Source organism: Scophthalmus maximus, chromosome 4 (genome assembly GCF_022379125.1).
Source record: "Scophthalmus maximus strain ysfricsl-2021 chromosome 4, ASM2237912v1, whole genome shotgun sequence".
In the NCBI taxonomy this organism is placed as follows: domain Eukaryota; kingdom Metazoa; phylum Chordata; class Actinopteri; order Pleuronectiformes; family Scophthalmidae; genus Scophthalmus; species Scophthalmus maximus.
Window position 1 is genome coordinate 10,157,165 of NC_061518.1, and position 276,279 is coordinate 10,433,443.

The following is a 276,279-nucleotide window of genomic DNA, read 5'->3' on the forward strand; positions in this document are numbered from 1 at the left end:
ATAGTGCACAGCAGTGACATTTTGTTCATTTTTCCAATGGAAGTCTCTCCTGACTGAAATGGCAAGAATTTCTATTAAAAAATGATTCTGCTCGAGAGTGATCTCCCAATTTGAGAGGAGCGAGATGGAAAGGGGGAGAGGTTGATGGCTATCGTCAGCAGCGATGTGGGAAAAGCATATTCCATCTCCAGTTTCACCATGAAATAAATGATCTGACACTTGCCTACGTGTGTGACATTCCAGGACTGAGAAAGACAAGGTTACCGGCGAGAGAGCAGGAAAGAGAGACAGAGACAATGAAAGACAAAAAAATTAATCATGGATTCTCACATGCATTTATGTGACCAATGATCTTATATCTCTTATATTTGAATATTAATCTAAAGAGTCAGATTTCTATCTGCATCAGTACATCATATCCTTACATTAACATTCCCATGAATCATATCATTTTTGTGTCTGGTATAACAACTTTGGAGTCTTAAGGCTGACAGCACCGTTCACTGTCTAAAGGTTTCTATTCAAGGCTTCTGTGGTAGAAGACTGACTCACCTAATGTGGAAATTTGCTGCAGGGTTGTGGCAACTTTCCAAGATACAGTATAATGCAGTAAACTGACCCCCATGCATGTCTGGGATTTTGTGTTAAAGCGTCAAAGTCCCTTTGTCTCTGTCTTGCAATTTAACAAGCTATAATAGTATATTTTACACAGCTTAAGTCAAACAAAGCCTTCTGTTACAATCACAAAGATGAAAAAGCATGGCTTCACCTTGGAGCCCACGCTGCATTTCTAAAGACATAATGGTAAGAAAGATGTTTTCGCCCATGTATAATTGTTTTGTTGTCAACAGGATTGCGCAAAAAAATAAATTAATAGCAAAACGTATTTCCAGGAAACTTTGTGGAAGGATGGGACATTGCACAGTGCTGCACAGTGCTGCACAGCGCTCCCAGTGGTCACCAACTCCACAGGGTACTTTGAACATAATCTATCTAGTAACTATATTGCTTGCAAAAAAAATATAACAAATCAAACATATAGGATATTCAAGAAAGTAGACATTGAACTGAGGAAGAAGGAGCAGCAGAAGAAGAAGACTTAGGAATCACAAACCTTACCTGAAAACCAGGTTTTTGTAACATGCTTTGAAATCTTCATTTCCAGTCAAAGAGATTGAGGCATTTAAAGTAGTTTTAATGTAAGATGTTATGGATAATATTTTCAGCGATGAACTAAAATACTCACACTGCCCCTTCAGGCATTAAGAAGCCACCTTTCATTCCGAAATTTAGTTGGCAAACAAAAAAGGCTGCCACGGCCCTGCTGCGTGGTGATGACTGCGTCGCAACAGTGTGGAGGATATTGCAATGAATGTCTTGTCTTGTGTAACGGCGTGTGACTGAAAACAGGCTGTGGGAGGCTGATCAAAGTTGCTTTGTAATGTAGAAAGGATGCAGGAGGGGAAAACACAAATTCAGTCCCTTATACATGAGCCATAGACACACACTAAAGACTCATTTGCAAGTAAACAAAAAAACAGAGACGGTGGTTATTTGTTAGTCAGAATCATTTAAATGTGGTCAAATGTCTGGGGATAGTGTGCCAGAGTCACACTGCCCCACCGCAGTCTTGAGGAGATTTTGAGCAGAAAAATAAATGAAGAAGAACATACAATAGTTAAACACAGAACAAAGTGTGTCATTCATAAATGTTCCTCTGCTGTGTGCTTTCTTTTTTTTGGGGGGGGGGGGGTAACAGCAGGGCAGGATTGTCTCCTATATTAGACTGTATATGTCTACACCCCAACACTACACAACCACACAACCACACATGCACAACGATGCCTGCGGCAAGAGACATTGCAGAAGATAGGTCAGAGCACTCCGGAGCGTCAGCAAGGTTATGTATTGTTGTCTGTCCTATTTCTTTTTCATCCTCTCTCGTTTCATTGTCCTAATGAATTTTTAATTGTCTCTCGAAGCTCTTAAGGCAAGAGATGTGTGTCAGAACCGATAAAGCACACAGACCACCTGTGGCTGGTGTCTGTTTTTGGCGAGACAAAAGGGAAAGGGCAAAGGCAGAGATGGCTGCGGGGGGATGGGGAGGGGGTGTTTGCAGGCAATGCTGTGTTTCCTCCACAGGGGCAACAACAAGCACCGTCCATTCCAGGTTTGCAAGAGTCAAAATGATCTGTAAAATGATACTGAACAAGTGGGCACATCTTCATCTTCCTCTCATCCCTGCTCTATAGCTAGAAAGCAAAGTTCTTTCTCTGACAATGTTGATCAAATGTGAGGAGTGGAAGAAAGGCAGGCTAACTTTGCTTTTGAACTTTACTTAACATCTGTGGGTTTGTACTAGTCAATTGATGTTTGTTCATTTTTAAATTAATATGCATTTGCCAAGAGTATAAAAGAGTGGGTTTGAGATTTATGCAGACAAATCCAAGTGCACTTTCAGCATGAGAGGATATAAGTATGGAAATTATGTTATATATACTTTATCAAAGAATGATGGTGGCAATAGATAGATACTTGGTCAGATTGAAAGAAAAACATCTTCTGTTTTCATTTTTCACTGGGAACAAAGCTATATTTTTTAAGAGAAAATGATTAGATTTATTAAACATGGATGGTGCATGATGACTGAGTTGGTTATTCCCCAAATTAAACATTTAAAGCATCAGTTCGACATTATGGGAAATATGCTTATTGCCTTTCTGGTAGAAAGAAGTTGATACCACTCACATACCTGCATTATATCCACTTAGCTTGGCTTAAACACAGGTGGTGAGATGGTGGGGCCTTTTCAAAAGAAAAAAATCTTCAGAAAATGTATAAAAGTTCACAAATGAACATATCATGTCTCAGAAGAAGTTTTTATTCCTGAAGTGCCGTGAATGGAAATTCGATTAAGTGTGAGACTGGCAATGATTTCAAGTTTATCGTTGACTGCTCATCAGTAAGAAATCTCTCACTAACCTTATAGAAACGAGCGGAGGCTCCTATGCGCCAGCTCTGTCGTCATCTGTCCATGTCGCTCAGTCTCACACCTCTCAGATATGTCAGCCAGATTATTCACCTGTAATCACAGCGTGGCCCCCACGAGGCCGGCTGCCCAGCAGACCGAGCGTTAGCCAAGCACAGACCGTTGGTCTCCAGATGCATTTGGAGTCTCTGCTGACATCTGTCCACTATAAATACACACACACACACCTGCATAGTTCATCGAAAGTTTTCTCGATAAACTCACTATTGCACTTAACTTGAGTAGTCCGGTCTCTGCAGCCTGTCCTCGGGCAGAGAGGTGGCTCTCCATTATTCATCACAGGGGTTTCACTGTGTTTGAAGAGGGTGGTATTATAACACAGGAGCTATAACCCTTGAAGTCATCGGTCTCCCAACTAGAGGCGCAATGTGATCTTAAAAATGTCAATCATTTCCAAGGCTACGATAAAATTACTAAGCAGCTGCCTATTTAGTTTTCTCTGTATATCTTTAAATCACGTTCAGTGTCAACAAAGATAAGCAGTGTCTATGGAAGCAAATAAGAGACATAAGTCTTTGAACTTTAACAGCCACTGAATACTTAATATTGAAGACAAGATATGAGGCATTTGTAATAAAATCAACCCTTTGCCACAATCACTCAAATTGTATGAATTATTTTGTATCTTTAACATAGAGTTCATTAAGCTTTTTTTTACTATACATAGATATACTGTATGTATTCAATGTAAAATGTCTGTAGTACAACCGTGAACTCTGTTGCCTTTTCATCCGTCTTTCACGCTGTTTTGGGCTACTGACAGCTGAAGTCCCATATGGCTTTACTGCATGGCTGAGAGTGAGTGGGTGTTGGTTTACCATATCAGAAGTGGGAGTTATGTAAAACCTCAAACAACTGAAGGAAACGCTAAACATCAAAGCAAGTGAAATCTTTATCTCTATTTTATCTTTTAGGGTCACAAATAGTGTTATCAGGAAATGCGTAACATCACTTTCATTGAGTTCTTGGCTCCTTCGTTCTCTTTCTTGTATTCCTTGTCCTTTTACTGAATTATACAAATACACTAATTCTTGACAATACTTAATTTCCCTCTGTTTAGCATTCATAAGTAGTTTATAAACGTTAAATAAAATATTACTTTAATATAGTTGTTAGTTGTTTTTTTTTCATTTTTGTACTTTGAAACAAATCCAAATGACATAAAACATACTTGTAATGAGAAAAAAAAGGATTCAGATTGAAATATTGATTCCCTGCTACTTTGTGTGGTTTGTCTGGACGTATACACACACTTACCCATCAGCAGTAATCGGTTTGGGCAGCGTGGCGTTTCCTTTATGGCTCCGTCTGCCTCCATCACACCTGTGGCTTCCTGTAGCCAGAGGCTTCAAAACAGCCGTCTGCAGGAGGACACTGGGCTGTGTACGTCAGTCACACTGCACTTCAGACATTCACTTCTGAAGCAGCTTCAGGTCTAGAAAGTCTTCACACTCACACCATTGTATTGTATGTTTCAATTTCTCGTATACACATGCTCAGATGTAGTGTTTTGCACTGAATGACACAAATTTGGACTAATTTTATTTGGGGGTTTTATCTTCTTTGGCACTAGTATACAATGGTCAAAATTTTCAAGAAGGGAACAGTTTTGCTGTTGATTGTGCTTCCTCAAGACGTTGATACTGACGCAAGCTTATCCTTCAAGATATAGAAAATAATATTTTAATATCAAATGAAAGGAAAGTTGTCTCTCCTACCTGCCGCATGGCTCCATTGTAGTCCCAATTCACGCTGGTCATCTTGTCGTCAAATTGTTAATAGTTTAGAAAACATCGCATACATACATTTAAGAGATGGAACTGTGTATTCATGCTAAAAATAATGCATGTCATATAACAGAACAATGTTACTCATCAATAATCAAACTTCTTTATATTAAAAAATATATATGTATTTATGCATCTATTCCACCAATTTTATCTTGCAATGATAATGTTGGGCTGCAAATAACTTTATACAAACTTCAGAATAAGATTACATCACCATCAGGATTCAGAAAGAACATTTTTGCCTACTCGGATGACCTGACCCGCCCCGACCCGACCTGATGGGCTCACAGCTGTCATTCCTCCTCCTCCTCCTCCTCCTCCTCCTCCTCCTCCTCCTCCTCCTCATGGTAAACAAACACTCCAGACAGCACCTGCAGCACTCTTACATAATCACGTCTGCTTGACATCCACCAAACTGCATTGATATATTTCACCTGTTTTTCTGAATTTGACATGATTCGATCAGACCACGCCTGTGACATCTCAATGATGGTGTGTCTCAGTTATACAACATTAACATTTTAAAATGTGTTTTCACACTAAGGTTCAAGTGCTATGACATCAGCTTTTGCGACGGTGTGCCTCTCAGCTACATTTCTCGATATATGTCATAGTGATAATGTTCACACACTTGGAGGAGCGGGCTGCAAAAGAATAAAGATGTTGATGAATGCGGGTGGCAGGTGCCCATACGAGGTGCCCATACGTGTCACTATTAGTTCAAATATAAACTCCCTTTTGCTGCCACTTACAGTAGATGTTTCAGATTAGTAGTTGAGGTTAAGTAGTGAAAATATGCCTCAAACATTTATTCTGTTTAATTCAAATTAATTTAATTTGCTATATAAGTTATATATATTATTCTATATTTATTGTCAATTTAAAGGTCTTTTTTAGAGACTAAACTTGCCAGCTCGTCCTACCAACCGTGTTGTCATTATTTTGAGGAAATTCTCTCTGCAGCCTCATTTTTATTCTTTGAGCACAGTAAGACTTCAGGGTTTTCTCTGCCTTTCCTCGCAGATTTGGTTTGGCTCACTCAGATTGGCTTGCAATTGCCTGTGAAAAGCTACTTTCAAGCTATTTCGCTGGTTTTCAACGTGATTTAAGTCAGAGCTTTGGCATCGACCCCTACAGGGCTTTCACGCTGTTGCTCTGAACTTATTCCAGCGTTGACAGCTTCGATGCATTTGCCGTCACAGTCCTGGAAAGTTGTATCAATCTGAAGTCTTTGGCAGTCTAAAGCAGGTTTCCTCCCCGGCATCACCCTATACTTGTCTTAATTCACTATAGTGCTGATTCTTATGAGCCTCCCCCATAGGTTGATGATGCCAATAACATGCTTCACGGTGAAATGGTTTTAGGTGGGTGATGAGCCAAGCTCGGCTTTCACCAAACTCCACTAATGCTTCAGGAAATGCCTTTGCCTGTGCCATTTTTTCAGGGGTTACTTCCTTACAAATGTTTTATTCATATCTAGAGGTTTAAGTGTACTAACGTAAAAACTAAATGTAGATGGTAAACAATGATGTTTGGTTGATGTAACTCTGAGGCTCTTACGTTTCCATTTCAATACATTTGTAGCAACAATTGAAATTTGAAAAATCTGTCAAGTGTCTAAATAAGTGACTGAAAAACACGAAATAAAAGAATGACTGCACCAATAAATCTAGGCAAGTACATATTTGTAAATTGTAAAATGTTATTTCTTCCTCTCTTTGGGAATTTTCAAATACCCTTGAGTTTGACAAATAACAGTTTTCACTTTACCTAATAAAGAGTAAGGGGTTGATTAGTTTTCAGACAAATGATCAGGAAGACATTGGCTTTTTCAGACCTCAAGTTTCCTTGGCCTCACTCCTAAAATTCTTCAGTAGTTCCTCAATTAGCTTTGCCATTCCATGTTCCAGGAAAATATAATAATAGGGGGGCAGATACGAGCTGCCTCCTGGCTATGATCAAAGTTACATGAGGAAAAACGAACGTCTAAGTAGCCTACAGTTTTTAAGTTTTTCTCGTCTGGAAGTCGTCCCCCTTGTGACACCACATATGGGATACAAGCCTGTTTGGACTTGGCCTTGGGACAGGGAGGAGGAGGCGCTTGGCAGCTCACAGCTGATCCTCACAGTACTGCTGCATCCCCTCGCTGTGTTCAATGACCGACGCGTCTATTCTAGGATCAGCAGGAGGTGCTACGACAGGCTCGAAAGGCATCGCAGTGTGTCAATGGGTGAGGAAAAACCCCAAGAGTAACAACAAAAGCAGCAGCCGCCTGCCCCCAAAAGGCCACCCAAAAAAGCCTACAACTAATAAGAACAGGGGGTGGGAGTCCTGCTGATGAGAAGTGGACTTTTTCTATTTTCTTTTGTATTGAAACACAGCAGAGTCATCTGAGGTCTTTGAAGTCTGAATATCTGTCAGATTGACAGAAAGCCACTGTATTTGCTACAGATAATCAGATGATACAGATGATCAGATGAATGATCAGTATATTCCATAATCTATTCATGCAGATGTTTCTCTTCACAAGGACTGTGGAAAATTTTTGTATGTAATATTTAACTCTTCAGATCACAGTACACACGGTGTAACCTTGTTTTTATTTTTGTTGTCCCTTAAAGCATATTTTCCAGTTTCCTGTTTGATTGCGCAGGCACGCACGCGTGTTTAATGTCTTCATAAAGTTAGGTTCCAAGCAAAGAGTACATTTCAGTGTATATTTCAACTTCAGAGTTAGACAATTTCTGAAACTGAGGACATCAAAAATGTTATTATATTGTTATTTTATCCATTTAACATTATTATGATGCTTATTTTCTTTGCACACAAGAAAATCACCTGTATTCATTAGTAAAATGAGACCAAGTATCTGAAAAATCAAGTACTTTGTTCTCAGTACGAACTTCCTACTATACCAACTGTTGTTACACTGTAACAGAAGGATGAAAGCCTGAAATAAAGTTACAAACCGACCTTAGCTTCTCAATACTGCAGATGCACAATCTTTACAAATATTTACCATTATTAACTTACTCATTTTTAAGTAAAGGCAACACTGAGATTTGGTGCATTTTTGTTTGCATGTTTGTTCTTCTCACCTCCGATACCATCCACCCTGTACGTCAAGATGCATGGACAGACTGTCACAAAAACTCAGCATTCATCTCAGTTCAGGACATAGTTGATGATCATGTTGGAGGAGTCGGCAGCTGCAGTTGCAGCCAATCCCAGAGTGTCTGTTAACTTATGTCATCTTTCATCTTACGAGTCAACTGATCTGCTCCTCTGTGATCTGCTCCGACTGCCTCAGATACACTGCTGAAACCTCCATCTCTGTGAAAAATGATAATGCATCGGATTAGAAGTATAGTGCAGCATGTGTGTTTAAAAGGTCCAAAAAAAAAACGGGTCCGGACATTTTCCAGAGTTTGTCGTTCACATATGACGTGTGGTACATTATTGTATTTTCCGTTCACAGTCATACTCACTTAAGAAGTTGCTCCAATTCTCGTTTGATCTTCTTCACGACAGGTGGACCCTGATAGGTCAAGGCAGTGTAGAGCTGAACCAATGAAGCACCAGCACGAATCTTATCCATAGCATCCTGCCCACTGGCCACGCCGCCAATTCCCACAATCAGTATTTTACCTAAAATAACATTAAGATACAATTTACTTTCCAAAATATTTAGTTTACTGAGGAGTTAAGACAAGAAAAAACAGCAAAGTCTCCCATTTGACAAGATTAGCCATTTTTGCTTGGATGGAACATTTAGACAATTCAACAAGTACCTTTGGTGAGGCTGTACATCTCTCTTACAGTGCTAGTAGAGAGGTCTTTGAGAGGCTGGCCACTGAGCCCACCAACCTCAGTCTTCTGTGGGTCCTGAAGTGTCTCTGGTCTGGACACTGTGGTGTTAGACACCATTAGACCGTCCACTCCCAGCTGCAAAGACGGACCATACAAAGTGGTAAGTCACACATGATTTACGTAAGAGACTATGAGTAAAGGTCATTTGCCTATTACAGACCTGTAATGTGAGGTGCACTGTTACAAAGTGACAGAGAAAGTGCTGTTAAATATTTGCTTTTCCATCCTTAAATGTCTCTTCCATTAAGGTTAGTTCCGTCCTCGCTCCGATGAGCACAAAAACACTGCTCTAAAATTAACCTACTGAAACCACGATGACGTTACCAGGACAGGGTGGAGGACCAGAGCAAAGTCTTTGAAATGGTTCTCCGAGTAATTAATTTATATCCAATTATTAAGCTAGTAGCACAGTGAAATTAAATGAATGAAATACTGAGAAAATGCAATATATGAATGTTAGGTGATAATTAAATGAAATTAAGAACAGACTGGAAAAATCTGATTAATTAAACAATAAAGTCCAACCTCAACAACAACATCAGCAATGTCTTGTTTGTCCTGCGCAGTGAGGTCAGGAGCAATCTTCACCAGGACCGGAGGTTTGTGTTCTCCCTGCAGGGCGTCGCGCTCCTTCAACACCTGAGCAGATTGTTTGCGAGTGTGTGAGTACTGTACATCAGGGAAGGGCACAGAGAGAGCTACAACTATAGACTGAACCAGATGATTTTCCTTTGCACATGCCTGTGTAAAAAAGAGGCATATGAGACAAGAGAGATCATGGAAGAAAGATTTGAAAAGGGGTTCATGGCCATTGGGCTTCAAGATTTCAGGTATTTTACCAATTTGGAACTGGATCCAAAATTAATCTCTTCATTTCATTGTCACAGTTTTGGAGGACAGAGTTACCGAAGAAAGGTACTAACTAGTATTGTAGTCAGTACTACAGGGTGGAACAGCAAATCTGCAATGGTTAACCAGTTAATCAAAAGAAAAGAGAACGGCATCTATTTGATAAATTGAGACATTATTCGAGAAAAAAATGCTGATTTCAAGCAAAATTAACAACAATATTTGGGGTTTTGGGGTGTTGGTCTAGGAACATGATCAATTTGAATATATGAGTTGTAGGAAATTATAAAAAGGCTTTTTTCACCATTTCCTGAATTTCTTGGACAAAACAATCGAGAGAGAGAGAAAGAATCAGCAGGTCATTCGATTCATCTTAATAATTTCTCCATTTGAGGGTTTTGATGGAGTTTTTCGTGTGACTTATTGATGTTTATTAGCCAGGCCCTTTCCTACTTTTGAGTTTTCTTCACTTTTTTTGAATAAAGATATTCTGGTCATGTCAATGGCTTTTGTTTTTGTTATTTCAATGTAAATTTCAAATATTTTTTTGCATTTAAAAACAAAACAAAACAAAACAAAACAAAACAGGGACAGGATGAGCAATAAGACCGGATGATACATTTTTGTTATGTTAACACTTTCAACACTGTTTGGGTCCAATCCCAATTATTATAATTAAACTAACATTCAGACACTCGTACAGTATTCAGGAGCCGGTGGAGCTCAGCCTTCCCTTGCAGATCCCGGAGACCAGGCGTATTGGGACTGCTGACGTTGACCACCAGGTAGTCTGCCAGCGGGCCCAGCGTTCTCACCCCCTCCAAATAATCTGCCCCTGCATCCTTGGACAGCTTGTTCTTCCCCAGGTTGATGCCCAGGGGAAGGCCAGCTATAAACACAGACGTAGACACAGAACAGAAAGTTCAGACAAATACAAACACAAGCTGCATAATCAGACATACTGTATGACTCAGTTGGGGCAGAGGCTGCCCATGTGCTCAATGGGCTGTGAGCAGGTATGGATCAGACCCAACAGAATGAGTCAAAGATGGGTCAAGAAAATTAAAAAACACAAGAGAAAAGAGCATTTAAAAACAATTTAGTACTTGGCTTCTTCATCACAGAAAAAAGGTCAATAATGAGTTCACAGAAGCCAGAACGTGCCAGATTTACATTACACTACTTCTTGTAACAAATATTCACATTTTTGAAAAGGAAAAATCAGGTTGAGTTTTTAAAACACTCTAGGGAATCACTAGGTCAGTGATTAATTTCACATTTAAACTAGACTCCACAGAATAGACAAAGTGACTGCCGACCTTTTCTTTGCTCTTGCTGCGTTTCTTCCCGGGCCTTCAACCTCTGCTGTGCATCTGCCAAACCACAGCTGTTGAATCCATATCTGGACACACGTACACACACACATATACAGTAGGACTTGTTAAAATGCCATCCTATTAATAAAACTAATCATATACACTTCTTAAACAACATACCTAAAAAGAGCTCAAAATCAAGTATTAACAAATTAAACCTTAATACACATTTTTCCACAGAATAATTGCAACATTTATGAAGACAAATTAACAATTGCCCTAGGTATAATGACAGAAAAGAAACAAAATAAAAAAAAGAGCTGGAAAAAGATAGATTTTCTTTCTTTCTTTATCTAATTTACATTTGTATAACAAACTAAAACTGCAACGAAAATGAGATAAACATGTGATCTCTTAATCTCAGCTGTGGAAATGTAAACCCTACAGTCGCAAACATGTAGGAGGCATTATCTCTCTAAACAGACTGAACGCTGTGGAAAAGAAGATTATCTTTAAACTAAAATTGTTCTCCCTCATGTGAGCTAAGACTAATGTGACTCCTTTCCATGTAAAATGAATTGAATAAACCAATTAAAGTAGGTTTTCAGCGAAAAACAACAGTCAATATATACGAAATTGCAAAACATAGAACTATAGCTGCCTATACACGCTAGATTTTCATCTGAACTATGTATCACTACAAAGACTTGAACCCAGTTCCTTTAAGATGTCATTATGCCATATACACGTACACATATCCCCCCCCAAAAAATAAAACATTTATTTATTCATCAGCTGGCTTTTGAGCATTTTCACATTGTGGTTCCGACAGATACTCCAATAGTCACTTAGAGTATTGACAATAGTGCTGCTTTTTCAAATCTTACCTGTTAATAACGGCATGATCCGTAGTGAGTCGAAACACACGTGGTTTGGGGTTTCCCTCCTGAGGTTTGGGAGTGATGGTCCCCACTTCAACAAAGCCAAAACCCATTTTGTACAAGCCGTCTACGGCCTCCCCATGCTTGTCAAAGCCCGCCGCAATTCCGATAGGGTTTTTGAATTTTAATCCCAGCACGTTCACTTCCTGTCGAGACATAACGACAAACAGAACAAAGTCTTACAGAGTCTGGGATCATTCTGATGCAAATGGCAAAGTGTCCACTGGGCAGACAGTGAGGTGACACGCTTACCAATGATGCAGGGTCCTGGAAGCGATTCAGAGGAACCAGACCCAGACCTATAATCTTCACTGCCAACATGTGCGCCGTCTCAGCCCCCACCGTCCTCTGCAGCAGGGGCATCAGTTGGTTGGCATAGAAACGCTCATCTCCAACCGCAGTCAGGTAGGAGGCGAACAGAAGGCTCCCTGAGCTGATGATCTTGAACGCATCTTTTAACTGCTTCTGTTTAAAAGACCACGAAAAATGTATTCATGAAACTGCGTGGTTAAGGGAACATTTATCACTGTGAATAGACTCTTAATAGTTTCTTGAACACATTTGTTTGCAGTGACCCAATTTCCAGAATAACGATGAGCTCCAGGGTTTTCCAAAGGCGTTGAATCAGGAGCAACTGGACTTGCTTTCTAGATTCTTGAAGATATATCACCTCTCATCCCAAAGACTTCTTCAGTTATAACCTAGTTGTGGTGAAATCCAGGTATTTAACCTCTTTGGGGCGCCGTCGCTGCTCATTAGTGCTCCAGACTTTTCAAACGAGCACTAGAGATGAAACACCTTCATCATTATCTACAACCATATCCAGTTGATCCGGATTCAACACCTTGGGACAACTCTGACTCTGACCTGGGGCCTGTACTGTGTAGTACTGCCCTGTGGTAGTGTGCAGAGAAAACAAACTAGCATGGCCATCAAACATCACATGATGCATGTGTAAACACCATAAAGGCTGATAGAAATAGAACTGAATTATAAGTGTATGTATTATAATTGTCATTATTATTACAATTACACCTTTGCCTTTTCCTGCCTTCCCAACTCAAAATGTCTGCTGTGGGAAAAACGACCACAAAGAGAAAACAAACCACAGAGAGACGTGCATTATCACAAAGGGACACTGGACTTTAAAAAGATTAACACGGGGGAACCATGGAAGGAACACATAATCACCACTTATACACAAAATGCTGCGTTCCATTACACCTCGGAACTCGGACCCCGGTAGTCGGAATTCCGACTGCCAGGGGGGTTCCATTTGTAATTTTCCGACTCGGAGGTCGTAATTCCGAGTTCCGAGATCATACGGGAACGATAAACACGAGTTTCTTTCTCCTAAATTCTCCCGAAAAGACATGAACCCATACTACATTTGTCTTTGCTACTTTCACGGACACCACCGCTGCCTGCTAGTGAAGCTCAAGTGTCGGTGGTGTCCTGAAGAGACACGCCGACCACCTCAGAGACTGAGTTTTAACTAATGCCCCTCTTTGAGCGGAGCTAGCGAACGCAACTGTCACATCAAGTCTTATATAATCCCGAAGAGCGTTTACATTGGTGTCTTTATGATTACCTTCAGATGTCCCGCCATGGAGGCAAGAGGGTCATTGCATTAGAACGGCACTACGTGAATGTCCTAACATGTTACACAAACCCAACACACGCGAGGACCACTTCCGCCTCATCCTCTCGCGATATTTCCCTCGTGAGCGCGGACGGTGGAGAAGATGCAGAATTCAACTACTTGGAAGATTGTCTCTAAGGAGGTAAACTGAAAATCCTTACGAGGATTTGATTTGAATTTAAGAAATTGTCATTATAATACACACACTTATAATTATAATAAACATTTTTGGAAATTATTATAAGTTATTATCAGTAAGTAAAAAGGTGGAACCTGTCCTTGGTCAGTGGCAGAGGAGAAATTCATCTCTTATGACCTTTGATGACACCAAGTGACTCCTTCACTTTGCATCTTGTTTGAGTGTCTGCAGTGATTTTCCTAATCTATTGAGAACGTATGCAGTGTTTTTTCTGGAGAAAGCTCTGCAATTTACATGTGACAGATGGAAGGGACCTTGCTCAGTTGCTGTTGCAGCCCAAATTTCCAGCAGCATGTCCTTTAGTTCGGTTCATTACAATAACCATGGACGTGTTACTTCGAACCGCCGTCGTTCTGTGGATTTCAGCTGGATTTCTACCTTTTTCTGAAAAGTCCGAGGCCTGTACCGGGAACGATTTACCTGCCCCATGTGATCTTGTTTTCAGAAATGTCTGTTTAGAGTTAGAGGAGGAATCGGAAACCTGGTCCCAAGCCAGGAGCCGCTGTGAAGAGCGAGGAGGGGAGCTCCTGAAGGTGATGAACGGCCCGATCAAACTTCTCCTGAAGAACATCTCCAAAGAGAGAAACACCAGCAACTTCACTTGGTGGCTGGGGGAGGGGGTCCAAGGGGAACCAAGCAGAAGTGAGTAAAATAGATAAACACATAATTAGTTTTTTATAGTTAGGCCTTTTTTTCTTTCTTCTGATGCTTAAAATCAAGCAGTTTCAATTTGACACCCACAACCATGGGCTTCACATGCGGGTGGACAGCTCAAGGACAGCTCAAGGAAAATAAACTTTTCAGTTTGCTTGATTTAAATTTAAGTTATTCAATACTTGAAAGAGAAAGTGGCACACATTAAAATACCCTGACTCTCTTTTTCCACCGGATACGGCTGGGTTGACTTTTCTTTTCATCTAACAAAATGAGACAAACTTCTCAAATGTGTCAGTGTCTAACGAGCAACAGCAAAACTGTGTCAGAAGGTCAGTGTAAGAATATACAATATGAAGATTAAAATCACATATTTTATTATCCAACCATTGAACAATAAATCAGTAATTGAAAGATTTAGGATGGATAAATTAGAAACTTCTCATGTCTTATGAAATAGCAACACTAGAATAGGGTTTTTACTGCATCGTGGAAGTACAGAAAGTAAACTGCGACAGTGTTAAAGAAAGTCAGAAGCCATCTGTATACGAATGTGTACCCCTTTCTCATAGCTCACACTAGGTTACTTGTGACATGTGTGTGTGTGTGTGTGTGTGTGCGTGCGTTTGTGTGTGTGCGTGTTTGTGTGTGTGTGTGGGTATGTGTGTGTGTGTGTGTCTTATTTCCAAAACAGACAATGGTGATCTTTCAGAGTACAACTGCACATACATGACGCTGACTCCTCTTCAGATCATCATAACATCTGACTGCAACCAGAGACGAAGCTTCATCTGCACCTACAGTACGTTACAGCTTCCTAATCACTGCTTCAGCTTCATCCTTCTTTCCTTTTTCTTTTCTGTCTTCCTTCCTTCTCTTGCATTATTAACAAACGAGTGAGTTTATTACAGGTTTCCTTTTTTTTATCACCAATGCATTGGGTTAAAAGTGTCCCTCTTGTTTTTTTAAGATTTGCGGTCTTCGTCATACACAGCGGTAAGAGATCAGAAGAAGCCATATAAACATCCAGACCGAATTTTAATTGAAGTTTAAATTGACTGAATTCTTGTGTTCATGTTGCCTATGCAGAAGACAATCCAGTCCGGTCATGCAAGCAGATCTCGTAAGTCAGATTGAAACATTATATGTCATCGCTGAGTGCGAAGAACGACACAAAATCGGAAATCTGCGTATCTGCCTCTGTGCCTGTCTCCATTTCTCAAACACGCAATCACACACACACTTTGATTTCAGGACCCAAGAGGAATGTAAATGCCATGGGTTCATCTGTCTCAAACATTGAAACACTTCTCCTGGTGAGAGATGCCTCATTAATCTTACACACAGACCGTGAATCATGAGGACCATTTCATTGTACATTGTAAAAAAAAAAAGACAAAAAGTGCTGGGGTCTTTTTTGAGACAGGAAGCAGATAAAGAACTACGGCGAATGGAAACAACAGTTGGGGAGCCGACAGATGACAACAGGGTGGGTAGCTTCGCTCCGGAAACCCCATGTGTTGAGAGTTTTTCACGGCATGTTAAATTCTCCGGTCTGTTTCTCCCCTTTTACAGGACAAATTCATCCAGTATTTGTTGGCGGGCACGAAAGAGTCATCTTTGCTAAACAATGACACTATCAGCCACATCATCAACTGCAGCACTGGCATCCTCCTCCTCTCAATGAAAAAATGCGACATCCAGACGAATCCAAACCCCCCAGTAGGTTCAAAAGATTGTGACACAAACAATCATACACATGTTGTTGTTGTTGTTGTGGCTCTGAAAGCAGGGGATTGTGCGCCCCCCCCCCCCCCAGGCTTTGTTTGAGCAGGTTTTTGAGATCTTTCGGATCATCGCCAGTCGGACAGGTTCAGTAACCTCCCAGACATTTGTCATCAAGCACCGTAAAGGCACCATCTATCAGAGAAGGTTGGTATTTATCTTTTTTAAATTTCTGTAACCTTTTTGTGTTTAAACTATTAAAAAGTTTAACCCCCCCCCTGTCAGTTACAAATCCGCTGACCTCGGCAATGCAGTGCTGGGTTCGGAGAAAGATGGTGAGTTCGTCAAACTCCCCTCATATTCAGCACTTCGGGCTCAACTTAAAGGGCAAAGCACAATCTACACTCAGGTCTGTGTGTTATCATTGTGTGTGTGCATATATGTGTGTTTTTGATTGTTGTCATCCACAGCCTTCTAAACAGAGCTTTTCTCTTTCTCAGATGTCTATGTTTTCAATGAATCCCCATCCCTCTGATGACATCTCAGGAACTGTGTGCAGCATTTTACTCAGCAATGGAGAATCAGACATAAAGCTGGAAAACCTGACGGAGATGATAGAGGTACAGACAACAGGAGAATTGGACATTGTGTTGTTTCATTATAGTGTTGTTAGTTTTGGTAGCCACCAAATAGAAAGAAAGGGTGACAATGGTTCGAGACCAGAACATTGTACATTACATACACAGAAAATTCAACTTCTCGTTGGCTCCCTGGGGCCGGTCATTGCAGGTTTGAAAAAGACAGAGGTGAGACTGTCATGTTACACAAGCCAGTGATTTTAGAAAGACTGGTCAGAGTGTCTACAGTGAAGCTTCACACTGGCAGGTGACGGGATGGAGCTTGTGACACCATGTTTACAAGAGCACTTTGCACACTCCTGTCCCCCCTTCTAAGGTCAGCTGTGGAGAATCAGTTATTGTCATCTTACAAGTAAATATGCCCATCTGGTTCGTGCTGGCTCAAAAAGGACCCTGAATTGAGTCCAAAGATTACCAGCCATGTCCTCCTCAGCAAAAAAAGGTCCATGTGGTTCTTTGTTCGGAATAGGCACAGTTTGTTGCACAATCTTTTCAAAGCCCTGATACTTGTGATAATGTGGTGCCGATGTGCCGAAGAGATTAAGTATTTCGTTATAGACAAACTTAGAAAATAACCAGTCCAATTTTGGTAATCTGTTCGTCTACATATTTGTCTTTCTTTCACCCTTTTTAGCCTTTTTATGAAATGTTTTCTCTCTTTTGTCAAATCAAACTGACCTTTCCTCACAGAGCTCACACAATTTGATTTGTCCTGAATATGGAAATTCAAAGATGTTAGGCTTCTAGAGGATCATAAGGCGACATATGACCGGCTGTAATGTGTATATATTAGAATGAGGAAGAAATACTGGTTCATACTGGGAGGCCATGTTAGGAGTTTTGTATCATGATCCCCTGCAACTTCCCTGTTCTGTTTCTGAATATTTTGCTTAATTTTCTCATTTTGAAAGCCTGTTGTGGGACAAACAAACGACTGTCATGATACTCTTTCTGCGTATAACATGACACTATACTTGTTTTCCTGGTCTCTCCAGATCTTTATGCCTCGTCCAGCTGCTTTAGCGCTGACGAATAATACTGTTGTGTTGGAGAAAAACACAAACGCACTGACCACAATCAACGTCTCAGACCCTAATGTGACTGTCATCTTCAACGCAGAGCCCAGTGCCAATTTGTCACTGGTTGTTACCCTGTCTCGCGGGTCACCTCGTAACTCTACATACTCCAACAGCACGGCCGTCTTGAGCCCAACAGGTAACCATCCCCACAACCAGGTGTCGATCTACTACTGCGAACTCTGACCTCTGAGTTCTGACTCTTTTGCTACTTGAGTTTAACAGTTCCCATGACTGCTAAGTTCCTCTGTTTCTGCAGCAGTAGAACAATCACTTACAACATCACCAAACAGTTAAAGACACACTTAGTGAGCATACTTTTCTTTACATGTACTGTATGTGTTTCCAGTTCTCTCTGTCATACCTATCTGCATTTTGCTACAGGAGGCTATCGCTGGATGATAACCCCAGAGATGTTACAGCAGACTCCTGGAGTCTGGTATGTTGACACCAGACTCTTTAATTCCACATGGGAACCAGGCCTGACACTGACTTTCACTTCTTTTATGAGCAAGTGTCTTTACTGGCACACAGGGAGGGAGACGTGGACCACAGATGGCTGCCAGGTGAGTTTTCACCTGGATAAAGTCAGATCAACTTGGCTGTATTGCTTTCTGCTCTGCATGTCCCGTGATATTTTAGTTGCAGCATTTGCATATCAGACAGTGACGTGCTGTCGTTGTCCTAGGTGGGAGAGAGAAGCACTCCAAGGCTTGCACACTGTCTCTGCAACCACCTCACTCTGTTTGGGAGCACCTTCTTTGTGATGCCAAACTACGTGGACATATCTCGTACGGCAGAGTTGTTCTCCACCGTTTCTGAGAACTATGTGGTGCTCGCCTTGCTGTGTGCTTTCTTTGGCCTCTACCTGGTCACGCTGCTGTGGGCCGGCTATGCCGACCGCAGGTCACGCTCTAAGGTCAGTCTATCCACACTGTAATAGTCAATACTTTTGTGCTTTTATATATATATACATAGATATGTATATATATATATAAAATATTATTATTATCCTTAGTATGAAGTTTTTAGTCACCATGTAGAAAAGTGTTTACTCTGTTCTCGATTATCAATAATTTATAACCATATCACCTAATGTGATTTTTTTTTGAATGGTGGATATTTTGTTTGGAAACGTAACTCCAAAAAAAAGCAATTTCTGCTTTGGGTCATCCTTCAGAGAAAGATGACACTGCTGGAAGAGAACCACCCAGGTGCTCAGTACAACTACCTGATCAGTGTCCAAACTGGCCATCGCAAGAATGCTGGGACGACTGCCAGAGTAAGATTCTTCTTTCATTTACAGATTGTTTTTCTTTTTTTAATTTCTGATTTCTTTTTTGAAATGCCACGTTGAATAATGCTTTCCCTAAGGTTATAGTAAATCTTGGCTCAAAGACCCATACTGCTTCATTAAGACCATATAATAACATTTTTGTATAATTCAGATTAAAGCCGTGTGTGTGTGTGTGTGTGTGTGTGTGTGTGTGTGTGTGTGTGTGTGTGAAGCCAGTGATGTTGAGTTTATGTTTTGCTGTCCCGTAGGTCACCGTGAAGCTGACTGGCACAGAAGGAGAGAGTGAGACACACACCCTCACAGATCCCGACAAGCCGGTGTTAGAGAGAGGAGCTGTCGACATGTTCCTATTGGCCACTCCATTCCCCCTGGGAGACGTGCGAAACCTCCGGCTGCAGCACGACAACTCTGGAGGTCGCCCATCATGGTACGAGGGGCTGAGAATACGCACACCTCAGTAACGGTCCGTGCATTAAGTCCAACGCCATCGAATACAGGCACAGTGCTGAAAATTCCCATGGAAATTGAATGTTTTTTAGATGAGTATAAATGACATGTACAAGCTGTAATGTAATTTTAGGTTATACCTTTACGTGATATATAGCTGTGTTTTTTCGTCTTTTCTGCACTTAACATGTGGATAACTAGCAGGTGTCAGCCTGTAAACAGGGTTTTAAGAGGTGTGCACAGGTTAGTGCCTCTGTAGAACCGCTTCCATGTCAGCCCTACTCCATCATTCAGCACTACCTTGTAAACACTCCTCGTTAAATACCACTCTAAGCATACTGTGCACGTGCACACACTTTGGTGGAGAAAAATACTTTGGGTGATATAAAAGCATTTTAGTTCTTCCAGTGAGATACTATGACCAATGCAGCATTAGGGGATGATGCTATATAATACCATGCTTTTGCTCCCAGTTTGCACAGTTGCCCTGTGTAGCTGAGAGATTATCTGATATTTTCGCATTTCTTAAATTGAAATACCCATATTATAAATGTCTTACGTTTTTTTGTGTGTAATGACTTCTGCTTGTGAAAAGGTATATAAGCAAGGTGACCATACAAGACCTCCAAACACGACACGTGTGGCACTTCTTTTGTGACTGCTGGCTGAGTGCCGACCGGGGAGACGGCATGACCAAGAAAACTTTTAACGCTGCGAAGAGCAACGAGATCGCCAGCTTCAGGTCAGAGTCGGTCGACTTCACACTGCCGGACTGAACCAATGAAAGCTCCAGTGAGAGTCACGTCAATCGATTTGTGTCATGACGGGTTTCTGTCTTTTCCTCGTCAGGAATATTTTCCAGAGCAGAACATCGACTGGCTTTAGGGACGAACACATCTGGGTGTCCATAGTGGATCCTCCATCACGCAGCCCGTTCACGCGTGCTCAGAGGGTCTCTTGCTGCATGAGCCTGCTCCTCTGCACCATGGCCATCAATATTGCCTTCTGGAACATCCCTATAGATGAGAGCTCACCAGTAATTTTTACCTTAGGTGAATAACAGAGTCCTCAACTATTTATCGCATTACTCTCTTGAAGAGCAAACTTTCACCCAAGAGGGAAAACTACATATAGTAATTCTATACTAATTGATAATGCTTGTGTGGACACTGTCAGAAACAAACCCACAATTTCTTAAGTGATGCACATATTGACACATGTATTTGATATTGAGGGCACATATTTGAAATCAAATATAATGAGAGGTTCTCTTAAGGTTGCAAAGTTTCAGATTAGAGGTTAAAAGGTTGAAGCCAATGTGCGAGCTGGAGGTGTAATTTCAGAAACAAGTTTATTAGCTCTCTGTTGATATAGCTGATGTATCGACGTATCACCTATGGAGGCGTCAGGTCAGCCTTGCAGGAATAAATGAATAAAGTATGTGAGATGAGAGAACTGAGACGTTTTTAATGAACGTTTTCATAATACTGAGCTTGTTTGTTGCTTTTTTAGAGGTCATAGGTGTTGAAAAGTGGAGCACACACAACAGAAGTGGAACCACAAACACCTTTCCCACAATGTGCAGACTACATGTACATGTGGGTGTTTATAACCAGCAATGAAAGCTAGACTTGAAAGAATTATTCACAATAATTCCTGTGTGGAGAAGCAACTCAAGAATCTGGCTTTTATCTCACAAACTATTTCACATTTAACTGAACATTTCACACTGAAATTAGATATGTTTAAATAAAATATCTATAGACTAGGCTATCTTCCAAGTCCTGTTCTCCAGCAAAATGGATGGATGGTTAATATTCAAATAGAAATACAACCAAGTACATGATTTTAAAATACCAAATGTACATTTTTTTAAATTTTGTAAAATATACGTATATTTTTATTTTTCATTTGGTAAACATGTGTGAACCTGCCATTGGGTTGTTGTTAATTGGAAGTAAAAATCGTCACAAAACATTTTATAAGAGATTTCATCAACCACAAAGTTTCAATTTTTATAATAGTTAGTATCAACCTCAAAATCATTGGTGATTTCCTTTTTATTACTGTGCTCTTTGTATCCTGACACCACTTTCATTCTATGGACCAATTAAATCTGGACTCCTTCCTCACAAAGAAACACAGAGTTATTTTAAACATCAGTACATAGAAGAAAATATTTTGCATTTAACAAAATGCTTTTTTTCTGTTATTGACGGGGCCTGTTATTCACATCAATGACAACCGCGTCCTTGTTTTTGCATCTGTCAAGGTTCATTGCAAATCACGTGGCAGGAGATCATGGTGGGCGTTCAGAGTGGTCTCCTCATGTTCCCAATCAACATCCTCATAATTACCATCTTCCGAAGCATCCGACCGCGCATCATCTCAAATTCTCAAAAAGACGACTCTGAGGAGAACCTGAGACCCCGTGCAATTACCATACCAACTATTCTGAAGGTGTGTGTGTGTGTGTGTGTGATGAATTACACTTCACTCATCACTGTCCTCGTAAGTCATGAAACATGTTTTGTATTCAGTTTATGTTGCATTTCCTTTATGTGACCTTTGTGGCTTTGACCTCCACGTACCTTTTACTGTTTTATTTGTACTCGTACTTTTCTATGTATTTGATCAAACAGTATACTGTACACGTGTAGCATTTGCTGTTTGTTGTGCATCCATCCCAGGATACAGAGGAGGTGATTTCTCTGGTGAGCAGAAGTCCGAGGAACAAGATGTCAGAGATGCCCAGGCTGGAGTCCACCACTGACCTCTGCTCAGCCTTGGACAGGGTGCATGAATTCCTCCAACTTATGCAAGGTAGTTTCTATTTTAATGATTTTCTTTTACAGAAAAAGCAGTGATTGCCTCCATGCTTAACAAGACTTGTAAGAAAGGGGGGCTTCTGCCAGTCAAGTGGGACTGAAGGCCAACAAGCTAAGGTGGAAAAGTTCCATTTGTCACATTAGGGCACAGATATATTCTGATGCAATAAAGATTTGAAGAATGAGGCCATATTGTATATTTTTGTCAACACATCCCATGAAATAACCAAACCAACAGAGTATGACTCCTTTCCAGCCTTTCTGATTCTCTCAGTCCTGAGCCCAGTAAATTCTAGTTTAAAAACAAATCACAAATTTATACTTAAAAAAATAGGCCAAATCAGCTGGGCCATGTAATTTTGAGCAAATATTGAAAAAAACAGTTTCAGTTGCTGATTTGATGCACTAGTGAGCATTTACAGCAGCAGGAGGTTGTATGCGAGATCGTCTTAGAAAAAATGACAGTGCCCATGTTCACTTTAATAAACGAACATGTAAACTCAGTGTTGCATATTAATGTGATGCTGACACCTTTTCCTTCATAGGACACTCATGAAACTTATATATTTTAGGCAATTTTTTCTTTCGGGCAAAAATATACACCAATTCTAGAAGTATTAGTAGTGGAATGGCCATGCTGTGTAGAAAAACGTAATAACATGCAGGTCCCTCTGTGTGTAATCCTGTCACAGGGGAGAGTGAGAGTGACCCTCACTGGGTTTACTGCAGCAAGTTCCTCCTAGCTGGCCTCTGTCACCTCCTGATGGACCTGGAGAGACTGGACGGAAAAAACTTCCAGAGTCCACAACTGTACCAGCAGGCGCTGAACAACACCAACGTGCTGGTCCGCAAGGCTGAGATGGTCTTCACCAGTCACCTGGCCTACTGGTCAGCGCTCCAGCCGACACACAAACAAAAACACCTGAGTAGAGTAGAAATGTAACGTCTTTTTTTACTTCACTGGAGCATCTTTTGTGTCCTGCCCAGCCCGCCTCCCGCGAAGAGGAAGAAGAGGGGGACCGATGGATGCTGGCTGCCCTGGTGGTGCGTCTTCCTGGGATGGTTCCTGTTGTTGTCCATCAGCGCGGTGTCCACTTACTTCACCCTGCTGTACGGTTTTGAGTACGGCAAAGACAAGTCCACCAAGTGGGTCATGTCTCTGGGCCTCTCCCTCTTCCAGAGCATCTTCATACTGCAGCCACTCAAGGTCGGTGAAGACAGGAAAACTTCATCAAAATGAATCATCTCATTAAGTCACTAATCGTAGTGAGTCTAAAAACTGGATTTCATGTTTACAACTTGTCGCACTCGTTATTGGGACAATTTTTGAGATAATCTGCATTCTGGAAAATACCGCAGATGGTTTTGAAAGATTTCTGTTTTTTGTTTTTTTAAATGTATCAGGTAATACAACATTTAATGAGGATTTTCTGTGGCTGGATTCCGTTCGCAGGTGATTGGCATCGCTGTCTTCTTCGCGCTGCTGCTGAAACCTGTGTCTGTGGAGGAGACTGAGGAAATCGAGCAAGTGCTGTTACGTAAGTAAAACATTCTGCAGCTCATCTGTAACCAGAGCTGATTGGCCTCTTCGGGCTCCTTTCCAGTTTTAGAGTGACATTTTGCAGCTTTTCTTTCTTCTGCCACTAATTTGTAAAAAACAAAAAAAATATAAAATCACAAATTAGATATAAACCCTAAGGGTACATATTATTTTCAAGCTTTTTACTCCAAAATTCTTTCATGCAATATTAAATAATACCTATATAACTGGAAAAAACAAAACAGCCTTTTAATATACTTGATTGCAAGATTTGGAAAAAAATTGCAGCTAAATTTAATTTTACACATAAATTGTTGAGCCCAGTCTCCTGATTCATATTTGATAAAGCAGACAGGTGTATCCATGGCGTGTGGTTTCGGGGTGACTGCAGAGGGCACGTATGTAATGATGCGTATGGAACAGTGAAACTATTTGCTTTGACAACTCTAAAACTTGTGACCCTTTTAGTTTTCTCCTCCTCCACACTGACTTCTCTCTCTCTCTCTTTAAGTGTAACAGCGCATCCTTTCCTTCGGTTTAAGAGAAGTTAAGTACTGCGAGTCTCACTGCGCTGTCTCCTCCATTTAACAGAGCAACAGGACAGGTGTACACGCTACTCTGGCAGGGACACACTGTGAGGAAGCTGCATTTAGCCGCCGGATATGCCGTCTCATCTCCGATGACACTCTTTTGCACTTATTGGAAGTTTGACTTTGTGAACACGAGATTGCGTAACACATTCTGGTGTTTTGCATGTGTACAGAATTTACCAATGCCTGAGAATGATTTCTGAAATGGTGAGTCACGGTAAAATGTTGCTCTTGCATGTCGATGCGTCTTGCTTCTTCCTCGTCACTTACTGCCCGCGATAATGTATGTGTACATAAAAAAAAACCCAGCTTGCTTACTTAAACGGCTTTTGTTCATTTGTGGACAACACTGTTCATTCCCTGTCAAAATACACAAGTCGTAGAATCAATTTACAGCTTCGAGCTGGTTAAGTTGTCAAAAACTGTAAAACCCTGTCATGACCTATTCATAAAACCAGTGGATTAGCATTCATGTTGAATTATTGAATGTCATTCATTATTTAGTTGATTTTACTAAGGTTATTTTGACATTTCATTGTTCTATTATTGTTCTAAATGTTGTCTCGTCACCTCCTTCTCGTGGAATTTTGTCTATCCTCCCCTGAGAAACTGTTAAGACGAGTCTTCTCAGGCACCAAGCAAGGTCAACCTGTCTGTGGCAAGCCACAACAATCATCGAGCAGCTGAAGTCTCTCTCGAGGTGTCATAGTCGCGGGGAGATGACGACATTACCCTGAACTAAATACACTATAGGAACAGGCAGATTGTCTTGGGGCGCCATACACTGACCCCCTTGTTGATCTGCGTAAACGAACCATAAATCTCCTTGATATATATTGAACTCTTATAATAAATACTTCTGCTTAAGACATCCCTGGTTTCCGTCTCCCTGAATCAGCATCCACTTCTTCAATTATTCCTTTTCACTCCTCACCAAAAGGGTTTAAAGACGGATTCTGTCTTGTTTAGTTTAAGATAATAAAAACCTTAAAATATTTGTTGTTGCTACAATTTATTTGCTATTAGCACCTTTTATAAATATTGGTATGATCGGCGTTCAAAGACTCCCAGCAGCCACAGTCCACTGGTGTCAACATGGTGAGTAATCACAGTGTACAACAGCCAACAGCACAGACTGGACACCAACACAGACTTTCACTTTCGGGCGAGTAATTGCTCATGTGGGAGCTAATTATTAATTGATCACTTTTTATGTCATTTCACCTCCGTCACTGTAATACACGCTGAAGGTGCACATCATCCTCATGATACATACGCCTACTTCAATGTGATTCAGTCGGTTCTCCCTCAGAATGATTTATATAACAGACCTTATTACATTCACATTTGTGTTCTTGGTTTGGGAACACACACACACACGTCTACAGACACTTTTGATACCCCATAAACATCCTGTACTTTTTATTTTCTCAGAAACACCTGGTTTACATATTTGATTATTAGTACTGTATGTATTGGATGTGTAAGCTTGATTAACACCTGACATATATATATATATATATCTTATACGATATCTTTATAGTAAATTAATATCCTATTTACAAGGATTTAGAAGTTGTGTTTTTAATCCATTAGGACCAGTACATTGAGGTCTTTTTTCTTTTTTTACGTTTGTAGACAGTGATTTTTGTATTTATCCGCAGCTAATTTTGAACACTTCCAAAATATAGTGACCGATCAACGAACAGGCTTTATTGAAATGGTAGTTGTAAACCGCTGGAAATTTCTAATCAAAAGTGTTTGTTAATAAGTAGGCTACAGTATATATTTATTCTATGTCATCCAGTCAATTTACATATGGATGATATTCTAGTATTCACATTCAAATTAATAAACTGCTTTTGTTGTTTACTGTATATCCACTACTGAAAAATCAGTGTATGACCTAGTTAACCAGGTGATGTAATCCTCAGACTCTGACACAGAAAACTAGAACAACTATCACAGCCTCTCAACACCAACATAGGAAGCTTGTGATTCTTTCCTTTGAGACTTCTCAGTGGAATAATCATTGCAAATCTGTAAGAGTAAAAGTATCTGTTAAACACGTCATTTAAACTATTATGACTGGTCCATTCAACATAGCAATGTTTAAAGAATGGTTGTCCTGCTTTATCACACAGAGCAACATACACTACACTTGAGCATTTAAACCAAAAAAATACTGGTTTCAAGAGTTAATGCAAACTCTTAAGTTTGCTGCTTTTAAAGTGTCCCTCTTCAGCCTCTTATGCTCATGGATATTATCTGACATTATCATTTTCAAATGCCTTAACTATCACATTTTTTTTTACAAAAAGACTCCTTTTAACTGCAGATTTGTGTTACCTTTCCAACTATTTTGTAATGATCTCTAAATGCATACAACTGAACAGCTGCCACCTTCATAGCTGCCCTTACTTGCGCCCTCTAAAAGAAAAGGTGAAGCCTTTGTTTTTCATACGTTTAAAACATTTGAGCAGGTAAGAATATGTGTCAGTGGTGCACTGCTATCAAGACACAATTATTATGATCAATGAAGAATCTAAAATAAGAAAACTAAACCTCAAGGATATACAATAATAATCCCATTCCTCAATCAATAAAGATTTATTGTATGTCATTACTGCTGTCAATCTCTAGGAGTAATTCTTTACACTGAGGACCCCTGCTGGTTACTACTTGACACAACAGTGTTGTAAATCAGAGGAAGTATTGTAAGTAACAGAATTAAAAGAAAAAAACCTCACCGGTGTCCAGTTCCAAATAATCTTTTATTAAATTGGTATTTTACTATACAGTGGAAAAACAAGTTGTCATTTTTATTTGCAACAATACACCATCTTGTGTCAAGGTTTAGCATGAAAGAACAGTCTGTCATAGAAAAGACAGTGAGCAGATCACAGTTCTGTGTAGTGTTAATAATCTCTCTCTACTTTCTCCCAAACATGTGACACCTGTAAATAAACTTTCCTCCATCGCCCAGCTGGAAAGCTTTTCTGTGTGCTTTCCAGTGGTTGGTGAATCATTTTATTTCAAGGCCACCATTCATTTGGTGTGGTTACGTCGCAGCAACATCGTGTCATGTCTGCACGAAAACAAAAAAAGAGAAATAACATCTCTATTGCCAGTGCAGAGGTTTTTTTTCCATCTAATATGCAAAATTAAACTCAAAAGACTTGACAGTATTGTTCCAAGTCAAGAAAAAAAAAGGGTATAATCTTAACAACCGAGACTCAGTGCATCTTGATGGACAACAAATGTATAATCTAGTACAAACTGACAAGGCCTCTGATGGGAGATGGTAACTAAGGCAAATGCAGCGGCACACATACATTAAAAGAAAAACGACCAGAGAACACCATTAACTCGGGGGTCAATATCTGTATCTTATCAATCCAATCAGGTTTGATGCGTGGCGGCTGTTGTCTGCACACATTTTTTTTCCTGCAGATTGAGGACTTCAAAGAAAGTGCAGCTGTTTGGCAAAACTAACATTCAAAAGGGCATAAAAAAAACTTTATTTAGGGCTAATGTTTTTGCTGTACAATTAAATCATTCATGTTAATAGGTCTATCTATAACAATGTAAATGTACTATATTAAGGATTTGCATACAGTTTTATCACTTTACATCTCTTCCCCCATAACCCTTGTAACAGATGAACAGAATAAAAATTTTAGAAGCTCGTTGAGCAAGGAGTGTTTGAAATATGCAGAAATGCATGACTGTGCAAGTCACAGAAAATATGGCTTCTATCTGTCGTGATGCCTTTTTGTTGAGCACTGCAGCATTGCCTTGGAAACAATCTGTAGACTTTGTTTAGCGTGAATGCCAGCTCCACCGCCAAACTGGGGAGGCGAGTCAAGCCTGTTTGACTAGTCTGAGCTAGGAGTGAGTGACACAGTGGCAGAGATCACACGGGACACGGCAAATTACAAAGTAGAATCAAGGCATGCGCAGCAAATATTAGTCAGACTGCAAAACCCTGGCGATAGCAACAAATAAAATCTAGGTTTGATTACACACTACATCACACTGACAAACGGGAAATGATAAAATCAGTGTGATCTAAAGTGAAAAGGGCTCCACGCAACATGATGATTGTAAGAATTGATATATGTGTTTAAATCATATGTTGCTCACTGGTACTGCCAACAGAAATGAGATTTCTGATAACTGACAGGGTCAACTGAGCAACCGCACCTTCAGTAAGTTGGTCATGTTAATGTAAATGAGGTAAGAATACATGTATGTTTAATATTTGTGTAAGACTGCTTCACCATGGAAGGGGGAGGAGAACTATCCAAATCTGATACAGAGCCTTGAGCTATATTCGATGTTCCTGTTCTGAGCTGTGTAGGTGATGATGCAGAACTGTGTGTGTGTGTGTGTGTGTGTGTGTGTGTAGACCAAGGATATAGCAATTAAGTCTTCTTCTTCAGCTCTTCAAACCGCCGCGTTAAATCGTCGAAGTCGATGTCATCCCTGTTGGTGGTGTTACCACCGAAGGAAGATGTGGGGAGTGTGTCGGGAACAGAGGGGAGTTCTGGGAGAGCATTGTTGTCAAATAGCTGAGAGGAAGGCCCAGGACCTGGATGGTAATATAGGGTTAGTGTTGAGGTTGAGTGCCACAGATAGAGATTAGAAAGAACTGCGAAACAGACTGATACACTATTGCACTTTGTTGATTTGTTGACGATGACAAAATATAGAATATCGCCAGCCTCATCCTTTAACTGTTGGCGACTGTTGGCAAAACTCACCTACAGCCTGGAAAGGAACAGAAGGCATGCCAGTTAGGTCATCAATCTGAAACACAGAAAAATCCGTCAGGAATTTTTTCATCTTCATGTTGAAATGAAAGAATATCATTTGAGTTAGTATTCAGAAATAAAGAATAATTACATTCAATGATGCAGAAGTAAACACAAACAGGAAGAAAAACAAAGGGCAGCACTGCAGGGGGTTTTGGAGACACCGCCACCTTTAGCATATCCCATTTTAGGACTGTAGTAGCCTGAGCTTACTCTAAAATGCTTTTAAAACTCAACTATTCATTTCAGTTCCACCCAGAGGAGCTAATAAAGTTAGTTAGTGGTTAAGTATGAGCATTTCATGTTGTCTATATCCATGCGGATGAAGCAAGAATTTAGCTTGTGCTGAGAAACAGTGTAAAGAGTAGGCGACAGGCAAAACTACAAGCAAGCTGAATAAACTGCTCTTCCCTGGGTGTTGCCCTGCCCTGCCCTGCCCTGCCCTGTCCGTCTGTCCATCTGTGGGAACAGGAAGGGGGCATGGATGGGAAGGCTTCAGTCACTTACAGACTCATATGTGGGGGGAGAAGTGGGCAGCTGAGGGGGCTGCCCTCCTCCCATGGGGTGCTGGAAGTGATCATAGGTTCCGACAGGAGCATTAAACGGTTCCTGGAATAAAAACAACGGTCAAGTACAAGTCTGACGGAGGGAACTGACAACTGTACATTCATCAATTAAGTAAAGATAACGTACCACAATTATTAAAAACTATAACGAACTACAACTTCAGAAGATATGTCAGAATGTAGGTGCAATGATCACTTGTAAAACGTTTTCCTTATAACTTCGGCAGTGTCAGATCACCACGATTACAGTCTTCAATGCAATAATCAGCAACAGATATCAAAATCTGTCTATAAATACAATGCTATCTGAATGTCCTGATACCTCAAGGTCAAAGTGAGATTTTTTTGTGTGATTTGGGGCAACTGTCTCTTGAAAGCTGGTCATAAGAAGATATTTTGTAATTTTAACTGTTTTAAATCCCTTAACTTCCTTGTGTTTTAACCCCATTTTGATTTTACATTACATTATTACATTACATTCATTTAGCTGACACTTGTCCAAAGCGACTTACAATCACAGACGCAGGTAGCGTTAAGGGCCTTGCCTAAGGGCCCACACTGGGATGACCTAGAATTAAACCGTGACCGTCTGTACCAAAGTCAGCAGTGTAACCCACTAAGCTACACCAGCTTCATTTTAATATTGTAAATATAAATAATGAATGAATGAATGAATTTGGCAAAGTGCTGTTAAGATGTTGCCCACTCCTATTGCCCTCTCACGTTTTCTCCACATGCGTAACTCACGACACAGTCATAGAGAATGGGGCCTTTAACAAGAATTCCTTACGGCTCCTTTGGGAGGTGGATAGTTGAAAGCTGTTGGCATTGGCATGGGCATAGGCATTGGCATAGGCATGGGCATTGCACCAGCAGGAGGCGCACTGAACCCTCCACCACCACCACCTCCTCCTCCTCCTCCTCCTCTTCCTCCTCCAGACTTCCTGTCAGTGTCCACGTCAATCAGATCTGCCTCCTCTCCTGGACCCACCTCAGGCTGTGTGGAGACAAGAGTGAACTAGAAGTAAATAAACAGAAAATATGACTTCATCCTTCACGCTGATAACTGATTCTTGAATGCTCACCCGGACCATGGCGTCAGGTTCGTACGGCACATTATAGTTCTTGGCGATCTCTATCAGGTAGCGCTCTACCAAGATCTTGGGAGGGGCCTCTAAGCTCAGTTTGTGCATCAGCTATCAACACAACAGATATTTGATTAGATGCAGCTCAAACGTTTCCAGACTTATTGGTTTGCGCATTCTTGAACAGACTTGTGGGCAGTTGGTGGGGGACAAAAAAGAGTCCCTACCCTATCGTTGACTGTGCCAATCTGGTTTGTCCTGCACAGCTTGCCATACTCCTTGCTATATTTTGCACATAGCTGTTCCGACACCTGAAAGAAACATTTTAGAAATAAGACTGTCAAGACTCGTCCAACTGGAATAAATAGACAGAACTTGTTCAATATTGTTTGCAATGTAACCAGAACTTTGTTATATTTACAAGCACTAACAATTTTTAGTTCAGACACTTCTGACTGGAGACGAGGCGCTGCCCAGATGAGCGTGGACACTGCCTCCTGTAGGCCTGGATCCAGCTCCCTAATCGGAGAAACAGGAAGAAAAAAAGGGGGTTTGACAAGGCTGAGCACCGTGACAGGCAGACAGAGTCGATGATTTGTGTACACCGTGCATCCGTGTGTTCACTGCTCACTTCATTGACTGAATGAGGCCGAAGCGAGCCAGCAGCAGGTCGCAGTACAGCTCCAGGATCTCCATGGCTTCCACCAGATAGTCCTCTCTGATAATGTGCTCCACACGGATCCGTGCACGCTCATCCTTTCCCGACGACAGGTAATCAGCGATCTCCTTCCTCGCCTTCTGAGCGAGCTCAGCTTTCATTTGAAATTTGTGAATGGGAGTGTGGAGAGGGGGGAAAGAGGTAAATTGTCATTACAGGTAAGAGTGGAAAAAATGAACCTTGTAAACAAGAACCCACTGATCAGCTGTTGAAGACCTGTGTGTGTTTTGACTCAGCCCAGAACTCACTTTTCTTCTTCTCAAGGAGTTTGAGTCGGTTGATGACCAGCCGGAGGTTCACCTTTAGGCGCTCTGCTTTGAATCCTCCTCCCAACATGGTGATGCTGAACCGTCTGACAGCAGCAGGGGAGCAAGACAAGAGCGGAAGTGTTCAACCGAAACCAACCAACACGGTCCGTCGCACCCCCACCCCCGGTCGAGTGAGTAGTGAGTCACCCAATCATGTGAGCAGCCCCATCGCAGCAGAATGACTCCGCAGATGTTCTCCAAAACAAATACATCACGGACAAAAACACGGCGATGACATCGATAAGTTAGCTCACTGACGAAAACTACGTAGCAATACAACAGTTAGCTTTAGCCTGACGCGACGCAGAAGCTAACGATGCCACATAAACCGCGACACTTTACACGTTACCTTGTCACCAATGTCATGTCTCACTTAACATATATATATATACTCGACCGCAGTGATATTGTGTTTATAAACTCAAAACATGTCTGTGTTGTCGAACCGGACAGTTAGCTAGCTCGTGCTCTGTTAGCACTCCCTCTGATCTGTCATCGTTTGCACTTGCTACCTAGCTCAACGCTAGCAACATCTAAACAAACCGATCGAACACCGTCGGATAGTTTGGGAAAGATAAACGTAATCATTTCAGAGTAAGTGTCGGTAACTCACCGGTAGATATCAGTCACTCAGGCGTACGACACCAACTTGTTTGTTTCCGTCTGTTTTTGTCCGTCGCCTCGTTCACTTCCGCAATTAGCTTCGATTACGTCATGGGACGTTTCTGTCGTGGGCGGAGTCTTCGTTACTTGACAGTGATCATCACACAGGAGTGAAACCAGAAAGTCGAGTCTGGTGAAGCTTAAAAGTGATCTGCAAGAACTTTAGTCCTCAATTAATAACAGAGTAATAAGACTCTTAAGCTGGCGACACTAAGTGTTCACAGAGCTGCATTAGATATTCAGTGGAGGTGGTCAATAGTGTGTTAAGTCTAATTTAAACGTTCTGTTTTTACAGGTGTTTGGGTAGTTTAAAAAAAAAAATATTATTATATTAAAATTATAAAAGGCAACCTGTAATTTGCCCTGGCATCCAAACTTTTGCATACAACTCTATGGGTTGATCCACCTGCAAAAAAAATCATAGAAACAATTGAAATGAAGTTAATTTTTATTTTTGGATTTATCCAGCTACACCCAGTGGTATTACTACCTTACTCTACGCTTTTTATTTTATGCTACTTTACGTCTATGTAAATTCATTTTAGAGGTAAACTGTGTTTTTATTCAACATTTATTTGACAGCAATAGTTAAAGTTCAAACAGCCAAGTTTAAATACAAAACATCAGCCTCTAAAATGTGATGGATTAAACGGCGTAAAATTTGCTCCACCTCCACAAGCTCCCACATGAAATAGTGCTTAAGCATTAATTCACCTGTGACAATAATCCAATAATATAATATCTCTGATCTGATGGGCCAGTCTGAATTATTACCTGTTTTTCATTTGGATAAATTCACTAAAACAAACTTAAAAACCTTTGCATCCAGGACAAGCACTGGACTTTATGGTGTTTCAAACATAAAATCACTTGTCACACCCTGATTTAACTCAGGGGATCTAAAACCTGTATTTGGGCATCACTGATGGTCAGGGGATTACATTTTTAGCCACTATAAAAGATGGGCTATTATTGAACAGCCTAATACAAATTTCACATATTTGATCATCTGCCATGATTAAAAAAGATATACAAATTTAAATAAAACTAAATTTGGTCAACAGACACTGTGCATTCATCTTTCAAAAGGGAAAGCGCTTTGATACTTTCATATGAATGACCATTTGACTGAATATTTATATTTACATCTGAAAGTGCTCAAATACACAGGCATTATGGGCAGTGATTTATTTTTTTATGAAAATGGAATCGTTTTACAAGGACTTTCAGATTTAATATATTTCTGCTTTCTCATAAAAAGAATCTGTACAATAACAAGTTGATCCTACACAACAAACCATCACAGTCATTACAATTTGAGTTTGCTGACAGAAACTTCTTTGTGCTTCTTCTTCTTTGAAGACGGGTCCTTTTGGCTTTTGATCTGACTTTTGACCTGGTCCTGCAGCTGAGTGAAGAAGGCTTGAGAGGATCGCAGAGCCTTGTCCTTTCCCTCGTCCTGAAACAGAGGAACACAGGTAGTCTGGTCACTTCAGGAACATGCACAATAATATTTTTTGGCATTACAAATCATCTAAAATAGATGATCTAGGTTATATGCAGCTAACAAACCAGTTGATCCAGGACACGGCACCAGTTTAATCAACGGCTCTAACCAGCTCCTGATCTTTGATTCGTCAAAGCATTGTGTTGATTGAGTCATGGGGTGGAAGAGGAACCCAAACCCTTTCATGACTAATCTTACTAATACCACAGAGTAAAGTACTTATATATGACCACAGTTGAAATTCTAAATCATTTCTACTATTCAACTATATAATTTGGTGGTAGTTTGATCTGCAACTTAGCATCTTATAACAGTGTTCATAGGTTTTCTGTGTAAACTTTTAGTAACTAGTGTGAACTGGTATCAAACGTGAAGTAAAAATATTTCTTCTGAAACTACAAATTAAATGGAACTATTCAAATTATGTACAGTTGATAAAACATGTAAAGGAGTGAGTCAATGTACTTTACAAAACTCTATTCAGTCTGTTTATTTATTTATTTTTAGGAAACAGAAATCCAGAGTGATACTGGCCCACCTAACTATTTTGGGCACTGTCTGTGTCCATATCACCCCACCTAACTTTTGACAGTTAATATATTTCTAATTCCAAATGTTAAAAACTGAGATTTGTAAACAGGCTGATGTATGTATGTGTATTACCGCCTCTGAGATATATGACAAAAGGCCACGAACATGTACTGATCTGAGCACTGCGAGAAACATTGTGACAGGAAGCGCTCACCTTAAGTATCGTTGCTTTGCCTCCTTTTGTGAGTTTCTTCAGATTTTCTGCGACTTCGGCCTTTGATGGCTTTTTGCCCTCTCCGGTGTTACTGGCCTCTTTAAGTTTCTGTCTCTTTTCTTTCTCCTTGATCTTCAGACGCTTCGCATTCTTCTTGTGGCGTCGCTCGCGCTTCTTGTCTGTTGACGTCTTCTCAGCGTCACCCAGTAGATCTCCGGCTTTGTTCTTCTCCTTTGGTTAGAGCAGAGTATTATTAGACACGGCGTGCAAGATCAGAGTAAATGTGTGAACGTGTATGGATGACAAACCTTGATTTCTTCTGGTGCGAGCAGCGTTGCATCACTAGCACTGACAGGAGCCACCTCCTCCATTGTTATGGATGGTAAGTTAGAAACCACCTTGACCTCAGGAACAGGCTGTGGATGATAGGCAATATACGTGTTGTTTTCAATATATGCACTGGCTCTCTACCATCGTTTTGTCAAGGATATGTGCAATTTTACTTTACTTTATTTACATGTTAGGACTTATAAACTTACTGGTTTAGGTGTGAAGTGGAAGTTGGAGAGAGCATCCAGCTTAAGGAAGAGTGTGTCCATAAGCTTTTGAATTTCTACATGGGCTGGGTTCTCCTCCTCCTCTGTCTTTTTCTGAAAATGAAACCAAAAAAAAAAATGGATGCAGCAAAGGTATCATGTTTTCGACCACAAGTAAAAACGAGATAAAAAGTCACACCTTATTCTGCTTGAGATATTCTTGCTCATAGATTTCTGCGAGACTCTGCTTGCTCTTCTCATGGTCCAGCGTCAGCCTCTTCTTGTACTCGAACACCTCCTCTTTGGGTTTCTCCTTGCGGACCACATCATCAAACGCCTTAGGGAAACACACAAAAGAAATATTATTATCAGGCAAGAAAAAAATTGTTTCATGCAATATAAAACCAAAGTTATTGTGGCTAACCTGGTCTTTGATTCTCTGTTTGATTATGTCCTCAAGCTGTAGTGTGGTTTCCTCTGTGATAGCAGGGGCTAAACAAGCACAGATAAATTTGGTTGTTGGATTAGAAATAGTCCACAGAGAGAAACTTTAATGAAGCAATACAAACATAATGCAGGGGTGAATAACTAATACAATTCCAAACCAAGTCACTCACCCATCCTGGATGTCTGCTCAAACTCCACATGTTCCTCCAGCATGCTGTTCTCAGGACGAATCTGTGCCGTCACCTCTCCAGACAACTGCCAGGGCTTCGCTGCTAGAGCCGCTTTCTCCAATTCGTCGATCTTCTCCGACATCTGCGGGTCAGAACAACAACAGGATACAATATACGTTGTGAGTGGAAGAAGAAAATCAGCCTTGCACTTATACAACACAAGGGGTTGATTTGGTGGGAATGTGTTGCTTCAGGTACCAGTGAGACATGAAAGGAAGTCCTCTTTGAGCAAAAAACTAAATATCAGTGAATTCATAGGATTCTCAAGCTTCTTTCAGACATTCATGTCATTATAAAATGACCTGATCACAATTTAACGTCTCGTGTATGAATAAAGACTTTTTCATAGGAATCACAAGTTTTCCACATCACATTTAACAAAGCACAAGTTTGGACTGAAGCAACAGTTACACGTGTCGTATTAAAGCAAAATGTATCACTGATGAAAAAGAGAAGACTGTCTTATTGTCTTAGACTGGCAAAATAAATTAGCAAAACCATAAACCTGGTTACCTTGTCTTGCCGTTTCTCAAACGATGACTTTGATTCGGACTTTGCTGCGCTTGGTGTTTTTCCTCCAAAAATGTCCTCCATGTCTTCTCCTTCACTTTCGTCCTCCCCCGGGAGCTTGAAGGCCACTTTCTTACGAGACGCTTTCAGATGACCTCTCTCTTCATCACTAGCGAAGGATGGTCACAAACATAACAGAATCAACCAAACAGGCTTCTCCCACACACAGTCATAAGGACTGCATCTTATTAACTACACTTACTCATCGTCGGCCTCCTCTTCACCATCATCATAATCGTCATCTTCGTCATCTATTTGTTCTTCACCTTCGTCGCCGCTGTCATCCTCACAATCTGACTGGTCATCTGCTTTAGCTGGTTCACTATCCACACCATCAAAGAAGTCCTTGTACTTGAGATTCCTGGAGCTCTTTAACTGTCAACAATAACAAGAATCAATCAATTTCCTGTATTCTGAAGCACCAGGATGCATTAAAATGGATGGGAATAAGTGATAAAATACATACAGTTTTATTCTTTTGCTTTTTGGCGGAAATTATTTGTTCTAGGTCAAGATCCTCGTCCTCATCAGAGGCCACGTCCTGAAAATAGTCTACGCCATCTTCTTCCTCACCCTCCTTTCTCTCTTGCTTGTCCATAACATCAAGGAATGACTCCATCTCTGACAGCTTGAAGAACTTATCATCAACTTCAGAGGGAATGACTTTTGTTTTGGAGCCTTTCCCTCCGATCTCCTTCTTCTTTTTCTCCCTATTCTCCAGAGCATCCACGTCAAAATCTAAATCAGAGTCCTCATCTGTGTAATCCCCTTCCCCAACCTCAGCCTCCATGGCCATTTTCTTCGACTGTCTATGTGGTTCCTCCTCTTCCTCCTCCTCTTCTTCTTCATCAACATTTTCATCATCAGTCTCTACTTGTGGATCATCACCATCCTCCTCCGCCAGCACCGTTAATGTCTCATCTGACAGAGCTTCAACAATGGCACTTTTAAAGTGTTTCAGTACAACATTATTCTGCAGCTCCAGCTCCTGCCAGATCTGCTCTTCATCAAAGTTTTCCACCACCAGCTGTGTCAACGGGCTGCTTTTACAATCTGCAGGCTCCTGGGCTTTATGGAGGTCGTACAGGGTCTTCGTGAGGGAGGTAAAGTCTGCTGCCGCGCCATCCTGAAGGCTGCAGGTGGAAACACACAATCAGCATGGCAAGTCTGGCTTATTAGCAAAAGCAAGGTGCTAGTTTATATTTGACCAAACGTGATTTGCTGGGGATACAACTCAACACAATTATATAATGAAATATATTAATCTGTGATACATTACACATTACAATGGTACAGGGTGACCGTGTGTCCTTAAAATGTCTAAAATTCTTTTTTTTACTATTAAAATACCTTAAAAAGTTAAATTCAGATTGATTGCATCTTAATTTTCGTGGGCACCACCAAAGAAGAAAAATCATATAGTTTAAGACTGTTTATGAATTGAACTACTACCTAGCGAACTTGTGCACATGGGAAAATGAAAGTTTCACAATAAGTGGCTTGAGAATGACGAGTCTATCTGGAACAGATATATTTCCCATATTCCCATTGCAGGTCTTAAATTTGATTTCAATTGGTATTTAAAAGCTTTTAATACAATTTGCAATCATCTAAATAAAGATCACCTTTAACAACGCCATACAAATTAATACGAATTTATAGAATACAAAAGTAACATTCGGGATAAAATGTAAACGTTTCACAGTAAAAACATTCATGATTAGGCTGATTGCTGGACCATCATGTACTAATCACGATGAATGGGTCACCACCTCCTGTAAGGAGCCGTGTACTTGTTCGCGTTAGCTTTAGCTAGCGGTGAGCTAGCTGAGCCTCCTGTGTTCAAAAGCGCGTGAGCGACGCGGCAACAGCATTTAAGCGATTTCTTTCCACCACAACCATCATACAAACAGCAGACACTTGCCTCAGAAAGTCCGCGGGCTGTGCAGTGTTGGCATTTATCGTCTTCACACACTCCTCCAGCACGCTCCACATTTCTCCGCTAGCCATCGTCTCCCCACATGTGTGTATGTCCGCTGTCTGTGTCGCAGGTAAACATGCTCACCGAGAAACTCTTCCGGTGCAGTTGGTTCCGCCGGTTCAAAGATGGCGTCCGCAGTGCTGAAGGTTGCAGGTTGGTCCGTGTCAATAATGATCTAACTGTCTTTCTGTATTGTTTTCGTCCTCTGACTTGTTGTAGAGCCTCAAACAAGACTTGATCGTTGTTGAACATAACATTTTTTATTCTACTGTCTCAGTTGAAGTCCATGTCAACGGTACATCATGAGTTCATCATGCAGCGTTAGTGTGCGTGAGGAAAACTCAACCCGCTTGCAAGTGTTGCAACCTTTTTCTGTATCAGTCATTAAACTGATGTGATGCAGCGAAACATTTTTGAAACCGACAGACCTTTATTTCAATATCTAGGGGAGAATCCAAAGTTTCCAAAAGTGCCAAATGTCAAGCTGAAGTTGGGGAAATGTGTGTAAAATTATGCACCATACATCTTGAATTGTTGTCATAAAAACACGTATTTGCGTTCACACTGTAAATGTGATGAAGCTTAATCAAAGAGTTGGAAGTTGCTGCAGAATAAACTGATAATGTCAGATAGTGTGGACAAAGACAACTTTTACAACCTTGAAGGATCATAAAGGAAGAAAATGGAGGAAACTGTGAATAAAATCTCCAAATAGTTCCAAGAGATCTCATTATAGTTTGCTCTGTTTATTCACAGTGGCAGGCCTATCCAGATGTTCTCGTCTCACTCTCCAGAGGGCACATACGACAACTGCACCCCTTCGTCAGGGCGTTCCTGGGTCACTGTGGAAGCTGGGGAGGCTGAACCACATCGCCATAGCTGTTCCTGACATGGAGAAGGCCACGGCTCTGTATCGGGACGTGCTGGGGGCCACAGTGAGTGACAAGGTGCCACTGCCCGAGCACGGCGTCTACACCGTGTTTGTGGAGCTCGGAAACACTAAGCTGGAGCTGCTCCATCCTCTTGGGGAGAAGAGCCCGATCGCTGGCTTCTTACAAAAGAACAAGTCCGGAGGAATGCACCACATTTGTATTGAGGTGAGGCAGCGTTGATCACACGCCATAGTGGATTACAGTCAGTGGACATTTTATTAGGTACACTATCAAATCAGGTTGAATTGAATGTTCCAACAGCAGACATTATTTGTCATTCTAGGAAAAGCACCGGTGTTAAATTATTGAGGGCTCTATTCTATTAGGTGTCCCAGTAAACCACAACAGTGAACCAGTACCGGCCAGTACGCACAATACCACTGACCTCGGAGAGAATTCATCCAATATTAATATTTAATTTACTCCTGTGCTTTCCCTACTGTGACATGTCGTATTTGAAATGGAATAATTGATGGAGTGGATGCCGATTCAGAAAGACGGAAATGTCTTAAGCAGAAGTATTTGTTATAAGAGATTAACATTGAGGAGACTTCCGGTTCGCTACAAGATCAACAGGTTCACAGTGTTCGGCGTCCCATGATAGTCTGCCTATCCCCAGTCTCTGTAGTGTATTTAGCTTTGAGTAATGTCGTCATCTCCCCACGACTATGACACCTTGAGAGAGACTTCAGCTGCTCAATGATTGTTTTAGCTTGCCATAGATAAGATGACCTTGCTTTGTGCCTGAGAAGACTCAACTTAAGAGATCGACAAAAAATCCATGAATTATTTCAATTATTTCGTTGAGGAATTTTCGTCTATCCTCCCTGAGAAACTCCTAAGACGAGTCTTCTCAGACACCAAGCAAGGTCACCTTATCTATGGCAAGCCGAAACAATCATTGAGCAGCTCCACTCCATCAATTATGCCATTTCAGCTGGCGTCTGGCGAAAAGGCTTCTAAATTATTCCATTTCAGTATTGTTTATCATTATCAAAGTCAACATCAGGGCCCCGATGTCACTGCTGAATATATATAAACATAATCATCATCGTCCTTTAATTTTTAGTTACACATGAGATTCATGAGTCCAAATATCAGCCATGGAATGCAGCCACAGCAGCAGAAATGGTGTCAATATTACATAGTTTTTCCACCAGAGAGCACCAACGAGTTTTATTTGTTTTCCTTTGTTTTTGACTACAAAATGTCCCACACAGTTCATGTCTTTAGAAAAAAAGAGCTTCTAGCTGGTCTAATGACTGTGAAGCTACTTAAAGCCATGGTAACTTTAACTCTGGCCCCAGCGGTTGTTGTGCCTAAGTCTTCAGTATTTTTTGAGAATGTACCTGTGTTTCGGATGAGTGGATTTTAAGAGACAGCATAGTGCGATGTGTTTTTCTTTTGTGACAAATGGTGACACCTCTTCAACCTTAGTTAAACCAGCTTTCCTGCATTTTATGCAAATATAAATGAGAATTAGTGGAGATTAATAATCAACACATTTTTGTTTGCTCATGCGTTGTAAATTTGAGATTGCTTTTGGCAATGAAAAGTGCTCTATAAATTAAATTTATTATTATTATTATTATTATTGTAGGTGGACAACATCAACGCTGCAATAGCCGACCTGAAAGCAAAGAACATTAGAACTCTGTCGGCAGAGCCCCGAATAGGTGCTCACGGGAAACCAGTGATGTTCCTTCATCCTAAAGACTGTGACGGCGTGCTGGTGGAGCTGGAAGAAGCCTAAACACGTGAGGATGACTGGGAAGGTGCGGACCGTAAATTCACATTTCAGAGTCGGTGCTATTATCACTCTGATAGCAAATGTTGATTTTGTAATATTTTTCCTTATAGCTCGTCCGTTATGATCTTCTCATTTCAGAAATGTGCCTCAAAAGTTGTTCTTCTATCTTTGTTTCAGAGCTGTTTGTGTTGGGAATAAACTATAGTGTGGTGTGTGTTTCGACAGTTTCCATAGTGTATTTCCACTGAAAATGTTCAATGAATGTCCATCTACATTTGAGTTTAAATTTACTCCAGTGTCCGACAACACACCTGTCGTAGGATGACTATGATAACATTCAGGATCCAAAGTGTACCGCAGACATTGATTTAAACATAGTTTTCAAACATTTCTAATATCTAGACTTCAGTTCCAGCGGATGAGTTCACATTACGTTTTATGTTTGGGAATATCTCACATAAAATGACACTATTTATTTTTAAATGATCTACAATCCTAGAATAATTTCACTGTAATGATGCAGAACCCAAAAGTAAAAGAGCTTAATTTAATAAAAATATATTTTTAGATTTGTTAAAAATATTTTAACTTGTATAGGCCACGGTTTGAAATAGGCATTTTTTTTACTCTAACAAAAAAAGGTATTTAAAAATGTCTTGTAGGTGAAATCCAAATACTTTTGTTCAGAGTATGTTGAGGAGTGCAGCACATTCAAATAGAATAGAAATCCTAAATCATCCTTGTGCATTACCGATGACAGTAACTTAAGGTCTAGACGCATTTTTTTTGCATATTAAAAAAATGTTTTGTTATTTGTCATTGCGTGTTAATCACAGATAATTTAAAACTGTGTCGAACCACATGCTGACATGTTTATTATTTGTACTGTGGGTTGTAGTTTTGTTAATTCACAATATAACCAACCACATGCACAGCAACATCAGATCCTTTTAACAAAACTGGGATTGCAAAACTTTGGTGGACTGTGGTGATGTACATTTGCTACATATTTCATTCACACTTCCTGTAAAACTTTTCCAAATCGGAAATCCCGTAATAACGTCAAGTTTTTTAAGGCCTCCAGATGGTCCAGTACAGTCAATCTTCTGAACCTTCAAAATATTCTTGTCATCATTCATAACAGTTCAAGAAATACTCATCACTGAAGAGACAAGATGGCAACGTGCTTGTTTTGAACATGAACAGCAGGTGCAGCAGATTAGTTTCACCTCAAGCTACTCATTTTCTTTTTTGATGTATATTTTCTTGAGATCACAGGCTTTGAGGAAAACAGTAATTATGTTCTTCACATTCGGATAAATACAGTGATTATTTTCTTGATTACTAGTTTTTGAAGTCTTAACTATCCAAGTTTTTGTTCACCATTTTTTAACACATTTTCATACATGATGTAAAAAAAAAACTATAATAGAGGCTTTATATAGTAGTTCCACAATATGTTGACTGAGTTCTCTTTTCTCAGGTAATAGAAGTGAAACAGATCATTTGTACTATAATTCCTCTTTTTTTTGTCTGTGGTTTTAGCTTTTATCCCCAGATGCGAGGCTCAATTTAGAATATTCAAAATACTTCAAATTTTTTTCTACATGGACATTTAAGAAAAAAAGAGACATGATCGGAATCCAGAGGGTTCGATTTATTCAACAGCTCTTGGCATAAAACACAGCGAATACATAGTAATGACAGCTGATAGCAGAGAGAGCGAGACTGTGATTGAATGCAATAGCTCTCAGGGCTTTATAGAAGTGTGCAGGGAACTGCCATGACAGGAATAGAGGTGGTGTAAACTACTCCACATGAACATGCAGGTGGCTTTGTATTTTTAAAATAGTAGCAAGTTACAAATATACATATAAAGAGGCTTTTGTAAATGTGCTCTGGAGGGATTTAGCTGCTTTCTTTGCCCAGGGTATGTTTGTCAAACAGGTATTCAGCCATGCCATCCTTGGGAGCTCCCATGCGGCGCAGGTTGGTCACCCAGTCGGCCAGCTCTTTGATGGACTTCACCTGCTCGTCAAGGTAGTGTGTCTCGATGAAATCACACATCTGAAACAAAGAGTTGAATCGAGTTTAAACAAACAGAGTTCACCTGAATGAACAACTAAAATGACAAATACCGACTTGAACTGAAGAGCGCTCACAGTGAGACACTTGTGATTCTACAAATTAGTGTTTTACAAGAGCAAGTTTATGTCTAAAGTGCCTGAGTTCAGATGTGATTGTTATTTTATTTTTTTTCAAATTCTACAAATAAATTTTGTAACAGGCTAATGGCACAGGTCACACATGCAAAATATGGCTCACTAAAGTTGAACTCCACGGGAAACCACACTGCAGATTTGCTTTGCCACAGGAAGTTAATGTTTTATTCGCCATAATACATAATACTGTGGCGTATCCAAGAGGTAACGGAATCAGTTCCTTGATAGGCTAATGCATTAGTAATAAAATACTTGATAAATATTTCAATTTTGAGAATTAGGTTTGGTGTTCTCCAAAAGTAAAATGTGACTTAAAGACGAAACTGTCCAACCATGGCTAATACTCACGTGTGGGTCATTGTGATCAGAGCAGAGCTTGTGCAGGTCCAGCAGTGACTGGTTCACACTCTTCTCCAGCTGCAGGGCACATTCAAGAGCCTCAACCCCACTGCCCCACTCATCTCTCTCTGGCTTCTGCAACACAAAGCAGGTGCGGAGACCAGTGAGACAGTTATTAATGAGAAAGCTATGGAGGCCAGCGACCCGAGATAAGGCAGGTTTGCTGTTTAACGTTTTGCTCAAGTTTACTCAAGGGATAGTGTTTGCATGTCCCAGAAAGATAAGCTGCGCGGCAAAGTCACACCCTCTGTATCTTCTTAGCCTTGTGTTACCCTCCCAACACTGGTGATTAGGATAACCCCCAGAACAAGAACAATCTCACATGTTAAAACAGACACTTTAATACACAGACTTTCAGAAACATATTCCATCAAATACGAGCTCATACCCGGATATCTTGTAGGAAGATCCTTCCACCCCTCTGGTTCTGCAGTTTCATGAGCTTCTCAGCGTGCTCGCGCTCCTCGTGTGACTGATTACGGAAGAATTTGGCAAAGTTGTGCAATGCCTGGTCATCCCGGTCAAAGAAGTAACCCTGTGAGAGGCAAAGAGGGCAATGTTGGTGTTTTTAGATATAGCCGCTTCCTTAAGGTGAAACAACAGAATGCCTGAACTGCGGCTGCATAAGAACACACAAACACCAGGCAGTAAGAAACTAGAGAGTATATTCGTAAGTATGATACATTCACACGGTATAGAATAACTATAATCTAAAAAGCTGTGTGTGGGAACGATACTTGAAAGCCGAGCTTCGAGGGAAGCACATCACAAAGAACGGGAAATGCACTTTTTCAAAACCTACTTCAACCTTTGTTTTATTATTATTATTATTATTATGCCACACATTAATTCCCCCTCAGTTCAAACACATGATATCAAAATAGACACCCAAAAACATGTTGAACAAGTTAATGTTTAAAGAAAAAAGGATGCTCTCACGATGGTCACACTTTTGAGGGGAACATGAGAATACACACCATAAAAGCTCAGCCGGCACAGCAGTTAAATAACTTGCACATAGTTCCCTTTACACTGACCACTTCTACCTGTATTATCATCAACTGTTCCACCCTGGGGTTTCCACTCATCTGTGGCCACTCTGTTTTTTTTTTAATGCTTTTCTCTATCCACAGACTGGACTCTCACCATGGACAGGTAGACGTAGGAGGCATACAGCTCCAGGTTGATCTGCCTGTTGATTGCAGCCTCACAGTCCTGGTGGAAGTTCTGTCTCACCTGGGAACTCATGGTTCTGAAACACAGAAGGCCAAATGGTACAATTTGTATGTGTGTAAACAACATGAGGGACGTCTGAGACACATATATTACAACTTCATTTGTTAAGTAATTGATTAGTCCATTTGCAGAAAAATGTAATTTAAAAAGAAATCTCATTAAATATGGTATATCGCTGTAAACTGAATATATCAAAAGGGTTTGAACCGTTTCTTAAAAAAAACAATGGAAAAAAAAACAATTAAATGCAGACATCGCCTTGGGCTCTGAGAACATTTTATAAATGAGTAATCAATTATATCTTATCAAGCAGAAAGATCTTTATTATCATTATACTCAGGTATAATGATATTTCTCATGGCCTCACATACTGGAAAAGAACCACGCAGCAACAGGCAAATGGAAGCAGTGGTGAACAAAGCTACGTGACGCTTATGCACGTATGAGTTTCAAAGTTGGATACAAATAAAAGGCATAATAAGATGAAAGGCACAATAAAAATAAAAGGCACTAGTTCAAATTTACAAATTTACAGAGGTAGACTGTTGTCTTTGATGTGTATGTGTATGTGTAAAAGTCCATAGTAAAATAATTTGTCGCAACCCTATACTAGAGCCCTGTGTGCGAGTATTGATGTGCAATATGACAGTGTATGTAGGTTTGACTTCCCAGCTCACGTCTTTCACGTTACACTGTCAATCGGAGTGATTCAAATGTTAACCTGGTATTGTTACTGTTTTGAATGTCATTCTAAAGTAAGATTCAGTAGATGCTTTGTGTTGTAATTGTAGTTGTCAACCCTGTAGATCGAGACACACAACCTATTAAAACAATAGCTTTGATAAGTAAATGACAAATAGCTTCAATGGCAAGTTTCTACAGCCGAGAAATATTTAATTGTGATTAAATCCAGATTGATGAGATCAAATTACATCTTTTACCAATCAACAGGCCCAAACCGGAAACTACTCAGATTTCCAGTATCGCTTATTTATTAGCTATGTTTGTTTTAATGTTAAACCTAATTTTTGCCAGAAAATCATTAAAATTACAGTCGTTTTCTTTACAAATCTGAACATGACATCAGGGCCGCAACTAACGATTCTTTTCACTATCGATTAATCTGTGGATTATTTTCTCGATTAATCAATTAGTTGTTTGGTCCATAAAATGGTGAAAAATGGCGATTGACACCAGCATGATGTTTTGTTTCTTCCACACACCAAAGATATTTAGTTCACTATCACAGAGGAGCAAAGAAACCAGAACATATTCACATTTAAGAAGCTGAAGTCAGAGAATTGAGACTGTTTATTTCATGAAAACGACTGAAATGGTCGGCGATCAATTTAGTAGTCGAGTACTAATCGATTAACCGACGAACTGTTGCGGCTCTCCGTGACATCACAGGCAGGTACAGGGGGTCACTTGAGGTCACTGACGGTAAGTGGCGGTGTTTGTCAGACGACAGGCGGAGACCCGGGGACACTGCGCAGTGTCGGGCGAGGCCTCACTAACAACCGCAGGCAGCATTACCGCCACACACCTTGCGACGCGGGACACGAACCGAGAGAATAAACACATGAGGATACATTTTATAAAAAACGCTTTCTTACCGAAGATGTCGGTGTCGGGTCTCCTCGTAGCGAGCAGGTTGGGAAGAGCGGCGTGGCCTGTGTTAGCACAACAAACAGTTAAGCTAGCTGCGAGGCTAAACGTGTGTTATGGCTTCAAGGTCGACGAAGTGAGATGCGACGCTGTCGACGGGGGCAGAGAGATGGTGGCCGGGTCGCGGTGTGTGGAGACGGTGTGACAGGTTTCCGTTCAAGCACTGTTGAAGCAGGTAACCTTCACTGTCCGCTGGCGTGAGGATCAACTGACGGTCTGTGTCGATGATCGCGGATAACTAACTGTCGCCACGGGACCGTTACGTCACAGCGCGCATGCGCAGCTTGTTAGGGGGCGGAGTCTGCGCAGACTGCGCTGGTCCTCCAGATTCTGTCTTGTGTCTTTTCTAACATGTATTGGTTTTTCTGTGGAAGAATAATCATTTATAGTTATAATAATTTTATTTATAGAGCACCTTTCAGAAGTAGCTTCACAAAGTGCTTTCACAAAAACATGCAAATCACAGACAATGAAAATCAGCATTCCAACAATAATACGGTTTTCAGGTCACACATCTGTATTAAAAAAGATATAAAAAGCCAATATAAAAAACGACATCACATAAAAGCAAGTCTATAGAAATGGGTTTTTAAAAGTGACACAAAAGAAGGCACAGACTCTGTAGAAGAAGTACTAAGATTCTTTAATTCACCAAAAGTACCAATATTCAATGTGAAACAGACCATTACATGTAACACTCCTTTCATCAACAGTCTAACTAAGATGAAAGTGCAGATGTATCAGTGACATTTTCTTCAAGAAATAAAAGGAAATGTTGTCAGTTTTAACCAAATGTAGTTTAGTCCAGTGGTTGCCAACCCTGGGAGTTAGGCCCTAAGTAGGTGCGAGAAAAATGTGAGGAATTGTGATACAAATTTTTAATACATTTTTCAGGCTTTCTTTTCATATTGGAGAATTATTATTTGTGTATTTTCCAGATTAAAAGAACTGCTTACATCTCATTTGAAACAAGAACTCCTGAGTGAGGGGCCACAAGCCAAAACATTTGATAACTGTTTTACTGTGACAAGGTGTTTTATTTATTATCATTAAACTTTTCTATAAAGAATTTAAATCTTAATTAAAATTTTATTTAAGTAACAAGGAAGTATCGTTGTCCAATAAATGTGCAGTAAAAAGTAACATGAAAAGGAAACACTCAAGTAAAGTACCTAAAATGTGTGTCCCAGTGAATAGTTGGAATCCATCTTGACTGACTACAACATTAAAAGGCTGTTTACATTTTGATACATGAATAAAACCACAGGTTTATAAAACAACAAACAATAAACAACATGTACAGTACTTTCTGTCCTCAAAACACAAAAAAACAACTCAGACATATTACTCATCTTTGAACATGTGACTCAGCTCTGTTCTTTCCAGTGACATTAGCGAAATGAAAAATTTTGAAGATTAAGTAACAGTCTCACACTCACCACCGGACATGACTAATTGGTCGATTAGGGAATTTTAGGTGTGTTGATAAAAAGTCCATAGTTCAAGCTTTGTTCTGTCATTTTCTCTGTTGGCCCATACAAATGAATTAATGAGAGCGGTAAGCTGAAAATGTGCTTCTGTATTATTTGATTTCAGGCCATGCTAGAAAAAGGAACCTATGTCAGAACCTATTTTTAAGGTGACTAATACATGCTATACTCAGTGGTCATCGTAAAGTTGACAGTTTTGAAGTTTTGTGGGTTTAATAGTCTCAGATGCTGGGGTTTGCTAAATTTGAAAAAGAAACATAACTTTGTTTCATTACAAACATGCGTCTTAGATAATGTAATCAAAGCTGTTAGAATTAACAGTGAAGTGTGCCTTTAGTGACTCACTACTCTATTAGCACTGAGGTGTTTTGAAACACACCATGTGATTCTGTGCTGTAGAAAATAATGTTCTGTTGCAGTGCAGAGGCAGTCACAATAACACACTGTACATTGACCACAAGTTTAAAATCTGATTAAAGGTCTGGTGCTACCATGGCAAGCTAAGCAATATGAGCACATGAAGTGTGTTTCTTCCACTCTGTGGGGAATATACTGTAAATAACTCACTCTGTTGCTGTTGAAATAGTTTTTTCTGTGTGGTTTAATGATTACCGCATTCGGTTAAGTGTTGACCCTTGAACCTATTTTCAAATAGCCTCGTCTATTCTGAAATAGTGCAGTACATCTAGCTTTAAATCAAATACTATGAGATTATAAAATGCCTACTTTCTGCTGGTACAGAGAACCGATGTGCTTCAGCTTTTTAGTAACAGCAACAGTGAAATGTCCACTCCTACCTACTCGCTACTATTTCACCACAGGACCCTGAAGTATCCATTGTGGTAAAGAATATCTAGACTGTTAGTAGGGAAACTCTTATTTTATCCATTATCTGTGCCCTCTCCCCTCATTCAAAGTGATTCTACGATTATAACATATCTGACTTCATTAATCACAAGGTGGTGAACTCGCTGGAATGACTACGTGCACTTGGTCCACGGATCAGTTTCTATCCTCGTGGATAATTCAGCACGTTAAGAACACGGTGCCCACACGATGGACATGCTGCAGTGTCCCTTTCATTTCTGTGCCTGGAATTGTTCAATGGCGCCATCTGTTGGTCATGTGACTCAATTACATCGAGTTCCTGCTTGAATTGGTAATTGTTCAGTAGACCGATGGCACAATTAAATCAAGTTTGTGCAAAATATTGTATAATTTTTTGTAACTTTCACACATTTCAAAATCATCATTTAATTGGGTGCTTGATAATAAAACAGCTTAAAATAAATTGTCTATCTGCTGAATACCAATTGGTTTATTTGGAAAATATATTACAATTAAAAGTTCACACAGCTGAGTTTTTTTTATAAACTTTATTCATCTTTTGAAAAGGTTTAGTCGAACAGGCCGAATCCCATGTCGTCATCGGACTCCTCAGACTCTTCCTTCTTCTCTTCCTTCTTCTCCTCAGCAGCTGCAAAACAAAAATCACTTTGTAATTTCCTGCTATAAAACACCAAACCACATTTAACACCTATGCTTATGAGGTCACCAAGGTAACACATGAAGTCACTGTTTTATATTCTATGAAGGTGCAAATGAAAAAAATTCAACAAAATTACCACACAATCAAAAATGCCCCATACATGGGGGAAAAACAGATTACATTACTTTCATCCCATGGTAATTATCCATCTGGTTTAATTGTGTAGTTTATTCTAACATTTGAATTCATTACAATTGAATGCCTGATCAATTTGGCTTCATTTATAAGTATTAACATCCAGGGTGACGGTAGAGGCGCCAAATGTCACTGATGCTGACTAACAAGGTGCTAAGCTGCGATGCTCACCTGCAGCAGGGGCTGCGGCTCCGCCTGAGCCGGCGCCCGCAGAGCTGGCAACGGCCACGGCTCCGCCTGCTGGCATGCTGGCCAGCTTACCGTAACCTGAGGGGAGACACGGTTGGCAGACATGAAGCACAGGTGATAACATTGACACTCAGTAGCCAGGAACTGGACAGAGATCAGAAAAAGCATGTAGATATCGTTGATATAATTTGTAAATTTAGCTAAACCAATAACAGTCTAAACACCTTCTTTCCTGACCTTAAGAGTGACAATATTTCAATTTACTTAATGGTTATCATACTTCAGGTACACAGACAAATGATATGTAATCCAAGGCCCCATTATCCAGTTTGAACCAGGTGCCAACAACACATTCAGATATACAATGACATTTGAATAAGCAAAATATCAACATATTCATCGAAGTTGACAAATAAGAATTATCGGATACTCTCGTCAACTTGGCCCAAATTAACTGAGGGGTTAACTGCATTTTGCAGACGGGACTCGGGCAAACGGACAGCCTGCATCCAAATGTCTGAAAACTTTGTATTTCTTGGGTTTACGGTTTGATTTTAAGCAAAAATATCAGCGAATCCGACTTTGAGTAGTTAATTGCTTATATTTGTGATTAGGTCGAGGGTGCATTTCAATATTGAAATTGACAAACTCACCTGATGCGATCACCTCATTCACATTCTTGCCCTTGAGCTCAGAGATGACCTGTTGACAACAAAAAAAAGAACAATCTATATCAATATCACAAAGGTAGATAACCGGCCACTGGTACAAATGTAGTGACAGCAGCAGAAACAATGAAAAAGCAGGCTGCTTTGTACCTTTTCCATGCGGGTGTCATCGGCCTCAATGCCAACACTTTCCAGGATCTTCTTGATTTCCTTGGCCTCGGGGTTTTCATTTCCAGCCAAGGTGGACAGCAGGTAAGCAGCGACGTAACGCATCCTAAAGAAGACAAAAAAAAAGATGGACAGTTTAAAATGACATCAGATGTTTAATTGGGCAATGCCAGCCCGTTTGATTGAGACTTAGTAGAATGGAAGACTACTTTTCAACTCAATTTCACAGGAGAACACATTAAAACCATCAATGTGTCGTGTACAGGCACCATCTGCTCTGAAAGTCTCAGACTAAGTGTTCGTTGTAACCAGCTACCAACATTTATAATCTCACTTTCTACTCTCAGCTTCTCCCTCCATGTACATTGATTACAGATCACAGATCAGCATTAACTGTTTAAAATCCATTGCATGTTTCAGAATACACCAAACATCTAAATTTAAAAACTCAAGCCTGGTTACTTGAGGTACGGTCTCTAGTAAATGTGACACACTGGTTCTCCGGCAGAGAAAATCTTGGCTTGACAATATATGGAGCAGATCTATTAGCTTTATAACTGCTCTAATGAACTATAACCTAAGCAGCACGCAAAGAAACCAAAACACGTTACGTTGAAGCTAATGTTAGTGTTTTAGATGCCTGTCCCATAAGATTACTAATAATTACAATGCATCAACACGACACATGGAAGAACATCTTTGGCTAATTAAGCTACTGTGGCTATAGACGACTCAGTGGGTTTTCTGACCGTGTAAGCGGGACTTTAATGGTCTTAAGTGAGTAAATGTTTATCGTACTGACTTCGGTTGAATCTAGCGGTACGTGCTCAAACCACGTCATCAATGTGACAACAGGATCAAGACCGTAGCTGCAGCTTTTTACGCCCATGTGGCGGCGGGTGCTTCGGTCCGGCTAGCGTTAGCTTGGTTAGCTAGCTGACGCGACAGTGCGGTTCGGAAAAGAAAGACGCATCTGCCAAGATTTTGCTCACTGGTGACTTTCAGTTACCAGGGCTGTAGCTTTGATGGTTTATGGAGTCAGTTTACTTATTCTCCCACCGGTTACTCCGTTTGTAACGTTATAAAAGAAGACACTCACTTGAGCTACAAAGGCGAACGCGTGTTCTCTTCGACGTTAGCGGGCAGAAAGGAAGAGGCGTCGGTGGACGGAAACGGAAGAGAGCGCGTCTTCTTCTTCTTCGACGGTCAGAGCGACAACAACTTGATGGCGACCCCTGCTGGTCGCCCACTGAGCCTGCAATGCAATTAGAGTATGCTAATAATTTATGTTGGTGAATGACTGGAAAGCATGGAATTAAAAGTTGTTTTGTTGTAATTAATAAATTACTAAATAAATACGACAACCAAATAGCATGTCAAGTACAAAACAGACATGTTTCGTAATAACAACAATTATTAATGTAGTTTCAGTGGTTCATGAGTTCATGGTCAGGAAACATTCAAACCTTTGTTCTTTTGGTTGTAAAAACTGTGGCAGTCTGGACAAAGTGTTATTTCCAGATCTTCCTGTCGTTTTGTCCATCCCTGTATATCTGAATGTCTCCAATTACTTATGGATTCTTACTCAAGAAACTGTAGGTTCATGGGAAACACTTGAACTTCAGTTGTTCCTGCTTAGTTTCTTTGCTTTTTTGCATTGTCTAATACCTCGGGAACACTTTTATAAACATGAAGAAAATAATATTCTCTTAAGCATGATACTCTAAGTAAAACCCCATTTAACCGTAGTAAAGTACTTGTGAGGCGTTGAGGGTTCGGGTTGTGGTGCTGGGCAGAGACTGCTTATGTATAGGGCCCAGAATTTGGTGCTACACCCCTGTGTACAGCACAGTGCATCTTTAAACTTGTGTTTGTGTTTTACTGTAAATCAACATGAAATTAATTTCTTATTCCTTGTCAGTTACTGCTCCTGATCCCGTTTGCCCCCCTGCTTCATCCTCAGCCTCTGGCGCTGCAGCTGCTGCGACTGTGTTTGCTCCTCCTGGGTGGTGATTGAGTTTGGTTTAAGAAGATTTAAATCAGTCATGCATTGCAATAATTGCTAGAAGGGAATCATTGATGTTATTAGTAACAACCTGCCCTTCTCCTGGTATGACAAATCCTAAGTGGGTGATTGTGTCTCAGAAGTAAGAGAGGGTTGTCTACTTACTAGTTTCGATCCCCACGGTCTGCGTACCAAAGTCCACTGATGGCAATTTATGATTGCTGTGTGATTATTATTTTTTTTTGAATCGCTGTGTTTAGCAGCACTGTTTGAATGGTTTAATGTGATTTGTACTGGTGGTTGATACGACTAGAATATATAAATACAGTCCATTCACCATCATATCTGCTGAGAAAAAGGCTTGTGCACAACACTAAATAAAAAGAGAACCAAATAGCATGTAGAGTACAAAACATCTTTCGAAATAATAAAAAATTATGAATGTAGATTCAGTGGTTCATGAGTTCGTGGTCAGGAAACATTCAAACCTTTGTTCTTTTGGTTGTTAAAACTGTAGCAGTCTGGACAAAATGTTATTGCCAGTTCTTCCTGTCATTTTGTCCATCCCTTTATATCTGAATGTCTCCACTTACTCATGGACTCTTACTCAAGAAACTGTGGGTTCAAGGGAAACACTCGTTCTTTAGTTGTTACTGCCAAGTTCCTTTCACCAAGTTCCTTCTCCCTTCTGTGAAATATTTTCCCGCTACAATCAAGACGTGACAGTGATGGAGCAGTGAAGCAAAAACACTGAGGAGGCGGGAAAAGCATTTATTGGGGAGCCTGCTATCGACACATAACACATCAGCGTGACATTCTGTCAGAAAATAACAACTGTTTCAATAGCTGAGCATGAAAGTTCACACTGAGTTCATTCTTTCAACAGTGTTTGACAGCAAACATGTCTCCGTCTACATCAAGGGGAGCTCGCACTGGGCGTGGTGTGCACGCTCTGAGTGTTCATAAAACATTTGACACATGTGCCAGGCATGACAGTTATGGTGAAGTGTGAAGACTTTTATGGAGCCTGCCAGCAGCATACTGTAAGTCGTCACAATCATAGGAGACATGCCTATGAACATCTTGTTTTGATTACGAAGGGATGGGATTGGACGTGTCCTCTCACAACTCTCTCACCACTTTCAGTGGTTGTTCCTGATGTTTTTGAGCCTAAAGCTGAAATAAATGTTGTATGTGAAAGACGTTCAATAAGACCATCAGAAGTCCAACATTGAAGCACAGTTTATTCATTCTCCAGTCCAACTATTGTTACGTTCTATATCACAACCTTTTACATTCCACATAAACGTAACACAGTAAATTAGATAACACAACATAACACAACGCAGTCTACAGGTAATAATCCAAAACAAGCGGCGACTAAAACATTTCAAAACATTATCAAAATGTTCACAAATGTGGCAAGTTTGGTCTAAAAAGAAAAGACAAATCATCTCATATCTTGGAAAAGAAGCACCGATGTAGGACAGTTTCTCTTTTTAAGTCTGTGCGTTAATCAGGAAGGATTGAGCCGTTCTACATCAGTGCTGCGTTTCAGAGAAAGTCGGAAATACGAATTATTCCTGGTATTCATGTTTTAGGAAAACCACATATAAAATTTGAGAAAAACATCAAAAGAAAACTATTATAAAAAATACTTTATTGACCATTCCAATGTATAGACAAGGAAAATGTGTAGAAAGTTGAAGATGACTTCACAAACATTTGTGTCATTCAGTGGAGCGTGAGCCTCATCACATTCTTTCCTGATTTTACTATACATGTGTTGGTGTGTGTGAGCAGTGAACTAGATATCTAATGTTGGATAAAGACAAGTAAGGGAACAAACTATTCATTATATTAAGACGTTTCAACTTTTATGTACACCCCAAACTCTTCAGCTAAATCTTCTACCTCACAACAAACCTCTGCTTAAGGAAACCTATGGAATGGTCTACTACAGACCCACACGTCCGCACGAGCCTATTCTTCTTCTACATGCATCCGGACAATAATTAATTAGGTAGAAAGGCTAATATCACACAGGAATTTTAACTGTTAATATGGTCGTGAGCAATAGGGGAATCTTACAATAACAAGCATTGTAAATGTCTCACATTGTGTAACTCCAATGTCTTTGAGTGCAGCGGTTCGTATTACTTTAGATGTTTGTCCATGTAGGTTTCAATAATATTCAGTAGTAAAATAATAGTAAGACCTACTAATACTATGTGCTCATCATGAATCTCTCTCTTATATTATTACAACACACAACTCAATAGAGGTTGCTAGAAACCTTCCACTGAGAACATTATCCTGCAGGTAAATTTGACATTTAAAGGAACAGCAGACTTTGAGTTGACATGGAGGGTAACAAACAATGGACATATGTCGAGACTGCAACAGACAAATAAACAGATGTCCATAAGCAACTTGATTTTTTTTCTGAATTTTACTTCACAAACAACATTTTTAGTTCCAATTATTGAAGAAAAAAAAATCACAACATCACCAACTTACACTCCAATCTTTTCCTAATCTTGTACTGAAATTGACATTATTTATTTTTTGCATTTAGTGATGCGATCACAAAATCCCACACGTTTATTAGAGAGAAAACAATAAAAATATTTTATGACGAAAAGTACCTATGGACTTTAATACCTTTTAATAAGGTAACTGCAGTTTGCTGAAGAAATACATGTAACAGTAAGTTGCACTGGACCTTATAGTATGTTGAGAGATTGTGGAAAAATATATGCAAAAAGAAAAAAAACACTAAATGGAAAAACAAGAGAGAAAAGCTGTGGATTAACTACACCAAAAAAGCAGCTACAAAAACAAATGGAAACGCCTAATTGTGACGCCTTGGTCACAATAACTGTACAGCTGTTTATAGTCGTGATGCCATGACAGCATGTGCCAAAACACTTGACTGGATATCCATTTAACACTACAGAGCATAACAAAAAACAAAAAAAGATTTCTGAAGAATGGTACGACACACAAAGAGCAGGACATGTATTACACCATTCAAATGAAAACAGAAGTTAAGCTTTCCTGCTTTCAGGAAACACCCTCGTGCTTTGATGTTACTTTATCCTCCACCCGTTTACATTTCAACACCAGTTAGATAAATAACTATACTCACTATAACTATCTCATCGTTACCACCTTCCTGTCTCAATGATGTGATGTGTTGATCCTGAGACTGGACAATATTATGGCTTACGCAGCTAAAGCCTAGTTTAAGTTATGCTATATGCTATATACAGGATATTACATCTACAATGGAAACAAAACACTTATGTGGATACATAAGAATGCTTTTTCCCCCTTTGCTGGAAACGGAAGAAAAGTCTTAAAATAAAAACCTTTGTTATAATATGTTGAATAATTAAGTATTGTATAGAAAAAACATGACATGCTTGTTTGTGATTAACATGTTGCATGAAAGACTTGGACAAGTCGTTCATTTATAGTCCCAAAAATGTTTCTCATGACACAGATTAATACGATAGTTGATCGTCAATACTGCAAACACTAGTAAACCCTTGTACATACGTGCTGTATATGTGAATGTATTGTAGTATACTGAGGGTTATTGGCATGGGTTTGACATTAGCCTGCTTTAGACCACATATCAGAACTGCCAGCGACTGGCAGTGTTCAGTAATAAAATGTTTGTCATCATCCTTCTTATTTTAACATGATGTGCCATTTATTAGCCCATAATAAATATGGAACAGAGGACATGGTTGCCACTAAAATATGGGGGTTTAAAGCAGCAAAACCAACTGGTAGGAATAATTAAATAAAATCACCACAATGTCTTGGTACTGTATGGCAGTAAATCTGTAGAGACATATATGTGTGTGTATATGTGTATATGATGTGTATAAATGACATCGAAAGGGCAAGATGGCGGCACACGTAGCCAGATTATTTTAAATTGATTTTTGTACAACAGGAGGAAGTGGAGTCACTGTCGTCCATCTTTAGATCCAGTCTATGGTTCTGACTAATCTATTTACTAAATCATTGAAATGTGCGGCTGCAGTCTTGTCTTTAAATGTTAATCCTTATTCCGGCCTTGGTAACGTGGGTATAATTAACCATTACAGATCTAAATGATACCAGGATATAAAGTCCAAAAGTTGCAAAAGCTTGACTTAAGACACACTATTTGTTTTTTGTAAGACATGGAGTGACATGTTAAAACAGACAGACAAATAGAAACGAATGGTTTGCCAATGCAACTGATTTACAACATAATGCCCTAAAGACTGTAGTCTTGATGAATGGCCATATACAATGTGTGTTATATCAACATCTGCCATTTCATTCATTAACACAATGATGAAAGCTCACATTGGGCATTAACTGTGACATGAAGAGATTGCTTGATATCATGAATGTCTTCTTATGCTTTCCACTGTCACTAACTGATGCCAACAATACTAAGAAGCAGTTTTCAGAAAAGATCACAGTCAAATGTTAAGTAACTGACTTCTCATTAGCTACCTGACTAAATAAAAATATGACTTAAAGTACATTTCTGATTTATGTCAAGAAAAATGAATCACAAGCAGAACAGGTTTCATCTCGTGCATGCTGACTTGACTGAGTGTATACTTGTGTACTTTTATAACTTTGATAAAAGTAAAAAATGTGAGTCGGTGTGTTGGCAGGAACTCAGTTCATGATTTGCAGAGACCCTTTTACATCACTTACAGTACCTGATGAACTTGTTCATAGCATGGTATGACGGTGATGGTAAACCCAGAGAAAAAATAACTTAAAGATAATCCATCATTTTTGATTTGACGTGTCATTTCAGTGGTTTCCCTTATTATCAAACATATAAATATCTTTTTTTTCCTTTTTTCCAACAAATTCAACTCCTCGAAAAGCTCCTCCAGCTATTCTGGACTTGCATGTAGAGTGGCCATTAAAATGAAACCGTACTCAAACCCAAATTAAACAGTCTTTGAAAATGACCGCTGCAAAGCATATAGTAATTCCTGCCGCAAGTGTTTAATTACCAGTACTTGACTTTAAACCGTTTAAAACAAAACAAGAACAGTGAACACAGTACATAGGATGAACGTGTTTGCCCTGAGGCACTTGGTAGTGGCTGATAAAAGAGTTAAAAACACTACCTTTCCAGTCAAAGGAGCTCTGTAGACTGTCGCTAAAGTACTCAGTTGCATTCAAAGTGTCAATTCAAAAATAATGCACACGTGTGAGAGACCATCTTCACTCACAATCGCAGTCATGCTAGTGTTCCTCTGGAGTTGTAGTGTCTAGTGCAGTTACAACGGTGAATATTAAAAATGCTACAGACAGGGAAAGAAGCACAATGTATGGAATGTGTGAGTCACAACTAAAACTTTAAATTATGTATGTAATGTTTTTTTGGGCCAGGAGATAAGAAAAGGAGACTAGAACAGATGGCCAGAAGGCTAGAGGAGGAGGGACACGGGAGCTGGGCATCAACATTGGGAAATCCTACTGGGGATAGTTGTTCTGTTGCCGGCGCTTCGCCGACCTCATTTTCTCAAAGCGGGACTCCATTTCCTCTAAGACTTTGGGAGTGTACCTTACTACCAGCTTCACTGTGCCCTGAGCTGCTTTGAGGAGTTCCACAGCTTTCTCGTGGTGCTCGCCTTCAACACTCTGGGGGAAAGAAACAGACATGTGCTGTAAGATTATGTCACAGACATACAACCACTCATGTAGAGGTTTTTTTAATAGGGCATAGACCTAGGGCAATTGTTAAACTCAAGATGCACTAAATATGTAGGAACTTCAGCAGAAATAACCTCAGTATTTTACTGGTACTTGATACAGATCAAGTGAGTCTGATCAGTGCATCCCTAATGAGCTGTACCCAAATTGAAAAAACGATAAAGCTCCAATGGAACACTTGTGGAGTATGTTGTGATTCGGTGAATTTAAACGTACCACCCCGTTAACAGAAAGAAGCTGGTCGCCTCGCTTCAGGCCTCCATGACGGTCAGCAATGCCTCCTGGGATGATCCGTGAGATGTAAATAGGGGAATTTTGCTCCTTTCCACCCATTATGTTGAATCCAAGGCCTTCCTCTGTCTTAGGTAGTTCCACCACACGTGGGTGTGAGTGTCCCTCACTTGCTGCAAAAGCCGCCACAGTAGCCTACAAATGAAAAGGTGGTGATGTTAAACCCTTTGGTGAATAAATGGTTTGACATTAGGATTGGAAAAAGATGTGCAACAACAGGAAAGACAACATGGATGGCGACTTGTGTCTACCTTAGCTGTGGCGTTGGCCCTGACCTCAGGACTGCTGTTGATGTCCACGGTTTCATACACATGCTCATAAACCTGAAGGGACAATGTTGGGACACTATTATCATCACATCCCACCAACAGCTGTCCACACTTTCATAGGACGAACACAGAGAAATCACACCAAATACACTATTTTAAAAACACTTAAAATCAGAAGGGAAAACAAGTGAACTGATTTCTAAAGGCACAGTAAGGAGTTTAAAGAGAAACAAAACGCCCAGTGTCTCACTTCTCTGACAGCGTTACAGAATTCACTCTGTAAAACCCTCTGCAGCGCCTGCAGCTTCTGGGGAGGCACTTCCCCCGTTCTCTGGAGCTTATCGAGCAGTTCGATAGCACGGTTAATATCTGTCAAGAAAGAACACACAAGCTGCCATCAAGGTTTTTTACACTGATATAAGACTGCCTGACTGATGCCTGTGTGAATATCTGTAAGTCTGTAACAATACAAAACTAAAAGGCAAGAAACTATGAATAGGATTATCAAATGCTTAGTGTTACCACTTAATAAATGCCTACAATTATTTACCAATATAAAACTGGAATAATCTTGAATTCAATTAACATGTTTTTATCTTAATTGGGAATAAACTTACTCTGTCTTGCACTAAAGCACGTTTAACTCACCGGCAATAAATAACCATTGTTATGAAGCTGAATGACTCACCGGGACAACTTCCATATATCACGCTACAGAACAAGATGTGGTGCTGAATAATATGCTGCAACTTGCATTGAGTTAATTTCAGTGCCAGCATTGACTCCATATAAAAGCCATTTTACTCTCAAATTATGTTGATATTTTTGCATTTATTTTATCTTTGCACAATGATAGAATTCCAAGGAGAAGCAATGATTGCTTTAATCTGCACATTGCTACTGTGGACAATTTCCTCCAAAATACTTCAATAGATCCATTACAGAAGAGACTGTTCCACATTTTAAAGTATTAAACCTATGCAGGTTTGTCAAGATACAAATCTGGACACTGCAGTGGCTAATGTCCGCGTTTTATTAGAAGAAATGCTGAGATCGAATCGATTCTGTAATGTAAATGCTGCTAAAGATTATGAAGGCGACGTAACAACGCTTATTTTATTTGTGTGTGTTGACATATGTCCATCCTTTAATAAGACCATCTCGGTCAATCGACCATCCCTGATGTACCCAACGTTAGCTAGTTAGCTAGTTAGCTAGTGCGTCAAAGTGAGACAGTGTAGCCGTAAAAAGTGTCGGCAAAGCAGCTCGGTGACACGAATACACACGATGAATCCAAAGGCACACGAGTTGACTACACGATGGACGTCGTGGATACAACGTGTTTCGACTAAAGACGAAAGTGTGCGGTCCGAAACGACACTCACAGCTGAATGAAGCTAATGCTAGCTAAGCTAGGCTAACGTCTCTCCCCGGTATCACAACAGATATTCCCCAGCTAACGCTAGCTGGCCAGTTAACTTTACCTCTTTCCAGCCGCACAGGCTCCCCGAGCGATGCCATCCTGGTCGCGAGTGGCCGCTTGGCGTCAGGTAGATATCGCGTCAAACGCTAGTTATGGAAAACTAAAATTTGGTAATCCTGGCTGGCGTTCCGTGCGCTTAACTCAGGCGATCAGATTAGCCAAGTTAGCAGGCTAGGCTAGCTGCCAGTGTAGTGGTGCGTTCACTAATCCTCGTAAATTGGAAAGAAAGAACCCACCCAGCTCTGCACGTTCATCTCTGTAGCGGCTGGGTGCTCGTGAGAGAACACTGAAGGAATCTTCACTCACTATTCAGTCAGCCAGTGTTTTGAATTGTTTTCTCAGAACAATAGGAAAAATAAAATGTACAACAAAGAATGAAATAAATAAATATAGTATGATATAATATAATATAATGTTATATGAATCACCATGGCCTGGTGTAGTAGACAAACCAATGTGATTTATATAAGTTTCATTCCTGCATGTATTTCCATTCCTATACTTTTATATATTTCTACATTTATTTTTACATATCTAATATTAATGAATAGTTTTTTTTGCTTCTGCTCTTTCCTCCTACTCACAGTATCTAGCTTTATTTTATTTGTTTTGTTATGTACCAAATTCCTTTCCCCAACAACCCTACATGGGAACAAACACAATTATGATTCTGATTCGGGACTTGTTTTCCTCTCTAATACTACTGCGTAAAAAAAAAATTGGGTTTAACTTAAAGTTAAAGTCGTAGTGAGTTGTGCATATTGCATGTACTGATGATATTGAATATGAGGAAATGGGTAGTGCTCATCCTGTGCCTGTGTTTGGGGAACACACCACTGTGATCTAGTATCGTGTCACTATTTAATAATCACACACATCAACAAAATCAGCAATTGTGGCTTCGAGTATAACTCATCCATCTTCATGGATGCTCATAGTTCAGGGAACTGTGACAGGATGTCCTGTATATTTAGTGACATGTAAAGGGAGCAGCCAGAAGCTTCTGTGGCTGTTTCCTGTCTCCTAGGAGGATCAGCCTCTCTACTGTCATCTACTGGTCGACTGCAGCAACGTCATGACACTGAGCCTGCTGCTGCTGCTGCTGCTGCTGCTGCTGCTGCTGCTGCTGCTGCTGCACAGCTCTCTGTGGGCTCAAACATTCAAACAAGACTCCCTTTTCTGACCACACCCAGTTGGTGACAGCTGATGAAATATACCTGCTGTGACATCACTCGCTGGGGTGTGGCCCATTGATTGTCAAGCTTTTTCTTCTTCTTCTTTCTTCTGGTTTTTGTCTTCAAGTTTCGGTCATAGGCTTAAATAATTACCGAATGATACTTTCAGACCTATTCTCATGCATGATTTATTATTTCAAAAGATAATTTGTGCTGGCCTGCAAACACAGAGATCACCCTGGCTCAAATGCAACTATTTCACCAGTCTTTTTAGTCAATATTTTGATAATTGGAAGATAAAGTTTTCCATTACTTCAGCTTTGTTAAACAAAAACAGCCCAACACGGCTGCTTATGATGAATGGATCAGTTCAGAATACCTTGTCCCTGAAGATTTGATTCATTGTTCTGTATTTGAAGAAGGAATAAATAACAACCCCTTTTCTTCCCACGGGATAATAATTTGTTGGAGATTTATGACAGTGGGTCATTTTAGATATGATTCTACATGCCTTTCATTTTTCTCAGACTCTCTATTTATCCCCAACCTTTGGTGTAACAAAAGTAACTCACAGCATCTTTGTCGGGCTTCTCTGGAGGATCCAAATAAACAGAGGAGAAAGTGGAGCATCGTTTTCTCAGCTCACCAGAAAAAGTTCTCTCTATTCAGCAGTCTGTTTCACAAAATCTGAAAGTGCCAGACATGCTTCTCCGCAGCGGTCACACTTACCTTCAGGTGGATGAAGAAGAAAAAGTAAAATGAGGTGTTTGGATTACATTGTATGTTCCAAACCTTTGATGAAGTTTGTGTTTGCTTTGTTATATATCTTCTGTCTTATTCTTGTGAAATATGTCATATTAGGGGTAACTGTGGAAATGTTTCATGATATGATCTTATACAGCAAATTTTATTGTTGTCTTGCTACAACCTTAAAACTTTGGCATCCAGACTTGGCGAGCACAGGTCCCTCACTATGTAAGGCAAGGAGTTATAGTCTTCTGCCTGGAGGGTATATTGAATATGAAGCCATGCCGTCTTTCAACTCTGACACCAAATCCGTCACCTGGAGTGGCTTCTCCTTGCGATCACAGTGGATGAGCCGCTGCATTGAATCTGTGATGATTGTTCTTTTGTAGAAGATTTAAAGATGGGATCATCATGCACCAGTGAGAAAAAAGTTGGGTGTATATCCTTAATGTACACACATGTATGGGTGTGTGAATCTGCCACTGTCAAACTCGGGCATATTTCATGTGAACCCATAGTGCTTTTCTTGTATTGCAGTTGGAGTAATAATAATAGATAAGTAAAGCTATGAACTCTTGTGTATACATTAAAAACCAAAGTATCAAAGCACATACAGTAAGTTAGTGTTTCAATAATGTGCTGGTGGCGGGGGAGGAAGTGGTAATGGAGCATTTTCTACTTCTTCCCTGCTCAAAATAACACTGAGAAACACAAAAAGCTGCTAAATATACATTATCTCCACCGATAACGCCATCTGAATCGCTTTCCCTATGCATTACTCATTGCACTCTCTGCTTCTGAAACTAAATTATTTCCTTTCAGCCTGTGAAAATGTGAAACAACTTGATTCTTTTTTTTATGGAGCAGTTTGTGCACATTCATCATTGTGTGTATGTGTGTGTGTGCCTGGCTTCCCCCCGCCTGCCTGTCTATGTAATAAAGTTTATCCTGCCTAAAAATGCACCGTTGAAACTTTACCGACATTGATTTTGTTTTTCAGTTGCCTATAGTCATTTTTATTTCTTCAAATATTTCAGTTTAATATTGCAAACAACTTCACAACATACAAAATGAATATTATTTACCCAGAAACATGTCAATGAATAAATTTTATATATATATATATATATTTTTTTTTTTATATATATATATCTTGTCCTCTGGTGGGGATAAAAAAATAAACAGCAAAGCTTTGACAACAGCACCTTGACATAGTATGTAATTTCAACATTACCTTGAGAAGTTTAGAACAGTAAACAGATAAATTACTTGAGAGGAAAATAGTTTTCTGCTGAATATGTAAACGGAATGTTTTTTTTTTGGTCAGCATCATATCCTTTTTTTTTGTGGAGAATTTCTCAATTCACAATTGAAGCAGCATGCAAGCTTTTGAAGATGGAACTCTCTCATTCCTTGCCTGTTTTTTTCCCTTAATTTTCTAATTCTTGGCAACGAAAACAAATCACAATGTCTTGAGGAATGTGATATAGTAATTTAAACTGGGCGCAAATGACTGATCAGATTTTTTTTAATTGTTTACAAGGTCATGAATATGTTCAATAAATAGACTGTAGTATCACTTTTACTGTATAAACTTCATCTTTTTTTACATGCAGTCCATAAAATTTTCATTTGACGGAATAATTTACCCTGTTATGTATATATACAAATAGATATTTTCTCTTTATTCTCTTTTTTAAACTCTTCAATAAAATCTATACATTTTATACACTATCTCCCTCTTTTAATGGTCAATGTGCATACACATGAAGTGTCTATCCTTATAAACCGCCAGCCGATCTTCTTTTTGCTATCCATGGTGAGCGCTCGCACGTAGGACTGGGTTGTCCTGCATTGGGAATTATAATGCCGCTTGTCTATTCCTCTGCAGCCCTCCTTTGTGTACCCGATGGGGTTGCATTTGGTCTCATAAAAGTATTGCTTCAGTTGGCCATTGGGGACAGGGACCTTTTCCATGACGGTAACTGTCTGCCCAGACATGTCTATTGCCGTCTTTTTATCCACAGCTGTCACCCACTGGCTAATACTGTCACACACGCTGAGCTCTCCACGGCGTGAGGGATCGGAGTGTCGCCGCACCCTCATGGACATGTTAGCGGCATCCAGATAGTTTTTGTATTCCTCCAGGAGAAAGAGCAAGGGCGGCTCCAAAGGCACTTGGTTGCTGATCATCACCCGCGAGTCGTACAGGTTGACATCCTTGTTGTCGGCGGTGACCACAGAGGACGGGCCCCCACCTCCCTGGCTCATGTCAGCCCCCTGTCCAAGCTGTGCCGCCTCTCCCTCCACCTCCAGCAGCTCCTCTATCACTTGCTCAAACGTGTCTGTGAGTGAGGGCAGCTCCCCGCGCTGGCCTGGCCCGACACCACTCTGTGGAGTCCCATGGCCCCGTGCGCCCGCCACAGCAACGCCCAAGTAGCCTTCCGTCCGATGGCCCCGCATGCCCGGGGCGTCTCTCAGGGGCGCAGCTCTCATGCAACTGAAGTATGAAATAACCATAGTAAGGAACAGGATGGTCATCACTCTTCTAACCTGGTGGAACTGGAGGGGGAGACAAAGACAGCAAACAAGAGGGGAGGAGAGGGGAGAGAGAGAGAACGAGCAGTTAGTCAAAGAGCATTTTCAATGAAGTTAGCTTATTCTTGATCAATAATGCACCATGTAAGCCTCTCCTCTTATTTACACCCTCTTCTCTTTCTTTGAAAGCCAAAAAGAAGAGCCAATAGCTTTGAAATAACCACAAAATGTTTTGATTAAACTGATATTGGCACAGTGTTTGCAAACGGTTTACAAACTGTAATCATTCTGTTTCTATGTGAGGCCTGGCTTAGATTTTTATTTGTTGGCAGCGATGCACAAAAAAGCTGTGCGGCGCATCAGAGAGATTGTTTATTACAAAAGATAAAATAGAGATGTCACCATGTCCTCACCGGCTGGCTATAATTTATGAGCTTTTTTGTTTTTGACTGCTGTGTTAAACTGTAAACTGGCCAGTTCATTTCTACGTAGAGCGTGACGGGATGTGTAGTTTCATAATGGACAGGCGTGTCATTCATGCCTCACTACCTGAACTCCTGAGTTGACAGGTCAGTTTTGAAACAGCTCATACACCCCCACGCTTTGCTAAAAAAATGTAAATGTAGGACATTTTAATATTCTTAAACATCATGTTTATTCGGGCAAGTAGTTACACAAATTGTTTGTTTTTTTAATGATAAAATTGTCAGGTGGCAAGTAATGGTCACATGTTGGGTTCCAATGTCGTCATGGTGGACTTTTTTTCCGAAATGCGCTGTAGCCTATGTGTTTACATAAGGATACGATTTCTTTTCCTGTTTGTTTTGTTTGTTTGAGGAGCTCATGTATTGTCTTTTATGACTATGACAATACCCATGAACAAAATCACCATTAGCAACACACACCCCGAACCTGCAGCACTCACCGACTGCCCGTGTGCCAGATGCTTTGTTTGTGTCAGCTCTAACACAAACACCGGTGCTGCAGTAAAAAAAAAAAAAAAAGAAAGAAGAAAAAAACGTCTGTGCTCTTAAAAAAACAGTTCTGACACTGAACCGTAGAGTCATGAATGGGAAGCAGGAGTTTGCTGAGGGACACTGCTCGTATTTGGCCGGCGGACTGTCGAGAGCACTGCAGGATGAACTGCAAAAGGATGTCGTGAGAAAACGGAATGACAGAAAGATGTGTCATACCCCGCGCACTGTACAGCACCAATCTCAATGACCGGGCAGCTCACGAGCAAGGCAAAGCACTGCCGTGCGCACACACGCATCCCTTACCTTTGAGAAGCTCTAAGACTCACAGCAGTCAGCGGATTGGTCGGCATCCAACAGCCTGAGATATAAAAGCGCAACCATAATGAAAAGGAAAAAATCTAGATCTTGCTTTCCACTAGGGCCCATTTAAAAATAGCCCAGCCGAGGCTTTGACTGCACTCTGCATGTCCCTACCTGATACAGGAAAACACACCCAGCGAGCACACTGCTGCCCCCACCTCAAAATGGACAGGAGGACCTTTACAGTAGGGAGGAGCGAAAACCCCACCTCAAAAGCATTTGTTTCATTCTTAATTGGTACCTGGGGCCGTGGTTGCAATTAACCGACACTGCGCTGACTGCCATAGAGATATCTCGGCTAAAAATAGATGTGCTGGGAGTCTCACAGTCTCTATTCAAAATATCACATCCTTCTTCTTAATGAGCCACTCATTCCCCAAGCTCAGTGACGCGCTCCTCTGGAGTGTGTGAGTGTACGTGTTAGGGGGAGGGCATGGGGAGGGGCCGGCTTGTATGTGTTTGCAGGGAGATGGGGGTATTTTTCCCCTCACCAACTAAAACAACAATGAGGGCAGAACCGTGACTAAGTCGCTAATTAGCCATTATCCGTTGAATATTGTCAATAAAAGCCTAATCTAACATGCGGAAAATCAAGACGATTAACCCTGCAGCAGTGCTGAGGCTTTGGTTCCAAGAACAAGACATTTCTGCGAGGCTTCCCAGCACAGAAAATCACGTAGGCTTACGGGATAGAGGCCAGTCACGAGCTTTATGTGTAGGATGCATTTAGGCTGATATTATTATCAGCATCGAGCTCAAATGGTTCCACTTCCACATGAGGGAAATGACGGCAGAGAGCTGATTACTGTTAGGCGTCAAACTTCATGCTGGAAATGGTGCAGACGAAGAGTGCTGCATCTTCCGTAACAGACCACAGGGGTAATATTGCAGTAGCAGGGGGTGGAGAGAGTGCCGGCGTCATTTCGCAGCATAACAACCACAGATGACGTCTCTTCCAGGTCTCCATAGGGGAGAGAATGGAGGGGAGGAGGTTGCTGGGGGTAATGCCACTCAACAGTGTGCAATTGCATACCATTCCCCCGGGTATCCTCACACCGGGAACAACAAATGATTTTATTTCTATCTCTGTGATTTCCTGTTTCCATCAGGACAATCAATATGGCTTATGCTCTCAATCAACATCCTGTTAAAATGCAATAAAGCCAATGAATCATTTAATTGCTATGGGACTAGCGGAGAGGCTCCGGCTTATATCTACTAGAGGCTAAATGTGACAACTGATTGGTTTGCTCTTGTTTTATACATCCAGCGAAGGAACATTTTATGTGCACTGCAGGATTTCGCAGTTAATAAAAACGCGGCTTGTGAGTTAACGTAATGAGCAGGAATAATAAGGCAAGAGAGCAGCTTCATATGGAGGAATGTCTGGAATAGAATCTGCTCTTTGGAGCCGACGGACCATCTAACCTAGTCGTCGGTTAGATTATGAAAATATCTAACAAGTAAAGTGCAGTTTCCTCTATCCAGATTGTTTTAAACATACATTTTTTTTTAGATGAAATTCAGGTTCATAACACCCATCCAGCCATGTCAAACTCGCTCTCTAAATATGAAAGTGCTTCTGATCAAAAACATAAATCACTTCAGCGACGAGTGCTGAGCTAATAACCTAGAGTGCAGATGAAAAAAGGGGGCCTGCAATAACCGCTTCTCAAATACGCCTGTATTCATGACAACACACCTCGAGCATGAAACACCCAAGAACAATGGGAGCAGGTGAGTGTGTGCTCTGCTGTTTGGCTTGGACGACTCCGGATGACCACCTGTTCGTCTGCTTTGAGTGCACGGCTGGCTGTATGGCGGGGATATGTAACTTAGCCGCGCGTTTATTCTCTGTGCCAGGTGGGGATTAAAGTGATAAATGTCTCCTTTGACAGATGCTGAAAAGTTTCTCTAAAGCATGAAAGGACTAGCGTGGCTCGTATTATTACACATCCAGTAATGCTCCCCAGTCTCCTTCCACATGTCAGCACACTTTCTGGCTTCATCTTCGCTCACAGCGAGCGCGGTATCTTAGGAACCGTCGGAAGGGAAAATGAACATCACACAGGAGAGGTGAAAGAGGGAAATGTGCCCACTACATTTGAATAGAAATGTGTGACCTATAGCAACATTTCCCCCCCCGCCTGTACCACGGGGAGCTGTCTTCGTTCAGTTCCCGAAGAACTGCGTCGGGTCGAGCTGTTTACCTAAAGCAACATGTTTTGTCACGTTCAACGTGTATGAGCCCAAAGTGCAAAAAGACACACATGCGGCACATGATATCAAAAATGTCTACCCGAGGACCCCCTGTGTGCCACAATGCAGCACTTAAAGGAGGCATTTTGGGTTGTCTGCAGTAATGGCTGACACATGTGGAAGCTTGCTTCTTCCAGATCTGTTTTCAATCTGACACAGTTTCAGAGCACGTTTAGTAATAGATGAGCATTACTAAGGGATTATACCTGGCCTCTGGGCCAACCACAGCCACTGCCACAGAAAGCCCAGGTCTCAGATAGCTGCTGAGTGATCTAAGCTGTCCAAATGAGCCGCTGCGTCTCTCCCACCGTGCATGCAACAATGGACAGTGGAAAGAGCACAGCAGTGACATTTGGTACAAACGACTCGAATTAAAGACACTCACATGATCAGGGTTAACTTATCTCAAAAATGTTGATTCTCCTCTTTCTTTTTAACCTCAAATGTGAAACCTAACCACTAAAGTATCACCAACAGACCTACAGCTCCAGAAGAGCAACGCTGCAGTCCCCAACTACCTCCACTAGATGGCGTGTGAGACCGTGGAATAGTGAGAGCTCCTTTTTCTCCCTGCCATCTCCATCTCTTTCCCCCCTCACTCCTCTACATAGGTGGATAGAAAGATGGATATACATCTAGACAGACAGACAGACAGACAGAAAAGCCAAAAACAAACCCTTCGTCGTCTGTGTCCAGGACGCACAGGCAGTTTTTGTTGTGCGTAATTGTAAATGGGCTATAAACTTCACTTATCTGGTAATTTAATCACAATTCCGGGAAGAAAATGTTTGGCAACCATATTTGCATTTTTTGGAAAGAACGTCATTAACTCATCATAACACCATCACCCATCCAGCCCTCGTGCTTGGACGAGATATTCTCACACCGAAGCTGTTACGCACGAGCCTGTCTCCCCCACCACCCTATAAATGGAACTGTGTTTTAATCCTCGTTCACTTCATTATGTCCACGGCGGTGTGAAGTTATCCAGTGCGAGGAGGAGACCCAGCAGTGTGTGTTGGCCGACGTGGACTGGGCGTTAAGGTCTCGGGTTTCCTATAAAGTCTTAATGAGTTCATCAAAGTTTCTTTCTTTTTCTCTCTCTCTCTCTCTCTCTCTCTCTCTCTCTCTCTACAATGCAAAACACATAAAAACAAACACACAAAAAATATACAACAACTGTCTGGAGTTCGTGTGTCTGTTCACAGTGGAGGAGCCCACACAGCTCTCTCTCTCACACACACACACACACACACACACACACACACACAAACACTCTCTCACACACACACACACACACACACTCTCTCACACACACACACACACTCTCTCTCTCTCACACACACCCACACACACTCTCTCTCTCACACACACACACACACACACTCTCTCACACACACACACTCTCAAACACACACACACACTCGCGGGGACACGCTGGAGTGTGTCCAGCATATCTCTGCTGTATACGACGGAACACGACAAACCGGCCACATTGCCCAGGCTGCTCTAATCATGATGAAACGACGGTGGGGTGTTTTTTTCTTCTTCTTCGTCTCTCGAGATTACATCTGCTGAGCCTGTGCTCTCCACTGGAAACCCAATCAACATAATAACTCCCGTTTTTTATTAATGAACGGGAGGATAAGGTTACGCATGTCCCCTCTCGGGCTGCGGCGCTGTCTGCTCGCCGGAGAACATGACTTGATCGAGGTACTTTCAGACCCCCCCCCCAACACCTCACACACACACACACACACACACTGTCTTTCTCTCAAGCAGCAGCAAACACAGCCAAAAGAAGAAAAAAATGCTTGAAACAAAAACGTGCTCGTCCACAGAATATTAAAACCCCCATGAAAAAGAATCGAAGGAGTAGAAGCGGACACGTACCTCTCACGGTCCAGTCGTACAACAGACCATTCAACAGGACAGTAGTGTCATCTGGGACGCTTCGGACAACTCCCCGAGTCAATTCGTTTGTCTTTCTTTTGTTATACTTTAGCACTGTCTCTTCTCTCCTCCTCGCCGCTTGCGACTCCCGACAAGCTTTCGGGATATCTCTTCAGCGTTTGCAGCAAATAGATTCAATTATTGATGGTGGAAATTGCACGGATGAGGTAACGCATTCCCATGGCTGCGCGGCTCCGTCGGCGGGCTCGTCTGAAGCTGTCGCATGCCGGAACGCCTCGGCGGCACCGCGGGGATGAGAGACCTCTGGAGCCGGAGTGAGGAAGCCTCTCTCTCTCTCTCTCTCGCAACTACAGTAACTTTACTACACACGGTGACGCTGCAACATGTGACCTGCCGCTGGCTGACTGGCCGCCAACGAACGGCTGTTTAAACAGCCCCGAGGCGGAACTGTTAATGCGCGTTCAGTGCGCATTGTGCGCTCCCTCGTTCGTCCGCATGCACCAGCAGCACGGTGTCTGCGCCGTGTGTGTTCAAATGTGTGTGCTCTTCCGCATTTTGCTCGCTGCACAGATGTGGCTTCTTTCTTTCTTTCCTTCTGCCTTTCTTTCTTTTCTTTTTTTTCCTTCTTCCTCCTGAGGTTTTGCGTAACAGCGCGTCTCCACCAAGTCGTGATTACACCGCCTGCCTTTTGGAGATGCCCTATTTGTGTAAAATTAGACATTCAGGGGATTAAAAATAGGCATTTGTTGTACTGGTCTGCAGACAGCGAGGGGCCAGGGTAATCTATATCTCAATATGCTTTGGAAAAAAAGAAGGCATCTGAGCCTAAAGTATGCATTTGTGCGAGTGAACGTTCACCAATGAACCTAATACTTGAAAGCAGTATGAGTCCTCCTGCATCTGTATTACTTACAAGACAACTCTCACTGTCTTCTCCCATGATGTTCTCGGTGTGCTGTGTCATTTCTATCACACGCAAACCCCTGAATATGATGAGCTCTATGTGCAGGTTGATCATTTTTGCTGCTGTGAAATGAAAGTGCAGGTCTTGAAACATGTGCCAGGCACCGGAGACCAACAAAGATGTGAACTTATTGGAAAGAAAATATTCTGCTTCTCCTTTTCAAGTGAGCCATCTCCACAACAGATGGATGACTCCCCTGCAAGTGCTTTCACAGGTTATCATGGCCAAATGTCAGCTATACACAAATTAAAGTATATGCACACAGAGAACCAAACTGCTTTTCTTTTTGGATACTCGGTCCCCCCCACATCAGGGACAAACTGGGAACAATTAATGCCCCCATATAATGTAGGATTCAAATAAAGATGTCAGAGGAGCCACAACCTTTCAACGGGTGATGAACGTTTGGAAACTCCACTTCTGATGAGTGCAAGAGTGAGCATAATGGGGAAATAGCAGCTCATTATCCCTGTGACTTGGCCCCGGTCCAGTGCAAAGATTTATTGTGATGTGTTTGCTGTATTGCCATCATGATTCTTCCCTGCACGAGCTCCCGAGCTGGAGAGCTCTTGTTTGGCATGTAGCAGTATGGGAGTGGATGCACACACCTGCCTAATGAGTCACTCCCACCTCCAACACACCCGGGGATATGCCAAGATAGATATAGCCCTCCCCGAAGGCTCACAGGAGGTGAGGGCAAACTCTGGATGACAAAGAGTTGCATCAGCAATCACTGAGCGACATGACTCCAAAGAGGACGAAGAAGAAGAAAAATGCACACTGCACAAGGGGGCTGTTCCAAACAAGTAATTCATAAATAAATCACTTGGCATCTCATTAGAAGAGCAGAAACAACAACATGGTGTCTCTCTCATTCCTGCAAATGCAGCACAACTGAAGGTGGCGTGTCAAGAGAAGTCCTTTGGCTTTGGCCTGCACGTGTCTGAGGCTTGAGGGATGGGATTTGTGAATGAGATGAGTAAAATGTCAAAGCAAAAAAAAAAAGAAGAGTTGTGAGTAGTGTTAGGATGTTCTAGACTCATCTGACTCAGGGTCAAACGGAAGCATGGCAGCGCCGGCCTGGCAACCAAGGAGTCCTCCTGAAAACTGCTAAAGCGCAATGTCATCGGAACTGAGGTGTACGATTTCTTTAGGTTTAAGATTTCTCAGCACGGCGCCAGCGACAATGACTTCAAACCATCCGAGGTGTTCGGCGGAAACCTGTAGTCTCGGCATGTCATGTGGCAAATTTCTAGGGGTTTTCACCTCCTGCATTGGGCTGGTCTGCAGCAGCAGTTGGGTACATTCTCCTCTCACAACCCCCTTTTGTGCCTGTCTGTGCAGCAGAAAGAGGAAACAACCACAGGAGCCGACCAACACGACACACTTGTATAACCTTTCGAGGCTCCTCTTGCCAAACGCAGCACTGTGCTGACAGGTCCACGCTGCAGAGAGCCTTCACTTAACAAGTAGAATTATGCCTCCTTGTGCAAGACAGCCGCCGCGTAACATGGACGAAATGACATTTTGTGAAATGTCATTTTCACCGGGGATAAAGGAAGGCGACGGGCGTGTATATATATATATATTTTGATGAAAGTGGAATTGCATTCCTCGTCGAGCAGCAAACACGTCAACAAGAGGAAATATTTTGTATGAGGTCTGGATGACGTCAAACAAAGGACGGGGGCGAGCCGGAGATCAGCTGAGAAAAAAACTCCAGGTTGAATGTAAACTCAGTGCTCAGGTCTCCTATCATCGGATGCTGGAGTGAGGAGTTAATGCCATCCCTCCTGTGATGACAATAACCTGTATTGTAATCATCAGGCGCACACAGAAGACCGGTCTCCTAAGCTTCACACATACTCCTCCTTCCACGTCCTCGCACAGCTGATACATTATTTCTATAGTGGCAAACACTGAAAATCACTTCGTAGGCTATTGATCCTCTCTGTCTCTTTTCTTGGGTTGTGCTCCCCGTCACCGCCACGGCCGCCACCACCACCACCACCACCACCTCCACCACCTCCACCACCACCACCACCACCACCACCACCAGCCCTCCTCCCCCACAATCCAATATCACAACAGCATCAATAACCTTTGCATGGTTATTGAATGCTGCTGAATGAAAACACACTTGTCACGCCTGGAAATGACTTGGATGTGCAGAAACGTTTGTTATGAGATGAGAGTCCAAGTCAGAAAGCAGGGATTTTTTCTTTCTTCTTCTCCATTTTGCTAATCAAAGGAGGCTGCAGGAAACCAAACATGTGGCTTGAATATGATTTAATATGAGCGGTCCTGCCAGCATGTGCAGCTGCACATATACGTGTCGCTGTTTTACCTGGTAAGGGACACAAAGATGTTTTCCTTTATAAAATAATAATAAATAAAGTAACTTAAGTCACTGAATCCAAACCTGGGCTTTCTGGAAGTTTCTTGTATTCAGTGAAGTGCTGCATGTTTCACATGCTGAGGCACTTGAATGGTTTGATCGAACATTTCCTCAAACACACACACACACACACACACACACACACACACAGAGAGACAGGCGCACGCACGCACGCACACACGCACGCAGGGCATCATGAATCCCGCAGTGGTCTCACATATAAGAAGTCTTTTACAGTCAGAACAACTACATCCACTGTCTCTGATTAATTAATAACTCATCGCGGTTATTGGTCGCTGTAAAAAAAGAAAGAAAGAAGGAAACACGACCACGCCACTGTGACGAATAGCGGATAATTAAAGGTTTGGGGGAAAGAACTTGTTTAAACAAGCCTGTTAATTGGATGAAGGTGTTGATGATGATGAAGATGATGATGGTGGTGGCGGTGACTAAAGCAGCAGCAGCAGCAGCAGCGACGGCGGCGGGCGACGTAGTCTACATTTCCATAATGATGAAGATGATTAATTTTCGCTCTAAATATATCGTGACGTCCACCAAGCGTAGAGGCGAGATTTCCGCCATCTATAGTCCCGAACATAATCAATAGCCTATTTATAATTTATATCAGACACCGGCTTGGATAAATAGGCGAGTTATTACATTTCATGAATGAAAAACGTTGAGGCGAAGTGGGACGGCACAATCCGAAATCCGACATTTATTAACAACAAATACCTATTGTCATTTATACTAAGAAAATTGAGCGACCTTATTTGAAAACCACAAAAATCCCCTTTAAGAGCACGAATTGATCGCAACGGATTAAGAAATAGAAAAGACAAACAAAGGCCAACATTTACATTATAGAGAATAAAAAAAAGCAAAAAACACATTCGCCGTATTAAAACGGTACATCGTTAATGTTATCTTTATTTGTGCAGAAGGCATTTGTTGTTCGTTAAAGAAATCGGCCTACCGAAGAGAAATTCATCTGATTTTTCTTTTTTTTTTTGCAGAGAAACCTACCATCAGGTTTGTTATTGACGCCCACCCCAACTCTGCAGAGCTGAGAGTGCAGAGACTCAGAGAGAGGGAGAGGGAGAGGGAGAGAGAGAGAGGGAGGGAGAGAGAGAGAGAGAGAGAGAGGGAGGGAGAGAGAGAGAGAGAGGGAGAGAGAGAGAGAGAGAGAGAGGGAGAGAGAGAGAGAGGGAGGGAGAGAGAGAGAGAGAGGGAGAGAGAGAGAGAGAGAGAGGGAGAGAGAGAGAGAGAGAGAGGGAGAGAGAGAGAGAGAGAGAGGGAGAGAGAGAGAGAGAGAGAGAGAGAGAGAGAGAGAGAGAGAGAGAGAGAGAGAGAGGGGAGATTCTCGGTAAAGATAACACGCGGAGACGCACGCACCACAGGCGCGGGCGCATGCGGACGCACGCCCGCACACACACGCGCGCAGCCCCATTTATGGAGCGATCCGCTGACGTACATTGCAGAAAAGTGCTATAAAAAAACCTTCATACATACAAAGTGTGTCGTGCCACCCCACAGACCCCTCCTAAACCGCCTCCGCTCATCCCTCCTCCTCCACCCAGCACGCCCACGCCCACACCATAATCCCACGTCTCGGTAGAGGGGGAAATAAATAAATAAATGAATAAAATACTGCTACATGGCCAGAAAGTAGAAAATATTATATCTGCGAACAAATAAGCAGCAAGGAAACTCTCGTATTGCGTTGTGTGAATTAGAGGCCAATGCTTTCTTCGAACAACAATTTAATTTATTTAAATTTAGTATTCACTAAAACCTTCATCGTTTCGTTATAGATAATTAACGGATTGGCCATCATTTGCGCAAGAGGCGGATTTGTTGCGTTGAAAAAGCCCGAGACGTGTCTGTTAAGAGTCACGGCGCAGCCTTAATTTAAGGGTCTTGTGTGTGAGTGTCGGGCAGCGCCCCCAATAAGAAACACGATCTATTTCGGTTTTCACTGTCATACAAAATGAAGAGTAATACGTTTTTTTTTATTGCGCAGACGGCGAATTTTGCGCACATTACCACATGGTGGGGGGCAAGAAATGACCGGGGAAAGAAACGCCGGCGGAGGAGACACATCATTCAAATGTATAATTAGGGATTTTATACCTCTCTGGAGAATTTATTAGAAAATGCAGCCTGCAAGAAGAAGACCCTGATCAAAACAGTGGGCGTTTTGCATGGGATTTTCTCTCCTCTCTCTTGCTGGTCTGCTCCTCTGCCATGCAAATCTCTTCGTCTTGGATCAGAAATCTTAAATCTTAGACCGGAGGAGAGAGAGAGAAAGAAGACGGGAGAGATAGAGACAGACAGACAGACAGACAGAAGGGGGGGGGGGGGGAGAGAGAGAGAGAGAGAGGGGAAATAGACAATATCCACCGCTTCTGCATCGGTGCGAGACGAATTTTTTTTTAGGCTACAAGTCCTCCAGGACAGCGGGGAAATAATAAAAATCCCAGATGATGATCATCATCATCTACATCTAACCGCGTCACGTGACCCGATTTTGCGAGTGCCTTCATTTTTAAACACGAAAGAAAGAAAGAAACAGACAGACAGACAGAAAGAGAGAGAGAGAGGGAGAGAGAGAGGGATGGAGAGAGAGAGAGGGAGAGAGAGAGAGAGAAAACGCGATGCCTGCCGAACAACTGCACATCGAGCCATCTTATCTGTCTCCATCACGTTCAGCCATAACATCTGTTAGTCAGTGGATGCACTTTGACCACGCCCATCTTTATTGTAATTCTACTGGGGGAATAATACTATAGCAATTCGGATATACTGTAAACAAAAAAAAGGAAGAAAAAAAAGGGGGGAGCCTGGCTTTGCAAAAAAAAAAAAAAAAAAAAGGGGCAAAAAAATGACACGAGTCGCGGGGATTAAGAATTAATTAATCTTTTTGTTTTCCCATCTGACGTCCCGGCAGCGTTTGACAGGTCGACACGGAGCCGTGTGCGGACAAAAGAGGGAAGGGGGGCAGGGCAGCAGGTGAAGTGAAAAGCACCTTATGAATGAAACCGTGGAGCGGTCGTAGTAAAAACACAAGTGATTTGATGGCGATGACGGTAGGTGGGGTGGAGGGCTGGCGGGGGGGGTGAAGAGTAGGGCTATTTTTGGTCGATAACACACAAAAAAATCCAGATGGTTTTGATATCAAGACGAAAACATGATGAATGCAGCAGATGAAACAAGGGGAATAACGAGATAGAGATATAGACATATATATAGACATATAGAGATACATATATAGATGGATATATATATATATATATAGACATATAGAGATACATATATAGATGGATATATAGATAGATAGAGATATAGACATATAGAGATACATATATAGATGGATATATAGATAGATAGAGATATAGACATATAGAGATGCATATATAGATGGATATATATATAGATAGATGGATATATGTATAGATAGATAGCAGTTGTATGAGATGCACCAGCATCACCGGTGCTGGAGGGATCACTGCGGCGTCTTAAGTCCCACATCGGGAGCATGATGAGGCACAACGCCACGATTACGCAAATTATGTTGCAGCAGGCGCTTTTGGAAACTCCCAAGAAAAAGAAAAGAAAAGACAAGACAAAAAGAAGAAGAAGAAGAAGAAAACGCTTCAAAAAATCCCGAGCAAGAAATAAAAAAGAACAACCCGGAGTCCCAGTTTGAAACGTCTCACGTTACAGTGAACGAACGAACCAACGAACGAACGAACGAACGAACGAACGAACGTGCGCGCAACGATATTTGATGGACATGGGCGAACTTGAATTTTTTTTCTTCCCTTTTTTTTTTTTTAGAGAGAGAGATGATAAAAAAAATGACAAGTGTACACGAGGCGCCGCGGACCCCCTGGGTGTCGGAGTTATGTCGGTGGCCACGTTGGAGAGGCGGAGGGCTGCCGGTCTGCCTGCTGTGCCTCCGAGCCCGAAGTTGGTTGTGAGCAAAAGAGCCGAGAGGGGGAAGAAGCGGCCCCGTGAACGGAAGGGGTGACAGGGGGGGGGGGGGAAACAATGGACTGTGCTCTTACCTTTGCAAGCGCTGACAACCACAACGTGCGTGGTTAGATCTCCGCGGCCGAGACTTGCATGTCCAAAAGTTTAACGCAGTGTGGGGGGGCGCGCAGGCACCGAGCAGAATGTGGCGGTGTGCGAGAACCCCGGACGCCCTGACATGTAAACTTTCGCAGTGCCTCTACAAAAAACGCATCTTAAAAAAAAAAAGAAGAAGCGCGACAAGCTTCTGAATAGCAGGCGCCTTTTCTCTTTCTCTAATCCTGCTCTTTTTTTTTTTGAAACGGCCCTTTTCCCTTCTTTTTGCACCTCTCTCTTTAAAATGACGCGCGTGTTCGCGTCTTTACGCAGACCACAGGCTCCCCTCAGAATAAGCTTACCAAAAGTTGAAAAAACAATCCCAGGTTTTGTCAAAGGGGGGGCTGGGGAAAGAGAGGAAGAGAGTTGGCGTCCACTCGGCGTTTTAGTCCATGCACGACTCCGGTGCCTCTGTCCAACGTGCTGAAAGCATAACACAGCCAGGGCAACTGAGAGGGGCCGGGGAATATCTATATAGCCTACTTTTGTTTGAGTGCCCACTTTGAACTGTGTTGTTTTTTTCTCTCTTTTTTTTTTTTTATTTTTTTTTTTACTCTGCTGCTTCCCCGCGTCTTGTCACGTGTACCCCCCCCCCCCCCCCCCCCCACCACCACCACCACCACCTCCACCTCCTTGCCAAACCAGTCCTGTTAATATTTGATCACATGTTAGTCGGACATTTCCTCACAGATAGCAGCAGCCGGTTCGATTCAGTGAATAGTCGCCTTTAGAAAAAACAAAACAAAAACACAGAGGCTTCACTCTGGTGCCAAATTACAACCGGCAGCAGCGCGGATGCTCTGATCCCCATTGTTCCTAATGCCATGCTTTATATGACAAGTGTCACAGGTTGCTCTCTTTTAATCAAACACTGGCACCGCACACTCCTAAAGAACATACATACATGCATAAAATATAAAGCCCTCACTGCACACACGCGCGCGCGCGCGCACGCACACACACACACACACACACACACACACACACACAGACACAGCCATCCAAGGCAGCCTATAGCCCGATATCCCATCCACACATTGCGCACAGACACAATGCAATGTGCCCCTTACCTCCGTCTCACTGTACCGGCATATCCTCAGCCGAGGAAAATGCCTCACAATCTCCCCTCTCACACCGGCTCTGTCAACAGCAGCCCTCCACCAGACACCGGTCTCGGCGCGGAGTTTCTCAAGTAAAGCCACTGAGTCCAACCCTTCCAGCAATGTCGTCGCCGGACTAAACAGCAAGCACGACTATTTACTGGTAATCAGCCCCCTTCGCATGCCGCGTGTTCCCATCGCTACTTACCATTGTTTCCCCCCCTACGCTGTCCTGGAGATAGAAGTGTCTCAATATCCACTCACTCCAACAGATGCTGGAAGGTAATGTGTCTTGTTTGAAGTCATCATACGAGAACTTCTGCCGTGCTCAGTGGATCGCCCACCACTTCGCTGACTTATGAATCTAATAACCCTTTGCAATATCAGCGAGCCTAAACTCTCTCCCAGGCAACACACCTTGGTGGCTTCCACGGCAGAGGCAGATATCAAGGAGCCTGCGTTGTCAGAAAGGGCTTGGACCGATATGCGTAACACCCTCGCCCGGACAACGCCATTAGGGGTCTTACGTGATTGAAATAAACGACGGCGGTCCAAGTGTGCGGGGATTCTAGTCGCCGACAGGTCGCTCACCCGGGCACCTGTGACAGGGGCGTGAAACTTCTGGAGACATTATCCATATTCACGTGTTTTGGTGTTTTACACTGTTGACTCCCTCTTTGGCGAAGGGCCACACGGGCCCATTACGCATATGCGCAGCAGGTCATTAGATGTTTCCAACAGCCAGGTCGCCTTTGACTGAACAAACACAACATTAATTGCGCCACTGTGTTCGCCTGTCAAGTTATTGAGGAACTTGTTGCTGCTCAGTGACCCCCCCCCCAACACACACACCTCAACCGCCACCCCTGCGCTTTTTTTTGGGGGGGGGGGGGGGGGGGGTGGTGGACCAAACACCCATATACATAAACATATACTCACATTGTCAGATTCTGTTAAAGTTCTGCTTTTCCCCCCCGGACAGACACGAGGAAATCCCCCCAAAAAGTTCAGCCACGTCCTCCGGAGCGCTCACGGCTGCAGGGACGACACTTTTTCGAGCGAGAATATCTGGGTAGTTCAAAGGCGAATTCTGTTTTCAGCAAAATTCCATCAGTTGCTCTGCCAACACTCAGCCATCTGATTGTTATGCGGTGACGAAGCGCTGCGCTTTGCAAGTGGAGCCCCAAATGTACTAAGTAACATGAGTAATAGGTGATATCTGACTGACTCTTTGCCAGCATCCCCGAAAAACTTTCCAAAGTGTCGGTAAGAACAGTGTCATTATTGGGACCTGGAGGAGGCGTGGTGCGTCTGCAAAGAGACAATGGCGTCAATCGGACAAATCCTTGGACTTCTCTCACACAAAACACACAAAACTGGATGTTCGTCAAAGTGTTTTTCTGGGTTACTCAGTGGCATTCAGACCTGCTGCCTCTGGCGCACAGTTCGCCTCCAGCCTCTGTACTGTGCATCATGGGTGTGAGGAGGGCAACACTATGCACTGATGGATGCACTGATTTGGATTTGTTTTTAAATCTGCAGCTTTGCGACTGTAGAGAGAGAGAGAGAGAGAGAGAGAGAGAGAGAGAGAGGACAGAAGATTCAAGTCGCCTTGTTGTCAGTGTCACCTTGTCAATATTGTAGCAAAAACTTCCAACACATTCAAAAGTATTTTCTTGGCGAATCAAATTGATTCTAATTTGGTCCGATTACGCATGTACTCTGTCATCTTGCTTGTGCAGGCAGTGGCCAGAAAAGGGAAGAAGAAAAAAAAACAACACACTTGTTTTCTTTGCAGTTTTGTGTCAACACATTTCTGTCTTAAAGACACAAGATGGCATAATCAGATAAAATTAGCCCCATTTATTCATCATAGTTGTTGTTTGCCCGAGAAAGATGTACTTTTTTTCTCGTACCATACAAGCCGACAAGTGCTGAGAGTCACATGCAGATTATTATCCTTGAAATCACTGCTTTCTAAATGTAGGCTTTTCACACAGTGGCTACTCATTACAGGCCAGCAGTGACGTAAAGAGAGAGATAACACATATCAGCTCGGTGTGGACAGCATGCTGCGGATGAACAATTCCCTTCATTCGCTTCACATGATTAAACGATCAGGATGTGTGTGTGTGTGTGTGTGTGTGTGTGTGTGTGTGAGTCCCGTCACCTCTCGGGCTCCTACCATCATCCTACTCTCGGTCCTTTTTGCCTCCTGACGTGGTAACTTGACTTGCTCCTACTTGTGATGTTGTTAACACTTCCTCTGCTCCCACAGCTTTTCACAGACTCTGTTACTGACTCATGCTCGTCCCTTTCCCACCATCCATGCCCTCCCCCGCACTCTTCACCACAATATCTTATGGCGGAGTCCGAGGTCACGGATCAATCACTTCATCCCCTGAGCTGCATATGATTGCATGGCATTTTGCTCCGCGGTCTGCCAAGATACTTCACCTCTGTTGAGCTTGCTCCTGTAACTTTTTAAGCGTTGAGTGGACGGCGTTTTGACAGAGGGAGTGATGTCAAAACGCGAAGCCAACTGGGGGGCCGCACTACGGGACAAATCTGGAGAGGAACGTTCACCATTAAACATCTCTGTGGTCTGTAAAGACAGACTGAGATTGATGTAGATATTGATAATCATTAGGTAAAGTAAACACAGCAAAGGGATAGTCCTGGTATCACTCATCGCCACATTTTTGTTATTTATTACTCGGTGTTTCGTGAATCTGTCTTCACCTCCACATCCACATCCACATCCACATCCGGCCTTTACGACGTGATCCTGTGTGATTGAATCCAACCTTTCCCCAGAATCGGCCCGAAGATGAATCCCTACTCCAACCTTTCGAATGACAACTGCACAAAATTATTCACAAAAAGAAAAAGAAAAAGGCAGAAGAAGGACTTTTAAAGCCATTTCAACACGGCCGTCACCATACCTCCGTGTTTACATCTGCTAATCACATCTGGGCCCTGCCTGGTCTCCGGAATCATTACTAAAATGTAGAGAGGCAGCCTAAAAATTTGAGTCTATCAGCACTTTCCTCCCCCTCACCATAATGACAACTATTAAGCGAGGATGGATCCAGTCGGGGGCTGTGTGTATCATTACTCTGTCGTAATCTCTGTTCCATAAATATTGATAACAAGAGCCCCACGTCATGTGTTACTAGCACCTGCTGTTAAAAATAGAAGGCCCACTGATGGCAGGTTATCTCTTACTGTCAGATCCCAGCGTATCTTCCCCTCTCTACCTCTTGTATCTACAGGAAGTTGAGCTCTGGGACAAACAAAGAGCAGACAGAAAACAACAAATACTCTGATTACACAGCAGTGAATCAATCTGCTGCACCTCTGTCTTTTCCAATGTTTTGGCCTGCAAACGTGGTGTAGTTTGTCAAAAAGAAAAAGAAAAAAAAAAGGAAGGAGAAACGGCCCCCTGTACAAAGTCTTGATCAATTCACATAAAAGCGTAATTTCTTCCAAGGAGTCGCAACGTCTAAATGCATTCACCCTGTTGACAATGTGCTCCGTGCTGTACATCTGTCACTCTGTGGTGCAGCTTCATAATATTTCTGCGGAGTGTGGAATTAATTATCGGGTTCGGTGGGTGACTCAGAGCTCAGGTCCTCAGAAAGTAATGCGGCCCCGTAAATAATCGCCCCAGTGCCACCATACCTCACGGTGATGGCGAGTGTTGCATTTGTGCTAATTTTCGCCGGTCTATGTATAGAGTGATGGACAGTGTCGGGATGGATGGTGTTTAGTTTGGCCCCAGTGGCTTAGCAGGCTGAAATTGAACTGAATGTGCGTGATGTGATATTGAGGCTGTGATCCGTCCTCTCCGTCTTTTTTCATTTAATTATTTTTTTTACAGTTAAACACCAAGCAACTATGTAAACTCTCGTCTTTAGTGCCTGAGGGGAGAAATCTAGGGCTCAGGGTGTGACATGCAAGTGCATTGATCTCCTAACTCGGACTAACCTCCGTCTGCTGATGGTGCCTGTCTGCCATTAGCTGTATGACTGCCTGGGTGAGACAGGTAACGGTGAGGCTGCCAAACAGCAGGGCGAGTAAACATCGCACATTTGTAATGAATTCTGTAGAGTACCTCGGATAAATTTCCTTACTTTGGACAAAAAAAGGAAAGAGGGACACAGAGATATGGATCCGAACTCTTCTCAGATCAAATATCGCCCCAGGACAGTGACTTATTCACGACTGAAATGAATGCATGTGTACTTGAATTCTGCAGTGGGACGAGATTGTTGGGCGAGCGTTTTGTGTGAGCTCAAATGTGCATGGAGTGGTGTGAATTTGAATAGACGTATTTGCATCTTGTTGCTTAGCCAAAGGCATTATTGGTTCCCAGTGGTAGTGACCTGAAATTTTGCATGCACGGCAACTCTGCAAGTGGTAGCCCCCCTTTTATGATCAGCCAAATATTGCACAGTAGAAGAGTGAGGCACTGACCTTCAATGCAGCACATACATGTAACATGCGTTGGCGGAGTTTTTCACATTGCATGATTGTCTGTCCTCCCCAGATTTTCTGCTGAACTCTACAAGGAAAGGGGGGGGGGGGGGGGGGGGGAGAAACAACAAAAAAAGAAGTGTTTAATTCTGCTTTTGGAGTTTGATGGTTCAGATTGACTTGGTGGCTTTGGTCATTCACATTCAGCAAACAGTCATTTGCATGCAAGCCTGCTGTCAGTAAGCTAGACACACCGCAAGGTAGCAAAAAAAAGGAAAAAGAATGAAAAGACAGCCATGACCACAGAATCATTCCACAGCGGTAAGTGGTGGACTGTGAGTTCAAGTCTTGACTTTGTGTGATCCAATCCCACACCAGTGACGTGGACTGAAGCAGCCAAGGAGGTCGACCGTGTAGTGGATTTCTGAATTGGACATTGAGCTCACAATCTCTTTTTACTTTGCCTCTCTTCTTATATTAAAGTTAGCATAACCACCAACCATTGTAAATCCAGTCAAAGCCGACTTAAAATATAGTCAGTCAAGGTCAACAACCCTGCAAAACTCGTATCGGCATCACGCAGGCTTTAAAACAGAACTGGTGGTTCAGTGTTTTTATGTAAAGACCCTCTGACCCTCATAAAAATGCCTATGTGATTAAAATAATCTTTATCTGCTCAAGCACTTGTGGGCGCCCAGGAACGGCCAGGTCAAGAGTTTTAGCAGTTTTACTGTCATCTGATATAAAAGACAGCAGCAGCAGCAGCAGCCGCCTGCAGAGGAGGTGGAGGCTCGTGACTTGGAGGCTGGCAGTTCAAATCCCCGGACTGGCTTACGAACGCTGTGCAGGGAAGTAACACCGTGCTCTGCCTCAACAGCAACTGTCAAAGTGCTGTTGCACGGAGTCACTGAAGTCCCAACTGTTCACGAACAACAGAGTGAGGCTGCGACAGTGCACCGGGCTGCCTTCAGGTGCGTCTTTCCCCTTCACCTTGTCCGGCTGGATCACTGATTTCTATCAAGTGTATGTTCAAAATTGTAGTCAGAGTTGATAGTTTGCTCCTAAAACACCAAGCAGGGCGTTTGTGTTCAAATGAATATTTCAATCTTCGTGTAACTCCCACCACAACAGATTGTTATTCTGTTCATTCTGTTAACGCTGGAGAGTTTAAGGTTCAAAGTTCATCCTTGACCTTGGCAACAGCGGCTGTCGGGGAAAAAACTCAACACAAGGTACATTAAGCGTCTGTTCTGGGTCTTTTGATCACATCACATGACCTTCATCTGCTGATTGAAGTTATTGAATATAAAGTATTAGTAGTGTCACCACTACACAGTTTGGGACAAGTGGGTTTTGTTGACTGAAAAGTGTCGTTCATAATTCTTTAAAAAAACAGAACGTTTTTTTCCCCCCGTCAACGCTACAACCTAGATTTTTTTTTGCGGCCCCTATGTTGGTGGAGTTTTTGAATTGTTAAAAAATAATATCGTTGCCAGTCGCCGTATTGATCACCTGCAAATGTTGTACTGTTCCTTTAAAAATGAATTTATGTAACATATATAATTCCACACTGGGCGGAATCATCTGCCGAAGAGGCTGATTTGTCTGAAAGCTCCAGAAAAGTCACTTTGTGGTGAGAATGATTATCAAAGATTTTCTCTATTTAAAACAAGTCTTGACTGTTTCAAATAGTACAAGTGTCCGGCTTCATCACTCGGTCAGGTTTATGTTTCCTCATATCTGAACTGCATGGCCCCAACCCCCCCACCACAACGCCCCCACTCCTGGTACAATAAAGTCAAGCGAGATTTCCCATTACAGTTGACAGACAGACAGACAGTGGGCACAAAGTTTAAAATAAAGGTCTTGAAGGGAATAAAAGCTTCGCAGTGAATGGTGAGGGAATTGTTAAGGATAATACAAAGGAGTGGGATTTCTCGTGCATTTGTCTGCGAGGGATATCCCAGCCAAAGTTTCTCTATACATCAAAGGGCCGCTGCAAATAAAAGCACACTTGTCAGGGGCGAACAAACTGCCTCCTTTGTGCCTCCTACCAGCCAAATTCAGACGCACAAAGCCTTTGGATGTACAACACTGCAAAGAAGACATGCTATTCACATGACATGCTTTGCTCTCTGGTGGTTTGCTGTGTGCTTTTGTCCGCTCTGGCCAGAACAGATATATAATATCACTGGATCAAAATCCTTTCAGTCCCTTCTACTCCCTGTTAAAGACTCCCGTTACACTCCCTCCCCCGTACACCCCTCCACTATTCTTTCTTTTCTTAAACAAAGTAAACTTGATGCAGCCAGATAACACTCGTAGCCCTCAGGCCTAATGCCCAAAAATGAGTCTCAGGTTCATTCAGGGTTTTAAATTGTTCTTCTTCTTCTTTCTTTTTTATTAAGCAAATAGCTTCGTACCAACTGTGGTCAGACGGACTAGACACGTTTCACTGTTGCCTCAGGAAATCTTTGTCCCTTTTGGTTTTTCCATTTCTTTAAACATCTGTCACCTGCCTCTTTTACATGCCTGTGAAATAAATCACTATCACTTTGGAAGTTTTACCACGCCAAGTAAAAAATATGGAGAAACTAGTCTTATTGCCCACACACTGACATGACTCACTGTGCACACACGCACGCACACGCACAGACAGACAGACAGACAGACACGCACACACACACAGTTTGTATGATGCTGTGGAGGTCCTGTGTAAAATCTTAAAGTAGTTATTTTTTTTGCATCTAAAAGATTTTTCATTATTGTTTCATCCGTTTATTATTTTTTTAGTTACTGATAAAAAAATAAATAAATTCAAAAGTGGGAAACGGCCATCTTAGTTTTTCAGAGCTCATGTTTTCAGATGTTTTGATTTTCTTTGGATAAACTGTCAAGTTAGGGTTGGCTAATTGCCTGTCAATCATCTAATTGTTTCAGATCTAATTTGAATATTTTGTTTGTTTATTTCAATGTATTTGCCCAAAAAAGTAATTTTTCATCAAATGTGTCTGAAACAAACAAATCTCAAATTAAATCTGAGATGAGACAGAGGTTGTTTTCCGACTTTTTGCTAATCTTTGCTTTTATATATTAAAATTCTGGACAGTATTCCTATCAGTGTATCACGACTATTTGAGCTCATGAAAATGTGCAACAAGCGTCACAAGTTGACATTTTAAGAGGAATACGGGTGAAAATCACTGCAAGAGCCAATCAACGGAGAAAATCTGTGATTTATAAATCTGACAAATTATACGTTTGCTTTAGTTTTAATGTACATGCAATGAAAATACGTAATGAATAATACAGTTCCCACAGTCGCCATAATTATTATCACAGCAGTTTGTAGCTGACTCACAGAGCAGTTATTCTTCCTGCCAGTCTTGGTTATCGGCTCTTTTCATTATAATGACAAGTTTACCCAAAGCAATAATTCCTGAGGAACACCTTACTATTGATTGGCTGGAAATATTAAGTAAAGCCCAGTATGGCCACCGGAGGAGGGAGCCCCGTTTTAATTGTTATGTGTGCGACTGGAAAGGCGTAGTCTGATTTTAATGGATTTTAATGACTTTATGTGCTTTTTTTGATCGACTTTTTTCTCCTTTTATATTTGAGGAAAAAAACGTCAAGGAACACCTGAGGCACCATGGCGAGAACCGCGGCTTCACTTTGCCTTAAGAGATTTCAGCGTATTGAATAAAGGACGTCTGTGAGTGAATGCAATGACTCATCAACAGGGTCATTTGCCTTTCACTGCAAATGAGTGTGGGTGTCTGACTAACTTGCAGCTATAAGCTGGATATTGTTTTTTAATCATTGGAGATAGAGAGTGAGAGGCAGAGAGACCCAGTGTTGTGTTTGCGTGTGCAGCGAGTATGAAAGAGTGTGCGAGTTGTGTATGCCACAGAGACAAAGATTGAGGGCCACATTTTTGAGTCGGGAGCCACGAGCTACTTATCAAACTGGAGCGTCAGCCTGGAAGTGCAGCTTCCTGTAATCTGGCAGAGGAGCCCTCTGTGTCAGCAGTGAAGTATGCCTCGCTCCCACATGCAGTTGAGGGAGAGGCGTGCGCGCAGTGGGAGGAGATATTATAAGTGTGGTTATTTGTGCATTCTGACGGAGTTTTCTTAAAGTCAAACCACACAAGCGATTATGATTATTGTCATTAATGAAAGTCAGTTAACCGATAATCACCTCCACCAAAGGTATTTGAATTAAGCTCTCAGAAGAGTTGTTACCTGGACATGTAATACATTGCATTATCACACTTCTTCATAAATCTTCTACACTTCCACAACACAGTCATGAGTTTGTTTCAAATTCCAAACCCCCCCCCCCTCTCTTTCTCTCTCTCCAAAATATGACATATTACAGATGATCCTGGCTACTGATGACAATGTCATGACTGATATCTCAGACTACAAGTTTGAAACTGTGAAAGTCTGAAGGTGTGAAGTTGTTGGTCACGTTGCACTATGGGTAAAATTGGCACCAATATAGGCACCATGTTTTGACAGAAAGACATATATACATGTATATGTATATATTTACAGTATTTATATGTTCACAAATACATTCAAACATATAAAACAAAAATTAACAAATGAATGGAAAAAGAAAGTCTTTCGGGTAATTGTAAGGGTGCAGTAAAACTATTATTATTTTCTTGATTATTCATTTGATCTTTTTATCCACATTTTTATTTGTCAAAAGCTGACATTTTCATTAGTCTTTATCATCACTTGAGTAATTGATATATTGACCAACCGTAGCAGAAGATCACTGACTGGTTTAATGTGTGTAAATGTGTAATGTGAATTAGAGGCGTTGAACACAATGAGGGGAGGCAATTTAATAATTTTCATTAATATGCATCTCAACTTCCAATCGTCTAAGCGCTGATAATGTTGTGTTTTTAAACTTAGAGCTATCGGAGGCAACGAATTTTCCACTTGTGTGAAGTCCACATCAGAGGGTCGTTCAGATGCACCCTTCTAGTGAAGAGGGTAAACGTGATCTCACTTGAAGAGACCTGACCAACATGCAGGTACACACACACACAACTACATCCGATATGATACAGTAACAAGCAGCTCTGCTACCGCCACTACAAGAAGAGCCTTTTCTGCTGTTTTCTACTTCCACACTTAACCGGAGATATCCAGTAAATTGTCAAGTAATGCGTAGACAGGGAGAAGGGACTCAAAACTAATTTCATATTGATGTATTGATCCCAAAATGCAATACACAGCTGAGAATATCCCTGCACTCTCACTCACAAGTGTTTTTTTCGAGCCTATCAAGAAGAACGACAGCATTTTGATTTGCAAGATTCGGATTTCAGTTGGGTGGAGCTATGGGAGCAACAGAGTGTCCACCTGGGAGGAGTTAATTCAGTCACACGCGGCTTCAGCTGTAAAAAATCCTCTTCAAACTTGGATCCTTTGTATCTGTATAAATGGCTCCTGGTTGAAACCATCAGCAGGAAATATGAGAAACTGTATTGGAAAATATCAGATTCTTTCATTAACCACAAAGTTGTGCCAAAAAGCCAGTGTACATAAAAATGTTGCGGTACGAGTGTGCTGCTAAAATCAATCTGAAGTTAAAGATGATGCCGTGTTGAAACCAGATATCGTGTCCATCAGTTTAAACCAATCAAGCCTCTGATTCTGGGCTGATTTCTGATGTCGCACGGCAGAAAGGATTTCTCCGAAATAAACAAGGATTTCTCCGAAATGCAGGTGATGATTAAAACAAATGGAAATAACAATAACACCTACTGTAAAATTATCATGGAGCCTTGAGATTCTGTTTTGAGAAAAAAAAACAAAAGAGAAAGAAATGATCAGTGGGGGAGAAGGATAATGGAACTTTCAGCCTCTCCCACTTAGAGACTCTAAACTATTTGTACATATTCAAACACCTGTGTGGGTGTAACGTGGATGAGTAGTTGCTCTAAACTTTATGTGCTACACTAAAAGACCAGGCCTTAATTAAAAAATCCTTCTGTTGTGGAAAATGAAACAAGATATCAGGATGTTTAAAAGCCTGTGGTGTTGAAATTATACTATACTTTGTGAAAAAGAAAATCGTATATTTGCTTATTGTTTTGAATAGCTCGACTTCAAGCCTCTAAAAATGCTTAAACAAAATGATTTGAGAAGGCTTGGTTTCCATGGTTATAACATGTAGATCTGCGATCGTCGGTGACAAAGGGTTATAACAGGACGCAGCTGCTTCTTCTTCTTCGTGTAAGTCACGAGCGCAAAATGTTAGAAAACAGCTCTACTCATATAATTTGGCCCCTGAAGACGGGACACAGTCACAGGCTGTGCCCACTGCTCCTAAATACTAAGGATAGGGAGTCTAGACACAGAAGTATCACTTAAGCTACATCGTCATCGGATGGAGAACCCCCCCCTTACACAAAAACGAGCGAAGAATGAGGGAGTATTCACGGGCATTAGGAGGGAACAGGTGTGAGGGGCTCCCGGGAAACAGAGATCATTTGAATGTCTGCATATTCCCAAACCATCCTAAAGAGGTGGAGTCATCGCTCCACTCAGTGTGCAGTGTTTCCTGGAAGTTGCGGTAAAGGGTAATGAGCACACACTCATGCACTGTATAATACCAGTAGGTTTGGGACTTAACCCTGTCTCCATGGCAATTGCTGCAATGATGACAAATTTGCTGTTTCAATAACATTAACACGGGAGGATATCTCACACGGTGTGACACACACACACACACACACACACACACACACACACACACACACACACACACACACACACACACACACACACACACACACACACACACACACACACACACACACACACACACACACACACACACACACACACACACACACACACACACACACACACACACACACACACACACGAACCACAGCGGGTTCGTCAGAGCTTGCAGTCTGTGGGCTCAGACTTGAAGTCAGCACAAGTACTTCAGTAGACTCTTGCAAATCGTGAAATGTTTGTTTGCAAGGCTACCTGCGCCGTGCAGCTCATTCTCCCGAGGATGAGTCATCCACCGGCTACATACGGCACATTGGAGGTGGGCTCCGGATGAGCTCCGGGAGGAGAAATGTAGAGGGGCAAAGAACAATGCTGAGCCATCACAGCTGTAGCGATTTTCTGTCACATTGTTTCACAACTGGAGACAGTACCTAGTAAAGGAGACTGTAAATCTCACCCCCCCCTACTACAACCACTGCACAAGGTCCTGTCAACAGTCAGCTGTGTATGGATAAAGGTAGGCTGGTATTTGCTGGCACATTGTTTCCCGGAAACATTTTGTTTGCTGGGTAAAAGGTAGACATGACACGTTGAGCTAAAACTGCCGGGCAACAAAAGGTGGACGCCAAATGTATCTGCATGTCGTCGGATACATTTCTGTTGTGGGATTCATGAAGAAACAAATCACACGCCATCGGCTTCTCTCTGATTTCTCTTCCGCATGTGACACTTCCTACATATGATGTCCTTGAAAATTGACGTTGGATGTTTTCGCAGATCAACCACACTTTCCCCAAAATCAACTGTGTTTTGATTCTTGTGCTGAATTGATTAGTCAATCAGTCAGTCAGTCCGTCACTTTTTAAGTTTAATTTTACTCTTTTCTTGCTCTCATTAAATTGAATAAAAAAAAAAATCATCTGAGGCTACTGCTGCGCATCCAAATTCTGCTCCACCAATCCACAAATAACAATTGCTTTCATAATCTGGTGGTTTAATGTTTGCCTAATTGAATTAAAAGTCAATCACAACCACATTTGACTCAAAAAATAATTCCAATGTGGCGTCCTCAAAACATTTTATAAAAGCAGACAACGCTCACATCACAGCAGCCAAAATCAAAACGGATAGATTATCAAGACTGTTGGCGATTAATTTTCTATTGACCGACTGACTGATTGACTAATCAATTCAGCACAAGATTAAATCTCTGCAAAGGTGTGAGCTATATCAAGGCTTACCTTGTCCAGACTGTTTGTTTGCCGTTTGAGCTGAAGTATCTCCACCAGTATGTGCTCCAATGAAGTGATTTTATTTTATAGTTATTGGTCTGTTCCTTTTGTTTCCCACAGTCGGATTTACTGGACACAAATGCATGTGGTGTAAACAACAATCTTCACGGCCCTGCTTTACATGCCAAATCCAGTGTGCATGCCAGGAATTTCCATAACTCCCATTTAAATATTTGCATTAAGCATCACGGGACGGGAGGATGAGCAGAACTCAGAAGCAGCGCTCCTGTGCCTCACTTATAAACTTTTGGAACCTTTTCCCTGAATTTAATTATCCCACAAGTGTACTCCCCAAAAAAAAAAAAAAAGACATGTGGAGGAGCATAAAATAATAAATACTAAGGCTGCTCTTGACAAATATTTAAAGCGCTACACTTGAATCTGAAATATTAATCCTCATTTTTCAGCATGTTCGCACCAATGACATTTACATATATTTTTTTTTTTAGACTAACCGAGGTAAAACAAAAGCCAACGAGCAACACCATTAGTGGTAAAAGGACAGACAGTACTGGAGGTCAGTTCTCCACGAGTCATTCCGCTGTGACATATTGCTTCAAGATATCGGGTCATCTAATTAGACGGGGGACAAAAAGTTCACCGCTGTGACGCGCTGCCTTGTGGGAGTCAGGGACATTGTAGGAGGAACATAAGCGTGTATTTGTATTTGAAAGTCTGGGTCTCTCTTACTGGCCATGAACAAATGCAAAGGTTCCTCTCAAATACTGGATTTACAAAAAGAAATGCCCTGATTTTCATGTAGGTCAACAATGGAGGTTTCTTGAATCTGATTTATAATACTCTTTAAATAAATTAATATAAAATCCCAATTAATTGCATTAGTGCTTTGTGTGTTAGTGCGATCGTGTCTGGGGTATGTGAATGTTTTATTTACATGAAAAATTGTTGTTATTAGCAGCCTTCTGTTTATTACCACACATGTCTGAATCAGTATAAAGGCTATTTTCCCTTTAGTCAGAAAAAAATTAAAAATGTAAAACTGTAAAATCTAAATTTATTTGACAGCTACATGTAATAACATAATGATAAAACGGCTGTTTTTGAGGGTGAAATGCAATTAAAGTCCCTGTGATCTTTGTTTAACAATACAGAAATAGAGTTAACAACTTTGTGACGCATTAGCACTGAGGTGTTTCTTTTTCTTTTTTTTTACTAACAAATCACAACACATAGCATGTAATGTCTCTCATGCAGGCAAGATAAAACAATGGGTCCGACATGATCTGAGATTCTACCTGCAGTTGCTAAGCAACACCCACCTCCAACCTCTCGATCTGTCCCATTGGTCAGCAGGAAAAACGCACAAGGCGCCCTATTGGCTCAGAGAAAGTTAATAAACTTTAGCCAAGACCTGCCTCCCTGTGTGCGCACACACACTCTTCCCCCCTCTCCCCTTCTCTCTCTCTCTCTCTCACACAGACACAATGAAGAGATTCTTGTGAATGAGAGCATGAGAGGGTGTCAGTGCTTGCGCAGTACAGTGCTGATATATGCATTGAGCTCCTGAGCTAAAAATAAAGATCACACCGAATGCTGTGCCACTGAAAGTTGCAAGACTGAATTCAAAGTGACAAGTCTAGTTCTCTCCAGACAGAGCAACGAGGTCCAACCCTCATCACAGATAGATGCGGGAGGTATTTTTTGACATTTGTTTTTAGTACAGAGTTCTAATAAAAGCTCGTTACCAGCTCTTCTTCACATTTTAAATCGGGCTAAAAGGGCACCGCAGGAAAGACTCAAGTCTTTTTGGAATACGATTCGAAAGTGGCATTTAGCAGTGGTACCCAGCCCTTTCAACAGCCGCATCAGCATGAGGCTGGTCTTGTTTACATGTTTTTTGTGCGTGTGTGTCATCGTGGCAAACTGTGGTCCTGGAACGACCACAGAGGTGGTTGTCAGTACTTTGGCAGGTGTTTATGTCTGTGGATGGATTTTGTCGCCGCAACAGTGTCAAAACAAGATGCAGCCACAGAACTCTCCAGGTGTGTCGTTGAGATTAACATGAAAGTCGAGTTCGAGGACGGGCGTGATGTGAGCGATGGGTATTGTCCTCGTGGAATAATGTACTTGCTGGTTTCCGTTTCCGTAAAGCACCATTAGATGAGCTCAAGTACCTCTTGACTAATGATAGTCATGTGCTCTTGAATGGATATTAAATGGATATTATTTAACACATTTTTTCTTACATTTGAATTGAATAGAACACATGATGTATTAATCAGAGGATCTTTGCAGCCTCATCATTAATTCACCCGATCTGATTTTTTTCTCTCTACTGGCATTTTTAATCTACATAAGGACGCCATGATTAATCCGACAATTCTTTGCATTTTGCTATATTGATACATACAATTTTTACCTTAGCCACACTGTTGGACTATATTTCATTGTTTTCATTTTCAGGATTGAATGTGCTAATTGTAACTGCACCTAGAAACAGGTGGATGGAAACCCACCTATTGAAAATATGATATCAAAGGACTAATTAGCAATTGTTTTCTGTTGACTGGTGAAACACACTTCACATCCAGTGTCCCCAAAAAAACAAGAAAACAAGAAATGTATCAACGCAAGCTATGTTGCGTCACAATCACATAGTTTGGTGACACAGCATAGCTTACTCATAGATCAGTTCAGCTTTTCAATTAACATTGTTCACCTTCTGATGTCACTTCTTTCACCTTCATAGCCCAAATTCATAAAAAACCAACTTTCTGTAACACCAAAAGCACTAGACGGGGATTAATTTAGTGAAAAAAGAGGCAGTTTTATTATGAAATATCTAAAACCCCACATTATTAACTGTACAAAACAACAGAAATTTTGTAAAAATTAAAAAGACAAACAGCTCAGTATCCAGTACAGCAGACTCCTTCTTTTTTTTGCGGCCATACCTCCATTTGAAGTCAAGTACAGTCTGCCTATGAGAATAGCTGCCCTGGGAAATATGGTCACCTACCAGACCGATCGCTGTTAAGAGAATAGCTGCAGCACATAATGTAAGTAAAACGCTAAACATCCACAGGACATGTTTATATATCTCGCTGTCAGTTAGTACAAGAGTAATTTAAAATATATCTTAAATTCTAAAAGTGTGAACGATCAAAAACAATAATCTAAATAGATGACCAATAACTATACAATTTACAATATACAGTCAAGTAAGATTTCACTGCAGTGCGATGCTGAACTAGAGAGAAAATAATAAAACTTAAACATCACATTTCATCTTACTATATTAGCTCCACAATAGACCACTTTTTTTTGTTGGGGGTGGGTTAAGAAATAATTTGAAGAGATGAATTTGGACGGGGAAGATGGAGAAGTTCTGTTGGAGTGTCCACAAAGGCAAAATTGCCCGAAATGCCTCTTTACATCCGCTTGGTCACTCGTTTGAACTGTTGCGATGTTTTATAGAAAATGGACTTTGATTTCTGAGGTTCAATGAGGCTGAGGTTTCCCTCAGAAATGCTCCTCACAACTCTACGAGGCTTGTTTTCCTCTGAACCTGAGGACAGAAGGATGAACACAACTTTGACACTGACATACCACGCATTTATACAGTAGCTTCAGAAAGTATTCAAACCTCTTCACATCTTGCACAATTGTAATTTTAGCCCATCGATCTATACTCGGTAACCCACGATGACAAAGTGAAAACGTGTTTAAGACATTTTTTGCAAATGTATTGTGAATAAATAATTGACGCCGTTCTATAAGTACTACGGAGAAGCAGCTTTGGCAGTGATTACATCTTTCAGTCTTCTTGGGTAAGTCTCTACAAGCGTTGCATACCTGAATTTGGGGAGTTTATCCCATTCTTCCTGGTAGATCATCTCAAGCTCCATCAGACTGGATGGGAAACATCTGAACTGCCATCGTGATGTCGCTTCTCAGACGTTCTACGCAGTTTAAAGTCTTGGCTTTGGCTTGCACCACTCAAGGACAGTCAGAGACTTGTCTTGAACCCCCTTTCTTTTCTTTGCTTGTATGCTTCTGGCCATTGTCACGCTGAAAACTGAACCGGTGTATGCACCGGAGCAGGTTTTTTTTTTCAAGGCCATCTCTTTATTTGGCTTCTTTCATCTGAGCAGTTTAACATTGCCAGTGGTCTGAGAAGAACCTCCAAAGCATTATGCTGCCACCCCCACACTTCACCATAGTGTTGATAGTAGGTGATGAGCAGTGGCTTTCGTGCCAGATATTGTGCTTGGAGGTTTGACAAAAGAGTTACATTTTTGTCTCATCAGATGAGAGAATCTTTTTCTTCATACTTTTTAAATGCTGTTTAGTCAACTCCAAGCCAGCCATCATATGCTTTGATGAAACAGCGCTTTCGGTTCCAGCCACTATTTCATCAAGTTCTCTAGCAGAGGGCTTCTGAAGCTTGGCTATGGCGAGTTCACACCAAACGCAATGCGAATTATTTGCGCAATAAGATTACATACAGAGTTAATGCAAAGACGGGCGATGTGAATGCAACAGGAATGACGCCCTAAGATCCTCCCGACGTCACCGACATCCGCGTCCGACAGAGAACGGGCAGATATTCGAGGGCTGTTTTTACTTGCATTTACTCATGCGAGTAAACACAAATGATCCAGTGTATTTTGCGTGTCAATGCAGCATTAGAGTCCCTGTTGTGCTCTTGGTCACCTCTGTGACCAAGGACCTTCCAGGCCAGCTACTCGGCTTGGCCAGACCAGCATCTCTATTAAGAGTCCATTTCACAATCATGAGGCCTAGTTTGCCACAGTTGAAATCCAATCAACTTCTAAACACATCTTATGGATAATTAGAGTATGTTTCTCATCACAATTTGGAGAGCCACAGCAAAGGATCTGAATACTTTTATCAATAAGAGATATTCGCTTTTGAAGTTCAACACTTTAAAAAAAAATGATGTTTTCACTTTGTGAAGATGGGTTGAGTGTCAATAGATGGGCAAAACGGAATTTCGTCCATTTGCATTATTTTGTTGCCTATACAACAGATAATACATGGCCGCATGCAGCTAGCTTCACTCATTCACAAAGTGTTGAATGTAAAAGCACATCACACGAAGAGCATACAAAACAAAATCATTATAGTTGCACAAAAGAAATAACATTTACAGTATGTGCGTTCTCTTTAGGATGATGGTCTGCTGCATGAATTACAAACACTGTGAAGAAAATGATGTCTTAAGTGTGTGGATGTCTTCTTCAGCTGTGCTTTCTAGTGTCGACACTTACCAGCAAACCGATGAACTCGTAGTGGTCTCTGGGTCACCGAGGGGTCTTTCTTTATACGCTTCGGTGCAGAGAGACCCTGAGTTAACTCTTCTCTGATGCTGCACCAATGAATAAAAGACAGGGGAAAATAGAAGAAAAAAAATCAAACATCTAACAACATCAATCATCATATGTACCTGGATTCTTTCCCAGCAACACTCACAAGTGGCTTTGCGTCAAGTTGTCATGTTTTGTAGTCATAAAAATGTCCAAGCACTATATAAGATAAAATTCATTGACATAAATATAAGAGAAATTACCGGTTAAATTTTCGCTTTCCTTGCGCAGCAGACGTCATGTCCATGTAGGTCGGTTTGGCTCGTCTCACGTCTTGTAAAGACGGAATCTGTTGTCTACAGAGCAAAGGTTCACATTAACATGGCATCGAGTGTTCGGACCTAACATTGGAATAAGGAACATTTCCCTTTGTATTCAAAACAGATGATCAAGAAATAGAACAGCTCATCACTATCTTTTGTTTCTGATGTTTTGCTAAAGCTATGTGTACTAATCTGAACTTCAATGGTTCATTTTCAGTTCACTTCAGACACCTTGTAAAATCGGTATCAACTTCAATGTAATTGACATAACCTAACATTGTATATGTAATCAACACTCCACATTCATTACTCAGGCAGGTTTCTACACTTGTTTTGTTGGGAGTTTCTGGTTTTTCCTCCAATTACTCCTGAACTTGACAGTTTAAAAATGTTCTCTCTATAGTGTCCCCGGTCTGCTGCACTTTGCACGAACCCTGCACAGGGAACTGCCACTCACTTACCTTACAGTATTAAAAATGTATTTTCTTCAGTATCAAGGCACTCTCATCAAGTTCTTGGAAGCTTTAGTATTAGAGAAAAAACATCATCTATATGTTTTTGTTTTCAACTGATTTGTTTATACTAATAAGGCAATGAATTTAGATTTTTGAGGTTGGTTAGTGACACATTTGTCCAAACAAATAAAATGATGCACACTTAACATGTTAATGTGAAGACTCCTCTGCTGGTACCATCACTCACTAACACAAACCATATCTGCTGCCGTTTCCCATTTTGTTTTCCCCTTCCAGCTGACGACACCAAGGTGCTGCTCAGCTGACTTAAGCTTCTTGACCCAATGATCCAGTCTGGGAACATGCCACTTGTGAGAATACTTGTCTTGTTGTGAATACGGTTTTGGGGATTTACCCCTTTTCAATTGGTAATTCACCATCCATTCACACAGACAGAATCCTCCAGTTTCTCCCAAATTTTCAGTGGGCAGCCGGAGAAACGTTTTGATCCAATAGATGCCTGCATAAGTTCCTTCTGAACCATTAAAGTGATTCAATAGAATATTTTATTTTGAATACATAATGGAATTTTTTCCCCCTACAGTTATAAATATTTCTGTGGTCTGTTCTAACACAAAATGTTATAATGTTAGCTTTCAGGGAGTGATGTTTCATCGACATGTGTGGAACAAGAACCATCCAGGTTTTAAAAAAGGCAAGAATATTGAACCATCGTTCAATTCTAGTGCATTTGTTAGTTAGGAATTTCACAATTATTAACATCACGGACATAACTAAAGATTTCCCTTTAATTTAAGCACATAAGTGCAGATGTCCCTGATGTTTTAAACTACATTTAGAGAGTAAAATAGCATTCATAATTTTGGTTTGATATTGTCATTACAGGCTTCAAAAGGAAGGAGTATAAAGAATATTTCCAGTTGTGACATAAAGAAGGAGGAGAATAAGTCTTTGTCAATTAAAAGCACATAGCAAGAAACAAAACATAAAAAGAGTTTGTACATTTTTGTCTCTCAGTCCCTTGTCTGTCCAAGTGCAGCTCAGACAAAAGGATAAGAAGCACACTAAAACCTAAGCAAAAACTAGAAATTGTTTTTCAAACAGTAATGATGCTGATATTGCTCACTGGTATAGTTTTACATCACTCTACTAAGAGGACAGCTAAGACTCTCCATTGCTGAAAAGTTCAAGGTGAAATACAACTCCTTGTTGAACAAGAAAGTGCAACAACTGTCAGGTGTTGCACTTTCCACCCCTGAACCAACCTTATAAAAGTCTGTCTGCAGTAAGATCGTGTTGTTGTTTGAGTTTTGGTTTCTGTTGTGACAGTAGCATTTTCTTTGGTGTTTCTTATGGACCTTCCTGTTTGTGCGGAGAGAAGTGTGCACTGCTGTAGAAGTGAACTGTGAAGTGTCCACAGGTGTGCAGTAGGCTGTATGTGGAGGTAGTGATGCATTTGTTTGTAACTACTTAATGTGGAAAAAAATATGGACTACCAAGAGAACCAATGAACTGTGTAGAGTCAAGAGAACTGTAATCCACTGGAATCGGATGTGTACCGTTGTATAACGTTGGATAAAATATATTCTGAAGACAAGTGTTTTTGGATGGAGAGTTGTAGGTCAGAGATTTCCATTTCTCTAAGTGTTTTACTCTATTTTTGGACCGGTTGAGAAATTCTGTGTAAATTTAGACTCAATGTTTAAATGCTTGAGATTGCAATCTGTGTACATGTGACTCCAGGCAATTTTGTGTGGTTTATCATGGAAAGGTTTGAGCTCCTAAACTTAAAAAAATGCGTTGCTTTAAAAACATATTGTAAATCCATTGCAATCTAGAAACGATAAGACATTTATGTTTTCTCACCTTTTGGTAGGAATCTGCTTCGCCTCATTGGGCTTGGGAGGAAGGTGTAGTTGGCTGTGCCCTGAGAAGTCTATGGACGTTGATGCCTGAGAGGGACTGCCACCACTTAGTATGATGGTTGCATTGCTTGCAGTTTGATCATCATTGTCCAGAACTTCGAAGGTCATGTTGGGATCCATGGCGCTGGAGGAGCTCGGTGAAGGGGCCTGAACAGTCTTTTGAGCAGGCTCCGGTGTGCATTGGAGTGGAAACATGCCATCCTCAAAAACTTGGACCTTGGCGACGGTCCGGGGGCTTTGTGGTGGCAGTGACGCAGATAGATTTCTCCTGATGGGCATTCTGGGAAGTGGTTCCTGTTTCATATCTGCCTGGTTTCCTCTACCTTTAAAATCCAAACCATCAGTAACAGTTAATACAAAGCAAAAGCTAACAATGCACATTGATATAAAAACCTATGAATAATGAACATACTCGCAAAGGGAGTTTTAAATATAAACACCATAGAAAGCTCAAATGACAGAGTAAAGGCCCTGAGGACAATATATTCATAATCAGCTTCTTACGGTTCTGGCTTGGTCACATTAGAAATTTTTCTACTTGTGCTTTTTTTTGTGAAAATCTGATGAAAGTTGTGAGTTTGTTGCTTATGCCTGGCCAAGTTGAAAAATTCGATGAAGAATACTCACCGACGATCTTGTTGAGATTAAAATAAATAGTATTCAGTTGGCTTGATAATGAAACTTTTCTGGGCTTCAGCATTATTAATTTTAAACACCTAAACAGAAGTACCAAATTATATATATATATATATATATATATATATAAAATGATACATTTACATAGTGATTGATTTGTGAAATTTGTATCCAGTAAGTGTTGCTGCTACAGTATCCATCCATCATCTAAAAATGACAGCAATAAAAACTTGTGGCATTTCCTGCAGAGATCTGTGGAATAATGGAAAGGGCTAAAAAAAGGAAAAATGCCAGCACAGGAAGCGAGAGTGAGAACACTTAATAAAAAGTGAAGTGACTGATTTAGACATTACCCTAAATATCAAAATGCAATATTTAGAGAATGTGGGTTAGACTTCAGACAGCACACTAAGTGGGGAAATGATAAATAGCCCTTTTCTGTGGCAGAAGAGTTTATCCCCAGCAATAAATGGCAGCAGAGTTCCTTCAATCACATATTTTTGGCTTGTAGGGGATTAATACATGCATGAGTTGCTATTTCTGGTGGAGGCTGCACTGAATTAGGGTCGCCTGGTTGCTGCTGCCTGTTTTTTTATAGCGCGCCTTTTCTGGTTGGTGGAGCAGGGGAGTTTACGTCTGTTGACGTTTTTTCCTGCCCTGCTGTGGATCTGCATTTTCATGAATGAAGCTCAAGAGGGATTGGGAGGGTTAGATGCTAGACAGACAGAGGCGAGGGAGGAAAAGGAGAAAGCCAGACTAACAGACGTTTGAAGCAGAAGGGACAGCAAAAATCTATGGAGGAAAAAATAGAGACGAGAGAAGTGAGGGGTGGAAGATTGAACAGGAATATAAAAAGAACAGCGAGGAGGGGGGCAGTGGGAGAAAGCTGAATGAAGAATCCTGACGCTATTTATAAATGCATGCGTGGACATGTCATAATCAACAAGGAGTTGTGGAATGAAGAAACGTTCCTTCAAAGGGATCACTTTAGTGTGGTTTGCTATTATTAAGCAGTCAACAAAGAGTTAATGCTCTTTCAAAACCCCAACCCTCTCTAACACCGGAGAAATTTGATTGGCTTTGCAAGCTGCAGGGTGGAGCCATGTCTCATGACATGCTGCAGTGAGTTAAGAGCTGAGGAAGCAAGGGGCTGACAAACAGCATCAGGATAAGACCAGTGCAATTTGTCTGAATGTGCACTTAAACCTTATTCATTTAAAACATCTGTGCCATTCCTCTTTATAATTTTGCATTAATCAGTAATTGACTAGTCGTTTTGCAGGGCTGATAGTGCTGCACAACATGTGCAGAGCTGCACCTAAGAGTGGTAACTCGAGACTGAAATTAAGATGGACAGGATGGTTTTCAAGGATGCAGGTGTGAGTCAGTGAATGCATAATTGAAGAGGATGCATAGAGTTATGATTTTATTAGAGAGATGAAACCGCCGCTGCATAATCCTAATAATGGGAAGATAGTGATGCAAAGAAAATTATTTAAAGGCTGAATAAATTACACTTCTCATACTATATGGTAATTATCTATTAAGTCATTGTTTAACCTCTAAAAGGCCTTGTATGTGTGTTGCAAGAAAATGGGATGCTTGCTTGTACAATAATTTTTTTTCATAAGATGCTGATGCCTGATGAATTGTTAAGATTCTGCATTTTTATGTAAATGTTATTGACATAATGTTCACGTACATTGAGTGCGTTCAGTGCACTGTGTCCAATCTAAAATTCTTTAAGGAAGGTTGTGGATTACGACAGTATTTTTATATCTTTTGATCAATTAATTGTTTTTGTTATAATAATTATTCTTAATATTAATAAGAAGTGCCATTCTATTAGATTTTTTTTTTCTCTATATAAATATCTAATATTTATCTAGATCTTTCAAATACCAGATCCACAGAGTTTTATTGTGGGTGTGTCAAATGCTGCATTTAACTGAGAGAAGGCAAAGTTTGGCTTTTTTAGTTTTTGTTGTCAACACATAATCCTCAACATACTATTACTATTTCATGTAGGTTTTGACACTAGTGAATAACTAAACAAAAATGTATTGGCAAAGAAAAGCACAATTAGGTCGAACAATAAATAAGAAAATGGGAGGAAACAGAAGAAGAAAACAATTAAACAACTGGCTTGACTTGTAGGGTATAAATAATCTGTTGGGTAGAACAGACATATACAGAAAGTAGGGCTTTTTATATCAGAGAAACTTTCAAAACTAAATACTCCATCAGAGTTGACTTATTATAATACGTTGCAAGTAAATTTAATAGCAGTGGTGACAAACTCCCTGGTGCTTTCATATTTAATTTCCATTCAAGGAACTCTCGTCATCTGGAAGAAATATTTTCTTCAAGAAAGTTACATTTCCCACAATATGTTTCAGTGAAATGCAGACCACCTGCAGTAAATATCATTACAGCCAATTTCAACTGCAATATTTCACAAAGGCTTTTGTATTATATTTCCCCAAAGGTTCCACATGCACATTTTTCCTTCTATTAAACTGGTTGTGAGTATTCATGTAATTTTATTATTCAAGTTTTGGCAGGGACAGAATGTTTGCAGCGCAGCTATAAATCAAATTATATTACATGTCTGATTTTTATTGTGTATTTTACTACGCTGAAGAAGTCATTTTAGCTAAAATGCTACAAACGTGTTCGGAAATAAAAAGCAACAAGGCAAAGTGAAAATCTGAGCATACGCAGAACAATTTCAAATTTATATAGCACATTAAAAACTAATTCGATCCGTGTGTTCTGCTTCAATAAAATGCAGAAATTGTCTATTGAAGTGTGTTTGCGTAAGTGTGATGGATTGAGTGAAAGGTGACTAGGAGAGAGCAAATGAGTGAATGATTGAGGGGTGGGAGGGATTGAAAGGTATGCAGGGGTTTTAGATTAATGACTACAGTATGTCAGCAAGACAGGGGAGAGAGGAGAGTAGATTTACCTTTTGGGGACGGTGCAGCTTTGCACAATGATGTTCTTTTTGTTTGCCCCTCTGCACCTGAGAATTTAAAAAAGAAGCAACATTAACATATCATCACCATTACAACATCCCAGAGAGCTAGAAAAGCTTCTGAAGCCCTCATTTGGTTTTCTTTGATTGAAAATGTTACACTCTCCCTAAATGTTTGAAAGGTGCCAACTTAGTTTTTGTTGCTTTTATATGTTGGATTGGAGATTTAAAGTCCCCAATCACATTGATCCGTGAAAGTTCTGAGACTCATACAAACATATTGCATTCTTAGGAATTAAAAAAACACTTTCAAAGTACTAAATGTGATATTATTCAAAACAAGGTAGTGGAAGAGAGAGACAGGTGCGGAGTTTACTATCCATCAAATGATAGACACCATCATAGTAATTGAGTTTTGTTGGCCAGCTTTGGTTCATGCTCCACTGTCTGTCATGGCTTATATGTCAGGAGGGACTGGTTCTGCTAGGTCATGCGGAGATGACAGTTAAAAATGAACTGTGCATTGTTCAGTCTCATGGGACCCACTTTACACACCAGACCTGGACTACTGCCAAACACACTGGGCCCTATTAAAATACCTTACAGGACTAATATTTCAAACTATCATAAAATTGATCTTAAATCCAGGCGTCTACTTGTCTTAAAAATTTTAGGTCTGGCTGAACCCATTATCGATTTGCTACAAGGAAGAAAAAACACTTTTGTATTTCTTTAAACCGCATGATGCAGGGATGGCACCCCTGTAAAACAGTGTCAGGGAGAACTTCTTATGGTGGAACATTTTTGCACGTGGGGAAGCAAACACCGATTTAAACTACAATATTCCATCTAAAACAACATAATAATAAAAAGTCTAATGTAGACAGTGTGACTGCACCCTCAAAAAAATGTCATCATACAGTTTGCTTGCTTGCATGGAGGTTGCCGTCAGTTTTTTTTCCAGTTCTAATTATCTGGTTTGCTTGTTTTGGTGAGAAGGAAACACAGAATTTTATGTGAAACTGCTTTATTCTCTGTTTTTGCTGGTTTTAATTATTCAGTCCATTTGTTTCGGAGAGGAGGCGAGCTCCTGGTAAAAATCAGCAGAAGAATAAACAGAAGAAATCTTTAAAAAAGAAAACGTCAATAAATTGTTTAACAATTAGAACAACCCCATAAATGTTTAAATGTTAGCAAAATGTAAAAGGAATTCAGGTTTTTACCATCTTTACTTCAAATAAAAGTAAGTTGTAAATTACTTAAATTAAATTTATGGAAATATAGAGATTGAAGAATTGTTCCGAGTGACATTTTCGACCTTAACAGGACGACAAAGATTCATCCACTGGGAAATCTCCCCATCTTTCCTACAATCTGTGAGGAGGAGTGAGATCATCACATGTACTTGTGAGAGAGGGAAATATTATTTATATGTAATTATTGAGGTGACCTAATAAAAGAAATGCTTTCTCTGTATTTCTTCCCACCAACACAAGATTACAAATGCATTTGTGATTTGTCTTTGTTTTTATTTTTTTGGGGGTTAAGTTTTCCTGTGTTTATCTGGTAAACTGATATCTTTCAAGTCAGGTGACGTGGCAAACTGTTTTTAAGTGCTGAAACATTCATTGACAAATCGAATATTTGGAAGAAAAAAAACAACCGTCTGTTATTTTTCACCTGTTCTCAAATGTGACCATTACCATGTACTTTTCTAGTGTTATCAATCACCCAAAGCCATTAATATGTGGGTTAGGGTTTCACCTTTTCTGTTTTTAATAACCATGTTATTACCTAAACAAATAATCAATGACAAAATGACGTATAATCGATAATGTAAATAATCATGATTATCCCTACATAATTTTGCAAACATTCACCAATTTTGTAAATGATTCCCAAACAAAACATCTGCATGCTAAATGAACAAAAACAGAAGTAGATATAGGAAGAGTACGATAACTTACTGCAGGGGCTACTCTGGTGGTATAGCAGATGTGAGAAAGACAGGACAGGTGCCAACTCGCTGTGGAGCCCAATGCCTCCCACCTCATTTGTCTTCTGTGATTCCATTCCAATCCCTTCACCTTTCATCTGCTGCCCCGCCCCCTCCTGGTCTGCCCAGACCACGCCTCTCTCCCTCAACACAAGGTGCTCTAGTTCATAGTTCTCCCTCTCATCTGCTCCAGTGACCAGCCCAGCTCCATGCAATGCAGAGTAGTGCCGACTGTATTCTGGCAACAAGATGTCCAACATTCTGAAATGCAATAGAAAAATATTATTGGAATTTTTTTTTAAGGAAAAAACCTGGGTTACAGTGAGGTGAAGTGAAGTTCCTTCAAGTGCAGAACAGTAAAGATGAATTTAACCTAATGAGACTTCATTCTTGGTATTGTCAACCTACTTCTGCATACGCTTGTTCTCCTGATCCTGCAGCGTTGTGAGCGCAACCATTTGCTTGATGTGTTGCTGGAGATCATTTACCTGCAGCTGCAGTCTGTGGCAATGTAGTTCCTTCTCTAACACCTAAACAAGCAGAAGACGTGAGGTCAGAGAGTAGAAATGATGAGGCAATAGCCTCTAATATCTCAGCATATTTAATTTGGCACTCTGGTGGGAAGAATTAGAGAAAACAAAAGATTTGTTTGGGGGTCAGCGTAGTAAAGGTAAGATGTAAAGTTCTGTTTTCATCACTGTTACATCAGACAAGCTGTCTGCTCAGGGTAAGGGAGGGGGGAAGAAACCTCTGACGTAAAGAAGCTATGAAACAACAGCAGAGAGAACATTTGACCAGTGGGTGCGTCATAGTTCTGGGTCAGTTCCTGGAAGAAAGGATAAAGAAGAAAAAAAATAACATGGACATGGTTTTAGGTAACTGGCTGCCGTGTGAGGGATGAGTAAATGGTATTGATTTATTCTCTTCAGTGATCCATGAGTGAGCTGGAGAAATAAAATGAGCACGGTTCTAATTACTGGGAGAACAGATGGGAAGAAAACAAAGACAGTCACGACACCAGTAGAGACACAGCCTACTTTCCAAAACAAACAAACAAACAAACAAAAATGAGACAGTGAGTTTTGATGTAACTGACACTGTAATGTTTTTCTCTATATCCAATTATGCTGATTTGTTCTCTTACATTAGCTCAAACTATTTCATCCTGTCTACAAGTTGTATGTAATTAAGTGTGAAGCTTCACTTGTTGTTGACCTCCTCTGGTCCAAAGTCTGACAAAAATATTATGAACTTGTGTAAACATGTCTTCAGCATTTTAATTAGGTAAAATAATCACACATTACAATAGAATTTGAAAGTTCCACATGTAGTTGTTACATTTTGAAGAATAAAAAAGTCTGTGTTCTTCAATTTAACATAATTAATCTGTTGCAATAAAAACACATTTGACACTGATAAATGTGAAAAAGTCAATAATAAAGTCAATTACTTACCTCTGGAGTCTGATCATTCGACTTCAGCAGCTTCATCTCATTCTCGACACGATGAAGCCAGCCATCGTTTTCCAGGAAACGTGTTTCTGCCTCCTTCAGACGTTTGCAAATGTGTTGCTGCTGAGTGCGTAAGCTGGCGATCTTCCGCTCATGCTTACAAGTGGCCTGTTGAAAGCAACAACAAAAAAGGGCACTTGAGTAATATAATGAATGGTTTATAGATTGTGCTAATATTAGTATAGCATACTATTAAATCACAATAATTATTAACACAAGCAGCCATATGACAACAAGTCTTGAGTCTAGTTACATACTTAGTTACATACAGATTAATCTAAAATATTTTGAGTTATTAGGAATTCATAGGAGGGGTAAATCCGAAACAATATTTCTCCAGTTTGAAGATTTCAAATAAGAATTTTAAATTAAGGCCGATTTAGCCTAAACAAAACTACTCCCACACTTTAGATTTTTTTGGAGAGATAAGAGTGGACCAATCTGAAAGTCTTGTTTCCAATTCACTTTTTGCACATCAAGTGGCATTGGGACTAATACTCAAACAGCAGAGAGTAGCCAGGACCTGGGGAGCAGTGACCCTGTCCTGTAGCGGCGTAAATGAGAGGCTAACACAACTGTAGAGAACAGAGAAGTGAAATGATGACTCAGCAGCTGTTTTTCTGCGGGGATGGTGGAAACTGTGGATAGCAGTGTAAGCATCAGCTACCTTCTCAGTCTTTTCTTTGGCACAGAAATGTTGGACCTGCAGGTTGTCCTCCACACTGTAGCGCTGGCGCAGCTCATTCTCCTTCAGTTGTCTCTCCAGATCCAGCTGTTCTCTCCTGATTTGGGTCCGACTCAAGAAGATTTGCTGCAGAGCTTCTGACACCCTAGAGAGAGAGAGAGACAGAGAGCGAGAGAGACAGAGAGATGTTCAAATAATCAATCTTTGCTGTCCTGAAAGGGCTGCATAAAAGAATTTAACTTAACTGAAGAAAATTAATGTAAAACTTTTCATGGTTTGTGAATTGTCAAAAAATGGGACACAAACAACATGATCCTTGTAAATGTTTCAGTAATTGTTAAGGTAAAATATATATAAACAGGTATATTCATGTAGTTTAATGTGACCCTTTAAACTTCTTTACAGTGAAATGCTAAATTTTTGCTGGTGTTGTCAGAGAGGCATTAATTTATCTCCAGTCATTTTTGAGGCTGTAGTTATGGACAAAATTATACTCTTCATATTTTAATCACCCCAATACAATAAAATATCACCATTGGGATTAAAGACAGATGAGATTAGAAGTTTCTGTGCCACATGTAAGACAATATCATTTATTACTGTGCCTCGAGCTCTAATAAACCACTTGATCAAGTATGATCGTTTAAAAAATCCTAAAAAGATCATTAGACATGTCATATTTTATCAACACATTCAAACCAGTTTAAAAACACAGAAATACAGGAACACAAGTAAAAATTATAATGTTAAAGTTTATCAATAAATTATATATATATATTTTTTTAATTAATTATTGATGCTTGGAGGTAAAATGTTATATAAGGCTGTTAACCTTAATGTGACAAGATGCCAATGACTGGACTGAGCAAGAAAGATACTCTATCTATCTATCTATCTATATCCATTCATATATACACACACACACATATATATATATAAACAGAGAGAGAGAGAGAGAGAGAGACACAGAGAGATAGAGTGTTGAGGTAATATCCAGATTGAATGCAAGTGGATGTCTAGTTGAGTTAAAGCAGGAGACAGGAGAGAAGCGCACGTAAGTAAGACTGGAGAGCTGTCTCTGAAATGTGACTGCACTCTTCAATGTAACTCCAGTGACGTAGGAGACGTTGTGGCCTTGCTAGACTGCTGAATTTTTAATAGTGTGAGACGCGTGCAGGCTCTATTCAGAGCCTCTCTCTGTGCAGGTTGTGAATTCTGATGCCAGTGAATGAAATGTGTGGGAGTGAGACTCATTCAGCTTTTCTGTGTCCCCCGCCCCCAACCCAAATAACCCGACAGATGCGACCCTATGCCTTCTAGGTGGGATATGGTGCATCTGATTTACGTCAAAGAAAGTGTAGATACATAATTTATCATCAATTAAAGTGAAGGTGCTAAACACCTGTCATTAACAAAATGAAATCTACACATTTAAATAAAATATGGTAGTTAAACTAATGTTCCCCATAGCAGTTTATCAAACTTTAGAAGAAAGAAGGAACAATATTCTTTCTCTGACACTCCCATGAACGAAGTTGAATTGAAAGAAAACATTACAGCGGGACATTACACCAATAAAGATCATATTTAGAGAAAACCAATGGGCCATCAGCTATGGAGAAAATGGCAGTTTATTTTGACGGAAAGATGGGAATGCTGAAAAATATTTCTGATGGGTTTTTTGATTGGACTTGTTATATCCACTAGTGCAACATGAGGTCATCACTGAAACTGCACAATTTTCCTGGAAGTAACGGTTTTCTAGAAGGTTCAAGTGCCGATTTTTATAGGACAGCTATTCATGAAAGTAAAAAAAATATATATATATGCAGCAATAACACAATAACAAGTTGTTTAGAAAAGTTTGCTAGGGATTCTGTGAGCTGGACAACACAGGTTTTATTAACCTGCACTTGCACTCACATTTTGCTTACCACTCTGGGTAGGTTGGCTGTCAAAAAACAAAAGAGCACTGTGTTGTCATGGTGTGTAAACCTCCGATTACTGCAAGGTCATTTTACCTGGGTAACGAATACAGATTGAACCCTTTCACACTAAGACAAAAGCCAGATGTTAGTGATAGTGGGTTTTGTGTCCAATGCGAAAGGGACTTTAGGGACATGGAGTTCAATCACCAGATAGAAACTGGAGTAGAGAACTGCTGCTCCTTTACAGCTGAGGAGGTTGGGGTTTGTGATTAGGATGTGCCATAGATACCTCCCAGTGGAGGTATTTCAAGCATGTTCAGCTGGGAGGAGACCCAGAGGCAGACCCAGAGAGCACTGGCGGGATTTGGACAAGAAATGCCTTGGGAAGCCTCAAGAAAGAGATGAAGAAAGTGGGCAGGGAGTAGTGTTTAGTTTTGTTAATCTTATCTTTAGTCTTGGACTGGTAAGAGAAAACTGTATTATCTAAGCTAGTGAAGTACTAGACCAGAAAATACATCCCAACAGACTTTATTCAAGTCCAAATCACTCCTCTTCATAAAAACTGTGTATTTTGATGACGAGTAGATGTCAGAACCAGTCAATGTCGCAGACAGACATCAGGTATCAAATCGACAAGTGCAAAGGTTGTGTGCTTTAATGTGGATAGCATAGTCACGTTTTGTCTTATGTCAGAAACATAACTCAACTCATATTACTTTCCGAAGTCATAGGTTTATCATAAACACTGAAGTAAAAGCAATTTAAAAGGAATGCTAGTTCTGTTGACCACACAGAGAATCAACACCCCAGACTTAAATGATTTGTCCTGCATGGTTTATTTAAAAAAGCTCTCTATAAATGTGCAATATTAAACTGCTTGCTGCCTGTCAGCAAGTAAGTTCACGTGTGGCATCTTGATGTAAAAGTGTTTCTTGTAACTACTAGCTGAGTTGATACAGCAATGTAAAGCTGTAAAGTTAATTTTGAGAAACAAAAACTGGCAACAACAAAAACATTGATAATAGAATATACCAGCTAGGAAAAGGTGTCTATTTGAATATCATTCTTGACTCTAGAACCTATATATGTATATATACCCACCATATCTAATTGCAACTCACACTGCTTGATCCACTTCATTATAAACATTATGAATCCAAAGCCACCAGAACCACAGGAGCCATGAATATGCCACTGTATAATATACTGGCAATTGCAGGCTATGTGCTCTGTCTGCCAGCAATCAGTGCCTGTATTCCAACAATGTTTACAATTAAGAGTGTTTGTATGAAGAGAGAACTACTTTATGTCTCAGGCTAAACTCTGAATCACACTCGTGTGCATGCATACCTTTTGAACTCTGCTTGTTTCTGGGAAGAGATCGTGTTAAAAGTCCCAGGCACCATGTTCTTCTCCTCATAGTCTTTTAGCTTCTTCTTCAACTGTAGAATCTTTAGAAATGCAACAGAACATCAATATTAAAATGAGTTTCAAGTATGACAGCTTTCCATGAGATTGTTTTTCTTTACTCTGCATGACATATTGGTTGTTTGTTATTACCTCTTGCCGTTGCTTCTCACATATCACTGCATACTGGCCAATGTGACTGTCCAGGCTTACGACATTACTCTTCAGCTGATAGGTAAGGGAAGAGAGAATGATGTAATGGTATGAAAGGAATTCATACATTTACAGTCAAGGATTCACAGTTGGTGTATTACAGTTAACAAATATGAAAAAATATAACTTTAATACTAACCGATGACTTAATCTCCTTAGCCCTGTTGGCATATTTAAGTGTGTTGTGGGTGTCATCATATGACTTGGATGAGGGGCTGACATTGGCAATCATAACTGTTCTGCAGTTGCCTCCCAATGAGTCCTTCAGTAGCCGTGTCAATTTGCTGTCCCTGTATGGTATATGAGCTTTCTTACTCTGAAACAAATGAGAACGGAGCACAAAAGCCAAAGAAATTACTAAATTTGGAACATTTGGGTTCGATTAAAGTGTACAAAAACATGCAACTCAGAAAATAAGACAAAGTTACTATTTGAAAAAATAGAGAATCTGCAAATGCAATGCTTCTTTTACCCATGAAACAAATCAAAATTAAAGCATTTTTTGCCGATACCAAGGGCACAGAGCAAAAAACCCCAAAACATACAAACAACAAAAACAATAAAAAAAACAACGTGTAAACAAACCACACATAAATATATACTTTTATATCAAACGAATGGAGTGTCAAATGATCTCTTTTGCAGCTTGCAGCTGTTTTAAAACGTAAGCTGCCTGTAAGCTGCCATGGACCTGGCTATGTAAGATTTTTACTGTGAATCGGATACAGGGTTAGCAAGATTAGTTAGATGGACAATATCAACTGTATTAGATTTTTTAAATATCATTTCCAGAAAGCCCCATTTCCGAGGGTGGGACACACTGGCCTTGTGTGGATGGAAGGCCAACCGGGAGAGAAAAGGATGTGTCGTAAAATGTATCTGAACGAGCTTGGACAGCGCCTAAGGCAAACAATTTTCAACAAAACCCTCTGTGTAGCATAGCATGAAGATGACATAGAAGATGAACAGCGCAAACAGAAGTAGCAGACATTCTTCTCACAAACGAAAGGCTTGTCAGCCCAGACACAAGTGGGGACATTCTTTCCTGTAAACAATGGTCACAACTTGAATTCCTCGTCTGCCAACAGTGTTCACTGGACCACCAATAACCATGTCGATAGGGTGGAGAAGCAGTGGTGATTAGTGGTGGGCGGTGTAGCCTGAGCAGATCAAACTATTCCAAGACTGCAACACTCAAAAAGAGTGAGCGGGGTATAATGGTACGTGGACAGTCACGATAAAAAGAATACAGTTTTACTCCAAGAATTAAGTAACCTGTTGAAGAAGGATTATATTTCATTGCACAACATGGCTGTGATAGATTTGCAAAGCACTTTCTAGATGCATGTGGCCTGCGCCTCACCCATTGAGACTTGTGTAAAATGAGACGACTTCTTGACAGGTTAATGAATACAAGTACTTCCCAAAAAACCCAAAAAACCCAAATACTGAGTTGACTCTCAACTTCCCAGGCTCCGTTTTATATGGAGGCTAGTGATTCATTTCATATACCTATAATAATAATAATTATCAGGACATGATCCGTCTCTGTATGTGGCCCTGTGATAGGCTGGCAACCTGTCCAGGGTGTACCCCGCCTCTCGCCCCAATGTTAGCTGGGATTGGCTCCAGCGCCCCCCCCCCGTGACCCTTAAATGGATAAAGCGGTAGACGATGAATGAATGAATGAATGATCAGGACATGATGAACATTCACCGATGAGTTGCTGAACAACGACAAAAAGAACAAAAATACTAAATATAAAACTGGTTATCTTTTTTTAATCGTTTGTGATGTGTGTGACTGAGGAATCTTGATTGATTTTATTGTATGTATAAGGGTCTGGGTATCATTATATCAAAAGTTTCTAAGTAATTCATCATTCTAACTTATTTTAGTCAGCGATTCACAAAATAGTGTTTGTTTTGTACCAAGCTAATCAACCATTTTCTAGTCTCACAGTGTGCAGCTGTGTGTGTGAACCAGGGGGTGTCTTCTGTGCATTCAAAGAGTCATGCTCGAGCACACAGGTCGAATGTTAACTCTTTTGTTAATAGATTTTGAATGTGAACTTCCAACTGTCATTGACACGTGTGAGAGATTGCTTCCATTTTCAAACAGAAAATGTGAAATACTTAAATATTTATAGGGGGACTACGTTTTTCCACTTTCCAATTATCTCTCTATAAATAGAAATCAAGTACAAACGTTTAAAGGTTTCCCAGAAAAGTTAAGGTTTCTAGTAAGGAGTGGGCAACCCAGTACTGGAAAATACTGATCTTAGAAAATATGAACGATATTCACAACATTTGCTCATCCTGTAAAGTGTCATCACATATCACTTACTCTACTTCTCCCCACAGAAGTAACCTTTTGAATATATAATGTAAAACGATCAGCTCTTAGTCCATGATACAATAGAGAGAGGAAAAACTATTTAACCCTGCTTACCAATTTGGTGTTCTCTCTTCCAAAAAGTCAGATCCTCCTTATATGCACGGACAATAATAGTAGTGACATCTAAAAATTTAACAGGACGCCCATCAGGAGTAATCCTGGCCAGTGCAGAACAGCGGCCATTGTAAATACAATACATTCCAAAAATGTAATCCACCAAATTACACTTCAGGATGTTCTGTTACCAGTGATGTAATCCATAAAATCCCATTTCGGCATATTCTCTTAAAGAGTGACAAAAATACATCATGCATGACAACACACACTCTTCTCAAGGGGTAATTCACTTTAAATATTAAAGATATAAAGATTGCTTGATGCGACTTGAGTATATGTCTTAACCTCGTCTGAAAGGTTTTATTCAAACAATCTTAAGAGAACCTGCAGTATCATTTTCCCCCTTAATGAAATACAACTGAAATCAGTCAAGCAGATTTTAATAGATACTGGATAAATAAAAATCTAAATAATTAATATGGTTATTATGATTAGCTACAGTATATTCAGCTGATTAATGGGCTAATTGCTTTCCCCTATTGGTTGACCTCTTTCATCAATGGTGACTGATTTAGCTAATTAAAATAAAAAAGTTCTCCTTCATATGGTTGTTCCGATAATTTCCCAACCCTGTGTGTTATTTAGAGTATATATAGTACATGTAGGGTTATATAAACTCACCTTTGGGTCAGCGAGTGCGTTGATAACATTTCCCAGGGCAAGGAGTGAGCGATTGATGTTAGCGCCTTCCCGTAAACGTGCCCCTTTGGCATTGGTGGCGCTGGCTCTCTCCGAGCCTGCCAGATCAATCAGGCTCATTTTGGCAACACAGACATTCGGGTTGAGGCTGGCCGTTTTGTCCTGCTGTCTCAAATATATCTGGTAAATGAACACAAAACTGTCAATTTAAAAGAATTAAGAAGCAAACTCTGAAGCGTTGTTACACCAGATTCCCACACCTTCTTAAAACCTAATTCAAGGACTTTCCAGGGCCATTCCCCACAGATGAGATTAATTACTGGTTAATTACAAGTTTAATTACTGACAGTAATATTACTTTTATGAGAACATGCAGGCTTTACAGATGCTCATAGACAATTAAAAGAGAGGCCTGAAAATGTGAGCACTTCTCAATTGTGATGCATCACAGGGATGGCAGACTATGTGGTCCCCTGTCTTTTCTAACCCAGCACAGGAAAAAAATATCTTGTCTAAGCAGAGCGATAGAGACAGAGACTTATTTCTGAGTTGAAGAGCAGAGAGACAACAGCACGTACACACCAACGTTCAACAAAGATTATCAAAACAACTTCAATTATGTATTTTTGCACAAAAGATATCAATTCAATCACTTTCAATGCTCCATGTCTACTTTCAAAACTGCCAAAGGCCTTGATATTTTTTTCTTTTCTTAAAATGTCAAATACTTAAACTTAAACTGAAGATATTTGTAACTGCATCTTTGAAATTGTTGAGTGGAAACATGTTTCTTATCTTGTAAGTTTGTTTTGTCTTTTTATTTAGTTTTCTTATTTTAAGTCATAACATCATAATTTCTATAAGACTGGATTACAATACCTGAAACACGGCATGGGACCGGGAAGAGGTGGCATTCATATCAGTGGGGTGCTGTGTTCTGTTACGATTGCCAGAATCCAAAGCCTCAAGAATGTGCTCTGCAGATTTGGGCTGTAAAAAAAAAAGGAAAAAAAAAAAAAGACATAGATGGTGTGAGCCAGCAGAAGGAACAACCACAGAGCACTTTACCACGAAATCAACAGAACAGCAAAAACATTGAATTGTTTGCATATGTAACCCACTTATATCAAACTTTTAGAAATAACTTTATTGAGACATACTGTCTCAAAGCCAACCTGTATAAATAATCACACCACAAAGTATCTCAAGTATCAGTTTAATATATCCACCCAAACTCTATGAAGAAAATGACAATCACTAGTGAAATGAGTTTTCCTGAATTGCATCTTCCTTACACAATTTTTTTGGTAATGTCTTGACATGACGTGCATTTTTAAACATCAGTGCTTGCAGGGGAGCCCGTTTCATGTCTTCTTTGACTCGAAATGTGTTTTTTCTATTTAAAAACATTACATTATGTATTGCAAAAAAACAACTGAGGGAAATCTAAATTAGAGGGCCTGTAATTAATTGTGTTTGCAGTGACACCAGTATTTACCGTTAATAAGCCCTGTGATGCTACGGGCAGTGTGTATGATGCTACGAACCTGATGCAATGTGAGGCCCTGAACAACCACTCCTTTAGAACCGTCCTCTCTCACTGCAAGAGGGCCAACATTAGCCAACAAGTCTCTGATCTGTTCATTGTAAACCTGTAAACAACAAAAACAAATAAAACAGCAAACAGCAGCAAATCCATTAAAACCATCCCCATCAGTCATATCACATTTGATACTGTCCATCAAAAATATAGGATCAAGTAAGCGATTTAGGAGAAAACTTGTGCCTCTAGTTGTTGTTGTTGATGATTTAACTGCACTGACCGGGCCGCGAACCCGGAGCCTCAGGTATGTGAGACCGACGCGCTAACCACTAGGCCAAAACCCCTGACTCATAGCATCATTCGCTAGTACGTATCTTAAACTGACAGTGAGGGATGTTTACAAACTGTACACACGCAAGTGTTGTGAGGTGCGGTTCGCACCATTTATTTGTTTTCGATTTACAGAGCAAGGGCTGATCCGTATAAAATAAAATAAAAAACAGAACAGACTGCTAGCAAGGAAATATTCGCTGATTTTTAGTAAGACGTGTATTGGTTGAAATTGCTTAATGCTGCAAAAAATGAACTGCAACATGTAACTGCTGGTGGTTACATTTCTAAAGAAAATAACAACTGAAACCCTTCAGTCAAAGTCTGAGAATAACTTTGCCACAAAATGAACAGGTTATGCATTTATAAAACATTTAACAAAAAAAATTAAGGCTGAAATATTCACCTCAAGATATGAGAAAGCAACAGCGAACTCTTTCTCCTCCTTGGCATCATCCATGCGTTTGAACAGATCGGTCATGGTGCGGTACATGACCCCAGGTTCATTTTGTGCGCCTAACATGGTGTGGGTCTTTCCTGCTCCGGTAGCACCGTAGGCAAACACTGCAATTGAAAAACATTTCAGTTACAAGACAATTGTCACTACTGGTTTGAATCACATTAGGTCTATTAGTTTATGTTAAATCTGTATGATCCAAATGGATGAAAATCTTATACACAACTAAAATACATAAATCTTGGTAACATACATTTCAGACTAAATTGGCTGGTTGGGAAACATCCTGTATCCTGGATGAACTCATTTGCCAGTTTATTAGGTACACCCAGCCAAAACTAATGCAGGCAACACCTTAGTCTGTCATAAATTCCCAACTTCATCAAGGTCCGTTCATATGAATGGTGGTAGGCTATACTGCATTTAGATTAGATGACTAGTTGGTTAACCTTGCTCTCAGCTGTCTTAATAACTGGACTAATAAAAGACATGACTGTGATTTGAAATGATAATACACTATTATATACCATTACATTTTAAGGGTTGTAAAACCGACTACAAGCACAGGTTGTTTGTCACACATCTCTCTCATATGTGATAGAAACACTGTGGATTCAGATCCTGTGTGGCTGAAATAACTTTCTTGGCTGATGTTAATAGGAGCAGCAAAGAGTAGTCTCAGTACAGCTCCTGTGGCAATATCCTTAGTACTATCAATAACACCACAAATGCAGCTGTAGTCCAAGAAATACCCAATATAACAGCCAAAGCTTCAACCAACAGTCAGGCAGCGTAGCTGCAATTGCTGTGTTATGAAAGGAATAATGAGCAATACATGCGGCATATGAAATGTCACATCTCCTTTCTGTTGTATCTGCAGAGCATTTCCTGAAACAGTTCCTATGGAAAAGTTTGCATGCAAAAATATCGTGAAGAAATGCAAAACTAAAATGTGAGGTAACACAAAAGGTAAAATGAGGTAAAAGGTTAATACAAGGCAAAATGTTTTGCAAGTTAATGCAAAAGTAAGGTGACAAAAGTATTGTCAGGGAACATTAAATTACCCTTTTTGGAGGATCTATTCTTGAATTATTAAAAAGAGCCAGGAAAGGTGAGGTGTGATTCATATGATATTACCTTAATGCATAGTCATTCGGTTGTTAAATGTAATGCAATGTCATGTAAGCCTACAATACACTTGGCTTATATATTGCAGTTGAATCATTTGACCTGCAATAACAGATTTTTTTGGGTGCAGCAAAAACAAGTTGTCAACGCAACATTGACCTATCATCACATTTAATATTGTTGACAAGGTGAACTCGTTAGCAAACAGTGCTGCAAAGCAGTTTGCCAACATGCTTGGCAGCGAGGTGCAGCTTTGGCCCTGATCAGACCTGGTATTAACATCCGTTCCTGAGTGATCCGGTCACCAGTGGACAGCTCCAACTACGTCAGTTCACACCTGGCATTAGAACGCGTCCTGAATGCGTCTCCTGTGACCACTCGTGATCGGATCTCACTTCCCTGGTCTACATGCAAATATACACCTACGTCATTTCTGTTGCAAAGACCAAATGATGTTGTTTTTAGCCAGGCTGACTATACAGATGGGTCTGGATTGTCAATGTGTTTGTGTGTGCGTCTGTATGAGAGGGAGACAGAGAGTGGAGCAAGGAGGGGCTGACCAAATCAATACTCTGCATGCAGCTTTACAATACAACAAACTTGAGGGGAAAAAATGGAAATATATATGTGGTGGTCAGTATTAATATTATTTGCGACGGCCACAAATAATTTGGTGTATGTGAAACACTGAAGAGTGGAAAAAATATTTTCAATAGTTATGAAACTGGACGTCAGCTGAGAAGGCCATTCCTTGACACGTTTGCATTCATGCTGCTAAAAGAATGTGGCCACATGCGTCCCAGACCACCACCGAATGTTGTCTAAGTGATTGGATCTGAAATGCATCCTCAGTCTTGGGTGCGTTTACACCTGTACTTACAGCAGCGCACTTGTGATCAGATCACTCAAGGCGGATGTTAACACCGAGTCTGAATGGGTTTTTATAATACACAACTTGTATTTAGTCATTGGTTACCTGTGCAGTTAAATCCATTCATCAGACCATCCAAGACTCCTTTAGTGGTGCTCTCAAAGATGTCGACTTGAGTAGAGGTCTCGCCGAAGACATGGTCGAAAACAAACTTGAGGTCTTTGTTAGCCCTCTTGTTGATGTTTCTGTTTCGTCCTCTTTGTGACCCAAAACCCGATGCGTCCTCTTCTTTGGGGTCAAAAATGAGCATGTGGTTGTCAACAACCTGGACCACATTGCGACAGTTTTCACGCTTCTCACTGTCGTTCGGTGGCCTCACCCGAACAATCACCTTAACATGGCTACACACATCGCTCGCCATTGTGGCCACTCAGCGTCAACTTTAGTGTTGCTGCAGAGAAAGAAGAAAAAAAGAAAAGAAAAAAGGGTTACCTTAATTTCTCACATTATAAATTGTGAAGATCACAGTAATGTTTAATAACATGCTAATGAAATCACTGCACTGCAATGTTGGTGATATTGTGGCACACATTTTTTCCAATATCTAATGTCAACAAATATTTTGTCCATTCTCATAGACAGGTCTAAAGTTTTAGAGAGAAAAAAAGATGTTTTTAGCCAAGTATATCTAATAAACTGGCAACTACCTGTACACACAAAATCATCATGATATTGAGAATGTGTGTGAAATGTGTTTTTGATATCTGCGACTACACTAAACTAGTGCAGTGAGGTTTTAGTAGCTGGGAGGCAGGTTCTCTCCTCATGACACGTGACAACAATGAGGCTTAATAACAGCATCATACATTCAAATCTTGCCGAACAGTCAATGATTAGTCACATGAAGCCACTACAGAAGCTAGATATTGTTCTGTTTTTAGGTTAAGCGCCATATAACATATTAGCATATGATAACTATATAAGAATACACGCGCACGTTGCATTGTGACGCTTCTAAAAGGCGATACGATTCAATGTGGAGCTTTACAGTTCTTCAGTCATTACAAAGATCACTCACTTTATCGTACTTTCTAGCCCGAAACTATAAAGTTTCAAAGATAACTACGAGTCCACGCTGTGTCATGAGGATGTGTATAATACAACGGAGAACACATTTAGCATACGAAACAAAACGGTGTGTCGAGCTTGAACGTGTCACTATAAATAAGCAATTCAGTGGAAAACCTGGACGGAACTCATATAGGATATGAAGTTGTGAAATATCGCACAAGAATATACTTTCCTGTTTCAAAGCTATTTAAGGAAATAAAATAGGCGTTAACTTGGCTAACGCCTGCTAAGCTAGCCCATATACAACAGCGTCCAAAGGTGAAGTGAGCGTTGTTCGCTTCATATCGGTTAAAACGTCGTGGGGGATTGTACGACTTACCTTTTTGTCAGCAAGCCGTTATCTGTCAGTGATGAAGATAAACAATGAGTGTGCGTTTTATGAAGTGAATAAACAGAAAATAAAAGCTTGCGTCGAGACGGTCATAGCTTAGCACGACGCAAGCGCCAATAATTTCAAAAACAAGCCTTCTTCCTCGGTCGCAGCCGATTGGCTGTGAGCCGCTGGTCACGGGGCGGGCCGGAGTGACGCGGCGGCCATGCTGCCGTCGAAGGAGGAGCTACGCCCCGGTCCACTACGGTAAGGCTCACGCTCAACGTCCCCGAGGTCTAACACGGTTGTCCGACACAGCTCTTCCGGGAGAAACGTGTTTATTTTTTTTATATATGTAACAGAGTTTACTTATGTTCCCTCATGTTTTTATCTCCATGCCTGTTAGCCACAACCACTCGTGCACACGCTAGCTCTCGTATTTTAGCAAGGTCGGTAAGCTAACCTGCTCCACACCAACGCAGTGCCTTCCATTGGTTGGTTGGTACATAAACAAAATTGCAGCATAACACAACGTGACAAGAGTTTGGTTAAATCAAACAATCCTACAACAGCTACCTGCAACCCAGTGCTGTAGAGTCAAGCCACTGTGACCTCTACAACACTTCTAGCTTCATGGCTAGCAGCTAGCTGGTCACGGAATTGATTGGAGACGGGGGCGTGGCTACGATCACAGGCCCTTGGAATAAACAACAACCCTTCAGTTAATTATTTTCCACTTCTCACCCAACTTATTGCACTTTGAAGGAAACGACAGAGGTAATGGGCTGTTTAATAGATGTGATGTCATGAGATAGATATAGGAAATAATCACAAAATGATTAATAGGTGATAATAATAAAAAAAATTCAGCGAGTTAAAATCATTCCTTCATTAACTTGCTTTTCTGGTAAAAGGATTGCTCAGGCCACCTGTATTATGTAATATGTGGATTAACGTGTATAAATGTCTAAAAAAAAAGGGAATTCCTGTACTGCAGGACCCAACAACCTGACAGCAGTCAAGCATCCTCACTATATTGCCAACCTATGCAAATACTATGTGACTCTTTGCTGCCATTGGACATTTGCATTGCGTTCACCAATTTTGTTGTGCACTGCAAACCTATATTAATGACTTCCGCTCCTGAACATATTTCTGTGTTAATAGAATCCTGCATCATCAACTGTGCTCTAATTCTCAACACATCTTGTTGCCAGGAAACACCTGAATACCCTTTTAACCATGTGGCTCACCGTGGTGCCTGGTGCAGGCGGTATTGTTCACGTAAATCATGAACATGTTTGACAGATCAACCAAAGATGTACTTTACTGTTATTGTGGGTGTGGTGGTGATGATGCAGTTTATGAACCACAGATAGGTGCTGTTTGAATGGTGCAATCCTTTTCAACTAGCTTGAATTGTTAAAGCTGTGATTTGTTTCTCTTTGTTTTTGTATGGGCATCTCTGGTCAGAAACCGGCTGCTTAAGTTAATTGAAATCATTTGCAGAGTACCTAGTTACTTCATGGCATTACTACATGTAACCATTTCGATTAAATACCTGGGAACTATTACAGATAACAGCATAGTAACTAACTTTGAAGTCAGTAGTCACCTGCCTCTTGAAGCTCACAACTTCATCACCATCTTACTTCAACTTTCAAAATACTCACCTATATTCAGCAGTATCACAGAGCTTGCTCCTGTTTATTTGCTTAAACTCCTTATAACCTTGCTTAATTTCTTCGTAGATCATGATTTGTCATATGGCTGTGCGCTCCAACCCAGTGTTACGGAAAATTAGTCTGGCTGTGTGGAGAGCTTGGAGGTCATGGGAATTAAGCCTGCACCTTTCTTCAGTTGGAGCATCTTCTGGTCCTGGTCCTTGGGACAGATCTGAACAACTGCCTTCGGTTTGCACCGAAAAGCCTCCTCACACGCCCGTCATGCTCAAAGAGGTGCTTCATTTCTTAGACATCCAACCTGGTCAGGTACGATTGCATCTTTGCTAATTTTGCTAGATTTTCAAAGTACTCCATAAAGTTTCTGTCTGTTTGTTTAAATGTCATTCATACAACAAAACAAATCAGTGCCATCCTTCTTATTACCATTATTGACAACAGAATGGATCCAACATTTGAGTGATTAGCTTGTATTTCCAGACATTGTTATCTACTCTGCCTTGGTTACTGTGGTAATGGCATAGGCATAGGCATGTATAGTCATACTGAGAGATGTTTCTTTTATTCTGTCCCTTTTACAATATGTCGGGATTTTGGAATGCCTATCTCCTCAGATACAAACCCACAGCTAACTACAATCTCAAATCTACAGCAGAGTTGAATCAACACCTTCCATACCGCATCAGCAACAATTCATATTATAACATTCACAAAGATGAGATTTATTGTAGAGCTCTAACTTTAGTTTTAGAATGAAGACAATGACAAGAGTTAGCCAAGTTGTGTTGTATAATGCCTTTCACTGTAAGCTGAAGATAACTATTGGAAATCATTTATTTACTTATTATTATTCTCTTTACTAAGCTGTTTCTAAGGTAAAATATCAGTTCACACACTACATAATGGCTCATTACATAGGCACACATGAATTGGACAGGCTGCCAGTATCTTGGCTTTCGCTTAATGTATGTACTATCAGGACAGATGGGCATGAGTCAAAAGCCTTCTGGTGTGGCAGCGAGCATAGGAGGGGAAGTGCTGCCCCCCCCCAATAAAATGCATGGTCAAGGCAGGTGGGGGCCATGGGTCAACAACTTAGTCAGGAATTGCGCCACTGTAAGGCTGTTGGCAGGACACAGGGTGCTGCGTCGCTCCTGCCTGAACTTTAGCACCTCTAAACTCCTCCGCTGCCCGCCCATGTGCCAACTGTCCCAAGACAGCTTGCCAATCAGATGCTATTAAAAAAACAGTTTGATAGATTTTGCTTTTTTGTACAGTACAAGCTGGAGAACTCAGTTGATGTTCTTTGAAAATGTTACATGGCTACATTCAGACGTCAGGCTTTAACCAGTGAAATGGCAACATGTCTGTTAATTTATTTATTTATGTGATGTCACACAATATTGCTGTTTCACTGATCATATCAAAACCAGCAATGTTACAAAGGTGTTTAGGGTGATTGCACATGGTCATATTACACACTCAAATGTCACTCTCAGGCAATCAGATATTTGAATTTTGACATATCTCTGTGACACAGGTTGTGGTTAAGTGACAGTGTCACTGCTGTTAAGAGGAAATCCTACCCCTAATATCAGACAAATGTCCACTAAAATCGCTGTGGGCAGTGAGCTTTAATAATCATCAATATGTAATTGCTCTTGTCAGCTGAAGCAGAGTATGTATGAATAGAGTACTTAAGCGATGATGGGTGTCAGAGCAAACACTGCAGTTAAACCAAAGTGTGTAAATGGAGCCTTTCACTGCCCGGCTGTCTCCCACACGGGACATCTGGCTGTTAATGTGTATGTAGGTTGGTAATTTGCACTGGTTACCTTCACTATATTTTCATAGTTTTATTACCATCATATTTGTGTCCAATACTTAACGGTCAAGTATGTAGAGATTTCTTTTTCTTCTTTTCTAAACCTTTTACCTTTAAAATAGCCTTTTCTACATTGGGAGCAGGCCCTCTTCCAAAGAGTCTGGCATGTTGCACTTTCATGTTTCTAGAGTCGCCCGAGATGAACACACCAAACGCTGGTTGTAGAGGGCCTTTCATGCTTTTATGTTACCTGAAGGCCAATGTAGTTTTTTCTACATTCTTGCAAGGCATGGGGTGAGAGCAAGGGAATTCATTTGGTTGAAATCTGCAACATTACCGCAAGATGCCATCAAATCCTACACACCTAACTTTTAAGAAATACCGGCTAATGATATTCCAATCGCAACAATATTAGCATGCTAACACAAAACTAAGATGGTGAACATGGCCAACATCCGATGGTTAGCATTGTCAGCAGGTTAACATGCTGTTAGCATTTAAACACTGCTGCTCCTGAGCTTCATAGAGCCTGGCGGTTGATATAAAATCTCTATTTTAACGATTGAAGCATCGGTCTGAATCGCATGACAAGTTACTGTTAGAGCTGTTTCATCTGAAGATGGTTTAGTTTCAGACTGTGCTTTATGTAAATGCTGTGCAGTATATCTTTTTTTCATTTCATTTATTTATTTCAATGTTATATTTTAATATTTATGCAACTTCAGTATTTGCTTTGCAATAAAGTGCTAGTTTTTGCTTGTGGTCTTTGTCGTATATGCAGTTTCTGGCAAAGGAGCCGGGCAGTTTTTTCGATGCTTGGTGGTGCCGCGGCATTTTCAAACTAACTCTGCTTCTTCTGCGAGCTCCTCGTTATGAAGACGTGAGCTTGGTCATGACCGAGCGAGTGAGGCTGTGCACAGGTTCTGCAGCGCTGAGCCGCTCGTACCCGGATGATTGACAGAGTGGAGAGACGCCCCCTGGCTGTGATTGGAGATTTTTGCTCAGGCGCGGTGGATTCTGGCAAATGGCATTAAAGGTAGTAGGGGGAGGTGAATGACCCAGAGTCTGTCACAGACGACCTGGCTCACATATTACTACCAGCATATAGTGACAGTTTCAGCAAATATGAAAAAAAGTTATTTTTTAAATTCCTACCGACAGCAGCTTTAAGGGTGTGTCCAAATCCACGTTTGCTAGTTCAAAAGTGGGAGAAATATCAAAAGGATTAAACTCTTTATTAAGCATGGGTGTGTAAAAACCAATCACAGTGCCATTTCCCATTCCCTTTTAAAGACGTTTTAATTTTGTGCGTGAGCAGACAATCTTTGTGTGTAACAAGCGAAGAGTACATTTGTGCTGAATTATTTTGTTGATAAGACACCCTTAAAATAACAATGAAATAGTGTGCTACTTACTTAAGACAAGGTTTTGTTGGTCAAAAGTAGAACAATTAAATAAAATAAAAAGGAGCCTTTTAACTTTGCTGATACCATTAATGTGAATCAACAATATTAAATTCACATTTTTTGGTTTAGGTCATCTCTGGTATAATGATTTAATGAAACCTCTTAAACTTGGAAATACTGACACTCAGGACGAAGCATGAGGATTCCTTCACTGGCGCAAACTGCTTGAGCAAGGGACCTCCTCTAGAATAGATTAATGAGCCATCAGCTGATAGTCCAGGGGAGAAACCCTGTGCTTCTGTAGAAGGAGAAACAAGCTGTTAATCTTACATTTCAGTCTCAACACACTCCCCCTTGTGGAATTAATGAGGCGATAAATGTTAAACCTACTTTTTTTTATCAATACCATGTCTTTCAGCTGTCAAACCATTTTTTGAGCAGTCAAATAACACAATTAGTTGTAGCATTGCATATTTTACCATGTACTTTTATGTCAGTCATACATAAATGTATATCTTTGTCATTTGCTGATGCAAGTACTGGTTCCTGTTTCTGTGTTCAAATATGCATATAACACAACTTCTTAAATGATGATACACCTAGGAAATCCAAAGGCAACAGAAGAGTCAAGAACTCCTAAAAGCGTAAATTGTACTTAGTGCTACTCAAGCAATGTGATGTTAAGTCTGCAGTCACCATGAAAGTAACAAACGCATTAATGCCAGCTTATGTAGAAGCAGGTGGCAGCGAGTGGGGAACTTGCACACATCATAAATTGTGTGAACCAGGCTTGATTCGTGATGACAGTTAGTATTTAAAGTCATATTTCGGGCGAGCTGAGGTGAGAAATGACTGTCTACAGTTCAGGGAGTTTTCTGCATGGTTCCTGTCAGCGCAAAGTCTGCTACATTTGAAAAATTCGACATTTATTTCCAGATAAAAGGTCCTTTTTTTTGTGACTTTATCTGTGTTTCCTAACATTCCCTGCATCAGCCAGGTGAAGCGCTGCTGTGAATACAAGCAAAGAGGTAATATGATCTTGTCTCTTCAAATTAGTTAAAAGCCTTGCAGTTTCTGTATGGGACGTGCACCTGAAGTCAAGAAATGCTTTTTAGGAGGAAATACGTAGTACAGGGGGTCACAGTTGTTGCATCCTGAATATGTTGTTTTTACTACATAGAGTAACACTGTTTTGGCAGAAAATTTATAAATGAATTTTATAACATATATATATATATATACACACACATATACACATTATGAAGTTTTGTAGCTGGTGTGATGAATATGTCAGGAATGTCTTGTAATATTTTGTAGGTTTAAAAAATGTTGAACTGTAAAAAGTTCCTAGTGCTTAAGAATGACGTCTCATTTATGTTAATATAACAAATCTTATTGAAGTAGTTGTATATTATATAAAGACAAACTTGTGTGCCATACAGAGTGCAAACACTATCTGTATTATCTTGAACAAGCATCTTACTGTTTTCTCTGTACTATATTTGACACAACTTCTCTTGGGTCTTGCTGGTGTTTTTTCTTTTCTTTTTTTCTTAACACTCCTTTTTTGGGAGCACTGAGTAGTGAAAGAGGAGGCTGGTAAATAATTGATCCTTGTAATTAAACACTCCAGCCAGGGATGCTGGGGCTGATTGACGGCCAGATATTAGGCCCTTGTCTCGTAAGGTTGCAAGTGTAGTCTGAGGTTATCAGTGGCCAGAAGAGTCTTTCTCCCTCCCCGCCTCATTACTTTCATGAGTAGAACATGTCATAGTGGAGGGGTGGGTGGGGGTGTGGTGTGAAGACAGTCTGGGACTTCATTAGCCAAATGGGATGCCTCGGTCTATAGAGTGCCAAATCGTTGGGCCTTGCTGAGCAGACAACCCCCTTTTGTGGGTGCTTCACCACACTGTCCCGTGGAGTTTTTTTAGCCCCTTTTTCTTTGGGTTCACTTAAACAATAACTTAAACAAACATAGCAAGCTTTCCTGTGCCTACCTGAGCAGATGCTCTCTTTGCTCCCCCCATCCTCCAAACAATATTTACTCCCCATTCTGTTCAGCTGAATTGCTTAGATTGTATCTTACACCTTACAGTACAATATATTGCCCGATTAAGAGTCGAAGCTCATCTAGAAGAAGCTCATTTCTCAAATGTTGCACTATTAATGCTTGATTGAATTTGCCACAACAACATTGACAGTGTGTGAGAGAGAGAGAAACTTCTTTTCACGTAGTATGGAAGGACAGAAATGGACTACAACTATCAGCAAAAGGCAAAACGTTGCATATGCTTATTGTCAGTAACAGTTGCACCTTGTCATCAGTCCAGGAGAAGAAATCCCTTACTTTTCAACATTATTGATTCTCGGTTGTAGTATTTTCTGGAAGAAAGCAACCGACTGCAGAGTAGACAATCTGCTTCCCGTTTACACCAGCATGTAGCCTGAATGATAGTCAGTGACTTAAGCTGCAAGAGTAAAGTTTAAGAGTAATGGCAAACGGAAAATCAGTTAAAAAGACTTAGAAGTCATTACAAATGATTGTTCATCTGTAATATTTGCCAAAAAAATACCAAGAATTGCATAAAGGAGTTTGCCGTGTTTGTTGCAGCAACAGCATTTGCGATTCAGGAATCCTGGTATCATGAGGACTGTAGGACTGTACTGTTCAAAAGTATTTCAGTTCAGTGAGTCACAGCACCGGTCAAGCGATTGATAGTCTTCCTTTGTTAAATGAAAAACACTTAATTGCACAGACTTGGTACCCGACAGAATAAATGACCACGTGGCTGCCAAGATGGCTGTTGCTCAGCAAAAATTAGATGATGCTGCTTTAATAGCAACTATTTATGTCATATAACTCAATGTTCATATGCTTCCAATATTTCAAAGCTTAGTGAAAATAAAGTGGAGCCCCTGCTTGATCCTCAATTGGTAATATTACAGGAGGTTTTATTGCAATATTTACATCTGTTCCTGGTGTGTGAGTGTGGGTATGCTAATCAGATGCATGCCCTGTGGACATCTGGATTGAGATGACTCATTCCTGCAACACATTATCTGGGTGGTCTTTCTTTTAAATATGTTCAGAATAATTACATAACAAAACATTCATGATCTTATCATATTTCAATTTATTACTGTTATGGTTTAGGTATCGTTTATATTTATTAGAATGATTTAAATACAATTTTTTTTCCTTCTAATGGATCCCCTTCGTGCTATACTGTTAGACTATGAACATGAGCTGCTTGGATATTTGGTGTCTCTTTTTCTACGGCAAATAAAAGATTAAAATAATTGTATTTCCATGAATAAGATTAATATTTTTCACTTATTTTTAAATGAGTTTGATGCCTTAACACTCATTACTATTTTCAGGTTTTTTTTCATTGCAACTCAATACTATGTTTACATGGACAGTAATATTCTAAAATGTATCCGATTAAGACCATAATCTGAATAAAACAATGCCACACAGAATAAGCTATAAGGGAATTAAGACTGGAGTATTCAGATCTCAGTTGCATTAAGTTGACAAGTATACACCTTAATGCTTTATACCGTCCTGCCGGAGTTTTCGCAGCCTATTGCAACATCGAAATGTACAGCAGTTACCAACTGCCAGACGACATAATCACACTATGCTTCGTAACATGTGAACGGGAATAGCAGCTTATGTAAACATCATAATCAAAACAATGTCTTATTCAGAATGTGGTCAATAGTCTGACTATAACTGTCATTGATGGGGCATTTTTCCACCTTGATGCAATAACTAGTCTCTCATGTCAGACAGGCTTCCTCACTTGCATGGAATTCTGTTTTGACAGTTATCTAATTTTCCTGTATCAGTACTTTCTATCATAAATCCTAGCAACACTTCCTGTAAAATCCCTTTAAATAATTTTGTAAACATAGGCCTATTTAATCCGAAGGTTCTTAAAATAGGCGAAATGTATACTCAATCTCAAAATGATTTTCTTATTAAGATGCTATTGCAACTTTACTGATAAAAGTAAGTTACACTGACCTCATCTGTGAAGGCAGCATTGTTTATATTCTCAGCAGCATCCAGAAGAAGTTCTGTTGTTCTCAGCTGGGGTGCTCCCTCTCCTTGTTTACTCTGTTTGAAGATTAATTTGGCATAGCTGAGCATGTCCGCTCGACACTCCATGGCACTGCTGACCTTAACAAGTAGCAGAAGTTTCCTGGCTTCCCTCTCATTGTTCCTACACAGTGCTTACCTTCAGGTTAACCTATTACAGCTTTGCCAGATGTGCTTGAATAACGTCCACAGCTGAGTACTGGGGAAATAACTGTTTTGTATGTTTACTGATTAATGGCTGTCTAGCTGCTACCTTGCTGGTTTGGAGCAGTTGCACTTTATTATGTATTTTTTTGGCAACGTAGTTGTTGTACGTCGATTTACAGCACAATTGCATTAACACTTGTCTTCAATGTAGTCACAATGTGTCTCAGACCACCTCCTCTGTGTGTTGTTTGGCCAATCAGATCCCGATCCATCCTCAATGCCACTCGGGTGCATGTAAATCCAATCTGATCAACCAAAATACATTTTGACGTCAGGTATAATGGCATGTTAGTCTCCTGAGGCTAAAGCTGAAAAGAGTGATGTCAGAGATTGAAAACCTGGAGCCGACTGATGGTCATTTGTCTTGATGGCAGCTCAAAGCCTCACCTTTGCTCATTTTCACCTTTACGATTCTAAATATTGTCTCTGTTCTAGCACCTTTAGCAGAGGGATGTGTGATCTACTCTCCCAACCACGACTTTCACGTTGGCTGGAAGTGACATCAGGCGCTACATATTGGTTATGGAAATAGTTCTCCCTCACAATTAAAAAACTGCACCCAGAATCGACAATGAAATGAAACTAACGGCTCATCTGCCGTTGCCACTGAGACAGTCCCTTATGCCGAGTTCACACTAGACGATTTAAGCCCGAATTTCTGCTCGTTGAAAAATTATTATTAGAGTTATTCGTTGTCCGAATAGTGTGTCCGAGGATAAGAGAAATATAAAACCATACAAAATGTTCTTGTATACCTAAAACATTTCTACTCTTTTTGTAGCTATATCTGCTTCATAACGCACCTCTGCCTCTTTTTAACAGGTACTTTAAGTAGAAAACAATGGTGGACTGATGATAGGGCCTGTCATCAGGGCAACTTTATCAAATATCAGCACATAACACAGTACTCCAAAGCTTCCCTCTGAGCCTCCCCCCTCCCCCAAGACATCTCCAAACCCCCCACCCCATTCCCTAGTTCCTTTCATTTCATACTGTATTGTCAACCCAGTCTTCAAACTACAAGAAGCGTCTTCTCAAATGCCTCTAGATGTCTTTTCCCTATTACCAGGCCCTCCACCACAAGGCCTTCATTTAGCTTGACTCCTCTTTGCACTCCTTAATGGACTTGGCCCTGTTCTTCTTTTGTCTTCCTTTAGTACCATGAAATTCACCTTCAGGAGAGAAAACCATCTTTTCTGATGCTTCTTTACATTTTGTGAATATAGTTAGATGATTCCACCCCCTCTTTTCAGCTTCATGTCCGTTTCCTCTTGGGCTTTATATAGTTTTCATTGTTTCCTTGGTGCACTGTATTGACAGTAATGTCACACTTGAGAGAAATCTTTCAGAGCAGGCACCATTGAAGCACTTAATCATTTTGAGTAAATCCACTGCATCATATTTGACCTTATTTCTTGTTTCCTGTTAAAACAAATAATTACACTTTTGACATTTCTGTCATAGTTTTTGCTATTTTCTACCACTGGAAGCACTTTATAGTAATAGTAATAATGATGATAATAATTCTATTAATAATAACAACAATAATTATAATTAATATAAACATATATTTATTAAAATGTATTAATTTTCACAGTACCCTGCTCTTAAAGATTGGCTACATAATGTATTTTCTTGTCTAATGTTTAACACACACTGCCAGCCATGCATCTCATCACGTTGTGTCTATCGATGCTCATGGTTCTCACCAATTGTATTGTACAGCCAGACTAAGAAGTCAAGGTACAAACCAGTATGCGTCCATCAAGGGAGTAAATGTGATAAAGTCTCAGCTTTTCAGAATAATTGACATGCTTTGATACTGTGAAAGGGGAAAGCGGCATATACTACTGTGAATCTATCCACAATAGCGTACATCAAGACTCCACCATTGTCAGGTTTCACGTAGAAAAATAGAGGTGTTAGCCATGTGAGTGTTTTTCAGCACCTTCTCTTGTTTTTGTCTTAAAAGATCCCCCCAAGACATGTTTTCAGCAACAAAAAGTGCAATCAAAAATGACATCTACTAAGAGAGGGCGATCAGATGATCTTATACTGTGGACGACCTTATTTTGGCATATGATCAGCTTTTCATGGGAATCGTCCAGATTGCGAGGAAGGTTCTGAGCAGAACGCAGGTACCGCAATGGCTCTAATACAAGACATTCTTGTTACAGAAAGCTGACATGACAAGACGCTCACTTGTTTTTTGTTTGTTTTGGTGGACAGCCTAGGTTGTGTGAAAAATCGTGATTCAGATCGTGGATCATAATTCTATCACAAAAGATCGTCATGGCCAGATCGCCCATCCCTGATATTAACCCCATCTCCGTCATTGAGAAATTCAGAATCTGTTATTATTAAACAATTTTTTGTTTCTAAAAGATAACTGCTGGACAATTGATGTCCTCTACTCTTCGCTGAAAAGTTAATTCTGAGTCTTTGTGCACAGGAGGATTTACAGTATGTTTCCACAGCCCACTTGTCGTAAGTTGACTGCTGAACTACGATTGGATTCCATACCACAAAAGTGTGTGTACAGTATGTGTTGAACTGAGATTTAAGGTGAGCATAGAGACACATTTTGCCTTCAACAGATGAATGTGAAAACAGCCTTCCAGTGCACATGCATCATTCTGCACAGTGAAGGTCAAAACTCCAAGTAAAATGACAAGCAAAATATTTTTAATGGATGGGGACAATATTGCAGCAATAATTCCGCCAAAGTTTAGGCTTATAACTCACACAGTATAATACAAATATCTAATGTTTTTAACTGAATGTCAAATAATCTAAGATATATTCCTATATTCCTGAATCCCTGTTGTTTCAGTTGTGATTTGAGTGGAGGTTTCAAAATAATGAGACAATTTCACTTGCAAACCTCTCCTTGTTTTACAACCCCAAACTTACCTACTAGACTGTAGGAAACTTTCAGTTGATTATCATCAATGGATGCATCCCATAGCTACAGAGCACAAAAATGAGACTGTGGTCTTTGGTGATTTTTAGGATGTGTATCAGGGAGTCATTTGTGTTAATATTCAGAAGAATCTGTTTTGAATTTAAAGGTATTAAATCCTGAGCTTAAGACAGACATGCTGGTGTAGTATCATGTCAAAAATGTATCCTAGTGTAACTATGTTTAAGCAGCACTGATGAGTGACATTAAACATTGGCATTGTATTGTTACTAGTAGCTACTGGACCTTTGTTGTAATGTTCCCTCAAATTTGACTCATGATATTACTCACTTTATTCTGCTTGTTATGGTCTCGGTTCAGTTTTATGTGAAATTGAATGTTTCCAGCCAAGAAAATAAAGCTCAGTAAATCTCCAACCTGCAAGACAAAAACAGACAGTTTGGGGGGGTGAGGGTGGAGAGTGATGACTCATGCTCACAGTGGAGGACCCTCCCTTTCCATTTCTTTCAGTGTCCAATCAGTTCTTTCCCAGATGTCACTCATTGCCTCCAAATCAGATCCCCACAATGCTTTACTCTGCACTATAAATCACTTTATTGGCACAGATTTAGTGCGTGCAAGTTTATAAAAATGCCATTTACATCATTTTGACACAGATTGTTGCAGGATAATGTGATTATCCAGCAGTGCAGATGATAATCTTCCGCATCCATGATGTTTCAGTCATGCATTGGCCAGTTCAACTGAAACACACATGAACTCAATGTCTAATGCTTCAGAATAAACTCCAAAGTTGCTACGTTAAGTAAATTGAGCTATGTTTTCATTTTGACAGAAAGTCTTAATACTTCGTTAAAACAGTTTTCCGAGCAGCTAAATAATTTCATCATTTTTTAAATTGAATTGCTTTTAGATTACTTTTTCAGACGGCAAGCAGCCGATGAAATGTGGTAGAAAGACTAATTGTTGTCTTGGATTGCCCACGTACAGTAAATATTGAGTTATTGGCTCATAGTTTCAGAGAAAGATGCAAGTGGCTGCTATCCCTGTTTCTCCAGGGATCTCCTCAGCACCACTGTGGTGTAAGAGCTAGTCTCAGGACTCCTCGAAGTGGGCGGATGCCTGACATTAGCTTTATGCGCTTTATGAAGAGGAGGACAGGGACCAGGGTTTTCCTTTTTGCAGTCAGATTTTTTTATTGAAAAATGTAAAAAAGAAAAATATAGCCATAGAACAATGGCAAAACTGTTATGAATAACTGTATATGAAAGTGGTATTGAGAAAAAAAGAGTACATTAAGGACACGATGGAAGGAAGGAAGGAATCATGTAAAGTAAAGGTGATTTCACGTCTTCCTCCATGGATGCAGGATGAGTCGAAGCAGTAGTTTTAATTGCCATCATTCTTCTAAGGCAAATAACATCCCAAACATCCATCAAATAGAGTCATAAGGTTGTTTAGCTTGGCATCTTACCTCAATGACTGTGACCCTAAATAGTGATAAAGTATTTACGTCTTTTGACTTGTGACTGATATCGCTTATTTAATTAAACTTCAAGACGTAAATGTGTAATTTCGACATATCGAAATTCCTTTGCTAACTTTTTGTCAACATTATCTGGAGATGAGGCATACTAAATGTCGTTGGTGAGATCCGATCTGCATAGTTAGTTTTTTTTCTTTTGTTAATGGTGGGAACATCCTCTGAATTGAGGAATAATTCATGTTAAGTACATTAGTTGTAGGTTGAGTTTGCAGCCTACTGGCTTTTTTGCCTGTTATTATTTTGCAGCATGAACAGTTTTAACAGAAAAGAAAGAAAGACAGGCAGAAAAGGTCCAAGCATCGAATTTAGTACGTAACAAGAAAAAAGTTGAGGAAGTCAATAAAACAGACACACAGAATAAAGATAACAATGAAAACCAACGTTTGAAACTCAAAGACTAAGATTCTAACATAACTGAAAATTATAAGCCATTTTAAAAGGTAGTTTATTAGCTCTGTTTAAAAAATACCAGTCAAGCTTATCATTCGTATACCCAGAGGCAATGTCATCCACAGTTTAGAGGTGTAAAAACAGAAGCCAGCCTTCGCCATAGATACTTTTATGGGAGACATACCAAACATTAAAAAGCCATGCTGTGGAAGACCTTAGTCATCCAAACCCAACTCTTCTCAATAGAACATTTGTGGCTGATTGTATGTGGAAATCTGCACTGAGATCAAAAAAGAAAGCCACATTTTTTGGCAACTGCAATGACTCTTGAGGTCATTTACATCTTTCAGTAGAGCTGTCTCAGTGCTGTGGTTTGCTGATAACAGAATAAATAAAAAAAATGGTTGAATGAACAAAAAGTTGATATGAAATTGTTTTCTCCAAACATTTACCAAGATCATGTTGATTGGAAATGGGTCTGTAATGGAATAGCTCTATCTGATCTGGGTTGTATTTGTTGAGGAGAGGTTTTACCATTGAAATCTTGCATTCTGATGACAAAATTTATAGGTAGGAGTTTATTGTAGCAGTTGTAAACTGGGATATGCTTGAGAAGCAGGATTTCAAAATCCCAGTAGGGATGGGGTCTAAAATGCAAGAGGAAGACTTCACTAATGTGATCTTCTGACTTCACATGAGATTACAGGGAGTTTACACTAAGTGTTCCTTTGTTCAAAATGCTGACTCTAATAGAAAACATTTCTTGCATTTTAGATTCTTTTTTTCTTCAAAATTTAAAAAAAACTTTTTTTTAGAGGAGTAGATATGTAATTTCTTTAATTTTGTTCAAGTATCCACTGTTGCCAGTTTGTCAAGTTTAAATAAGTTTTATCTCCTGGTTATTTTCGTCCTCCCAAGGACCAGAAAATCTGCCACATTGTAATGCGCTGCAATCATGCTTCTGTCTTGGATTTTTTATCATACATGTACTTCAAGTCAAATAGATCAGTGTTCTCACCGTATTCTTCATCAGACCCCCCAGTTTGACTCGCCTTAAACCTTGTGTTATGCTTTACATCGTGTGTTGTCTGCTTGACCTCCAACATACAGGTGTTTACTATTGCATTGTGCGTCAGTGCAGTTCTTTGACTTATAACCAAGTCTATCATGCTACAGACCCAGGAAAATATCATAAATAATAATCAACACTATTGATTTACTTCTATCTCCACAGATGCAGTTAGTAATCTGCTTCATGCCCTTGACTTTATGAACCTTTATGAATCTTTCCTTAGCTTGAAACAAGGCGACACCAAAGGGAACATAAAGAGACTTATCCGTGCATATGGGTTTCATAACAGCCCAGATTGTGCCTGACATTTGCCATATATGGCGTGGGGGACACACCGTGACAAACAGACTAGCCAGCTTCCTGAAATTGTTTAGATAGTTTCCCAGTATGTCCTCTGCCATGTGTTACGCTATGAACTACACACATCTGTAGACCAATAGCAGAAGTTCGTTTGCAGCCAATCCAAAAAAGGGATGTCTCTAGAAAGCAAAACACTGGCTAGAAGTATACCCTAGAATTCTAATCAGTATTTGTGACTTTGTCAACAATGTCAACAAAGGAAGCAAGAGACAAAACTCAAACTCAATTCAGGTGCTAAACTTATTTTATTTTATTAGACGTTACGTACATCAAAAGTTTAATACCGGCGGTACTCAGTGATCCTTCCCTTTAAGTTTCAGTGGCTGACATTAAAAGCTGCACTTTCCTATTCTGGCAGCGTATACACCATGTCTCTGTAGATATGGCTGTGCACTTAACAATACACATTTACTACTAGTCTTTGACTCTCACAGTCACATTTTCCTCAGCGGAAGAAGCTGGTAGTAGCAGCTCAATGTTGCTTCATTTACAAAATCATGACAACAGTGTTGGATGATTGATTAGATCAAGATTGATATTGAATCATCAACAATTAAATGATGAAAGCTATGGTTGTCTCAAATGTGAAATTGTATTAGTTTTACCTGAAGCATCTAATTCTTTGCTGATCCTTTTGACCATGGTATCTTCTTGGGAGCAAGAATCATTGAATTAATTCAAGCTAAGTGTGAAACATGTGATTTATGTAGTAGCCATGTAGCGTCATGCCCTCATTTTGTTTGATCCCCAGTAATGTTAACTGTCGTCAGCTTTAGATTTACCTGTGTGTAGATGCGCCAGGTGTGGTAGTATTCCCCAGAATGGCAAACTGGGTGTCCCACTTAGCTTGTTTAAAAAAACAAAAATAATGTGAACATTGCAGGCAAAATTGCAGTGAGTAATAGTCAAACAACATGTATTGCTGTGATTTTAATACAATAGGCCCATATGCTGTGCATTTGTTTTTATTGTTTTTTGTGATTTGGTTGATTAGAAGTGCAGCGTGGTGCAGACTCTACTTGGGTAAAAGCAAAAGATAGTAAAGTTGAATAAATCCATTATTTGTAGGTCAACTTTAAGGGGGTCAGGCTTTAATTATTGTGGCGGGTCATTTCTTAAGGGTCACGAGGAGAATCCATGTTTGCAGAGTCTGGCGTGCAACAAGCGTGTCAAATGATATATGTATTATAGCCTTATATAGGCGATGTGAGCTAGTGATCATTAATAAGTAATAAGAATCCTAACCTCAACTGTACTTCAAACAAATGAACAGCAAATTAATTAAAAAAAGATTTATTTACTCCCATGCCTCTAATGTTGCACGTGTGACGTCAATCTGTTACCAGTTCTTTTGATTTTTTTCAACTCACTTTCTTATTTGCTGAGCACCAAAACTCATTTAATCATATGTCACCTGCAATCAACATTTTAACATTAACCAATCCTTTGGGGATTATGGATATCAGCTCCAAATTCCACAGTAATAATGCATGACATGAGCCAAAGTGTTGGACTGAGGACCAAGTGGCTGGCTGCTACTCTATGGACACTGCATACGTGTAGCCACATGCTTTTAACTGCTATATATAAAACCCAATGCCTTATCTTTTTTTTCCACAGCACAGGTGTGTTTACCTCAAATTTGAGAACAAAAACAAACCTGTCATAAATTCTCATAACTAAACAACCAGGCAAATGAGTAAATGCCCCTATTACGCGTGCAGACGTGTCTTGTCCTACCTCGCTCAAATACCTCCTCAGGTGGCTTTATTTAAACTTGTGCCAAAAGACGGCAAACGGCACTGAATAGATGAGGGATGAAAGTATTTGGTGTAACTCTGCAGCATTCCTTTGACAAAAGAGAGATTAGCCTAACATACAGAGAGGCATTTGGAAGGAGCCCTCTGGCAGAGTTTTGTCAACATTTTTGTGCTCCTGTATCACTTGTTCACTCGCTCACTTATTCACTCACTCCCTCTTGCTCTTAGCACAGCAAGTAGTATGTTTAGCACACTTTGAATGGCCACATGCTTCTCAGACATCGCTGGTCACCACCGACATAATCTCTTGACAGAGTAATTGCAGGAAGCTTTCATGCCTTTTGAGTTTGTCTGCTCTCACTGGCCATCTGTTTTGTGCACCCCCCACCTTCACCTCCTAACTGCAAGAACAATGCACACGCCTATTACATTTGTTTGTATAAAGTGAAAAGCGGAACAAGTTATTTACTTTTCTAAAGCGAGTTGGAAAAAATAACATTGGAGGCTCCTATAAATGTGGATGTAAACTGTTGAGACTGAATCTGTAATCAGTTGGTTCAAGGTTGAGCAGGTTGTTAAACATATTTATTAAATGTTGATCTTGGCATAATTTGAACATAGCAACTATTTTAAATGTGAGATTTATATCCACCATCTGCAACGTCAACGGCCAGGTTAGTCAACACTTTACTTCTCTCTGCAGTCGACACAACCTCCATCAGGTACAGCCCCCCACCTTCATCTCTTCATACCAGACTCCCATGCCGCAAACCTGACAAATTTGTGTGCATTTGTATCTCGCCATGAACTTTGTGTGACAGAGAGAGAAACGCAAACCGGTTACCTCCACTCTTGCCATGGCAACGGACGCTACAAGAAAAGCGATCCTGTACCTGTGTATCTGTCTCCCTAATGGTCTGTGTGTTAGTGTAACAAGATCTGTAAAAACTCCCCTCAATGACACTTTAGATCCCCCACTGTAACTGACCTGGGCTGGGGAGTCACAAGTAGGATTTAGGTGAGTACTCAGGCTTCTCTCAGGTTCCTGTTCCCCTTTTCCTAATGAATTCAACCATAAGAAGACTTGAGATGAGGCCCCTTTTTTTCCATATGGCCAGGGTATTATTTACGGTAGTATGAGCCATATGTCTGTATGTTTTTGCAAAAATTTAATCAATGCAAAAATTATGCTTTTCCCCATCATTTATGTTGGTAAAAGTCTCTTGATAGATACTATTACCCATGTTTGTGATTTAACCTATTGTGAGTTTCTACAGTATGTTTACCCTTTTTCCCTTTCTGAAGAAAAGCTGAAGTGTCCTGCATTATAGCACCTTGCAGCTTAACTGTTGGACTGCACCACTCGGACCACTCCTAACTCTCCTATTCCCTCTGCTGGGAAAGGCAGATATTACACACCCGAAACAAAGTACAAAACACAGACTACAGTAATTACTTTTATTTTAAGTATCATCTCTGCATTTAGAGACTGAGATGACCCACATTGAGTTCTGGCTTAATTTCAGTCTGCTGCTTTCTCCGGGCAGGCCTGGTCTAGGTGAGATCTTTTTGACACCCCTCCGTATGAAATATCAATGTGAATGACTCACCCCCAAGTGTGGTGTCAATCATCATTGCAAATGCCAAGCCCATTATCACAAAATATTTTCAAGAAGTTGTTTTGCCCATCTGGTGGCCGGAGTAGCAGGCTCTCTGAAAAAGAAGGAAGTTTGTCACAGCAGCATACAGGGCTTCTGAAGAAGCTTGTTTTCCCTCAGGACGAGGAACTACATTTGGAATATACCTCATAAATGACCTTGTAAACATGCGGTTCTCAATTTTGTGTTGCATGCAATGTTTTAGCTTTTTGAGTTTGTGTCCGCGAGGGGAGTGAAACTATTAAACCTCATAAAGATGGATAGTGTCTATGCTCAGTGCAGCAGTATTACAACTTTGAATAAATATACAGTATTTAGGTTTACAACCAACCCCTACTTAGAATCTGCCGGCAGTCTAAAATAAATAGGCGTTACCTTTGTTCTTTTGGCCGCAGTTTCCTCACGATGTGACAATAGATTGTTGTGACAAGTGCTGCACACTCCAGTAGAGGACCAGTTTGTCTTCGGTTTGCTTGTGTAGACTGTTTTGATAAAAGCCAGCCTACTTTGCTGTGTGTGTTTGTGTTTTCCTTTTCCTTTTTTTGTATTGAATAGCACAACAGGCAAGTTCATTATGCGTGTGACTCATCCCGCTAGCCCACACCCCCTCCCCATCTGCTGCTGTGCGCTGGAAAGGAGAGGGTACCGCCATTGATCACTTCTTCCCTCACACATGCACGCACACACCCCACCTTCAACGTCACTATCGATCGACAGGTTTAATGTTTTTGTGGGGAATAGCTGGCATTTCCTTTTGTGTCATTTTACATCTGTTCCCCACCATGACATTATAATAAATCACAGGACAGAAACGTAAAAAGTAAGAAGTAAAACATAATCCAGCCAATAATTCAAGAAATCTCGGACTGTTCAGTCAGTGCAGGGCTGTTTTTTTGGGGGGTTCTTTTGTGGTGTTGCAGTGGCAGTCAACAAATATACAGGGTGTAAAAAAATATGTGACCAGGAGATGTTTTTCTGCTTTGCAAGTCTTGTGCCTTGGAAACAACTGATTTAACAGCTACCTGATATAGATGCAACAGGATGGTTGGCAAGTTTTCGATATTTCCTTGATAAAACATTTTTTCCATTTCCAGCCCCTCATCATATGATTGACAAATGCATTACCCAGTTTAAATGCTTTTAAGGAATTACGATGCGGACATGTGCATATTCTGAAGTAGATATTAACATATTTTTAAACATGTTTGATCAAAATATGATTTTCAACCTCCCAGAGTTCTCTAGTGATTGAATTATCATACACCATTTTGGGCAAATAAAAAATTTCTTCAGTAGATATCTAATGGCATTTTTACGTTTGTTTGATGATAAATGAACCAAATGTTATCTTGAGCACTTTTCTCAATAAGAAATTCTTGAGTTGGTCCGTCGGTCGGTTTGTTAGCAAGACTACACAAGAACTACTGAATGGATTTCTGCACGACTTGGTGGATGGATGGGACACAGGCAAACAAAGAAACAATTACATTTTGGAGTTGATCCGGACAAAGGGGCAGATCCAGGATTTTATTTGATCACTTTCTTAACATTAGAGATTGCTAGGAATTTTTTTTCTCTCCAATTTCTCAGGGAGTAATGCATGGATGTTGTTGAAAACAAGCAATCAGGCACATTTATAGGGGACTGATATCTAAATCTGGATCTAGTGTCGTGTTGTTTCTCATTGGTGAGTTTTTTTGTTGTTTTGAATAACAAGGGAAGTATTCATGTTTCCTTACCTTTATTTAGTGGTGGAGGTATGCGCCCTATATGCCATGTGTGAGCTATGTGAAAAGCATTTTTTGTTTATTTTTATCATGTACTTGTTTTCTACTAGAGCATGGGAACAACATGTGGCAGAATGAGGACCAAAAAAATTCTAAGAAAAATTTAGGCTTATGGTGCATTCACACCGAATGCGACGGAAGTTATTCTTGTGTTTGATCACATACATAAAATGCAATGCCGGGCAATGCAAATGGCGTGCTGTGAATAATGCAAAGAGTCAAAATTTGCATCATTCGCTTCATTAGTTTCACTCACTCTGGAAATATTTGAACTCGTTTAAAATATTTGTGTGTCGCGCTAACCCAAAAGCCAGTTAGCGTTGGGATCCTCCCGACGTCCTGTCGTCAAAATGGAGGTTAAAACTATTGGAGTTGTGTGTGGGCACACAATCAACAGTTCATGTCTGTGTGTGTTCGTTCAGAGGTTTGTCAGAAAAACGGGAAAGAAGAACGGGGAAATATTTGCATTATTTGAATTAAAATGTAAAAGGCAGTATACATCTCAAGAAGTCATGATCTCACGGGACATATTTTATGCTAAAGGAAGGAGAAGAGGCTCCAACTGAGCCTGGAAGTTGACATGAATGCTATAAGTTGGAAAATCGTAATTACAAATACTCTTAATAGGACAAGAACATGGCATTGTTCTGCTAACAAATTGAAACCATGATTAAAACAGATACCTATGCCTGCTTTAAATCAAAATCATGAGATCAGTGAGGTTGTTGGCCATGAAAATCCATAAAAGTAGCTGACAGGAGACCGGACCTGCATGGTGATAATAGGGTGATAATTCTCTGTGGGTACAAGTATCACCTCATCTTTCATATTAGATTAGATCCGATCAGAATGGATTCAACTAACATTGATTGTTAAACATTTTTTTTTTTAGTTTTGGTAAAGGTTGAAGCTGTCAAACTTAAAACATGAGTTTGTTTTTATGGTGGTTTTTCGTTCCTGAAGAGGAGAATAAATAAAGACTTAGTTAACGTGAACAAACACTGCTCAGGGACTTCAAATAAATCAAGGGAAATAATCGACGTCTGAACTTGCAAGACATCACAGCTAATTTAAAGACAGATTGAACAAATACTGGCCCTGACATGTTTATCTTGTAAAAGGTTTTTTTTTTACAGATGAACTGTTCCCACAAAAATGTTTTAATCTGCCACAGCCTTTTAAAATGCGAAGGGCAGAACAAAATGACAACATAAAAAGAACTTGTAAAGGATTTGTTACCTCGTTGTTTGCCTTTAATACTGGATGTGAAATATGTTGATTAAATATTTCTACATTGTGTTGTGAGCTTAAAAGTAAATATATTATCAGTCCAGATATGAATTTTATAGTTATAGCTTGGAGTTAATGAAGATAGGAAACAAGAGCTGCAATCATGCAACACTGATACTTGAATTGTGAGCATTATGCTTCAATTCTTCAAGCAGAAAGATAGCTTTCTTTATCACTTCCAACTTATCAGTTTGTATTTTATACAACAGAAGTCTCACTTAATCTCACAAGCCTTTGTGCAATGTTGAATTCATGTCACATTTCAGCTTGATATTAAGTACACTGAGACAAGACAGATTCAGGAAAATCTTACTGTTGAACACAGTGAAGAACTAACATTGTGATGATAAGACGATGAATCATGTATACGGAGTCCTGTTGTGAGAAGAACATGTTCTTGTTTTCTTGCTTTCTCGCATGTAGGTGGTCCTGGACATGACATTTGGAGGTGGTGGTCATACCAAAGCAATTCTGAATATGGTCCCTGAAGTCACAGTCCTGGCCTTAGACCGAGATCCTTCAGCGAATTCTCTGGCCCAGCAGTTAGCCAAGGAACACTCGTAAGTGATTTACTGAAAAATATCTGCAAGACCAAAACACAGTGAAAGCTGCAAGTTGCTGTGACAAATGTTTATACTATATCATGGTCAGTGTTTTACCATAAGTTTTCCCTTTCACAGTTGACAGCTCGACCATTTTGAGCAGTGTTTAGAATGTTGTCATTATTTCTCAAAACATACTGTAGGTGCGATATAGTAATGCAGTTCTCCCTGTGTTTCTCACTTCTTGCCGGAGCCCCCGATCAGATACTGCTCACTAAGACAGCCAAGTTTCACCATCCAATCAAATCCATTCCACCTTCTTAACATAAAGCTTTTCTCCCCCCCACGCAAAGCCGGTCGGGCTCGGCATGTCATTTGTCAGAGTAAGGGCCCACGCCTGCAGTGTGAGGGAGATGCTGCCTCCCACGGAGGATCTATAAGACATGGGGGGGGGGTCAGAGAGAAGCCCATAGAGAGAGAGAGAGTGTGAGTATGAGAGAACAGGGAGACATGAGGACATGCCAGGGTGGGTAGGTGGGTGTGTGTGTGCGTGTGCGTGTGCGTGTGTGTAACAAGACGCAGGAGGATGAAAATGAGATGTTCCTAAGACCATGGCGTGGGAAGGAATCCTTTTACGTAGATTCTGGGGAAACCTCTCTCAAGGGAATCTGCCAGAGAAATGTGCCTGTGAGCAGGGAATGACAATTAAGAGAGAGAGAGAGAATGAAACACTGTATTCTGTCAGTAGCGATATACCCCTGCTGTAAACTCTTCCACGCCTACTCGTGATGCAAGTTGAGAGAAGCTGGAGAAATCTAGCAATTAACCAATATTATTGGAAGCCTGAGTAAAAGACCCTGGCAGCCTACGCAGTGCATCCACACAACAGGGTCGGAGGATTGTCTCTCTCGTCTGCACTCCCATGTCTTGAGGAAAGTATAACCTTGATGCAAACTGTTGAGTGTTTGAGTGAATCTGAGCCCATTTTTACTGTACGTTACACCTAAAACCATTGATCTATTAAAGTGACCCTCTGTTTCCCAAATGATATTCACCGATGCCTTCAAATGGGATTTGTGTCCTGCAAGTTGTGCCTCGCCATTCTCTGCTTTTCACCGTTCTTGTTGTTGCTATGACTTCCCTGCGCTTGAAGCACTGCAGCAGTTGTGCCCACAATAAATGTTATGAATATGAAAAGGCACCAAGTATTATTGAAAAGCCAAGTCTGGCAAACATTGGATTTACATATAATGTGAGAGATATTAACCGTTTTCATGCACTGTGCCCTTTGTTGGTTTTCGTCGAATCTGAAAACTAGTTATTTATTAAGCACTTTTAAAGCATTGAGCACAAAGTTCTTTCCAATTGGGAGAGAAATAATACAAAATCAGCAATCTTTTTCTTTGGATAAATCTACAGTTGGGTCTGAATAGTATAATAAATGATTTTGGCCCTTAGCTGACTATCTGACATGATAATAGAGCTGCAAAGAATGATTGTTATCGTTATTGATTAAACTGTCCATTATTTCCTCGACTAGTCGATTAGTTTGGTCTATAAAATGTCATAAAATGGTGAAATAATTTTAGCTTTGTCCACACACCAAAGACAAAGAGGAGCAAAGAAACCATAAAATATTCACATTCAAGAAGCTGAAATCAGACAATTTTGACTTTTTTATTTTATAAAAACAACCGATTAATCGAATATCAAAATAGTTGGCGATTAATTTAGTAGTTGATGATAATGTGACTAAATTCATATTGGGTATCCTATCAATACATTTTGTGATGGCAGAGTTATTATGTTTTGTTGTCCTAACCAAACAGTAGCAAGAGATGTAGTATCTGTCCCCTCAATGTACATTTCAGTCGATACAAAAGCGTTCATAGTGTGGGTTTGGAGCAGTTAACCCTAATGTTTCCAGGAGGTGAACTTGTAATAACAGATTAATGATTGGAAATCTAAACAAAATGCTTTCTAAAGACCAGCATGTGTGTGTTTGTTCTGCTTTTTTTTTCTTTTCTGTTTTTTTTCTTCACGGCACTGTAGATATTTTCATCACTGCTCCCCTGCTGAAAGCAATCAATCAGCATCTTGTCATAGGCTTCAGTGACGCAGGTAAAGGAACTGAGCAGGTCAACTCAAGGGAATATTTCAGGCTTGATAAGTGAAGAGGCAGCATCATGTTGAATGAGCCTGCACTCAAACTGAGGCTGTTGTGGAGGTTCTTGATGTCCCCACTGAGTGTATACTCTTATTCCAGACGGACAGGTTCATGCGAGGGCACATAAAGTGAGGGAATGGGAATTCGAACGTATAGCAGAATATAGTGTCGTAGGCAAAAGTGTATTTTATTTATTTTTTATTCCAAAAATATATATATAAAAAATCATGAAAAGATAATCTTTGGACATTGTGACCTGGGATTTTTTTTTTTTATTACAGTTCATCCTGCGGGGAGCATGAACATCTGTACCAAGTTTCATGGTAATACAAGCGAAATAGTTGAGACATCAAGCAGCATGGTCCTGCACTTGTGTTATCGAAAATGAATTGAAATCACTGGCACTTCAAATATTTGATGTACAAGGCTTTGGAACGTCTCCAAATAACTAATAAATTGCATCATGTCAATGTTGTAGGTGCTACAACTATAAATAGTGCAGATCTCTGAAGCAATTATGAGCCCACACTTGGACCTAAGCACATACACCACTGAAACTTGTCCTCTTTAATAATATAAGACCTTACATAAGGCATTTATATCTCCTACTCTGTGTCTGAGCCACATGAAGAAGTAAATAATTTAGAATTGTTATGTAACTGTTTTGCATATTTTTAAATCCTTCAGTGGCATTACAAAAACATGTTGTAGAAAAAGATGCAGTGTGTAGTGAAAGGTATGTCCATCACCTGTGTGTGGGCGGTCACAGGCTTGAGAATTTTAATTTACAGTGATTAAAAAGTAGAGGTCATTTGTGATGGAGCTTTCGGTATTGTACAGTAAGTAACTATGGCAAACTGTCAAGGAGAATAAATTAGAGACTTTAAAATGTCATTTGTGTATTAGAATAATCATGCAAGTATGTGTTGTATCCATCAACTAATTTTCACCTTTTCCTATTCATACATACTAGTTCAGTGCCTGCTTGATTGCCCTCTGTTTAAGTCGGTAGGCTCCAGCTAGAATCCAGAATGGTTGAGATGTTCTAAAACCAATTCGAAAAAAAATGTTTAAACTCTCACCAAAAAGTTAATACTGCAACACTGAACAATAAAATAAATAAGTTAAAAATCTGCAATGGTGGGCAGAGTGCTTCTGAGGAGGCAGTAACAGAAAGGGATTGTGCATGTGATGGGAGAGAACAACAAAGCCTTTACTATGGATTTTTCAACAAATTAATCACTGTGCAGGATAGTGGATAACAACAGCAAAGCACCGGAAGGCCCTGGCAGTGTGGGCGAGATGCTCCCTTGCCATTTTGTCTTCAGTGGGTTTTGAAATGGAAGACCTGCAGATTTGTGATCTTCCCCTGGATGCCCCCTGTGACACTTTGAGAGAGATGGAGTCATTGCTATGTACATGACACTGGCGAGCTTCGAAATTAACGAATTATCGGAGGAGGGAAAGGGTATGTATATCTACACAGGGGTCCAACAGTGTGAAGACACTTCACCATTGGAACTTTCTGAGAGACTTTCTGCTTATTCCATTTCGCTCTAACTAACATGTGGTAGGCATACTGTGCACAAAAATTAACAAGGCCTTCTACTCCAGAAGGAAGTTGATGTGTTTAGAGCAGGTCGCTAGCTGTTTAAAAAATGGGTGAGACATCTAATTTGATTACGTTTTTTTGAAATGGCAAAAATATTGACTCTTCATTTTCACAGGAAGCAGACCATTTGATCAGTACAGCCAGCAAGTGCTAGCTAATGTCCAAAGAAATAAAGTCAGTGTTGCTAGAGCTATTGATACAATAGAGAAATATGAGTAAAAACAAGGTGTTTTTTTTTTTTTTTTGCTGTATTACGACTGCAGTCTGCTCTAGCTTCTGATTGGTTAAAATGTTCAAGTTGTTTTGTCTGTTAGTTAATCTAGTTGAAGCTGTGATGACTAGAATGCACATAAGTTATGGTGTTGTTGTGCTTATTGTATTTATTTACCAATTTTTTTGTTGAGTTGCATCTATCAAGTGTCATTTTTTTGTAATTTGAAGAAGAAAATGTAAAATTGAAGAACATGGACTACTGAGCTTTATACAAGCACATCAATCTGTGTGCATCAACAATTTTAGCTGGCGTTTTAAAGAAATAGATTGCACCATTCTAACAAAGGCTAAACGCTATGACTTTTTTTAACGACGGTTGCTGTTAGGACATGAGGTCAACTTGTCATTTCATTGCATAACATGACATAAGAAAACCTCTCAAACTGATCGTTGAGGCAGAAAAATAAAGGCATATTATCCACATAATTGAATTCACTTTGCTAATGTTATTCCTCTCCACCAAACATCTAATTATGTCCATAACATCCACAGAGTGTAAACAAAACCATAACTTAGTTGTACAAAGTTTTCAAATGCGTCATCATTATTTACTGGCTTGACAGGGAAGATGTTTATTTTAATACTATAGGGAAACTGAAGATGCATGCCATAAGATGAGTGAATGAATAAATTAATTAAATCAATGAAAGTTGAAAAGAATAATGGCCATTTTAAGTAGGATTTTGTTTAGAGCGGCAAAGAAAAAGCTTCATGTGCACAGATGTTGATGAATGATGGCTGAACTTCTTATTGGTATTCACAGTGTTAGAAAAAAAAGGAACTTGATGAGCTTCAGTTGTCCTAACTTGAATATATGAGTTTATCCAACACAGATCTGTTGACAGAGAAGATTCTTGGTACAGCTCACATGCTGACAGCCAAACCAAAAAGGAGTACCATAGAAGCACTTCAGTATTATATCAAATGAGAGGGAGCAGATAACTAGGCTAGGTCACTAGAAGTCATGTCAGGATTGTTATTATCTTCTCAAGACACCTTATCCCAATGCGAGCATCATGATGACAACTCCTTACACAAACGTAAAACATCCTGGTCTAAGGCATTCCTGCAGAGGCCTTCAGACCTCTCTGTTCAACCATCTGTGAGGCAAAACTTTGGTGAGGTATACTACACATACCTACATAATACACAATATAGTAGGTAGGTGGTAGGTCACATATCGCGTCCTTCAAACATATCATTTCAGATCTCAAAATGGATTAAAAAAAGGCATGTTAGCCTCATACTTAAGAGTGCTAAATAAGGAATGTGTAGACAACTACAGCTGCCTCGTTTTTGCAGTGTACAAAATTAGTTGTTTATCGTTTAGACCTTTTTTTTTTTACAAGGGTCATAACTTCACTAGGAACCTATTTTCATATCTTGGAACCAGATGGGTGGAAAGGCGCTGCTGAAGACTTCTCACTCCTTATGTATAGATTCTAACTCCTGTTGCTATCTTCTGCCGTCATCTTTGTTCACACAATGTTAAAAGGTCACAAAAAAAGGCATTATTGTGTCTGGTGCACGAGGAAGTGACTGAGACAAGGCAGGATCTCTAAGCTAGCTAAGACATCTAGTTGGCTTCCAAGGAAATGTGTGATGCATGCTTTCAAAAGGAATGACTGGAAAGCTGTTCAAGCCTTTGTGGTCTCAATTTGAATTGAATATCTGGTCCATAAACATTGCTGCTTAAAATGACCATGACTGTCTAATGGTGAGTGTGTTTTTTAGCCTCTGCAATGTTTGTATGATGCTGTAAACATAAAATGTGGAAAATAATCAGCTTTTTTCATGCACCGAAAAGGGATTTTATTCACCATTCCCATTCAGTTGCATCTGTGACCTAAAGATTAGAGAATGTGAGAGAGCAGCACTTCCCCCTTCCTCATTATCTTAGTCTCGTGGCACAGACTAAGGTGCCCTTGACGACAGCACCTAACTCCAAAACTGCTCCGGTGGAGATCAGACTTTGATTGTACCGAGCAGCCTACAGGTGTGAATGTGTTTGCCGGCTCTTATCTATTTTCTGGAATAAGTTGAATACCCTTTTGTCTTTGTTTTTTCCCCTCTTTATTGAGACCATGTCAGACAGAACATGGGTGACATGATGTTAGTAGTTGTTAAAGTGTTACACATCAACTGTTAAATTATGATTACTATTATTATTATTGTTTTTATTATTAATGATACTATACATATTAATAATGGCATATCATAATAATAACAAGCATTCATGATAAAACACTTGTAATTTCTCTTTGGAAATAAGTAAGTCAACAATGAGCTGTTTTTCTGGTTGTTGTTTTCATGATATAAAATAATATCTTTGTCTTGCCGTGTATTTTAATGGTTGATTTGATTAGTACAATGATACTCCAATTCCACTACAATTTCCCCCAATATATTGTTCATAAACAAAAAATATATATTAATATATAAATATATTATTTATTTATTTTCATCTTTACAAAAAAAGACTCCTCTGACAAGTTTTTGTTTTCCTGCTGATGACAACATATTTTGTCACAGTCAGGTCAGAGCACATCTTGATCAATTCTTTAGATTCACGCAGTTGTAAACAAAATATATGTCAGCTTGTTCTCTTGCTATCATGGAACATGTTGAACCAGTCAGCTGTCAAAATACTGGTCTTATATCAATGGATTTGAAAAAAAGAAATGCTTAATTATTTTTGCTGACATCCAGTATTTTTAAAACAGTACAAAAAAAACAACAGTAACATTTTATTGACATTCAGCTCTTGTGACAAAATTACCTTCAAGAAGCCAGAAGAATAAGGTTTGAAACTAATTATAAAAACATAATAAGACAGGGCAGCTCCCTTTTCTTTAGACTGTGATTAAGCTAAACAACGATCGGTCCCGGGGTTTCAGAATAGTTGACACTTTTTCTGTAGTTGTGGAATACATTGATATACAGATGTCCTATTGTTCTGTTCCTTTCCCCAATCCATTCTCTAGTGGTCGTGTGACACCATTGCTTGGCCGATTCAGCGAGCTCGAGGTCCTGCTGTCTAACATGAACGTTCAGCCTGGCAGCATTGACGCTGTCCTGTTGGATGCCGGCTGCTCCTCAATGCAAATGGATCAAGCAGAGAGAGGCTTCTCACTGAGCAAAGATGGACCCTTGGATATGAGAATGGATGGAGAGAGGTAAGAGATGTGCAACATACAGTACGTCAGGAGCTGCTGGATAGTGTAGTCACTGGTGCCTTAAATTTGCTTCTGCACCCATTGGAGCAGTGATGTCAAATTGCAACTAATAAAAAATGGGGAGCAGCCACTATGGGCCGCGCACAACATAGGACAGCATGGGCCTCAAAGATTTCATTTTAATCAACTGCTTTTTTACATTTTAGTTTTTGGTCATTTTATGTAACATATATAATAAAAATGCAGACATGCTTTCACAATTATATTAATACATTATAATACTTATGGCAGCATCATAACTCCAAATTTTTTAATTACCATATCTAAAGCCCTATTGTGGACATGTTATGCACTGCCATGTCTGCCTGTGTGTGCGTATTTCATATTCTGTAGAAGCAATTTAATGCTTCTTGTTTTCAGATATATGTACAAATATGTACATAACAAAGAGACCAGCTAAGATAACCCCACTATAATCTATTGCACGAGCTGCATTTCTCTTTTCATTCCCTCACATTCAGTCTATTCATAACTGTCAACCATAAAGGTTTTTCAGCTGTATCTCAAGAGTTGTCAGGATTCGCCACTGTCAGCAAGGACGTGACGTCAAGCAGCTTAATTGGGCTTCTCTTTGTGCGTAGGTACCTCGACATGCCCTGCGCTGCTGACGTTGTGAATACCTTAGATCAACAGGCTCTTGCATCCATCCTCACTGCATATGGGGAAGAAAGACACGCCAGGAAAATAGCTTCAGCCATTGTGAAGGCACGCCGTGTCAACCACATCACCCGGACACAGCAGCTGGCCAGTGTGGTGGCAGGTAGCTAGACACAATCCTGATTAATTCCTTGCAGTATTCTGGAGGCTGTAAGGGAAAATAAAACATGAGTGGAGTTATTAAGGCTGTCTCCCAGTGGGATGTATTTGTCTCCGAAAATTACGTGGAATGTGATCCCAGACATCATCTTGTTTCCTGCCTCTGTTTTGGGTGCCTTCCTGTCTTGCACACCTTTCTTTGAGAGATAAAGATGAGACAAAGACAGAGCTGGAGGTGGCTGGAATAGACTGTGGCTAATGCCTTGAAAACAAACAATATCTCACAAACAGTAGCTCATCTCTCTCTCTTTCTCCACGTTGCATTTCTTTTCTTTTTTTGGTGGGTGGGGGGTCTTTTCCCCCCTCTTTGCAGCCATTTCTCTGCTCACAAATATGCAGACACACCTGACACAAATGCAAACACCCACATATGCTCACACACGACACACTTCTGCATAAAGCCAGGATTACATTGTTTGTCTTCACTGATTGTTTTTTTTTAGTTTTTTTTTAGCCGTATGCCTCAAAATTTGAGCAGCTGAACGAGTGAGATGTCATTTCAGGAGTTATTGCACAGAGCAGTGTGTGCGTCACTGTCACCCTGGGAGAACAGGTGTGAGTTAGAGCAGCAGTCGCAAATGATGTTTATTTGGAACAAACCAAGAGGTTTCGATTTAAGGACGTTTCTGGTGTGGCTGTGTGCGTTTGTCAGAATCACAATAACAACAGTCACAGGAGGAATGATGAGGACTTATGAATGAGAGGGAGGGTTTCACTTTAGGCATTAGACATTAAAAATAAAAAAAGGTCTTTTATAAATGCTTTTTTCTCTCATTTAATTATTTTTACTGTTGAGGTTATAATGTATGATATTACACAACAGTTTATATTTTTTGCAACAGCTTCCACAGGTTAATCTTGATATTTACATTAATCATCTGAATTTTAATTGAACAGGAATAAAAATAAAAAAACTGCAGCTTTTAGAATGTGTGAATGAGCATGGTTTTGGAGTTGTTTACACACATGGGGCTGGATGTAGATGATGCAGATGCGCAGTGTGCAGCTCACACATACACATATACCAGTGGTTCTCTACGGCGGGTGTGGAGATGGTGATAACAACGCAAGGATGTAAGGGTGAAGTGAGGGAGGATTTGAAAATAAAGCATCATTAGATTAAGTTTTTAGCCAATTTCCCTGATTGTGTTTGGAAGCAATTTGTAAAGTCAAGTGTAACGAGCAGAATTTATGGTGTTGTCTTTCAAAGTGGGTGGGGGCACATTAACTGCATTTTGCATTAAGTTAGTTGATAAGTAAAATATATTCATAGCATTCTATTATTCAAACAATCCTCACTGTATGAGTTGTAAAACATTTTTCCACAGATGTGTATTTTAGCAGCTTCTTTTTAAAATGAGTCATTGTGTTTCCTATATACAGTACATTCCAAAACTTACTGTGTCTGTATAATTCAACAACTCCTATAGTCACATTCTGTCTCCAGCAGGGATTTATGTACTTTTGGCAGAGTTGTTCTTCAGCTGTTTATCCAGTATGTTGTAAATACCAGCCCAGTATCTCAAGGAGGTCCACTGATTTTGGATGATTCTGCTGGTCACAATCTGCATCCGGTGCCAATATTCATTGTCAACATGGAAGACTGTGGGATTTCATGTTATGTTAGGTGGGACAGTTAGGGTGGTTGTGTATTACATTTGTACACCTACCTATAATTACTTATGAAAATATGATGATGATATGAAAATGCGCAAGATATTTCAATAACAAATGCGTGATGTGATGAACGCAGACATGCGTGGTGATCTCGTTGTGCATGTGGGACCTGTTTCATGATTGATTGAGATTCTTGGAATAGAGCCATGGCATCGCCTAACAAATGAGATTTCACATTTGTACGGCAGCTGTCGAGGCAAAACCACGTCTTATAGCCGCAAAAGTTGGAAAGTCCCACTGCCATGAAATGTTACATTGGCAGCATTACATTTGAAAATATGCTGTCATTGCCAATTGAAAAGTAATTTGAGCATTTGTGGAGTTCCACAAAATGGCAACAAAATAACAAAGGTGTCTGGTTTATTTCATAAATATCCCTTGCTGACATATTTGTATATGAATATAAGCATTTGTTTCATACACTAATATACCATTGATGTTGTTGGTGCATGTTGTTGATGTAGTCATCAAGGACTGCAGCTAGCCCCACAATTAGCACAACCTATTTTGTGAGGACTCACAAATGAGTGCAACTTTGGCTAAATCCAAACAACTATGTTTCTTTTTAAAATGGCGTTTAAGACTAAAACGATGCCAGACAGGCATTTTTGGCTCTGTATCAGAAATAATCTCTGTTCATACTAACACACCATTCAAGCACACTTGACAGAAATTTATTTTCTTGGATCGACAACAAGGTGGAACTGTAAGTGTTCACGGCGCTTTGCTTACATTGCTGGTAGTGGAGTCGTTACTAATCGGGAAGCAAATGCAATTGATCTTTTACAATCGTCTCAATTTCTGTCCAACCGCACTACAACACAGTGCCAGCATTTTTTAAACCTAAAATGTGGGGAGCAGCATTTCCAAACTTCTCAGTTTTTAGCCGCTTGGAAACTCCAGAGTAGTGTGGATGGCAGGCACAAAAACAGCAGCATCGATGCGTTAAAAGAAATAACGCGCAGTAGTGGGGATGTAGCATTTGTGTTGTGACTTAAGCACTTCAGTTTGATACACTATTGATTTGTGATGGTGCCACTTTATTCTCATCAGTCCAACAGTATGTTAATTTATGGCTTAAAGGGAAACATTTCAGCTTGGGCTCAAGCATTTTCTCATCTCCTGTGCTAGTTGGGGTCAATGTTTTCCAACTTTATTTATTCCGCTTTTGTGAACAAACTCCCGACTTCTGTTCAGCTGCTAAAACACCAAAGCATCGAACGCCGTTGTTGTCCTAATAGCCTCTCGTGACACAAAGGTAGAGCTCAACAGCTTTGTGACGTTAATTCCATATGTTAATACAATCACAAAGTTGTGGCTCCTGCCTAACTACCCGATTTCCCCCTTTATGTACACTTGTAATCTCTTATTTCCTCCATAGATCTGTTTGTAGGACCTTTTGCAAGATGAATTAGAGAGAGAGCACATGGCTTGGCGAGGCCAGACCAGCGCTGGTCCGTGCTGTGCAGGCTTTGTATTGATTGCAGTGTGAGTCACACCTTGGGCTGTTTAGTGCGGGAGGAGAGAAATGCCACATCACTCACTTCGCTATTTATTGCAGTTTCTCTTTTGGTCTCTACAAGTGTCTAATTGATCCTTCGTCTTCTTTATGGTGGTTGTAAGTTGGTCAAGCTGGACCCTGCATGTAGTCAACAATTTTGAATGTCCACATTTTAGTGTCCACATTTATTAGTCTAAATTCTGATGCAGTCTGTGCATTTTTTATCAAACACTTGCACAAGCGTGTACGATTGGTCTTTCCTGGCATCGGTAGCGTCTTCTGCACATCTTAACTCGGCGATGCCTTTCTTCTTATTGTACATTCTTATTGTATATCTTATTTTTATTTTATTTTTTAGGAAAAAGCGCTCAAATAACTGGAGGAGATATTAAAGGTTTTGCATGGAAAATTCTTTATTCACAATTGCTCAGGAGCATTAAAGAGAGGTTGTGGTAAGAGAGAAACACAAATCACCCTTCACTCTGCAGAGAGCTGGTCATGACGGAGTGCACCGGCCAGAGCAATAACTCCAAACCAACTCAATATTTAAGTTTTTTTCTTTTTAACAGTAACCAGGGCGCAGGGAGAAGTCGTTTTGTGTTAAGTAGGATTTAACTTGATCTTGGCATTTGGTGAACTGAGAGATCACGAGAGACATTTGGCTGCATTTACCTCTGTATTTTAGTGACACACCATCTCCGCCCTCCATCTGCTCTGCTCAGAGCCTCCGGTGGACCGGCTGCTCCGTCCTGCTGCAGCTTGCTCTCCACTGCTTCTTTTGTGCTTCATCTTTCTCTGTCAATTCATCTCTTTTTTTTCTTTTTTAATCTAATGACTCCTCTTGCATTCATTTTATAAATCAGCCCACTATTTCTGATGATTCTCAATCAAACAGAAGCAGAAGCATATTTCCATTCAGGTGGCTTTTTTCTTCTTCTCCAGACCAGCGAAGATTTTGTTTTGTTTGTGTTGTAACACCTGTGGGTTGTAGTAGTTCACAGTATATGAGTCCTTAGACCTTAGAGTAACAAGAGTCAAGGTATGTCATTTGACTACAGGTCAAAGGTTTTCCAAGTGCTGTCTCAGTGAATAAGCTATAAGAAGCTATAATGTGCTACGGTGCATCAAATTGTGACATTGTTTTTTAAGCTGCAGACTGTCCCTTTAAAATAAATATGAATACATTTTGTAGAGAATCTTAATAAAAAACGAAATGAAAACTAAAGGTAAACAAAAAATAGTCTGAAATATTTAAATCTTCTTGTTAACTCAATGTAATCAGATTTTAATACTAATTCAACAACCGAACACATTTATGATGTTTTTTTCTACAATGGAAATCAAATATTGTTCAGAAAGGCGGTAGTGATTTACAGGTCAGGATTTTTCAATATTCTTCAGATGGTGTGGATCTGACCCACAAACATATTTGTGAATCAACAGCCCGAACGTGACCATACTCTTGGTTTTCAGACTTTTTTTGAAGGGTGACATATTATGCAAAAATCACTTTACAATGTTTGTGCTTATTAAAGTGTATCCGTGGAGCCTGCCGGCCCACAAACTGTGAGAAAAGACCACCCTGTCGATTTCTCTCCTACTGTGATGTCACACTTGGATGCTTTTTGGGGTATCCCCCGCCTGCAATCTGAGAATCTCCACTTTTCTGGTGAAAGGGGCGTGACATTTCCTACACATTTTGAAATTGGTTGACAAATCACAACAGACTGGGCCAGCTGGCCAATCAGAGCAGACCGGGGTTTATCAGCAGGAGGGTCTAAAAGAAATCCAGGTGTTTTAGACGGAGGGTGAAAAGAGGAGCTGCAGGAATGGGCAGTATGAGAACACTGATGCCTTTTCTGAACTTTAGAGCATGTAAACCTTTTCAAGTGGTAACACAAATTAAAAGTATGAACCTGAATATGAGCATAATATGTCACCTTTAATATTCCTCTTGGCTGTTTTTTTCTTCATTTTAATAGGTAAAAGAAAACATCAAGAAATATACATAAGATAAATGTAGTGCATAAGACTTGCATCCAAGTTTTACAAGATACACTTATGCTTATTATTTCTCTGTCCCTAGGATCGTTTCCTGCTGCTGTTGTCTATGCACGTAAAGATCGACTCCATCGACCCGCACACGTGGCCACCAAAACTTTCCAAGCGTTGCGTATCTTTGTGAACGATGAGCTGAACGAACTGCTCGCGGGCCTGCGCGCTGCCCAGGCACTGCTGAGACCTGGAGGTCGTCTCTGCACTATCACCTTTCACTCACTAGAAGACAGACTGGTCAAACGTTTCCTCCAGGGAGAAGATTTGTCTAACCTAGATCAGTTTCACTTTGGCCCGAAGAAGCAAAGCACCAGGAGGGAAAAACTGGTGGAGGGAAATAGAGATGGAGGAAGTGTTCATTGGCTTCCGCTGCGGAAGAAAGTGATCACCCCAGAAAAGGACGATGTAAATGAAAATCCTCGAGGACGCTCTTCTAAACTCAGGGCAGCGCAACGTCTCTCTCATTTAATCTGAACGTTTTAGCTTTGTTTTGTTTTTTTACAACCAGATTTGGTATGAAGAAAAAAAAACAGTTTAATCATGTTACAAAATATCTAGCTAGGTCACTTATTCCAAAGAACACGTGGCAGTTTTTTGTTGGTGAGAAGTCAGTGAAGGTCGTAGTCCTTGATGCTGCATTACTGACTTCTATGAACCTCCCACATGATATGGACACTAGCACCTTCATCGTCTTCATTCAGTGAATCGAGCTGGTTTATCCTGGACCTTTGGTTCATGGCGCCTTTTTTCACCTGTAGATCACCTGATTTCATCTGATCTAGCTCCTTTCACTGAATGAAGACCATCGGATGCAAATAGGAGCTCTTAAAACTGGTAAATTAACCTGTGACCGAAGATTATTTTCCCATTTATATTACTGTTTCCAAAGTTTAAGAACGGACACAAGTCTTATCTTCCCATCACTTTGCTTTAGCATTGAAAAACCGAGCCCCAACTGTGAAGACAAAATTATAAGAAAGCTGGTTAAAATTTAAGTCATAAATATAAAATTAGAAATGAGATTTAAAAACTTCCTACACAAGTATGTGACTGTTTTTGTATTAGTGGCCTTTGGATTTGCCTTTTGTATGAATAAATATACATTTTTGACAGTTCTGTTCATGAGTCAACGCTGTCCTTCTACCAACACACACAGTGGTTTGATACAACCCTGTAATGATCCGGTACAACATTGTGTTTAAAGTCACAAGTTGGAGTTTACATACTGACGGTTTCCACACTGAGGAGTTTGTAACTCTGTGCAATTGCGATGAATTGACTGAATTGTCTGACTAATGTCGTGACATCATGTTCGATGGGTTTTTGTGGCTAAACATCTTTTTCCATTGACGACTTTATTTCCCCTGAAGGTCCCTCGATGAGCAGCTCAAGTGAAGCCTCTACTGTACCATATGAATCTGTATTGCCACTAAATACTGAATGACGCATGTGTCAGAAGTGGTGCTGAATGAGCTGGATGGTTGTTCTTGAGCATTCTCTCACCTTCAACTGAGCAGATGAGGTGTTTTGATCTTTACTATTTGACTTTGACTAATTGTAATTGCTTCATCAACATTATTAACACTTTTTTTCTTCTTCTGTCTCAGTTTAGTGCACTCTAAATATACCCTTCTTGTTCCCTTGGAAACGAAATGGTGCACGTAACATTTAACAGTGTCTAAAATGACATGCTGTTTTGATCTAATATGAAGTGAAGCTGCATCCCGAGCCCCTCCCTTTTTTTTACATGAGTGGACGTTAGTTGATGCAAATTAACGTCCCTGTTGACGCAGTACATCATGACATTGATCTTTTTGATACCTTGCTTCTATTTCATTGCTCTAAGTTCTCACTGAAGCGCACTGTTTACCATGCATCGAGAAGGGAACGTGGGTAAGAAAATAAGAATGTGCATGGTCGCAGGTGTAGGTGGGCGCGCAGTGGAGGAGCGCTCAGTCAGACATGTTCTTTGTTTAGAAAAACAGACATATAAATCATAGATCTGTCTGTTTCTGGCTGCTAGTGGCAGTGTTAGCAACACGGCTACCGCCGTGGCAGGAAACGACAGCAATCACAATTTAAACCAGAAATCCTCATCTCAGTGCTTTGATAGAGGAAGAGTAAAAAAAATGTTTTAATGGTTGTAGTGTAAATCAATGAATTAAATACATAAAACATATATATATATATATATTTCTTTTTTTTCATTGTAATGTAACGGATTGATGTTTGAGTGTTATGGAAAAATTTATAATTTGTGACTTACCTTCAAATAGTGTTTTCAGGTCTATCTCTATCTCATCATTTTCTCGTCCACTCTTGAGACAAGGATCTTTAATTCAATGGTTTATTTGTGGAAAACAGACCGACTGAGAGACAGACGATGGCATGTAACCGCAGCAAAATACACTTTTTTTTTTTTTATCTTTTGTTGATTTATTTATTTATTCTGTGTTCTCGGTATAAAAAACACACAACAACTGGTGTTTGTTGCTCAGTGCAGGAGAAGATCAGAAGTTATTATCTATGACCGCAAATTCTCAAGCACCATGGAAACAGTAACCTCAGATAACAGTAAATACGCCGTAAGACAGTGCTATTATTGTAGACCAGGATCAATCCATAAATTGACTACGAGGGACGTCGCTAATAACCTCTCCTGTTGAATCACTTCTCTGAAACTGCAGAGAGACACACTGAGCTTCATCTAACCTGCTGTGAGCAAACCGGTTAACACGGGATGCTTCTTCACTTGATACAGGATCAAACATACAAAACCAAATCATTATTTCACTTCAGCGAAAGATAGTCTGGGTCCATAAAATATGTTGTTTTTTCCTTCGATTTTTAAAGACCTTCACTGCACATGAGTATGGGCAAAGCTAAATGGGAAAAGGCTTTTTAGCCTTTTTTTATTTCAGTTGGAATCAATATTTATTTTCATCATGCAAGGTATTAATAATCATCGCCACATTGTAAAAAACATTTATTCATGTTGGACATGGACTAACTTGAGATGCTCACCTCAAAGAGATGCCCTGTAATTAGATGATGTTTGCGGCCACAACTTCCCACAATAATTGACTGAAATCACTTCATCACAGCAGGAATCAGTAAAGTGTAAAGCCTCACACACACAAACACACACACACGAGCGAGGAAACAACTAGTGTGTTTTTCAAAGTCGAAGAACTTATATATTTTTTTTAATTGATTATGATGTCAATCTTTTTTTCTCATGCCACATCACTGTTTTGTTACAAGGCTTCTTCAGTCAGCAGTAACTTGAGAAATCAATCTTCTTTTACATACAAAAAATATGATGCAATTTTAAAAGATGGTAGATCATCGGAGATTTAATCAAAATGTTGTGCAACACTTTAGATTTTTTTATGTACATTGTGCTGATAATACTGTGACATTTTTAGTGCAGAACTTTTACTTGTAATGGTATATTTTTGCAGTACTACTGCGTTTTGCTCAAGTCAATAATCTGAGTACTTCCTCTATTCATGGAATATGTATAGAACACCACAGAAGATCTCCAACTGTCAGGACATAGGGTTGAACGCAGAATTTGAGACACAAATACTATTGAAAAACAGGTTTTGCAGTTTACAGTATTTTAATCTTGAAAAGAACAAGTCTTCAATCTCTTGTGAATCCTCGCCCCTCAAACTTCAACCACTCATGTGTCCCGCAGCTGTTGAATACAAGGTTGGAAGAAATACCAATGAAAATTGGTTGTTGATATTGAATCTTAATGGAATTTGATGTTTAATGTCTGTCTACTTTCACCAAGAGCATTGGTAGAAGAGTTTAGTCTAGCATGAGTAGTCAGCCTTGTATGTTACGTAAATGACTATGAAGAGACAAAGTTGTCCTTTTTAATCTATGAGCAACAAAAGCACAACAGTCACAAAAATGAAATAGAAGTCATTAATCAATGTTTGAGCCACATGCAGAGCAACATTTGTAAGTCTGTTTCAACAGATACAGATAAAACACAAAGCAATGACACACAGTCATTTATTAGATTATAATGGTGAAGTTTCAGGCGTCAACAACTAGATCTCACTGTTAATTGTTTTTGCAACTTGCACCCGACAAGATTAGGGAAATAAGAGAGAGAGGAGATGAGGAGAAATGCAAAGTCTGAAAAGTAAATGATGTGATCACCTGCTGAAAAATTAAACAGCAGCAACAGCAAACAATAAATCGATAAACAATTTCGATAATTGATTAGTAAGCAAAGTAATTAATCCGGCAATTATGAACACCAAACATTTGCTGCGTACAGCTTCTCAAATATAGATAGGCCTACTCACCAACTCATTTCTAAAGCCGCTTCTGATGATTTCAGAATGGAATTTGTCATTGTGGTTTTTTTTATCACTCTTAAAAATCAGGAGAAAGGCGGATAACCCTGGAGCATTGTGATGCTTTAAACAGCAACAGCGGCTGTGCCACCACCAGTTTAAAATCAGAAATCTTCCACACCATTGTCATAACTGTGAAAATAAACTGGAGAAAATGGAATTACCTGTAAATCAATTCAATGATGAGAACTAATTAATCAGGTCTAATAATTCTGCCCTCACTTATCTTCATGTAAATGTTCTTACATGATGTTGATCACGGTCACTTTTCTATATTGTATGTTTTCTGCAACTGTAGCCTATTGCAAAACAAGGCCTTGACTTGCAGGGATGCTAAAGGAATGTGTGTATATAACAATATTCTGTCTGATATACAGAATCAGATTTAATCCATACAGCTCTATATCCGCCCGAACCATTTTTGTTTTGAGCCAAAGAGATGAATTAATTAATTTTTTGACAGAAATAGTTACATAATTTATTGTTGATCAATTAATTGGAATTTTACAAGCAAAAATAATGAAAATCTCGATCTCTTCTCACAAGAAAAGAGATCGCTCTCTCCACATTACAGCAGCCAGAAACAATCATCTATGATTCATTGCACGCGTCACACGAGAGGATTTGCTGCTTTCCTTTAACCATAAACTTGCTGAAGACTGGGTTTTGGACTTTAGTTTAAACAAAGCAAGATGTCTGAAATCTTCACTTTGGCATCTAACAAGTTGTGATGGGCGTTTTTTGGGGGGGTTTTACATCTCATTGACTAAACTATCAATCAGTTAATCAAAAAGAAATATCTGCAAGCCATGATTGTTGAATTCTAGATTGGAAACTTGAACTCCAGATGTGAAGGCACTTTGTTGTCGTGGTTGGGTTTTTTGTGGGGAGCGGCGTTTGATCCACTGAAACTTGATGTTATATGGGACTTGCACTGGACTTCGGGTGTTGGTGGTTTTTGTAAATGATCTTTAATTTAACCATTGACTCAAAAAAGGTAGAGGTGTTTATATATTTATTATGATGATGATTACTATTATTTATAGTAGTGGAGGTAGTATTGGTGGGTCAAAAAACAAAACTCAGTATTTTGAAGACCAGCATGTTAAAACAAATATTAAATGAGGATAAAGATAGATAGAAGGACAAAACGAGACAAAAACAACTGATAGAAGAAGAAGAATGTGCTTTGAAGCATGAAGCAATATGTCAATCTTCTCCCCTCCAGAAAATGAATGACTGTGCACAACCTCTGGATATTCATCTACCCCGAGCTTTTTTCGTATTCCTCCATGTCTGGTGGAGAGAAGTGAGCCAGGTGCTGTGTGACCATTAACTCTCTGTGTGAGGAGAGAGACATGCGTCCGCCTGTGGCTCCCCCTCTGACAGACTGAAGAATGTATGAGTTTCACAGCGTTAGAAAACAGATTGAGACAGCCACAAAAAAACTCATTCTATCCACATCTTTATGCCCTCCCTTCTTCTCCCGCCCCCCGCTCATCTCTGCCACTCCGACTGCTATAAAAAGATTTCTAGCTGAAAAAACACTGAGGTCAAAGATGTTTTGAATAATTTTTGTGATTGACGCAGGCCCTGCAGGTCTCATGGGAGGCAGATCCGACTGGAAAGAAGACAGCCATGTTGGATAACGGCGCGAGTGCGCAGCCAGGGGCTGCCACTGCATTTTTCTGACTTACAATTGGAAACTTAGTTCAAGGGATTCAAAAACAAATCTGACATTGGAATCATTAATTACAGGTGCAACACCTTTGAGCCGCCACGATTAATCGAAGGTGTTCAGCGGATCCCAGAGCTTAAGTTGATCACCGCCTCTTCGTTTTATATCCCACCCATCACCGGTGTACCACTTCCTGTGTCAGGTGGTGAACAGGGTGACCTGGCGTCAGCTCACTTACTCGAGGGTCTCAAGCTGAAGGAGACACTACACCAACTTCCGTGCCCTCTGTGATGGCCAATTGCGTTTTTGCACCTTCTTATTTCTGTCTGGCTTATAACAACCCCTGCCACAGATGTCCTCCAGTGCAAGAGGGAGTCCCAAGTGTTAAAATGTATGTTGTGCTTCCAAATGACAATCAATTTCACCCCTCATTTCCAAGATGGTAAAAACATTCCCACTTGCCAGGAGGCTCAACTTTTGAGGACTTCCCAACATAGTTTAACGTCCCAGTGTGTAATTTTTGTACTTTTATGGTGACATCTGGTGGTAAAGTTGCAAACCGCAACCAACTGAGCATCCGACGGGGGACACTTTATGGTGGCACACCGCTAGTTTCCCACAGCGCTGGAAATTCAACGCAAATGCGACATATTCTGGACCGTTTTCTGCCACCATATTTAATGCTGCGTTCAGAACTCGGACCCCAGGGCAGTGATTTTTTTCCGACCTCCCAAAGTTCAGTGGAACCGGATTGCAGCACAACATGATGTAGCAAACATGGCGACTTACACGGAGGTCGGGTCCCCCTGATGTTAATATATTCAACTCATTCAAAGTTGCCGAAAAAACATCCGTCTGTTTGTTGCAGGTGATTATACATATACGAACACAAAACAATGGACAATATATTCAATTTCTGTGAATACGTTCTTCTTAAATATTACTCACTGTAGCTTTCAGTTCAACTGCAAACACTGCATTGCCAGTTTGGTTGTGATGTACGGTCTACGTTTATAAGACACAGAGAGACATCAGTTGGAGCATCTTAAGGGTCTTTAACATGACCTACTGTATATACGAGACACAGAAATGTGCGTGAGGGGAATAATTCCAAGACAGATTTAATCAAATTGTTCTCAGATTTGATTTGATCACTAAAGAGTGAATGTGACTCAGAGAGGATGTTTATGTAGAGGATGTTCACTTCCACCTGCACCTTCCCTAACCACGTTGTTACCTCAGGAAGCCGAGGCAAAGGGAGAAATGAATACGTTTGCTCTCTTTTGAAAATTAATGAATGTCTTTTCACCAAATGACACCTAACAGAGTCATGTCCAACTGATGACATCACACTGCTTGCAACTACAGCCCACAAGCTATCGTAGTCATGTGTGGTTTTATATGATGGGATGAGTCAGTTGCTCGCTCCACATTTTACCGTATAAATTTATGACAGTTCTGATCAGTCTATAATTAGCGAGGTTAGGAAAATACACATCATTGTGTTCTGGCTTGTTCATGGATCTTAATCAAGTGTGAACGCAACCTGTAAACTTGACCACACCCTGATTGGAAAAACAAGTGGCCTACCACCCCCATGCAGCAAACTGATTTTGCCATTGGTTGCCATGGCAATGATTGTACGGCAGACACAAATTCATTGTCACAAATGAGCAATATTGATTTTATTTATGTACTCTGCAATCTTATCTAACTTTAGCATCACGTCACTTAGCTAATGTTAGTCAATCAGTTAGATGTTATTAAAGCTACGCCCGTGTGTGTGGAGACACAACAATGTGTTGGCTGATTCGCTCGGGCAAGTGTCGCTTGACAAAACTTGAACAGTCTCTTGTCACATCTACTATACTCACATCGGATAGTGACTATGTATAACTAGCACTGGAAGCAAAAGCTTCCTCACGTTGGGCCGTTCGTGAAGCTTGTCACACTACATTGTGAAAGTTCCATGTAAACATCTCCATGGCAACCTATGTCAACATCTGTTGTCGCTCACTTCCATCGTTTATGTTAGACAATTACATAGCATCAACGTCATGCCACTTACCTCAACAATTATAGTCTAAGCTAGCTAACTGATCACTACACTTTACCTTGTTTTCATCATTATTGTAGTCATGACAATGAACATCCTGTACATCTCCAGGAAGTCCTTCTTTGAATCTGAGCCATGATCTTTAACCTAGCCCTGCATTTCGGTGCCTAAATTTGACCAACACGTGACCTTTCCATTACCTGAACTACGTGTTATTGTAACCATGACGATGTAGGTCTGGAATGCCAATACCGATACACTGTGTATTATTGTAGCCGTGACAACCAAGGTCTGGTTTACCTGTCACTGTTGGGGGGCTATTTTAAGAGACACTCTGGCTCGTATCAGATGGATGGGGAAAATTACCTCTATGGTTGAACGACAAAAAAAACATTATTTGTAACATACACAATGGGATGGCAGAAATTCTTGCTGATAAACAAAATAAGATAAGATTTATATTCAACATTAAGATTTGGATTTAAAATTTGGATTTAACATTTACAATTTGGATTTAACATTTAGATTTAGATCTAGCATTAGATTCAACTTTTAATATTTCGATTCAACATTGACGTTATATTTTTTACAAAAAAAGGAAATATCACAAGTTTACAAATATAGTTTTTTTGTTAAATGTGGCGATACGTTGCTCTTTATTTAAGTGTGCTCCACTTTACAATCGGCGCCCCATATTTTAAAGTTAAGCTATTATTTTACTGTTATCCAAAACTATTCCTCATAATGGATTATTCTTATTTTTCTTCCAAAGATATCACAAGCTTAATCAACGTAGAGAAATGTAGTTGTCACAAAGAACTAGAAACCTATAGCTACAATGTCATCATGATATCCTTTGTGAACCTGCTTGAAAATGGAAGCTGATGATCTGTGGTTCTTTTTGTCCTCCTAAGATTTGTCCAAGCCGTTTTTCCAAAATGTATTTCATTTCATAGGTTTCTGAGAAAGCTTTACCGGGAAAACAACTGGCATTTTTCATGTATGGGTGATAAAATAACAAAATAAGAGAGAGATTAAATTACACTGAAGGGGAAAAAAACAACTACTGTCAAATCAGGTGGTGGAAGGCGAGACGGCAAAACCTAGAAACCAGGAGCTGTCTGTAATCAACACCAATGAGGCGATATATTGGATGGTGGCAGCAGAGTAAAATCACCACCTTCCAAGTAGGTGTACACTATATGACTAAATCTTACCACCCCCCACTTACTGCCATTATCCAACTGTGGGGAAAATTGCCTGTCTGGGTGCAAGCCTGCAATATTCCCAGCAGTCGTCCATTTGGCTCTTACAGAAGCACCACTCTCTAGAATGACAGTGAATCTGAGGTCACAGTCACCCTGGGGTTAAAATGATGGAGTTTGTACAAGTGTAAATTTCTCCATAACACAGGACACCTTCACTCCAGCCTGGTTTTGTTTTATGGTGATCTTATCAACGTGAGTCCTATTGGCTTGTAGAAATTGTTCTGATGATATAAACACAGAGGACCCGTGTTAACTTTGGGCCTGGCCACTCCCAAATCAAAAAATATTTTATGCAGTAATACTGCTTTTTATCATTCCCCTTTCCAAGCCTTGTGGGCATCTGCAGCTGGAAGGAAAAATGTTAAATATTACATGTCATTCCTCAACAGGAGTGTGAAGATCATTTTGAATTACTGCTGTTAATGTCAGAATTAGCAATTTAAGGAAAGGACATTTAATGCAATGTATATTTGATAGAGGGATTACTTAATTATTAACTTGATTAGAGCTTCTAACCACATTTCCGGGTTTATAAGGTCAGGAAAATGCAAGTCATTTGAACTTTTGTTCATTTTTGGGCCAAAAAATGCAATATAAACTAGCAGTAGCAAACAAATCGTCGAACGGTGATTGTAACAACATTTAAATCATCTTGGTATTGTCTTCTGATGTGACATCCCCATCAGGGCAATGACAGAATGTTGGTTAAGGTTTGGTAAAGCTTCAATTGGTTAGGTCTAGTTCAACTAGTTTAATTTACCAACACACCCACTCACTTGCTGCGAATTTTTGTGAAGACTTTTGTGCTTTATTATCACACGGACATTTTCTGGACATTTTCCCAGGTGGCTGGCAGGGAAAGGTTCCAGAGAATGTCGTAATGTAACATTTCCAGACATTTGTTTGCACGGGAAAATGCCCTGACTGTTTCTGAAAGCACCTTGTGCGTCTTCCGCTGCTTCACACTGAGGACAGTGTTGGTTTGGTCAGCCCGCCGACCCCCCAACCTTCAACCCCTCCCCTACCTGGTGCATCCTCCTCTCAGTCAGTGTTGCTCGAGGCTGTACTGCATCTGCACCAACAGATGAGAACAGCTCACTGTACTATTCATGCTGTTCACATGCTGGACACATCGCGGAGATCTTGGCTTTACATGGCTGGATCTTTCCGCCTCACAATAGGTTTCAGCTGTCAAATGCACTCGTAATAAATGTACTTGTTTATGCGTGTAGAAAGCTTGGTTATCAAGTCATTAATGAGTAATGGGAATAACATACTTTTGGAAAAATATGATTAAAAGGAAAGACATATAAACGTTGCTAATTTAATAGGCCGTAAAAGCCATTGCTGTTTTATTTTTTTCTTTGGGAGGAAGGATGCATGCACATATTCGTTGTGTGCATGTTAAAAATATTATATTTTCCATTTATCCTTATTGGTATGAGACACAGGTTGTTTTGGTTTAATTTACCCACAAACCACAACATCACTTTGGTAAATGCAGCAATAAAAAACCCTGGATTTCTGGGAATTGACACAACTCCATAAATAATTATATGCAGATGACTTTGCCCTTAATGTCATAAACAACAGATTATTTTGTATCAAATGTGTTGTTCAGCAAAGCATATCAGTGTTCGGAGCAGACTGGTTCATTTTTTGGTGGTGATTTATGTCAAGACACACTGTTATCCGATGTGTGCAAGATGAAATGATACAGGTATATTAGACAGAAAAAACTCACCTTATAACTGAAGCCCAGACTCTTCATAGTGCTGCCATCCCTTAGTAACAGAATGTCTCATGTTGAAAAAAATAGGCCGAAATCAAAAATCAAAATCAAGCAAACATAAAATATGATATATAACGATACTGTGCTAAAGTATATTACCCCTGAAAATAGTGTGAAAGTCCAAGCAACTCTCGCCTCTGCAAAAACCCGCAGGATTCGTGCCTCTCCGACGCCATCAGAAATAAGGTGAAGATCACTTTAATAACTTGCTGGAGCTTTATGCAAGATTCCTCTGCACCTCAGTAGTTCACTTGCCAGCAGGACTTCATGTACATTCAAAAGGTGAGACAGAACAGGGCAGCACAGTTGCTGCCATGTCGCATGTATAGAAACCCTCGTGATTTTTCACATGCTCCACCAATTTACATGGAATGGAAGCATACAGAACAAATCCGTAAGTGTTATTTTTTGTGCATGCATATACTATGTAGGTGCAAAATATGGATCACAGCAACGACTACCCCATTATTAAAACCGTGACAGCTAAACATGTACCCCTCAATACATTGTGTTGTTTGCACCATTGGAATAATACAGATTTCCTTTTCATGTATTGCCAATCTGTATTTTTAAATGTATCGAGTGTGCAAAAGGAAAATATACATCCATTTATTTATTTTTAGTCATATATTCACCCGCCCCTTCCTGACTGTTGACTGCTTTGGTGCAAATGCTGAAAAACAGAGATGAGGTAGAATTAGTGATCCGGGGTTTGTCATTAGGGGTTCGACAAAAAGAAATTTCAGTCAAATATTTAAAACATTGTAAAAAACATATATATAGTTTAGTATTGATAATGTATATGTATATAATCTGTTTTCAGGTTTAAGGGTAATGAGCCACACCTTTGCTCAACAATGGTAGTTAGACAAAGAACTACACAGCAATGTGTATTCAGATAGATAGATAGATACATAGATGGATGGATTGATTGATATGGACAAATGCACATTTTCAGAGCCTCTCAGATGCGGGAAAAGGCTCAAGTGTGGCTGCTGCTCACAAAGAAGTTGAAGCAGAGAAATGCCACAGTGCACGCTGAGTGACGTCAACCAGGAGGCCCCGTGGGGATGAGGTGAGTCAGAGCCAGGGCCGCGGCCTCGCCAGCTCTCCGCAGCCATAAGCGCGTCATCACCAGTCTCACTGACACCCTCTCACATTTCTCTGCATCTGCTTCAATGTGCCTCTGCCTCCCTCCATCCCTCCGCCTCCTCAAGAGGATCTCTTCACATCCTTGGCATACGCCAGTCCTAGCACTGTTTGTCTGTCTTTGTCTCTCTTTTGGGTGGGTACTCATCAAGCATGAAATGTTTCATATCCAATGGTGATGAAAGCCTTCTTTCTCTTTTTTATCTACTGATACTGGGGGGGAGGTAAGGTGAAAGAGAAGTTCCATAGTTTGTCATTATGTGAATTTGTATTGACAATGTTCTATAGCGCAGTTTGCTGGTTCAAGCTCAGTGAGTCACACCTTTGATCGACACTGTTAGCAAGACAAAGAGCAACGCAAAAGACCTATGTCCTCTATCATCTTCTGCACTGAGCCATGTTCAGGTTAAGAGAGCAAATGCTTCTGTGTCTCGGCAGCGTAGGTTTAGGCTGATCAGGAACTCATTAAAGCAGGATTTACTGTTAGTGATGGATGGGAGCTGGCAGATCTGAGCTGCGATGATTCATCCATCACCAGCAAAAAGAACACTTTAAATATTTTTGGAGGAACTGCTCAAAAACACAAAGTGCCCAGTTACCCTACATCACTTTACCCAACGTCTCCCATACTCGTTGTCCAGCCATTATAGATTGATGATAAAATAAAGAAAAATATTATGTAAAACCTCCAAATAAGAGTTACTGACTTTAATGATCACAGTCATTAATGTTTCTAAGGTTAACTGATCAGTAATTTATCATCATCTGACATTTGGAATCTTACTGTACTACGCTTACTGAATCTTTTAGTGGAAAAAAAGACTAAAACATTTATTCACAATAAAGTTTTTAGTTTAAATATAGGAAAAAAAGTTCCTCTCTGAATCAGAGTTCACATGACAAAAGATTATTATTTTTGTTGCATTTTCTCCAAAGTCTCAGGTAACAGTGCTGAAACAATTAGTCGTATAGTATGACTGACATTAATAAGCAACTATTTTGATAGTTGAGTAGGTTGTTTTTCAAACTTTTTTAAGCTTTAAAAAATGTGTTTGTCATAAATGACAGTAAATTAAATAACAGTCAAATCAAATTAGGACCAAAACATTTGACTAATGTTGGGCTCTGCAATTAGACCTTTTATATACCCTATTATTGAATGATCAATAGAGACAATAATAATAACTGGTAATATAGATAACCTTTTTTTGTAGTTTGTTGTTCATGGATTTATTTTTTTATTTTTAAAGGTCACAATTACCAAAATGGATGTATGATGAATAAGTCTAAATAAATCAGAATCGTCGTGAGGTTGGTTTTAATAAAAATATCTAGCTGGCAAACTAAAACTTGAACCGTGGTGGGTGTCAAGTTGCTATATTTGATTTATTACTGTGTTTTTCCATTTACCGCTTTCTCTACACAGAGTACAGAGCAGAATCTTTTTTTTTTTTTTTTAATTCTATGGATCAAAAATCAGACAAGTTAATGAATTGCTGCTGACTTTGTCATAGGAGGAGATTCTCTGATTGGACCAGATGTTTCTATCTTGACAAAATCAACAACTGTCTGATAACAACTTCTCAGAATCTCTCAGCGATAAACAATAACTTTCTCTGTATCTTATTAAAAAATTGAGAATAGAACCCAGTACTGCACGTGTCTACACACACACACACACACACACAACAGGCTCTTTTGCGATGAAATGTACTGGAGAGACCAGTTGCTCCACATAGTGGCAGTGCTCCGACGGCATGGCACAGACAAGCCCCTAGTGGAGAGGCTTGCAGCAGATGCAGAGGGAGGGGTGGCAGATACAGAGAAACAAGCTTGATTTTCTGTATTAACCTGCCTCCAATTGGTTGACACCTGTCTGCAAGCTGCCTGCAACGTGTTGGAGTGCCAGTCATGCCAGGTGGAGGCATCAGCTAGGGGGAGCATGAGGGTGTCTGCTGGGGGAGGGGATGGGTGGCGGCGGCGGCGGCAGCAGCGGGGTTGCTGTTGGGTTGAGAGCAGGGTGGGAGGAAGTAGCTTGCCCGGAGAAAGAGGTCTGCACCACATACAACATTCAAGCGGACATCTGACGTCAGTACATCAATAATTAAAGCATTTTATTCATAGCCTCGGAGAAAAAGAATCAATTGACAAATCACATATTCACTTTGAGTTACTTCAAACGGTGAGACAATTGAAATGCACAACGCATGTCTTTGTTGGCTGTGTGTGTGTCTGTGTGATGCCATTTATACCTTTTCCTATTTATAGCTTCAATGTTATTTAGGATGTATTCTGTAATATATGGTAAAAGCAGGCATTGGAAAAAATGTGACTCACGTTTGTTGTCCATTTTCTTTTTTTGATTTGTTACAAGGACCATGTACCTATTTTATTCATCCCATGTATCATGCTTTATTTATTTTTTTCATTTAGTGCTGTGTTCCCATTATAGTTTTATTATACCTTTAAATTTTGAGTGTAGATATTAAAAAGCTTAAGTTGAAAAATGTTTTAAGGTTATAGCCATATCTGGTAAAACTGCATTTGTAAAGATATTCATGAAACATGAGACAAGAGCCATCCTGCTGCAAAACTATTCATTCATTTCTTTAGCACTGATAAATCTAAAATGCCTCACATGCAACAAACATTTTCTTCGTCTCCAGTCTTTTACAACTTGTAAGTCAGACCAGCCAGCAAACGTAGGAATAAAAAAAAAAACCTGCTCACGTATCAACACATGTCACACAACAACAGCAAACCAGATCTATCACTTGGACGAAGACGCACGATTTCTGTGATTTACGTTTCCTTAGACTTTTGGAACAAGTGCAAAACCTGAACCATCAAACCAATATGAATGTTAACTTCATTAGCTTGCCGAGCATGTCCTCTGTTTTCCCCTTTCTGACTGTCTCTGCCCCGCGCGGTGGCCTGCCCCTGACCTAACCTGACCTCTGCTCTGTCTTTGCCAGTAGCTGCATCCTGGCCTTTGCCCTTTGAACCTCCCAAGGCACTTCTGGATGCTCTTCCTGAGGACTAAGGTCATGTTATCATTACGGTCGGAATCTGGTAGTAAGCTTTGTTTGAAAGAGAACATCACTGCAACCTCCGAGCCGAATCAAAGCAAGACAAACACAAGAATCAAACAGACGTCTGCCGAGTTAGGGTCAATACAAACAATGCAAAACAACATAAATATGACTAGTGAGGTATTTCTGTTGACAAATGCTACAGTACTGTGAGCTTCAAAAGACTGAAAGAAAGGTACAGAATGAACTCAACCCACATGTTGACTCCATGATGGAAGATGGTAATTGACTATTGTTTAACTTTTGGCAACTTTGGCAACTATTTCTCTTGCATTTAGTTACTTGCATCCATCTAACCTTAACCCTAACTCCTTGGTATAAACACTCAAATACTATGTTTATTAAACTTACTGAACTACAAAAATCAAGATTTTACAAGTAATCTATACAAACGTACCAATTTATTTTCCCAAATATATTTTAAATGAAATATAAATGCTGCCTGGATTATATCAAGTGGCAACATGAAGAAAGTGTTAAATGTTTTTCTGCATGTCGTAGGAAAGTGGTGGTGGTGGATGGTGGGTATACGTAAAACGACATTGACATCGGAGACCAAAGTCCACATCACAGAGTCCTGAGTGTATATTTAGGCTCAGGTGCCCAAAGCACCCAAGTTAGGGAAATATCATTTCGGGTTAAATGTTATGCTTGCGCTTCATGTCACTTGCTCGGTGGTGATCTAAGACCACGGTTTTATTTCTAACCTTAACAAAGTGCTGTGAGCGCAAGAACATAATCATAAAAAACATTAATCATGTTATTTCGGGAGTGATACTGTAGAGGAAAAAATGTGCTGTCAATGTCAGTGATTTATATAAACTCTGCAAATGTTAAAAAAGTTTCTGAATATATTTCTCAAAAGATACTTACTGTTTTAGACTGGTAATATACACATGTAGTTACCAGGAGACAAGGTTTTGTTTTGTCATCATACACTGGCTTCTGTTTTGATATATTATATTATCTATTATTAAATCTCTTGTGAAGATATATTTACATAGTATTACAACTCCAATCTTAATCAATGACCATGCAGATACAAACAACTTCCTAATTCAAGAGCGAGGCAACGTGACAATGAGACACTGGGATGGAAGACTGAATGAATGATGAGTAAACTCTGTGACATGTAGGTTACTGGTGATTAACATCACTCACCATCTTTCAAATTTTGTGCCCTTAACTAGTTCCCCGAGGGGCTTACTGTCGACCGGGCAGGGTCATGTTGTTTTTGCTATTGACGACTCTGTCTTTGAGTTCGGTGGGTTCTGAAAGTTTGTTCAATCTGCGACTAAAGCTTCTCAAGAAAACCATATATCGCCAAAATCTGGACAGTGAGATAAAGTCCAGCCTGTATATTTGACTTTGTACGAGTCTGGCCAAGCAACTTGTGTCAATGTGCCATTCTCTGACTCATGGTGTTGCCTACAGTGGGGGAGGGAGAGTGAGAGTGAAAACCAAGAGCTCAGATAGTGAGACCAGAATGAAGTCGTTTCTCCCCCTGCTGACTGAAACGCTCCCTGGTATTTTCTGTGGAAATTTCATATAGTGGCTCATGCATTCAAAGACATTTATTCATTCATATTTACCATTTCCCCATTTTTCATTTAAATTCTGTTAGTACAATTTTTTTAAAAGTGGAAGAAATTAGTTTTAATGAACAGTAGAGACAAATTTGTCTTTTGCAGTTATACATGTCTACTTTTCTGCTTTCAAATTTCTGTATGTGAGTGTATGTGTGTGTGTGAGGTCCCATCAATTAGCATGCTCAACCAATTGGGGAGTGTCACCTGGTTATTATAGCATCACATAACTTATTCAAACAAAATTACAGAAAAACCCAAATGCAATTTATTTTAAACTGAACTTTAAAAAATGTGAAATCTACAGTCTTAATTTTATACTAGACAACAATATTGACAGTCTTGGTCTTCCATACAGGACACAACCAAATGTCACATTTCACCAGCTCTTTTCTTCGGTTTGGTCTCGATCCAGCTGCCAACTCTATTATGTAAAAATTAAGTTTGATAATTTAATTTGAATCAATCCATTGAGCATTAAAATAAAGGAAAATCATTGTTTATTATGTTTAAGCAGGCCAGATGTTTGAAGATTTGAAATATTTCTCTGGATGAATTGATAAATTATAACATTACTAACTAAGTACAACATTAATACTTTAAAAGAAAGGTGTGACAAGTTAGTAAATTCTATTAGTAAATTAATAATTATAACAAAATTCTGCCAAGTACATTTTCTTAACACAAGCCTATATAAAATAAAAATTTAAAAATACAACAAGAAGTTATCCAAGACACATGTGGATAGAGTGAAACAAGACTAATCTAAAGCAAGCAAACACAATAATGCAGCTTTAATGTTTGGCTACCATTTTCTGTTTTTTTGTTGTTGTTGTTAATGACATACATTGACATACTTATTACAGTTATTACACACAAACACTACATGGGTGGAAATAATCACACTTGGCTAGTCTTAACAAGCAAGTTAGCAGCAGCTAGACAGCTAGCAGCCATTAGCCTGTAAAAACCATTGGCTGTATATAAAAAAATCGACAAAGTCAACGGGTCCGGAAAATGAAGCTAATGCGGTAGTGCCTGAAGTCACCTGCAGAGGGCGCCTCCACTGGTTCCAAAAATATTTCAGTTTCTGGAGAAGTCTATGAAAAATGGCTCTTCTCTCTTGATTTATAATGTCAATAAGCGGTAAACATTTTACTGAGGAGTTTAGGGTCTCAATCGCTAATTTCAAGTCTTCTTTAATACAGCAGGAGGATGTTCATTTTGTAAATTGTGGTCACATTTAGAGTTAAAGCCCCACTGTGTAATTTTTGTAATTTTCTGGCGGCATCTGGTGGTGGAGTTGCAAACCACAACCAACCTAGCAACCGACAGGGGACACTCTATGGTGGCACACCGGTGATTCTATGCACGTTTTCCGGCAGCGCTGAAAATTCAGCGCGAATGAGACATACTCTGGACCATTTTGTGCAACAACCATATTCGAACCGACGTAGCAAACATGCCGACTCACACAGAGGTCGGGTCCACCTCATGTAACTATATTTAACTCATTCAAAGTGGACGATAAAAACAGCAGTTCCTTGCTGCAGGTGATTATTCATGTATGAACACAGTAATGGACAATATATTTATGTGAATAAGTTCTTCTAAATATTACACACTGTAGCTTTAAATATGATGAAGCACCGTATACATTGGAGCGTGGATACAACGTGATTAACAGCTGGTCCGTCCAATTGGTTCATGGTTGCAGCTTTACGTGAGTGCACATTGGACGAGGTCTGTGTCAGACCCCACCCCCAATTCTATGTCCGGTTGCTAAAAAAATCCAACATGGCGTTAGTCAACATGTTAAACTCGAGGCTGCTGTGAGCACATTACAGGTGAGAGGCTGAAACAGAGTGTAGATGAGATCCATCCATGTCTAATGCAATTCAAACATTGTCCAGACTTTACGTCTAAAAGTGTTGAATCTTTTGAGTCAGCGCACCCATATATCTCATCAGCAAGTGTGAATATGCATTTTTTTATTTGGAGATCTCAAATGATAAAATGTAAATGTTGAGTTGGTGTTCAGAAGATTGTATTACACAAACACACACACACACACACACACACACACACCTGATTGTCTGAATGCGTGTGCATGGGTGCACTGGTGTGTGTATGTTATGTGTTTGTATTTTGATTCTAACATGAAAAGGCACTTCCACACCCATATATTACCTTCTAAAAATAAAGTCATGACGTCAAACAACAGTTATTTCAGTTGATCAGCTCACATTCCCCCTCCCCTCCTCACAACGCACTCAATAACAGAGCAACTTTCAGGCTTCAAGAAACTATTTCATGGTAAACCATTAGCACACAGGACAAATGTGTGATATTTTTAGCTTATATTTACACCTAAATGCAACATGTTGCATGAATGTACAATCCCAACACTGTCCTCTTTTCTAAACCAATAAAAATAAGATGTATAAGGCTACTCAGAGAGCAAGCTGCTGTGGAAGTGTGATGCTGCATCGTGCACAGCTGTTAATATATATATATTAAAAGCAAACATTATGTGCTTCTGCCCCAATGATTTGCTCATAAAAGATTGAAATGTTTCTGCGAGGCTAAAGTGTAGAAACAACTTTAGGCTGTTGCCTTGATAAGTATTCACATCACATATAACTCTCTGCAGTGAGGCTTAGATATGAGTCATAGTCTAGAATGGTAGGAGGGCACATTAACAGACTGCCTTTTTATTACCACTCAGCCGAAAACAAATATATTCAGCAACTATCTGAATGGCAGTGGACCAATAGTTACGATGTGACTAATTAAAGAAAATATTAGGGTGCACATATACATATAGTGCATACTATAAAGTGTTGACTCAAACAGTAAGTGGGGCTGGAAAAATGACCAAACGATGTTTGCTAATATGCATATATTTCCACAGGTGAAATCTGAACATTGGAATAAGCCAGGTTCAAAATTATTTTTCCATTTTGTTGACGTGTTAGTGCCAAAGGTTTTTTACAAAGGGCATTTTAAACATTTATTTTATTCACTCCATAAATAAGATAATATTGTCATTAGACATAAAAATCCATTTTCATTTTGTTTCAAGGAATGAAAATGTCAAATGAATAAGGCTTTTGATGATACATGAACAAGCCTCTGTGTAGAAACCTTCAGATTAGAGATAGGAAAAAGACAAAATACACAGCCTTGTATGACAGACTATGTGTTGTGAAATTTCATAAACTGTTGTTTGGAAACCAATTTTCCTACAAAGGAAATGACCATGTAGCATCTGTTAACACTCAGTGGGAGAGAGAGCTTTACAACAAAACCCTGTGAGGAGTTGTGATTGTGGTTATTGTGTTAGAAAGCAAAATTCCATGAATCTAGTAATTCAAAGTATAATGCAGTAAAATAAACACTAAAATGTGTATTTTAGACATTTTCTTTCCAGGAAGATGTGCTCAAATTATTAATTTGATGGACAAAATAACCAGTTGATTAATGAATGATGAAAACAACAAAATTTGTTCCCACCCAAAAAAAACCAAAAAACAATTATATAAATATAGAAACATGAACATAAAAAAATCTAACATTTAATGAACAATATATTACAATATAAAAAAACAATTAAAACAGTAATGCCAGTGTAGGTATTCTAAAACTATAAAATGACGCTGACCCTCAACACTTACAATCACGGATATGTACAAGACGGAGCCTGTAAATGCTTCAGATTCCATGGAGTGAGTCCAAGTGACCGTGTCTCAGATATTATGAGGATGAGGAACGGTTTCCTTCTGAAGAACAAAGCATGAACTCTGCTTCGTATTCATCCCTCTTTTCTTTTAAACCTGCCACATTTTGATGCCAGGGAAAAATGTAAATATTGAAACTGCCGTGTGAGCTGGCGTCAAAGTTAGCCAGCAAATGATAGTTTACATATTCTGGTTGTAGAAAAACGTAAATTTGTGAATGAGTCTTACATAAACATCTCACGCCAGCCCGGTCAAAGAGACTCATCAACAGCTGAACATCCTCAGTTGAGTGTTTAACTGACTTTAATAGAGCAGTGAGCCAGGCTAGTTTCAGTAAGTCTAGGACTTTTTTTTTTCCAGTAACTTGTTTCACAAGCGAGCCTGAATGAATGGCAGGTATGTACACAAACCCATCTTGGCACCAGTACAACTTCAAAACATTGTGGCAGACAACATCTGACCTGGAATTTTGCCCTCCCTTTATTCATTCTATTTTGCTGATATAATTAATTTTCTTTTTTTTTCTATAAAGATATTTGCTCTTAAAAATCGAAAAACTTTGTCCATGGTGATCAAATCAAGCTGACAGCAGTGATGCACAAACAAGGAGTCAAAGGTATAATTTATAAATGTGTAACGCTAATCCACGGTCTGTAACGTAACAAACTTTTAATCACTTCACACTAAACTACGTAAGTATACATTGGTGGACTGAGCTGCCTTTTGACAGTTGGGATCTGCCATTAACAAGGTAAAAAAAAAAAAAGATAGAATACACTGCGAGAATTGTAATGAACTATTCTGCAAAAGCACTGCACAAAATGAAAATAAGTTATGAGAGAAAAGGACAAGCACCTTTGAGTGATACTTTTTATGAGACTGTGTAGCGTTAACAAATTAAAAATTCCCTAACAGGCGCAGGTGCATGAGTGTTCTTAAAGAAGAGGACGTTTGGCCTGTATAATGAATGTTTATGTACACTGATTCTTGCTCTTTTGGAGTAATATCTTCACAGTTGAATGCCATTACTGTAAGTAGCTTTAGACAAAAGCTAAATCGGCCAAGTCAGTTAAATGGAAGTAATGTAATGTAAACATGTGATCCTTTAAGGGATGCAAGTTGGGTCAGAATAATGATATTATTCAGCTTTACTACTGTTCTACTGACTAATTTAATTAATTACTATTTCAATGAATTGCTGCGATCATTTCATATAAAGAGATGAAGAAAGGTTGTTTAATTTACTAAAAACAAATCTAGTGCAGCTGAGAACGTCATGAGTAAAAAAAAGGTGTAAAAAGTTCTGCCTTTGTGAAATATTTGAGCACGCTTTCCTTTAAACTTGATATGGCTTTGTTGTATAATTCCCAGACGTCAACAATGACGTCACAAATAATAATCATGGTCCCAAGCGTGAGTACTAAAGGTGGTCATTAGTGCGCATACATGCGTATCTTTATGTATGCAATGAGAGCAGTTGTACCGAGGCTGTGAATGAAACAAGGTGCTTGTAGCTACAGCAGGAGAGGAAGTAATAATTCTTAATGTTGGGCACTTGGGAGATGCATGAGGCCTCATTATCTCCCTGAACGCCTCAGGCTTCCTGATGTTCTCACCTTACACCCACTGTTGACCTATGACTCACCAGCCCCTTTATCCTCATAGTAAACCTTTATTACATTACCTTAATCGTGAAGCATCCTTTTGGAAGGTTGGAGGGCAAATCCCCGGCTCCTCGTCATTTATCATCTCACTCACTTCGTAGAAGTGACGTAGACGTGTCTTGGACCATGTTCATCTTCCAAAAAACGGTGCATACATTCTTTGAGCATGATGTAAAAAAAGAAAGAAAAAAAAGAGAGACTTCTATTTAGATTCAGCAGAGCAGTTTTGGTTTTGGCCGACGTCCCCTTATGACAGACCACAGGGCTGTTTGGAGACTGACGTCACTCCATTGAGACAGTCAGAGGATTGGTACAGTATGTCTATTCGTCAATATATATCATCAACTGTTTGAGTTGATGTAAATTTAAATTATTATTATTATCTTTTTTTTAATCAATGAAATGCTTTGATCCAAGAGGGTCACATTCAAATCTCTGTTTTATTAAATTCCAACTCTACACTCTTGAAGCTCCTTGAAGAAAAAGATAAAAAGGTCAATTTCATGCATGTAACCGTAAAGATCAGTGTATTCTCTTAGACACCCATAACTGCCTTTTAAATATAAATATAATTTGCAACAAGGCAAAACCCACAAGGAGAAGGGATACAACTTGAGATTCTGTGTGTTTATCAATGTAGAGGAGATGGCCTTTTACCAGTTCAGTGACTAAAGTTGCTCTATGTTGTCTCCTAATCTGATGAAATACGATAAAATTTATTTAAATATTTAATGAACAACAGAGCAGGAAAATAACCCTCTAGTGTTGGATTGAAATAACTACGTTCCGAATCCTAATGATACGATTTGAATGCGAAGCTACATCCTCCTAAGGTTCTTGTTTGTAATCCTTCAGCAGAACTTTTATCTTGGGAATGTGTTGAGTAATAGACAGCATGAATCCACACCATCATGATCATTTATAGTATGCACTTGTATGATGTCTGTAATACTCGTTACATAAATCCAGTAATTACTCATGTAGTGCGTTCCCCTGCATATGCTTCTTTCATCTATTTTTTTAGCACAGAAAATGTACAAAACTGCAAATTACTTATAGACTAGAAGGACAAATTAGTTCAACTAAGTTATTATCTATTGACTCTTTAAGGTTAATTACATTTTAAACATTGTGCAACTTCTATTGAACAGTCAAATACTGTAGGTAAAACTGGATAAATTCCACATTTTTTTCCTTCATGTTGGTGTAAGCGTCACACAATTGTACAGCAACTGTACTGAAACACGAAATGATTCCACCACAACATAAACAACTGCATTGTAAGTAAACACACACGCAGCCAAGGCAAGATGTACTGTACAAAGTCATGGGTAAAGCCACGAGTGAGCAATGACTGAAAAAAACAACTTGCCAACTAAACAAATGCAGTAGTTTCATTTGAGAGAGTTGCTGAGGGAACTTTCTGTAATTTGTCAGACTGTCAACACCAGCAGCAGTCTTCTGACTACAATTTTGAACATGCAGTTGGACTGTAAGGTGTAAATTATATCTTTAAGTTAAAGGATTTCAAAATTTTGTATGTATAAATATAAAGGAGAAATATGCTCATATTCAGGATCATCATTTTAATCTGGGTTATTACTTAAAAAGGACTCCAGTTTACTCATACTGTCCATTCCTGCACCTCCTCTTTTCAGTCTGTTTGAAACACTTGGTTTTAGCTCCTGTCTCTTTAAGGCCTCCCCTCCCTGCCCAGTCTGCTCTGATTGGCCAGCGGGCCTACTCTGTTGTGATTGGTCAACCACATCCACAGCAGATAGGAAGTTTCGCTCGCTTTACAATGCTTTGTTGTGGGCTTGCCAGATTAGCTGCTAGGTATATTATGCACTTATCGTCCGCAATACTGACGAGCCATATCAGCAGCTTCGGGATCGGTGTTTTCTGTCGGGGAGAGGAGCTCCCTTCACCGCGGACTTTCTGCTTTTTAAGTTTACAATCCTTTTACATACACAAAAACCTATATAACACACTATAGGAAAGGGAAAACTGAAAAAGCATAATATGTCTCTTTTAATAGACAAGAGATGATTGCCTCCGATAAACTGCAGTACCCACCTTTCACCACACAGGCTGCCGGACATTCACAGTCTTTGACAAACCAGAGGGGCTCTGAATTCTTTCTTTGGAGTACCATGACACACGTTTCTTGCAGACTTTAAATGAGGTTGCAGTCATTTTTCGAGTTTTATTCCTGACGGAGAAGAGTGGCAACTGCTGTCAGCTTGAGTTCAGTCAAAATCAGATTCCAGTGGTGACAATCGTTCACACCAGAAATCAAAACATTCACTGCTGCACAATTCACTTCTTTTCTAGATTTAAGAAGATTGTGTAGAGAAACAAACCAATATATAACCTGGTTAATAGAATATTTTACAGACTCAGTATTTTTAAAGGAATTACAACAGTATTGATTTATGGCAAACGAGTTGCGGTTCACTGATGCAAGGGATACAGGGATCTTTGTGAAGGAGTGTGTCTGTGTCTCAGTACCAGAGGTTTTCATCTCAGCCAGAGGCCACAGTCTCCACATTCCTTATTTCCAAACCTTACTTCTGCTGATGACTCATCTCCCCTGCCTTATTACAGGGAGCAGCACTCACTCCCCACCGTCGGACTACAGGATTACTTTACTGCTCACACCTTATAATGAAATGGAGGGGTCGATGCAAAAGGTAGTGAGGGGCAACAAATTGATTGTAACCTGTTTCTGACTGTTTCTGTTTATATGACAGAGGGATTCAGGTGTCTCGAGGAGGTGCATTTACTGAACTTTTCGGGAAATGTACATTTTGCCTGCAGTTAAGAAAATATGCTCAGTATAAAGGTGATATGAGAAATTGTGTTTCTAAAGATTAAAGACACTTTAATCAGAATCTCAAATATCACAGAACATGTATGGCAGTAGCTATTTCAGGTCAGTTATATATGTTACTTAGATCCCAATGAAGACACAAAGATGTGAAAAGCCAGAGGCGTTCTGTGAATCAATGAGTTTGTGTGTGTGTGTGTGTGTGTGTGTGTGGTTGAGTTCAGACAAGGTGTCAAGTGGCTCCTGCGTCATCTCCATCTCCTCCCTGTTCAGCTTCAGACGTTCTCTTACTTGACCCTTTGTTGTGAAATAATATAATGGAATAATGGAAATTCACAGCATCCTCATGGGCTCTATAAACAATAGACAGACAGACAGATGGACCTGCCTACTTGGTAGAAACCAAAGGAGAATTAAAAAGAGAGTGAGTTCATCAGGTGGCCAGAAATATGTCCTCCCCTTGAAGCAAGTGCCCCAAAGTGCCCAAAAACTGTGAACATGATGACAAAGGTCCACTCACCCTTAATGAAGTAGTCATTTTGAACCAACCCATGATCTTTCCTCACACCTCACCAAGTTGCTTTTTTTGTCTGAACCAAGCAACCAAGAACCAAGTCACACCCGCACTGCTAAGTAAGCAAGTTGTGAATCTAACATAAACATATCATCACCTTTCAGGTTTATCTGGTGAAATTGTTTGATAAACAGTTGTATATTTTTTACATCCAGCAGTTACAAAGCATCATTCATTTCTGTCCACCTGATGAATGTGTGTCCAATCTTAGACTCTCTTTTAGCTCCGTTTTTGGTCTCCACCCACCCCTGAGAGAAATATCATTAGCACTTTAGCTGGAGATAGTGAACCGCAAGCAATAAATGAAAAACAATGAACTGAAACTCAGTATAAAGTTCTGTAGAGCTGAGGGGAGCTGCTGATTCAGGTGATGATTCTCTGTTGGTTCATCACTATGAGTCATTTGACACACTGTTACTATAAAAATGTTGATTATAGCTTTGTCACATTCCACAGTGGATTTATTTTTCAACACTGACTTCTAACGAGCCTTCGAACTCAAATTAGGTTGTCCGGCCGATTGGGAGGTCATATTAGGAGAATGTATTTTGATGTTTAATTTGGAGGACTTATTGCCGGATATACGACTCCAACGGGCCAACGGGATAATAACATCGCTCAGTGTCTGCTAGATGTGTAATTAGGCAATACAAGTCAGCCATGTTCATCAGCTTTATTATGGATAATATTTTACAGCCAGAAAGAATCTAGCAGATTGTTTTAGAGCTCTTCTGCCCTCTAGTGGTCAGAAAAAGATTATTGCATCTTTAAGTTTAGAACTGATTTTCTCCATTGTCACTGCGAGATTCTCAGAATTTGTCCTCTGCTGTGTTTACGTCTATTATTCTTGTCAAATACCAAGAAGATGAGGGTGAGTTTAAATTTTCTAAAATGTTTTTAAATATAGTGTCATTTGCTGCCTGTGCAGCCTATCACCCTGTTTTACGGTATTATCTTTGTTTATAAGACGCGATTGGGCCCAGTATGCTCAATGATCATAATTTTGTCTTCTTCTATGATTTAATCAATGGATGTTGGCAGGAGCCTAATGGCAAGGCCAGTGATGAGTCAGCCAGGCTGCAGTTTTGGGAGCTTGAGGTGAGAATAACACGGAGAGGCGGAGGAAGGCAGGCACAAAGTGAAAACAGAAAAGAAGACGGGGAATGAAGAACACCATAGTGAAATGAATAATGCTGAATTTGGAAACAGTTTTGGTTTTTCTCCAGTAGTCATGCAGCTAAAGGACTGCTGGAATGCAAAAGGTCTGTTGCCTCCTAAAACACTCCATTACTTTTCCTCTTTGAAATGTTTAACATCGAGATGACCACAAATCTTTGAAATGAGAAGATTTGTTCCATTCATAGCTCACATTCCAGGCCAAGGATGCCTTTCCTTAACCAGGAGTCTAGGTTGGACCTGGGTGGTATTGAAGGAGTTCTACTTATAAATGCAGTTGAAAATGTTTCCTCCATGTTGGACACACTTATATACCTCCTATCAACTTGATTGATGAGCCAGACATGTACTACAGGCTTAAACATTCCTTCCATATCCCACCGAATACCATCATGACAGATTAGCATTCCATGCCTGTGTTTAGTCCGTGGCCTGAGGTCTTTATTTTCAAACATTGCAGTATATGTGATGTTAAGTATGGACCTGTTTAATAGTTGACTGCATTTTCACTGCCAGAGGCATCTAGTGACATTGTTTGGGTATGATACAACACAGTTCAGACAGTGTGGTATTTTCATTCATAACAATCAAGCTATTCAGGTTCCTGTTATTGAACCAAAGACATCAAATGTATTACACCGTTTTTTTCTTTTGTATTTCAGTCTCATCTCCAAGTTGTTATCCTAGATCTTAGAAAAAAATGTCAGAATGAAAACAATTTTTTTAAGTACAACAACCACAAAGTGACATAGTGGTGCTTTGAACTAGATCGCAAATAGACCGCAACAAAGCGGATGTGTTTTCAGAGGACACTTAAGTGATGCACACATCTCTGAATCATGTGATCACGATGTAAAAATAAATGTTAAAAACGTACTCTTTATCCCATTTTCCAACACCACTGACGGAGAACCTTAATAGCGAGTCAAAATTTACAGCAATAACAAGTGTGTCCAGACGTGTGCATCACGTTGTTTCGTGATGCACGCTTTTTCTCAATGTGTTGTGTTGCGATATTTGCAGCTGGTTTTCTAAATGCTGCGCATGTGTTGTCATATTGATGAAGATGTTTTCTTAATTTGCTTGTGTTTTGTCTATTTGCATGTGTTTTCCAAGTTGCAGCGCTGCGAGCTCTCAGGGCCACCATAGTGGTGGTCTTCTCTAGAGCCAATATTTGGTTTGTCCATCCTGAGCTACCATAGAAACATTGTGGACATGGAAATGGGCGGACTTCTGATGTAAATACAGATGGCTTATTCTACGCCTTCCCCCACAAAGTAGTATCAGGTGATTATAATGTAATATAATTAAATATAATTAATAAAAGTTATATAATTAATTGAACTGTGTTTAACATATGACAATAACATTAAAAGCATGAAGAAATCACGAGTCGCCCACCTGTGTGTTTAAGAAGTAGACTGTACAGTATATAAGCTATGCACCTGCCTATATGGGCACATATCACTATCTCTCTAATGTGCACCCGAAAAGATTTGCAACTGACTTTGCACAAGTCCATTTACTATTTAAACAGCATGGGGCTGGATGGAAAAAATAGACTGCATTTATTAAGTGCTTTACTAAATTGAATGACCGCTCAAAGCGCTACATACGACATGTTTATCTATCACACATTCTTTTCACACACTGCCAGCACAGCTGTCAGGGGTAATTTGGGGTTCAGTGTTTTTGTCAAAGGAAACTTCAGCATGTGGACTGGATCAAACCATGACCCTCTAATCAGTGGATGACCCACTCCTCCTCCAAAGTCACAGCCGCATTTGTCGCCCCTTTGCGCCAAACGCCATACCCGTGTATTTCTGACTGAAGTATAGGGGGCTGAAATACAGTAGGTTTAATAAGTGTAAAATCTTTTGGTGAAAAGCTCTTGTTTTCTTGTGTTTCTAAGCCTTTACATTTCTGGTTAAAACTCATGCCAAGTACTGGAATTTTTTCTTTCTCCTTCTCAGTGGCCAACTTATAACACCTCTATCAGTGAGGGTAAGGTGGCCAGATTTCTTGCACTGATAATGAGCAAGAACTAAAAGGTGGCTCTGATTCTAACGCAGCCAAAAAATATATTTTTTTTTTATATACTTCTGTCCATGCAGCCACAGTGTCCTCAGGCACTGGGTGTAGAACATGTTTGCAAATTGATATGACTCATATGAAATCAGGAAGGTGTCTGGTATAAACTTTTTCATGTCACTGGCATATAAAGGTGTGGAATTAGTGTGAAAATATGGGAATTTGAATTAATTAGGTCTGGCTATGAAAATGTCATCATGACATGGACTGCCTGTGAGCTGACTTTCAAAGAAAAGGATGATGATGCACGAGCTTTGGTGTTGAATGGTGGACAGAAATACCAGGAAATGGGGGTGAGAGAAAAGCTTCAGTGTGTGTGAGAGATGGGCAAAGTGTATATGTCATTTACTTTGACCACTATTCTTGACAAGTCACGTGGTCGCAGGTTCAGCTTTTTTAAATTTTCATGAAACAATAAAATACTCTCACCCTCATGTCTGAACCCTTGGCAGATGTTTTTTCAGTATTGTTAACAGAAAAGATTTTGAGCTCTAAGTGTACGAAAACAGGTGCAACCACTTTCAGAAGTTCCATATTTTGATGGAGGCAACTTACAAAGACGTGTCCTTCGGAGGGCCCAAGGGCGAGGTTGAAACGGGGTTTGTGCGGCTCTTCTCGTCTCTTGAATTCAAAGATTTCCATGTGCATCACCAGGACGCTGCCCTCAAACAGCCAATATTAGCAGCAAGCTGAGGGCAACACGTACAGTTGTTGAGGAAATTAACAACAGTGCAGGTCATGGTAAAGTACAGTACATGCTTTGGAAGTGATGAGCAATATACAAGTGTGTGCAATACACACTGTATTTATGTATATGTGGAAACAGCAATCAGCCATAACATTTAAAAAGCAGTTTGCTGTATTTTGTAACCTTTTACCTTGTATTTGTTTCGTTGTCTGTCTGACTCTCCTGAAATTTTGAACATTCTCATAAAATTCATATATATCTGATATGGGACCTGATACATGCAATATGGTGAAAAAGTGGCCAATCAGCCTTGGCGGATATATGGGTATAGTTTACAAAAATGTTTTTAATCTGGTAAAAGGATTTGTCAACATTTTTGTGAACAGGTCTATCTCTTTGTGAACAGCACAAGGAAACTGAACACTTGGATTACACCCATGTAGACACAGCGAGAACATACAAACCCCAAATAGGACCAATGGCCTTCATACTATGGGCAACCAACAACTGTGCTGCCCCATAGTGAATATGAAAATGATTTGCTGTGTGTCAGAAGAATCACTGAATATATTTGCAATTCCAGGACCCTTATATAATGAACACCCCACCTAAAAACCCACTGCCTTACAGATACTGTTTTACTGACATCTTCTTAGGGAAATGGACATATATTTATGCACTTTGGACAACTCCGTGTGGGTGTGCAGGACTTTAGAAACATCACACTTAAGCCAAGACTAGTTCATGTGAAAAAAAACAACACATTCTGTCAACTAACTGAAAGTATCTGTAGTCTGACCAGTTGCTCATACAGTGGTGTGAATTAAGTTACCAAGCTGTCATACACTTTTGTCATATTCATATCTTATGTGGGTTCACTTGGCATCCGCCTGGTTTAAATCCTCCTCTGCACTTCTCGTAATTAGAGGGCAGTGACAGAGAAGAGCAATGCATTAAAGACGTTAATACTTTATGGGAGTTTTCTGGAACAGCTTGCTCACTCATCTGTGTTCTCAACTTCAACACCTCACTTCACTTAATTGTCTTTAGTTTGCAATTTAAATCAAATCTATCATGACGACAAAATTTTGTTTTCCAACGCTCAAGGAGTGATGATCCCTTTCAGTCCCTCTGCATTTCTTTGCTTCATGATTCCTTTATTAACAGCATCTCATTAAAACACACGCCTAGAGGTCTTTGGGAAAGCCTTGCTTAACTGTACTGGCAGAAATATGTGCGCAAGAGAGATCCAGGGACGTGATTCAGCCCTCTGATGTTTCTCATAGAGGACATCGGCTGAGAAATTATTAATTAGTTTTGCTCGAGAGTGGTAGGGTGGAAATACTATCAGCTATACTTAGGGCTATAAACTTTGCTCCTATAGAGTGGCATGGTTTCTCTCAGTGGACAGGTGGGCTTGTTTACAGCTTTTATATTTAAATGGTATATTCCTGTCCATTGTATTAGTGTAATGGCTTACTGTAATGATGTACACTGATCAGCCACAAAATAAAAACCAATAAAACCGGTTACTGGTTTTAATGTTGTTGTATATCTACAGTGTATATATATATATATATATATATATATATATATATATATATGATTTTCATAAAAGGTCCATCTCCAGTAATACACACCTACATAGGCGGGTGCAAAATGCCGATACACTCTGCTTGTTACACATACTGTTGCTCGTACATAAAGTAAAGTGGTTTCCCCTGCAGAGAATCGTTCTCTCTTACTACCTGGCAATTACACCATTATAAAAGCAACCCAATGAGGAGCAAGTGCAGAACATGTGCTTCAGTTGTTAAAATAGAGCCCTGTGTATGAATGGAATTGAAATGAATTGCACACTTATTCAAATTTCTCCAAAATCACAGAAAAATCTCCAAAACCCCCTGAACACTAAGCAGCAGAAGAAAGAAAATGTTCCCTGCTTGACGGTGGACACAGTTGAGCATTTAGCAGCTTAAGAGCCTGATATTTCCCTCAATAGTCGGAGGAGACCAAAAACAGAGCTAAAATGGAGTAATAATCAGACTTACATTTGCCAGGTGACCAGAAACACGACTTCAGATGAATGATAATGCTGCTCCGTAACTCCATCGTCAGCGATGTGTTTACAACTTGTTTTCCACTGCATGATAACAAGTGGGCATATTTGAACCCAGCCTTCTTTCTGAGAGGCGACTAGCTGAGCCGCCATGCCATCATTAACATATTTATCAAAATGTTTAATTAAATTATGCAACCAAGCCAAGCCAACAGAAGATGTAGTTCAAATTATCTAAAATTAGACTTCAGAGGCTACAGTAATGAGTAATTAGCAAATGAATAATATCCAATTAGCAGCTTGAAACAAATGATAGTGCTCCCTATTGGTGTAATTTTAGTTAATTTGGACAGTTTGGCCCCTTGTTTGCCAGAAAACATCAACAATGACAGATAGATAGATAGATTCACTTTGAATACACACACACATGTGCACACGTACACGCAAACACTCACACACACACACACACACACACACACACACAGGAGTAAAGAGAGAGTGTGTGATCCTATATTTTGTTTTAGTGCTTTAACAGCAGCGTGTAAAAATAGGCTCAGAGGAGTCAGAAACTTTAAACAGCTCCTTTACAAAAAATGCCGACACTGTGATGCTCTGCTGAAATGTTCATGTACATGATTTCATCCTCACACCATTAGGCCAGTTGTTTAATTCAAGCATGGATGACACAGCTTTGCGTGAGCACTAAATGAATTTGTTGATTGCTATATTAATAGTAGCATGTTTCAGGGATTGTGTTCATGTTTTGGGAGGGTTTGATGACTCATATCTTGTTGACATGGAGACCAAAATAGCAGCCAAATGGAAGAGGACATTCAGTCTACCCTTGAGACTCTACACGATGGTGGAGGAAAATAGAGAGAGAGAGAGAGAGGGAATGAGAGGAGTGACAGAAGGAGAGAGGAGAGGAGAGCTTAGAGAACTATGAAGGTTTGTGTTGTATAAGCCAACGGTGAGTCACACTCATCATTTGAGTCTTGGGAACTAATAGAAAATCGTTTGATTTCTCTCACTAGGGAGTGGGTTAACTCTGGAAGGACAAAAAGGGAAATGGGGTGATTTGAGAAACATGAAGGAGTTCTTATGCAATGCATGGGGGTTATTGTGGCGTGACATAAAGAGATGATACACACACTGGCAGTAGGTCAGGTGAGGTTCTGAGACATTTGTTTGAATGTCTCTGAACACAGAAATATGTCAACACTGCATTTGCTGGTCAGAGGCAAAACACCTTTTTTCCCCAAGACAGTTAATTCCATATACCAACAGTCAACAATTGATTAAGAAGACATTTGCTTTGTCAATACCTTTAACCCAAACATGTGACAAACTCGGAGCCTTTTAACTGATTTTCATTCCCAACCCCCTACACACTGCACTGTTCAAATTACACCACTGTTTCTTTTCATTGTCTACACCCAGTACTTTGTGGGCACACAAAGGGAAAGCAGCATGGTTTTCTGGTGCTCCATCAATTGCAAATGTAGTCTCACAATGAAAAGGCAGGATAATCCAAACCTCGCCATCAGCAGGACCTTCAGATTGAGAGGTTGGAAATTAATCTGACAGCAGGCTTTCAAAAGACAGCCTGGAGCTACAGGACACACATGGGCTAATATTTGTTCTATGTTCTTCTTGCTTCTGTGGTTTTCAATTAGTATGTTTTGGGACTGTTTGAGCGGAGATTCACACTGGTTTTACGCTTTGTGACCGAAAAGGGGCCATATTTAATTTGTCATCAACAGTTTTTTTCTTTCGACTGGTAACTGTTTATGGGTGTTTCATTTTAAGATGCATAACTGTAACAACAAAAACCCATCTCAAACAAATGCAAGGTGCAATTTATCATTAATTAAGACAAAGTATTCTTTAGAGCTGGAACAAGCACTAAAGAAAGTTTTTTTTAAGTGTTTTTTAAGAATAGGTGCCAACTATTTCCCTTGTTCAGATTGATGAAATGCAATTATTCGCTGGTGTTCTTAGCCATCTCTGATAGTAAATTGAATAAGTTGAATAAATCAAAGAAATTAAATGATTTTTATTAATCAATGAAGAATGAAATGAATCCTTAGTTGCTGCTGTTATTAAAAATTGCAAAATCAGACACTAATTTATCATTAAGCATGTTTACAGCCTATATTAACCCCATTATCTGTTGTTTGCTAATCATTGCATGGTTTCATCTAACATCTATGCATGGATGTTTTTTGGATAAAAGTTTTAGAACAACACCATTTGTCCATTCATTAATACATTAACATCCCTCTCACAGGGGGAACATTAAGATACATTTAGCTGAGAGTGATACAGACAGTGAACCCCATCATGATGAATACTGTCACTTCTGCCCACTTACTGTGGTTGGTCTGATGAAGGCACATCTTGTTAATCTGAGAGGATTGTCCCATATCAGACATATCACCAACTGGTGAGAAACAACAGTGGGCACTGTCCCGATAGCATTCACAGCTGGTAGAATATAGCTTGAGGCGACAGTGTCACAATGAGCATTTATACAGACAGACAGGATGAGTGACAGGACCACATAGGCTGATCATGCAAGAATGCAATTACCACATTCTGGGGTATTTTTAAATCGTAATTTCAGGATACAAGATCTTAACCTACTGAATTTCTGCCACAATGTTCCTTCATTGAAAGTCTTTCAGCAATATATGACAACTGAAACAGAAGCTCTATTACATGATAGTCTTCATTAACTTATAGCAAATATTCTTTGATAAAAAAAGAAAAAAACCTTGAACAATTTGCTCCCTTTTGCTGGAAAGGCATTATATCCATGAGTAACTTTTAATGAGAGCGGTAGCTTTAGGCCTTAAGACTTTGACGCTTCTTTAGAGCAATTTGTCCTCTGTTCCTGCTGAGGAATTATATCCATGAGTAACCTTTAATATGAGAATGTTAGCTGTAGGCCTTAATAGTTAACATTTCTAGGTCACCATATCCGCAAGCATCATCTATCTGAGTCAGTACAACCTGGTCCAGTTTCTATTTCGTTCCATGACCACAGGTTTATAGTAAATGTAGTAGCTCTTGGATGGGGGATGTTAAATTGGTCTAAATGGTAGTCATGAGCAACAACAGCACCTTCAGCAGGACTTGGATGGCTAGAATTTTTTTTACGTTTTTTCTACAGCAATGCACCAAGGTTAATCATATTATACTCTCTGAACCAAATAAAGGGTGCTTCATTACATCAATGGAGACATTTTCAAGTTCAGCCAGCTCTGTTTCTATAACTCTTTTGCCTAAGATGCTCCTAATTCATGTCAGCGATGGTCATCTCACAAAAGAAGCTTTATTATAGTCTGGGAATGACGAACATCAGACCTCAAATGCTGTTCTGGAAGAAGGTGATCATTGTGACCCCTGACACTCCTCTGAGGACGGACAGATAGCGTCATCTGGCGTTGCGGTCACACTATCCCTCACTTGCTAATAAGTCTTCTAGCCTTAGCTTCAAATTGTCCCCCAGGGCTTGCCTTTGTTATTGAGCATCAGAGCTAAAAGGAAGAGTCTGACAGAGAAAGACAAAAAGTGACGAATCACTGACATTTTTCATAGTGTACAGTGAAACAAGGTTTCTTGTACGACAACGGGAAAAAGCAGTCCAACTTGACGTCAGTAGAAGTAGGTAGGCTTATATGACGGATTCACTTTTAGTCATATTGAAGCAAGTACAAAGATTTAGATATATGCTGCGTAATTTGAATTTAAATGTTTATCTGTGTCTGTCCAACAGCATTATTGTTGCATTACTTGAAAATAGAGAGACAGCTGTACTGTTGGATTTTGGCAGATGAAGCAAAAAGTGTGAAGTTGGGGTTTAAGGTGGTACAACAGGGAAGGCCATTTTACCACCTGAACCACAAGGGTTTAACGCCTACATTTAGACTCTATTTGGGTTTACATTGTCAGACATAAGCCGTTTTCAGACATGAACTTTGGAAAAATGTCCGGGAAATTGGGTCTGGACATTTTGCAGCAACATTTGCGGACATTTGCGACCCACATACAGCCCCACTGCAGTTCAGGAAAATGTCCAGACATCAGTGCATGTCTGAAAACAGCTTTAGAGTCTTTAAGGCAACCACCACCTGCAAGCATCTTATTATGACCCACAGTTAGGTTGTACTGTCACGCGACGACCTTTAGCAGCTACAGCAATTATGCACAGAATAGGATTTTGACACAGGAGATCGCTGTTCTTTTTCACGTTTGAAACAAGAAGTCAACTCTAATTGCATGTTTATTATTGTAACCATGACAACCAAGGTTTTCTAACCTTAGGGAAGTACTTATTTTAATGTGGCTTACTGCGCCTGAAAATGACACTGATGAGAGCCAAAGAGTGAGTCCATTGATGCTTGTAGAGCTCCATGTAAGGTGATCAGGAGAGTTGGGGGATAATTCTATGTGGGTTTGTCACAATGAACAACTATTTTCATGGTCATCTGACTTATCATTGAAATCGAATTGTTAATTAGAGCAGCGTGTCAAAATTTTGAAGCTACGTAGGTCAAAGTTGAGATAATTTACTGCTGGATAATTTAAACACTATCACATTTATGAAATATCAAGTGTTTTTATAAATGAAATCCTAATTTGCAAACTCATGAGAAAAGAAGTCGAATAAATGCAGAGGAAAAAAACACAATCATTTCCTCTGAGATTTAGAATATAATAATAATAATAATAATAGTATAGAGTAGCACAAGGTCGATATAATTAAATTAGGTACTTCAAAACTACCCAAGTCCAGTACTTGAGCAAATGTACTTAGTTACTTTCAACCACTGGAAGTACTTTATTCCTTTGCTGCATTGAATTAATTATTCCATGTAATTCTTCACTCTATTCTGGTTGTGTGCTGTTTTAGCTGTTAATTATTTTAAAGCCTGAGATGCCATTCGTAAAACACAGTAAGATAAGGAATCTCTAGTGTCAGATTTAAACGCATCCATACCATTCCTTATTAACCTTCCCTCAAATGAATTACAAAATGCAACATGCACTTTTCCTTACACTGAATGCAACAATGGCACGGTGTCGGTTTCAGCAGTCGGCAGTGTAACACAAATTCATGACCATTGAGTGTGAAAGGAAAAAAACAGTTTGGAGCACTGAAAAATCTAACCACTGTGGGGTAGTGTTTCTCTTCATAAGAGTTCTGCTACATCCATGACAGAAACTAATAAAAAGAATATTCATAGAGTTACTTCTGTGCGCTTTTCCTGAAAATAGCATGACACATTAAGATGAAATTCTGCAGTGTGTACATAATCAATAATAATGGACCTTGATAAGTGCTTTCTGGCAAACTGGCCTTAAAAGACCAAGACAAATCTAGAGAACAACTTCTCCAACTCTCAAAATGAAATAAATGAATACAACGGCCACATTTACTGCTGATCCCTTTGGACAGATACAATAAAGCAAAATGAAAAATGTTAATTTCATTAATTTACAGAACATGGCACGATACAGTCCACCCAGCACTACTGTACCTTTACGCCACAAATTCCGTCTAGTGGATGATTGATTGTGCTTTGACCTTTCGACTCATGTCTCACTAAGTTAGATCACGTGTGATAACTCATCCCACAACTGCAATGTTTACACACTGAATAACTGCTGGCTTTTATGCAAAAATAATAATAATGTTGATAAAATTTTGGGGTACTTTGTGCTTTTTATCAATGCCAACACTTCTCTAGGAAAAGATAGTTCAGTCAACAAACAAAGAACTGTTTTAGAGAAATAACCTGACTTTTGGCCTCAAGTCCTTAATGTCACTAAAAGTTAACCCTAGCTTCCCTCACAACTCAACGCTTATGTCTTAAACTTCTTATAGGAGCAATGAACACACTTGTTTGTCATCTTAATGACAGTGATTGATGGGTATGCGTATGTGGTGAAAAAGCAACATTTACTTTACTACATGTTCATCTAACTTTACACACTCTGGACAATAATGATAATATTGCAAAAAAATTAATCAATTTTATTTAGCATGTGCCACACAACATACCGTGCAGAATACATTAGGGCAGTGAAAGATAATAAAACAAAAGAGAAGCCAAAAATAAGTAAAATCTAAGTAAGTAAGTAAGTGGTAGACACAGGTGATTGTACTTAAAACAAGACATTAGTTCATTCTTGGGAGAAGCCACTCCACTTATTACGTGTTCCTCATAATCCAATCCCAGTTTCCATTTGTGCTGCAGGTGTGCCAAATGACTCTCCACAAGAATACCGAACACAGTGACCACACCCTGAACACCTTGTCCCTCATTTTGGTTGATCGCCCTTTCCCATGCACCAGTGATTATCGGATAATAATGAAAGGTGGAGATGCTCTGAGAGCCAGGTGCTGTCAGGTGCTGTCAGAGTGAATCTGTAAGTGGTGTGTGGAGAGGAGCTAGTGACTCATGGCGTAGGGTGTGAAGACAGCAGCAAGATGACTGATAGAAATGAGTTAATAAGAGGATGGATTGTAGTGACATAGACTCAATGTAGACATCACGGTGGAATGACATTTACAGTGGGTCCAAACATCTGATAAGTTGTGAAGTCATTTTTCTGACTTTGATCTGTTTGTGTGCTTTGAATTTGAAAAAAAACAAACAAGGATGCAGTAGATAAAATGTGTTTAACAACACCTTGCCACCTCTTTCCAATATTGGCATAAAATGGGGAAAAAAAGAAAAGGATCAGGGTCGACAGGCATATAAATGACATTTCTTTTTCTTGTAACTGATCTAGGTCACTACGTGGACTGCAGCTAACCATTACTCTCAACCATTGATATACAATGCCTAAATTTGCACCATGAATCAAAAGCGTCTTGGCGTCAAACAAACGCTCATTCTTCCGCCACTGTGTTTGCCGTCAGCAACTCAGCATCTCATGTATCAGAATTTTCGCAGATGTTTCCGAGGTTACTGTTTCGACTTGAGGCGGCATTCGTTTGAATCTTCCCAGCCGGAGCTTATTACTTTCGAACATTCTGACACCAGGCAAATTCCTAACGAGAACACATAACCGCAGACACAGTCTTAGACTTTTGGACCCGCTGGAAGTGTTCGTCTTCTTCATTGAAATTGTGGTTTCTTGTCTCATTTAATCCACCACAGAATAATTTAAAGATATTGTCCCATATAAATGCTCTGTCTGATTTGCTTTGACTCATATATTTCTAAGAAGAATCATTCATTCTTTCATAGCTAAACTAAGACTGATTGTCTTACAGAAACTTTACACATGGAGCTTTCAGTTGAACTTCTGGAGGAAGGTCATGAACCATAGCCATCAAGAATGTGAAAGACCTTCACATCCATTTAGTTTAACGTCATCTGATGCTAAATACTAAATTGTATCCATGTTTTTTAATAATGTCATTTTAAATGTAGGAAGGTGCATATGTAGGTGAATATATAGAGGGTTTTATTTTTATTTATTTGAAAGTGATGGTTTATTATTTTTTGTTGTTTAAAATGCTGTATACCCCGATATATGCATGCATTCAAATGTAACAGAAACTGAAGAATACAATCTGGTCGTGACCTGTGCATACTCGGTCATCGTTTAAAATAATGGCTCACATCGTAGAAATCCTGGTTCCTCACTTTCAACAGATCTTGTTAGTTCCTTGCAACAACTTTATTTAACCAGTGGTTTAGTGTCTTCTGGCTACCAGGTCTTTGATGCTATAGGTGCTTCTTTAGTCAGCTCCACATTATTGTGCCCTTGTGTGTTGTGGGTTAAAAAAACAGGAAGTAATAGGTAACCCTAAAAACAACAATGTACAATCCCATTGAAGTGTACTGATAAGTTTCACTGCATTCTTCAACCAGTTTATCTTTTACCTTCCTCACCTTTCTGTGCTGTATAATGCCTTTTTAACTAGTTATAAAACCTGTTTTATGATGTATGGGTGGATTATTATAACCTTAATTAGAAAGTATTTAGACCCTTTGCTGTGGCTCTCAAATTGTGTTCAGGTGCATCTACATCCTCTTTACATTAGTTATCCTTGTAATGTGTGTAGAACTAAATTGGAGTTAAAATGTGGCAAACTGAATTGATTAGATATACAGTAGTTTAGGAAACCTTGCATAAGGTCCCTCAATTCAGGCTGCATGTCAGGAAAAATTCCAAGCCAAGTAGTTCAAACCAATTTCTAATGGTGCGTTCACACCAAAAGCAAAAGCAAAAATTTGCTTTTGCTTTTGGTGTGAACGCACCATTAGAAATTGGTTTGAACTACTTGGCTTGGAATTTTTCCTTGAAAGGATCTGCCAGGAAGAATGGGATAAACTCCCCAAATCCAAATGTGCAAAGCTTGTGGAGATTAACCAAAGAAGAAGCAAAACTGTAATTGCTCCCAAAGGAGGGATTCGACAAAGTGATAACTAGAGGGACTGAACAGTTCTGTAGATGAGAGACTTTTACCTTTTCATTTTCAATAGATTAGCAAACATTAAAAAAACATAGTTTTTAAATTTTTTTCATTATGGGTTATTGAATGTAGGCAAATGGGCACAAAAATAAAGGTTATCCATTTACAGTTAAATATAAAACATAATGCAGTGTGAACAACAATGGGATCTTCACTTTACATAATCAATTTCCTTTGTTAAATATACACGTTACATTGCAGTTTTACAGAAACAGTCAAAATATCTCTTTCACTGATCAATATAGGTGAAAGTTGCTTAAATATCATGTAAACCTTTATATGCCCCTGGTGCATCCTCATTTGGTTGTTGCTAACTTATAATAATCGTTTACACATTTAGGAATCTGGACCACTAAAGGTCAAGTGTATAGGATTTTGGGGGAACTATCAGCAGAAATTGAATAAATATTCATAATAATGTTTTCATTAATCACCTGAAACAAAGAATCACTTGGTTTTCATTACCTTCGAGCCCTTCGTACCTATATCGGGAGCAGGTCTTCTTCCATGTAGTCGGGGCCATGTTGAACTGCCATGTTTCTACAGTAGCCCAGAATGGACAAACCAAACCCTGGCTCCACCGAGGGCCTTCCACATTTTCATGTTACCTGATGTTAACTGATAGAGAAAAAGAAGCAGAAGAGAAGCAAAAATGAGCCGTGGTACCACACGAGGGGAGGAGAAGATGAAATATGTCATTGCAATTTTCGCAGGATTGCTTGCAGTCTTCGACCTTGACAATATCGCCGTCCGGTGATATAATGTTTCAATGACGAGGACATTTATCTGGCACATCCAAGCTGGTGGTAATACCATAACACTGTTACAGTGACAACAAAGTCAAACAATTAACTGTTTCATTCAATTTCTCCGTTCAAACGGAAGGACCGCTACCCACCAAGTTGACAACACGCAGACATCAGACATGCACCTGTCTACAAACCAATCAATGTGCAGTATAGGCAGACAGCCCGAGCAGGTGTTTACGACAAGACATCACATGACATATGTCATACAAAAATTATTTAGTGCGCTTCGCAAATTGCAAGGGGGAAACCAAAACGAACTGGATCAAATGAAAACAATGTTACAAAGACATGAATCTCGGGTCGGAATCTTGAGCTCTCGTAAGTTTCCTCAACTTCACTCCGTCACTACTCACGTCTACCTACGTAATTACTTCCTCAGTCGCGGATCGATACGGACCTGCGAAAACTGATTGTAGGTCATAGCCGTGGTATAGGCTCATTATACCACGGCTATGAACCGATCAGATCGCTTGATTTGTGCTACCCATTTTATAAACACATGTACGCATCATGGACAGATTTTTTTTATAAAAATGGGCCCCAGGGCATGGCAATCTGTCTAATGGAGAGAGACATGGAAATCTGGAGTCTATTTCTTTTATTGTAATTGTTTTTTATTATATAGTGCCCTTAAGTAGTTTTGCGTAGCACTTTTGTGTCTGTCTGGTCTTTTGTGTTGCTCTCTGGTCAATTTGTCTTTTCTTCGTGCCATTTTGCTGTAGTTTTGTATCTCTTTGTTTTGAGTCTCAATATGTTTCCGCATCTCCTTGTGTTTATTTCCCATTGCTTTAAAAAGTCGTGTGGAGTCCATCTTTAAGTGGACGTTTTAACTCATTTGACATCTTGTGGTTTGCAGGTGAAGCTGAGGGCCCCCACCCCCCTTGACCGTTGGAGCCCCTAGGGCCCCCGTAGGCCCGCCCATGCTTGCAGTGAAGTAGGCAATGTTTACAGTGTGGTATCAGGATCTGAACGCATTCCTCCACCACAGGAAAAGTTTTTAACATGACGTGTGTGTTTTTTTCCCTCTTCCTTTCTTTTCTCTTCTGTTTTGTAAGTCCTTGCTGGTGAGAGGTGCAGGGGGGCCGGGGGCCGGGGGGGGGGGGCTGCACGGGCCGGGGCCCAGTGCTGCAGGTTGTCCGGTAGGGTGCCCGCCGAGCTGCAAGCACGCCGTCGATGTCAGGAGCAGAGGAGGAGGAGGGGGACGTGAGGAATGGCTGAAACGAACCCGACGGTGATCTCCTGCGAGGAGTCGAAGCAGCACAGCGACTGACTGTCCGGTGGACCGACGATTTGACCGGATGAGCCTCGTAGCGACGCGTGAACAGACACCGCTCCGGATTGACTTTGGTAGAGAGAGAGAGAGAGAGAGAGGGGGGGGGGAGGGAGAGAGGGGGGTTCTTTAATGGGACAACGAAAACGTCAAAAACGCAAGGTAGGCTGCCGCTCCTGTCGGCGGACTGACGACGACACGTCGGTCGAGGACAGATCGAGGCTCGTCGGCTCCTCGAACTCTCCACCGGACGTGGGACGTGGATGTGTCGGGACTCGCGAGGTGTGTTCGGGCGGTACATTTGGTTGTGTGGGCTCTTCTCCGAGCGTCGGTCTGGGTCTTCATCTCTTCATGCCTCGACCGCGCGGACCGCACGAGCAGTCGACGTCCGGAGCAGACACACGCCGCAGACAAAGCCCCCTCCCCTCCCTCCCCTCCCTCCCTCCCCTTCCCGCCGCCTCGCGCCGCCTCCACCTGAAACCGACGAGGAGATAAACAGACGAGGAGCGACATGCGTGCGGAGCTGCTGTGGGTCTGCGTGGCGTGCCTGCTGCGCCCCGGTGCCGCGGGCCCCCCGGGCCCCCCGGGCCAGTCGACGGCGGCGGCGGCGGCGGCGTGTTCGCCCGCGTGCAGCTGCGACGACGACGGAGGAGCGGACTGCTCCGGCCGGGGACTGACCGCCGTCCCGGCCGGACTCAGCGCCTTCAGCTACTATCTGTAAGTGCTAACCGACGTCCACGGCCGGGCAGCGACTCACAACATGGCTGTGCGCTTCGCACGCGTCTCGCCGCGAAGGCCGCCGCCGCCGCCGCGCGGGTACGTGCGGTAACGCGCGGTAACGCGCGGGTACGTGCGGTAACGCGCGGGTACGTGCGGTGTTGGCGCGTGGATGATGGGCCGTCGTCACCACCGCCGGGTATGAACGTCTCTGGGGTTCGTGGTCCGACTCTTTATTTAGTGTGTCACGACTCCCAGAGCTCTTCTCACGTGTGTCATCATGTGTGTTACACATTTTGCAAAGTGCACAACTTTTGTCGCCAACACTTTCCGGTACAGCAAAAAACAGCAAAACAAGACAAAAGTTACACTCCCACCTAGAGCTGCAACAGTTGGTCAAGCCATCGATCGGGGGTCGACTGCTCCATTCACCGCCAACTGTTCTGATTGTGGATTCAAGTAGTTTTTCGAAGTCAAAATTCTCCGATTTCAGCTTCGTGAATGTGGATATTTTCTGGTTTCTCTGCTCCTCTACGACAGTAAACCGAATATCGTTTTGGGAGACACGATTCGACGTTATTCGTCATCTTGTGACGGTTTCACAGACCAAACAACTAATCGATTAATCGAGAAAAATAAACGACGGTGTAACCGATGAGGAAAACAGTTAGTTAGTTGCAGCCCTACTCCGACTCCGCTAGAAACAACGGTCAACCAGCTTCAAAAGCAGGTCCTCCTGTTGTGGTAAGAGACCTGTGTAAGGCTGCATCTTGCAACTAATGATCATTTTCATTATTGATTCATGTCAGAAAATAGTAAAATACTCATTCTAGTTCCCCGAGGCCCAGATGACATCTTCAAAAGTCTTGGTTTGTCGGATCAACAGTCCAAAACCCAAAGATAGTCAATTTGTTGACACAAAAAAGCATCCCATCGTCACTTTTTTAGGTTAGCAACATAAAAAGAATAGTTGGCAATTAATGTTCCAATGCAGTAATTGTCTGATGGTTGCATGTTGTCAGTTTAGAGTTTATTAGTCAGTTGATCTACAGAAAATAAATTGGCAACTATTTTGATAATCGATTAATCAATTTTGCTCATACGTTCTGCAAGCAGTAATGGTCTCTGGTTATGGTGTCTCGTTTGCACGTTTGTTTTTTTTTGGTAGTTAAACTTTTTTTTTGCAATTTCAATATATAGTTTTCCAAAGCTTGGATGAAAAGAAAAAAACTCAAGTTTGAGCCAGTGAATGTTTTCTTGATTATTTTTGCCCAGATCAAAGACAAAATTAGGAATCGGTTATTAAAGTTTTGAAGATTAACCTGACAGATAGATAGATAGATAGATAGAGCGATAGATAGATAGATGTACTTACTTATCCCAAATTGGTTAATTCCGGTTTGGATGTCAGTTGACAAAATAGTTTCAGCCGTAGACATACTGATGAGGTTATTTCTCCACTTCATGATCAGCATGACTCCTTTTTTCTGTCACCTCGGCGCGCCATACGCTGCCTCCGAACATTTTTTTTTAATCAGCATAAAGTAATGTCTCATTAGTTTGGCCCCTGACAAACTTTGTTATTTTTTGGGGGGGCAGAAGGCATTTCTGCGATCACAAAAACAATTTTTAAAGACAACCTGCTGCTGCACAATAATTCTCCCCCAAGGTTTGGAGAGGGGAGGCTGTATGACTTGATCGTGCAGTAATGTTTGGACTGCTGTGCTCACGACTAGATTTGGGTGAGTTATGCTGCATGGATTGCAGCCAGCGGTGCCTTGCTCCCAGTGCTGTACGTACATAAAATAATTAGGCGTCAAGCTCGTGCCATTATCTAAGAGTTTCATTTCGACTTCGAGTAAGGACACATATATAAGGGCATTTGTCTAAATAAAGAGTGGAACAAATGGGTACCAGGCAGGGCAGATCTGTACAGAGTGGGGCAGATACAGTTGATGATTGCCCCATGAAGAAACTCCTTAGTTTGTTTCACAGCCACCGGGTTAATCATAAACTAAAGTAACCACCTCGGCAACGGCATTGGGAACAGCAATACATATTTTGGCATTTTGTAATTACTCTGCTTCCTTGAATAACACACAGAAGAAATTATAACTTTAAGTTTACACAGGCACTCCTCTAATTTGGAGGGTGTTATGTGGTTAGGAAAATAACCTGTATTTCACTGTTGCCTTGCCTTAAAGTGTGAAGGTCTGTGCTTGTTTGTGGAAACCTCAGTGCTGTTTTGCCACCTTTTTAAAGAATGGTGGTCAGAGCTTCGCTCCACCAGAACCAACACTGTGCCACTTAGATCACAATTGTGAAGAGAGTGTGCTAGGTAAAGTAAATAGACGGAGTTGGATTCTTGCGCCAGGCTGTCAAGACATGTCACACTAGGCATACAGCTCACAGCTGAAACTGTTAAAGCCTCTTTTTTTCCTCTGGGGGAGAAAAAAAACAATGCTCCAATGTATCATGGGCAGTCCAATATCTCAACATGGAACAATGTTTTCACAAAATGATATCATACCCCACACCGCCACTCCGCTGGCCAGTTTTATGCCAAGGTGGAAAACAACACGCTGTTTTTAAGATCTTCTTGTCTCACAGTCTGCCCCTGCACACGGTTATCTAAATGCTCTGTGACAGGTTTTAAACAGTGTAGTGCCTCATTCTTTCACTCGAAGCTCTTTTAAAAGTATGTGAAAGGTTGTTTGTCCCCCTCTCTGTCCTCTTCTCATTTGTTCCCCTGGTCTCTTGAACTTTAGTTGTCCTCTCCCACTCCCACCGTCTTTTGTATGTGAATCACTGGGGTTAGGGATCATGATGGATTAGTGAGACATATTGCAGCTGCAAGGGCTACTTCTCTCGTGGCTAATGCACCCACAATGGTGTGCTGATGTGCAAAGGGAAAATCTCCTATACAAGTGTTTTTGTCATTTCACTGTCTTTCCGAAACGTGAACAGATTTTTTTTCGCTGTCACCATATCTTTAGAATCAGTATGACGACATAGAGACACAAATTTAGTCTTGCCAGTGTCAACAACAGGAAAACCAACAGATTCAAGGTAGAGTTTGGTAAGTGTAGCAGTGCCCAAAGGTCAGGAGAATTACATTGGGTAAGTATTTTAGGCGGCATATTTTATTGTTCTGTTGATTGTACTGTTTATTTTAGAAAAAAAACATAGATTCTACTATAACTCATATGCCGGTGTTGGAGTGGACTCTTACCTACAGCCCACAGGGGCTTGATTTGGCATCAGTAATGGAAACAGCCCTGTCGCAGAAAAGCAGATGAGAGAGAAGAGGAGGCCCCTGAGCCTGTTAGAAAGCAAACACTCCTTTTGAAGGTATGTAGTTTACCTGCCACCGAGTCTCTGCACTGGTTTCATTCTTGGCACGGAGTCTGCACGAACCCATGTCCATTTTGAGGGAGCACGAGCGAGTTAGCGCCTTACATCTCACTTGAGTTGGGCCTTTCATAGAGTGAACAAGGTTGAGACTTATAGAAAAATGGAGGGGTGGAGTCAGGGGTCTTGCACTCTGCTTGGGAAGCTTGCCTGCTTCACCACTGGTGCCCTCAATCCATTTTAACTGAATGATACTTTTGTTCTTGGTCAGCAGAGGTGAAAGGAGCCAGTCAGTGGCTCTCGCTCCCAAACAGGATGACTTGTGGATGGGAGAATATTAACGCGCTCTCAACTTCTGAGTCGCCAACCCTGTCCTCCACTCGTACACCGATTCCCATCCCCCATCACATAGTGTCCAACAGCTAGAGCCCAGAATTAAAAATAAAATATACCACATTCTGAGTTTGGTAGAAATTGAAGGTTAAATGATTTTTACTTTGAATAGTGTAAGACCGGTCTTACACCTGGCGCAAAGCGACGCCAAGCATGACCCCAGTGTCTTTGCTAGTTCCAGACTGACGTGTTATTTTCCATCTGAGCGCCCCATGGGCTTGTTGGGCGTGAAACAAGTTGTGGTCAATTGCAATATTATATTGAGGACGCAGAAAGTGACTGCGCTTCTGACCCATATAAACCTGGTCTGAATTCAATAGCGCAGCATTGCACTTTTTTAATTGGCCATTATCAAGATAGTAGGCTAATCTGCACCTAGGTGGGTTGCACTATATGCTTATACACACACACACACACTCTCAGATGTTCTGCTCATGCACTTTCACTTAGTAACATAAAGCAGATCAGTGTCCTCTGCACAGAAGAGTTCTTACTACCTCTCTTACTACCTGGTAAATCCGCGATTACAGTAACAGTACACCAAGGTGCAAGCACACCAGGCTTTACAGGGAATGGGTGATGGCACGCTGACCATTTTATGGCATGTTGACGCTCAAAACGCACGTGTGATTAATTCAGAGACAGTTAAGAGGACCTGAGATTTTAAGAATGGTAGGATGATGTTCAGAATTTAGTTTGACACATGGAACATATTCTTTTTGGACTTTGAAGAACTTGTAACACGAGACTGTAGCGGATAGAAGCTGCTAATTTGGTATCCCACCATTCATCCGTATAAAAAAATGTGATGCAATAAAGAGAGGTTAACTTAGGTTAGTTTTTAAATATCCTCTTCAGAAAATCTTGTACACATTTACTATGCATAATATGAACAGTGAATGCATCACATACTATATTTGACAATTTCCAATAGATTTTGACTGAATGCTCTTGGAGTGAGCTGTAGCTTTATAAATGGGTTAACACTTCAATCTCTGGAAGTCAGGTTTGTCTCAGTTGTTAAAAAAAACAACGTCATTGTAGTAAACATGTAATTTGCATTCCAAGATAAGTATAACCGGCTATTAATATGCAAGTCAATGCTAGCAGTAATACAACTTATGCTCTGTATAGAGTGTGCATTAGGGCTCTTAAGTGTAGTTAGTATTTGAAACAACTGCTCTTATTAAGGTCCTTTCCGTACGTTACTTTTACCGCTGCGAGGTCTCATAGTGTGTCTTGAATTTTTTTTTTTAAACACATGCAATTTAAGAACTGTTCTTAAACACGTTGTCACCATTCGCTGTAAGGTGTAAGCAGATACGCTAGGTGTACATTTTTGAGGTGTTGTTCATTGGATCCGCTCACTAGCACTTTTGCTGGGCACTCTGAGGCAACTGAGAGACCTCACAGGCCAACACACACTGTGTCTCCCCCGTCTCCTGGAAATCATGTCTTACGTTTTTATCTGTATTAAACCACATCGATATTCTTTCCCTAACCTTAACCGGGCACTGTGACTGCCTAAACGTAACCACACAAAAGTTCAAATATCGAATATTTTTGGTGGAAAACAAAATACTTTTGTCAGTAAACATTTTACAGATCCATTCAGCAGTATCAACAATTCTGCAAATACATTAATGAATAGGGCAGCTCCTTATAGTTGACTAGTAGTGGTGGATGGCAAAAGGTATAGTTTTCATTGGTTGGACTGTCAAAGAATTCAAAAGAGCCTGTCCAGTTTGCAGCAGGTATTGGCAGCTTGTACATGTCTGTGTAAACCACACACACCCGCAGAGCGATCCCTGCGGTGAAGGTGGAAATAAAGCTGCTCATTAAGTTTGACATGTCGGTGTGGGATCATTTTGAGCGTGCAGAGGACGACCCCCAGATAGGTGACATGCCAGCACTGGCTGAGAACTGCCAATGTTGTGCTGTGTTTTGTCTGCGTAACCCAGCTATATCTCCTAGTCGCCTGGTGTAGTTTGCTCATTTGTGAGTTAGTAATTTGCCCAAATTTAATAAAAAGTTGTAACTGCAGCCACTTCTGTTCAGGCAAAAGCTAAATTTACTCTTGTCCGTATTCTGGGCCTAGATAATACCAAAAAAAGAACACAGTGATATATTGAAATGGTCTCAATGTCTGCTTCAGATAAAATACTCACTCCGTTAGTCCTGCAACTAACATTAGCAAGCAGATGGTGACTTTTTCGATCAGATGTTTGATAAAAATACATCTATTTAAATTTGTCCTGAAGTCACCTCAGGCTAATCAGGGTTTTGATGAAGTCCATGCGGTGCCCTCTTAGTGGTCAATCTCTGTTTTGTCTAGCCAGTGCAACTCTTTTGCAAGGTCCTGCCAGTAAGCCGTGACTGAGTTGAAAGATTGACAGGTGTTATGCAGAGTTTTGCACTGGAACATTTCAGGTCTTGCGATAGTAACTATAGCAACAGCATGAGAAGACGTGCTCGGCTGTAGTCACTAGTCAGGGCTCTCTTTAGTTTGTCATTTGCCAAGCTAATTTAAAAATATGTCCCAGAGAAGATCTCTGTTTGTCCCAAAGACATTTTTCTATCATTGCTGAGATGTCAGGTTGTCAAGTCTCCAGACCTGGCCATAGGAATTTACTGATACCTGTTTGCAGAAGCGTTTAGTCTTGTCACCATTTATCACAGCTGCATTTTTAGGGCCCTATCCAATCTATCTTAGCTGGGACAGGCCAGGAGCTTGATGAGTAAAGCAGCCAGACACAGGGGGGAGGGAGGAAGTGTGATAGAGTCACGCAGGCCTCCCATACTCCCCAACCCCGCATGTGGTTCAGACCAGTCAACAGTCTGCGGAAGATTTATTCAAAACGGTTTAAAATGTGGTTTAGGGATGCATCTATCTGACAGCCAGTGGTGGCAGATCTGCAGCAGTGGTTGCAGAACACCACCATGTTGTCAGGTTAAGGGGGGCATAAGTAGTGGGTGGATGTTGATGGAAGTGTTGTTGTAGCTGCACAGTCTATATGGTAATTGGATAACCAGGTAAGTGGAGATGGGACATAGGTCGCAGGGATGATGAGGGTCCGCCTCTTAAGGCTGTGTGTGTGCGCGTGCGTGCGTGCGTGCGTGTGTGTGTGTGCGTGTGTGTGTGCGTGCAATTGGGACTGCAGAGGAAGGGCAATATGATCCTCGTAGGATTCAGAGGCCCACACACACGGTCCTAGAGAGATCTGGCAGTGAAATTCAAGATGACCAGTTGGACAGTGAAGGGGGGGGGGGTTAGTGGAGTTCTATCCAAGATTAGGGATTCAGAGCTGATTTTATATTTCTGTGTAGAGGTTTCCTCAGTAGACCTAATATAGCATTTTGTCCCTCACATTTCATTGCCAGCAAAAAAACAAACATTTTCAGTAGTATGTATGTACATGTATGTATGTATGTAGCGTGTCTTTCTTTGAATCATCCTTATGAAGACGTCAACGCATGCACTCCATATTAGCTCTGGTGGAGGAAGCAAATCAAGTCCTGTGTGCATATTTTTCATGCTGCCACACGCCTATCTTTGCTTGAAGTTGGTTTGAGAAATGAAAATCCCTGCGGCTAAAGAGAAGGGCTTTTTCCAGACGTTTTTTCATTCATGTTGCACTCCAAAAAAACTCACAGCACTCACGAAGGATGTGTGACACAGCTACCCTGTTTATATATATATATTCACACACGCGCAGTTTACCATTACTATCTCATTTGCATGTTTTCTGTTGTTCAGTTGATAACATAAGATGCAGACAGATGATTATATTTTGAGACATTTGAGAATTGATTCTCTTGTTAAACTCTGAGGATTCAAAACAGAAACAAGCAAAATTGTTAAATAATCACAAAGAAAATTTAAATATGTGATTTGTTGTTGGGAAAAAAAACATAGAATTTAACATGTGACCCTCACCCAGTCTGGGGTGACCTTAACCCAAGTTTAACAAACTCCAATTCAAAGCTTTTCATTGAGCTCAGAGTTGTACCTTGTTTCTAACTGATTCTTTTTGTTTTTTTCCACAGTGACCTGAGCATGAACAACATCACTGAGCTTCCAGCACATGTATTCAACAACTTCCCCTATCTGGAAGAACTGTGAGTACATGCCCCCTCCTTCTCTCGCTAATGATGTATTTACTCTGTACAATGTTGACACGAGGGCCGGGCTTTATGATATGCACACCTGGGCATTCGAGTCTGCACTGCAAAACAAAGTGCAGGCACACAACACGCCCTTCTTCTCCATCTAAAGTAGAGCGCAGCTTTACGTGAGGTAACGAATCACTCACCGTTCCTGAGTTGAACAAGGGCAGTTATAAAAGGTGCAGTAAACCTCAATTAAAAAGATGAGGTGAGACGACATGTATTGAAGCTGCAATCATGTGACGTCCTGTGTGGATTTTTTGCTTTTAAGGGATTATCAGTGTGGAAACAGCACATCTATGCTGTGGGCCTTTGTTGAGTGGCCTACGTCTAATCTTCCTGTGTGTTTGTTATTTCTTTACTCTTTTAAATATTCCGCTGTCTGGCTCGGTGCTGCTGGGAGTCGGAGATAAAAATCTGTCTACCTGATATCAGGTAACACGCAGCCCTGAGAATTCAAAGTGACCAGCGAGCAAACAGCAGTTGCATCTCCACTCGGTCGACATGTTTGTTTGTTTTTTCGTGCATCTTTCAGCCATTGAGTCTTCACCCTCTTCTCTTCCATACAACACCCCAATTTGCTTTTGTCGAAAGGCAATTTACTTTTCATCACAATTGTGTGGAGGAATGCAGGACAGGAAGGAAGAGGGCAAAACAATGGTTTCCATGGCAACACGGGCAAAAAAAGCAACCTTGTCTCGCCGCGACTTCTTTTCCTTGTCTTTCGATCGTCATAATGGATCGACTCTCGTCAGTTTGGGGGCATCCGTTTTCAAAGAACGCTGTTTTGATTGACGCGCACCCTCGGCTCACTGGGGTTTGTTTAACCTTTTTCCTGGGTTCGTCGCAGTGAACTGAGGTAGATGACTTTTTCGCTTTAGGGGGCTGCAGCAGTGTCAGTGAACCAGAGCATGGGTCCTGAGGGCAAAGGCGGGGAGAGTAAGAGTTGACAGAGAAAGAGAGTGGGCCATCCTCTTTCACGACAGGAGTGAAGACAAGGGAGGACTCTTCCCTCCGTAGTCACGCAATCTCCCCTGCTCTCTTTCTTTCTTGCCAAAGGCACAACAAAGCTCAGCCGATGTGCTGACAGGTATGCTCTGTCTCCACTGCAGTTTGTTTATATTCTTAAAAATTACCTGCGACCAATAGACTATACAGACACCTGGATTTTTCCTGTCTATTTTTCCTGTTTTGTAAAGCATCCATGAAATTACTTTCATTTGAATGAAAAGTACTATAATCTTTCGATCGATGTCGAAATCCCCAGCTGTGGAGAGACGATTTAGTCAGTGAACACAACGCATTGGCTCGCCGACAATTCTTCCATTTTTTTTTTTTAGTTATGGTCTGGATTTATTTGCTCATTTGGTTTATTTCAGTAAGTCAGTTAAATGAATAGGATATGTAATATTGGTTACTGCAGGAGAAAGGAGCCGCTGGTTCCATGAAAGTTTGTCCCCTACTGTGTTGCCCCGTTTTGAAATGTTCTTTATGAAACAAAGTTCATTTTCAGAGAAGTCACGTTATGTCCTAAGTTTTGGCTTAGTGGACAACTTCCAAAGTTATATATGATGCCCAAGAGCCTGCTGCAATGGGGAAGCCCGTCAGAGGCATAAATAAGACCATTAGTAAATATAATTCACTTCTTTGTTGCATCTTGAAATGAAACCGGTCTACAGCTGCTGAATTTAATCTAAAATGAATTGGATGTTTCCTGCCGAAATGCATCATGTGAGTTGTAGTTAACTCCTACTCGGAGGTTATTTCTTTATGAGCGCAGGTAGGTCGATTTTTTTGTTTTGTTTTTACAAATAACTAGATATTTGAATTTCTAATACAGTAAAATCTTAATATTGATGATTCAGCCAGGGGAGTTTCAGGTTTCCAAATAAAATCCCTGTAACATTAATCCATGAGGAGAATCACTAACACTTCACTCTGTTACAATGACAGGGTTATTGAAAAAGGGTCCAGCGAACATTTTCATCGAAAACATGAACAAAGTAAATGAAGTCATCAGCACATGCACAGCTGCCTACATCAACAGTGATATAGAAAGGTGTGTGTTGCACATGTGGGAGCTTGTTTGGGTTTTTTGCCACAGCGGTTTCCCGATTTACAAATAAAATTCTAACATTACTGCAAAGTTTGAGGCTCAAATCCTGTTTTTTCTCAGTGATGTCAGCAACTCGTGTTCGTGCCCTTTACAGCTGTCAGACCACACTGCAGGGCTCTTTGTCAATTTACCATTGACAAAGGTGAACCTGTGGGAGTGGTGTTGCACAAGGAGAGAGGATTTAGTCTTTCCTCAGTGAGATTTAGCACATTCTTCTGTCCTTACCAAAGCCCGGGGGGACAAAGTACTGCGAGAGATGCAAGAGGCGAAGAAGCTGTCTATGTTGTGAAAACTGAAAAGTTTTTGTCAAACCATGTTTGCAAGTGGGAATTAGTGGTTTGTGATTATTGATTATTGGTTGTGAGTTTTCAAGGAATTAAGTCATATTAAAATATTATAGGTAGGTATTTTGGGGGCCTATGCCGCTATTAAGGAGTAAAAAATTCCCATATATTGGTCGATATATATATATATATATATATATATGCAATGATTTTTAAGATTTCGTTATCAAACCCTAATGAATTAGACATGTAATTGAGGCTTGATATTTTAAAGTTTAACTTTTTTTAATGTAACATTTCAACTGAAATTTACATTTTTTCAAAAAAATAATCTGTAAAATAAAAGATTCCATAATGGCCAACAGATAAAACGATGGGGTTCTAATTTTTCATGTGTAGGCATCCATATGCTTGTAAATGTTCCCATTGATTGATTTGTCGTTTTGGTGATATTATGAATAGTTGAATATCAGGTTTGTCTCAGAGACAAATCATTCGGAATCAACAGTGTTTTCATGACAGCTTCCTGTCGAGCAAAACAAAATGAACAGTAAACCTGTGACTGGCCACAAATGACTCTCAAAATTGTCCTTTTTCACCACTGGAACTGTGTCCCTGCAAACTGTGCTCACTGGCTCGTCTGTTACTCCAACATAAATTATCTTTGGTGCCAGATCAATTTGTCTCGCTGGCCATGTATACGGCCTGGAAGCTGGAGTTTCAGACGTACAGATGATTTATCTACAGAGTCTATTTTCATTGCACTTAGTTGGGACTTTGCATTTATTAAAATAAGACGTAGTTTCTGCGGCAGCCACATCTTGGTTTTTTTGGGGGGTGTTTGAATTTAGATCTTTTTTTTTTATTGAAATATATTGCACACAAACAAAAGGTGAGGTTTTGAGTCTGCGTGAGGTGAATGTGGTCTTCTAACACAGTGAGCTTTGGTTCTCAGGCTCACAGCCAGCAGCTCCTGTTGCAGGGAATTCGGCCTGGACTGACTCACATTGCAGAGTGATAAATGTGTCGCTAATCTCTCGGGCCAGATAGTATACTTGGGCTCTTGTGTGCCAGTCTTTCTGTCCCATGCTTATTTACACCCCTATTTCTTATACACTTCCTGTTCTGAGCAGGAAAGGGAGGGGTTCCCTCCCCCTCAAGTAATTTGTACAGAGACTGAAGCAGCTGTCTAATGATAAATCAGTGTCCAGTCCAACATAACGATTCTCTTCTCGCTGTCCCAGTTGGCCTGTAGATCAGAGTTCTACATGCCCCTGAAAGACAAAAATATGAAAAATACTTTCCCCCATAATCTTGAAAAATGTTAATTATAGTGGCCCTCTAACAACATTATGTAAAACGACATGACAATCAGCCCCTTGCACTGTAAGATATTCCTTAAACATTTACAAGTACATAATTAAAAGGGCACAGCGCCGTAAATGGGATGCCAACATTATATTGCGTTGCTTGTTTACACTCCTGTCCGTGTTTTGTTTGAATAAAACTGAACACTGTGAAACATTCGGACTTATTTTGTCGCTACTTTCTGCAAGAAACGACTTCCTTCGAAAAGTCCACATCAGTTATCAACGTTAGCTACAGTAAAAGCTACAGTAAAAGCTGCACAGTGACCGGCTGGAAGAGAAAAGTCCCACATTGAACACATTGGAACCAGTGACAATAAATGTATCAGTAGCCTGTCTATATTGTTTTGACCTTACATAAAAAACAGTTAGGCATCACACAGCAACTTTGGCTACAAGGCGAAAGGACTAGTGTATGATCATGTCAGTATTTATTTCAGATTTTTGTATTGACTTTAATACCAGACAACTTCAAACAGCCTCAGTGGTTACTGTAGCTGGGTGCATGGCGACCTAAGCCACAAGTACCTCAGTATTTATTCAGCTGACGTTAGACTGCTATATGACGTGACACCCGCAATAACAGTCAATTTGGGTGGAAACACTATAATCAGCAGATTTACACTAGTTCTGAACTTAAATTTACCTTCACACCAAATCTGTGATATATTGGGATATCACGTCCAAGCAACTGTCAAGCGGATGGACCAGTGGTCAACCAAATTTCTACATCAACTTTTACTGGCCCCAGGCCACTGAGGCATTGGGCTATTGGTAATGTCGGACCTCGCACAAATGAAGAAGTGTTAATGGGGAAATAATGTTATATCCATACGGAGCTTGTATCAGTGGTGAATTGTCTTTTTACTGTCTCTAAAGAAAGCATTGGGCAGTGATGGTTGGGAGGCACAGAAAGGGATCTGAGGAGGGGACATCCAGGAAAAGTTCTAATCTCTTGTGGGCGACGGGCGAAGTGACAACAGGCAATGGCACAGACGCATGTCTTTGACACCCCCAGAACCCGTGTTCAGCTCTTTGAGAGCCGTAACTTGATCTACATAGGCGCTGGATGTGAAGTCCTCGACACTATGCATTGCCTTATTTAGAAATACAATATACCCCGTGGCTGTTACAGTGTGTATTGCAGAAAAAAAATATTGTTTCTAGTAGCTTATGAGAAATGTCTTAAATGTAAACTTGACTCTTTCTCTCACACAGACGACTTGCGGGAAACGACCTGTCATTCATCCACCCGGAAGCCCTGTCTGGACTGCATCAGCTCAAAGTCCTGTAAGTATACAACCTCCCTGCCACCTCCACCAGTGTCAGCACACACACACGCACGCACGCACGCACGCAAACACGCACAGACACACGCACAGACACACACACACACACACACACACACACACACACACACACACACACACACACACACACACACACACACACACACACACACACACACACACACACACACACACACACAATTTTGGCTGTGACAGCGTGAAGTTTTCCACACACTGGGGGGGAGAGGGTAAATACTGCAGTTGGTGGTAACATTGCAGTGCTGTAGGTTATTGTCACCCTAATCATAGCCATGCAGCTTACATCCATTTGGAATTGGAAACTGTAGCTGCATTCAGACATGAACTCCAGAAAATGTCCGGTATTATCGGCCCCAGACATTTTCCAGAGTTTGCCGTTCACATATGAAGAATGCAGAAGGACATTGTCCGAGTCAGACGCGTTCACGACAGCAGGGCCATTTCTGGAACATCCAGGTGAGAGGTGACTCTTCCGGAGATTTTACTGCTGTATTCTCACATGGGCTCACTTGGACATATCGCAGAAATGTTGCCAGGAGACTGGCAGGAGAAGTACCGCAAAATGTGCAGAGCAACATTTGCGGACATTGGCATTCACACATACAGCCCATCTGGAAAAACTTCATGAAAGTGCCGTGACTCCACTTCATATCTGAAAGCAGCTCTGTGTCTCTGTGAAAATAGTCAGGCAGCACACACACCAGTATGCTTGGATAGATGCGGACACTGGACTCTGTTGATTCTTTAATGAGCCAAAAGTTTAAAGTCCTGTTGAGCTACAGGTGAGGTCTTGGATACCAGACTGAAAAACACCAAACACATGGAGGCAATTTATATATGCTCATGTTGAGTAATTGATAGTCAACAGAAATGAAAACTAAAGTATTATTTATTATTCTGACACGAAAACGCAGGAAAACCTGTGTCTCTGCCAAAGTGATTAATTGTAACCAGTGTGGATCAACATTAACAACAACAACACACAGAGGAGACCTTCAGAAAGCCCACTAGCATAGTTAGCATCAGATTTAGATTGATGATACTAGAAAAAAAAAAGTGTTATGAGTTGAGTTGAAATGATCATTTTGCCGTTGTACCTTCAGGATGCTCCAGAATAATCAGCTGAAGACTGTGCCTGGTGCGGCCCTGAAGAACCTTCATGCTCTCCAGTCTCTGTAAGTCTCACACTCACCCTCACACTCACACCCTTTAAAATTGTTGTGGACCTTTACATATCAGGGAAACACTCCCTGTTATTGCTGCATAGACTGTAATTATTATTTGGCAGTGACATCGTGTTGGTCAGATATGTTATTAGATGAATGTAGCTTCATTTGGTGGTACTGTCAAACTGGGCCTTGCAGCATTGCCTCAGCTTTGGTCTGAAATTTGTCTTTTGAATTGTGGGTGGAACATGTAAATGATCCAAAGGGTGGTGATGGTGCAGTCATTCATAAAAATAAGAAATAGAAATAATTCTACTATGGCAGTCTCAAGCCATAAGGTCACTCCAGACCAGTTAGTGCGTTTTGTGTATAGCCCCCTGTTTGCTCTAGAGGTTGCAGTTGATGAGAGAGGTGTCTTGTCCTGAATTCTTCGACAGGAAGATGTGCTGCAGTCGTCAGAGCCGCTGTCAGATTCAGCACCGCGGTGTATTTACACAGCCGACCATCCAAAGTGAAATTCCCAGTGTTTGTGCCAAACTAACAACCACGTTCTAGACAGTAACTCACAAAGCTAGAGCAGAAGCAGCAGTGCAGAAACGATATGTGAAGTCCTGAACGTTTGTTTTGTGATTCAAATTTGCAAAACAAATTTATGCAAAAGTTGATATTTAGGCACCAGTGGAGAGTTAAGTTTGAGGCGACTAACTTGTCAGTGGGAATGGAGTTGAGATCGATACTTGGCGTTTTTTTTAAATATTGGTTGGCCGATACTAACGATATTAGCTTTTCACAGCACTTATGTTCACCGATATTAAATCTTTTATTCTACAGAATAAACAATGCAGATTTTTTTTTAAACATTTGACGTAAACAGCGGCCATCACTTAGAGTGTGTTAAATATTATTTTTCGGGTAAGACATCAGTATGGTGAGGGTAAAGCCTTCACTCTTCCTCTAAGTTACACATTTGAAATTATTATAGTCATTATTTACTCATCGACGTTGCTGATGTCATTTAGGGGCGGCTCCACTCATATCACATACTTTACCCGTGCTGCAGTGTTTGTTGTGCCCTAAGCCCAGCAACAGCCCTGTGCAAATGTAGGTCAGTTCTATTCAGCAGAACTGTTGCTCGCTCTTCTGTCCTTATGTTGGATTGCTGGGTTTTCACCGAGCTTGTGTGTTTACTCATAACAGTCGGCCCTCTGCGTCCACTGAATGTCAGTTGCACTGAGACCATAACATGTACACGTCTTTATTTGTGCCCCCTCCCACCACCGCCACTGCTTTTGAATTTGACAGGGGCTAAAGGAGGAACGGATCCATCTGGAGAAACGTGCTGAAAATCCAGCTTTCAGCTATTATCACTCCTCAGTATCCCTCCTTGCATCCCTTATTTCCCCTCTTTTTTTGTTCCTCTGTTCTTTTCTTTTTTAACAGATGTCTTTGCTCTTTGAGGGTTTTAAGGTCTGTAGCTGAAGTAATATGCTTTGGCAGAGTCAGGACTTGGTTTGTATAAAGCCTTAGAGAGCTAAATGTCAATCAAGACTGTTTTTCTTCCAGCCCAGACACTTGAGGAATTTTGAGGGAGGACGAGACACTTAGTGAAGGAGGATCGCAGGAGAAAACTGTTCCGTGATGGTGGTAAAAACACCAACAATACCTATTTTAAATGAAGTCTCCTTCATTGTGTCCTTTATTACAACTAAGGTATTGTGGTATTGGTGAATATTATCAGTTTCCTTGGGTTGATGCTCTCCAGTACATTATAGTTCATGGTGAACACTAATACACTGGATTCCCAAAATATCAACAGCATCATATGTGAGAGTAACACTAATTAAAAAAAAATTAATCCATGTTTCAGAGGTGATGAAAGTGTTAGATCACTGCGGTGGTTGCAAACAGGCAGTGGAGCCACAGAGCGAAGCGCAAACCTGAGCCTGCAGTTGCAAGATGTTGGTAATAATCAGATATGTCCCTGAGTCATTTGTAGTCTGGGAGGATGTTGATGTTGAGCTTCTGGCCCTCTGCGCCAAGACGAATGGCATGAGAGGTCGAGCAAATACCACCTGGGGTGGAGTCAACATGAGTTCTATGGTGAATGCAGATTCAAAATTAGGTGCTGTTTTATCTTCCGGATGTTCTGAGAGGACGTAGGCGATGTTATAGGAACTTTGTGGTGCAGTTTATTTGCAGCTGATTGGACCCAAACCCTTGCCTACTAACTCATTAAACGTTGTTTTGAATCATTTTCCTTTTCAAAATGCTGTTTTCAAGACCTTTACAGCAGCAATCACATGTATTTTTTTAGTTTAAGCATCACATTGATTGAATAACTCGGTGTTTTGCAGTCGCCTGGATGCGAACCACATCACCACGGTTCCAAACGACAGTTTCGAAGGCCTTCAGCAGCTGCGCCACCTCTGGTTGGACGATAACAATCTGACGGCGATCCCCATCGGTTCTCTGCGGCACCAGGCGAATCTGCAGGCTCTGACGTTGGCACTCAACCGCATCTCGTACATACCAGACAACGCCTTTGCAAACCTCACCAGTCTAGTTGTGCTGTAAGTCATGTCAAGCTATGAGTCTAATTGAGGTTTAGATTGGAAATCTGTACAGCGTGTCAAAGTGCCAAAGTTTACAGGTTATCTATTTGACTAATGCTCCGGGCTGGTCGGGCCTTGACGGTGGATTTAGAACAGCTGTTCAGTTCATGGGTATGCACTGATTTCTTCAGGTGTACTAAAATGTCCCAGTCATAGTCGATATCAACTTGAACAAGATATAGTGATGTGTTTAAGATCAGTGATAAATGAACAAAATTTTGTAAATAGATGTTATTAAGTTTTCACGGTCCATCGTCCTCACGATTAATTCTTTCAAAAAAAATTCCAGTTACACATCATGACATTTAATCAATCATGGCTTTTGGTGAGAAGCCTGAGCTTCGTGCGTGCAGTCTTCATAGACCCACACTAAATGACTCAGCCGGAACAACCTGCTGGTGTACTTTTTTTTTTTTTCTCAACGAACCTTAATTAACCAGGCACACTGACTGAGTACATTCTCGTGTTACTAAAATGACCCGAGGGGGAGGCTGAAGAAGTAAAATCATTGAGCGTTAAGTAGATCAGGATATTTCTCGAGTTGAAAACCAACACATGCAAATTCTCTGCAGTGCAACGATGTCGGTCTCATCAATGTCTGAGCTGTAACATGTAATGACTGGGTGGAAATTTTTTTATAGATGATAATTTTTATAATTAGCTAACTTTAAGATCTTGTCTCTACCTTCCTGGGTGTTGGTTGGTAAAATCTGTCAGTGCTGCTGCTGCATCTAAACCAAAGAAGCTGCAATTCCTACTTTGTTTTTTAAAATATATTTTCTGCATTATTTGGTCCCCACAAATCAATGCAAAGTACTTCTCCTTGTGTTCTCCTCGAACTCTTAATGTTTCCTCTTGAGTGACTGCAAATCAGATTCAAAACACAAGCATGGTTTAGTATTTATTTCCACAACTTAGTTACTAAATCAACAAAATGGGTTGCTGCTCGTGTGCGTGTGTGTATGCGCGTGTGTGTGTGTGTGTGTGTGTGTACGTACTTTTAGAGTAAAATATGCCACTGGGGGTTTGCATTTGAATGTAAATGACACTTTGGAAAAGTTACTCAAGTCCATCAGTCGGTAATGTAAAATCAAGATAATCTTTTTGTTTTATGCCAGGTTGGAAATTCTTAGAAACGTCCATGAGAGGAACTTGAACAAGTACTGAGTGTGGTGCATTACAAATCTGAGGGATTGTTTCAAACGTGCATTTCTTTTTCCACTGCTGCTGTTATAGACGCACACACGCACGCACGCACGCACACACACACATACTGATGGTATTGCTGCAGGGTTTGCATAAACATGCCAGGATAAACAGGAAGAAAATACTTTATATCTATTGGGTCAGGAAAGTCTTTTGCATACACACGTACAGTAGAGACACCTGATTTCACAAAAGAAAGATTTAAAAAAAAAAATCTGTCACGGCACAAAAATCCCGCAGATGTGTGTTAATCATCTTTTGCTTTTTCCAGGCATCTTCATAACAACCGAATCAAAGCGATAGGAGAAAACTGCTTTGCTGGACTCTTGAACCTGGAGACACTGTAAGTGGGCCGCCGTCGTGCTGTGTGCATCAGTTTGAGTTTGTTTGCGCTCGTGTTTGTGTGTGCTAACAGCTCCCCCACCCACCTCTGCTCCAGTCCTCCAGACATCATTGTGTCCACTTCCTCCTTTAATTGCTCTAGGATAAATAGAGCAAAGTACACGATGCTTATCAAATCTGCCCTCCCACTGTTCACTTCCTCCTGCCACACAGCCGTACCCAATGGCAAACAGCTACTGTACAACACACAGATATCTAGAGGAGACCAGGGATTTCCTCACACTTCTTTTTAATCCAAACTTCCAGTGTGGTACATTTGGCATTGAAAAGATTTCCAGAGTAAAGTCGTAACATGAGAAAAGTCATAATACTGCTAGAATAATGCTGTATTTTTTAGGTTACATGTCATTTGTTGAAGTGAGGAATGTGGAGCATCTTGTTATGTTTTACTTTAGTACTAGTTTCACAAATAATGAAATACCTAATCTTTTGGTACATCAGCATCACATTAACATCAGTATCAGGACTATTCCAAGGAAAGAACCACCCGCACTTGGAGTAAATGGCTTCTTTTGGGCTGGAGGAAATGGCTGGAGATTTTTTTTTCTTTTTGTAATATTTTGACTGTATTCTCAAAATATTTTCCCCATCAGTATGTCCCTAATACTGTGTGTTATGCAGGCCCATATTAAAATTCTTAAAGGCTGTTCTGCATTATAGCTTTTCAATGTTTTCTAGCCTGTAGTGTTCGCTTGTGTTTGGTATAATATGCTTTAAGAGAGGAGGTTGAGGTGTTGGTGATGGTTTGTAAACAACCAAGGTCCTGTGCTGAAAACATGAGTTAATTATTCAATGGACAAAAGATTAAAACATTTTTAATGATGGATTATCCTTCTGTCGTTCCTTGTTCAGGCTTTGCAAATTAGACGCTTTTCTGCTTTTCTGGGTGCCATATAATTGCAATTGGACATTTTGTAGACAAACCAATTCATAATTGATTTCAAAAAACGATTAACAGATTAATCAATAATGTACAAAGCTACAGACAAAATTTCAAGCTTCAGCTGCTTGTAACACAATGTGTCTGGAATAAGATTCCATGCTTTAACAGCTTTTTAAAGCATGTGTTTTAATTCCAGCAGTTCAACATGGACAGTTTTTGGGATTATGTGTTTACAGTACTTTGAGTACTTGTATTGGACAGTTCCTCATTGGTTATCGCTGCTCAAAGAGTCAAATTATTCATGACTCAGCAAAGTCCTATATTTTGTTTATAGGATCATAACAATGCTGTCAGTCGTAGTTATTAGTAATAAGTGTGTGACTATGTGCTGACCACAGTCACAGAGAGAACTGTACACTCCTGTATTGACAATGTTTAATTGTAGACAGTTTTTTTTTACCATTAACTGGTGGGCTTTAGAGGGATGGGTTTTTTTCTTTGCTTTTTCCATAATGCCAAGACCCAGAACTGACTCCCTCTTTCTCTCTCTGTCTCACCCTAGAGATCTGAACTTCAACAACCTGATGGTTTTTCCCAAAGCAATAGAGGCTCTGCCCAAACTGAAGGAAGTGTGAGTGCATTGTCCCGTTCCTGCTCCGGAAGGGAATTTTGTGTTTTGACATTTAAGTCGGGCTGGTGACATCATCAGAGCACGAAGGAAGCTTTAAAAGTCTTTAAGTTTTTATGTAAGAAGACAAATATCTGACAAAGTAGCTTTGAATGTAACAGTCTCCCTCTCAGTCAATTTTTTAACTACAGATGTTGTGAGGTTTAGTACTTCCTATTCACATTCTTAACAAATAATAGTATTATTATTATAATTATAAATCATTATTTTGCTCTTACACAAACAAAAAGTGTATCTAGTGGCTCTGATGATTACAGAGAAATACATTTATTGAAATTCTTATACTAGTTTTAACATTTGTGCTTTTATTTTGAAGGCTAAATGCCCCCCTGCTTTCCCTGATAAATAATTCATCCACAGACCACATTTTCTGTAGAAAACCTAGATATTAATTTGACATCTTTTATTTGTGCTTGATTTGGTCGAACACTCGATGCCTTTTGTATCATTATCATTAGTTTGTCTTTGTACGTTTAACATATAACAACGTAACTTGTATGTTGAGTCCATGTTGAGCAAAGTGTGTTGACATCATCTCTTTGACCTTCCTCCTGCAGCGGCTTTCACACCAACGATATTGCCTCTATACCTGAAGGGGCCTTCCGTAACAACCCCCTGCTGCGAACCATGTAAGGTCAAACTCCCCCTCTGCGGTAATGCACAGTGCACAGTATGCTTTCACATAGTGTATTATCCGACATGGCTTCACCAGGTGACCGTCCAGAAGATGGTGCCATTCTTGCACAGTAAATGACTTTGGTTTGAACTCTTCCCCTATGCTCTTGCTGCCCTGACAGACATCTGTATGACAACCCCCTGTCCTTCGTGGGCGCCTCTGCTTTCCAGAATCTGTCCGACCTCCACTCCCTGTAAGTCCAGCTGTCGAGAACAAATCACCACGAATGAGTTCTGTGTGAACTGTGTGTTTTAAAGGGTCCGTGTGTCTTGTTTCGTACATACCAGCTCATGCTTTGATGTTCATGACTGATCTTACTGTTGGTCCCCAATGTGTTTCAGGATGCTGCGTGGGGCCAGTATGATGCAGGACTTCCCAATCCTTACGTGGACTAATAACCTTGAGAGTCTGTAAGTGAACTTAAATGCAGCGTCTGCAGTTGCGTATGCTTTCATTTTTTTTCTCATAAGTGACTGATGAGGTTATTATACTTCCAGGACCCTGTCAGGAACCAAGATATCGTCCACCCCCGCTGATCTGTGTGAGGATCTCAAGTTGCTTCGCACGCTGTAAGAAACCTGAATAGTACTTAAAATGTACATTACAAATAGTTAGGATTTATGGATAGAGATTCCTCCCTACCAAATTTAAATTCTCATTCATGCGTTTTAGAAAGTATACATACTGATGCATAGGGAAATTGTTTATGGCCTAATTAAATCTCACGAAGTTGAACTTCACTAAATTATCCAACTTATTGTCTTCATTGTTTCATTCCAGTTGTCTATTTGTTGAAACTTTTTTTTCCCCACTCCATCAGAGACTTGTCCTACAATGAGATCGAGGGGCTGCCGTCGCTCCAGGGCTGCGTCCGACTGCAGGAGATGTGAGTGTAGAACATGTAGAAGTCGGTTCACAAATCCTTTCAGATAAGGATGGTAACGATAAAAAGACAGATCCTATTTCATGATTGAAATAGTATAACTTAATGATGAACGATCAAGGTATAAAGGTGATTATTTGCTTGGTTGTAATATGTTAAATTCTTGTTGGTTTTTTTTTTAAATCTACAGAAGCTTTCAGCACAACCACATTCAACAAATTGAGAGGGACACTTTCCAAGGTCTCTCTTCTCTCCGTCTACTGTAAGTCAACTCAGTCATACACACACACACACTGGATGCTGTAAAAACAAAAAGGTTTTTTGTCTGGATTGTGAGTTGATAGCACTTTGATTTTTACACAGAGACCTGAGCAGAAATGAAATCCGAGTTATCCACCCGGATGCTTTCCTTACCCTCACTGCCCTCACCAACCTGTGAGTATGACCTGTTACTTTACCACCTTTGAACTCCAGGTACATGTCATTGTTGGGTTCTACCGCCATTTTGTTTTTTGTTGTGTGCAGAGATCTGAGTATGAACTCTCTGACTGTGATTCCAACAACTGGACTGAGCGCCCTCAGTCAGCTAAAACTGTCAGGGAACCCACAGATGAAAAATGTGCTGACTGCAAAAAACCTCCCAAAACTCAGGTGAGGAGGAACTTCTGTGGCCTCAAGTTCTTGTATCTTGTAAGTGTTAAAGAGAGAATGTAGAAAAATGTAACACCAGGCGGCCTTGTAAGTTTGGGCTTAAAGCCGTTGACTATGTAATAGCAACATTTCAGGTTTGATTCAAGCCAGTGGCCTTTGTGATAAACCATCTCTCTCTCCCACAGTTTTGCTGACAGCTCCCTGCTGTCACCCTGTAATAAAGTCACATCGTAGCACAAAAAATCTTTAAAAAGTGAACATTTAATTTATTTAATACATTTTTTTGGTATTTGTTGAAAGGTAAAGAGAAAGTCAAGCTGCAATGCTAAATTAAGTGAAAAATAAATGAATAAGTTGTAAATTGTAGAAAATGCTTGAAGACAAAGAAAAAGACAGAAAGAATACAGGTTTGAATTAGAATAGCATAAAATAAAAACAACTTTTAAATAAGAATAGAATAAAATAAACCAGGTTTGAATAAGAATATAATAAGATAGATTGAGAATAATATAAAAAATTTTGTCAAATATAAAAGAGGATTAAAGTAATTGTTTTTGAACTGTCAACATTTCAACTGTCAAGAATTGTTTTCAGAAAGAAAGATCACATCATTACAAGACACAGTTCATACACAGATATGGTCAATTTATAATGAGGAATCCATTCTCTTGTACTAGTGTGTAGCATATTTAATATTTTTTTTGCATTTAGTGGACTGTTTCCATACTTTTTGTTGTCACTAGTGAGGAAAAACAAACTAAACAGTTGTATTTCATGAATTAAGAGATATTGATGTATTTCTTAACTGGCTCTTATCATTGCCTCAAATATATGTTTCACTGGAAATCTTTTGTTGATCATAACAATGTCTCGTTGAGCGCTCTGAGTCCAAACTGGAGCTGTAGAAAACACGGCTGCTCTGCACAAACTCCCTGCAGTTGAGTTGTTTGTTAATCAGCACAGCAAAAGAGAAAACCACCACCAGTCCTTTAGTTTTTAATAATTTGGACTTATCCTGTAGCGAGCAAAAAGTGTTAAAAAAAAATTGAATATATCGCTTTTCCTGTTGTGATTTCATTTCAACTGCACCTCTTCACTTATGTTTAATGAGAAAACCAGCCTAGTCTGTTTTGTCCACAGCTGTAGACACTCTATGGAAACATCCAAATATTATTATTGGGAAAAAAATCAGAAGGTCCAGGTATTTGCTGACAAACACATTATTTATTCTTTTTTTCCAGTATGGTTTTAAGATTCTGGACCATCTGTGTTATCAACACAGGATTTTACAGCCTCTCTAAATGTTTGTTGTTTGGTCTTCAGGTCCATCTCCGTCCCGTACGCCTACCAGTGCTGTGCATTCGTTGGATGTGACTCGGTGACGAGTTCCTCTGAGGAAAATGACATCAAGAAATCTACAGGTGGGAAAGCTGCAGGCAGAGCACAGGAAAAGCTCATGCGTTGGCGAAAACATTTGTAACATTTAACATATTTAAAAGCAAGTCAAAATATCAGTGATTTATTTTTTTTACAGAAGCCTTTAACAGTATTTCTTATTCTCATTCCACCAGATGTAGATGTTGAGCGTACACTAGTTTTCATATTTATTTATTTTAACAACTCATTTTTGTTTCTGTCTGAACCGTTCAGTGTCTTTTATGTGCATCAGGGAAAAGTTTACACTTTTTATTGCATTTAAACAACTTTAAATAACTGACTTCATACACTGTCCTTCATTGTCTTCAATGTCTTTTGCTTGTCTGTGCAAACATGACTTGGGTTTATTAAAGTTCAAGATTATGATACCTTACTATAAATTTGGTTTCCGGAAACAAAACACTTTTTGACAAGGCTACTTTTTAGGATTTGGATTGTCTTTTTAACTTTTTTTTTTTTCATCAGGGGAGGATGTGGAAAGAATCTCAATGATAATGAACTGTTCTCCATCACCGGGTGAGCATTGATCAGCTTTTCACATCTTTCATTATGTGTCTTTGTTTTTACTTCTCTCAATCCATGTTTCAGAGCTTTTGAATAATCAAAAAATAAATGGCTAAATCAAGTGTCAATTTTTTTGAACAACCACATTGTTTCCGTCTTCAGGAGCTTTCAAGCCTTGTGAGCACCTCCTGGGTAACTGGATGATTCGTCTGACGGTCTGGTTCATCTGCCTGGTGTCGCTGGTCTTCAACAGCCTGGTGCTGGTCGCCACCTTTTCCCCCGCACACCGGGCCGCGGGCCACTCCCACTCCCTGACCGCGACTCCCTCTCCGGCCAGGCTGCTGATGGGGCTGTTGGCCTTGGCCAATCTGCTCACAGGCACGTATGTCGGCGTGCTGACGGTGCTCGACGTCGCCACCTGGGGCTCCTTCGCAGAGTTTGGTGTGTGGTGGGAGATGGGGCCCGGCTGCCAGATCACAGGAGCTCTGGCCGTCTTCTCGTCGGAGTGGGCCGTCTTGCTGCTGTCCCTCGCCGCCGTGGAGCGCAGCGTGGCCGTGCGGACGATTCTCGGCAAAGTCATGATGTCACCCAGGAGGAACGGTGGCAGCCACCGAGGATGCTGGAGAGGAGATCAGCGCTTCACCCTGGCTGCAGGACTCCTGGGGCTGCTGGCTGCAGCAGCAGCCTGCCTGCCTCTCCTGACCGCCGGCGACCAGTCGGCCTCTCCCCTCTGCCTGCCCTTCGCTGGTGGCGAGAGTCCAGCTCTGAGTATTACAGTGTTCCTGGTGCTGCTCAACGCGCTGGCGTACCTGTTCACCGCAGCAGTGTACACCCAGATGTACTGCCACCTGGGCAGAGTGGAGCTGGCCGATCCAGAGCAGACGGGTGCCTTGCGTCACGTAGCCTGGCTCATCTTCACCAACTGTATCTTCTTCTGCCCCGTGGCGGCTTTCTCCTTCGCCCCTCTCCTGACTGGCTCCGCAGCCGGCGGCCCAGAGATCGCCAAGTCTGTCACCCTGATTTTCTTCCCGCTGCCGGCTTGCCTGAACCCAGTGCTGTACGTGTTCTTCAGCCCGGCCTTCAGGGAGGACTGGCTAAGACTACGCGGCCGCGGAGGTTTGACCAGGGAGGTGAAGGCCGGCGCCGCAGGTCACGGAGACGATGGCGGTGGAGGGTCGGAGCTCACAGACGCAGGCTCCTCCACCCACCTGGGCTTTGACTGTGGGGTTTACTCGCAGCTCTGCGGAGAGACAGTTGTATGCGAGCAGTGCGAGGCGGCGCTGCATGCCAGGACCTGCTCTTCCCCCTCGTCCTCCACAGTCTGTAGACACTTGGTGAAGTCTCACAGCTGTCCCACCCTCCTGGCGGGAGCAGCGGTGTGCCAACGCGCCGAGGGGTTTTGGGCCGACAGCGCCACGCCCTCCGCTCAGTCCGAGTACGCCGACGAGGGGGACTCGTTCGTGTCGGACTGCTCTGACCAGGTTCAGGCCTGTGGCAGAGCCTGCTTCTGTCAGAGCAGAGGACTTCCTCTCGTACACTACTCATACAACATACCTCGAGTCAAGGACTAAAGACGCCACAGATCTCTCATGTGAATTTAGATCCTGCAAGAAAATGTAAACCTTTTTTATATCGGACAACAAAATGTGCCAACGACCCTGTTGACGGACTGTTCAGCAAGCACTTATATAAACAGACATGCAACCGACGATTTAAAGGGAACTCGGAACTCGGAGGACATTTCTGAGCTGAAATGAGCACGTCATGTTAGGAACTGGTCAAACGATCCTGCAAAGGAACAAATCTTGCCACCCGTGCCTTCCTCCTGCTCTCGATGGTGGATGTCATGACGTTGCGATTTATGTGTCAAAGAGTTTGTGATTTCTCTTTGATCTGTGCGTCTAAGCTTTTTAAATTTAAATTTTTCTACTTTGATTTTTTTTTAAATGTAGCAAAGTGTAGTAATCATCCTAGACTTTCCTGCTTGAATGTAACTTTACGGCAGTCTTCACCCACCAGAGTAACGTAATGTCTTCCTGCCTGTGACCGGACGCTTCATCGATGTGTGGATGGTAAAATGCCAGTTTCCGCTTCTTTGCTTTAAGTTACTAAGACTAAGAATGTGATAAAAGTAGCAGATGTCACTGTTTTAACAACGACCGTGCTCGTGGTTTTGAGAGATGTTATTTATTGTTTGAGCTGCAGCAGTCCGGGTGGAGACGATTTCAGGTGTATGAACGGTGGCCTTTGAATGATGAATATACAATATAACCATAGCATTTGCCAAAATAACAGCACTTCTATTTAATTTTCTTTTCTTTCCAAGTTGGAATCATTATTTTCTTAAATCCTGCTCTACTAAAATCTGGGCCTTGTTTCTGAGTTTTTTTTGCCGTCATGCTCTTTGATTTGGATCAAACATCTATAAAAATATATATTATATAAATATCTATTTTTTTAAGTAGAGTAATACTTCAATGAGGCCTGCTTTTATCTGATGGTCAGATTGTTTGGCTGAAGGGACAGTTGTTGACTTGACGCTGAATTAAATAGCTTAAAAAAAACCAATGGATTGAACAAACAATATATAACATATTAATCAGTGATCTTAAAATATGCTGGTACATGGATTATACTACCTTCAGTTACACTAAAGCTCACCACTTTCTCCTGCTTCTTATTTTAATGCTAAAATAAGTGCACAGATATCACTGTGGTCTTGCTTTCTTCATCTTATGCCTGGAATGAAAGAGAATATTTTCCAAAATTTCCCAAAAATAGAAAAACAACAAGCCTAAGTTGTCTTGTACACCCTCAAATTGTAAAAGCTTGTTTACAAACAAGGCACAAACAGGAAGTCCAACGATCAAAACATCATCCGTTTCACCACATTCTCGTGAGGGAAGTGATTGGTGAATGTAATCGCCACCTTCAACATAATTCAACTTGATTGCATCAAGTAAAACACATGAACACGGCGTCCAAGGTAAACACGTGACTGTAATCTTTCTCTTCCACCTCCTCCAACGTGAACGCTGCCCGAGACCGCCAGCCAGCTGAGTCAACAAGAAAGTGCTTCGGCGGTGCCAAAAAGTTGGAAATGGATTATTAAGTAGTATCTACAGTGATTTTCCTTTTGCATTTAAGTTAATAAGGAAAAAATAAAATGGGCATGATGGAACAGAAGCAGGCAAATAAGTCCCGTGTTGAAAACGTGAGGAATTACCTTTAAACGAATTCACTGTCTCCGTTGTCTTTGCAATCCAGCTACATTATCGCCATTTAAATCTGAATCTGCCCGTTTTTTTTTGTACAGGTCATCAGAAGAGCTTTGTTATACTGTAGAACATATGAATATGAATCCCGTTTTTGCCCCGAGTGATACTGTGAGCGACGAGGGATTGACTGATGTTGTGGTGTGCTGGAGCATGACCGTACACATTGAGGTGGATACGCCCTCGGAGCGTGTATCCACAAGTGCCCGTCATGTGACTGCTCAGGAATTTAGGCAATGTAGGGAAACGTTTTCTACCACCAACATGTCATTCTTGTGCCCTGATAATGCACCGTTTAATTGTCATCATTTTTTTTTAGGGGTTTATTTTCTGTTTTTAACGTAGTCGCGACTGGGTGTGTAAACTCTTGCACCAACCAAAATGTCCGTTGATTGTTTTGATATGTCTTTTGTCCCATCTGGTGAAAATGTACAAATCTTTTAGTATTTTTTTGTATGTAAATTATTTGAAAAGTTCAACAAGTAATCAATAATGGGATGCTAACTAAGGATGCTACCTCCTCAACTGTAGTGGCTGCCAGCAGTGCTTTGTAAGAGAATAGTCTATTTTCATTTGTTTGCATTCTCGGCTTTATGTCGACACTTGTGGTTGTACATCATCATTTTAGTTTGTGGGAGGAATCTATGTACTGTAAACTGTGATTTTATTTTTTAAATCAAACTATTAACTATGAATTTTTTTCCGTTGTTCCTTTTATAGATCAATACTTTCAGAATAATACCGAAAAAAATATCTCACCGAATTTCAATTCAAATTAAATCTTATTTGATGTTTTTTCATGTGAGATCTCCTCAAGTTGTTATTTTTATTTTGTTCGAGTAGACAGATAATTCTTTACATTGTTTATGAATAAAATTTGAAGAACATAACCATTTATTATTTACCTTTTTGTTCAGACTGAAACACAGCAATGACCATTGTCTTCATCAAATATCACTGTACTCTTAACCCTGTTAAAACTTGTTCACATATCACACCGTCCATGTTAATGCAGCTTTACCAGTTTTGCGTAGCTGCATACATTGTGTTTTGGGGCCGGGGATAATATACAAAATTCTACTTACGTAGATTAAGTACCAAAACATACATGTGTATTTCCATGCTATTCTCGTCTGTTCTTTCACTTTTTAATCCACTATTATTTATTTGACTGCTTTAGTTATTAGTCAATCAGATAATTAATGCAAGTTGCGATCAAAATAAATCACAATGTATTTTTTAGCAGCACCATCACTATCATGATCCACATCATTTCATGATTTTTCACAAAGGCCCCTCTGGGATTGTGAAAAGAATCAGACATGAAATGTGAGGCCTGTTTGGCTTTGAACCGCGACGCAGGCGTTTCATTCTTAATCTGTGGATTCTGGTGAAGTCTCATGTCAAAACATCTGACAAGCGCAGAGGCGCTGTGAGGCGTCGGTCATGTACGTTAATCGAGACACTGTGGCAGGTACAAGGCCTCACCGGATCTTCTGCAGCTGTACGCTCAGAGGAGGAGCGGGAGAGAGGGAGGGCACGGGTGATATTTACATTCAAGGCATCAAAGGAATGACTTGTTGAGTGATGTCGCGGCAGCCCCCGCTCCACAAAACGCCGCCATGTGTTCTACCTCACCGACACATGTACTCGGCGGTTAAAAGGGACATCCCACATATTCCAGCCCTTCACCCACATCCCTCTGTGGCGTGCACATTAGGCACATGCCGCACACTGCTGGCTTTACTGAGGCTTTGTTAAAATAAAACCTTGAGCCTCTGACAACTCTTGACCGTTCCTCTGGACTCCTGACCAGCAGGCTTGTTGCAGTCCAACTGTGAACAAGCAACGACGACACACGTGACTCAATGACATCTCCATATTTTGTGTTTTTGAAACATTTTCTTTTTTTATGCATCCAACCAATCACACAAAACACTACAATCCATGGGGGACAAATCATAAATGAATACTGTCCATTATCCATATTTACCGCACACCATTGTCCGTCTCCAGTTTTTGAAATGGTCGACAGACCATGAAACATTTTTCAAATAAAACATAAACATTAACACTTTAGTAGATTTAACCATGAGGCCCCTGGTACATGTGGTACATAGCAGTGATGACGACTTGGTGCAAACACAAACAGGTGAAGATGCAGGTGACGAGTTTCACGTGACACAAAGACGTCAAAGATCAGGAGTCACGTGGCCGGCGACAAATCAACCTTCTCTTCAGTCAGCAGGTTGAGCGTCTTACTTTTCATTTTTCTTTTCATTTTTCTTTTCTTCTTTAGCAATTTGAGCTGCAAGGCAGGGACAAAAGATAGGATGCAAAATTAGAATGGTAGACTGGTTTCACCAAAATATGAAAAACATATTTTGTCCATGGAAGCAGTGGAAACAAGATGAAAACAAAATATAAATGTATTATAATCTTTAAGTTAATATGGTTTTATTCAATAGATGCCTGTTTACACATGTTCCAATTTTTCTTATATTCTGAAACACATTGATAGAAAAATTTGCATTTTCAACAAATTAAAAAAAAATCAAGTACACTGTATATTCTCTGATTTACATTAAGGTATGTTTCTCTTCATAACAGACTGACGTTGATTTGATGTGGACTTGAATGACTTGCTACTCTTAAAGGATGAAACAGAGGATGAACAGAGAAAAGTCTAAGTGGCTCATGAAAAAGAGGACACATTCTGTATGTTCCTGTCGTTGTACCACCCAGAGAGATACTCACAGCGAACCTCCAGTTTACACTCCACCGTGTCTTCTCCACTGTCGTTCACTGCTTTGCACGTATACACGCCCCCGTCAAATGTACAGGGCTTGCGGATCTCCAGTGTCAGGATGCCTTGCTTACTGAGCATTCGGTACTTGGCTTCATTTGTGATGTCCATCTTGTTTTTGTACCAGGTCACTTTGGGCTGATAAGGTAGAACACAATATTACAGGTGATATATGTTATTATTAGTCGACCACCAGCAAGGACACAATATATTTGCTGTCCGATAGTAACAATCACGATCTCCAGATTTATCTGGCGGACACTGTTTGACTGACATACGAATCCCCCAAAAAATGTGTGGCTCCTGTTACCAATTGAACACATCTGACATTTTTGTTTTTGGGTTTCATCAAACATATAATTTTATCGCAAATATCCTTTTTCATGTCGTGACCCTACTGACCTTCGGTATGCCTCTGACTGAGCAACTGAGGGTGGCGTTGTATCCTGCAATGACGGAGCGGTTCACAAGAGGATGTGTGAACTTTGGAGCCTCTGAGAAGTCGTGGTCCTTGTAGGAGGGCGGCTTGTAGGCGATACCTGGGGAGACAAAGGCCATGTATCATGACACATACATTATCGATACTTACAGGGCATAAAATCTGAATCACAAATGCTAATCATAACTGTCGTCTTTGCATTCAGAGCCAGACCTGTTTTCTGGATGTAAGCGCTGTCTTTCGTGTTGCAGGCCTCGTCGCTGAGGCCCACCTGGTTAATGGCAAAGACTCGGAAGACGTACTCATTCCCCATGATGAGGTCCGACGCAATGCAGTTGGTTCGCCTGTACTGTTCGAAGACTGTAAACCACTCCTTCATGTGAATATATAAACAAGTGTCAGATTCAGTTTATGTATGTTGTTTAAGTTGTACAGTATGTGCTTTATATGCATCAGGTCCTTTTCATTCAGACAGTTGTTTCCCCACTAAGTCCTCCTGTATTCTCACATGGGCCCACTCTGACCTTCTTCCGGAATTTTTATTTGCTGGCAGGAAAAGTTTGAGCCAATGTCTGTGGCACCATTTGCAGAAATTGGCGTTCTCACACAGCAACTCAGGAAAACATCCAGACTTCAGTGCAGGTCTTAAAACTGCTCATGTGTGAGCTCTGTGATGTCCTGTACCCGACCACTCACCCATTGTCAGCTGGGATTGGGCCATGCTCCATGACCCTCCATGAGTGATATTGATCATAAATGGATGGGCAAAAAATTGTATCTGAATTTATATAAAGTTAACCATTTCAACTCATAAACCCACTTAGACCCAAAGGATTAAATAAACTGACACAATCTAAATTGAATACATTTTTGTTTGTTCACTCAGACATATTATATCTGCTGATTGAAATATGGCAAATGACCTTCAGAATCTACCTGAAGCTAAAGGGGTTGTGCAACAGTTTATATTTATTCAGGTGCAAGTATGAAATAGGATACGGGTGGATTTAAAGTACACGTGCCCTCGGCACTTTCATCTTTGACATCTAACAGTTACACAGTACGTTGTTATTGGTAACATGATAATCAACATCCCAGCGCTTGCTATAAAGAGATGCAAATGAAATTAATTTGACCCTAATAATGAACACGGCGAAACATGAACCATCCACCGAGCTGGGCAGGAGAACAATGGCCCTGCGTCACTGCACAGACGATCCGGACCAGGTCGAGGCTGCGGGGATAAGATTAGGACATTCCTGGTCGACATTGTTCCTGGCAGCTCGTGGTGGAGGATGGTGACAGCTGCAGCTCTTGCCAACAAGCCCTTAATGTATCACTCCTGGCCCACAAAGCAGACTGTGTGCTCAGCATTGGCTGATTACAGTATATATGTGTGTCACGGGAGAGGCTAAAATATCCCTCTGTGTCTTGCAACATTCATCCTCGCACGTGTACAGACATTTGTGTTTACGGAAAGGAGGATGTTTGCAAATGTGACTGCACATGGCAGCCCAGTTGGTGGCTTTCAGAGGTAAAACTAAGGCCTGCAGTGGATCCGTTTCAGGTAACAAGAGCTATAGTGACCAGGGTGACTTCCTCTGAGGAGAATTCGAGATGTCATATTTTTTTCCACTTAGTTTCTTGTAACCCAGACCTGACTCTTGAGCAGCTCTAGGCCATGTTCAAATTACTTCCAATGTATTCAGGTTGGGAAGTGTCCTGTTGTTGTCAAATCTTAGCGTTTCAAAATAGCTGCTGTCAGACAAGTCCACACATTTTTCCGAAAGTTATCCGGGGGGCTGTTTGTGGGAACACAAATGTCCACAATTGTTTCTCTGAAATTTTTCAGGAAGTTTTCATGCCAGCCCTGACATTAAATTTCCAATAACTGTCTGAGTGAGAATACAGCAGGAAAATTTCCGGGAAGATTCACAGCCAGCAAATGGATGTGTTGATGACTGTAAATAAAATCTCTGCTTTCTTTCAGCGTAGTTATCGTCTTCTCCTGCCTCCTGCGTGCTCGACCCCAGACACAGAGTGTTCGGGAAATCTTTCTGTCGCTGTGAACGTGTCTGACTCGGACAATCTCCTGCTGAGGTGGTCATATGTAGAAGGAAAACTCCGACCCAATTTTCTAGACATTTTCCAGTTATCAACCAGTTATGATCATGCGTTGCATCATGATCATGACAAGGTAAATAATCTGCTTTCTGAGGTCACAAATAATGTCACAAGGGGGAAAAAATTTTTTTTTCAAGTGTAGCTGCTCCTTATCTGGTGGAGCAACATTGGGAGCTACTGTCTGGATCAGTCTGAATGTCTTCTGGCCCCTTTTGGATTTTTTTGGAAATAAACTGCGATCAGCGTTTCATCCTTTCAGATTCGGGTCCAAAGTCACATGCATGTAAATCATCAGTCAGTAAATGATTTAATTTCAATAAGAATTGCATCAATATCAGAATCTTCTGTTCAGCTTCATTTGAATGTAAAATAAAAGCAGATGTAAGCTCTGTTGTCTCACCATGGTCTTCTTGTCAGCTTTCTGAACGGAGTAACCAGTGATTTCACAGTTACCGTTGTCCTTAGGCGGCTTCCACTCAAGTGCCACATTGAAGCCCCACACATCCATAATCTTCAGAGCCTCGGGAGGCCCAGGGAGATCTACAGAAGGAGAGAACTACAGTGTGATTTCTTTTGAAGTATCCTCCACCAAAACCACTGAATGACAAGAAGTCACCAGTTACAGTGACATTCCTGTTAGTACCCACAGTCGGCTCTCTCCATGTGTTCAGTCCTGCTTACCGACAATCTGCAGATTGACACACGCTGTGTCTTCCACGTTTTCAATCTGCACCTGGAGGTCGTACTTCCCAGAGTGCATCCTGTCGGTCTTGCGGATGAAGAGGATCGTATCCAAGTCGCTGTTCCTCACACTAGCGAACGTGGGTTTTAGAGGCTCCCCATCTTTGCTCCATGTCACCTTTGGCCTGGGCTTCCCCTGCGTGACCAGACCAGAGAAAAGATTATTTCCACTTCAAAACGTTTTTTACAAAGTGCAGATGAACAAAATCAACCTTTTGACAACAACACTGATAATTTCACTGAAGTACGTTGGTTATTATCGTTGTCACATGTGAACATAGAGGCTTCACATTCAGAGCAAACAGTTTTTTCACACCACTGCTGGTGAGATACAACAATACTAAAGGTACTTGATATTTTTCATTGTTCTAACTAGGGAATATAGGAAAATGGGCGAGTAAGAACAGAGAGGAAAAATCTCTCTGCGTGGTTGTTGTGTCTTTTTACTGAGCTGAATCATTAACCATGTCCCAACAAAATAGACTTACTTTCTTGTGTGCAATTAATATTATGCGCAACTGTGCAGTGAGACCATCTTACTGTCGCTGTGTCTTATACTTTAACTTCATAAGGACAGTCTTAATGTCCACTTGTGATGACTTTTGAAGTCCAAAATCATAAACATAACAAGACACAATCAAAACCAAACTAATTGCATCCCTCGAAACATATGTACATCCATATCATTTCAGTGATTTCATTTCATAAATTCATGTACAAAATGCGGCATTAGATCCAGATTTTATCCTTTTTTTCCAAACTTATCCAAGTCGCTGATTCATTTTAATGCTGCATAGGTCAATAGTTTGTTTACATATCCTGTACAAGGCCATCAGTTAAACATCTTGGTGTTTTGATGATTTTAAAAAGGCATCAGACTGATTTCTAGCAGTTACTGCACCTGGAAGGGAATCATGAGGTTGACGGTGTCGCCAACTTTCCTGATGAGAGTCTGGCGGAGAGACCTGGGGAGCCAAATCTTTGGGCGTTCTGTGAAAAAAAAAAAAGTGAGAGGGTTGAGGGTGGACTCCTGAGTAGATACAAATAAACCAACATGAAAGAAATGAAAGAAGCTTAATGATGATTTTAAGGGACAAGAAAGTGTTGACTCAATCCACATCTCCTCACGCATGATCTCTCTGATGGTGACGGGTTGAGCCAGAGCAGTGGGAGCACTGGGTCCCGCCATGTTGAAGGCCCGAACACGGAACTGCAGCTTGTCCCCGGTGGTGAGGCCCCTGACAATCAGCGATGTCCTGTCAGTCAGACCCTGCATGGCTGGAATCCACTCGTCAGCTGTGACCAGGACACACAAATGTGACGATGGAGCAAAGCTACTTCTAAGTATAAATAGAAGTTTGTCTGAGCCTCTATATTTTGTAATTACTTTGATTAGATGTTTATCTTTAATGGTAAAGATGCTGGTGAATTAGTCAAAAAACACATGCTTGTTATTTACATACATGTTTAGGCTGTTTGTAAATGTGGAGAGATCGGTTGCTGTACTTCACTGTACCTAAACTTAGATGATATAGATACTTTCTTATCAGAAGCATGCAGGGGTTGGCTCCAGCACTTACTGCCCTCCTTGCAGTACTCGACCCCATAACCCTCGAGCTCAGCCGAGCCGATCCTCTCAGGCGGCCGCCACTTCAGCGAGATGGAAGTGTCGCTGATGTCGTCGACACACAGTCCGATGGGCTCACTAGTGGGGGCTGAGAGAGTGAGAGAGAGAGGAAGAAATGAGCGGTGTTTGTATGTAAAATAAAGTCACAAACTTTAACTCTTAACTTCTGCTGCCCACTGGTCCACCAGGAGCAACATTATCTACAGTGCACTTGAAGGTTTCATCTGAGACATACGGCGAATCCTCGAACCACCATCATCAGAGGAAGGCAGAGTTTTCTTTAACAGTGAGTGAGTAATGTAAAAAGACAACACAAGGTCATTATATATATTCTCTTGTAGATTTACTGACATGTCATCTGAAGTCTGCGATGCTTCAAGGAGCGTCACCACAGCAGCTACTGTACTTGAAGAACAGGTTTCAGCTTTTACGACATGCAAATTGTTCTTAAGTTAACAAGGACGTGTTGTTGTTGAAACTAGACTCGATCAATTTTAGTTTATGAAAGCTCATGAAGACCATCCTGAAAAGGACTCAGTCATGAATGCCTTTCAGAGTGCATCCCTGTACAAGCAGCATCTTAAAGGTAAAATGGCCCTTTGATCAGGTAGGTTTCGCTCACACGAGATCTTGATCCAATGACGATTGCAACAAAGAGAAATAGAACAAAAGATAACGCAGACAACAAAACACAGCCACATTCAAACTGGTGCACAACACTTTTTCTGATGTTTCAAAATAAAAAGTTTAAATCCGTCCATGGCAGCCAGTTCAAGTGGAAGGACAGGAAAAGGTCCAGAAAATGTCTGCAGCACCATTTGCCTTCTCACACACAGGCCCCTCCGGAAAGCTTCAGGAAAATCTCCTGACTTCAGTGCATGTTTGAAAGCATCTGAAGTTTATGTATTTATTTTAAAACCAGATTGTTGACATCGCGGTTGCTGGTGATAGTGCTAATCCAGACAACAGCAAAGAAAACATTAATTTCCTTATTAAATATTTGTGGTTGTGGAATCAGTTATGAAGGCTTACAGTCGATTAGCCTGTAAGCCTGTGTGGTGTCTTTTATCATCCGGGGAAAGACGAGCTGTCTGACTGACCTGCAGGGCCGAGGTCCCTCAGAAATAAAATGACATCATTGAAGTCCACATTAAAAGTGTTCTTTTCATGACACATCTGGACCAATCACCTCCACGAGCAGTAGCTTCATATAATGTTGTTTTAATAGCGATGAGTGTTACTTGGCTTTTAAACATTTAAAGAATGGGGAAATGTTTAAATGGGGGGGAAATGGTGGGATGACTCACGATCAAAGCACGAACTCTCTGGCGTAGAGATAAACCCAAAGTGATGCAGCACCAAGTCTTTCCATGTGCGTTGCCTGGCTAGAGAGGATTTTAAAAATGTTTGGGAATAACCCACTGACTCACTGATCACCCCAATGACAAGCAAACAAAAAGGTGATCTAATCTGAAATACATCCCGTTGGTACAAATGCAAAAAAGTAATTTGGGGTGAAACGACAAAAGCTAAGCTACAGAGAGAGCCACTGCAGACCATTGTTCTGGTCTGGATCCAACTTTTACTCTGAGTGCAGTCGAGGTCAGTAACGCAAAGGTCGGGTCTGAGTTGTCCCCGTACAACACATACTGCTACACACTGCACAGTGCAGTGTACACGTGAAGAATCCTCAGAATGGCAAGGAAGAAATATCACCACGGTAATATTTAGCCTACCATAAATGTTTCTGTTGTTGCAATAACTTGTTGACAACATGACAGACTGCAAGGTGCTGTACTTTAGTTGTGGCCTTGTCATCAATAAGACCGAGACTTCAGGACAAGGGCGGGACAACTACACAGTGTGAGCATCTGTTAGAGGTCAGGGGTTTCCATGAGTGTAGAAGGTCACCACAGCAAAGGAATGTTTAAAAATGCAAGCAAAATAATTTTGATTGAAATGTTGTTCTCATCAGGATGTGATAGAACTGAAAAATGAGAGGAAGGAACATGCAGCCGATTTTCCCGTCAACGTCACAAACACAAAAATGTGTTTAATTTCTCTCCTTAAAACCTACATTAAAAAAAAATCCAACATCTCAGAATGAATAATGCCTACTGAGGAGAGGTGGCAGCTCTGTCTCTGGTTCAGCAGCAGGAACAGGCTCCACGGGGCTCTCCGTCGACAGGGGGGGAGCTGCCTCCTCTGCGGGGGGAACACTTTCTGTGGGGGGGCCATCCTCAGCTGGTGGCGTCTCGTTCTCGGAAGGCGCTCCGTCTCCCTCTCCCTCTCCGGGGGCAGCCTGTGCAGGGTCAGCAGCTCCCTGTCCTGCCTCGGGAGGTGGAGGTGCGTCTGTCCTCGGCTTGCCAGCCTCCAACTCTGCCGGTGTCTTCGCTGCGGCAACCGACGTCTCTCCCACTGGTTTCTTCTCAGCTGTCTTTGGAAGCTTTGGCTTCGTCATTCTTTCCTGTGAAGCGGTCCTGCTGCTGATTCAAGCTGGGGGCTGTGTGCGTCCTCCTCTTCTGCCAAACGTCTTCGTCTAACCTTATGCGCTCATTCTCCGTCGCCCTCTCTTGTTCTCTTCGGTCTTTCGCTGTGGCCACAACAGTTCTTCTGCGGCAGCTCCCGACAGAAGCGCGAACCCGACTGTGTTAAGCAGCTGATCCCAGCAGAGACAAGTGCTTCCAGGCCATTATTTATGGAGAGGGATGCCATGGATAGTTTCCTAATCAGCTGTCTTACAAGCAATTGGCCATCTGGATACAATGATGTTCCCTCTTAAATCAACAAGTGGAGGATGAGATGGTTGTAAAGAAATCAGCGATAGACACAGAGATAATCCGAAGCTGAGCTCCTGCCTTGTAGGATACTGTTACACACAGTATGTTGGTGCAGGCCTGGTTCCAGAACGCTAGATCACAGCACACATCTCCAATTAGTTCGCAATTCAACTGAAATTAAGTGACATGGCAACTCATTTCAAATTTCTTCTCCTCGTGTTTCTATTTTTAGCCCTGATATGACATCTGTAGCCTGCTCCTCATAACACACACATACAACACACAACATATCTGGCAATGTCCGAGTTGCATTGTGAGAATGGTAGCTTTTGATAGCAGTGAATTAAGTATGTGATATAAAAAAAACAAGTTCCATTGATATATATATTTTCCTCCAAATATTATGACTTTTTTCTCCCTTTAATGTTGAAATCTCATATCTTTTTCCCTTGTAAGTGGCTCTAATACTCCTTCATAAGCCACAGCCTCACTTCTTTCACTAGTAAATTGACACGATGCAACTTTTTTTCCTCATCAGTTGGCACAAAGCCGTGAGCACTGTATGGTACCAATCTGACACACACACACAATCCTATTTATGTGCAAACTATATTTTTGTGGCACAGAGACGATCCACAGATTTCTTGGATAACAACAAACATACAGCAAATGTGACCCCGTCGTGTCACGACCACAAGTGAACCAGGGCCCATGAGAAACCTTACACTGACCAGACCAGGCATGACACAGAGCCATCAAATGTCAGACACGTCAACTTTGCACCGTCCACCATCGCTCATCAAGGCTATAGCCATCAATCAAGTGTACATAAAGTGACTCATTTGTTTCTTTCTTTTAGGTTAATAATTAATGCATGATCTCACAGTTTCAACTAGGGATGGGACCATACCACCTTTTCGTGCCCGATCAGATACCAATCCTGTAATCTAGGAGTATCTGCCAATACCGATCCGATACTAATCTGATACAATCTTTTCCCCACTCGTAAAATAAAATATTAATAATGCATTGTTCAGGAAACACTTTGCCTTACCAAGCCATCTAAAACCTCATACTCAACTGTAAGACAAATAATCAACTCCCCTAAAGGAAGACATACACAGCCAGCAACAAGACTGAGTTATGGAATACTGCTGATTTATTTCTCACAGAACTTTTGGCAGAATGTTTCATGGTCCGCACCACTCAAACATGCAAAAAACAAATTGAACCGTAAACCATTAATTAAATAATAATAATAAATCAACATAAAAATATGATGCCAGAATGTTGTTCAAGGCTTAGTATATATGTAAATAGGCATTTATTTGTTTTGTTCACTGTAATGCATCGGAATGGATTTTACTTTTTATTTATTACAATATCCGATCCAGTTATTTTGACCAATATTGCCCCGATACAGATGTGGAATATCGGATCGGGACGTCCCTAGTTTCAACAAATCTATAATAATCTCTTTTCATTGGATATGCAGTGGAGGAAATGTGTGAAAATATGAAATGAAGACAGTAAAAACCTGCTCATAAAGACTCACCGACTGGTACAAACGGCTGTGAGGCCGGACTGTGACGAGACATGCCAATGCTGTTGACAGCATAGACGCGCATTTCATACTGCACTCCTTCAATCATCCGCTTGGCTTCATAGGTGGTTTCAAGGTAAGGGTCAAAGTTCAGCCGCATCCACCTGTAGCTCTTCACCTTCTTTCTCTCCAGCACGTAGCCTGACAAAGGAAATGGAAAATCGCATTGTGATCAACTTGGCGATACAGGAGGAGGCCTGAGAAATGACAGAATCATTCAAACGAACGATTCCTTCTAATATGTTTTTCACCAATGATTGGCTGTCCGCCGTCAAACAAAGGGGGATCCCACTGGACAACGCACGAGTCCTCTCCCACGCTGAGGATTCTGGGAACCTGTGGAGGATCTGGAACATCTGCAGGGAAATCATTGCTCGTGTGATTAGACCAGACAGTAGGTTTTTACTCAACGGTGTTGAAATGAAATTAGAAATTGACAATAAGAAGTGATTTCATGATTTTTTTATGATTTGTGTGGTAACAGCGACAGCGACAGTGTTAAGGCTTGTGTCTAATTTAACCGCTCTCATTATAATTACTTCCAGAGCTCTTTCTTACCGACAACTTTCACATTGATATCTGCAGTGTCCTCCCCGGCAGGGTTTCGCACCACAACAGAGTAGATGCCCTCGTCCTGCCTCTCAGCTCCCTCGATGGTGAAGACGCAGTGGCCCTTGGTGGTGTCAACATGGACCCTACTGTCTCCGTCCGTGACGACCTACACAGGGAAGAACCAGGGCAAAGTTAACGGATTGTGCCCGAGCAGGGCATCAACTGTAAAATCTCCTCTCAACGGACATTGAGCCCATGACACTGGAACAGTAGACGTGGTAGAGGCACATTAAGATCATGCCATGTTTGGAGGACGGATAAACACAACACTTTTCAACATGAGGTATCTGGGCAACAACAAAACACGTGTTGATTTGAACACACAACTCCAGATGTCACCATGCAAATGCAGGACTGGTGCCCAAAAATACATCTGTGTCCACTTACAGATTTCTTGTAGTTTATATATATAAATGTATTGTTATTATCACAATATTGTGCAAAGGTTTAAGGCACTTCTGATGTTTCGATTTTTATCATGTAATATGTAGCAGATTCAGGGAGGCATCTGATTGGTCTAAACTGATGGTCTGGTCCTGATCTCAACATTCAGGAGTTAGACTGGGATCACATGAAGAGACAGGCGACGCTGAGAATGAATCCACAGGAGAAGAAGTGTGCCAAGTTCTCCAGGATGCTTGGAACATGCCGTCGTAAATGTAAAAGCGTGGTCCCACCAAAAAACAGATTAGGATTTTTGGTGGGTCTGTTTTCTGCATCTTTAGTGCCTATTGACCATTACATAGTACTGTGTAGTAAAATAACTGATGTCAGGAAAAAATGCAATCATGTAAGGGAAAGACTTACCTACAGATGCTGGCAATATTGTACCTGCCAATTTGATTTTAACATCTCAAAATGTAAAATAATCCAGCAAAACCTCTGGATATGGAACTTTGGTGGATTATATAGTAATTATGCATTAGAGTGTGTAATACGAGGATTGTTTTACAGTCACTTGAAAAAATTGCCATTAAAATGTACTTACGGCCCATGCTCCATCTGATCTCTGTCTGTTTGAAGGAGGATTTGCAACATGCTCTTACCTCAATTACATAGTGGGAGACTGGGTATCATGCATGTAGTTTTTTTTTAGTTTTTTTTTACATTTTTGTCATGTAAAACTGACACATGAAAGCAAAACACACATGTACAGTGCTATCAAAAAGAGAAGCTGCTTTTCGTCTGTTACTGCCACAGCCTGTTTTTTTTTTTCCATGGTAGTAAATAAATAAAACTCACAACCTGTTCAGTCAAGTACTTGTAAAATCAATGCTTTTGTATTTTGATGGTGGCCGCATGCATTCACTTTTGATTTAATTTTCATTTCTTCTAGGGGGTTTTTAATTGTCAAAGGGCACACATGGGTAAAAATCTGAGACACACGGTGGCCATGCAAGCAAATCAGAACCTTGCAAACAGGCATATATGTTCACATGGGACATGCACACTTACTTCCCCATCCTTCATGGTCCAACAGGTTGTCAAGCCTCCTTTGTCTCCTCCACCAGGTGTTACAGAACTAGCCTACATTTGAGCAGAGCAAAGCGGTGAAGCCGAAGAGAACCGAGAGGACCCGAAACCTCTCTTTCTCCCCAACTCAGTGATCAGTAAGCAAGTAGGCATCAGTGAACTGAGCTGTTAGGGGCAATGAACTTATTCAGACTGGGGACTAAATGAATATATCAGCCAAATGTGTTAGTAGGTAAGGCCTGCATTAGTTATCTCAATATCAGAATGAACCTGCGTCGCTTGTATTTGGCTTCTACTACATGTTGTTAGAATTTATCAAAAATTTTCTAAATTTAAACATTTCAGAATGAGGGTTTATTTTTGCATCTGAATCATTGCTTTCTCACCAAGCCTCAGGTTTCAGACCTTACCGGCCACATTGTGGACAAATGGCACATGTCAGACGATCTGACCTATCCGTCCATTTGCCGATTTTACCTTCTCTCCTTTGGTCCAGACCACTGTGGGAGCAGGGTCTCCGGTGATGGGGACGTCCAGGCGCAGTTTGTTGCCAGCCACCACCACTATGGTTGAGTCACTGGTGCGACCCATACAGTCCAGGTGGATCTTGGGAGGATCTTGACAGTGACAGAAATTGTGAAAAATGAACATGCAACTTGCATCTCAACTGGTTAAATTTTTCACACATGGAGAGACTTTCAACTTGGGTTACCTTGGCGTGGCACGTAATCGATCTTCACCTCTAGGAGCACGGGGGAAAAAATGAAAGTAAGATATTTTTGGTCAAATTTAGCTTGTGAGTCTATGAATGATGCTGCTTGTGTGGTGTTAAGTCGGAAAAGAACGGCTATTACCCAAGAAATTGAGTTTGGCAGAAAGGTTGAAAGCGTAGCCATCTGGCACAAACGTGTAGTCCCCCTCATCCTCTGGTTTGACTTCATCAATGGTCAGTTTGTGGTTCCTAAAAAGTTTTTTAAACGTTAAAATTCATGGTGTCGTGGGATAATATGCTGATATATACATAATATGTTTAATGCATGCGTAAAAGTGTCCTCACCTGCCAATATGTGTGATATTTATCCTGGCATCAGGCTTGACTTGTACACCGTTCTTATACCAGGTTCCCCTCACGTTCTCATCGGACACCTCACACTTGAAAACCGCCTGATCCTTCGCCTTCACTGTGAGGTCGGCGATGCTCTGGTAGACCTCCAGCTCTTTCTCTACACAGTCAAAAAAACACGGGCTCAGAGAGAAGTTGGTGGAAAGATTTGAGTCCACCAGACGCCTCATGAGACAATTGAATAAGACACACTAATATGATGACGTGTGAGGGTAATGTGATAGCAAAAAATAGATGCAGACGTTGTATGTGAGGATAATATGGTAATAATGTGTTCGAGTGTGAGGTGTTCATTAACTTTTGCAGCCTTTGTGCGTTGTATCATAGCAACAGTCACAAGGGGGGGAGTTGATTGGATTTATGGTAGAAAATAAAGTGGGAGGATATGAAGACCAGATGCAGAAGCCTCAGGTTATTACTGTACATCACAAGAAATAATGTACACGGGAGTTATTAAAGTTATCTCAAAGAAATAGTTTCCTGGATGCGATAGCACCAGGCTCCTTGTAAAGGTTAAATGAGTTTCACGTCATCTCGCTGCCATGGAGGGCAAATAAGGTGGGAATGGGTGAGGTGTTGATCCCTGCCGCACGACGGTGTGCAATTAACAGGCCTGACAAGCTCAACAGGACTGAGAGCAGGAGCAGAGTTGGGGTTTGAACCTGCACACAACAACCGCTGGGAGACACACACCTGTACATCACACATACACATGAATATATATTCAAAGGTCTAAATTACAGCTTCTAAAAGAAAACACAGAAAATGTAAAATTTCAATCAAACACCGATGGCTATAATGAAAGGTGTTTTGGTTCATAATGAATTATGTTCTATGAGCCAATGATACTAAGATGAGATGGTTACTGTGTGTTAAAAAAAGAAAGGAGGATGAATCTAGCTGGAGTTTATATTTTTGCCTACGTCCTTGTACTGATGAGTTTGAACCGTCACCATCCATCATTTTTAGATCACCTGTGGATTCAAATTGAGACTTATAAGCACATGCATCCGCCCTCACACCTCCACCTGCAAAATACCCCATGTCTTAAGACCATCAAATTGTTGAAAAATGGATAAATAAAACAACTGACAACTGTCTTAGAATCAAGAATCAACTGACAACTGTCTAAGAATCAAACTTCCAAAATTCTGAGGTGCCCGGGGAAGATCTGTCATCAGCTAACTTGATAAAAACTAAGATTTTATTTTTTATTTTTTTTACAGTCATGGAAAATTTGCTGCTAAAATATTGAAGATTTTAAGTTATTTGAAAGAGGAGATTGCTGCAATTGTGAGAATCATGAAAGTGTAACATTTTTAAAAATGTTTGATATTTTTTTAAGTCACAGACTATTGCAATTTCAGGTTTTATTTTACTTTGGATTATGCATGATCATACAGCAGTTATTAACAAATTGACACAACAAAACAAAACAAAACAACAACACAGAAAACAGAAAAGAGATACGAGGAAAAACAAAGGCCCAAAAGAGAGACGCCAGGTCACTTGAGCAGACCTGTGCCCTTCAGGTGAAATATGGTCCACGTATCCTAACTTTAGCAGGCATGCTGACATCACCGCGGTAACCTTGGCAGAATGATGCGGGTAACGACAAGAGCCGCTATACCCTAAGAATAGACAGAATGCGAGGGGAGCGGCGAGGCCACGTGACTGTCGGTGTGTGATAGAAGAATGTACACTTGGAGCATTCGTCACTGACAAAAGAAGCTCATACTGTACTCGCAGCAATCAGCACACAGCATGACTGACACTCACCCTGCACCAAGAGTTCAGCCATCGACTCTCCGCCATTTGTTTTAACCTTGTAGTGGCCGCAGTCTTCTTTCGTGGCCTCGTTAATGATCAGAATGTGTTTGCAGCCGTCTTTCTTGAAGCGATACTTGAAGGACTCGTCCCTTGTCAATTCCACGCCGTCTTTCTCCCTGCACAGAAATTCACACGGCAACTTAACACAATTGTGATGACGCGTCACGATTTAAAACAATCGTGGTTTAAATGGTGGACAGGTCTTCTAGAACTGGTTAAACACATCACGCGGTGCAAATGAATCCAAGCTCGAAGGTCATCTCATTAGTTTTGAAACTTTCAAGCACGTCTGCCATTGTTATGATATCCTTCCCATACTGTATATGACCAGTTGACCGAATTACTTCACATTTAGTTCTTGTGACGTCAACAGAGCCAGCTGAATGAATGATGATTGTGAAATGTTGTTGAAAAGTTGTAAAAACAAGTGTGACCTTAGGGCGGCTGTGGCTCAGGACGTAGAGCCGTTTGTCCACCAACCTGCAGGTTGGCGGTTCAATCCCAACTCTCGCCAGTACACATGCCGTTGTGTCCTTGGGCAAGACACTTAACCCTAACTTACCTCTGACGGCTCTTCGTGTGCATAGATTTGTATAGACTTTGGATTTTGACAGTCCTTCTTTCCTCTTGTAGTGTTAAATCTCTAACCTTCATCATTTGTGATTTTAGGCTTTCATTTATCGGTCTTTGGCCCGTGTTGCAGGATGATGATTTTGGACTCAAGTAAAATGCTCGCAAACATTTGCGGCAACTTTCTCCTCCAGATAAAGGTCAACATGGAACATAGTAAAATGCTGATGTGACCTTTTCATTGAGGTGATAATTTACTGCTTGAAGCAATAACTCAGTCTGTCACAGAGGCAGTGCTCTGAGCACATGACACACTCAAATGCCATCTGCTGGGTGTCTGAGCAATAAACACTGAGAGAGCGACTGAAAATCGGACACTAAGCAGAATTTGATTTAATGACACTTAATGACACTTGATTTAAGCTTTTTTTCATCCTACAATGGCTAATGCTTAATTAACATGTGTGACAACCCCCTTTGTGGGGGCTTTTTGTTCGAGTTTGATTTGTAGCTACAGGTGTAATTTTGATTGATACTTGAGTTTTTAGAGATGAAGGATTATTATGATCTAAGGTCATGAACATTCAGCTGCTGATAGGGAGTTGATTTGTGAGTAAAAAGAAGAAGATCATCTCACCATTTAACATTAGCTCCTTCCTCCGAGACTTCACACTCCAACTCCACCCGCTCACCGTTCATGACCATCTGATCCTCCAGATTCTTCACAATCGTGACAGGAGGCTCTGCAGAAAAGCAGATACGAGTGAACTGCAGCCTTCAGTTCTTAATCCTTCAAAATTTATAAATTTTTTAATTGTTTACCTCGAAACATTTAATTACCTTTAACAAAGAGCTCAGTGGTGCATTTCTCCTCCCCCACCACACAGCAATATGCAGCGTCATCTGCCAACGAGCAGTGGTTGATGGTGAGGTAGCGCATGTTGCCAACACTCTCAAATATGTACCTTAACAAAAAAACACGGTGACATTGTTTCAAACTTTTTAACCCAAAAAAATAACATAAAAATTCACATATTTTCTCTCTCTTGACACTTACTTGCTGATGATGTAATGAAACAACAAGGTAGGAAATGCAATGATATGAAAAGAGATGCAAAAGAGAGGCAGGGAGAAATTAAAATCATTCATCAACAATTGAGAATGAGAATGTACAAATACAACATGTTTTATGGAGCAGAGGTCAATTCCAACCTTCCAGTCGGATGAATATCTTGTCCGTTTTTCAGCCATTTCACCTCAACATCTGGATTGGCAACCTCAACTGCCAGTTTTATTTTATGCCCCTTTGCCACTTGGTATGCAGGATCCAACTTTTTCAGGAAAGCTAAGTTTCAGAGTTTATACACATATTATAAATCAGCCACTGTTTGTGTACATATTATTTGGATTAGATCAAGAAGGGGCCTGTTTTTAAAAAACTGTGCTCTCCAACCTTCACTTTTCTTCTGTTCTTTCTTCATCTTCTTCAGTCGCTTCAGCATGCCTCTCAGGTCAGTGATGCCATGCTGAAAAGCGATCTTCTCGTATTCTGATGCAGGAGCTTGGCAGAGAATGCCCCACACGTCCAAGTCAGGCTCAGTGCTCACCTGCACGGCTCTGATACACGAAAAACAGACGAAGATGTTAAAACCAGTCGTTTAGCAACGAGTATGCAAGTTACGTTAGGAAAGTAGACTACAGAAAGAAGGCTGTAACAGAGATACATTAACACTAACATTTTGGTGATACATGATTAACAGATAAACACTGACTATTACTTATTTCATTCACAGTAATATTGTAAGCGCCCAACCGTACTATGTCAAGTACCTTTTGGCACCAAACAAATCAAATTGTATTGAACCGAATGGACAATTAATTAATTACTAACGACAGACAATGATCAAAAAACAATCAATGATTATGTAGACTCTAAGTATGCGTGAGTGAAAGTAATTAATATTTTTATACAAAATTACAATATTCTGTTTTACCAAAATTTATCACATATTGAACATCTACAAAAAATTGTATGTAGGATAGATTCAGAACAAGGCAGCTGTCTTCCCTTTCCTCTTTCTCCCCTCCTCTGTAGTCCCTGAGTGTTTTTACCACACCTGTCCACTAGGTGCCCTCAGAAACTTAACTTCCTCACCCAATAACCTGACTGATGATTGCGTTTATGAGCAGCCATGTGCCTGCAAACTCATTAGCTCACCAGTAGATTTTTTTGTTGACAGCGGTTGTTTTCAACAATCTTCTTGATTACCTTAGTTGCCTGAGCTGCCTGGGGTTGAACCCTCGTGGTTTTTCTTTTTCTGTCTGTTACCTTTTTTCTGACATGTTGCTTCCTCTAGGCCTGACTGATCAGTGGTAAGAGTTTCAACATGTTTGGGTTTAAGATTGGTGCATTCTATTATTATTTGTTTTATTATTCAACTGTTTGTGACTACTGTGAACATATTGTTGCACCTCAATAGTAGTATTAACAGTATTTCTGTCGTACTTAAGGTCCACAATATGTATTATATTAACAATCAGGGTACAACATACTGTAAAAAATATTGACTGATATGATGAAATGTTTTCTGCGACATACATTATACGATATGCAATAAGTCTAGGAACTGTTCCAACATTGTCACCAAATAACAGTAAAAGTGTTAGTTCTTTTCAAGTAAATAAGTTCATAACATTACAAGAACAGAATGTTGCACAACACAAAGTTTCCCTGTGACATCCAGACAGCGTGTCAGCAGTTTCTTACCGACTTGAGGATTTTAAGAAACTGCTGCTCATTCACAGGTAGAACCCAAGAGGCAAATATGGCAAAACAAACCAGAGAAGTTAAAACACGGCAAAAGCGACAGCATATTAGAAATATTCTTTTAAATTGCATTAAATATTGCAATACTGGTAAAACTGCAACTAGGCAAGCTTGCAGCAATGAAGCCTAAATAACGTGCAACAACATGCTTTGTTTGGGGTTTGACATGATCTCCAGTTTTCTTGTGCACTGTACGAGTCTGATAGTGGTGGGTGAGACACACAAGTGATTTTTAATGTTTTGGAAGGGTGACTTGTGCTTTTGAGAAAAGACAGCATCGTGTGAGAGAAAGAGAAAAACGACTCAAAGTGAACCTAAGTGGCCGTAGACAAAATGTCAGTGAAAACCTACAATAAAAAGGGAGGGGAGGAAAAACAAAAACAGCTGAAACTTTTCTGTTAGGGATTAGAGAGGAGTTGCTGTTTGAGTAAAAAAAAAGGGTGCAATAAGGGACTGGATTTTCAGGACCCCATATGGTAGGAAACAAGGATATATTTAGATGCACGTGCATATATGTATTTCAATATGGTAGAACAGTGAACTTTCATTGGCAGAGAAACAAAATCATTTGGAGAAACGACTATGAACTCAATAGGATGCCAAACCACATTTTCAATTTAAAATCGAAAGGACACATATCACACTTAATTTTTCAGAGTGTTTTGTGCATTTAGGTTAAGGCTTATTTGCATGCACGAAAATGTTACTCTCTGATCATTCCGACTTCAAGTTGCCAAATGCAGAAGCTGCTTACTCTCTGAAGATGCAGGTGAATCCGGAAAGAATGAGATTGCGACAGAGTTAGATTATGAAATTGAAAGTTACCTTTTCCTAAAAAGTCTTTAAATTGCTGTCGCTATTTTATACTTGCTCACCTCTTTTTTAATAAGGTGCTGAAGTCCAGCTCTCCTGAGTCTTCCTTTCCATCGGTACTACTGCAGAAACATCAGCCACCAGCAACAAAACATCAACAACAGCAGCATTGTAGGTTGCTCGATCTCTCCCAAGAAAAGACAAGTGTTAAGACTTCACAGACATGGTTTGTTGTGAACAAAACAAATCCATATTCATCTGGTTTTTACACCATATTAGTCCTTTTGTGTTCACTCTATCTCCCCTTACCTCAAACTGTGAATATTCAACTACTAACATTCAGCTGAGATTAAAAAAAGAGAAATGGGATTTGACATAATCACCCTTTCACACTGAAAGGAAATGAGTGGGTTGGTGGATATAGAAGTGAAGACAGGCAGATATTTTGCTGGGGAGACAGGTGTTGCCATGTTTGAAGGAACAGTTCAACATTTTGGGAAATTCACTTTTCTATTCATACTAACTAAATGTTTTTTTGGTGCTAACTATGGAACCAGAGCTGGTCCATTAGCTCAGCTAAGCATAAAGACTTGAAACCGGTCGGAAACCATGAATGGACTGGATACCAATTTGAAGGAAGATAATACATTAGCCAAAAATGTCCAAGTTTGCTTCCATGTAGGTCCGCCAACTTCACAAACATACCATAGACTTTAAATCAGGACGATGTCATGCACATAAGCATAAACATCCTTACATAAAGAGTGATTATTGTTTTGAAGTTCCAGGTGTTTCTGTCAACAGTTTAAAGGAGTTCTCTCTCATAAAGGAGAATTATCTTCAGGCCGTCACTTTTGTTGCAATACTGCGAGTGGCCACTGGGCTAAATTCAAAATAGCGGTACTGTGTCCAACTATAATAAAATACATGGATTTAAACAGCTGGCCTGGTTCTCTCCAAACCAAACGACCTCTGAGTAACACATTACATCTTTGTTTTAAGTGTTAAAACAAAGATGTACCTGCTAAGACAGCAGCTAGCTCAAAGACTTGTCGTAACGGTTAGGTTGCCAGGCAACCAGAGAAGACACTGTGCTGAGATAGATAAACAACCAACAACAATAGTTACATTTCACAAATGTCGCAAAGTTACAGCCATTGTGTCATTTTTATGAAAAAGATAATTTAAGGAAGTTATAAGGAAGTTTCTCAGACAATTGACAATAGATTGAAAATGAAAGCTGTTAGTTTTGACTGCAAAAAGTCTCGCTAAAAAGTTAGGCAAAGATTTTTTTTTTTGCATCTTTTATTTTCTTTTTGGCATTTCTACCATATTGGAGAGTGTGCCTAATAATAAAGATGCAGACATGAAAATTAGGAAGAGAGAAAAGGACGTTATGTTTAAATGGTGAGCACCTTAACCCTTAGGTTGCTATAGGTACCTGACCTGTATTTCTGAATGGGAGGCAGGCAAGGTGTTTATTCCTGCTTCTAGTCCTGCGGGCTTCTGTTTCAAACCTGATCCCAAGATATGAGCACAATCCAAATCTTTACATACTATCTCTCTAAATTAACAAAGAGAAGCAAATATTTCCCAGAATGTTAAACTGTTCCTTTAAGCCATGAGCAGCAGCAGTCGTCCAAGCAAGAACAATACAAAACACTCAAGGTTAAAGAAATCAACAGTCACTAAATAGGGTCTGCTCAACGCTGATCAGTGGGACGAAAGATAAAGACAAGGGGCATAGATTGGACTGTCTGCTTGTTTCCTGCCTCTGATCTGAGAGAAGAGATTAGAAGGTGAGTCCCTGGTTTATGTGGTGACATTACAACACACTATGGCTGCACTTCCTCTGTGTGGCAACCGTGTGGGAGAGCTTGACTCGCTCTTACAGTGTGCGATCAAACCACCGTCAAAGCTCACTCTGTGAGGAAGCTGTTTGTGCAGCTGGGTTTTGCTGTTTTGATTGAGACCCAGGAGGAGATCAGAGAGAGCTCCCGGCTGCAACAAGTGCACGTTACTCAACATTTTAATAAACCAAATATCTAGATTTTGAGTGTCAAAGGTTAACACAGTAAAATCCAATCCATTCAGGGTTTAGCTCTCTCATAATCTTCCTGCTGCGGTTATTCTCTCAAATTCAGCTGGTCGGAGGCTGCAGCATCCAAAACACTGGTTCTGTTCTTTGACAATCAGAGATCTCAGCGTTTGAATTTGAGCCTCCACTGTTTCAACAAACCCCTTTACTACCTTGTTGATGGTCCACCTCTCTTCTTACCGCCTTCACTCCTGATAGGTCAGCATTTGCACAGTTATTCTTTTACATATATCATGGTTATAATCCACTGTAGTTTATCAACAACCTGTGCATTATTTCTCCTTCATTTTAATCTCTTAAATCCTTAACAGCAAATATAATAATTCACATAACATCAGAGGTTATTTGTGTGTCTTTTTGGCACTTCCAGTCGAGCTACTGCATGATGACCATAAAGATGTTGATTTTCATCACTCCAGCACATTTGACCAATTATTGCTACTTTATCCATTTGATTTCCAAGGAAGTTCTTTTATAAGAAGGAGGTCTCTATGGCGTTTTTTAGATATGAAAACGCAAAAATATAGTCTCATAAATTTGGAATTTTTATCATTTCTAATAAAAATCAATGTGAAGCGGGGTGGCAGCGTAAAACAAATGTTTGCTAACTTTCTAAGTGGAAAGATTGTTGCATTAAATCTTATAGTATAATTAGACATATTTGAATAAAAATATAATGAATAAAGAAATTTCGAGTCTTATGATAAAACTTACGTGCGCCTAAAAGCTGCTCTAATGTCGAAGCCTTCAGCAGCATTAGCCTCTGAAATGCAGAGCAGGTTCCAAAGTCATTGTGATATGAGACAATCGTGTACGTGATTATTCAACAATAAATAATACAAACACAGACAAAGTGCTCACCGTGTACACTCAATTCAAAATTACAGCTGTCAAACTTGTCCCTAGATGAAACCTCACATCTGTAAGCTCCAGCAAAGTTCGGCTTGGCAGCGATGATTTGCATCTCAAACATGTAGACCTGCAGCCACATACATGACAAGGTGAGATGAACATCTTTGATGTTACAAAAAATATGTAAAACATTATAATTCAGATTCAAATTTGGGAATTGTCGATGAGTGCGCTAATGATTCCCCCAGCTTCCTCTCCTTCTAAAGGTTTCTCTACGCATCTTAATTCTGAAATGAAATTCGTAGTGGTGAGGACTCTGCCTCAACTTAACCATTAAAGTGCATGTGCGTGTGGTTCATCCTGTTATCATATTGAGTGAGGCAAGAATTTGCCCAACTGAGTGTGAAAAGGTCAAAACTTGCAAAACACATATGTCACATATTGCAGTTTTAAGCTCATTCTAATCGAAAGCAATTTTTGTACCATGGGCATTTGCTCAATTGCTCATTTAGTGAAAGAACAAAAATAAAAAAATTGTGATATATATACTGATGTCAAATTCCTCAAAGATTTCTACTCTTTCCTATGTTCCTGTTCTAGTGTCTTCAGCGTTGTGGTACCTTAGTGCTGCGGTCATACACCTCCTTTAGCTGCAGATGTTTTCCAGACTTGCTGGCGAGGTCCATCCACTTCCCTTTGAACCATTTGATTGTGGGTTTCTTCAGCAATGATTCAGCATTTACTCTAGCCACAAACGTGATGTTTCCACCTGCACAAAACAGAAGAGTGTCATTTGGAGAAACAGGTTTTTCCTTCAGATTTGCATATATTCTGATAGCCTATCTACAATTTATACACTCACTGTCATGTTTCATGTCATTTTTATGTGTTTCTAACACTTGAACACTGAAAACTATTTTTTATTATTTCCTACATTTTGGACAAATTCAAATGTTAATCTTCACATATACACTTTCTTACATTCTCCAGAGATGGTTTCATTTTACCGAGAGTGATTCAATGGTTAGTATTGTGAAGCCACTCACCCACGGTGACTTCTCCGCTCTGGGGTTTCTCTGTGAAGAGTCCAGTCAGGTCCTGTCTGGTGTCTGGAGGCTGCTCTTCTGAAAACCCAATGAGGTCAGGACAGAAATGTAACAACATGAATTTGAGGTCTCAAACAACATCCACTCCATAAGCCTGCTAGAAATCAGAGGGAATGAAAACCATCTTCATGTAGTTGGCTGATGCTGAAACCATCATTTCATAAACTTGGAGCTTTAAAGGTGTCATCTGCAGCAATGTTTGAAGATATTTGCCACATAATTCAAAACAACTGGAAAAAATCAACTTTTTTTAAAAATTCCATTAACCCTGAAATCTGATATTTTTTCAAAATTGTTGAACCAATAACCTGTTGGATTAACTGAAATGTAAAAGAGGAAAATCCTTACAGACTTTGTTGAGCTTCCCACAATTTGAGTAGTTCAGTCAAATTATTAACTGCGGATTATTTGAAGTTACTGAATTTCAAATGATTTTTTTCTTTTTCTTTGTGGTGATATAAAATAAACAATGCAATTACAGTAGACAAAACCTCCAATCTTAACTTGACCGGCTCCATAGGAACCTCGGTTCGACACAATTGGACCAAATCAATCATCATCTTTCTCAACATGAAGCACCATAAGCCATACAGCATATTCACAGAATGGTAAGAAACTCGGCGACACCTCAATATCAACCATTTACATCTGTATGAGACACAATTAAAACAACAAGCAACTAAATCAGCATGTCGCATAAACACGATCATTTTACATGTCCCATATGTCCACGTGTCGTGTTATTCCAAGCTAACAACACAGGCTACATATCAATTGAAAGCTCAGAGTTCACTGATTCCAATAGTGTGTTTAATACAACTCCCCGACCAACTGTCCTCGAATAAGCAGCCGAGGTAGAGCAAATAAAATGTTCTTATCAAAAAGTGACACATAATGCTACATGCTAAACATGAAGCTATGAAGCCACGCAGCGTTCGGCACAGAACGGGGAGATGCTCGGCTACACGCCACTGTCAACCCTCTTCACCTTGACACCAAACACAATAAAACACCAAACAACTGAGTCAGTATATCGCATGAACACGACAACTTCACACGATAACATATCACCGCTGTCAGACCTGATAGCTGCTGCTACCAACATGCTAACAACACAAGCTACATATCATGCTAACGCGCAGCCTCTGCAGATCCCAACGCTTCCTCTAACTCTCAGACAAACATTCAGCTGACCAGCCGCGGACCAATGTTCATATCAACACAGCGATATACATAAATTATGTCTTACCGTCAAAGTATTTGCAGGAAAAGTTGTGTTTTGATCCATAAATCCGATTCCATTAGCTAGAACAAAGACGCTCGTCATTTCAAGATATCAATCCCCGTGGTCCGTCCTACTTCGACTACACAGGCGGAAGTTACATATCAAGTGGCATTGGGGAATTAAGGCGTCACAGTGGGTTCGCCCCTTCACAGATAGCGAATGGAGGTTTTTTTTAATGCCGTCCGTCGATTCTACTGGCTCTGACGGTTCTATAGACATGCTAATCACCCAGCTTGACCAATGCGCTGCTGAGATTCAGCCTCTGTACTTTATATTGAGTTTGTCCAAGGTCTGACGACACTACGTTGCACTACAAAGATCGTTTATGGAGAGACAGATGCTCACCCGTTTTCATTAAATGAGTTTTGCAGTAAGAAACCTGACATGGAGCAGGGACATGCTCAGAGTCCGTCTGACCATGTCAGGCCTCATGGGCTTACCAGACTCCTCTTATGGTACATACCAAGCTACAGAAATCAAAAGGAAACCAAAGAAAAATGTAGCACATCAAACAGACTGGGATGTTTTTGAAATTTTTGGAAAAGTTCAACTCTAAAGTAATAATAGAATGAGCAGCATGGTGTACTGAACAAAGGACCAAATGAATGGCTAACTGTATAAAAGCTGGAACTGAGTAACTCACCCTCAGCTGGAGGAGCATCCTGTCCTGGGGCAGCGGTCTCATCCCCTGCGGGTGCTGCTGCAGGTGGAGCAGGGGACTTTTCTGGTTCTACCTTGGACTCACTGGGTCCTTCAGTAGGGGCCTCAGCTGGAGCTTCTGGGTTACCAACATCCACAGAGAAAACAAGACACAAGTGAGGGGTACAATACAATTACAAATACTTTTATAAGAGGTGCAGAGGTGCAATATATACAAAAAATAATATTTCAGCGTGGACAATGTGTGGCAAATTTCTTTAGAAAATGTAAATTGTTCTTATGATCTGTCCTGAACATATCATGTATCAAGACACATAATGAGTAAAAATTGATCCATTTCATCTTTTTGACCTTCTTTTAAATGCTGTTATGTCTCTGGCAAACATCTATCACCCAAATATTTCTTACGTGTTATCATCTTTCAAATTTCCATTTGTTATCGGCTGCCTCTCATGCCTCTTCTGAGCGCCACTCAAGTGGCGGTTACTCATGAGGAAATAATGTGCTGGTTGTGAGGGTCAAGGTCACCATGCAGCCCGAGCCAGTGTAAGAGTGGCTACGATATGAGCCACAGACAGCTGTGGGCAGTAGTTTGTCGCACACTGGGCCCATTAGTCTGCTGCTTTTCTTTGAGATTTGTTTCCGCCTTATCAAATCCAAACAAACGACCTCAGCGAGTCTCATTGACAGAATAATGGCACAAATGTTGCTCTGTGACATACTTAGCACTCATTGCAGTAACAACAACGCAGTGCTCTAAAGATTTAGTCAAATACTGGAGAAAATCATTTGTGATTTAGCCAGTGATAAGAAATGTCCACAGCCTTTAAGGAATGGTTGGATTTTTTCTAGAAATAATCTTATTCGCTAATTTACCAAGAGCCAAGAGACAGTGAGCTAACTTTACTTCAGTTTAATTCTAAACATCAGAAACAGGGGGAAACCTGAATCTCTACACAGGTAACAAAATCTACTGACGAGCACCTTTTTATTGGAAAAGCCTAAACAAATGCCAAATGAACAACTTGAAATATTATAATATGAAATAGTTTCCTTAAACAGCTTCTCTTTGTAAGTCCATGTTGCCTACTGTCAGATTAAGAGACAACAAGCCCCTGGACACATGCAGGCATGTTCACTATCTCTCACCCGCTGTAAGTTAATAATAGAAAGAATGATAACTAAACGTGTATGAAGTTCTTGGAGTCTTCTATTGCTATTGTCCTAAATTTATGTTATAATAATAACAATAAAAAGTATTTTAGGAGATTAATTGTGATCTTTATCGGTGCTAGTCGGCTAATTCTTTTTCTTCACCACTCGGCAAGCTGTTTCAACCAGATTTCCAATGTTTATGGTAAGCTAAGCTAACTGTCTTCTGACTGTTGCCTCACACTCACCATGCAGTCATGTGGTGTGGATATTCACATGTAACCCTCGTGAGGACAGCAAATACAAGTATGTCTTTTGAACATTTTCCAAAGTTAGACCACAGGAGGATGTTTCAGACATTTGGTGGGGGAGCAGCTGTCAGAGGTGCAGAGTGTGAATTCATGTGCAGAATCATTCAGTCCATGCAGTGCATCAAACATTTACTAGCTCGCTGATTTTCTGTATTGCGTGCTCTGTTTTGCTTTGTGCTCTGTGTTGACTGTGAAACCGGCAGGTGAGCGAGGAGCAGACACACAGCTGCCAAATCAAAGACTCCCACCTGACTTTGGTACGACCTTCAGCTCAAACTTGACCTTTGACCCCCCAGCAATCACTGCATAGACACTGGCATCCTCCTTGGTTATATCTGTAATCGCAAGGGAGTGCTTGTTCCCATTGGCCGTGATCGCAAATTTGTCTCCGCTGGAAATTTCCTTTGAGTTGCACTGCCATTTTACTTTAGCGTCAGGCTTCTCGGTCTCTGCTTCAAAGAGCACAGAAGACCCCTCCGCTGCCTCCTGAGTCTTTGGTTTCTTGGTAAATGCTGAAACTGAAGAGGGAAGGTTGGTTCAAAATAAAAAGTAGACTCTTCTTCGACTCATATTTGCTGATTGAGTGTGATCAAATCCCCTTGAAGAGAAAACAGAGATACTGTAGATTTCATGAATGAGATCCTTATCATGATGTAAAAAAAATCCAGTAACTTTGCACTTTAAGTGTGCAAAGTTGATTTGTTAAGTGAAATGACAGGCCCACATTTTTGTTTATGTCGTTTTTGGTTTATTGGAGTCTGATCACTGATTAAAAAAACAAAAAACACATACCGATTCTTATTTAAAGCGGTATTGATAATGGATGGATGGATGAATTTCTAACTCCACACAGAATTTCTCCAATATCTGTCGTATATCAAATCAAAAACTAAAACTACCCACACATGTAAATAACAGTAACATGGGTGAACAAAATGGGAAAAAAAGGAAATCAATAGATTACGTCTTAGCGTCTGTATAACTATTATTAGTATGTTTTATACAAAATACCAGCTGCTGACTTTCCTTTTCCTCAATCTCATAAAATGCACAGTGCAATATCATTCTCGAACACTTGTCATCTTTAAAAAGGTCCTGTGAATAGCGCTGACAGTAGACTTGACTTTAACAGTAATACTATATGTTCTGAATGTGTGTGGGCATAATTCAGCTGCATGTTATTCACAGGTGTAGGCCTCAACAGTTATGCATGGCATTACAAAACCACACAATGAAAGATGACCCTATGAGTTTAAAAATAGGATACATTTATACTGAACCAATAAAATGAGTCTGGCAGGCTCGAGCTGCAGCAGGGACACAGGTATCATGGTGGAGGGATTAAGTCGACTCTATTTTTGTGACTCTGGAGGCAAAAAAGATTGATGTGCCCTCGGTCTGTCTGCAGTGTTCTCTACTGCTGCTACGACGTCTCTCCTCATGGTGTCAATTATTCACGCTGCTTCAACTTTCACACCTTTATCTGACTTCAAGTGGAAAGAATTACTCTCAGTTTAAGAGTCTCACCTTTCCTCAATTTTGATTTGTTAACTCTTACGAGACAATGACAAGACAATGGATAAACTGACATAATTAATTGATGTTGTTCATAGTTTACTCACAATAATTATCTAGCTGGTATACTGTCAACAGTATTGATTAGTGAGGTTTAAGTCAAAATGCAATTGCATTGGCATTTGATAAGTGTAGTTTAAAGTAAATGCTAATCTCATGAAGTAATGTTATAAACTAAATATTGTTCTTTTTGTCTAAGATGAAGGTTAAAAAGACATGCAGTGATACTGTCTGCGTGACTTGTATCTGAGTCACTGACACAATTTACATTCATAAATTACTTGATTTCAACTGTTAAGACAAATATCCAATAACTTTGTTATTGATATTTAGGACAATTGGTTGATGATAGCAATTAGTGAGTTTTGACACATCTTTTATGTAATTGTGTATTGTTTACTTGAGTTACTGTTTGATTGTATTATTTTTTCTATTACATTTTCTATCAAAATATATTTTATCATTATTGCAGTGTTTCCTTGATTAATTAAATGTTAAATTGATTTTGTTCTTTACCTGACTATAGTTCACTTAGAGTTGTATCTTTACTATTCACTGAAATAAAAGTCAAAATAACTGAAAAACCTCCTGCATGGGTGTTTATGATAATTGGTAATAATGCTACAGGCTCAAGACAATCATAACTGTTATTGTCCTCGACAAATCATTGACATTAAAGGTCTTGGCAGCCGTGTGGGCAGCTCCGTGTCATCTGATACCAGATGCATCCTCACTGCACAGACAGTTCCCATTCCCACTGAAGACAGAGGTGGAATCCTGTTAGGCATTTTTGGATCACTGATGCATTTTGTGAATGCAGAGATGCTGGAAATGTGTCGGGGTCGATTTCACATCGGACGATGTTTCCACGAGACCTGACTATCACACCACTGGAGGACAAATGAACTGATGGATACATATGTTGTGATTTCAGCTACTGGTTACATGATTATTTGTACAACATATTAGGCTCGTACAACCTTATTAGTCTTTGAATATATTTGAATTACAGCTGTTTTAAGTACAGATTGTTGATTCTACTACTGCATCATGAATGTATTTTAAGTTACATTTACCACTATCTGCTTAACCCACCGCTCGATTTCCAATACACTTTGTATTTGTTATATCTATATTGGTTTGTAAAGCATTTTCCTTAGTTTCTTTTCATTTTTTCTTTATGTTGAAGTTACTTCTCAGGGCATTTGTTTCTGTCTACTGTAACTTCAATTTCCCAATAAAGTTAATGTTTGAAAGCTGAACACCGCTGTAGCATCTATTGTATATATGCTGATAAATGGTTTTGACTGCGACAAAAAGACAAACATGTTTTCTGACATGAGGAACACTGTGATGACACAATTAAAGACAATCAAGTAAAGAAACGTGATACGAACAGAACAGAACATCACTGTATCATGAAAACAATGAACAGATCTTGAGTTTGAGTGGTTTGTTTGTATGAAATTCCACATAGTTTCTTAGCAGAAGTTTCTGTTCTGTGTTAATATGTACCACCAGATATTCTGCTGTGGCCTAATGATAATTCAATGAGTGTAGCTGAAAGTTCTTTTCTAACATGTTCCTCAGACTTGTTGATTGATTACTTTGTTGAAAGCTATCAAAATGTTTGGATAGTGAGACAATGCGCTGCAAGTTGTCCCATTTCCGTGTGTTGCCTGCATTTTCAAAAGTAGCTGAATCACTACTAATCTAATGTCTTGTTTATGTTTTGTAAGGTGCCCTTGGGTGTCTTGAAAGGCGCCGACAAATAAAATGTATTATTATTATTATTAATCAGCACACTTACTTGCTTTTTTGACTGGCTCCGGCATCCTGAGTGATCTCCTCTCCTCCACAGTGTGACTCACTTTTCCTCAACAGTCTGCTGTCTACCTCCACCCTCTGCCTTTTAATAGTTGCTGCTCACCTCCCCTCCTCTCATGAACCATCCCACCTCTCTGACATTTTTTTTTTCTAGGCCCAAAAACAACAGCCTCCCCCTCACAGTCAACATCAGAGCCCGTCCCATCCCGGCAGCAGCCCGGCCCCCGCCCCCGCCAGCAGTAATGTCTGACCTCCGGCTATATTTCAACCATCCTCTCCTCCAACACCTCAGCTGAATGACAGGCCTTGAGAGGGCGGGGAAGGGATGGAAGGCAGCAGTTAAATTTAGAAGCTTGGATCCAAAAAAAAGTTGGTTTGCTCTCATCACATCTGTGCTGCACCCTGTCACCCTGTAAATCTAAGAATGAAACCTGCATCGGCTGGAATAGAGCAATCTGCCCTTTATCTGTTGGCAGAGATGAGGTAGGTTTTCCTTCGACGTATGAAGTTACATGTCTTTATATATTTGCAGACCCATATTAACCCACTGGTCCAAGTTCATTTTTGGTTATTTTTCTTGTTGATTTAATACATTTTTAATTTTATTTTGATCGATTGATTCATTTTACTCATCTTCTCTTTTTAACCTTAACATTACTCTTACCTTTTAAAATGTTAAGATGTTATTATTTTAACATCCATAATTCTCTTAATATGTATCTATTGTTCTATTTTAATTACCATTTTCTGCATTTAACATTATGAAAAGTGCCGTATAAATTAACATATTAATTACTATCAGTATGCAGCAGCTCTGATTGAGTTCTATTCTATTCAACTGTTAGTTATGGGTATCAATTACACCTTGTCCATTGAGGGGAGCTGTTGGCTTTTGAGACAGCAGGTGCTGTAATATTTATATATTTACACACTGTACATTACATTTTAGCAAGTTATTACTCCTTTGTATATCAGGGTTTTTTTCCTGCCTGAGTCATTTATAATAATTATTTCGATTTGTTTTGTTGTTTATTATATATTTTTGAAATTAATTTCATCTGTAGTGGAGAGTTGGTAGTGGAGTTTAGAGGATAAAACCTTTTTTATTTGTTTTGGGAAAATAAATCAATAATTGAAACAACAGTTGTTATCGACAACAGTTGTTATTGTTATCAAGCAAATCCAGAGAAAAAAATGAATATTCAATGCAGGTTAATAAATACATGAAACACTTATAAAAGACTGTTAATAAATGAAAACACCAGATGTGTAAGTGTGGAGTAGAGAGCTGGTGCCTGCAGTGTGTCAGGACACACAGGCCGATACAGTGACAAGCCACTTCACCCACGCTGCCTAGTACTAACCTTACAGTTCCTCATCGTTCAGTTATCTTCATAGCTGTAATGAAAGGTGAGAGCCCTCATCTGTAAACCTCACTCTATATAACTTTATACAATGCTAACTTCTTCTTCTTCTTCTTCTCCTTTTTGTGCTTGACCTCTGCTGTGAGTTGTTATCACAGTCGTCGCTGATAAAGTCACAATAGACACACACTAATTCATTTTTTTACAAGCAATTCTTTATTCCAACATACAGAGTTTCATGTATTTGTACAAACCATTTCATCATCATGTGTTAATGGCATTATTATCTAACCTCATCACAGTGAATGCTCTATTTAATTACCTATTGGAGTCTCTTTGCTGTTTTAAATATGAAATGGAAATGAAAATATCTATATACAAACAGTAGCATTACCCATAATTAAAAAGAGAACTTAAGAATGTCCAATACAAAGAGAGTGAAACATCGAGACGTTTGCAAAACCATAAACAAGTCGTGGTTACACATAATTAAAAATGGATTTTAATGTTGAAAATGCTTAAGACACATTTTCAAATAGATTATGCACAGATATATGTGTACACCTACATGTAAAATGACATACTGGACACAACAGTGACCTTCAGTCTAACAACACCCATCTCTCTCTTTCCCCATTTTCCTTTTGATTGTTCACTGTCAGTCATAGTCACAAGAGGAATAGTCAGACATGACAGTTAATCACGTAAATGCAAAGAGATACAGTAGATTAGAAGAATGATTTCAACGTCAGGTCTACACAATAATTATTATATATAATAATTATTATAAAATTAAATATGAAGTTAGGTCAAGTCTCTGCTATTGTACTGGCAACCTCACAGTGACAACAAGACCCGAGGAAGTCACATACATCAAATAGCTCCACGAATTGCTGTTAGTTTATTTTGTATTTAGGTTTTTTGTACAAATCAAACAAAAGAGAGATAATGATTGTATAACTGAGCTTGTGTAGACGGATTGTGTTTGCTATTACCCATAAGAATGGTCTCAATCTTCTCATCTCGATGTAGCAAATGAGCAAACATTTCAAACTTTCGACAGATGTTTCCTTTAACATCCAAAAATCAAACTAACCACACAAAGAAAAGAAAATGACGGATCTTTTCAAATATATACAGAATACAAGTGAAGTGTCTGGCTCTACAAATGTAATCTGTGATCATTGGAAGATGCAATTAAAAGTGTGGCCTTTTTTCATTTCAAGCAATGTTGCTCATGCAGCACATTCTATATATATATATATATATATATATATATAAAAAAGTTTCTCTTGCCTCCTGTTTGTCAGCCTATAAGGCTCATGCGTTTGTGCCTCACTCTGCAGATTGCACATGTCATATGCAAATTATTAGAAACACTAAACTAAAACAAATGCAGGCTAATACGTGCAATAAATCCTTCCTTCATGAAAGTTATAATTCAATATTTTGTAATATCTTTAAATGTGTGTTGGTTCAACTTTATGGTCCCTTTGGAGGCTGTTGTTTGTGCTGCTGTAGAATTTAATTGCATGACACAGAGAGGTTTCAATTATTTAGCCTCAAACTGCCCAATAAACTGGCTATGAGCTAATGAGAGTAATATCCAAACAGTAGTTAAATGTATGTAATACACTGAATTATTTTTTTTAAATCTATTTTTTCTTTTGTTAGATATTCTTTGTATGGTAGAGAATATTCCTAGGTCCATGTGACACCTAGCAACTCATGACTTGCAGTTCCAGCTTTGGCCACCAGGGAACTGCTGCTCTGCACAGCAGCTTGCTGCCACCACATGGTAGTGGGCAGGGCTCAAACAAGTCCAGGTTTTCAATGTGAGGGAGCCAAAACAGGAGGTACTTGATACAGACAGGAGAGTACCTATGCACAAATCTCCATAAACAGGTTACATATTTTTATATTCTATACTGACTTAATTTCCATACTGCTACTTTCCTACACATAACCCCAACTGATGTCAATTATATCTTGCTATACAACAGTTATTTTGTCTTGTTCGATATTTTTATGCTGCATTATCTTGTTTTTTTGAATCCAGTATAATGCAATATTGGTGCGAACATCAGAACATCAGGGTTGATTGAGCATCTAAGACCAGAAACTACAACTCTAAGGTCAACACTGTTCAGTATCCTCCCTTCCTACATGTAGGATTTTCTCTCTAGATGACTCTTCCCCAGGACCTCGTCACTGAACTGGTATGTTAGCTTCTTCTTAATCTTTTTCACCTCTCCAGTTTTGCCATAGTTGCGCAAAGCACGAGCCATCTTCTGATAGGTCATTTTTTTGCGGTTGCCCTTCTGGATTCCCCAGCGGTGTGCAAGTGCCTCCTTGTGTTTGGAAGAAAACTGGAAAGTCCCCTTGTCTCTGTCCACCCACCAGATACTGTCCTTCATATCGCCATTCCTTAAAAGATCCAACAGGAACTGGTACAAACGGATCTTCTTTTTGTTTCCTTTTGGAGATATCAGAGAGTTTCATTTATTATAACTTTCTTTGTTGCTCACAAATTCAGTGACATTACTTTATATGACTACAAAAAAAAGGAAATCTGTAATTCTGCATTATTTCCACAATCCAATTTCAAAATCCGGTTTTGGAAATCAAAGAGACAATACTTTCTTGTCTTTTTGTAAGCCCACCATAGCTTAAACGCAGTTTTGCAACTAATGGCTCATCGTAAAACTGCGTGTTAAGCTGTCAGTAGAACACAAAGCTGATGTGACTCATTGCCAAACCTCCACCATCCCAATGCAGGGAAGACAATACTGACCTGTCACCCAGAGAAAGGCCTTTGGGGCAACTCTCCTCCTTACACAGTGGGTGGAAATTGCTAATTCCCATTCACACACCACACCACTCAACAGATTATTAAATACCAAAGCAACTGCACACTTGGTGGAAGGAATAAGGAACAAGAGAAACCATAAAAGTAGTACAACTACATATTGACAATAAAAGCATAAAGGCAACTGGAGCTGTGTTACATTCTTGAGATTCAACAATGTAAAACAAGTCCAGTGACTTAGCACGTCTGCATATACCATGACCTGGAAGACTTCACATGGCCAGCACAGTTGGTGTGTCTCAAAGTGTCGGTGTTAACTGCTCAGTGGGGCACTGGAAAGTAAAGTAAGTGACGTGTCCTGTAAGTGTGGTTCCTTACCCAGCTCTCCTGGTGTGACATAAGGCATTCGATCTCTCAGACACTCCTCATCCGACACCTCCAGTGGGGGACTTCGTCCCCCGTGGTCTTCGTCGTCGGAGCTGCGTTGGGACACGTGCGGAGCATACACAGTCCGAGGGAAGAAACCAGGCTGCAACAGAAGTCGGGGTTAACTCTCTTACAACTCAAATCAAACATTTGATTTTGAATGACTTTGAAATAATCCAATTCGGAATCAATGTTTATAAAAATGCAATATAAGAAATAACATTTTTCCACAGGCTTTTGGCTTTTGTCATTATAACCAAGATTGTCTTCCCAAGAGATTTAAAATTTTGAAAATGTTTTTAAACATATTGCACTTAATTATCATAAAAAAACTGATTTCTCTGTTTGAGTTGATTATTCCACGACTGAAGTCTCAACGGCTTAGTTCAGACTTCAGACCCAATGTCTTTCATTTAACTGGAAAAAAAAACCTAAAAACTAAAATTAAAGTTTTTCTTGTAACTCAAAGATTCACTTCCTGATTTTTGTGACAGGACCCCAAATGGCCTTCAACGCACTCCAAGTGTCCTGTCTGTTTTGAAAGTTAACTGAATCATGTTGGGATGTCTGCAGGGAATCAGTAGTAAATTTGCTGATTTGGGGAGTTGCTGTGGACTTGATCGGTTAGTGTGTTGCAAGTCATACAACCTCTGTGTGATATCTTCCATTCACTTAAAATAGTCTATCTGTTGTAGGTTAATTATATATATATACATACATTGATACATATCAAAAATACTGAGAGCGTTGAGTCTAATTAGTTCATAGTCAACTTAGTAGTATACACTACAGTTTACCTTCAGGATTCAGGAAAGCCTTTAGTCATCATCACTGTCAGCACTTCATCAGTGAGTTATAGTAATTACATTGTAAAATGTGACTAATCATACAACAGAAAAATGACAAATAAGAAGATACTTTGCTTAAGTATACATAACTCTGACAAATAGTACTATACTTTAGGAAAAAAAATACATTCTGGACAATCTCTAAGGCCAGCTTACTTTTGGCCCAGGAAATACAATCTGCTACTGTATTTCTAGAGGAGACACGCCAAACATCCATCTGAATCCTGCAGTTTATGATCAAACCATATGATAAGTTGAAATATATTCAACCCTGTCCTCTTTAGACAAACTGTGACTCATCAGTATTGTGGGCTAACTACTATTTACTCTCTTGTGGTCTTTGTAATTTGCCATACCTTGACCCGAGTGTACAGCAATACTGTTATTATAATGTAATTTCAGAATAGTTGAAATATGTTTTTTGGTATTGGGTTTTGTTTGATCGGTGGGCCATTTATTATTTTATGATTATTATTATTATGAACTCCAACTGGATTTACATCTATATAAATGCAGCGAGACGTTTTTTGTGTGTAGGAACATGCACCCATATGTGTGTGTTTGGCTGACTGATGAACTTACTGGTGGCTGTAACACATGTGGATGTACCCCAAGACTTGGATCGAGCAGGTTTTCCGCGTCGTATCGTATGGCGTCGTGTCGTATGAGGCCCGGCGGGTGGAGGGCCTGCACACTCTGCAGCTCTGTGAAGTTTGTTTCTTGGAGGTTTTCAAATTCTGCAGTGTGCACGTGCGGGTGAGTGTGGTAGTCCCAGTGATCTAAACGGAGAACGTGAGAGACAGCATAATGGCCACAGCCTGTTGTGTCTTAGATCACTGGTTTGTTGTCTCAATGGTTACACACAAAACTCAAGAAATTGTCCTAAACATGAGTTAACGTAGTTAAAAAAAAAAAAACATGATTCAAAGCTGACTCATGAAAAAGGCCAGATTGTCTGTCTCTGAAAATTCCTATTTGTCATAATCCATCTAAAAGTGCGATGCATTACTTTACAGGGAGCCGTTTATTCATTGTGCTTGAGTTTGCACTATTACAAGCATGAAATGGGGAAAATAATGGACAATTCAGCATGAAGCTCTTTCCTGTTTGTTGCCACACTAGCAGTGTCGCCACAACCGTTTGAATTTGTACTTTTTCATGTGGTCACAGAAGGGTTCTGCTCTAAGAGTGTCTTTAACGATGAAATAAGACAATTAAACAAGCCAGCTCAAAGGTTTTCAATAGTTTTGGTACAGTATAACTATAGAAATAGAAAGAGCTGAACAAGTATTTCACATTCAAACAAATCCAAAATACAACATATAGTCTTATAAATAATCAAATGAATATATTAAAGCATTGTCATTTAGCTGTATCTTGATTTTGGTACTTGATGTTAGGCATAAGACATTTTAATCAGTATACAACTGCAGTTTTCTCAGTAGGTCGTTTTATGCTTCAACACCCTTCCCATTGAGGTTGTTTTGGTGCAATATTTAAAACAGTTGATTACAAGAGAAAGTAAAGTGCCTCTCTTGTATCAATAAAACCCCTCGGGGCGAAAGTTGTTCTATGTCTGTAGCTGTAGCAGCCAAAAAAATTGCATCTGTTTCCTGTGTTCCATACACCCTGATGTGGTGCACTCCAGCTGCACACACGGCAGGCTTTTTATGTACAGTACAACAGAAAATTCGGTGTCACCACATCAGGCCACTGTGGTTAATAAGAAGAATAAAAACAGAGATGACAATTTTTTTAAAAGTCAGCTTTTTTCTTTTAATAAAACACTGAGAGCAAGTTGAACACAAGATTAATTCCAGTGGATTTAGTTCATGTCATTAACATTTGCTCCCAAAACGTCAATAATGTTTGTATTTTACTGTGTTTTTATTTAAATATCCTCCACTGTAATCAAAAAGAATAAGTAGCGATTTTATTCTGTCCCACATGGACAAAATCAATGTTGAGGATGAACTCACCTGCCTGGATATCTGCATCAAGGACATATGGATTGTAATATTCCGCAATTTGATGTCTGTAGATCTCTGGGTCATACATGTCTTCTGAGGGCTGCGAGAGCAAAAGAAAAACCAAAAACATTTTCAGCCCCAAATTATCATGAAAGAAAAATCTTTCACTGGTGTTTATTGTTCAGACGACACACATTATATCGTCTGGCTCTTTAGATCAGATATCAATACTTACCGTCTTTTATAAAATGTTCACATGGTATCCAAGTATGTTTACATGTCTATGTTTAAAATAGAGTTTTGTGAATTAGATGAGGCATCAGTCACATTTATTATAATGATGGCATTTTCTCACTACTGTTATGAAACTCTCAAGAACGTCTGAGTTTCATTTTCATGATGGCCATAGTAAAAAGACTCTTACACTTTGTATCCTCTATTCAAATTGAAGTAGACTCACATTCATCCATTTGAAATTACATACATTGTCCATCCTCTTATTAAAATTTTTTTCTGTTTAATGCTCCTAAAAAAGAAACGTGAACTGTTTTTAGCAGATGTTATAAAGTCACCTGAGAGTTTGAATTGACGTATTAATAAAATAAATTATACTTACAGGTGGGATGAGATAGTTCTCCATTCTGTATGAATGCAACATGGAGACCTCTTCTCCAATGGACCGACGCTTTGCTGGCAAAACACTCACAACCTTTCAAAACCTTTGCGGCACCATTGCACAATGTTTCAAAATTTCCTCTCACTCAACGAAAAACACCCAAAAAAGAGTCTCTGTTTCTTATTGTAAAGCACACACTGAAGAACTCTGGCACTCTCGGAGGCCTTCAGCCATTTCAAATACAGTGAAATAGGCAAAGGCCTGTTGTTTAACTGTGAAATGAAAAAGGAACTTTTGACTTCTGTAAATTTTGTGTGGGTGGGAGCAATCGAGTGTGTCTGCTCAAGCTTCCTGGGCATTGACGATTTGTCAGTGGAGACCATGTAATTTTTATCAGTGTCTATCTACTGTCCCCTCCCTCAGCAGCCAATCACCACCAAGAGTTCTTGCCCCCTGAAATGCCTCATGGCTTTAAAATATTTTCAATCATTACCAAATTGTTTTGTTCTTCACATCAGAGTCATTCTGCTGTGAAAAATGTCGTTATAAAGGGCATAATGGGTACATACTGTACATTGATAAACACTTATATATCACTTATATATCATCCTTTTATATATGTACAACTACATTACCACGTATACAGTAAACCAGTATTTTAATGGTTATATAGTGCTTTTAAATACCAAGTTGGTGTATTAAAGTGAAGTGTCGTCCAACTCAGCTCCTTTATAACAATTTATCGGATGAAACTGAATCAATCGACTTTATTTGGGCTTGTTTGTTAAAGCGTAAAATAAAATTTACTCCAACTGGCAGTGTCAACATATAAAGACGAAGTACCAACAATCTCTCGCAAGCATTCAATGATTCTAGAAAAGAAAATTCTAACTATTTATTATGGATATGCTATTATTTACATGTGCACAAAAAGACAAGAGTTTTATTATTTGTCAGTACAACAACCATATGTCCAAAATGACTAAAACATGCTGTTACACACACACACACACACACACACACACACACATTTGGAAGATAAGAGGTATGTTATCTGTTGTGTAACTACACTGAGGTAAATGGAGATTATAGTTATCACAAAGAGGAGATGCTGCTTGAACAAGTCCCAGGGGAACAAATTCTTTCTTCTGCAAACAGCAATGAGCATCTAAGAAACCACAAAATGTGTGCTTTTTTTGGTAGTGAATTTATATACAATATACTACGGTTGATTATTTGGTCCACTGTATGTTACCAGTATCTTCTAACTGTAAAAACACTAAAAAAAGATATTGGCGAGATAATCATCGAATGGTTCAGTAACAGCTTAGTACAAAGCCGAGTGTGTATTGTTAGCCCTGCTGTTAAAAGAAGAAGAAGACTGCAGCATAATGATAAGCCAATGTGCTGAAAACATTTATTTCTGTAATTGAAATGCTGGGATTATTTTCATCCCCAAACCAACACCAGTACGGTTATTCCGGTTGGTGCTGAGAGCTTATTTACACTGTAGTAACATTATCAAATTCTCTTTCAAACACTATACAATACAGCCAGGTAGGCTACGGTGGTTACACCGGAAGACGCAGCAGACAGTGACTGTCTATTTGCGAATAGTTGTGTACAGATTTACAGTGTGGACACCATTTATCTCATGCACAGTATCATGTTATGAATAAACTGTAAAATAGGTGGTTTAGATGAACTGATGTTCACGCCTGTTGTCATTTTAGATGTGTTTGATCAATATGTCGCCCTGTTCTCCTTCCTAACTGATGGAAGAACATCATGCGATCATCAGAATCTCTGTTTGTGGAGCTGTCAAAACCACACTGAGCGTGGCCAGCCCCCAACCAGTCCCATCTTTATCGCAGCTGGTTGAGCAAGACTGATGGCATGTACAGCAGCATTTTCCGAGAGTATTAATACACAGCTGCAGTCAGGCACTATTTCCATCACAACTATTTTCAGTGAACCCAAAGGATAATGTTTTGGGGGTTTTTTTCATGTTGAGCACTAAAGTGACTGAAAAGTGTTTAAGGAAGGCGAATTGATACAAACATGACTTCAGTTGCAAAACTGAGCCGGTCATCATTTGGTGATAATGGTTGAGCGCTATCGCTTCAAGAAGTATTCAGATCATTTATGTTATTGTGGAAATTGTAGTGATACTACATTGTTAAAATACTTTCTTTAGTATTATATAGTATAGAATCAAAAAATATATAAAAAATAACATCAGTATATTGTTGGATATAAAATATCAACATGTGCATCAAAATGTATTTGTTGATGACCGATATTTAAGATCCAGTCAAGATCCAGATAGAATAAGATACAGTGGTGTCAAAATGACATTATTACCTCTGAAATGTATTGTAGTAGTCGATTTAAGTACATGTATGTCAATGTATTTTTAGTTTAGTTCAAATAATTCATTTTATCAAATTGTTTAATATGAAAGAAAGAGATATAGAAACGGGATGAAATCGATCTGTGAAAGAACCAAAAAATCCTTCTCGCTGTTCATCGGTTCTTAAAACCTGTATCGGCTAAAATTGCCACAGGCAAACAGCACTGACCCAAGCAAGTTTATTTAAGTTTGAAGAACACTAATTTGTGAGGCGCAGTCTTCTACTGTAGAAGTTTTGTTTTTTCAAACATATACATCACTTTATCCAGCGTGGTATCCAATAGAAGTATTGACTGGAGAGATGGTTGAAAATGATTGTATTGACGACTGAACTGTATTTAATTGAGGTTATGTTCAGCTATCTTGTACTAGTCACTGCGTCAGTTTCATCTCTTAAGTACACCGACATTTTTAGATGATTTGTCTGAGCTGGTTCTCTGGCTTTGTGCTGACTTTTCAGATGCCTGAAAGTCTGGTTTTCTGAACAGAACTCGAGTCTTTGTGTTCCTTGTTGTCTGAGAAAAGAAGTGCACGCAACATACAGTGCATGCACACCAAGAGTGACATCTTAAATGAGGAACCGCGCACTTTGTCATTCAGATTCAGTTCCTTGAAGGCTGCCTTTAAATGAATCCATGTTGTGTCATATGGTCTGGATGATCCAGGCGTCGATAAGAGCTGGTTGCCTTTCAGTTGGTGCGTTGCTTTCTGCTGAGTTTTGTGTGACTCGATGGCCTAGTGGTTGCTGTCCACTGTAACCGCTTTAACTCTGGAGCTAAGTCTCGGTGCAACCACTTGTCCTACACTGTTCAACTTCTTAAAATGACCTTTGATAACAAACTGAATCCATGCCAACTCCAGGTGTTGCAGCGCAGTTAAAGCTTAACGGGTCATCATCTGTGGGAAAGCACAACCAAAGTATAATAAGAGGTATCATTGTGTAAGACTACCTTTAGAACAAGGAATCAGAAATAGATAAACTAATGTAAGGGATTTGTTTTAACCCACAAGGTGATTTGTCAAGCCTGTGAATCTTCTTTTCACATTCTGCAGGCAGATTGCAACATAATAAAAACCCACAGTTTATTATCCAGACAGATCACATGCTAGCCTTGTTTTTCCCAACTGTTGCCATGTGTCATGTGTACATGTGCGTGCGACTGTTATTGCTCTTTAACAATGACAATACACACTCAGTGACCACCTCGTTGGGTACATTCATTTATTAGTGACGTTTGCAGGGGTGTTGAAATTACAGCTGTTTTTCAATTATAGAAAATACCTTTTGGTATAACACATTTTGTGCAATGGCACCACTAACAAAAAAAAATAAACAAAAATAAATAAATAAATATATGTATGTATTTATTAGTTTACACAATTCTGACAGTGTCAGTAAAAATGGAAAGTTATTATTTTCATAGAATTTATTTTAAAAAGCATGCAAATTTGTAAAAACCACATCCAAATCTGACAATGTTCAATTGGCACAAAGCTGACAAAATAACAGAAAGTCCCACAGTATCATATAAGCAGAGTCATTTTTTTTTTTTAAATTATATATTCTTTCGTGAAGTACACATTTTCAAAGCTGGATTTTCACTTGTAATGAAGTATTGTTACAGTTCAGTGCTGCTATTTAAAGGAATAGTTAAATATTTTGGATAATACACTCTCTGGATACCGCTGCTCTCATTTCTGTGCGGTGCATATGAGGCTATACAGCCAGCAGATGGGGACTTTATAGCCTCGTGCAAAGACTGGACACAGATGGAAACAAATGGACTTGCTCTGTCTATAGGGAGCCAAATCCACCTACAAGCAATTCCACGTATTAACACTTTGTTTGTTTTACATGTACAGATTGTGTAGTTTTATTGTGTATTTCTTACAAATGAGATGCTTATCACTGATCTTCAAAGGTGCTGGTAGACCTGTTTTTATGCTAAGCTAAGCTCATCTTATGCCGGCTCCATCTTCACATTTATCTACAGACGTGACAGTCAAAAGTTAGCTGACTTCTCATCAAAATTTTGGCAAGAAAGCGAATAAATAAAAACATGACAAATGATGGGCTGAAATACAATACAAAACAATTGCACAGGATTGCTTGGGGCAAAGAGGTTTCCATGTTATTGTGTCAACTGCTTGTAAATTAATAGGATACTCTCACTACTTACAGTAGCAACATGTGAGTTGTACTGTAAAAACTAAACTGACAGCAGTGATATATTTGTTTCCAAGTGTAAGTAACACACTGTGAAGTTAGCCCGACTGCGTGCTGCCTTTTGGTTTGGTCCCACCGCAGGGTGTAACTGAACACTTCACAGTTTTCCGTCTATATACAGTCACAAGATACATATCTCTGATGTTTTAAACTCACACCAGGACACAAACAGTTACAGTGGCACCTCTTTCTTCACGGTCACAGAGTTTGGCCCTTGGTGTCTCTGGGCCGACTGTGTGGAGGTGTCAATGTTCTCATCACTATCTTTGCATTCATTTATTTTAAGAGGCTACTGAAATGGTACTTTTGCTGGCGCCGCTACATTAATGTAATTCTTCAGAACACATGAAGCATACAGTGAAACAAATCTGTGATTAACTGTTAGTCAGCCCCATCAGCTCTTAGCAGGGTAGGTAGACTAAAGTCCTAATCATTAATGAAAATAGCGTGCTTCTTTTCATTCGATGTTAAACATATTCTTTGCTGATAGACAGTTTCAGAAGAGTCACGGCACAGGGTCACGAGATTGTACCCAAACAGCCGAGCAGAGGGGAATGACACGCATGACCACTGACTGTGGAAAACAGGATACAGGGTACGTCGCAACAGGAAGTGTTGCACTCCTCCTCTGCAGAACATCAGTTTGACCAAAATGACTGCAGGTTGATGTCCACACTCTGTAACTCCTGTGGCAGTATTCAAATTTCGTAATCCTCTCCGCTCACCATTTCTTCTGAGCTAGTTGAGTAATTCAGTTGAGGAGAAAAAAAAAAAAGTTCCAACCAAAAAAAAAGAAAAGAAAAAAAAACTAGACGGGCTTTATTATTCTTTATAGTTGATGAACAGAAATAGAAACTTGCTTTGGTTAATTGTGTATATCATCCACAGCAGCAAAACATTCATATTTAGTAGAATTTTATAGAAAAGATAAACACAGATAATAACCACTCCCTATAACTTAAACAAACTCACGACATGAAATATAAAGAATTGCCATCTGTCAGGTCATAAATTCAAGATATAGAATCTATCCATCATCCATCCATCCATCTATCCATCTATCTATCTATCTATCTATCTATCTATCTATCTATCTATCTATCTATCTATCTATATTTCTTTCTATCTATCTATCTATCTATCTATCTATCTAAATTTTGTATAAACGTTTTAAAGGATTGGCAAACAAGCAAAACAACACAGTTCTGGAAATTAGAAAAAAGAGGTAAATACTGCTAAATTTAACTATGTTTAATTAAACTCTCATATCTCAATCTCATATCATCGAGCTTGTGTAAGGAAAGTCAGGAAACGCCCCCAGTCTCACACAGCGAACAAGTCTTGCTCGGATCTTACCGTCGCCTTTAGTATAACTTGCAGTGGTGAGTTGTGAAGGTGTCCACGAGTGAGTAGCTGAGCCACTGGAAGCAAATTGCCAGAGGTGGTTTAAAAATGCAGGCTTTCTATATATCTCTGTATTAGCAGGGGAACTAAAAACTTCCTTAATTCTACCCATTTAGGTTTGTACCATAAGGCTTCTTCTTCTTCTTCTTCTTCTTCTTCTTCTTCTTCTTCTCCTTCTTCTTCTTCTTCTTTATTAAAACGAGAAGGTGACAAACTCTTCCTACAAATCAAATTTTTAAGGCAGTGAATCCAGAGCAAACTCCTGCGGTGGTCACATCTGTACATCTTGAGTCTAAAGTCTATATGGTCGCTCTTATACCCATCTGCTGAGCTTGTTTTTAAATCTCAAATTCACATTAATCACCAAATAACCAATGACAATATGAAAGTGACCTTACCGTGTCAACACTGCATGTCCGCACAGAATTTATTTTTCTTTAATTATCTTTTTCTTTCATTTTCTCACTTTCAATAAAGCCTAGACTAATTTGTTTACATGTACATTTCAGAAAGCAGAATTGTAGAATATAAAAAAACATAATTCATATTCTTAAATAAGAATTCCAGCAATGAACTAGAAAGGTGATTTAAAGAGGCAACAGACAAGGCCACCAGCAGTTCCAGGTGTTCGTTTGGTTTGGTTAGCGTCGTAAAGATGCTGCAGCAGCAGTTCCTCAGAGCCGACTCCCGAGGAAATAACACCACTTAGGGAGATAACGGAGGAGAAGATAGAAGTTTGTATACTGGAGCTCCAACTTTATTTTCTGGCTCCTAGAATTGACTAGCGCTGGCATTATGGCCAACAAAATGCTGGCAGCCTGGCTACTGTCCAAAATAACAGAAAACCGCCATAAAATTACAATTTGAACTAATAACCTTGAGTTAAACGTCCGCTACTATTCATAAGTTATAAAATGCAATTTTGCATTTGCGTCTTCCCCAACTCCGACAAACAGTACAGCAAGCATCTACAGAGTTGTAGAAATACGTGTATCAAGTTATCATTCGAGTTTATCATTATCATTATTTTCTTTCTTTAACCCTCCTGTTATGTTTGTTTCTCAGGAACAGCAATGATGTTCCTGGGTCAATTTGACCCTGGGGCAAGTTTAATTATCAAAAAAGTGTCAGAAACCAAAAAATCACCAGTAAACATTGTTTATATCTCATTATTAACTCCATTATTAACCATTTCAATCAGTATTTAGGGCAATGGTGATTTTTACCTCTCAAAGATCACGGTTCAATGAGGATAATTCCCTCGTTTTTCATAATTAAAACTTTTTAAATGTACATACATTGGAAATACCTAGATATAAAATACAATAGTTTTACATGACATTGATTTTTAAAAAAATTTAATTTACATTTGAATTTTTTTCTTTTTATGGAGTGATGTTGATAAATTAACACGAGACACCTCTTCTGTTCAGGGTCAAAATGACCCGCTGACTTAAAACACATTCAGTTTCACATATCACAGTGGCTGGACGGTCCACCGAGAGGGACTGTGTTTCCTGGCTGATAGGTTTCAGTGGCCGTCATGTGTTTCACAATGACATGGAGCGGTCGCTCGACGTGCATGCGAGGGGACATCCAGCCCTCTCACTTCTTATTCCTGATTCCTCATTTTCTCTGGACTCCACAAGACTCAACTATCAGACTGGGCTGTGAGTATTATTAGCCAGAGGTGAATCACAAAGCACACAGACATGGGCACACACACACGAATCACAGTGGAAAGGAACCGTACGGGTGCAACTTTGCAATAGTTTGTGTAATCTTGTGTATGATAATATTTTCATTTTACTGTTTCTGAATATCTTCATTGCCAAACTACACAAACATTTATCCATATACAGCCATATAAGGATAGGCCTCTATCCCACCAAACAACTAAGTTCCTCTTTTTTATGTATTGCTCAAGTCAGACAAGGATGAGTCAGTGCAGATATTAATAATGTTGTTATTTTATTTTTGTTATCTCTACACATCTCACTCTGCTTAAAATGCCTGTCCGAGTTGTATATTTTTAAGAATCGGAGAACTTAAAAACTGGTCAGACGTCTTAAATGCTAAAAACAACACCCCCGTTGAACGCATGGTCAGTTTTAACTCCAGCACTACATGCGTTTTTGACAGGAGCTCATCATCACGCTTCAACATTTAAGCCGTTTTGTGTTACTCTTTGTAATGTCAGTAATCATGCCTGAAAATGTTGACCAATATTATTCATCCTGCAATTCCTTCAAATTCTTTCTAAACAGCTCAAGCTTCCATTCAAACTGGAATGAAAAGAAAGAGGGTAATAAAGGTGGATATGACGGCCTGATTAAACCTGTTAGAGATGACTGAGTTATCAACAGAGTGTGTTCAGCTACACGTAGTTTAAAAAGAAGATGACACTAAGTGCTTTGCTGAAATGATACTTAGTTTATTTCCTGGCTGTTGTCAGGGCAAATTTCATATTGTATTTTATGTAGTAACATACACCACCTGGTGGTCAGGCAGTTTATCAAGAGACTTTACTGTAGTCATGCGAGGTGGGGATTAGGGTGCTGACCACCATGGACCCAACTGTGGAAGTGATCCTTACAAAATGGACACTAAAGTGCCAACAGACTGTATGTTTGAAAATAGATAAAATACTGTGAGCTATTCATGAATGTATTCGAAAGACGGTTTAAGAGAAGAAGTATTAAACTCATTTCCTTAATTAAAACTACAATTACATGAATTGTAAAATAGGCAGGAAAAGTCTTGCTTTTAAAAGTTAAAAGCACACCATCCATTCAGAAACATTTACTGTATGTGTACTGTATGCAGCATTTCACTGCTGTAGCTGGTTGAGGTGGCGCTATATACAGTCAGGGGCAGATTACATGAGTGGATCCCAACTTGGTCCCCCCTGAGGGTCACAGTCTAAATTTGAGGGGGCTTGCAGGGATTAGTGGAGCAGAAAGGACGTAAAAAAACTAAGTTTTGCTCCTCAAATCACTATTAATATTCGGACGTTTCCAAAGATCTTTTCTTTTCAGTGACATATTAGTTCATTTCACCTCCCTAAGCCTCAATCAATCAGCTAAATGATTGATTGAATGATTCAATCCTTAACAAGTCAATAGATTATATAAACTCGTTTTCATTTTTGAATGCAAAATTTTTGATCTACATAATAGAACTAATGCTGTCCTATCAAACGCAAAACATTTCCTCAAAAAGCAGTGTAGTAGAAATATGAATTAGCTGTGGAGGTGTATCTGAGATGTGGATGTGTGTCAGAAAGCAGAGGGGGCATCTACAGCACCTCTTGTTTTAGTGTCTGTTGTTGTAGTTGCAGTCCT

General features: G+C 40.2%; 13 protein-coding genes and 1 long non-coding RNA gene across 41 annotated transcripts; 4 read left to right on the top strand and 10 right to left on the bottom strand.

Annotated features, from left to right (window-relative positions):
- Positions 1-7,420: 7,420 nt before the first annotated feature.
- Positions 7,421-13,514, bottom strand: dhodh (dihydroorotate dehydrogenase). The gene is made up of 9 exons (XM_035629070.1): positions 13,407-13,514; positions 12,068-12,280; positions 11,762-11,961; positions 10,878-10,960; positions 10,260-10,447; positions 9,235-9,348; positions 8,631-8,784; positions 8,328-8,487; positions 7,421-8,172 (listed from the first exon to the last, which is right to left on the bottom strand). The coding sequence occupies exons 1-9, from the start codon at positions 13,422-13,424 to the stop codon at positions 8,079-8,081; spliced, it is 1,224 nt and encodes a 407-aa protein (XP_035484963.1). The 5' UTR covers positions 13,425-13,514; the 3' UTR covers positions 7,421-8,078.
- A 520-nt stretch (positions 13,515-14,034) lies between these two features.
- On the top strand, positions 14,035-25,322 carry LOC118302637 (polycystic kidney disease protein 1-like 2). The gene is made up of 23 exons (XM_035628944.2): positions 14,035-14,298; positions 15,005-15,112; positions 15,281-15,306; positions 15,400-15,433; positions 15,565-15,626; positions 15,737-15,799; positions 15,886-16,032; positions 16,130-16,242; positions 16,321-16,444; positions 16,536-16,655; positions 17,669-17,888; positions 18,134-18,315; positions 18,438-18,668; positions 18,930-19,031; positions 19,295-19,473; positions 20,089-20,235; positions 20,343-20,545; positions 21,766-21,953; positions 22,184-22,316; positions 23,014-23,209; positions 23,309-23,528; positions 23,775-23,859; positions 24,453-25,322. The coding sequence occupies exons 1-23, from the start codon at positions 14,193-14,195 to the stop codon at positions 24,497-24,499; spliced, it is 3,036 nt and encodes a 1,011-aa protein (XP_035484837.2). The 5' UTR covers positions 14,035-14,192; the 3' UTR covers positions 24,500-25,322.
- Positions 25,323-27,206: 1,884 nt separating this feature from the next.
- Positions 27,207-32,709, bottom strand: ist1 (IST1 factor associated with ESCRT-III). 2 transcript variants are annotated; one of them, XM_035628510.2, is made up of 10 exons: positions 32,559-32,709; positions 31,886-31,989; positions 31,551-31,731; positions 31,351-31,438; positions 31,147-31,230; positions 30,920-31,030; positions 30,625-30,831; positions 29,776-29,877; positions 29,218-29,224; positions 27,207-29,045 (listed from the first exon to the last, which is right to left on the bottom strand). In XM_035628510.2, exons 2-10 carry the CDS (start codon positions 31,971-31,973, stop codon positions 28,879-28,881), a joined length of 1,035 nt encoding a protein of 344 aa, XP_035484403.1. In that variant the 5' UTR covers positions 31,974-31,989; positions 32,559-32,709; the 3' UTR covers positions 27,207-28,878. The 2 variants fall into 2 exon arrangements, with proteins under 2 accessions (XP_035484403.1, XP_035484402.1); XM_035628509.2 differs by having other exon boundaries at positions 29,218-29,263.
- Positions 32,710-33,038: 329 nt separating this feature from the next.
- On the bottom strand, positions 33,039-38,697 carry mphosph10 (M-phase phosphoprotein 10 (U3 small nucleolar ribonucleoprotein)). Its single transcript, XM_035627914.2, has 11 exons — positions 38,568-38,697; positions 37,110-37,776; positions 36,846-37,018; positions 36,587-36,752; positions 36,014-36,155; positions 35,821-35,888; positions 35,596-35,733; positions 35,400-35,510; positions 35,169-35,276; positions 34,861-35,091; positions 33,039-34,067 (listed from the first exon to the last, which is right to left on the bottom strand). The coding sequence occupies exons 1-11, from the start codon at positions 38,651-38,653 to the stop codon at positions 33,918-33,920; spliced, it is 2,040 nt and encodes a 679-aa protein (XP_035483807.1). The 5' UTR covers positions 38,654-38,697; the 3' UTR covers positions 33,039-33,917.
- Positions 38,641-41,526, top strand: mcee (methylmalonyl CoA epimerase). 2 transcript variants are annotated; one of them, XM_035627918.2, is made up of 4 exons: positions 38,641-38,777; positions 39,381-39,721; positions 41,157-41,331; positions 41,445-41,526. In XM_035627918.2, the coding sequence occupies exons 1-3, from the start codon at positions 38,750-38,752 to the stop codon at positions 41,307-41,309; spliced, it is 522 nt and encodes a 173-aa protein (XP_035483811.1). In that variant the 5' UTR covers positions 38,641-38,749; the 3' UTR covers positions 41,310-41,331; positions 41,445-41,526. The 2 variants fall into 2 exon arrangements, with proteins under 2 accessions (XP_035483811.1, XP_035483810.1); XM_035627917.2 differs by having other exon boundaries at positions 41,157-41,526.
- A 1,416-nt stretch (positions 41,527-42,942) lies between these two features.
- On the bottom strand, positions 42,943-47,067 carry fth1a (ferritin, heavy polypeptide 1a). The gene is made up of 5 exons (XM_035627915.2): positions 46,780-47,067; positions 45,074-45,179; positions 44,316-44,462; positions 43,877-44,002; positions 42,943-43,373 (listed from the first exon to the last, which is right to left on the bottom strand). Exons 2-5 carry the CDS (start codon positions 45,173-45,175, stop codon positions 43,215-43,217), a joined length of 534 nt encoding a protein of 177 aa, XP_035483808.1. The 5' UTR covers positions 45,176-45,179; positions 46,780-47,067; the 3' UTR covers positions 42,943-43,214.
- Positions 47,068-49,678: 2,611 nt separating this feature from the next.
- On the bottom strand, positions 49,679-52,271 carry LOC118302079 (60S acidic ribosomal protein P2). Its single transcript, XM_035627919.1, has 5 exons — positions 52,130-52,271; positions 51,013-51,136; positions 50,848-50,896; positions 50,177-50,272; positions 49,679-49,798 (listed from the first exon to the last, which is right to left on the bottom strand). Exons 2-5 carry the CDS (start codon positions 51,133-51,135, stop codon positions 49,719-49,721), a joined length of 348 nt encoding a protein of 115 aa, XP_035483812.1. The 5' UTR covers position 51,136; positions 52,130-52,271; the 3' UTR covers positions 49,679-49,718.
- A 1,988-nt stretch (positions 52,272-54,259) lies between these two features.
- On the bottom strand, positions 54,260-61,043 carry lin7c (lin-7 homolog C (C. elegans)). Its single transcript, XM_035628380.2, has 5 exons — positions 60,831-61,043; positions 59,597-59,715; positions 59,329-59,400; positions 59,003-59,212; positions 54,260-58,714 (listed from the first exon to the last, which is right to left on the bottom strand). The coding sequence occupies exons 1-5, from the start codon at positions 60,865-60,867 to the stop codon at positions 58,547-58,549; spliced, it is 606 nt and encodes a 201-aa protein (XP_035484273.2). The 5' UTR covers positions 60,868-61,043; the 3' UTR covers positions 54,260-58,546.
- Positions 61,044-63,751: 2,708 nt separating this feature from the next.
- Positions 63,752-120,382, bottom strand: LOC118302186 (brain-derived neurotrophic factor). 9 transcript variants are annotated; one of them, XM_035628134.2, is made up of 19 exons: positions 120,234-120,382; positions 118,889-119,234; positions 116,734-116,891; positions 116,002-116,106; positions 115,334-115,444; positions 114,437-114,634; positions 111,441-111,617; positions 111,242-111,316; positions 111,032-111,132; positions 107,736-107,898; positions 107,012-107,176; positions 105,966-106,087; positions 105,529-105,818; positions 103,553-103,609; positions 99,890-100,271; positions 97,488-97,580; positions 97,189-97,286; positions 83,872-83,959; positions 65,178-65,313 (listed from the first exon to the last, which is right to left on the bottom strand). In XM_035628134.2, exons 2-18 carry the CDS (start codon positions 119,202-119,204, stop codon positions 83,874-83,876), a joined length of 2,697 nt encoding a protein of 898 aa, XP_035484027.2. In that variant the 5' UTR covers positions 119,205-119,234; positions 120,234-120,382; the 3' UTR covers positions 65,178-65,313; positions 83,872-83,873. The 9 variants fall into 9 exon arrangements, with proteins under 9 accessions (XP_035484028.1, XP_035484032.1, XP_035484029.1 ...); XM_035628133.2 differs by lacking the exons at positions 65,178-65,313; positions 83,872-83,959 and adding an exon at positions 94,697-95,462 and having other exon boundaries at positions 120,234-120,381; XM_035628135.2 differs by lacking the exons at positions 97,488-97,580; positions 99,890-100,271; positions 103,553-103,609; ... (11 more) ...; positions 118,889-119,234; positions 120,234-120,382 and having other exon boundaries at positions 63,752-65,313; positions 97,189-97,287.
- A 40-nt stretch (positions 120,383-120,422) lies between these two features.
- Positions 120,423-157,229, top strand: mettl15 (methyltransferase like 15). 3 transcript variants are annotated; one of them, XM_047331529.1, is made up of 7 exons: positions 120,423-120,491; positions 121,976-122,215; positions 142,662-142,798; positions 145,229-145,270; positions 149,817-150,008; positions 150,650-150,828; positions 156,149-157,229. In XM_047331529.1, the coding sequence occupies exons 2-7, from the start codon at positions 121,979-121,981 to the stop codon at positions 156,589-156,591; spliced, it is 1,230 nt and encodes a 409-aa protein (XP_047187485.1). In that variant the 5' UTR covers positions 120,423-120,491; positions 121,976-121,978; the 3' UTR covers positions 156,592-157,229. The 3 variants fall into 3 exon arrangements, with proteins under 3 accessions (XP_047187485.1, XP_035484037.1, XP_047187486.1); XM_047331530.1 differs by lacking the exon at positions 120,423-120,491 and adding an exon at positions 120,515-121,001; XM_035628144.2 differs by lacking the exon at positions 145,229-145,270.
- LOC118302188 lies at positions 138,948-139,949 on the bottom strand. The gene is made up of 2 exons (XR_004790471.1): positions 139,537-139,949; positions 138,948-139,216 (listed from the first exon to the last, which is right to left on the bottom strand). It is a non-coding gene; the product is annotated as an uncharacterized LOC118302188 (long non-coding RNA).
- A 41,195-nt stretch (positions 157,230-198,424) lies between the features above and the next one.
- Positions 198,425-227,514, top strand: lgr4 (leucine-rich repeat containing G protein-coupled receptor 4). 2 transcript variants are annotated; one of them, XM_035627906.2, is made up of 18 exons: positions 198,425-198,595; positions 207,027-207,098; positions 212,132-212,203; positions 213,345-213,416; positions 215,762-215,977; positions 217,497-217,568; positions 219,073-219,141; positions 219,756-219,827; positions 219,996-220,067; positions 220,216-220,284; positions 220,372-220,443; positions 220,695-220,760; positions 220,948-221,019; positions 221,121-221,192; positions 221,283-221,408; positions 222,732-222,829; positions 223,311-223,361; positions 223,512-227,514. In XM_035627906.2, the coding sequence occupies exons 2-18, from the start codon at positions 207,037-207,039 to the stop codon at positions 224,918-224,920; spliced, it is 2,742 nt and encodes a 913-aa protein (XP_035483799.1). In that variant the 5' UTR covers positions 198,425-198,595; positions 207,027-207,036; the 3' UTR covers positions 224,921-227,514. The 2 variants fall into 2 exon arrangements, with proteins under 2 accessions (XP_035483799.1, XP_035483798.2); XM_035627905.2 differs by lacking the exon at positions 198,425-198,595 and adding an exon at positions 198,670-199,235.
- A 992-nt stretch (positions 227,515-228,506) lies between these two features.
- Positions 228,507-258,967, bottom strand: mybpc3 (myosin binding protein C3). Of its 14 annotated transcripts, XM_035627891.2 has the most exons (34): positions 258,842-258,967; positions 255,705-255,974; positions 253,977-254,111; positions 251,989-252,066; positions 251,563-251,711; positions 250,952-251,069; positions 250,805-250,853; positions 250,243-250,281; positions 248,055-248,114; positions 247,934-247,936; positions 247,120-247,143; positions 245,806-245,969; positions 245,565-245,697; positions 245,410-245,412; positions 245,193-245,317; positions 244,990-245,095; positions 243,732-243,898; positions 241,887-242,052; positions 241,684-241,790; positions 241,542-241,571; positions 241,307-241,446; positions 240,812-240,883; positions 239,303-239,462; positions 238,996-239,100; positions 238,697-238,885; positions 234,315-234,449; positions 233,863-234,030; positions 233,636-233,724; positions 232,675-232,870; positions 232,394-232,533; positions 230,083-230,242; positions 229,833-229,969; positions 229,382-229,568; positions 228,507-228,932 (listed from the first exon to the last, which is right to left on the bottom strand). In XM_035627891.2, exons 1-34 carry the CDS (start codon positions 258,864-258,866, stop codon positions 228,883-228,885), a joined length of 3,879 nt encoding a protein of 1,292 aa, XP_035483784.1. In that variant the 5' UTR covers positions 258,867-258,967; the 3' UTR covers positions 228,507-228,882. The 14 variants fall into 14 exon arrangements, 13 of the variants coding, with proteins under 13 accessions (XP_035483784.1, XP_035483794.1, XP_035483789.1 ...); XM_035627901.2 differs by lacking the exon at positions 255,705-255,974 and having other exon boundaries at positions 258,842-258,964; XM_035627896.2 differs by lacking the exon at positions 250,243-250,281 and having other exon boundaries at positions 258,842-258,881.
- A 1,448-nt stretch (positions 258,968-260,415) lies between these two features.
- On the bottom strand, positions 260,416-267,263 carry spi1b (Spi-1 proto-oncogene b). Of its 2 annotated transcripts, none has more exons than XM_035627413.2 (5): positions 266,892-267,263; positions 266,285-266,375; positions 264,888-265,123; positions 263,410-263,560; positions 260,416-262,698 (listed from the first exon to the last, which is right to left on the bottom strand). In XM_035627413.2, the coding sequence occupies exons 1-5, from the start codon at positions 266,931-266,933 to the stop codon at positions 262,385-262,387; spliced, it is 834 nt and encodes a 277-aa protein (XP_035483306.1). In that variant the 5' UTR covers positions 266,934-267,263; the 3' UTR covers positions 260,416-262,384. The 2 variants fall into 2 exon arrangements, with proteins under 2 accessions (XP_035483306.1, XP_035483307.1); XM_035627414.2 differs by having other exon boundaries at positions 264,888-265,084; positions 266,892-267,262.
- Positions 267,264-276,279: the final 9,016 nt, after the last annotated feature.

What these genes read in the sequence shown, in the direction of transcription:
- mettl15 (XM_047331529.1), top strand. Translation starts at nt 121,979, where the DNA reads ATGATTTGTCATATGGCTGTGCGCTCCAACCCAGTGTTACGGAAAATT. An exon ending in CAGTTAGCCAAGGAACACTC is followed by an intron (nt 142,799 to 145,228) that starts GTAAGTGATTTA and finishes TTTTTATTACAG; the next exon opens with TTCATCCTGCGGGGAGCATG. An exon ending in ATGAGAATGGATGGAGAGAG is followed by an intron (nt 150,009 to 150,649) that starts GTAAGAGATGTG and finishes CTTTGTGCGTAG; the next exon opens with GTACCTCGACATGCCCTGCG.
- spi1b (XM_035627413.2), bottom strand. Translation starts at nt 266,933, where the DNA reads ATGTTGCATTCATACAGAATGGAGAACTATCTCATCCCACCT. An exon ending in AGAACTATCTCATCCCACCT is followed by an intron (nt 266,376 to 266,891) that starts GTAAGTATAATT and finishes TTGCTCTCGCAG; the next exon opens with CCCTCAGAAGACATGTATGA. An exon ending in CACATGTGTTACAGCCACCA is followed by an intron (nt 263,561 to 264,887) that starts GTAAGTTCATCA and finishes CTTCTGTTGCAG; the next exon opens with CCTGGTTTCTTCCCTCGGAC.
- lgr4 (XM_035627905.2), top strand. Translation starts at nt 199,030, where the DNA reads ATGCGTGCGGAGCTGCTGTGGGTCTGCGTGGCGTGCCTGCTGCGCCCC. An exon ending in AGCGCCTTCAGCTACTATCT is followed by an intron (nt 199,236 to 207,026) that starts GTAAGTGCTAAC and finishes TTTTTTCCACAG; the next exon opens with TGACCTGAGCATGAACAACA. An exon ending in CTCTCTTCTCTCCGTCTACT is followed by an intron (nt 221,020 to 221,120) that starts GTAAGTCAACTC and finishes ATTTTTACACAG; the next exon opens with AGACCTGAGCAGAAATGAAA.
- LOC118302637 (XM_035628944.2), top strand. Translation starts at nt 14,193, where the DNA reads ATGAACGGCCCGATCAAACTTCTCCTGAAGAACATCTCCAAAGAGAGA. An exon ending in AGACGAATCCAAACCCCCCA is followed by an intron (nt 16,033 to 16,129) that starts GTAGGTTCAAAA and finishes CCCCCCCCCCAG; the next exon opens with GCTTTGTTTGAGCAGGTTTT. An exon ending in AAAGCACAATCTACACTCAG is followed by an intron (nt 16,445 to 16,535) that starts GTCTGTGTGTTA and finishes TCTCTTTCTCAG; the next exon opens with ATGTCTATGTTTTCAATGAA.
- fth1a (XM_035627915.2), bottom strand. Translation starts at nt 45,175, where the DNA reads ATGAGTTCCCAGGTGAGACAGAACTTCCACCAGGACTGTGAGGCTGCA. An exon ending in TCTTCCTACAAGATATCCGG is followed by an intron (nt 44,003 to 44,315) that starts GTATGAGCTCGT and finishes TTTGTGTTGCAG; the next exon opens with AAGCCAGAGAGAGATGAGTG. An exon ending in CTGATCACAATGACCCACAC is followed by an intron (nt 43,374 to 43,876) that starts GTGAGTATTAGC and finishes TCTTTGTTTCAG; the next exon opens with ATGTGTGATTTCATCGAGAC.
- mybpc3 (XM_035627891.2), bottom strand. Translation starts at nt 258,866, where the DNA reads ATGCCGGAGCCAGTCAAAAAAGCAA. An exon ending in CACTGAGCTCTTTGTTAAAG is followed by an intron (nt 245,096 to 245,192) that starts GTAATTAAATGT and finishes GCTTTTCTGCAG; the next exon opens with AGCCTCCTGTCACGATTGTG. An exon ending in ACCTCATGATTCCCTTCCAG is followed by an intron (nt 232,871 to 233,635) that starts GTGCAGTAACTG and finishes CTGGTCACGCAG; the next exon opens with GGGAAGCCCAGGCCAAAGGT.
- mcee (XM_035627917.2), top strand. Translation starts at nt 38,750, where the DNA reads ATGGCGTCCGCAGTGCTGAAGGTTGCAG. An exon ending in CGCAGTGCTGAAGGTTGCAG is followed by an intron (nt 38,778 to 39,380) that starts GTTGGTCCGTGT and finishes GTTTATTCACAG; the next exon opens with TGGCAGGCCTATCCAGATGT. An exon ending in TGCACCACATTTGTATTGAG is followed by an intron (nt 39,722 to 41,156) that starts GTGAGGCAGCGT and finishes TTATTATTGTAG; the next exon opens with GTGGACAACATCAACGCTGC.
- LOC118302079 (XM_035627919.1), bottom strand. Translation starts at nt 51,135, where the DNA reads ATGCGTTACGTCGCTGCTTACCTGCTGTCCACCTTGGCTGGAAATGAA. An exon ending in ATGACACCCGCATGGAAAAG is followed by an intron (nt 50,897 to 51,012) that starts GTACAAAGCAGC and finishes TGTTGTCAACAG; the next exon opens with GTCATCTCTGAGCTCAAGGG. An exon ending in AGCCGCAGCCCCTGCTGCAG is followed by an intron (nt 49,799 to 50,176) that starts GTGAGCATCGCA and finishes TTTGTTTTGCAG; the next exon opens with CTGCTGAGGAGAAGAAGGAA.
- dhodh (XM_035629070.1), bottom strand. An exon ending in TTGCTGATGTTGTTGTTGAG is followed by an intron (nt 8,785 to 9,234) that starts GTTGGACTTTAT and finishes CCGTCTTTGCAG; the next exon opens with CTGGGAGTGGACGGTCTAAT. An exon ending in GATGTACAGCCTCACCAAAG is followed by an intron (nt 8,488 to 8,630) that starts GTACTTGTTGAA and finishes ATGTTATTTTAG; the next exon opens with GTAAAATACTGATTGTGGGA.
- ist1 (XM_035628509.2), bottom strand. Translation starts at nt 31,973, where the DNA reads ATGTTGGGAGGAGGATTCAAAGCAGAGCGCCTAAAGGTGAACCTCCGG. An exon ending in AACCTGACGCCATGGTCCGG is followed by an intron (nt 30,832 to 30,919) that starts GTGAGCATTCAA and finishes GTCTCCACACAG; the next exon opens with CCTGAGGTGGGTCCAGGAGA. An exon ending in TGTTCCTTTCCAGGCTGTAG is followed by an intron (nt 29,046 to 29,217) that starts GTGAGTTTTGCC and finishes ATTACCATCCAG; the next exon opens with GTCCTGGGCCTTCCTCTCAG.
- mphosph10 (XM_035627914.2), bottom strand. Translation starts at nt 38,653, where the DNA reads ATGGCTAGCGGAGAAATGTGGAGCGTGCTGGAGGAGTGTGTGAAGACG. An exon ending in AAAAGCAAAAGAATAAAACT is followed by an intron (nt 37,019 to 37,109) that starts GTATGTATTTTA and finishes TATTGTTGACAG; the next exon opens with TTAAAGAGCTCCAGGAATCT. An exon ending in TCGCACCAGAAGAAATCAAG is followed by an intron (nt 35,092 to 35,168) that starts GTTTGTCATCCA and finishes CTCTAACCAAAG; the next exon opens with GAGAAGAACAAAGCCGGAGA.
- lin7c (XM_035628380.2), bottom strand. Translation starts at nt 60,867, where the DNA reads ATGGCATCGCTCGGGGAGCCTGTGCGGCTGGAAAGAG. An exon ending in GCCTGTGCGGCTGGAAAGAG is followed by an intron (nt 59,716 to 60,830) that starts GTAAAGTTAACT and finishes CTTTCTTGACAG; the next exon opens with ATATTAACCGTGCTATCGAA. An exon ending in TCTGTAACGCTGTCAGAGAA is followed by an intron (nt 59,401 to 59,596) that starts GTGAGACACTGG and finishes TTGTCCCTTCAG; the next exon opens with GTTTATGAGCATGTGTATGA.
- LOC118302186 (XM_035628133.2), bottom strand. Translation starts at nt 119,204, where the DNA reads ATGGCGAGCGATGTGTGTAGCCATGTTAAGGTGATTGTTCGGGTGAGG. An exon ending in GAGAACAAGCGTATGCAGAA is followed by an intron (nt 105,819 to 105,965) that starts GTAGGTTGACAA and finishes ATTGCATTTCAG; the next exon opens with AATGTTGGACATCTTGTTGC. An exon ending in CCACCAGAGTAGCCCCTGCA is followed by an intron (nt 103,610 to 105,528) that starts GTAAGTTATCGT and finishes TTAAATTCTCAG; the next exon opens with GTGCAGAGGGGCAAACAAAA.